This window comes from Lichenostomus cassidix, chromosome 21, assembly GCF_008360975.1.
Source record: "Lichenostomus cassidix isolate B80296 chromosome 21, HeHo_3.0, whole genome shotgun sequence".
NCBI lineage: Eukaryota > Metazoa > Chordata > Aves > Passeriformes > Meliphagidae > Lichenostomus > Lichenostomus cassidix.
In genome coordinates this window covers 4642239-4919893 of record NC_139501.1, presented here as the reverse complement: position 1 = coordinate 4919893, position 277655 = coordinate 4642239, and the positions used below count along the sequence as shown (strand labels likewise).

The 277655-nt window shown below is 43.4% G+C and overlaps 15 protein-coding genes and 1 pseudogene across 36 annotated transcripts in view; 9 read left to right on the top strand and 7 right to left on the bottom strand.

Moving 5' to 3' along the window:
* The window catches only part of AGTRAP (angiotensin II receptor associated protein), a 9463-nt gene extending 1076 nt beyond the window's left edge, over nt 1–8387 (top strand). The window contains exons 2-5 of the mRNA XM_085079814.1: nt 4468–4502; nt 4717–4828; nt 5428–5626; nt 7602–8387. Of these exons, the coding sequence (XP_084935940.1) occupies nt 4468–4502; nt 4717–4828; nt 5428–5626; nt 7602–7708 (453 nt within the window). The 3' untranslated portion in view covers nt 7709–8387. The remainder of the gene's footprint in view (nt 1–4467; nt 4503–4716; nt 4829–5427; nt 5627–7601) is intronic.
* A 2632-nt stretch (nt 8388–11019) lies between these two features.
* C21H1orf167 (chromosome 21 C1orf167 homolog) lies at nt 11020–27907 on the top strand. 4 transcript variants are annotated; one of them, XM_085079747.1, is made up of 21 exons: nt 11020–12833; nt 12940–14769; nt 15309–15352; nt 15933–16128; nt 16304–16479; nt 16961–17058; nt 17410–17593; nt 18022–18203; nt 18495–18681; nt 18856–19078; nt 19671–19840; nt 20004–20100; nt 20500–20642; nt 21142–21350; nt 22066–22210; nt 24371–24635; nt 25210–25318; nt 25561–25768; nt 25868–26003; nt 26742–26852; nt 27529–27907. In XM_085079747.1, exons 2-21 carry the CDS (start codon nt 13477–13479, stop codon nt 27586–27588), a joined length of 4236 nt encoding a protein of 1411 aa, XP_084935873.1. In that variant the 5' UTR covers nt 11020–12833; nt 12940–13476; the 3' UTR covers nt 27589–27907. The 4 variants fall into 4 exon arrangements, with proteins under 4 accessions (XP_084935873.1, XP_084935874.1, XP_084935872.1 ...); XM_085079748.1 differs by having other exon boundaries at nt 17407–17593; nt 18498–18681; XM_085079746.1 differs by having other exon boundaries at nt 17407–17593.
* Nucleotides 27908–28907: 1000 nt separating this feature from the next.
* Nucleotides 28908–39445, bottom strand: MTHFR (methylenetetrahydrofolate reductase). 3 transcript variants are annotated; one of them, XM_085079750.1, is made up of 12 exons: nt 39338–39445; nt 36604–36855; nt 35328–35566; nt 34918–35028; nt 34562–34755; nt 33864–34114; nt 32988–33122; nt 32566–32746; nt 32005–32187; nt 30554–30655; nt 30201–30320; nt 28908–29708 (listed from the first exon to the last, which is right to left on the bottom strand). In XM_085079750.1, exons 2-12 carry the CDS (start codon nt 36843–36845, stop codon nt 29511–29513), a joined length of 1956 nt encoding a protein of 651 aa, XP_084935876.1. In that variant the 5' UTR covers nt 36846–36855; nt 39338–39445; the 3' UTR covers nt 28908–29510. The 3 variants fall into 3 exon arrangements, with proteins under 3 accessions (XP_084935876.1, XP_084935878.1, XP_084935879.1); XM_085079752.1 differs by lacking the exon at nt 39338–39445 and adding an exon at nt 38963–38984; XM_085079753.1 differs by lacking the exon at nt 39338–39445 and adding an exon at nt 36451–36507 and having other exon boundaries at nt 36604–36742.
* A 343-nt stretch (nt 39446–39788) lies between these two features.
* Nucleotides 39789–56906, top strand: CLCN6 (Cl-/H+ antiporter 6). Of its 2 annotated transcripts, none has more exons than XM_085080272.1 (23): nt 39789–39877; nt 40593–40652; nt 41684–41749; nt 42270–42335; nt 42986–43052; nt 43450–43556; nt 43788–43914; nt 44493–44560; nt 44657–44715; nt 45354–45486; nt 45759–45872; nt 46112–46278; nt 47148–47274; nt 47634–47760; nt 48089–48242; nt 48338–48497; nt 48676–48782; nt 49368–49554; nt 49976–50133; nt 50939–51095; nt 51800–51907; nt 52342–52467; nt 53791–56906. In XM_085080272.1, the coding sequence occupies exons 1-23, from the start codon at nt 39800–39802 to the stop codon at nt 53869–53871; spliced, it is 2604 nt and encodes an 867-aa protein (XP_084936398.1). In that variant the 5' UTR covers nt 39789–39799; the 3' UTR covers nt 53872–56906. The 2 variants fall into 2 exon arrangements, with proteins under 2 accessions (XP_084936398.1, XP_084936399.1); XM_085080273.1 differs by lacking the exon at nt 39789–39877 and adding an exon at nt 39907–40418.
* Nucleotides 56907–61663: 4757 nt separating this feature from the next.
* Nucleotides 61664–64157, bottom strand: LOC146428332 (natriuretic peptides A). The gene is made up of 3 exons (XM_085080274.1): nt 63939–64157; nt 62111–62396; nt 61664–61892 (listed from the first exon to the last, which is right to left on the bottom strand). The coding sequence occupies exons 1-3, from the start codon at nt 64056–64058 to the stop codon at nt 61876–61878; spliced, it is 423 nt and encodes a 140-aa protein (XP_084936400.1). The 5' UTR covers nt 64059–64157; the 3' UTR covers nt 61664–61875.
* Nucleotides 64158–68167: 4010 nt separating this feature from the next.
* LOC146428331 (uncharacterized) lies at nt 68168–69106 on the bottom strand (annotated as a pseudogene).
* Nucleotides 69107–72115: 3009 nt separating this feature from the next.
* LOC146428330 (C-type natriuretic peptide prohormone-like) lies at nt 72116–74297 on the bottom strand. The gene is made up of 2 exons (XM_085080041.1): nt 74058–74297; nt 72116–73140 (listed from the first exon to the last, which is right to left on the bottom strand). Exons 1-2 carry the CDS (start codon nt 74148–74150, stop codon nt 72835–72837), a joined length of 399 nt encoding a protein of 132 aa, XP_084936167.1. The 5' UTR covers nt 74151–74297; the 3' UTR covers nt 72116–72834.
* A 12963-nt stretch (nt 74298–87260) lies between these two features.
* Nucleotides 87261–90167, bottom strand: LOC146428329 (atrial natriuretic peptide receptor 1-like). Its single transcript, XM_085079880.1, has 5 exons — nt 89949–90167; nt 89405–89503; nt 88852–88943; nt 88201–88338; nt 87261–88058 (listed from the first exon to the last, which is right to left on the bottom strand). Exons 1-5 carry the CDS (start codon nt 90097–90099, stop codon nt 87750–87752), a joined length of 789 nt encoding a protein of 262 aa, XP_084936006.1. The 5' UTR covers nt 90100–90167; the 3' UTR covers nt 87261–87749.
* A 5024-nt stretch (nt 90168–95191) lies between these two features.
* LOC146428328 (chymotrypsin-like elastase family member 2A) lies at nt 95192–100441 on the bottom strand. The gene is made up of 8 exons (XM_085079800.1): nt 100315–100441; nt 99991–100079; nt 99462–99559; nt 98425–98550; nt 97560–97696; nt 96706–96851; nt 96424–96576; nt 95192–95371 (listed from the first exon to the last, which is right to left on the bottom strand). The coding sequence occupies exons 1-8, from the start codon at nt 100355–100357 to the stop codon at nt 95354–95356; spliced, it is 810 nt and encodes a 269-aa protein (XP_084935926.1). The 5' UTR covers nt 100358–100441; the 3' UTR covers nt 95192–95353.
* A 2742-nt stretch (nt 100442–103183) lies between these two features.
* On the bottom strand, nt 103184–108302 carry KIAA2013 (KIAA2013 ortholog). The gene is made up of 3 exons (XM_085079799.1): nt 107219–108302; nt 105646–106499; nt 103184–104153 (listed from the first exon to the last, which is right to left on the bottom strand). The coding sequence occupies exons 1-3, from the start codon at nt 108189–108191 to the stop codon at nt 104127–104129; spliced, it is 1854 nt and encodes a 617-aa protein (XP_084935925.1). The 5' UTR covers nt 108192–108302; the 3' UTR covers nt 103184–104126.
* A 418-nt stretch (nt 108303–108720) lies between these two features.
* Nucleotides 108721–126270, top strand: PLOD1 (procollagen-lysine,2-oxoglutarate 5-dioxygenase 1). Of its 2 annotated transcripts, none has more exons than XM_085080051.1 (19): nt 108721–108959; nt 115029–115120; nt 115601–115737; nt 116340–116503; nt 116726–116838; nt 117672–117735; nt 118822–118919; nt 119246–119347; nt 119465–119596; nt 119845–119966; nt 120612–120716; nt 121155–121280; nt 122094–122235; nt 122732–122845; nt 123109–123174; nt 123506–123610; nt 123986–124132; nt 124434–124559; nt 124813–126270. In XM_085080051.1, exons 1-19 carry the CDS (start codon nt 108950–108952, stop codon nt 124966–124968), a joined length of 2121 nt encoding a protein of 706 aa, XP_084936177.1. In that variant the 5' UTR covers nt 108721–108949; the 3' UTR covers nt 124969–126270. The 2 variants fall into 2 exon arrangements, with proteins under 2 accessions (XP_084936177.1, XP_084936176.1); XM_085080050.1 differs by lacking the exon at nt 108721–108959 and adding an exon at nt 110947–111160.
* Nucleotides 126271–126788: 518 nt separating this feature from the next.
* Nucleotides 126789–138826, top strand: MFN2 (mitofusin 2). Of its 2 annotated transcripts, none has more exons than XM_085080048.1 (19): nt 126789–126927; nt 127282–127438; nt 127958–128136; nt 128815–128950; nt 129311–129473; nt 129974–130098; nt 130407–130515; nt 130608–130715; nt 131106–131259; nt 131502–131569; nt 131701–131822; nt 132154–132280; nt 132452–132556; nt 132978–133080; nt 133745–133965; nt 134104–134253; nt 134493–134689; nt 135050–135184; nt 135821–138826. In XM_085080048.1, exons 3-19 carry the CDS (start codon nt 127962–127964, stop codon nt 135888–135890), a joined length of 2268 nt encoding a protein of 755 aa, XP_084936174.1. In that variant the 5' UTR covers nt 126789–126927; nt 127282–127438; nt 127958–127961; the 3' UTR covers nt 135891–138826. The 2 variants fall into 2 exon arrangements, with proteins under 2 accessions (XP_084936174.1, XP_084936175.1); XM_085080049.1 differs by lacking the exon at nt 126789–126927 and adding an exon at nt 127155–127176.
* A 653-nt stretch (nt 138827–139479) lies between these two features.
* Nucleotides 139480–146302, top strand: MIIP (migration and invasion inhibitory protein). 7 transcript variants are annotated; one of them, XM_085080055.1, is made up of 11 exons: nt 139564–139642; nt 141038–141143; nt 141249–141436; nt 141971–142438; nt 143058–143160; nt 143463–143574; nt 143780–143844; nt 144280–144409; nt 144757–144853; nt 145657–145764; nt 146060–146302. In XM_085080055.1, the coding sequence occupies exons 3-11, from the start codon at nt 141266–141268 to the stop codon at nt 146213–146215; spliced, it is 1410 nt and encodes a 469-aa protein (XP_084936181.1). In that variant the 5' UTR covers nt 139564–139642; nt 141038–141143; nt 141249–141265; the 3' UTR covers nt 146216–146302. The 7 variants fall into 7 exon arrangements, with proteins under 7 accessions (XP_084936185.1, XP_084936183.1, XP_084936181.1 ...); XM_085080059.1 differs by lacking the exon at nt 141038–141143 and having other exon boundaries at nt 139480–139642; nt 141265–141436; XM_085080057.1 differs by lacking the exon at nt 141038–141143 and having other exon boundaries at nt 139510–139642.
* A 6792-nt stretch (nt 146303–153094) lies between these two features.
* Nucleotides 153095–169334, top strand: TNFRSF8 (TNF receptor superfamily member 8). Of its 3 annotated transcripts, XM_085079857.1 has the most exons (12): nt 153102–153216; nt 153336–153540; nt 158575–158665; nt 159943–160068; nt 160732–160887; nt 160997–161090; nt 162143–162423; nt 162631–162741; nt 163279–163326; nt 164521–164591; nt 165674–165881; nt 167063–169334. In XM_085079857.1, exons 2-12 carry the CDS (start codon nt 153469–153471, stop codon nt 167305–167307), a joined length of 1503 nt encoding a protein of 500 aa, XP_084935983.1. In that variant the 5' UTR covers nt 153102–153216; nt 153336–153468; the 3' UTR covers nt 167308–169334. The 3 variants fall into 3 exon arrangements, with proteins under 3 accessions (XP_084935984.1, XP_084935985.1, XP_084935983.1); XM_085079858.1 differs by having other exon boundaries at nt 153095–153540; nt 164521–164546; XM_085079859.1 differs by lacking the exon at nt 163279–163326 and having other exon boundaries at nt 153095–153540; nt 164521–164546.
* A 307-nt stretch (nt 169335–169641) lies between these two features.
* TNFRSF1B (TNF receptor superfamily member 1B) lies at nt 169642–183592 on the top strand. 2 transcript variants are annotated; one of them, XM_085079833.1, is made up of 10 exons: nt 169643–169873; nt 174584–174686; nt 176623–176751; nt 177791–177940; nt 178769–178862; nt 178950–179134; nt 179884–179958; nt 180491–180528; nt 181045–181312; nt 181885–183592. In XM_085079833.1, the coding sequence occupies exons 1-10, from the start codon at nt 169799–169801 to the stop codon at nt 182181–182183; spliced, it is 1416 nt and encodes a 471-aa protein (XP_084935959.1). In that variant the 5' UTR covers nt 169643–169798; the 3' UTR covers nt 182184–183592. The 2 variants fall into 2 exon arrangements, with proteins under 2 accessions (XP_084935960.1, XP_084935959.1); XM_085079834.1 differs by lacking the exon at nt 179884–179958 and having other exon boundaries at nt 169642–169873.
* A 780-nt stretch (nt 183593–184372) lies between these two features.
* Nucleotides 184373–276759, top strand: VPS13D (vacuolar protein sorting 13 homolog D). Of its 5 annotated transcripts, none has more exons than XM_085080013.1 (70): nt 184373–184490; nt 187143–187307; nt 188176–188253; nt 188488–188688; nt 189000–189070; nt 189392–189508; nt 189717–189821; nt 190158–190328; nt 190879–190979; nt 191456–191624; nt 192978–193070; nt 193810–194020; nt 194528–194704; nt 194926–195056; nt 195723–195795; nt 196285–196455; nt 197662–197792; nt 198180–198312; nt 198871–201081; nt 201425–201576; nt 202338–203372; nt 204095–204185; nt 204731–204857; nt 205730–205910; nt 206986–207168; nt 209201–209411; nt 209847–210057; nt 210198–210369; nt 210684–210796; nt 211348–211557; nt 213493–213758; nt 213931–214064; nt 214343–214498; nt 215070–215292; nt 215606–215680; nt 216380–216586; nt 217049–217138; nt 218160–218300; nt 219492–219614; nt 220253–220327; nt 222496–222601; nt 222997–223149; nt 223766–223901; nt 224888–224935; nt 225679–225829; nt 226458–226668; nt 227449–227696; nt 228324–228515; nt 229071–229197; nt 229667–229809; nt 230661–230791; nt 231080–231255; nt 231371–231494; nt 232085–232320; nt 233103–233211; nt 233831–233991; nt 234318–234426; nt 235141–235320; nt 235586–235702; nt 236016–236165; nt 236322–236471; nt 237290–237386; nt 238960–239108; nt 241608–241742; nt 242075–242242; nt 255249–255381; nt 257129–257324; nt 271751–271882; nt 275408–275648; nt 276302–276759. In XM_085080013.1, the coding sequence occupies exons 2-70, from the start codon at nt 187211–187213 to the stop codon at nt 276431–276433; spliced, it is 13158 nt and encodes a 4385-aa protein (XP_084936139.1). In that variant the 5' UTR covers nt 184373–184490; nt 187143–187210; the 3' UTR covers nt 276434–276759. The 5 variants fall into 5 exon arrangements, with proteins under 5 accessions (XP_084936139.1, XP_084936138.1, XP_084936137.1 ...); XM_085080012.1 differs by having other exon boundaries at nt 198868–201081; nt 209204–209411; XM_085080011.1 differs by having other exon boundaries at nt 198868–201081.
* The last annotated feature ends 896 nt before the right edge of the window (nt 276760–277655 follow it).

The following is a 277655-nucleotide window of genomic DNA, read 5'->3' as shown; positions in this document are numbered from 1 at the left end:
TTGGTGTTTGATATTGATGCCTTCTGTGCTACCAGACAGGTGACATTTTCCTCTTTTTTTTTTGTCATTCACATTTTCAGAGTCCTGAGATTTCTAGGTGTGTGTTCTTTCCCCGCTTCACTACTTTGTGACCTCATTTAATTCAGCACGGTTCAGGTGCATTTTGGTTAAAGCTTTGCCCGGAGAGTGAAAAGCAGCACTGATCACATCAGGTTTTTTTCTGCTGGTGATTCATTAAGCTGTGAGCAGTGGCCTTGGAGCAGGCTGCCTATGGGTTGGATGGGAGGATAGTATTATCTCAGCTATCATTATTAATTCAGCTTTGTACAGGAAGGCTTTCATGTGGCTGTGTTAAATAAAAGCTTGGTGTTCATGTAATGATGAATACCCCTCTTACTAGTTCACCAAGAAAAACAACTTCCCTTGTTGGAAGCAAGTAAGCAAATGGATTTTTCAAGGCCCGTCATGTGGATTATATTACATTCTGGAAACTAGCTGATACTTTGCCCTGACAAGTTTGGACTATTGTGTGATTCCCAGGGCACTGGGAAGATTAAAAGATCTTACCTTCTGATTTGTTTTTTAACTTGGTTTGATTACTTTTTTCCCATGCTGAAACAACAGTGAAAACTGAGGACATTTAATTAAAATGTTTGCCAACACAAAATACGTGTTCTACCACGGCAAATGGAGATAGGGGAGCTGAAAAACACTGACTTTTCAATGAATGAGTCACCAAGACAACAAAATTAAAATGTTGCCTTTCTTCTCTGGTTTCAGGCGACCATTCCCTAGTCTCTTACTAGATAAGAGTGAGCTTGTCCTGGGCAAACTGTTTTCAGCATTAAGAAGTTCCTTGTTGTTGAGTCTGCCAGCTCTGCTCTGGAGCTGAAGAGCTGGGAAATAGGGAGTTAATAGTTGGAACTACATCTTCATACTGTTCCTGAGTTAGGGTCTGATTCCCTGAAAAATACCGCAAAGGTAGGAAAAGGTCTTACTCAGAAAGGGCCTGGAAATAACACACACTGCTACTATTCATTGGCATGATCTGCTTACGGCTTCTGTGAGATTAGAAAGATGAGCCTCGTGATAGAAGTAGCTCCAAGAAAGCTGCATGACTGAGCTGTGTTTGTGCCAGAATGTAGCAGTATCTTAGCCTTGGGGTCTCTCCAAGCTACTTGCAGATCTATAAAATTAATGTAGCAGGCTTTGCCCTGCAGTGGATGTGGAACATGCTCATGAACAGGATCTACTGCCTCAGTTCTAACAGCCATGCTCAGCAAAACGTGGGAAGCAGCATAGCCAATACCTTTGCCATGGCAGCTTGACACCTACGGTTATTGAAATACTCATGCAGAACCTCAAATACAATATTTGACTTTGATCAAGGCTGGTCGATGCTCTGCAATCCATGTGCCTGGAAACACACATTTTATGCTCAGGCATTTTTAAATGCTAAGTCACAGAATGAGGGAATAAGAGAGATGTCTGTATGTCATGTGGTTCAACCCTCTGCTCAAAGCAAGGCTAACTGCAAAGTTAGATCAAATAGCTCAACTCAAAATTCAGCTGAGTTTTAAAATAAGAACAGAGCCATGACAGCTCCATTGGATAGCCTATTCCACTGCTTAAGTACTCTCATTATTATCACTCTGTTATAATAATGAGGAGCATCCTCACAGGTGACCACTCAGATTTGTATTTTGGTTTTGTGTGTTTTCAGGTGAATGTCACTCTAAAATAAAAAAAAAGTAAGTAAAATAGAAATCTAGATACAACAAGAAAATAATTTGGAATTGTTCAATTTTTAACTTGCTCAAAATTCAACCTTGTGCTAAGTTCTGTGCTGAAGCATGTTTAAAGGAGCTCCTATTCCAAAGAGTTTCCCATCTAATGAGACCCTGGCAGACCTAGGTTCTTTTTATGCTTGGCAATTAGTTCCATCACATGCTGGGATTTGCAAAGGAGGTAGGAATTCCCCTTAGCTCTGCCCTGTTTCCAGTGGGTTGCTTTTAATCACATGGTCATCCTTCTTCCCAGAAGAGGTGGGGACAAAGGACTCACCTTTCTTATTTTCTGCTGTCACCACTGGTTCAAGTCTGTGGAGTTATTTTCTCAAAAGAAGAAATCTATATCTGTCTTAGGTACATATTTAAGTCCTTGGACAGATGGAAAAATTTTAAATTCTTCTGCTGTTTTATCAGGAGACTGCCTGCAAATTAACTAATCTCACATAGTAACTGTAGCTTTTCATTAACACTATGTTTTCTATGTTAAAGCATGCCAACACCAGCCAATTCCATAGTGTGCTGAAGAACTGTCAGGTAAATTATACTAATAACCAAGAAGGGAATATCTTGTTTTTCTTCCAGCAGTGCCTCATAGTATCAGCTCTAGTTTACCTGACTTTAGCTGATGACTAAACATACTGTATAATTTAATAACTGCAGTATTGATCTAGACAGCTTTAAAAAAAACCCACTCTGCCTAATTATATTAACTGGTGAGCCTTGAGGGGTCTTCAGGTATGTAACATGCAATTAAATACCACCTAATTAAGAATTTTCCTGATGTTGTGATAGTCTCTTGAGTAAATGCTATTTGCATGTGTCCATTCTTATCCAGGAACATCTTGTATTTTACTGATTAGCAATTTCTCCCTTGTGTCTGTGGTACAGTTTGGGAGTAGGGGAAGCAGGGGGGGTAGTGGAGCTTTCATGAGCAATTAAAAAAATTAATTAATAAAAATCTGTCTAAACAGTGTTTGAAGGTACAGCAAAGTCTAGTGAGTGCTCAGGAGCTGTGATGGAGCACTGCAGTGAGGGAATAGGAGGAAGTAACATATTTTGATTGTGCTGTCGTGGCAGAGCAATGTGAGCAGCTGGGCCACCCCTGTGGCTTTCCTGGCTGTGCTTCACTTATATCACAGCTTCATTCTCTTCACCAGCTAGTTTTGTTTTAAGTTAGAGCATGGAGAGATGTTTTAAGTCAAGGGTGTCAGTAGATCTTAATTTCCTTTTTAGTGTCTTAATGCTCCTATCTGCATACAGGTTTCCTGTGTCTACTGAGTAACTTAGGCTTTTGCTACATACTCGTTTCCCAATTTTCTATTTTTTCCTTTGAGAGGGGTGTTATGAACTGGTTTAAACACAGAAGAGCAAAGAAAACGGAGTTTCTGTGTATAAAACAGAAAGAACTTTGAAAAGTTCAAAATATTCCCAAAAAATGAGATAAAAACCAAATGAAATTAAATGTCCCTCCCACATGTAGTTTTCAGGTGTTCAAGAGTGATTATGATAAGCATACATAATGAAGAAGCACTTTTTGATGCCTTTCTCTTATTATCAGGCTCTTACAGGGGGAGTGTGGTTCAGAGGGGTTTTGGTAATGTGGGTTTGGTTTTTTTACACCAATAATAAATGCCAATTTGGAGCCTTCCTCACAGCTAGGAAAAATGGAAGAGTTCCTGTATCCCACGGATCCTCTGATGTGTCCAGGCTTCAGCCTTTCTTTAGTGAGGCTGTTAACAGAACCTGTCTTCCATATTCTTGTTTTCACAAATGTTTAGAGAGCAAATATGAATAATCTCCCTTTGTTGGATTGACCAGCAAGCTATAGATACAGGAAGAACCTGAAGTGATCTATTGTTGTCCCCATTCGCTCTTGGAATAAACATGTACAGTATGTTTCCTTGGTTACAAAAATGGCAAGTGATGGTGAAGAGAATCCTTGTATCACTTATTACAGTATGATCCTTTCTTCTTGGATTTGTCCCCTTGAGCACAAGGATCAGAATCATTAAGGACATGTGCAAAGTACAGAATTTGTGACAGCATTATCTTACTGCTGCTCAAGGCACTGTTGGCATTTGGATCTGGTGGCTTCACCAGGAGTGAAAAGAGCTGTGTGCTCTGGCAGGATCAAGTACACAGAGTCCTGGAAGAAACCTTCAGGTCTGTTAATACTGAGGTGAGGTTGGACCACTGCTCTGAACAGACTGGAAGGAGGTAAAAGAAGGATTTGCTGATGACTGGAGTGAAACTCTGGGAGCTGCAGGCGTGGTTATCCATGGGCTTGTTGGTGATGGGATGCCAGATTGGTCATGTATAAACTGTGCTAGCACAGTGTGAGTCAGATTGCCTGGCTTTCTGTGCAAACTCCTCTGGAGTTCCAAAATCAATAACCCATTTAGAAAAGGTTAAGTGATCCCTGAATCAGCTGTTGACAGAGATGACAAGAAGAATGAATGACTACAGTGTAGCACCACAGGAGATACTCAGCAACAGATATGGAGAAAAATGGCTTTGTCTTCACTGTCCCAATTGCCTCACCATCTTTCTGCACTGGTTCATGGGTCTAGGCCACTCTTCCACCCATCCCTTGGGAACAAGATGGTGTCATTTAATGTTGATCCTCCCAGAGTTCTCCTAACATGCTGACCTGTCTTCTTGTTTTTCTTTTTCATAGGCTATCATTCTGGTACATTGGCTGCTCACAGTGTGGTGAGTGATTAGTGTCTGGCCTGGGGGAGAAGAGGGTATTCCTTCAAACTAGGAATGGGATGTTCCCCGGGAATCAGCACTCCCTGTTTGTGCCTGTATGCAGGAAGATCCTAAATCTAAGAGTGAGGTGTTTGTGTGGGAACAGGCATGAATGCAAATTCTTGCAGGCTTATTGGAATGTGAGCTGTTTTGGTTTCTCTGTCTCATTTTGCAGGGGATGCATGAATTACATGTTGCCACCCTCCTATGCCTGGGGAAATTTCAGTGTCCTTGCAGTGGGGATCTGGGCCATTGTGCAGCGAGACTCCCTTGATGCCATAACGATGGTGAGTGGAAGGGTATTGGTCTCCCCAGGCTGCTCAGGAAGAGGGTGGAGGGCAGAGTCTTTGAGCCAGTGATGACTTTCAGCTGTTCTCAATACAGCAGTGAACAAGTCAATTCCCTGTTTGGGTGGGTTTGTTTTTTTCTTTTTAAGAGAGCATATAAATGTATGAGCTCTGTAAACCATGGTGAGAAGCATTCACTGTCAATTATTTTTCTTCTCAGAGATGAGACATACTTGATTTATGCTTTTTTTACCTGCTGTTGTGACTTGTAATGCCAGATGAGGACTCAAAGTGTTTAACATGCTTGAGTTGGAAAGGCTTTGTAAAACCCTTTTCTGAGCATTGAATAGATTGGCAAACAAAAACAAACTATTCTAGAATATATTATGAGAAGATATCTGACAGATGTGAAGAAAATGCACGAAATACAAGATCACTCATCTAGGAATATCCATCTACCTGGGGGCAGTAGGAAGAGTGCTGTGTGATACTGGGGTGAAGGATGGTTGTGTAACATAGATCTCACAGGAAACAGATGTTGTCACTGACTGTTACTTCTCTTGTTCTGTTCATGTCCCATTCTCTCTCCTTGTTTCCAGCTGCTGACTGGCCTGCTGCTCACAGTCCTCACAGACATCATTCACATCTCTATCTTCTACCCTTCACACGACTTCCTGAGTGATGCCAAGCGTTTCAGTATAGGCATGGCCATCTTCAGCCTCCTCCTCAAGCCTGTGTCCTGCTATTTGGTGTACCGAATGTATCGGGAGCGTGGAGGAGAGTACGCCTTGAACATAGGTAGGATGCTTTCTCTGCTTCCCTGTCAGTGTGGCCTCCTTAGGGGTTAAGGGGACTGCCTTGCAGTTTGGACCCTTCAGCCTGAGCTCTGTGCAACTGGATTCTGCCCTCCTTTCCAGGTAGACGGGGTGCTTCCTCTCCCTTGCTCATGTTTGTTCTCCCATTTTGTGGTTCTGGTATGTTTTGGGCCTCAAATTTATATTCTTCCTCTCTCCCCTTGCAGTTTACACCTTTGGGTGTCCTTTTCTTGTCAGCCCTTTCTTTTTATTCTGGGGAAAAGTAGAAGCAGTATTTCCTCTGGCTGGATTATGAACAAGAGGGAAAGAAGGTGGATTTCTAACTCTCTGCTTTCTGTGGGCTTCACATGTCCTGTTAACCTCGATTACTTTGGACTTTTTTCCTCATCTGGAAAACGGGGCTAATGTTTACCTCATGGGAATTTGCTTGGAGACACCTAATTTTTGCTGTGGTTGTACTTGATAATGGTAATGTGGAAGATTTACCAGAGAGGATGGGCTGTGGCTATTATGTTCTGGGTCTTAGTCAGCTTTGCCAAGCATGCCTGGGCAGCTGCCAGGGATTGATTGTTTGCCAGGGACTGTTGTTTGAGTTCATGCTGGCAAAACCTGCAGCCTGGCACAGTTCTGTTTGTCATCCTGAGAAGGCTGTGCAGGACAAAAGATGGTGTACCTGCATTACAGTGTCTGGGAGCTATCTCTTGTTCTGCTTTGGTGAACAAGATCACACTTCTGTGAAAAGAGGTGGAAACCTGCAGAGGTGGAGAAGCCACATGGAAGGAAATCATGCCTTAGGGCACTGTTTGCTATTTGCATCTCTCTGCTAGTGTAGTGTGGGTGTTGTCTCTGCCAGATACTGTGAAAAAATCCAGACAGATAGGTCTTACCTGGGTCAGGAGGCATGTGAGTCACCTGCAGTGCCTTGCTTGTGCCAATTTTTATTATCTGCTCACAGTGCTTGTCATTGGGATTCAACATGTGTATCCCATAGAAAGGGTAGGTATCATTGAGGAATTTGTCCCTTTGCTTGGAATTTGGGGGCACTTTTCAACCACACTAGCCCAAACCAAGAGTCTCCTCTCAGGCACAGGTGGGAATTCAGACACTTTGTAGTTTCATATCCTCTCCTGAACTGTCTTTCTTACAAGATTTTCAGTACTAACTATGTGTTGTCTTGTGCTGAATGTGCTTGACAAATTTCTTCTCATTTTCCTGCTATCTTGCATTTTCTTTTGAACCCAGCAGCACTGAAATTTTCCCAGCTTTTCTGTCTTGTTTTGCTTCTACACGAAGTCCCTCTTTGTTGCTTGGCAGCATCCTTGTTACTTAGAGCAAACCCCTCATAGTCTGTGCCTATCTGTGATTCAGGTTGCTTTCTCCCCATGGCAAATGCCTGGCCCATAGATAAAGAGCTGTCCATGCACATTCTCTGTCTTCTCTTTCCCTGGTCATCCCCTGGACAGTAACATGATTTTGCATAGACAAATTGTTCATAGTGCAGTTAGGAGCACTGTTGGATTCAAATTTGGTGCCCCACTTGAGGCACAGCTGCATTGTTGGGAAGACTGCTTTATGAATGTATCATGCCTTTAAATCAGTGCTGTCAGCTAGCCACGCTTCCTGCAGCTCCCACCTCTGGCTGTTCATTTTTTCATGAGCTCTCATACACTTTGTCTTGCTGTAATACACTGTTACAGGAACCTGTTGTGCTGCTATGGGGTATTGTGGGTCTTGCTTTCCACATAGCCATGTGGCTACTAAGAGAGAAGTTCTCAAGGAAAGAACAGGCATGTTGGAATGGTGACTTTTCTCACCTCCTGCCTGTTTACTGAGGATCACAGACCACAGGTGCTGGGAGCTGGTAGAGCATGTCTCCTGAGCTGCTGGTTTCTTCTAGAGCATTCACTTCTTGTGCTTTTGCCTTTGTCCCAAGCTTGTTCTCTTCCCTGTGCATGCAGGTGTCAGCAGTGCAGGCCAGGACCGCAGCACCTACGAGCCCATTGATCAGCCAGACACCTCTCCACAGTGGCCTTCCTCGAGCAAGGCAGCCCAGGCACCCTACTGAGGCACCCTGCAGCCCAGGACAGACTGCCCTCCTCCAGCTGAGCCTTCCACTCTTCCTCTGGAGCAGCACCTGCTACTGGGCAAACAGGAGATCTGATATTTCTTTTGCCTCCCTAAAGGTTAGGCAGATGGGTTCTGCTGTAAGTCCAGAAGATCTTGGAGGTGTCATGCTAAGCACTGTGACTCACTGTAATCCCAGTATTCTTGTTTTCCTCCCTCCCCCTAAATCCCTCCTCTGTACATGTGACTGGATGCACCTTCTGCAGTCTTCCAAGTCTTGCACTGTGCTTCCTCCTTGTTGTAAGAGAACCACTCAAAGTACTCCTGGACAAGCAATCTTTAAAAGACTTATGGACTGCCCTAAAACAATACAGAGTAGCCTGATTTTATGCAGATATATTTCCGGGAAGCATCTGGGTGTTCCCAAGAGCTGTTTTTGATGGCATTATTTAACTTCTTGTGCTCCCAGTGTCTGGTATTGGGTTTTATTAACTGATGTGTTTATGCAAGTTGAATGTCCTTCAGGATACTTAAAATGACTGTTGAATGTAATTATAGATACTTTGTGCCTTGAAATATCCTTTTGCCTTCAGCTGCCTGTCTTAACAGAACTTGAAATGTTACATTTTTCTAAGAAAACCATAAAATGAACACAGTTTTTCTGTGTTAGAAATAAGTTACATTAGTCGCTTATGTCTCATTTGAAAATGTAGTTTTTCCTGAGTGCTTGGGACTGAAGCCAGGCAGTCTGGGAAGGTCATCATGGGGAGAGGTCTATAGGGCTCTGATGGCTTTGAGTCTAAGCTTTACTCTGAGAAGCAGAAGATACTGCTTATAATTGTGTGGGTGGGATGGTGGGCTAGTAAAATGGGCATTGGGGAAAGATGGATTTATTTACACTGTAGAGGTGAGTTCCATTGGGTGTGACAAGCTATAGACTCTTGTTGTTATGCACGATAAATCTGTCCTGCTGTGGCTTTCAGGTAAGATTCTAAAAAAGGAGAAAACCAAACAAACAAAATCCCAGAAGCAAACAAATTTCAACAGATTTTGTTTACAGAAGAAAAGGAGTATGTCAGCTTTGGCAGAATTCTAGTGCTAGGAAGATATGTGTTTTCCTGAAGCAAGTTCATTTTCAAAGTTTATACCTGTTATTTTACAACTGCATTTCTCTTGACAAGACCTACTGCTGTGTTGATTCTTCACTAACCAAGACCCTGTTAAACTTTGCTCCAACCTCCAGAACCATGCCATTTGTATTTTTAAAACCAAGCAGTTTTCTCCCAACTTTGATCACTTCAAACATAAGCAGCTTCTTCCTCTACTCTGCTGCACGAGCACTGCAGTGACCTCTTGGTGTACCTGGACCACACACATGGTAAATGCCATAGAAGTGTGATAATTTACTTTAGTCTCTCAAAATGAGTGTTGTGCATTCATTTTACAGGCTTTATCTATAATGGAACACAAGAATAGAAATCAGTCTGCTCTTGTGATTAGATGGCAAAGAGGGAAAGAACAGCCAGAAATTGCTGGGACTTACAGGGTTGCAGAGCCTTTATGTGAATGGGTTTTTCAGCTCTTTAGAACTGTACAGTGACAGCACAGATCCCTGAATAACACATTTAAATGCTTAGCCTTTTTTTTTTCCTAGACCCATGGACCACAGACTGAAAATCACTGAAAATGCTGTGGGGTTTGGGTGTTGCCACAGTCAGATATATCTAGGGAGACCTTCCCAGATGTTGTACATTGGAAATACCCATCTAGCTGACCTGCCATGTGTTTTTCTGTGGAAAATTTTGTACATTTGGGAGCTCCGGGGAACAGAGCAAGGCAGGAGTAACGCTGGGTTTAAAGTGCCTCAAGGATATCTATTTTGGTGTGGTGGTTTTGCTTAGTCCAGAACATCAGCAAAGTATCTTGAACATGTAAGAGAAATTTAGACCCTTCAGAAGCTGGTGTGGTGGTTTTGCTTAGTCCAGAACATCAGCAAAGTTGTGTTTTTTTTTTTTATTTTGAACATCTAAGAGAAACTGAAACCCTTCAGAAGCTGCTGTGGAAGGCCTGAAGAAGTGTCTGAGGGGTGGGGAGTGGCACAAAGATGGCTCCTGAAAATAAATCAGAGTGAAAGCAAATCAGAGGTGATGCTAAAACCAGACCTCTCTCTGGCTGAGGAGGCAGAGAGTGTTTTTTGTACCTGGTTCGGAGGGTGTGAGGGGATTCACGGAGCTGCTGTGCCAGAGCACGGCCTCGCTGGCTTCACGGCAGGGCTCGCAGTGAGATCTCCTCACCCACACAGGTGTGATGCTCCATTCGGCCGGTTTTGCTTTGTTTTTGGAAATCCCCGGCTCCTGCCGTGCCCGGTTCGGGTGTGCAGCTCCCAGCACTGAGCCCAGGCAGGTGCCTCCCTCAGCAGGAGCACACGGCGCTTTCCTGAGGCGCTGCCCGGCACAGGCACGGCTCCCGCCCGCGATGAGCCCCCCTCTGCCCGGCTTTAATTAGCCGTGGCCCAGAGCGGCTTTCCCCGGCCATCTGCAGCCCCGGTCACCGAGCTCCTGGCGGGGATAAGCCGCTTACGGAGCCCCAGCTGGAGCGGGCGCTGAGGGGCCGAGGCTGGCTGTGCCCGCGGAGGAGCTCTGGGCTCACACGGTGCGGTCAGTGGTCAGTCCCGGGGGGCCAGCAGGGCTGCCCGTGCCTCTCCTGGTGGGTAAGTGGAGCCATCGGGGTTGCTGAGGGGAGCTTGGGCTGTGGAGAGTGGTTTTTTGCTCCCGCTGCCTCATCCCGGGACACCGTGAGGCTGTGAGGGAAGCGCTGGGAGGGAAGGCCTGTGTGTGCCTGTTGATCCCACAAGCAGCGATGGTTTGTGAGATTTGTAACGCTGAGCAGTGCTGGGGAAAAGCCTGCTTTCTAAGGTGCCTGAAGGGTGATCTTGGAATAATCTCTGCTTGAAATATGAAATGGATCAGCCTTGGTTGGCAGGAATGGGGAAGTAAGCACTGTGTGTGCAGTGTGTGTTACAGGTCTGGCATTGTTATCGTATTGCTGAAATGGTATTTGCCTGAAAGAGCTTGATTTACTTTTCATGAAGTGTGCTATTTACTTCCTTTTGCTTATAACAACAGAAATAACTTGATTATCTTAATTTTTATTAGCTTAATTGTTTTTTTCAAGTTTTAATGCGTTAGTGTGTCGCTGCAAAGTGTTTATACAGTAAGCATGCATTAAATGTTTTAGTTGGAATCATAAAAACTAATATAAAATCCATTGGTCTTGGACTTTGCAGTTCATAAAATGTGCAGTTTGCCTTGAGTAGCTCTTCTGGCCTCGGAAGTTTTAAAAAAGCACTTAATCAAATCTTGTGAGTGAGATTAACCCTACTGCTTAAAAGTGCTTATGTTAAAGTCCTGAGTTGCAATTTCAGAAGGCATACAAACATGATTATGAAAGGATGCTACTTCTTCCAGATCTCAGTGAGACTGAAATAAGGAATGAGTGAGGTGAAGGACACCACCTGAAATAACCATGGTGATGTACCTAGCACAAAGTACTGAAATGGAGAGGTAAAAAAGCCCCACAAGTTATCAAGAAAATAGATTATTATCAAGAAAATAGATTACGTCCAGTTTCTTGAGCATAAGGTAGTCCAGAGCCAGGTTTTGAGTGTTCACAGAGCAAGACAACGCTGACAAACATGGTGCGTTTATGTCCTTTTGCAATTTAAATCCTTTGTAACACCCTTTTGTGATACATTGCTTGTTGATTGGATATTTCTGGGATGCAAGGAGTGCTTCCATGGAACACCAGTCCACTGCATTTTGTGGTTATACTTCATGCAGTGATAGGCACCCTAAGGAAGGCAGCTGTGCTTTGTCTGTTCACTCTGTAGTTGCCAACTTCAACTTGTCTGGAAAAAATAATGGGATCTTTCCGTTCATGGCACCCTCGGTGATGTATGAAAGGCAGTAACAGCAGTTCCCAGGGATAATTGCAACACTGCCTGACTGTCTCCTGCTGCTTTAGGAACTGTGTTTGCTCCCCAGATTGTGGTGATTACTGAAGGAGTTTGCATGTGAGAGGGACAAACGAGCTGTTACAAACAGGGACAACTGAGCCTCAAAGGCTCTCTTAGAAGAGAATGAGATAAACACAGTTTGGAAACAGAGTGCAATTTGACAGGAGGCTTTCTGGGATTAGAGTGTATTTGAGAGAGACAATGGGCATTGATTTCATAGGCCGTTGCTGTCTCTTCTCAGATTGACTAGGGGGTTTTAAGATGATAGAGATGTGTGTGTCTTTATGCAATACCATTTTCATGTTTTAAAAGAGAGGTGGAAAAGAATGGTGGTTAGAATGACAGTGATTGACAACTTGCTTTTAAAATCTGAGGGAATGAAAGCACAGTCCTCTCAAATTGCACTTACCTGTTAGCAGCAACTTATGAATCTGTTCTCAGCATGACTGTTATATGTATAACCGTCAGACTTAGTGGCTAGACTGCAAATTAGGTCTCCCAGCTATGCTTAAGTCTTCCAGATTAGGGGACAGTATAGCTTCTCTGGATACATAAACATGGTTTCATCTTTTAGTGTGGACAAGAAGAAATTAGTCTGTGTAGCCTTGAACCTTTGCAGGGCTGTAGCGTAATATGTGAACAAATTTTCACTTGTAAAGCAGTTAAAGAGAACCTTAAGTCGAGGCCCTACCTTTCCTACAAGCCCTGGAGAAAATATGAGTGTGGAGGAGATCTGAGATGGATTTCCCATCAGTGATGAGGGGTAAGCATTGAACTCCAGCTGGAGCTATGTTGTTCTGACATCTGTGAAAACATTTTTTTTAGACCTGTTGTTTGTCCGTTTTGTGTAGATCTGGTAAATGTAAAGCATCCAGGAAAAGCTGCTACACACTACCTTGTCATGGCAGCAGGATAATTCAGCCTTGCTAGAAACAAATTCTTTCTGAGGCTGCAGGTGCATAATGCTGGAAGTCTTTGTTTTCCAGGTTTTTGTTGAGAACTGAATCATTCCCTTTCAATCATTCCTGCTCTGCTGGACATGATTGTCTGCTGAAAAACAGGAAGAGAGTAGAGGCTGGTGGATGAGAGACAAGAAATTCACAAGGAAAATGTACCCAAAGGCTTTGGCAAATTAGGCAAGATGAGATAGGAAATATGCATGGTCCTTTGTTTATATTTCTTCTTCTTTGCTTATATTTCTTCTTCTTTTTCTTCAGAGCAAAGAAACATTCAGAAGAACGTGAATCTCGATCTGTATTTGGGCACTAGAAGTCGAGTAGACATTTCTCATCTCTGGCCTGAGGCTGCAGCATTCGGTGTAAGCCCAGAGACAGCAGCACAGGGTGTGTACCACACCTCTGTCAGATGGGAAGAGATCCCAGTCTGAGACAGATTAATCTCTCCTGCCCTTCTCAGCCGTTCCAGGACGCTGCCAGCCACTTCTCCAGTTCCTGCTTGCTGCAGCAGAATAATCTGTGCTCTAGGCTGCAGCAGCACGGCTCTAAGTGTGTGACTCATAGGAGTTCCCATCTTGCTTTGTCAGTGCTCCCTGCTGTGAATCTCCCCCAGAGGCATTTGCACCTTGAGGCTTGTGGTTTAGAAGGGAGAAGGAGTGAGAGTATTGACTTTCCTCAACAGCAGCATCAGGAAGCTGCTCCATCCACACTGCTCACCATCACTATTCAGAAGGAAAGAACAAGAATTGTGACTATCCAGTGGAAAACCAACAGCATCAGCCTTCTGCTTCTTCTTGTATGGATCCTGTGAACCCTTTACTGGTCAATGCACGTTTGTCATCTCATGCTGCAGGTTCCCCTCTTAGGCATGAATTAGTGGTGGGTCCCTCTTCAAGGAGCTCAGGTGAAAGTGTGAATGCTTGTCACAGCTCAGCCCTGACCCTGGAGAGTCTTGAGCCATCTAATTTGGAGTCCTTTCAGTGTCTTTTGCAATCCTCACAGATTTCTGCTAGCTTGTACTGTTCAGTCCAGAGGCTTAAGCAAGAAAGTGCTTTGATGGGGATACGAGGCTCCCTCCCTCAGGAACCCAAGTCTTCTCCAGTCATTGGCCATTCATGCTTTGCTCCTGGGGATTCAGGTCCCAGTATCCTGACCATGGGAGAGCAGCTAGCTGCAGCAAGAAACAGTGCTGCTCAGGCAAGATTGAAATGGGGTGTCCCATTTGCTAAAGACTGGAGCCTTAGTGCAGTGACAAGGGACTTCTGTCCTGCTCAGCCTCTATCTGTCTCTCACAGATATGGATACATTGGCCCAAACACATGGAGAACCAATATTTCATGTGGCATGCAACCACAAGCCCTTGCTTCTGGAGTGAGCTCTGGCAGGCTAGTGGATACAGAAACAGGTTCTTCCTTTAGTTGCTCCCCTTTCTTCAGATGCCAGTCCCTGGTAAAGCCATCTCTGGAAACTGGTAGTCTTTATGTTAACAGAAAAAGTCATTCTCCTGGAAAGGTTGTTAAAGGAGAAGAGACATGTAATGGAGCATCTCCATGTGTTGAGTCTTGGAAGAAAGACTTTTCAGCCAGTCTGTATCCAGAGGGTCTGCAGGTGTCACTGGAGACAGATCTGGGGGGAGCTCAGGTGAATGTTGGTGTAGCCATGTTTGGGACTCCTACAGAAGTGCATGTGAGCATCTCTTCTCCTCCTGGAGATAAAGAGTTTAGATCAGGCCAGCAGCTTAGTGTTAAATCTGTAGAAGTCAACAACTCTTGTCTTAAGTGCAGCAAAGAGTCAGAAGAGGTGTGTGACTCCAGATCACGAGCAGCCAGAAGAAGGGCTGCAGCAGGCAGCAGCCAGTCCAGCCCTTTGGGTACACAGGCTGAAGAAGGCTTTGATGAATACTCTGATGTAGATTGTATGAACATGAGCAGAGAAGGAAGGAGAAACAAATACTCCTACCAAAGCAGCTGGAGGAATTTGGAAGCTGATGCCAATCTTGAGCAGTCTGAAGAATGTTCTGTAGAGAGGAATGCCAAAGAACCACGGTGCTGTGAAGAAGGGAGCCAGACACAGAAAACTGTGCCCAGAGAGGTGAGGGTGTGCTCACTGTGAAGCATCCCTGCTCACAGGTACTACTTGTGCTTGTTTCTGCTGCTTGCTAGAGGTGCAGACTTGAGGTACAAGTGATGGGGATGCTTGTCCTATATTTTTTTCTTGTCGCTGAATGGCCAGAATCTCCTCTCTTGCAGTCCTGCTTCATCCCAGTGTATGCATCTTTCCATCTCACATGCTTCTTCCAGCTTGTCCACTTGGTTGTTTTTGGAATGTAAACATCTGTTTATGTTCTCTGGTCTGCATGCCAAGGGAAAGCATTAAACTGGTTTTTACTCTGTGCATTGTTGCAGGGCCCTGAGGTTTCAGGTTTTTTGTGCTTTTTCATGTCTGAAGTATGTAAGAATATTCACAGAGCAGTGGTGTGGGAGCAGTGTCCAAGGCATCTGACATAATATACCACCTTGAGGCAGCCCTGCTCTGCTCTCCATCCAAAATGATGTGTGCCACAAAGACAAATTCTTCAACAGAGTGGAGCAATGTGAATAATTGTGAGTTACTGTCTCTTGTCTCTGCAGATCTCGGAGGACAGCTTCTGGTCATTGAAGGTGGATGAGCAAAGGTAAAAAGACCGTGTTTAAGCATGAGTATGCTGGTAGTTAACAGAGAAGGGCTTCTGGAAAGTGGCTAAGGAGCCATGTCCCTGGGAGCATTTGGTTTTAGGACTCAGCCTACATTAATCTGCCGTGGTTGGCTGAGGGGCTGCATCCATTGCTTTTCAAAAGGATGTAATTTAAAATAGAATATGATCTAAAAAATAATTTCTGTATCTTTCGATTCCATCTTCTAAATTCAGCCTCAGTTGTTGCTAGCAATGAAGAAGTGGTGGTACCATCAATTCTACTCTTCAGTGCAGCAAATTGCAGTGTGTTCACTACACAGTGAAGATCAAGAGCTAGACTTATCCATGGGATGGAATTTAAATTTGTGGATAAGATGTGAACCAGTTTAACAGCAGTGATTCCTTAATTTGGTGTGAGATTGTAGGTTTTCCATTCTTCAGAGAGAATCATTTGAAATAATCTCTTTACAGCTTGGTTGAGCTCTGGTTGCCACCTCCTGGCTGGTTTAACTTTCCTTTCTGTTAACTGGAACTCACCTCTTTTTTTTTTGTTTTTAAATTTCTGGCACTTGTATGACAGACAAATCCTAACAAGGTGTTTCCAAGCCTGGAGGAGACATATCCTTTGGAAGAGGGCAGCCAGGCAGCTTTACAGACACCAGCTGCTTCGGAAGGGCTTTGGTGCTCTGCAGTGGGCTGTGCACCAGAGGAGGACACAGCTGGAGGTGGCCCAGCAGAGACATGCCTCAGCTCTGCTAGCTGCCAGCTTCCAGAGGGTGAGCACTGGCTGGGGACAGTGGTGTCATGAACTTTCTGCTGTGCAGTCAGAGAAGGCACAAATCCTGTTTGGGGAGGAGGAAGGGGTACCCTCTGTGAAATTCAGTGATGTAGACCCTACTAGTACCAATACTCTGTCTGCAGTTTGTTCTAATCATGTGGTTTCTTCTTCAGTGGAAGGAAGCTGTGGCAAAACAGAGCCAGAAGGAAGCTCTGCAGCCTGAACCTTACTCCTATACCCAAAGTTCATCAGCAGGGGTTCTTGGAGTAGGAAGATTAGCAACTATGACAACCTCAGCTCAGCATCAGCTTACAACAGGATACTCAAAGGAAGTGGAGCAGGCTTGTAGGTAAGCAGAGAGCATTCTCTTTCTGTTATCTTGGACAAGGGGAGGCTTACAAACACAGGGAAGTATTTTTCTCAGATGATAGCAGACTTGTTTCCATGTCCTTGGATGTATTGCTGTGGATAAACTCTGCAAGAATTAGTAGTTTATTGTTAAGAACTAAACAATCCTATTTCAGAGCTTCTGTGCACTAGTATTTGCAGTCTGATTTGAATGTCTGACAGAAATACTCATGTGCTAATGCTTGGCATTGGCTATCATCTGCATGTATGATAAGGGTGTAAATGAGATTGGAGTGAGGCAATACTACAGTCTCTAGCAGTAATTTAGGCTATAGAGATGTCGAAAGAAAAGTCTTTTGTTGAGCCATCTGATTCTGAAGGCAGGAGAACAAGTCAAGACAAAGAGAGGAAAGCCCTGGATTCTGTTCTGTGAGTGCCTCTATGGACAGCTGGATGTTAAAGCATGCTTGTGGCTCTTTCAGGATGGAGGGAGAACTGTGGACACAGTTTCGTCATAGGCAGAGAGGAGATGAGTTCTGCTGGAGAGCTGAAGCAATCAGAGACATGAGACGGCTGGCTGGTAAGCACACATTCCATAGCCTTGGAACAGCTTGGAGATAAACACTGTTCCACCAGTTTTTTGGTTTGTGTCTAGTTGTTGCTTCGAGCTCTTTCAGAACCTGATCCTGCTGGGTCAGTATCTGTGATGGTGGAGGGTGGCCACTCAGCATGTCATACAATTTTTGCCTTGCTCATTGTATGAATTCAGCTGCAGCACGTGTTGGTTCAGCAATGTGAGCTGCCTTCCTTAGGTGTCCTTCCTCTGGCAGCTTGGAGTTAAGCCTGGGAATGTTTGCTGTGTGACACTAAGTTTTTTGAAGTTCTGTTATTTCTCTCCCTGTCAATCTCTTCCTGCCCTGTGACACAGCAGCTTTCAGACTGTGGCGCCTGCAGAAGGAGCTGCTGAGCAAAGAGGAAGCCAGGCTTTTGGAAGCCCGTGCTGTGCTGGAAAAGAAGAAGCTACGAAACATTTTCTGGATGTGGCATTCCCAAAGCTTGGAAATGAAACAGATTATAACGCTGAGAACTCAAATCCAAAGAAACTTGGTCTCTCGGTGAGTTGATGAGGTCTGTTTTTCCATGTGAAAAGTCATTCACTGTGAAAGTCCAAGGGATAACAGAGCCAACCCAGACAGTAATAGTTGTTCCATCTTAAAGCCATGTATCCTTTGGTTTTAGGAGTTAATAAAGATCAAAGTAGGGGTAGAAACATAGAAAGGAACTGCTGTAGCCAGAGATGTTATGACTTGCCCCTTGTGCACTGCCCAAACCTTTTGGTCCTGACTTTTGATGTCCTGAAAGACCAAACCTGAGGGCAGGCACTGTGCTGCTGTTCTCTGAGCATGACAGTGGCATTTTACTGAAATAAATGAATAGAAGCTCAGGAGATGACAGCTTCTGTCTGTTTTTCCTGATCTAAACCCTGTCTCAGGAAGACACATAAGCTTGTGTGTTTTTAAATATTTTTCCTTGGCATTCTCAGGTGCTTCAGTACATGGAAGGAGACTGTTGAGCAGAAGGCACTTGACAGGTACAACCTGGCCCATTTCAGAGCAGTATCACTGAGGAAGCACTTCCAGCAGTGGGTTGAGATGCTGCAGGTCAGAAGAGGTGATAAGCAGGCAGTGGTGAACCTCTTCTTGCTACGATGGAGGCATTATTATGGTGAGCAGCTTGGGCTCTGTGCAGAATCTAAGCTTTGGAGGTGCTTCGGCTCCTTCTTCTTGTACTGAAAACAGAGGGGTTCAGATGGTACAGGATATGAACAAACCAGGGTGGGCAGAAGACTACTTCTGGGTGTGTCAGGGAAGCTACTGGGAGATTTGTTGCTGTGCTTCATAAACCAAACAGAAACTCTTAAACTTTGCTGAAAAGAAACAATTTGAGGGTTGGGCTGGGCTGAATTGCAATGCCTTGACACAAACAATCTCTTGTTCATTTATGTCACTGGTTAAGGAGCAGCTATAAGCTCAGTAGCTGACAAGACTGTGGCAGAGAAGCATGAAGGTCAGACATCGTGGACTGGAGAGAAACAGTTTCTGGAGAAAACAGGCTACTCTTTTGATGACTTCTGCCAAAAACTGAAGCTGCAGAGAGTATATATGGTGTGGAAAACAAGGCTGTGTGAGCATCGCAAAGCTGAGTGAGTGCAGAAGAGCCAGTCCCTGGAGCCCTGCCCCCATTAGTAGTGTCCACTTGACTTTTTGAACCTTTTTCAAGAACTCATTTTACCCCATCTATTGTCCATCATGCCTGTGCTAGTCTCCCCCTCTGGTATTCTTCTGTCACTTTACTATCTCAATATCTTCTGTCTCAGTTCTTTCTTTCAGACTTTGGAGCAGTGTAAACTCAGAAAAACTCTCAAATTATGGCACCAAAAGTATCTCATGATGAAGACAATTGAACAAAGTTCTGAACACTCACATAGAGCTGTCTGTGAGGAACCTCTTGCCATGCTGTTTTCTGAGGACCTCTCAACATCATCTGGCTTTGACAGCAGTGGACCAGCTACTCTGACCTCCCAAAGCTCATTAGAAAAGGTGAGAAGGTCTTGGTACACCCAGAATGCTCTGAGGTATTAAGTTACTGGGATTTTTCAGGGGAAAATTTCTGCTTCAGTGTGATATTTTCAACAGCAAACTCTGCTTAACATTTAGTGCTGAAGAGCACTGAATCTGTGGGGTCCTGAAGCTGAAATGTAGTCTGAAGGTGTAAAGTTGATGCTCTCTGTGCCTTTTCTGGCTCATCATTTCGAGATGTGGGAAGGTGCTGAGCTAGTGAGGTTCCCTTGTACACTTGGTTCTGTTTGTGGCTGCAAGGTGGAAGGGATGAGATATAAAGAGCCTCATCACTGAGACAGTGCATATGTCCATTTGCCCTTTTCTCAATATAGAGATACATGTATTTCTCCATTCAGTATGGAAATTACTAGTGTAGAGATAACTGTCCCATCACTTACATGTTCACACTCCAGAAGTGTCCTTGCTAGCCTGTAATTCCTTTGGGTGCATTCTGGATTTGCCTGAATCCTTGCTGAAAAAAGGAGTAAGCAGCATGGTCAGAACTGTTGGCTGAGTGCTTGCACTGTAAGGACACTCACCTCACAGCATGTTCCTCCCTTCCTACCTGCAGGAATGCAGTCTTAGTGACAGCAGCCAGCACGGCTTGTCCTCCCTTCTGACTGCTGAGGATGTCACACACATGTCGTGTCACAGTTCTTTCCTGCAACTCCACCAGTGCACAGAGCTGCCAGCTGAGCTGGGTGGGGAGCTGTGCTTGCAGACCTCCTTCCCTGGGTCTGGGTGAGTTGGAGACTGGTTTTTTGGGATGCTGGTAGCAGTGACCCCTTGTTTGGACTGGCTGGATTCCTTCCTTCTGGATAATCCCTCATGTCATGTCACACCATCCTTCCAGGGGACTTTATCTTCTTTCTTTCCTTCATCAACCGACACTTTTGTTTTGCAGAAGAAATTGGTTTGTGGGGAATCAGTTCCAGTCTTTGGTGCTGCAGAGCCTGGATAATAATTCCCAGCTTCTCACCAGTTACTCTGCATGGGAAGAGGTGAGGCCTAAAAAGTGTTGTGTAGAATGTAAATGTACAAGTGTTTGCTGCATAGCCAAATTTAGCAAAGAGCCTTTGAGTTTCTGTATCAGCATATGGAAGGTCTCGCTGCTATTTTGTCTTCTTTGTTCTCTCTCAAACAGAAGATTTGGTAGAGTGAGGCTTTTCTCAGGGTAACTCTTCCCTACCATTTGTCAGCTAAATGGAAATGGGGCAGGTATTAGGATTTAAAAGGGATGTGTTAGACCCTCATGTCTGTGTGTTCATGTGGGGTGTGTGGGTTAGCAACAGAGCTGGGCAATCACATAAGTAACAGTAGCAAGGAGAGATGGCTGAGCTGTGTGGAATAACTGTAATACAACAGCAGTTCAAGGCCCTTTTTGCCTTTCTGGATTGCAGGGCTGCAGTTCTGACAAGGAAACGAAGAGTTGCTGGCAGCAAGCAGAGAAATTCTGCCTGCAGAGGTGCTTTGCTGTGTGGTCAGCTCGAACTCAACATCATGTAAAGGCCCAGCAGTTCTGCAGGCGCATTCGGCTGTCTCGGTAAGGATTGTGCTTTCCAGAAGTTTCCTAAAGCTCTCTGTTTTGAAAACTTTATACTTGATTTAATTAAAAAAAAAAGGAAAAAATTCTTTCTCTAGCTATCTTTTTTTGTCTTTAGTGGGAGTTTTGCAGCCTATTATTTTTGGGCTTTTTCAGCTTCAAGATTATGTAAGAACACAGTAATTTCTGGTTTGATGGGATGCCTCACAAGTTAGAGCAAGCCCAGCTCTGCTGATACCCACTGAACTGCCCTTGCTCCCTACTCATCCAAAGCTAAAGAGCACAACAGGCTTGGCACAGCCAGGACAGAATACCTTACTCCCAACAACTTGTCCTGTCCATCATTTCCCCTGACATTTAATGGGGAAAGGATGTTAACAGATCAGATGTGTTTCCAAACTCCCTCCTGTATATGTTTGTTGTTAAATTTTCAGTTACAATGGTGTGTATCTCTCTGAGTTGATCCTACAGTCAGTGCAGCAACCTTTGTTCTTCTCAGAGCCTTTCTCAGCTGGCACCATTGGGTCGTGGAAAATAAGAACCAAAAAGCAGCAGCAGCCCTAAAACATGAAGTTCACTGTTGCCAGATGGCTTTCAGCCTGTGGAAAAGGAGACTGGCCCAGAAAGTGGAAGTTGACCGGAGATTCAGGTGTCACATTCACCAGATGACTGCTGATGCTCTGTGGCGTTGGCATTCCTGCTGGCAAAGTGAGTTACCCCACCCCACTGCAGCACTTGTGTGTGTAGGAGAGGAATGCTCTGGGAATGGTTGGGATGGAGAAAGTTGCACTTTTGGCTGTAATTCTGTGCACTGCTCCCATGGAAAGGCACACATTATTCCAGGAGTCAGTAGGTCAATGTGTCACTGAATTCTTCAGGACACGTGCCCTGCTGTTTTGTAGTGCTTTCTATTAGGGGAGATATTCCTTTGGCACTTCTACCTGCACTACCAGAAGAGTGTTCAAGCAGTGTATTTTAGCAGCTGGGGAGTTAAATTGAGTTCTGTGCAGCATTCAAAGTTTGAACATGTCTCCTCAGACCCAGCAGTCAGGTTTTGCTTCAGTGAGAACAGGGTGTATCTTTTGGGGTGGCTTAATAGTCCTGATCCCTCAAGGAATTCCATATGCTCTACATACTTAGTCTGTGCCAGGGAAGAAAAACTCATGATTTTTAATGGAGAACCGCCTTGCAGATAAGAGGGGAAGCAATCTGTGATCCCTTGCAGGGAAAATATAAAAGAAGGTCTTACTGCCTTGCAGACAAAGCATGACCAGGTGAATTGAAAAGTTTCTCCAGCTGCTAAAGAGAGGACAGGAAATCTTAGCAAGTTTGGTCCCATTTGGTATTTGCAGCCTGTTCTTGTCTGCACTCTGCAATGGAGAAAATCATTGGGCTGAGCTCAGGAAGGTGTTCTCTCTCCCAGGGAAGCATGCTCTGGAGGAACTGCAGCAGCAATGGGCTCAGCACAGCTGCCAGGAGAAGAAGAGGATGGTCCTGCAGACGTGGTATTGCCAAACGAGGAAGCAGAAATATGCTGTTTTATTTTGGGAACGTTTTCTCCTGCACAGGTTTGTTTCTTGCTCTCAAAGCATTTCCAAGGGAAGCTTTCTGTGAAAAGCAATTTATGTAGTAGTATATCCACTGTATTCAGAGCAGAGCTTGGGTTTGAAAGTGTGGATAGCTTGTGTGTAAATGGAGCTTCTGTAGGAGCTCTTCTCTGAGGGTGTGTCTATACTGAGGGGTCTCTTACCCATAGCCTCACTCCCCACCTCATTTTTCTCTTTCAAAAATCCTTTTCTTTCCAGAACTTGTATTCAGTCTTAGTTATGCATGGTATTTGTACACTAAGTGAAGGAGAGATGCAAACAAATCTGTGCAGTTTAAAAGTTGAAAGCCTCATTTTCACTTCAGTATTTGCTGAAAGGAATAGTGGGCAGAGTTCTTACAGAGATCTGATGTTTATAAACCTGAGTCTTTTAGGATTCTGGACACAGAGTGTTCATTTTCATTTAATGTAAAAAATTGAATTCAATGTGTTCCTGCAGCAGAGCAGTATAAAGCTTATGAAGGGAGAACCATGATTTTTCAACTCCTCTTGGTGTTACTACAACATAGGTGAAGCTGTACTCTGTTTTTGAGTCTTATGTTATGTTGTGGTTTATGTGTTAGTTTTGTTTGTGGTTTATGTTGTACAAGGCTGTGCCTGCCTGAAGTGCAGAGAAGTGTCCAGCTGTAGTGAACCAGGATTGTTGAGGTGTTTCTCTGAAATAATTCAGGAGGATAAGAATGAATAAGATTATTTATGCCAAGGGTTCATTTCAGGCATGAGAAGTGCAGGTTTGGCCCAAGCAGGTTTCCTTTTGAATTGCAGGTTCAGACTGAGAGGACACAAAGATCTGCAGAGGAAAGAGCAACTAAAAACCCAGTAAAACTTTGGTGGCTGTGATGTTTAGACTGCACTTACCCCACCCAAATTGCATTTTCCTCTGTAAATCCATCTCTGTGTGGCTCCCTGGTGGGAATTGTGTTTGGGAGAAGCCCTTAATGTTGTTCCTTCCTGTTGAGTGTGTCTCCACCATTAATCTTCCTTCTGAGTCTCCTTTGATGAGAGTGCTTCTAATTTCTCACCTGGATATGGTACAGGCTGAGCCCTGTCTCTTCTGAGGGGGGCATTTTTCATGCTAGGATAACCTGCAATAGCTTCTCTTGATCTTCCAAGAAGCCTGCCAGGCAGAGGATATTTACACCTCTGCCCTATGGTGCAGTGGGGTGATTTGCATAATGAAAGTCCAAGTGGAACGAGGAACAAAAAGGATAAGCCAGGAATTAAAAGCAGATTGGATTCTCAGGATTGCAGAGGAAGACTGGCCTCATGTCCATCAGCCTTCAAGATACAGAGAGATTATTGTGGGTGCAGATTTACTGTGCTGGTAATAGTAACTCCTGAAGTTGTTGATTTTTTGGAATAAAATTGTCTCCATGAAGATTCTAGCTGTACATCCCACATACACAGGGCCTTCGTTTGTGACAGCCAAGAAACAAAATCTGAATCTTGACAACAAGCTGCTGTCATAAATGCTGCAAGCAGACTTCAGGAATCTGCTGGGTTCTGTGCTGAAGGAGATTTTAGCAGTTTTATTCTCATCCCATAATGAAAAAGCCTTCATCAAGCACAATCTTTCAGGTCAGCTGCTAGCACAGAGAAAGACTGAAGACTTGAAGACTGACTAATTTTTTGTTTTCTTTTTTTGAGGGATTCACTGTGTGTAGCAGCAAGGAGGCCTAGGGAAAGCATTTATTTTGTAGGCAAATGAAAAACCTAATATAAGATTGGGTTCAGTTTGTGGAGGCCTTTGAAGAGGAGGAAATGCTAATATGGCTAGAGAAAAGCAGATATTCTCCTGGGCTTTGAGGAGGTGAGAGGTAACAGTGCTGGAAAACTGAAGTAAAATGAGGGCAGGTTTTCAGCAGAAAGATGCTGTAGTTGAAGAGTCTGAAATGGCACCTCCCAAAGATGAGGCACTGGAAAAATAAGTAGCATGGAGAACAATGCATAAATCTTGACTGCAGAAGGAATAATAGGGACAGGCTTTTTTCTTGTTGAATGCTGTTTGGCTTGCTCTGACCATTGGGACACTGCAGGGTAGGTGAGAAAGTGGAATTTGTTCTGACATGGAATTGTGACTTTAGGCATCTGCTGCCTTTCTGTGCTTGTAACTGTTTTTCAGGTGCCTTGTCACTTGGGCCCAGGTCACTGCATGTAGACTGAGGCAGCACGAAGCTCTCTCTTACTTTAAAAGGGTCAGAGAGCATCATCTCCTGGTTGTGAGCTTTACTAAGTGGAGGGACAAACTCTTGAGAGCTGAACAGCAAGTGCCAGGAGGGAGAATCAAATGGCAGGAGCCCTCTCCAGGTAAAGCCTGTCACCGCTGGCGAGTGGCTACAAGAGGACAGCAAGCCCTGCGCCTGGGATCTGTGACTACTGTCAAACAAGTAAGAGAAGATAAAGTTCCCTGTGAGACAGTTACTATTAACTGCCTGTTCCCTCATGAAGACTCAAGTGAGTCATGAGGCACTGAGATAGTGTGACGAGGCTTGTATAAAAACCTGGTTTGATTTGTGGTGACTGCTTAGTCCCTGCTTTGAAATTCTTCACAGACTGTGCACACAACTTCATCACCATAATCTGGCACTGATTGCAGCAACCATCTGGAGCACAGCAATAAGGAAAGGGGACATTTTGACCAGAGAGATGAGAGCACTCCTTTCTCTTTGCTCAAAGATGAGATGGGATAATCACTGTCCCTGCAGAGCAGAGTGAGCTGTCACAGTTGCAGCTTTTTTCAAAAGACTCACAGCTAGCAAACTACAAAGAGGTCGATTGATTTGGAAGGGCTGAGTCAGTCCTGCTGGGATCTCATCTGTGCAGTTTCCAGCCTGGGGTCTAGCACATTAAACTACCTGCAGGGCTATGAGCCTGACTGTCTCTCTAAGGCTGGTTTGTGTGAGTGCTGTCTGTGTGCATTGTGTTTACTCTTGGCTGCAGCTGTGTTATTTCTGTTTGCAGGCCTGCAACTACTGGACCAGAGCAGCTGCCTTTTCCCAGTGCTTACGACAGCGCAGTACCCTCATAGGTGCTAGGAAAAACAGGAAGATATCTCTAACTTGGTCCATGAGTAAGAAGATTCTCCCTCCTCTTCCTTTCACAGGGCCATGTGGGGAGTGTGAGTGGGAAGGGGAGTAATGTTTACCAGCTAAATGACTGGGATTCCTCTGTGGAGTAGGAGCTCATGGCAGTCAAACTCAGTGGGTTGTTTCTGTGTTCAGGAGTCAAAGAACTAAGGGCTCATGGCAGCTCTGATCTCTCCCTCTCCAGCTCCAAGGTTAGCTCCTGTGTGATTCCTCTTTCATTTCCTAGAAAGCAGAAGAGCCAGGAAAGAAGATTCAGCACCAACTGGACTTTTTCCCAGTGCCATTCAGCGCTGGCTGGTGATCTACAGGAACCAAAAAAGAGATGAAAGGCTGCTGGAGAGAGCTGATGTGGTAGGACTTTCTTGTGCACATACAAGGATCCAGGAGAGCACAGTAGAGGTGGACTTGGAGGAGTGGGATAAGAAGTGGCTTGGGTAAGTGGAGTGGAGAGCTCTGGGCTTCCTCTTGCTGATATCATCAGGGAAGAGCTCCCTTGTATGCTGGTAAAGCTTATCTGCCTCCTTTGCCTGCAGGAGGAAATACCTGAGGTGGTGGCATCACACAGTGGTACTGCAGCAGTGCCAGCATGACAGGAGACTGCTCTGCCTGGCAAGGGCATGGCATCAGTGGAGGGAAGCCAGCAGGGTGGTGATGCTGGCTCAGGAGTTGGTGAGTGTCCAGTGCCACAGGGGTGGCAGTGATGGGTGTTACTGGGCAAGCCTGCTCTGCCTCTACCATCCATCCTGGGAGATGAGACCTGGGGGTTTAAGAAGTACCAGCATGCACCAGCAATCCTGGTTTGCTGCCGGGGCGTTTTTTTTTTCCATCATTCTTTTTGAAATGCCAGCTTGACAGAATGGCACATCCACAGATCTAGTTGTGCCTTGCCCTTACAGAGGGGAAGCTGAAAGAGGATGATTTATGTAATTGTCTGTACCCTGTGCAAAAAGTTCACAGCAATTTTTACAATCTTTGTCCTCATCTGTGTTCCTGATACATCCCACTGGTGTCCACAGCTTACCCAGAGCTATCATTTGGCTTCCCTTTCTGCTCACACTCATGCTCTGCCTGGTCCCTAGGCATTAGCTGTGTGAAACGTGCTCTGACCTGCCCAGGTAACAAGATGATGCCTGTATAGTGTGAGGATATCTGTAGTCACTGAGGAGCTGTGCTGGACCATGACAGGGCACTGTCCTCTCCTCATGGTACTGGGATTTAATTAGCCACACTGTCTGCAGGAGAGAGTTCAGCAAGAGCTCTGTTATTAGTCAGCTCTGTTTGTTACCAATGCAAAGACATTTAAGAGAGACCCAGGAAAGCAACTGGAACAAGGTGGGACAGGAGGGAAGTGAGGTAATTTGCCTGCCAGAGCCCAATTAATCTGTGCACTGCCTCTTTTCCTGGCAGGACCAGCAGCGGCTGATGGAAGGGGCCTGGAGGGTGTGGAGACGAAGATACTTGCAAAGCAGTGTGGTGCAGAATCTTTTGGAGGAGGAAGCCAGGAGCCTCCTGTCTCAGGTAAGCATCCATGACTGCTTCAATTCAGTGGACCTCAGTGTGTTCCCTGTATCTCTCTCCCTGCACAATGCACTCGCTTAGGGAGAAGTTGAATACATCAAGGAATGGGACTTGCAAGTAAAAAAGGGAAACAGCTTTCAGCTTTACATGGGTTCATCTATGGGTGTTTTTCAAAGCTTTGTGTCAGGAGTCAATTTCCCTGACGTGTGCCCCCTTCTCTGCTGTTATTAGTGATGTTAATCCCCTAATCTCCTGCCTCTGGAGAGCCCACTCAGGGAAGAAACAGGCTCCACATTGGTGCAGGAGGACTGTGCTGACTTGTACCCAGGTGCAGGCAAATCACTATGAATTTGAGTTACTAGGCAAAGCCTTAGAACTCATATCCAGTTTGCTCCTCTCCCTGCCTCTCAGAGATCCATGCAGGATTAGGTCCTCCTTTAAGGAGAGAGGAGCAGGTGCTGAAATGAGAGGGCAGAGGGAGCATTGGTCTTTCTTCTCTCACATTGATTTGTACTCTGCATGGCTCCAGGAGAGACAGGGAATGGTTTTGAGTGAAGGATGAAGCAGCTGGCAGAGCCATTGGTAGAGGGAAAGCTATGTTTACAGGTACTGTGAGAGTGGCTGCAGCCCCTCAATGGTAACCCAAGTGTTGGATTTGTCCACTTTCCTCTTCCAGGCCTTTGGGAGGTGGCGGCAGCTCACAGCATTCCAGCGCAAGGACAAAGGATCCTGCTGAATGGAGGGGCCTGGCTGCAGCTGCTGCTCATTTCAGGACACAGGGAGGATATGGCTCCTGTCACAACAAAGAGCTGGTCCTGTGTCAAGAAAGAGAACACTGTGCTCTTATGATAAAAGCAGTGCTGCAGGCCAGAAGGATGACAGCCAAAGAACAACCAGGAAGAGATGATACCTAGTGAATTGTCCTCTTTAAAGGACTTGTATCCTACCTGCTTAGCAGCACAAATGGAGAAGTTACTCCAAGTCACTGTGAGGTTGCACTATTCTCCTCTGGACCCTGCTTTTGCTGGAGTTCTGATTAAAGGTCAAAAAAAACACCTTACAGGTCTTCCTTTTACTTAGTGTTTTTTCCCTGGACAGGAGTTTGGTGTCAAGGAGGGGGATATGCAAATACAGTCTCATCTCTGAGTAGGAGTTAGTGGGTGCTAGATCCTGTTGATTCCAAAGTCTGGCTAGGTGCAAACACAGGTCTTTATTTTTAGATTTGGCTTTTACCCTGGGGGGGACAGATTTCCATATGGCTCCCACCTCCTCCCCCTGTCTAGGTCCATCAGCTCTTCATTAAGCCTTACAGTGGGTGGCCAACCTCCTGACTGCTTCCTGCTGGTTCCTTTCTGTGCTGAATGGGCAAGGGATGAAGAAACCTGCTGGGAACAGCTGAGCACCAAAAGCTTTGCTGAGGCGAGACAGGCGTGTCTGATCCCCAGCCTTCCCATTACTTGCCTCTGTGATTGATGCCCTGTAATTACCCTGGATATATGAGCCCGGTCTCAGACAGCTGTAACAAGAGGGTCTGAAGAATCTGGAAAAGGCTTTTCTTCCTTGCTTGTTTGAAAGAGATGCTCACAGCATGGTGGGGATCTTGAAATCCCACTGGGAATTGCCCCGAGGTCTTGTTTTCCTAGCCTGTGGCAGCTTTGCAGGATTGTTAAGTACACAAAGCAGCAGCAGTAGCTTCCCCAACCCCCTTATTCCAATGCCGTGGGGCCTAAGGCTGTTAAGAGTCATTAGGTCAGGAAGGATAGGTTATCTTTCCTGATCTAAGCTTATCTTTCCCTACAGGCATTGGAAAAGGACACCACAACTCCTGTGACCTTGCAGAACTGAGCCAAATAGTATAGCTGATTACTTTTGGTAAATTCTATGATTTAAGCTTTCTCTACTCTACAGTGGAGCTTTGGCCAGACTCAGGGCATGCATTGAAAGTAAAGGCAGAACTGCCCCAGAAACAGTTGATTTTCTTGAAGTTTTCCCTTGTGCCAGGCTGATTAATTAGCAAACGAGTCTCTGCTAGAGCATGGCCTAGCACAAGATATGTTTGTATGTGTGTATTTCATTGTACATAATCTAAGAAATAGTGTTAGTCTTAGTATTATCCAGAATGGAAATTCACATAGCCTTATTAAAAAGAAATAAGGAAATACAAGGAGAAAAGTTAGGACAAAAATTTGAACCTTCTTCTGGTGTGAGTGCAAAATAGCCTGATAACTGTGAAGAAACACATTTTAGGAGTGCAATATAAAAGCAATTTGACCTTCTTTTCCAGGTTGGTAACAGCTGAAATAATCCACTTGCATAGATACAGCTGACAGGAGTGTTTCTGTCCCCATGCCAGCATTTCTGGCATGGAAAAGTTACCAGAATCTTGTGTTGTCCTGTTGCTGTAGTCAGCATAACCATGATTAGCAGCTTTTCATCCTGCAGACTTGGCCTTCAGGCTTAGTCTGGAGCCTTAGCTTAGAGGTATGAGTAGTTCTGGCTATTGTTCAGTGGGAATGGCTCGGGGAGCCTTTGCTGGGGGCAGAAGAGCACCAGCCTGGTCACTGAATTTAGGAGTGTGTTGTCCATCATCAGCACAGGAACTGCTGCTTTCCCCACAGTCAGTGGACGGGAGGAGGAAGTCAGAGATTAGAAGAATTTTCACTGCTGAGTTGGAGAGTTCAACAGCTCAAAAGTATCCTCCACAACTTGCCAGAGGCAGTTTTCAAGTGGGAAGTCATTGTCCACCAGGTTGACCAAGTAATAGTTGTCGTGGATGTACTGGATGATCATGCGAGAGGGTGACTCCTCTTCATAGAGCTTGGCCCATTGCTCAATCCACAGTGCAAAGGCCTCATCCTGCCACGGGGACAAAACAAAGTTGGCAGCTGTTTAACATCGTCATGTTACTTAATTTAGGATACCCAATGTTACATGTGACTGGCCAGACTGTGGCTTGTTTCTTCTCAGTAAAAATGGCAAGAGTTGAGCAAAGAGCCTTGTGCTTTCCAGCCAGCAGGAATGCCCAGAGCTGAAAGGAGACACATTTGCAGTGCAATGGATGGCTCAATGCTGCCCCTGTGTGTGTAAGAGGGGAGGAAGAGCCCCTGTCCAGCACTCTGCGCCTGCTACAGTGACAGTAGTGGCTCTCAAGCCCCGTTACTGGGCACTTTGTGTCTGGGAACAGCTCTTGCTGGAGCTGAGGGAACAGAAGGAGCAAGACCAGTACCTCTGCAAGCCAATAGAGCAACAGCCCTGAACTGTGAGGAGTGTCAAGAGACTAAAACCAAAGCAGACACTCTGAACTTCCAGGGTATCACAGCAATGTATCCAGCAGAAGACAGGACTCACCTTCCAGTAGAGAAAGCTTACAGGATCCACTACAGTAGGCTGGATGATCTCCCTTCCTGGGAAGATGCCCCAGGTGACAGCATTAGGTTGCAGATCTGGAGCATTGGTGATATTCTGGCCCTGCCAAAGGAAGGAAAACCTTTCTGAAGCAACTGCTGGAAGAGGGACTGAGTGAGTTGGAAAAAGTGTGTTTATCTTGTTAAGGTCCTTATTAGGGGACCAGACTGGTGCTGCACACCACAGCTAACTTGTTTTACTTTCCCTTCCCTTCATCAGCCCTCATATCTGAATATTTGGTATTTGCCTCTCTCCCAAGGTGGTGAAAGGAAAGTGTCCTGTGAACAACAGCCTACCTTGACATTGACAATGTGATAGTTCACTCGCAACTCGTACTTCTTCAGCACTTTGAGCAGTGCTGTGACGATCTCACTGGAGGTGAAGAACTCTAGGTATGCCTGCAGGGAGGGATGGAGGAGGGGGAAGAGAATCAGAGCCTTAAAGCACAGCAGAGCTGAGACAAATACAGATAAACAAGGACATTTGTAGAGTCTGGGTTGCCTTGTATGTTCATCCACAGAAACACATACTACACAGGAGGCTTGAGCAAAGGGCAGAGCAAACTGGTAAGCAAGCTAGGGGAAAAAAATAACTGGGGAGAGCGCAGGGAACAGCACAGGAACAGTGCACTCAAAAAAGCTACATGCTTCCTGTTTTGCATCAACACAAACTGGAATGAACTCCCACTGCAACCACAACTGCAGCACAAGGAAGCAGTCTGTGCCAGGGTGCTTGGAAGAAGCCTGAGCTTAACCTTTATTTTACAGCAGTGTCTTGCCAAGGCAGCACAGTCTGCTGAGAGCAGAACTCAGGGGTCTCAGCTGGACTCTGCCAAGCACCATTCCTGGTTCTTATCTTTTGTTCACAATTCTCCCCATGTGTTTACACAACCGAATTCTGTACTTGCTCTGTGCTTGACTGCTCCCAACAACTGCTTCCCCTCCCCCCATTTCCTGGCTATTGTGTGAGATGATGGATTTCCCTCACCTCAGGGGAATTTTTTCCTTTGAAAACATAACTGCATTTGCCATCTGCTGGTCTCTGGCTTTACCGGTTTGGATCCCTTTTGAACAAGGCTGCTTTGTTTTCTACTATGAGCCACTTGCCTGGCATTTACCTTGATGGGATATTCCTATCCCAGCCATTAGTGCCAAGGCTCTAGGGCCTGAAATGCCTGGCAGTGGGAGACAGGCAGGGCAGGCACGACTGCTTGCAGGCCAGGGAAGGAACATGGCAATTGTCTGAGCAGCACAGCATAGTACATGGGCTGGGAGCAACTGTGGAGGACTCTGCCTGACAGGAGGTCAGAGGAAGTTTTTAAATTCCCATTTATCACCATGAGAACCTGGGTGGTAGAGATACTATCTCACTGATTCCCATTTTATGAAACATCTGGGTGCTCTGTGCATTCACTGAAGCAGATGCAGGGTGCAGGCACTTTTTTATAGATAAAACCTCACAGCCCTGCTCTAGAAATAAGTTACCAATAATTACTTGCTGAGAGTAAAATCATGAAACTCTACAGATGTTCAATAGATGTTCTGAGGCGGAGGAAAACAGCTGTGAGGTCAGTCATAAAATGGCAGTGTAGCTCTTAAGACACCAAAGGAGTTTTGCCTCATCTCACCAAGAAGGCATTAAGGAGCAGGCAGAAGGATTATATGGATGAAAGTGTGGGACCTCCCAACCTAACAGAGACCAAACTTGGTCATAACTCGTTGCTGTCCAGCCTAGAGTAATACAGTACCTTTTGGAAAACATAACCTCCACTGGGCCCCCAGCCTACAATGGGGTCTGTGGATGGTTTGCCATTGATGTTTGGCTGGGAGTTGATGGTCAGGATTCCTCGTCTGTTGACCTTCTCCAGCTCATCCTTCAGAAGGTTGGTTTCAGTAGCAAGAGGGTCGTCATTCCAAGGCATACAAGTAACCTACCACGAGGAGAAAGAATGGCTCACAATGGATGTAACAACCCTCTGATTACCATCTGGATGTTGAAGGAACTCAGGAGTGCCTTAATGGTCTCAAAAACACCTTCAGGACAGAATTCCCAGGTTTGGTTCAATGGTTAGGATATGTTCAACTGTAACAATGACTTCTGAAGTCAATCAATACTGGTCCTGTCATACTGTAGCAGCTTTCCTTTTATGTTGAGCCCTAATCCAGCTCTGGCTGCTGGACCCCCTTCAACCACCATGCCAGCAAATCCTATTGAATAGAGAAGTACCAGTTCTTTAGAAGAACAATGTGGTACCAGGAGCAAGATGAAATGTGCCACACTGACCATCCCTTCCTGGGCCCTCACTCACCTTGTACCCATTCCTGTTGGGTTCTCCAGTGATGTAACACGTGAACACCTCAAAGACACTTTCCTCACCAGTCAGTTCTTCTCCCCACATCTTCAGAAGTTCCTCCCGGGGAGACTTACTCTTCAGGTAGAAGAGGTAATAGTCCTTCAGCTCCCCAAAAGCTGGAGAGGAGGAGTTACCCCTGTAAGGGGAAAAGGCATAGAACTGAGGTCACCAAGGAAGATGAGCTGATTTGGTGATGCAGGAAGACAGCCAACCAGCATGAGAAGTACACAACAAAACCCACCTAGACACCAAAAGTCTCAACATCTTGGTGCCATTTACCTCACTCAAATCCAAGCAACAGGGGACCACATTGTTATGAATCCACCTGAAGTGTGCCCAGGACACCAGGCTTTCCTACCACAGCTCTGCCTCCTTACCATCTTCCATTGGGGAAGTCATCCCACTCTTGAGTCCGATAGATGTAACTCTTTGGCCTGGAAGCCCAGAAGATTGGGCGGACATCTTCCACTCTTCTCTTGGGGTGAGCACTGACTGCCCAGGGCAGAGGCCGCCTGCATGGGAGGAGCAGATGTTAACACAGTTCCTCTGCTGACTTTCCACTAAAGGAGGAAATCCACTCCTTTCCCATGGAGGAATTTGCCCCTGGGAAGAAGTAACAGGGGCTGAGAAGAGTTCTGTTTGTCAGGAAGTAGGACAGGAAACTCTTCTTCCTTTATGGAAAAATATTTCCTAGTTTGTTCCCTCACAGGATGCTCAGTAGGGGTCTATTTAATGTTAAGGTACAGGACTGACACCTGAAATTGGAAAAGGTAAGGGCAAAGCACTATGGGAAGCTACTTCAAGGAAAAATATAAATCAGCTGTCAATTTTCTTATGCTTCCTCTTGTCTGTGCTGAACCCTGTGGACTCAGACTGAAGTCCCCCTTCCGCTTCTCAGCTGCAGAGAACCCTAGAAATCCACAGTGGGATCATACCCCTACCCTGTAAGGGGTTGTGATGTTTGTTGGGCATCAAAAACATGCTTCTTCCAAGTGGCAGCTCTAAACTCTGGGTTTTTACAGTCCCAGAATGGCTACTTTAAAGCTACTTGACTAAAATAAATTCCTCCTTTGGCTGTCCCCTCTATTCTTCCCAGCTTTTGTTGGACATCTGCAGGAAGGGTGAACTACTGCATGCAAAAAAGGTGATAAAAAGAAAAAAGGAAAAGAGGAGAGTAGAGGTATTGACCCATCTATTGTTTGTACCTTCAGCAGGAGGGATGGATCTAACAGAAGCCAGCATATTCTGCTCACCTGGGGTCTTCATTCCATAAGCCCAGGCGCTTCAGGACTTCAGTTGTAGCCACTTCCCGATTGAGGGTGTAGAAGTGGAGCCCATGCACCATCCCACTGTCCAGCAGCTCCCTGCACATGGACACTGCCAGCTCCACCCCATAGTTCCTGATAGCTGCATCATTGTCCTTGATGGGTTCAATCACATCTTTGATTTCCTGAGGCACTTCCAGCTTGGAGAGCTTCACCAGCTGGCGCAGGGAGTGGTAACCCTGGATGAGGATGCAGATTGTCATTTTTCCAAGACCCTTTTTTGCCATCCCAGTAACACAGGTAGTAGATTTTGTGGCAGGAGATTTAGAACTGGGGCTCCTGGAGGCCCCATCTCTAGGATGGTAACACAGCCCAGGTCTTGTCACTTAAGATGATTTCTCCCCAAGTCCTTGCCTGAGCTCAGCATGCTGAGTGACCTCAGGACTGGCAGCCCATTGTCCCTTATATCCCTTTTTGCCATATGCACACAAGAAACCTTTTCAGCTTGTTATTACCTGCCTGAGAGTTTAATTTGGCAAACCACCTACAGATTTATCACATTCAGCACTCTCACCTCCCTGAAATTTTGTGGAGGATATTTACAGACCTCTCTCAGGCACTGTCCCACAAACACCTAACATCCTAGCTCCTTATTCCCTCCCCAGATCCAAATTACTGGATTTCACCTGTATAGGGAAGATGCCAGGAATAATGGGGCAGGTGATGCCAATAGCTTGACAATCCTTCATGAACTTGAGAAAGGTTTCTGGTCGGAAGAAAAGCTGTGTAATGATGAAGTCTGCTCCAGCAAAGACTTTCTCCTTCAGGTGCCTCAGGTCTGCCTCATAGCTCTCTGCTTCAGGATGACCCTTGGGGTAGCCTTTGGGGAGAAAAGATGAAACCCTGGTGGTCAGGACAACATGCAGAAATTAGGAAGGATCCAATCTGATTGTGCTGTCACAGCCCAGGTCCAGGGAGGGACTGCTAAGCTGATTTCCCTGTCTCAGACCCTACTCCACAAGCTGCAATAGAAGGCATTTACCTGCCACACAGATGTCGAAGTAATCATCAAATTCATTGCGAATATGCTTAACCAGGTCAACAGCATAGTTGAAACCTTCTACTTCTTCCTCCCATTCCTCACCAGAAGGATCTGAAAAGAGAACAAATCCACAGCTCTCTCCAACTGTTTGCTAAACTCAGCTCTGCTAGTTATGTAAAATCCTCCTGCTGTCAAAAGGAAGACAGATGAACCCCCAGATCTGCAGTTTTAACTATGGACTGGTTTTGTCTGCCCTTGAGCTGGAGGGACTACAAAGGGCTCAGGTGAAACACAGTCTCAGCATTTAATTCCTGCAGAACGAGCCCCAAAAATCACACTTCTTTGCTTTCACCCTTGACCACAACAGCAGCACAGCCTCAGCACTACACATCACAGGCAGAAGGATTCACCTCCACGCAGTGCCATGATGTTCTTCAACCCAAGCCGCTTGGCCTTCTGCAGATGTGCAGTGATGTCATCCTTGGTCTGGTTGCAGCATGTCATGTGCAGGATGGTTTCCAGGCCACAGTAGTTGACTGCAGTGTTGGCAATAATCATGGAAGAGGTTTCCTTGTCAGATCCTGGATCCCCTGCAGGGTGCCATGTCACATCAATGAAGAGGGGACCACCTGCTCCCATGCGGTCAAACCTGCGGGGTTTAGAGCTGTGTTAGCCTATACCAGGTAGTCAAATCCACTCCCTGTGCCTGGAATATTTTACTCACTGCTGGAATTCCAGCAACAGGCAGAGAGAGCTTGGATGAAAGCAGCAGGATAGATCACAAAAGTGTTGCACCAAGAGTTTAGCAAGTGGCTGATGTAAATAAGGAAAGCCATCCTTTAAGGCTCTCTGGGGAAGAGCTTACAATCTCTTTGAAGAAGAGGCAGCTGAGGTGTTCTCTGTACAACAAATTTTCTCCCTGCATGCTCTATTAGACTGATACAGCTTCTGAGAGACAGCAATGCAAGTCTCATTCCCTTTGAGATGGGAGACTATGCTGCAGCCCGCTGTTGCCAGCCTAAACTGCAGAGACCACAAATACAAAAAGATGGACCAGAACTCTGTTGTGTTCCTAAATATGCCTAAGAGAAGAGACAAGGGCTTCCCTAACTTGTCTCTCTCCTGCTCCAAGTTGGAACAGGCCCTTCTGTTTAATGTATGGCATTGGCATACAGCAATTACAAAAAGAATGACAAAATACCCTCTTCTCCAGGTAAGTACATGGTGGCTCCTGGGGCTCCAGAATAACTCCTAGCTCTGATGAGACCTATCAGCTTTCATTCAGCATGTAGATGGGGATGAATATTGAAAGGAAGTGGGAATATGTTTCAGAGATTTTGGCACACTGTCCATCAAGGAATATTTTCTGCTTTTAATAGGTACTTCTCTGCCCCAGCATTGTGCTTCAGACCCAGAACATGACATTGGGGTTACCCCATCTTCCCAGGGCATGGGAGAGGGGAAACAGCCTGGCCCCTCATTAATCCCACCTCAACACTTAATTCTTCAGAGCCTCCAAGGAAGACAAGTTACCTGGTGTCCATTACCCTCCTCAGCAGGAAAGCACAGCCCCATTACCTGCTTCGTCACCTGGAAGGGGAGACAGAGCATGGAGCCAGCCTGCCTTTTGCTATTTCCCAGCCCTCCACCACAGATGCTTCCCCTCTCCCACCCTGCAGCGCTCACCTGGAGATGAGATTGACAGCAGCATTGGCCGTTCGTGGAGGGAAGAACTCCAGGGAGAACCACTTGTCTCCAGCGTCCTGCCGGCGGCGCATCTTCTCCCGCAGCCGCTCGTGTCGGTCAGCGTCCAGGACAGGCGTGGAGCAGCGCGAGTTGTCCTTGGAGCTCTCGCTTCCGCTGCTGCTGCCTCCATCAGACCTGGAGCTGGAGCTAGCACTGCAGCTAAGCTGGGTCTCATTGACCATGGTGAGATCTCTGGAGAGGGGAACAGGAGGAGTATGGTTGGTACAGGGCAGGACAGGAGTCTCTGCAAGGAGCAGGTGCTGCTGGGGTGGGCAGCAGATGATTAAAGAAGCCCACGCCAAGCCCATCTTCATCACCATCAAGGAATCCCTTTTGCCAGCTTCCACTGTAAGCTGTAGTGGAGGATGTGGTGAAGACACAATAAAAAGCATGTTTAGATAGTGCTGAGAGAAATAACACAGCACTTGGCTTCGTACCACTTTGATGCAGCTCTTCTGTGCCTGCTGGGTCAAATTTGGCTTTCAGAAGAGTCAGGTCAACATCCTTTTGCCCTGACTACAACTCAGCAAGCCAGGATGACTGAAATTAGGTGATGGCCTCTGTCATCTTGTGGCCTTGGGCTGGGCATGCCAGCAGATAATTTTTTATCTACTGTAGCTGCTTCTTGGACTGTATCCATCTTCAGAATTTCCATTCTGTTTGTTCCCAAAGCTAACAGCCCACAGCTGGCGGTAATAGAATACTTAAATACATCTATATTGTAACCTAGGACATGGCAGCACTGCTTTAGGGTGTGGGCAGGAAAGCCAGGGCTAATGGGGCAGGTACTCCACGCACAAACTATTGCTATGTCAGAAACAAAGTACAGAATCCCCTCTGACCAAGCCATTTCCACAAACTGTCCTTTGTTTTCTTTGCTGGCATCAATCACAGTTGCATTTCCAACCATTAGCCTTTTCCACAAGACACACCATCTCCACAGACAACTGTCCCCTGTGCCAATCCCACTGCACACACTCTACCAGACACACTGTTCCCTTCCTCACCAATTGTGGCTGCTTGCAAACAAAGCCAGCAGAGACCATCCTCTTCTCACTGCCTTGCAACAAGATCAGCTGTGCTTGCTTAGCTTCACAGAAAACAAAACAGCACTGCAAGTCCATGGTGCAAGCAGGTTTAGGATACCCAACTTCACTTAGCTCTGCAAAATGTCCCATCCTGTGCCTTTAAAAGGAGGCAAGGATTGCAGTCAGTTATGGAAGAGCTACCACAAAATTTGGATCCACGTTATTTGCTTTAGTACCTGCCAAAACTTAAAATTGTCACTAGGAAGCAGCATGTTGTCCAAGCATTACATAATTTTGGAGCCTGTTGTGGAGGAAGCAGTTGCATGAGCCAGCGCACACTCCGTCCTTATCGTAAGCTCTGTGGGTTTAGCTCAGCCAAGAAGACTTTGAACTCGTCTTCTACTGTTTACACTTCAGTTGCCAATCAAGCAAAACCCTTTGGGAGAAAGTCTACTTTTACCACCTGAGGAACCTCTCCAGCTGGCAGGAGATGTGAGAACGAAGCGCAGGCTTTCTGCTGCCAAGAGGAACCGGGAACCTTAGATCTCTGTGTACCAACATAGCGGCTGTGGTAAAAATCAGCAACACAGACCTACTAACAGGTGAAACAAAACCAACTGGGCGCACAGTCACAGCCCTCACCAAGCTCAGAGGACTTTATCTGACATCCACATGCACTAATCTGGGAGAATTATCCCCAAGCATGTGTTGGTGATCAAGCTAGTAGCTCGTAATCACATGCTGTAAACTCCCAATATCTCATTCCTAGCAAGCATGGCATAGCACTGTAGGCAAATCAAAGGAGCTTTGTTTTCCGACTTGAGATTGAACACCTGTCAGATAGAAAAAGGGTTCATGTTTTTATGTCTCTATAAAATGAGACTTGCTGTTGAGGAAAGGTCCTTATCTTACTGGCAATATCAAATCATGAAGACAAGAGAAAGGCCCACTTTTGTCTACAGGCAGCATTTGGAACAATTTCCTTACCATCACATGCGTCACAGATTTGCTGGCAGATACTTCCAGTTATTGCAAAGAGAAAAAAGATAAGCCTAAACAACAAGAACAGCAGCAAAGTAAGACAACTTTTAACACCTGTCAACGCTCCTGCTCCTGTCTTTGTCACACTGCAGAGCTCAAAGATCCGTGGCTCAGCACACTGCTGCTGCCCAGCATGGATGCACCTGCTGTGTTTTCATGACTCCTTCCAGCCCTGAGCTGACACCAACACACGTAGCGTGGAGTCTGCATCCCCCTAAGCTCAGTTTTACCCTCAAGACAAACGCGGCTGCACCAGATGCACGCTTCACACAGGGTGCACGGGCTGCTGCAGGGCCGCGGCGTCAGGCTGACAGCCGGGTGGGCAACCCAGGGCCACGGCTGCATCCACACACCGAACAGCTGATGGGACAGCCAGGGGGAAAGGCCGGAGGGAGCCCGGCACCCCTGCGAGCCGCCGGGGAAGAAGGGGAGCAGCAGCACCTGCAATCCCTGGTGCAGGGTCGAGGCCAGGCAGCTCGATCGCCCCTTCACCTCAGCCAACCCCGCCGGGAGCACGGCCCGGCCCGCAGCAGCGGGCAGCCAGACCCGCCGCGGGCACCCCAGCACTGGGGCAGCACTCGCACCCCCGCTCCCGCCCCGCTCACCTGCGGCCGATGCCGGGCGCTGCCCTGGCCGCCTGCCGGCCGCGCTTTAAGGGCGGCCGCGGCCGCGGGGTCACGTGGCGCCCCGCGGCTGCCCTCACACGATATGGCGCCGCGGGGCGGGGAGAGGCTGGGGGCGCGGCCAGAGCGGGGCGGCGGGCGGGACCGGCGGGGCTGCGGGAGCGGGAGCGGGAGCGGGGCGGGGCTGTGGGAGAGCTTTCGGGCGAGGGACGGGGCGCGGCCAGGAGATGGTTCGGCGCGGGGGCGGTCGGGCAGGCTATGGAGGAGTGGCTATGTGCAGGCCAGGCCAGCCGGGCCGCGGGCTCAGGGGGCGGGGCCAGCCTGCCCGAGGGGCGCGGCCATGGTGTGGGGCGTGGCCATGCGGCGGGGCGTGGTCATGGTGTGGCGCGCGGGGTGACGCGGCGGGGCGGGGCGGGGCGGGGCTGAGGGGGCCGGCGGCGGAAGATGGCGCGCTGTGGGTGCGGGGCCGGGCTGTGCTGCTGCTGCTGCGGCGAGCGGGAGAGCCGCACCCCCGAGGAGCTGGTACGGCCGCCGCCCCGCGCTACCCCTGACCCCCGCCCCGACTCGTGCGTGCTGGCGGAGACCCCCTGCCCGGGTGTCGGCCGGCCCCGCCCGGCTGTGGGCGGTGAGCGGTGCGGGAGCGCTGGGCCCGGCGCCTCAGGGCTCCGTGCGGCACCTCGGGCCGGTGCTCAGCCGGCGGCTCCTGGCCCAGCCTGTCAGCCGATGCTCGGCCTGGCTCCACAGCCATTCCCGCCCGTTTTGCTGCCGGGCCTGGCACTTCACCGCCAGTGCCGGAGCCCCGCGCTGTCCCTACCCTACCCCGGCCCGCGTTCTTTGTCTGGGCTTCAGTCCCTGCAGCCGCTGTCCCTCGCAGCTGTATAGGGGAGTGATGCTGGCAGGGGCTCTGCCTGACTCCAGCACTGCAGAGTGATCTCTTGAAAATTGTGCTGTGCGCCCCTGTAACCTGTGGCTGTGAAGGAAAGGGGATGTGGGTTAGGACTGTGCTGTCGGGAGCTCCTGTATAGAAGTGATGTGGTGTGTTCTGGCTGAGACAAGCTGTAAGGTAAGATCCTGTAGCGTTACCCCAAAGGAAGTGGTGGTCTGGTAATCCACACTCTCAGTTTATAAACAAGAGTGGTATAGGACTTTTGTAATTTTGCCTTGGCTACTCATGAACAGCTGTACATGCATTCATTCCCCTTATGATTTTCCTTTCCCACATTTGTTTGTTTTGCAGACAATCCTAGGAGAAACTCATGAAGAGGAGGATGAGATCCTTCCACGCAAAGACTATGAGGTGGGGAATTAATTAATAGCATCTTCTGATATTGATGTGAAAAGATCTGCAGACAGATTTTGATCTGTTTGAGTTTGTAATGGGGCAGATACTCAGAATGGATCATTAGGTTGCATTGGCATCAGCAGAGATATCAAGAGTTGCCGTGCTTGCAAAGAACTGCTCCTCATCTTTGTAAGTTGCTGGGATAAAGCCCCGTGAGTAGCTTGAATGTCTGCTCTCAAGTCAGACTCTTGTTGAGAAAATTAATTTTCGGAGTCTGGTGCATTTTTCCACTTCTTCAGTGTGAGATTTACAGGCTCTGGTGGCCTTGTTTCCAAGTGACTGTAGCTACTTGGTCACACTTTCTGCTGTCTGTTGTCATGCTGGCTCACAGCAGGTCTTCCCATGTATCAGGTTCTGCTGCTTACAGGAGACTTTTGCTTTTTGCATCTCTGTATGGTGACCCTAAACTATCTAGAGCAATTGCTCAGTATGGGTATCACCAGCCCAGCCTGTTACTGCTTGGCTTGAAAAGGTGAAGATGTGGATAGCACAAGTGGAGTTTTGTGAGTGTGACTGGGAAACTGCTGCTGTTAACTCCCTGCTGTGTTAAACTGAAGAATTGATGCTGTTCACCTGGGGGCGAATTCCTGCCTAGTGTTCCTGTTGTAGTGAGAGGGTGAATAGAAAGATCCAGTGTTATCCCTTGCACCGTCAAAGTGGAGGCTCTTGAAGTCTAAAACTCTGGAATGTGACTTCCTTAATTTATAGTTGTATTAATCAGTTGTGCTTCTGTTTGTTTCACTGTCACTCTCAGCTTGGGCAGTGAAATTGTTCTGTTCTTTTACTTCATGATTTTCAGGGTGTGACTCTGATGAAAGTATTTAAATTAAGTTGTTTCCAGCAGTTTTTTCTCCTGATGTTGTTTGCAAAATCTACTGTGGGCGTAATAATGTCTTATGTAGTCTTTAAGAAGGTCTTCTGGACATAATTTCTTTTGCACAACCTGTTGGAGCTGTTTCTCCTAAATTGACCTTTTGGCATTTCAGAGCTTGGATTATGATCGCTGTATCAATGACCCATACTTGGAAGTTTTGGAGGGCATGGACAACAAGGTGGGACCCTGTTCTTTCTTTTTCTTGAGCTAAAACTGTGGAAATTGTCCAGAGAAACTGTGGATTGGAAGTGCTCAAAGTCTTTTTGGATGTGGCTTTGACAGACCTGGGAGCAGAAAGTGTTCCTGTCTGTGGCAGCGGGGTGGAATGAGATGAGCTCTAAGGTCCCTTCCATCCCATGATTCTAAATATTATTATTCTATGATTCTAAATATGCTCCACTGCAGGAGGTTTTATGGATTTTTTCTCATTATGACAGAAGTTCTACGTGTTCTCCTGGTTTCTCTATCACAAAAAAAAAAAAATTGTGGAGATTATAGCTCCCAGCATCTCTTGTGATCCTCAGGTTTAAAGTGAGCAAGATGTTCAGTCTTTCAGTTTCCTATTTTCAATTTGCTGTTGCCACTGTCTTCTGTTGATTTATCCCTCTGGCTGTAATTGAGCTGTGGAGTCTAAACCCACCTTTTCCCAATCCCTGTTTCTGTGTTGCTTTGACATTTTTTTTTTCCTTCCCAAACAGAAAGCTCAGAGATATGAAGCAGTGAAGTGGGTGCTGGTTTTTGCTATTGGAGTCTGCACAGGACTGGTAAGGCTCATGCTGTTTGGAGAATGAGGAAAATTCAGGGGAGTAAGAAGGAATAATTTAGAAGTCAATGGCTAAGGAGTAAAGAAGAGGAAACATTCTCTTTCATGATGATGAGAGCTTAGTAGCCAGAGTTCTCTTTTGGGAATTATAGCATGTTGTTGATAGATTATTTTTTAAGGAAGCATTTTTTATCTTTCAGAACTTGCTGTGTTTTCTTTGTGAAGTATTCTGGCAAATCCTTTCATTCTGCATACAGGAAAACTTGTCCAAATCAAGCCCTTAATAAAAAAGTTATGACTGAACTGTGAAAATCAGCTCGGCTGACTGTATGCCTCAATTAAACACTAGCTTTGTTCTGTACCCTTAAGTATGTTGAGGGTATTAAAAATGCTGCCTTACTACTGTAATGGGTACTAATCAGATGCAGAAATGCATCTCTTCAGAAATAATTCTGAGATGGATCTGTCCCAGTGAGAGAGAGGGAAGAAGTCTGAGTTTCCAAAGCTACTTTACTCCGAATTATGCTTCTTTTGGCTTTGTCATCTTCTGTTCCCCCATGTGTACATATTTCTGGTAGGACTAACTAGAAGGTGGTCTTTATTATTTAGATGTAGTAATTGCTGATGGCAGTTCTGTCTTCTTTTTCCCAGGTGGGCCTCTTTGTGGATTTCTTCGTGCGGCTCTTTACCCAGCTCAAGTTCCGGGTGGTACAAAGCTGTATCTTTTACCTCGGGCCTTGTTAGACTCAAATGACCTTTTCCTTTCTGTTCCCATGTTTTTCTCAGAACAGCTGACTCTCACACTTCTGCTGTCGGTCATGTTGTTCATGATTAAGCAAGTTTTCAACTTGCTTATGTAATTCAGCCCTTGAAACCAAGAAGTGTTTCCAGTATCGGGTACATAAACAGAGATTGAAAGAATGAGTGGTTTCACTCATAACTCAGTGTTGAGCTTTGAAAAGGAAGCCTAGCTTCCTACAGGTTGTGTTAGCTGCTCTGGCTGGATTAGGAAGCACAGGCTTGGCTCCTGATGCCAGTGGGAGGCCCAGATATTACCATAAGTGATTGTCTGTTCTTGTGGGGAATGTTGTTGTTTTCCTTGACCATCTCTGCAGCGGTGGAGGAATGCACTGAGAAAGGCTGCCTTGCACTGTCCTTGCTGGAGCTGCTGGGGTTCAACCTCACCTTTGTTTTTCTTGCCAGTCTTCTGGTCCTGATTCAAGTAAGACTTCGGTCCATTGCTGCTCCTTACACAACCTTGCTTTTCCCTTACACAGGTCTTTGATATGAAATACCCTTGCCAGAAGCACTTTCTGCCCCAAACTATCAAACTAGCTTCCCAGAGCTATTTGATTCAGCTAAGCAGGGTCTCTTGGTCCCTTGCTCTCTGATGAGATATTGTTGGTCAGGTATGAAATCAGTGCACCACAGTGTCAGTGTTTCTTTTCTGCAGCCTGTAGCAGCTGGATCAGGAATCCCTGAGATAAAGTGCTACCTCAATGGGGTGAAGGTTCCAGGGGTCGTGCGACTGCGGACTGTGGTGTGCAAAGCTCTGGGAGTGCTCTTCAGTGTGGCAGGAGGTAAGAAGGGCTATGGTGTGTTGATCTTGTTGGGGAAAGGAGTCACTGAAAGGGAAAAAATGCTGTCTCTGCTTACATAGGGCACAGAAGGCCCTGCCTTTCCAGTAAAATCATTTTGGTGGTTTGGAGGAGAGTCATGAGCCCTGAATGCATTTATAGAGTAGAGAATAAACAGAATGATCAGGACTATCAGGGGAGCAGGTGGTTTTCTGAGTGGGCTAGTCAGATGTGACTCTTTGTGGCACAATCCAAGAGAGAGACCTGAGAATTTTTCAGGACACATTGTCAGGAGCAGCTTGAAGGCAGCAGGGCAAAATAACCTGGAGAGTTCAGAGTCCTTGTAACAGTTGTTTTTCAATGATTTCACCCACTCAGAGAGCAAAGTCTGTGCAAGTCTTCATAAACATTTGGGGTCGTTTTGCGAGCAAGGGGTCAGCACCTCCCTGTGAGGAGCTGCAGGCTTGGCACAGGGAGCTTTGCCATGGCAGGGGAGTGGTGAGCTGATCTCTTCTGGCATTGTCAGCAAGGGAGGGTGGCAGTGGGGAAAGTGTGTTGCCTCATGAGCCTTGTTTTTCCAGGTCTTTTTGTCGGGAAGGAGGGTCCAATGATTCACAGTGGTGCTGTCGTGGGTGCAGGCTTGCCACAGGTTAGTGCTGGCCTGAGTCACTGTCCTGGTCACACCACTGCTTTGTAAGAGTAAATTTCCATCTCCTGTGTTTCTAAATATTTACTTTGTTTCTAGTTCCAGAGCATCTCTTTGAGGAAGATCCAGTTTAACTTTCCCTATTTCCGCAGTGACAGGTACTGTACCCAGGATGTGGAGGAGGGGAGAGGAGGATGAGTGAGCAGACTTCCTTGGGAGAAGGGTGGTGGGGTGGTGGGCTGAGGTGAACCAGTGAGTTGTTTTATCAGTTTCTTTCTAGAGTCCTGCAGTTTCATTCTGCAGCAAGAGAACACCAGGATAACACTCTTCCAAGCTATTGTGGTCTCCATGTTAATAGATGTTCTCTTGTGCTGCTCAGCAGATCTCTACCTTTGAAAACCTTTAATATGGATAGTTGAAAGGCTTTGTTGTTGTAACAAGCCCAGTTACTCACCCCTTATAATCAGGATATACTACAGAGAAGGCCAGTTCACCTGAATGTGAACAAATTCTTACCCTTTCCTCTCTGTAATTCTTTCAAGTGATGCTGGAGTCCATGGTTTGGGTTCCTCACACAATGGCCAGTAGTACCAGAATTTTGCTGTGTGTTTATGCCCTACAGAAAGAGCACAGTGCTGCAGCTTAATGAACAAATGGTGGTGTCTGCCATGGCCAGTTCTTCTCCTGGCTCTCGTAAATGTGCTCCATAAATGGGGATGATCTCTTACTTTGCAGAACCTAAGTATCTCTAGAGCTCTAATTCGCTAAACTGAGGTTGTTTTTCTCTTATTTTCAGAGATAAAAGGGATTTTGTATCTGCTGGAGCAGCTGCAGGGGTTGCAGCTGCCTTTGGAGCCCCAATTGGAGGCACTCTTTTTAGTTTGGAAGAAGGTTCCTCTTTCTGGAACCAGGGACTTACATGGAAAGTGGTGAGTGATGAGTCTAACTCTCTGCATGTCTCTTCCTTGAGAAGAGGGCTCCCCTTGGGAGGGCTTGTCCATGAGGGTGTTCAGATTTAGTGTACCTGGGGGAGGAAGAGTGCTTTTGTGCCTGGGCCCTCTCAAGTCTCATCCCTTCCACAGTCAGTTCCCTTCCCCAGGCGTAAGTCTCAAGGAAGAGCTGACTGTGCCAATCTTAATTTTGGGAACCTTTGCTTCCCCTTTTCTTTTCTTTTTTTTTTTTTTTTGTCCTACTTCCACAGCTTTTCTGTTCCATGGCTGCCACCTTCACCCTGAATTTTTTCCGCTCTGGAATTCAGTTTGGAAGCTGGGGGTCTTTCCAGCTCCCTGGGCTGCTGAACTTTGGGGAGTTTAAGGTAAGATTTATTGTTATTTCCTCACTCTTCAGTCTCTTGTTAGTCCTCCATTTCTGTTTGTTGGTTTGGGGGTTTCTTTTGATGCATGCCTGTTTTTCAGTGCAATACATTGATATCCTCAGACAGAATTGTTCCCCTTGGTCTTAGCTACTCAAAATCTCCAGTTGTAGAGACAGAAGTGTTGGTAGGAAATTGCAGCAACTACTGTAATGCTTTTTTTTATTATTTTCTGCACATAGTGCTCTGAGTCTGATAAGAAATGCCACCTCTGGACAGCTGTGGACTTGGGCTTCTTCATTCTGATGGGGATTGTAGGAGGCCTTCTTGGAGCCACCTTTAACTGCCTGAACAAGAGACTTGCCAAGTACCGCATGCGCAATGTGCATCCCAAGCCAAAGTTGGTCAGGTATACGTGCTCTCTTGAGTGTGTACAGGGACCTCTGTTTAGTGTCCCAAAGTGTCTCACATTTGTGTTTAGTGTCCCAAAGCAAAAGCATCAGTCTAGAAGAGCCAGTGAGTAGGACTGGAGGAAATCCCAGACTGGATATTTTAGAAATCGCAAAATGAAGCCTCCATAGAACTAAAAAGTGAACACCAGAAACCAGCTGTTACAGTCTCTGTAATTTTTTAATGTCTCTGCTGGTACAGAGAGTTGCAATCCCTCTTATAAGGGCAGTGAAGGGAGCTCTTTATCATAAAGGCTGAACAAACAACAGCTTTGTCTCCATGCAGGATTTTTTGTTGTTGTTGTCTAAACAGATGTGGAAGGAATTATGTTGGTTAATTAAATCCACAATATCTGTGCTATTTAGAGAGGGAGCTGCTGTGTTATTCTGAATGTACCTATTTGTTTGCTCTACACAGCTCCTAAACATGAAGCCTGGATTTAAAAAGAAAAAGAAGTGTATTTCAGCAGTTAGAAAAGAGATTGAGAGAATGTGCATCACCTTGCCCAGTCCTGTCTACCCTTTTACCCTCTAAGAGTGTGCAGAATATTGTTTCTATGGGAATAGCCTTATTACTGAACCCTGGGGCTTTCCATGTGTGACTGCTGCATGTTCTCTGGGCAGAAATAGCTTCTTTTTGGGGCAAGCAATTAAAAAGGGGAGTTAAGGCAATCCCTAGGAGCCAAGTCATAATTCAACTTGATTTGCAGTGTTCCTTGTTCTGATGCTAAGCTGTGGTGACTGCTGCTTCTTGCAGCCTTATCAGAGCTGGGACTGGGTTACAGTGCTGAGTGTGGCTTCAGTGTGTGGTTTCTGTTGTGTCTTTCAGAGTCTTGGAGAGCCTGCTTGTGTCTTTGACCACCACTGTCGTGGTCTTTGTAGCCTCCATGGTTCTGGGGGAATGCCGGCCAATGTCTTCCAGCAGGCACAGTGGCAATGACACCCTGAGCCTGCAGGTGAGGGATTCTTATGTGAATATTATATTCCCTGTCATATTGTTCACTCTGCAGAGAAGCACACGCATGAAATGAGCTTTTGACAGCCTGCAGTGCATAACAGAATTGCAGTGAGAGCCTGTGGAGGATTGCAGGAGCTTAGGGTGATAATGAAAGCTACATTGTGCTTTAGTACAAAGCAATCAGGCTCTGAGTCAAGGAGCCTGTTGGTGTTGTAGGCCCCATCTCTGCTATTAATGTTTGGTCTGAACTTCCCAAAGTGTGGCTAACATTAATAAAAAGTGTTACTCCTGTTCTGCCCAAAGGCTAACGAAGGAGACTGCATTTTAACCCTTTGTGTCTTTTCTGTCCTGCATTAGGATCTATCAGAGGATGTAAATTCAAGCATCAAGACTTTTTTCTGCCCAAATGAAACATACAATGACATGGCCACACTCTTCTTTAACCCTCAGGAGTCAGCTATCCTGCAGCTCTTCCACCAGGATGGTGAGTAGTTAGGAGATGACCTCATCCCATGCTTAAGCCTCAGAGCTTCATTTTACCTGAAAGTCTTGTCATAAACACCACGAGGCTAGGAACATCTTCAGGCCTTCATGGCTCTGGAGGACTGCTAGTACAACAGATAAAAGTCTCCTTGATGGGAAGAAAGGCCTGCTTTTCCTCTCTTTTCATTTACTCATTGTCTGCATGTGTGTTTGGACTGGGAGACTCAGTAGCTGTTGTGAGATGAGCCTGCTGTGAGCTGAGGGGTGGATGGTGCAAGACTCTTGGACAGACCTGTGCCCCTTCAGCCATGATTCTTCTTGTGTTGCAGGTACTTTCAGCCCAGTCACCCTGTCCCTGTTCTTCCTTCTCTATTTCTTACTCTCCTGCTGGACATATGGGATCTCTGTGCCCAGTGGTCTGTTTGTGCCATCACTGCTTTGTGGGGCTGCCTTCGGACGCCTGGTCGCCAACCTCCTCAAAAGGTGCATCAAGTGTGCGTGTGAGGGATGGAGCTGCAGGTGCACCCTGAGCTCTCAGGCAGGTTGTTCTAATCTGAGGGCTCTGTGCTTTGCCCTAGTTACATTGGCCTGGATCACATCTACTCAGGAACCTTTGCACTGATCGGGGCTGCAGCATTCCTGGGAGGAGTGGTGCGCATGACCATCAGCCTGACCGTCATCCTCATCGAGTCCACCAACGAGATCACCTACGGGCTCCCCATAATGATCACCCTCATGGTGAGTGCAGGCCCTTAGCTCTGGCTTCCTACACACTGCTTGAACATGTGCAGGCCCTGAATCTTTCTTACTTCCACTTCTTCCAGTAGTTACTTTGTTACTACTTTGTTGCTTGTCATAAGCCAAGGAATCTTGTGCTTGGAGCAACAACTCAGTAGACCTTCTGTTTGCTATGCAGGTAGCCAAGTGGACAGGAGACTTTTTCAACAAAGGCATCTATGACATCCATGTGAACTTGCGAGGAGTGCCTCTTCTGGAGTGGGAAACAGGAGTGGAAATGGATAAGTAAGGCTGCTCCTCCTGGCCAGCTGTGGGTCAGAGTTTGTGGTGGGGTTCTTGCTCAGAAGTGCTTTAATGCAGGACGATGATGCTTCATCTCCAACAAACCTGGTTGCTCTGAGGAGCAGCTCTGAAGGCTGCTGTGATAGGAGTTGTGCACCAGGCCAGTGGCAGGAAAGAGATGCTGAAGGCCTCTCTGAGGAGGGGTGGATGGATGGAAATCTGCAGGGTGGATTTGGGAGGTTCAGCAAGCACTCTGTGAAAACATTCCATTGGACTTTGCTTCTTGTGGAATGTCATCTTCTTCCCACCTGTTGTCTCTTCCCAGTAGTGTTTAAAAACTTTCTATATTATAAGTTGGAGCATTCTATCTTTCTTCTAGTGCATCGATACAATGTTCCATTATAAAAAGAAAAAAAAATCAGTTGTTCCATCACTGTTGATACCACAGTGAAGGTGAGCACACATGTACTGGCGGAACTTAACTGCAGCACACTCCTTCAGGGTCTGGTTTGTTTCCATGTTTGTTCATCACCAGCCTTCTGTCACTGACATGATGAATGCAGCAATCTTGGTTTTTTGTTTCTTCAGACTACGAGCCAGTGACATCATGGAGCCCAACCTGACGTATGTGTACCCACACACCCGGATTCAGTCCCTAGTCAGCATCCTGCGCACCACTGTCCATCATGCCTTCCCTGTGGTGACAGAGAATCGGGGCAATGAGAGGGAGTTCATGAAGGGAAATCAGCTGATAAGTAACAACATCAAATTCAAGGTAAGGAGTTGCTTGATTGATTGGTTGAAACGCTGAGAGCTTTGTTTTGCATACAAAATGGCCTTGCTTTAGTAATCTAGGCTGTTATGCAGGATTCAGGTCAGAGATAAGCACCTGCTGCAATATAAAATGTTTAAGAACTCCATTCCATTCTCTGGGCGAAGATAGAGGGAAAAGAGTGGGCTGCATTCCTACAGGCAGAAGTTAAGAGGATAAAGTAACCTGTTTATGGTAGGCATGGAAAAGTTTGGATTTGTCACTGAAGTGCAGTCCTCTTGGCTATTCTTACAAGTCCTGCTGCAGCAGTGGCTAATGAAAGTGTTGTGTGATGACACAAAGCTGTGATCAAGTAGTTCATAGGCACTCTTGGATAACTCTTGACTTGCTTGTTGAGTATCTGAAAAGTGTTTTTTGTACCCAGAAATCCAGCATCCTGACCCGAGCTGGAGAGCAGCGCAAGCGTAGCCAGTCCATGAAATCCTACCCGTCGAGTGAGCTGCGGAACATGTGTGATGAGCACATAGCAACAGAGGAGCCTCCCGAAAAGGAGGATCTGCTGCAGCAGATGCTGGAGAGAAGGTGAGATCCTGGTAGGCACAAATGCATGGAAAAAAGGGTTTTTCCATATGTTGAGATGTGTTGGAAAGAATGCTTTATACAGTCAATCATTCCATATGTCAGCAGAAACAGTGCTGGTATTCATGTTTTAGAAGTGATTTGTCAGGTCTCAGGAGCCAATGCTGCAGCTCATACCTGTGACTGAGTCCAGGCAAGTGGATTGATTATGTCCAACCTCTTAAATTTCCTTCAAACACCTATACAAAAGTATTTCCTGGAGAGGATGGAGTGCCTGGGAAGATCTCTTCTCTGTAGAAATCAGTGTCCTCTTGTCTACAAAAATGTGAGAGCTCTGGAAAGCTCACTTATCCCAGCTAAGCCCTGGTGCTGTGATACTGATCTTATCTTTCCTTTCTGATTACTGGGCTGAGTCACCAGGCTTGTGTAGCTGTTGCTTCCAAGCAGAAGCCCAGTCTAGTGAATCATTTGCTAAGTTAGTGATTGTGACTTTCATGAATGGCATCCTGACCCTGACATTTTGCCAGAAGCTTCAGCTTTTATTAGAATCCGAATAATTTGGCACTGAAAATTGCTTTAGTAGCAAGTGATTCGAAGTTGAGTTAGGAGGCTGTGCCATTCTGCTGCTCTGACCACATAATGGCACTTGACCTCTCTCTCCTATTTTATTTTGTGGAATGGAGATTTTCTTGTCCCTAGCAAGAGTCCCTGAAATGTTCAGGAGAAGATTGCAAAGAGCTGAAATAGCTGCTCTTTTGGGAGTTGGGGTATGTGAAGCTTGTAACACATGGTGTTAAATCCATCACAGATACACTCCCTACCCCAACCTGTACCCTGACCAGTCTCCCAGTGAGGAGTGGACCATGGAGGAACGCTTCAGACCCTTGACCTTCCACGGCTTGATCTTGCGCTCCCAGCTGGTCACCCTTCTTGACAGAGGGGTTTGCTACTCCGAGAGCCAGTCGGTGAGTATTCCTGCTCAGGAATTGCAGCAGAGTCATGCCTGCCCTCCCAGCTGAGGATGTTGGGAACAATATTCATGGGCTGCCAAAAAGAATTGAGCTGTTTTTACACTTTAAGGAATGCATGTGTGTTTTAAAAGTCACAGGCAGGTAATGTGAATTCTCTCTTGCAGCTCTCAAAGTAAAGGAAGTTGAATTTCTGTTTAAGTATCCCCAGGAAAAGAAGACAGCCACTGTTTAAAAAGTAAACCAACAGACCCATTTATTGCATAAAGATCTCATCCTGTCAGAACTGGAGAACTGAGGGCAGATATTAAATGCAAATAGAGCATCCAGCAGTATATACTGTGTATTTTACTGCTGCGTGTTGAGGTCTCACCAGTGTCAGCTGTGTCACTGAGATCAGTGAGGGAGGATCAGAGAGTATCTGAGGCCAGCTTCCACAAGTCTGATTTCGTGCTGCCCTCCAGTGTCGAGTCCAGAATTGTCAGAGGCTGGGGAGCAGTTCCATTCTCTGTCAGCTAAAGGCCTGCATAGCTTCAAGTTTGCACTGATAGGTACTAACAGCACCTCTGCAGGAGGTGGATGTGTGGATGTGGTGGGAGGAGGAGATCTGGGGGAGCAATTAGGGGCCATGGTTTGCTGTGCTGCTGCAGCCCCTGTGTTGTCTGGAATGGTGGACTCAGTGGGGTTTGTTTGAATTGCAGAGTGCCAGTCAGCCCCGTCTGTCCCACGCTGAGATGTCAGAGGATTATCCTCGTTATCCAGATATCCATGATCTGGACCTCACATTACTGAACCCTCGTATGATAGTGGTAAGATATGCACTGCAGTGTGACAGTGTCTCCTGATATATATTTATGACAATCCAAAGCCTTTAAAAAACTTTGAGAGCATGTTTAATACACCCTTTGATGCAGTGACCAACATCCTGTGCTCCTCATGCACTCAGCTTTCTCTGCATGTGGAAATCAAGCCTCATATCTGCTAGGTATGCTACCTACCTGCTAGGAGGTAACAACACCCACTGATGCTTTACTTCTAGAATAAGGTGTTGCCTGTCCAGTTTAACTTCCCAACAAGACAAACCAAAATAATGTCATATTTGTGCAGAAATAGAAGATGATAACAGTCAAATACCCTGTCCAGACACGAGTGCCATGGAGGACTTGTAGTAATTGCTTGTTGGTGGTTCCTAGAGACAGTGAAAATGCCTCTTGTATATAACATGATTGTTTTTCTTTCTTAGGATGTCACCCCATACATGAACCCATCACCCTTTACTGTCTCTCCAAATACTCATGTGTCACAAGTCTTCAACCTGTTCAGGACAATGGGACTCAGGCATTTACCAGTTGTGAATGCAGTTGGAGAGGTGAGTCTTTATCTTGCCTTAGCTGAAGGAAGCCACAGTGTTCGTGCAACATTTTCAATCTTTGGGACAATTCAGATCTCTTTTAACATCAAACAGAAATGCTTTAAAGAGGTCAGAATGTGATCTTCTTAGGGCCCTGAAGACTTGTTGATTACTGTGACTTTGTTGTCGTCTTTTGTGTCCCAGCCTGCTTCCCCTTTACCTGCAAAGGGCAGGACATGCATCTCTCCTGTCTCAGTTGTGCAGCCTGCAGAAGCTGTCCCATTCTTGTATCTGCTAAGAGGCCTTGAGCTCATCAGAGGCCACTAATTTGCCTTTCCTTTCACAGCTTTATTCAAGGCCAAGAGCAAAATTTCCTATATGTTGGGGTTAGAGGTTTTTCTGTAGGAAGAGAACTTGTATTCTGTTCCTTCTCACAGGAGTAAAAGAGTGTTTGAATGGTTTGTGCTTAACTCACTGTCCTTGTCTCTTTGCCATCTACAATGCTCAGGAGCAGTCAGTAGATGTCAGCAACCTCCTGTAACCACAATGAGAAACTGTATCCCTTAAGCCTGACCTGGTCTGGGCGAGGCAGCATTGCTTTTTCTGCCTCGGGGCTCCCCATAATTACTCTGCAGAACCTGTGAGCTGCAAACAAAAAATGCTGGCATGTTCTTCTTTAATATAAGATGCTCTTGCAGTACTAGAGAACAGCCTAGTTCTAAACTCTTTCAGTGTGTAAAATCAGTGAGGTGTTTCATCAGCTGAAATGTGGGGTTTGACTGCTTCCACAGTAGGCTGGGAGAGGTCTCTTTTGTCACCTGCCAGTGTGCAGCCACCTCTTAGCTGGTCTTGACCATATCTGTGTTTTGGCATTTAGAGCTTCCTTGAATGTATCTGATAGGTGCTATTTGAAATCATGCCATGTGGAATACCAGAAATGTATTAAATGAAACCATAAAAGACAGCTTTGTTATTTCCAATTGCAGTTTCCACTTCCCAAAGGATTTAGTTACATCCTTATGCTGTCTGACATGGACAGGATTTCCCTTCCTAGGCAAGGGGTCCTGCTGGTTCCAGACACCACAGTAGTTTGTTTGGCAGTTTGTTTAGGTGTAATTAAATCAGTGCTTTTGCCTGGAGCATAAGTGTTGGGACAGGGAGGGATGTTGTGTCTGAGACATTTGAACTTGAATCCACTCTAAATCAGTGTTGGTCAAGAACTGCTTTTAGATTTCCTCTATTTGGGGAGTTGAAAAGAATGACCTCTATTATGGATATCTCCTAATGGCACATCTCTGATCCTGACTTGTATCTTTTCTTCCTCTTTTCTTCCTGTTTAAGGTTGTTGGGATAATCACTCGGCACAACCTGACCCACGAATTCCTGCAGGCAAGACTGAGGCAGCACTATCAGACCATCTGATGCTCCTGCCCCAGTCAGTGTGGCTCCCTCCATCCTCCAAGGCTGCCCACGCTCTCGCACTCTGCTTGGACCTCTCGAGGCCCAAGACTTGCCGTTTGGCTTCTCACATGCATATCAAGCCTGGGGAACTGGAAAACATCTTGCTAGCCAGAGAATTAGAGGAGCAGCCTGAGCCCAGGGCTGTTGATGGGCCTCAGGCACTTGGTTTGACCACTCCTGATCCAGGTGTTTTCTTCCCCTGTCCCCCAGTTGTCTCCTTCCATCAGATGTTGTCCTGACACTGCGTGTTCTGCCATTTTGGTTTGGGGTTTTCTTAAGAGTTGGAAAAGAGAACCATCTTACTCCACTGTGTCCTGTGCAAAGAACTGCAGCATCTTTCCCTTCCTCCTGTATGATTCCCTTTTCCTCCTCCTCTCTTGTTCCTGCAACTGTTGCCTTATTTGTGTGAGAAGGGGGTCGCTGTCAAGGCTGAGAGGAGATCCTGAAGTTTGCAGATATCAAATAGGATATTTGCTCTGGAGGATGGTTTTTCACAAAAGCAGTATAGCAGTATTTAAAAATCCAGCATTTTGGAAATATACCTCTCTTTGCAAGTGCTCCCCTTTGCCCGTGTTTTTTCACTCTGGCTTCATTTTTTCCTTATTTCTCTCCTTTTCATGAGGAAATGTTCCTGCTGTGATATTTTTGACAGCAGATGATTTTTGAGAGCAGCTCAGCAGATTTGGAGTTCAGAATGGTTAAATTTCAGTTACTGTTTGGTTTTATAAATATTTAATACATTTGCAAAGCATCTCAGAGAAGGTAGATCTTTCCTGTTAGCTGTTGCTATTACCTCCCTGTAAGAGACTTTCTAAGGCACTTGGTGCCACTCCACTTTGTCACTGACATTCCTGCATTTCTTGGCATTTGTAGGCACTTTGTCCTTTCACTGGTCAAACAGTGAGAGCTTGGGGCACCTTTCCAGCTGGAGTTAGAGACCAGGGAGCCCCACATCCTGAGAGCATGGAGAAGTGTTGCTTTCTGGAGGCAAACAGAACTGATGGTCTCTGGGCTTGGTTGAATTATCTCTGTGCCATGAGAGGAGCTGCTGTAGTTTCAGGCTGCCCCAAGGATGGATTCTTGATGCTGGTGACTAAGGCAGGATCTGCTGTGGGTGAAGGTGGGGCTCTAAAATGCTTGGGATAATGTTTGCAGCTGCAACAATCTGTAAGGGTAAAATCAGTGCTGAGGAGCCAGTTGCAGCCAGTTCAGAGCTTTAGCAGGTACCATCCTGGCCAGCACCTGTATTGTTCCAGCAGGCACTGCCTTCCTGAGTTCTGTGTGCAGATAACCCTCAGTGGGAAGCCAGTGCTGTGCCTCAGGGACTGCAGAGCTGATTGTCTTGATAAAGCACAGAGCATTCTCTCAGCCAAGAGACTGAGCCAAGTTACATGGGGAAGGTATTCAAGAAAAGCTTCTACACAGCCTCTGAGCCCTGCAGTTAACCTGTTGTCTGCCATAAGGAGCTGGCTAGGTGGGAGTTGGGACAGAAGGAAGCCAAACTTTGATTTTCTGTATTTCCTTAGATCATAGGAGTTGCCAGTAGCTACTATTGATTTGCAAGTTCTTTCCCTGTGGATAAGGATGTTCTCCCTGGATAGTCTCTGCAGGTGATACCTAAAATACCTGTGTTCCCTGAGCTCTGGTTTTACTTTGAGCTATCCAGGAAACTTCCAGCACCCATTTGCACTCCCTGAAGCTGGACTCCAGGTTTGAAATATGCTTATGTTAGCCTGCCTTTCATTCAAAGGATTTGTGCTCCTGGGCAGTTACAAATCACAGGAATCCTGTTTTTGTGGGATTTCATGTCACTCAAATGTGGAATTGGCAATCCTGTACTGATAGAGCACCTGTCAAGAATGTCCTGTGTCTCTCCATGACAGATATTTTTCCTCTTGCTCATGTTCAGTGAGGGTGTGTGGAGAGGAAGGTTCCTTCTCTTCCTGCACATGAATAAGGCTCCTTAGATTTTTAGCCTTGAGCTGGTCCTGTTTTATTTGTCTTCATAAAATATAGGATATTTTGTTGCAGGATGTTTGTCATTGCTGCTGAGGCTGGAGTTGGGCAACCCAGAGAAGTTAGGGTGGAAAACTTTGTCAAGGTTTTTCTGAGCACCAGATGCTTCCCCATGAGAAGGCACCTTGCCTTCAACCTGTTGTCAGCACTGTTTGCTCTGCCTGGGCATCTTATTCCAACATTTCAGCTGGAAAACACACCATTTCATTCTTTTAGTCGTTTTCAGTGAGGGTGGTGGGTGGCCCTGTCAGCTGCTTTGAAGGGAAATCTCAGCATGTTCTGTAGGCTGCAGAAAGGGAATTAAAAGTTCTCCTGACATTTGGAGATGCAGCATTTCCCTTCTGCTGAGGGCTGATGCCAAGGGGCTTGTGTTGAATCAGTCTGGTTCTCACACTTCAGTTACTTAATTCCTTTCTTACAACACACTTGCCGCTTCCACCCTGGCTCTAGTTGCTTAGTGATTTACCAAGAAACTGAACTCTAACATAGGTGCCTGTAACATTTTACCAGAGCAACACTAAAGGAAAAATAACCCAGAACTGGACTAATTCTGCTGGGGTTTAGGGGGTTAGTCTGGGGCCTTCTCCCTTGCCTCGTGGTTTCCTGCGCAGTGTTAATTGTGCAGTTTTGAATTATTAATTACTGTGAGCCATTCCAATGGTAGCAACTTACCTTTCCATTTGTTTTTGGTTTTGCACTGTTTTTTGTTACGAAATGATGTAAGCTAATTCCATGGTGTGTATATAAATTGTATTTTTTTTATATTTGTATGAATATATTTTTATTTGAACTATGGCACTTGGGAAGTATTCATGTACCTGTAACATGTCTGAGAGTAAAATGTTTGCGTGTCTCCTTCAGCCTTTCGAGGCCTTCTGATGTTTCTGGTATTATTTTCTTTTTGCCCTTTTGATGTTTCTAGTATTGTTTTATTTTTGCCCTTTATGATAATAAAACTAGTAGAACATGGCAACATCCAAGAGCATGATTTGAGTTAGTTGATTAGTTGCTATTCGTTAGCTGTCTGGATTTAAGTTTGTGCAGAAGGTGCTCTTAAGGCTAGGCAGAAAGGAATGGGTCTGATCCTTTAGGTTATGACCACTGTAGTACCACATTCTCTCACAACAGCTGTTTCAAAGGAGAGAATTGCCCAGTTTGATAAGGAGCTAAATTGTGCACACTGTGCTGCTTTTCTCACCTGAGAACTCACCTTCCTCCCAGTAAATTAGTGAAAGAGGTTTAGAGTACAGTGTGGCACCTCTTGTTTTACAGTTGGCTTCTCCACGGTATTAAAGATCTTAATTTCATCCTTAATGTTTATTTAGCTTGTGGCTATCTTTCCTTCTTTGTCCTGCTGTCTGCCTTACAGAAATGAATTTGTGACAATCTTTGATCTTTCATCACATGCTTGCAGGCTAAAAATATAAATACAGTCTTTGAGCACTGTAGAAATACCTGACCCAAAAAGCTCACTGCCTTTCCATGTTTCTGTGTTGTACAGGATGCACATAGTAATTCTCTGAGGTACTCTAACACAGAGTTAATCAGCAGCTTTCTGGCTCCTGCCCTTTGGCTCTCCCTTGGTGGGTATGTAATGCCAGGGAAAATCTGAGGTAAAGCCATCTCTTGGGAGGGAATGGCAGAAAATCTGGTTTGGGGAACTTAAAATGTGCCACAGTGGTCTGAACTAAGCAAGGAATAGGAAGGAAACCCTAGCAAGGGTAGGAAGGAGTCAGCAGGAGAAAGGGCTGGGGGAACTCTGCTTCAGCTCTGTGCTGCCTTTGGTCATAAATGCAGCAAGGTAGGAGGGAATGGGAGACGTTTATAGACTCAATAGTTCAATCTAAAATGGTTTATAGTTCAATCCACCATGTGTCATTGTCCCTGTAATGACACACTGGGGGTCTAGCAGAAAAAATAGTGGTGTTTAGTCAGATTAATATATTTTTTTTAATTTTTGCTTTGCTAGCAGGATCCAAGATGCCTCTGCAGTGTCTGTACATTCCCATACAGGTGTGTGCATTGCCAGGTGTGGATCATGCAGCATGCCCTGGAAGGAGCAGAGGATGGCTGCCTGGAGCTTTGGCTGTGCAGGGCTGTGAGGAGAGAGTGAAGCTGCTCTTCTTGTCCAGGGTGCTGAAGGTCTTTCCAGCAGTGATGGGATACACTCAGTCTCCTCTGCATCCACTGCTTGCTCAAATGCACTGTGAAAAGGCTTGTTGGGAGTTGGGATGAAAAGTCAGTGAGCTCCACTGCACCCTGGGAAGGCAGAGGAGTTGGTTGGTGAGGTGTGGATGTTGAGCTCATGGTGTAAAAGGGAGTAGGATGTCCCTTTCTCCAGGTTGTTTCAAAACTGCAGAAATAAAGGCATGAATTGCTGTATGGGCTGTGTATGGTTTAACACATCTTACTGATCCTTTAAGCATTTTGGAGCAGAGACTGGAACCCATATATACCAGTTTCAGTAGAAAGCAATACTGTGTTGAAAATTCATGACTAACAGATGAGATATGACAACCTTGAGATTTTTGTTGACTTTTGTAGCTCCTGGATGCCTGCCTATACTAGAGGATATCTCTGGGATGACCCAATTAACACACTGGTTTTGTCTTTCTTTTATTTCCTCCCAATTCCCAGCATAGCAGGCCTGACTAGCTGCCTTCCCACCACCTTCTGTTTTTATAAATTTCCCCTCCTCCCTGCTCTGCTTCTGTACAGGATTGTGCTGGTTTTCCAAGAGAGCAGTCAGGAGATGCTAATAGAGGGGGAAGGTCTTACAAATCATCCTTCCTTCCCACATAAAAGTGTGGGACACAGTGATCAAGCAGATGTCAATCAGCAAAGGCCTTTGGGGGCCAAGATTCAGGGGAAGTAAATCAAGCAAGCTGGCTGTGGCCAGATTGGGATGTGAGCTGGCACAGCTCCATGTCCCTGCAGCAGCAGAGGGTGTGTGTCTGTACTTCACATAGGATTTTTTAGAGAAACCAAGCAAAAGTGCTAGCAGCTCCTCTTGGCATTCTTGCCTACCAGCTTGGATTTTGGTTGGAAGAATTTCGTCTAGTGGGAAGCTGGTAGGGATAGTGCAGTGTCTGAGGGGCAAAGAAACCATAAAATGTGATTTGCAAATATACCCCACACCAAGCAGACCCCTATTCCTAACAAGGCTCCTGCCTTAAGAACATGTAATATGCTAGTGGAATTGCTGTGCTTCAGAGTCCAAAGGAAGGCAAGCTGCTGAATTCTGCACTGCCAAATGCTGTGAGGAATGGGAGTGAAGTCTGGCAGGGCAGGAGCTGGCAGATGTCATTACAGCTGTGTGCAGGGAGTTAGCCTGGTCCTTCTCTGCTCCCATTGAGATATTTCTTCATTTGCATGATGGCTGTTCCCAGGATTGTTCCCTGCTCTCTCTGATTCAGCTCTCTCAGCAGCAGCAGCAGCTTTGCCTTTCCTTGGGGGGTGATGTTTTTTGCCTGTAGAGCTGATCAGCGTTGAATTTCTCCCATTCAGCTTTTCCCAGGGCTTGCTCTTGAGTGCAGCACTATTCTGACCTGGCTGCGAGATTTCCCTGAGGGAGCTTTACAGCTCAGTGTGTTTATGGGAGTAGCAGTAAAAATCCAGTCAGACATGCTTTTTTCCTCGATTGCTTACCCTCAATTAGGTTCTCCCAGACCGCAGGGTCTATTAACATGCTGTCTGCAAGCCAATACAGACTTTTTCCACCAGGAACTGGCTTGCTGTTAATACTGGACCCACCTGGCTTTAGGTCAGGCTCTTCTTGCCATTTTTAGCACATTCCACTGAACTAATTCGTTTTTTGTGCCTTCAGGGGCTGACAGGGAGGGACAATTTACAGTGTCTGTGCAAGTTTTGCTTGACTGGGTAAGATTCAGCTGCAGCAAGAGCTATTGTTACAGCACGTGGGTTGTTTTTACTTTCATTTACAGCAGCACAAGGGAAGTCAGGCTGTTGCCCATTGCTGGTGTGCAGGGATCCACCTGCATGTTCCCATCGTGCTGCAGTGGGAAATGGAATGTTTGGAAAGCCTTTTTAGAAGACAAAGCCCCATTGTCCCCACAAGGGCTCCCCAAAGGGTGACTTCATACCCCTTTGATCTGTGAAATTGCTTCTGAGTAAATGCAAAGTCACTGCAGCTTTCACTGCAGAAATGTCTCATGGATGCTGCTGGGAATCTTAACCTGGGAATTTATTCTCCTGTTAGGGAAACCTGTGTGGACACTATTCCACAAAGTATTTTATCCTTAGCTGGTGCTGCTGCAAGGAGAGGCTCTGATGTGATTTGTATCCCACTGTCTGTGGTTTCCTGTTGGAGTGGAGCAAAATTATTCCCTCAAATTAGATTTCTGCCCTTCTTCCCTAGGACAGAACCACAAGGCCCAGTGTGGAGAGGAGCACACAGATCCCTCTTGGCTGCCATGCCAGGCAGTGACTGCGAGGGTGGCTTGTCAGAGCTGTGATGTGTGACATGAGCCCTACTAGAGCATTGCAGCAGCCTTAGCTGTGACTGGCTCTGTGCAGGAGGGCTCTGCACTTAAATTTACCCTTTCCCTGGAGCTGTGCTCCCTGAGAGCTGTTGTCAGCAGCTCTGGAACACCTACCTTGTCCTCACCAGGTAGTGTTTCTGTCCCCAGGGGCATTAAGTCAGAATTGGGCTGTTCCAGCTGAGTCTGTCCTGCTGCTGCCTTCTTAGGCCCTGAACAAGCTTCCCAGGGCAGTCAGGTACTTGGGAATGAGACTGGGAATGGCCTGAGATTCTGAGAATAAGGCTCATGAGGTGCTCAAAATAACACAGTTCCTAGCAGAACATGCAGTCAGTCACAGGACAGTTGTGTTGAGCTGGGCTTGATGCCATTGCTGGGGCTCACGTGGGGATCCAAGCTCTTTGTTCCTTGGGATGCTGAATGAATATGGGTTTTGCAGTGTTACCCTGTTTGCTTGGCTGCCAGAATACATTTTGGGTCAAATTCAGCTCCTTGGTGTGAAATCTAGCAACTAAGGTTAAATAATGCTTAATCAGGTTTCCAGTGTCCCCATTAGCCATGTTAGAAGAGCTCAGTGAGTGGCCATTCCCAGAAAGTCCTAAATCCCACATAAATGTTCTGTACAAGCTATTTGGAGTTGAGTGCTCCCACCTGCCCTCTCATGAGGAATATCATGGTAGGATTCAAACCCTTTGAGAATCCTTCAGGAAAGGCTGGGAATCAGCATCTCAGCCACGTGCAGAGTGAGACAAGACACAGTGAATGATGTATCTTTCTGTTGATGCTCGTAACCTTTATTTGGCCACTGCTAGAAAGCACATACAATGAATTCCCTTTCCTCCCTCTGGTTCTCTTGAAACTTGTGGAGTGTTATGATTTTTCTTATTTCTTTTAATGTAAATTTGCTTACGTGAGGCATTTGTGGCAATTCCTGTGACTGAATAATCTAAATCAGCAAAAGGACTCTCTTATTACTGAAACCCTGTCTATAGGAGGACTAGTCTGGTCTTTCAATGTTAAGCAAGTTGTTTTTTCCTGCTAATCTGTTATAATTTCTCAGTGCAGAGGAAAAGCCTCTAGCGAAAAGCTCATTTTCATTTTTACCAAGTTCACGCTTTCTCTGTCTCATGTAAGTAAAAACCAGGCTTGTAGATACCAGGATATCAATAAAACTTAGGGTTTTGACTTTAGGAAAAGACAAGAAAATTTAATGCAACAGACAGGAGAGAGGTCCAGCATAGATGTCTAATGTGTTAGTTTTATTTAAAGATGATCTTTCGGTGCTAGCGTAAGAAATGTTCTTTAAAAAAAACATCAAATAAATAAATAAATAAATAAATAAAAATAGGAATAACTTTCTGTTGAGGAGCTTAGAAAGCATCTGACTTTCATCTTGGGAGGAAGGGGTACTGTAAAGCATTCTTCAGAGCAGGGAACAGGGAGGTTGATCCTAATATCTCCGGGAACCTGCAAACCAAACATGAAATAAATGTTACTGGAATCTGTTCATGTCATGCTATGTGTCACCATTGTCAGCAGTGCTTGTGAAAAGCCAATCCTAGCTTAAATACTAGGCTCAAATTAATTCCATTCTCAAACTGTGTGCTCTCATTCCGTGAGAAGCTGCTCTCCCCTGTCCTGTGACACTAAAATGGAATCCAGTGAAATGCTCAGGCAGGACTCACCATTGCAGCCCATGCCACTGAGGGAGCCGATCCTATCAATCCTCCTCCCGAAGCAGCCCGAATCTCTCATCATCCTGGGCATCTGCAGCCCCCTCAGCCTCTTGAGGAAGGGCTCCCTGTAGGCCACAGGGGTGTTGGGTGCCAGCCTGGGGTCAGCCTTCTGCTCATCACTGTCGTTGGCAAGCTCCGGCAGGATCTCCTCCTGGGTTTTGGGTTCTTGCAGGTCAGGGTTGGACTCCAGGGCTTCCATCATTGCAAACTTATCCTCCAGTCTCTCCAGCAGAGCCTATAAGAGGAGGATTAAATTAATGAAACTCCTTGTTTTGTGGTCATTTGCTAACTCTTCCAGTCATTCTATTCTGCATTCATCAAAGGTCCCAAAGCCAGCCCTAGGGAGATGTCAGGTTGGATCCCAGCCTTGCTGGGCTCTGTGCTCTGCACTATATCCCTGTTCACAGTAATTCCATCTATGGATTTAAATTCAGCCCACAGTAATTCCTTCTATCTAATTAAAGATAGAGCTTCAGCTAGTGAACTGAATGAAGCTGCTTGTCACCACCAAGTGTATCTTCCTGGCAAGGTTAGAAGACATCTTTGCAGAGAAGAAAAAGCAAGATGTGGGTTGAACAGGGAGGAATCAGCCCACCAGTGGTGCACAGTGTGAGAGAACCTCTAGCCCCACAGCACACTGCCATGCTCTCAGATATTGCTGTTTTGTCACCCCTGGCTATTTCAATGGACATCACCTAGAGAAGCTCTTGGTATTTTCACTAATCTCTGCCCCAGGGATTACAGGATTGCTGCTCCTTAAAGTGACTGAAAATACATGTATGGTAAATTCATGCCTGCTGGGTGATTGCTTCCTGGGTGCCATTCTCTGTCATTTGTAAAACTGTGTGTAACTGGGGTCAGATAACCTCCTCAAAGGCAGCTCAACCGATTAGAGCAATGTAATTGCCCATCTCTAGAAGCTGAACAGAGAGGAGTGAGCCTTATGGCTTGCCTGACAGTGAGTGCATTTGGAAGGTTCTCTTCCTGGGTGCTGGAAACAGTCTAGAGGCAGTTTTAGCTTCAGCTGACACTGTCCTTATGATCTCAGGGAGTTTGTTCTTGGGGCCTGAGAAGAGCTTTGAGAAGCTGGTCACTGGTACTAGCCCAAGGAGAGGTTTGAGCTTCCAGATTCTATCAATCTCAAGCTTGTACTGTGCTGTAACAATGGATTTTCTCTATTACTCGTTAAAATTCTTAGCTGGTAGTTTTATAGCTCTGGAAGCTTTTCTGGATGAGCAGCAGGAAATTATTTTAGCAATCCTCTAGTAATATTTCTAAAAGTTTGTCTTTGGGTGCTTCGCTCTACCTCCCCATCTCTCATCCATCCGCAACCAAATCTCTCAAATTCACAAAGCTGGAGCTGTATGGCTGCCCTGCACCACTGTTCCTGCCAGTTAGTAGGATAGACAGGACACCACCTCAGAGTTTTCTGTTTGCTCTTATGGAGCTACTCTGATGATTTTTTCCTTCTCTGGAACTTTGCTCCTAGGAAGATGTATCTTTAAAAGAAAACTAACCAAAACCCCAAAGCAGATATCCTACAACATCCCAGTTTTAATTCCCACTACTGCCCAGGAGCTCGGGTGAACCAGCACAGGACGATATTACCCCACAGAGCTTTTCTGAACCCCTTTGAAGAGCTGAACCCCTTTATCCCCCAGCAGGTGATGGCTGTTGTGCTTATTGAGGTCTGATCATGCAAAAGGAAGGCAAAGCACCACCTCACACTCTGCTAAGCACCCCAAAAGTTTAAAGCTTGCAAAATGAGAGTCCTCACCTCCATGCTGGCCAGTTCTTTGGCAGGGCTGAGGCTGTAGATAGGGTTGGCTCTGCTGGGCTGGAGCTGGATGAGCAGCAGCAAGAGGAAGCCATAGAGAAATGAGCCTTTAGTATCCATGGCACTGACTTTGCTGGGAGTAGGGAAGTTCAGGCTGTTTCTTCTGGGATGTCCCTTCAAGTCTCTCTCTTCCTTGTCCTGTTGTCTCTCTTCTGAAGCTTGTCTTTTATACTCTTTGGGTGATCCCTGCTTCCTAGGTTATCTGTGGGTTTATCTTGGGCACATTCCAGTCCCACTGCAGGCATGCAGCTCTGTTCAAGGGAAGATTCCCTTTATTAGCTGTCATTAGGCAGCAGCTGCTCTTGCTGAGGAATGTATGTCACAAGTCACTGATTTCATGTCACTCCCCCTCCTCTTGATACCAGGCGCTGTGATTACATAGTCCAGTTGGAAATTCTTAGCAATTTTCTTTCAAGAGACCCCTATGGTCAGATTTACAGAGATGGGAAACAATCTGAACCTGCTCTAAACTTTGCTCAGTTAGAACATTTCCACAAGGAATTTGCGTTTTACAGGGGAAACAACAGGCTTTCTGATGAGTGAAGAGCCAAGAATGAAGAGAAATCGATTTTTAGGACACCTAAAGTATTGAGCACATTTTCATTCTATATATGGAATATGCGCTGCCACCCCTGAAAATCCCAGATTTGGGCTCCTTTCCTTTCCTTTCCTTTCCTTTCCTTTCCTTTCCTTTCCTTTCCTTTCCTTTCCTTTCCTTTCCTTTCCTTTCCTTTCCTTTCCTTCTTTCCTTTCCTTTCCTTTCTTCTTTTTCTTTTCTTTTTCTTTTCTTTTCCCCTTGATATTGAGGTGATATCACCATTGAGACTTTGTTTTTTTCTGATTTGCACCTCGATTTGCACCTCAGTGCAGACTGTAGGGACAGCGAGCACCTCCAGCTCCCTGCAACAGCTGCTGCTGAAAAACAGTTTATTAACAGCCAAATATCTAAATAATGGGATTTCTTTAAGGATCCATGGTAAGACTTGACCCTGCATCAATAAAATGTGAAGAACAGGCGGCCAGATTCAGCAATAATCTTCTTTTTCTGTTGTACAAGAAAGAAACTGGCTCGATGGGAATTTAAATAGGAGGCTTTCGGTGTTGTTTGAAAAGGTATCAGAATCTGTCCCAAAGGAAGGATGGATTTGTGTATATGTGTGTTTTGTGAGGAGTTAAAACAAAATCTGTAATTTAATATATTAAATACGAAAAGTATTTGTTTGTTTCGTTAAGTGCTGAATGTCTTGAGATTAGCTAGAAACTGCCTATTCTGAAATGAGAGATTACAAAAGTACAGATTTAATTCGAATTCCTCTTCCATTTTTGTCTTTGTGCATGTAGTACAACTAAAAATTAATCTTTTTGCAGAAATGCAAGAGAGTTTTAAATCATGAAGCAATGGCTTTTCTTGCATTTTCCTGATGTTTCTTGTTATTCTAAATTGAAACAACAACAAATATCTTAATAAGTTGAATGTCAGTCTAGTAATAATTTGTTGACTATTTGTATGAACACAAATCTTGAAAGAGTCTCCTGAATACACTTTCAAAATGAAAATAAAATGATAAACTATTTCCCATGTCTTAAATGTCTTAACATGGTGTTAATGTGCAAATATGTGCACGTACTGTTCACATGATCAGCTACCAAAATTACACTAGAAAGGACATTCTCAAGGTTTTGAAGTCTCACTCAAATGCTATTTTTTCCTAATATAGCCCCAAGTCAGCCCCAACTCTGTGTGCTCTGATTAAGCCCTTTATTATAAGAGCTCTCTCTATTTTTCCTCAATTCTTTAATTTTTTCAGAACATGGAGGCAATACTAGTTTTTTGGGTTATTGTGTGCTCCAACACTTTCTTATTTTATGCTTTCAGAAAAGAACTGATAGCTTATTTTTTAAATTAATGCTTTATACTGCAGTGTCTGTATAATACATTAATTAGTTACAAGTATTCTCTTCCTGCTGGTCTTGCTGTATGTTTGTTTGTGCCAAGATGTAACTTTGTTTTGTAAACTGCAAAAGTGGAAGAAGATAAACCAGAATTATTCATTAATTTTGAGTGTCCAAATGAGGATAATTAGAACTCGTTGTTGTATATTTTGTTTCTTTCCTTTCACCCACTGCCCACACACTAAGGATTCTCTAGTGCTCTCTCTGTACAAAATCATTCTGTAGGTTGCTCTGAGTTTTGCTTTGTGTCTGTGTTTTTTTGGTACAGCAGCAAGAAATTTGGCACAAACCCAGCAGAGAAATTGAGGGGCACGATATTAATCTCAAGTGTGAAATATTTTGCTGCCCTTGTGAAACAATCTAATTTTCCAGGATTTTAGTCATTAAGTCCGACTCTGAGATACTCCTTTCTTTACTGGTTTCTTCCTTTTCATCTTCTGTGTTCCATGGCAGATAAATAAGATGCAGCAGCAAGACTTTGCCTTGACAATACTTTTCCAAGTCAGGGAGATTTTGTGCTCTATTTGATGTACTGTGTAGTGAAGTGTAGAATGGGATCAAATGGCTGCCTGCCACTGTAGCTGTTGTATTTTCACAGCCAAATTCTGCCTGTAATTATCCATCTTGCAGCTCTGCCAAAGCAAACGGAGTGTGAAATGTCAGAACTCAGCTCATCATTGTTAAAGCTGTAAAACTCACTTGTAGCTATGAAACTCACTTTGTTTGTTTGTTTGTTTGTTTGATCTCAGTATCATCACCTATAAATTAAGATGGATAAATTAATATGGTGAGTTAATATGGTAAATTAATATGAACTTTAGGCTTTATAGCACAGCAGAGGAGAGTCAAGATCCAGGTGTTGGCCATGCTCAGCAGGACATTTTGCCAGTAGAACATCTGCCTTAACAGGGCAGCAGGTTCTCCTAAAAGCTCACCGTGACTGGTTTTAGGGCTGGGAATCTGCTGCATTTCCCCAGCACCTCAGGGCATGGGAGGGGAGGTGTGGGGACATTAGGACACCTCTGGTGGCTCAGGTCAGAGGGAGAGCACCGAGGGTGCTGCTGGCAGCCTGTGGGTGGATCCTGTGATGAGCAGGATGGACAGAGCTCCGCTGAGGTGACATTGCCCCTTCCCCAGCAGAATGATGCCCTGTCCTTGTTTTTCAGCCCTGGAAGGCTAAGGATGGCAAAGCTGGGGTTGGTGCTCTGTGGGTTCCATCTGCTGATGGTCAGACCTGCCCCGAGTGCTGCCCTAACCTGCTGCACATCCTCCTGCTGGTGTCCATCCCGGGCTGAGCAGGGTCAGCTGGCTGTACAGAGCCTCCTGCTCCGAGGAAAAGGCTGGATTTGGACTCCTTTCAAAACCTTTGACAAAACCATGCCACACCCCACCTGGGCTCTCTTTCTCTGCATTTCAGTTAGATTGAGAAGGAGATGATGAGGCCATCAGACAACAATCAAACCAGAAATGTAAAAATGTCTGGAGTGGCCATGCCGCAATTAAGCAGTGCCTCACTTTTTCCAAGGTGGGGAAATTAATTTTCATCCTGAACACGGATTGTTTCCCCCGGTGATTGGGATATATTCTCTCCGTACTGCGGCTGCCCCTTGCTTTGCTGGGCTCTCCAGGCTGCCGGAGCCCCGGGCTGGCAGGGTAGCCCGGCGTGGCCAGCGCTGGGCGTGCGGGGCGACTGGCGTCTGTCCCGGGTGCTGAAGCCCTGCAGGGCCTTTTCCCGCAGTCCCAGCCGCTGCCAGATGTGTTTTTAAAGAGATGGAGCCCCTCTGTCCCTGGTCCATGCAGGTCTGCCGTGCCAAGCCGGGCGCTGCCAGCAGGTTTAGCCCAAGGCACAGGGGAGTGTAGGACATACCTGGGATTGACCCCAGCCCGTCCCCAGCTCCGGGAAGGATTCCCTGCCAGCAGCATCGGGAAAGGCATCCCGGCTCGATACCACTGCCCCAGGGCTGGCAGTGCCACCTCAGGGCAGCGTGGAGGGTCACTGGCACAGCCCTGCAAGGATGCAACCACAATCCTTCTTTCTGCTGCAACCACAATCCTTCTTTCTGCTGCGACCCTCCGGAAAAAGGCTTGTCCAGCCCGGGTGGGTGTTGTGGCCAGGGTCAGCAGCGAGCCCTCAGGGCAGAGCGAGAGGAGAGCTCTGCAGGTGATTTCTGTATCCTCTGACTGTTTGCTAAGCCGCGACTGAAATAAAAAAACACTCAAAAAAGGCAATGTAGGCTTTGTACAAAGTTTATTGTTCCTACTGGCGTGGCGGCTCCCCGGGCAGCCTGGTGGGGTGGTGTGGCTGCTGAACGCCGGGCTGGAGGCTCAGGAAGCTCCTGAGAGCCTGTCCAGCTTCAGCTTCTCCCTCTGCACCAGAAACCTGTGAAAGAAGTGTCGAGTGCTGCAGGGAAGCCGCTCCGAGGCTTTCAGCGGGACAGCGGGACAGCAGGACAGCGGGACAGCAGGACAGCGGGACAGCAGGACAGGACAGCGGGACAGCAGGACAGCAGGACAGGACAGCAGGACAGCAGGACAGGACAGCAGGACAGCAGCAGCTCCCGGCGGCTGCCCTTGCCTGCCCCACTCCTCCCCGGCACCTCAGGGCTTTGTGCTGGTGACATCCCAGCCCCGTCTGCACACCGAGCCTCCCCATCCTTGTCCCAAAGCAGCAGGAGAAGGGTCTGAGGGAGGAGAGGCTCCTCCGCGGGCTCTGTCCCTCCGGGCTCAGCACTGGGATGTCCTCCCGGCCACTCTCCGCCCGCGGAGCTCCACTCGGAGCAGCTCTCAGCCCCGAGCACCGGCTCGGCTCCCCTTCCTCTGCCTGGAGCTGCCGCAGCGACTCCAGCAGGTCCCGAAGAGGGAAGGAGAGAGGGACAGGGAGCCCCGCTCCTGCCACTTGGCCCCGGCGAGGCGGGTGCGGATAGCCGCCCCTGGAGCCCCGGGACCTGCGGGGACAGCAGCTCCGCGCTGAGCTCCTCGGCAGCCTGCGCTGCTGCCCTCGGCACGGCGGGGAGCAGGGACCCGGGAACTGCATCCTGTCCTATCCTATCCTAGCCTATCCTATCCTATCCTATCCTATCCTATCCTATCCTATCCTATCCTATCCTATCCTATCCTATCCTATCCTATCCTATCCTATCCTATCCTATCCTATCCCCATCCCCATCCCCATCCCCATCCCCATCCCCATCCCCATCCCCACACCATATTTCTCCTTAGCCCATGGATATCTCTCCTCATATCCCCGCTCTGCCCAGCGGGAGCTCAGCTGCCTCCTGCCAGATCCCTGCAGGAGCCAAAGTGCCTCACTGTGCCCTGTGGCTGCCATAAGAGAGCTGGTTGCAAGTGGCCCCACAGGCGACCCTCCAGGAGCTGAGGGTCTTGGCTGCAGCAACTGCTCCAGAGGGAGGGAACTGCCCTTTGTCATCTCCCCTCCTGGCAGAAACCATTTGCCAGTGATTTCCCCTCCCTCCCCACCCCAGCACTGTTAGGCAGGAGTGGATGAGTGAAAGAACTTTGCACTTTCAGTATGTTTGCTCTGCCTCACACACACAGGAGCTGAGAGCTGGGTTGATTTCCCCTCCAAGGGGCTGAGGGATGGATCATTTGTCCATAGGGGAGACAAGTGGGAGGAACTGAAAATGTTCATCTGTCTGCAGCAGCCCTTGGGACAACAGCTTTTTCTTTGTATACAAATTTTTGTGCTGTGTGAGTAAACCATGTTTTGGGACTTGGGTTTAGGAGATTTTCCTTCCTTGGGAGTTCATCTGGTGATGGTTCTCTGTCATTGCCAACAAACCCTTCCCTCTGTAACCAGCAGAACAGCAGGCAAGGTCCTTTCACTCACCACCTGGGTAATATTAAAGCAATTTAATAGCCTCTGCCTTCTGCCCTCCTCATTTGCTTAGAATGGAAGCAAACCAGCAATATCAACTGGTGTGGGACAGTGATTCTTGCACCCAGCTGTTTCAACAGCTGGCAAGTGGGTTTGTTTAAAGCAACACAGCAAAGAAGAAGCTGGCAGAGGAAGGAGATGTGTGTTCTGAAAGTGCAGTACCTGAATGAAAGAACAGCACCTCAGGTGAGAGTGTTATTGTTGACAGGGAATGAAAGCAGATCTGGGTGAGGATGTGCATTATCCTCAATTTTGTGTGAACTAAAGACAGACAGGAGTGGAAAGGGATAAAGCAGTGAGACTGAACAGGATCTGTGTGATGATCAAGGGGAATAAATACAACTGGCTCTCAATTAATAAGCTAGCCAGAAATGAGTCTTGAATGAAACCCAATCTTGATTGCTGCCTAACACCACTTAAAATCAGGTATCCCAAAAGCACACACATTTGAGAAAGATATCTCTATGTTCCTTTCTCTGTAGAAGTAGTTTTATTGGAGGCTTTTCTCCTCAGCAGCTTCTGTAACCCTGGTCTGTAAATTCATGCACTGCTGCTTAGCAAAGATGGAAATTGCACAGCTAGAGATGAACTTCCCAATTGGCACCTTCACTTCAAAGCTTAGCTTTGATTATTTAAATGCTAATAGAACTCAGAAAATTACCTAAAGTACAAACACACCTGGCTTCAGTCCTAGGGATCTAATTATAGAGCCTTTTATGTGAAACAAATTGTTCTTGCCTTCAGAAAAGTGCCTTTTTAAAATGTTCCCACAAAATGCCAGGTGATGGGATGGCACATTACCAGCTCGACTTCTGTCATTGTAACTCTTATCTGTTCCTTATTCATCTTCTGTAGGATTCTGTCCACAAGTGCTCACAGCTCAGACTTCAACTTCCTCTGCCCTCTGTTATTTTTCTGCCAATAAACCTCAGTATCACTTATCCCTCACTGGGTTTTCAGTGAAATTTCAACATGAAGAAGCCTTCATGCCAGTGTGAACATCCCTGCTCTAGAGTTACTGAGAGCTGGGAACAAGCTTTGGACTCAGGATTATTAAAAAGGAGGCTCTAACCTTCCCACCAGCACCAGCTTTTCATACTGGTTGTGAAAAATGAGTATTTTTTGACACCCTGATGTCCGTGGGCTGTGTGGATGAACCTTTCCACCACATGGGCTGAAGCTGGGCACAGCTGAAGAAGAACTCTAAAAAAGCTGAATGTTTTCTGTTAAGCTCCCCCAAGTAAGCAGGTGTCTGCTGCTTCTTAGCCTAAGTAAATAGCTGGTTTTAAGCCTTGTATAGGCTGGCTATTGGTATGGAATTATGCTGGAAGATGAAAGAATAAAGCAGTTTCTACTCTGGACTTTAATTCTTTATTTGACTGCTGAAAATCTTAATTTCTTGCTTTTTTTTTTTTTTCCTTAGGAAAGGCAATACAGAGTGTAATAAATTCATTATATGGACTAACCCATCATTGGAGAGCTTATACTCAAGGCTGTCTGTAAATGGCAACAAATAGCTGTTCAGGGCATTTTCACAGCTGCTGCTGCTTTGTTGTTAATGTTAGCTTAAACAGATTAACTAGCAAACAGCATAAGACCTAACCAAAAATATCAGAGAAAGAAGCCTTCAGGGTATGTTTTTCAATTTTCTTCTCAGTGCTTTGAAATACCTGGATCTGCCTATGGAAGAGTAGGGTGCCTTTGAATTTCCTTTAAAGAATGGTATATTGTTTTGGGGCTGGTTTTTTTGGGTTTTGGGGTTTTTTTGTTTGTTTTGTTGTTGTTTTTTTGTTTTGGTTGGTTGGGGGGTTTTTTTGTGGTTTTGGTGGGTCTTGTTTGGTTTTGGGGTTTTTTGTTTTTTGTTTTTTTTGTTTTTCAGGCTTTTTTGGTTGGTTCATTGTTTGGTTTGGTTTCCTTCATGTTTGTTTGTTTTGGGATTTTTTTGTTGTGGTTTTTTATTTTTTGTGGTTTTGTTCATTTTGGTTTTTGTTTTAACAAGATGAGGTGTGCTACTTAGAAACATCTGTTTTCCTCTGTCAGTGGCAGATCTAAATACAGAGTCACTGCTTTCCAGTGATGTCTGCTAACAGAGCTGCCCTTCATTTAAATTGTGGGTCAAATACTTGGGTTTGTGTCCTGATTTCTGTTTACCACACACTGCAGCCCTCCAAAATGCTCCTGAATCCCACTGTCTAACTGCAAACTGGGGTTTTGCTCCAGGAATTAAACATGGACAAATCACACAGCAAAGGCTTGAAGCAAATTCCTTACATTATGGGAAACATTTTATTACGTGTGATATAATAAGACTTGTTTATTTATACATTCAGTGCACAAGCAGTACAAATGGGGTGCTTTGTGATTAATTTTCACAAATCACTCTGATACAAACAGGCAGCACAGCAAAGGTGTGTTCTGCTGGAATTCAGGGGAGAGCTGGGTGCAGTTTGCTCAGTGGATGGATTGCTGGGGCCAAAGTGATAAAAGAGCTGAACATCTCATGGAAAGGCAACACATCCTTTGAAACCCCAAAGTCAATCCTGTCAATAAAGAAGAGGAATAAGTAATAGCAAGAGAAGTGTACAGGATTTCACACATGGAAATTAGCTGATTTCTAAATGTTCTACAGCCAGATTTAGCTCCACTGCTCTGGTCAGAGTTTGTCTGGACTGAAACAAGTATCCCCAGGGAGCTGGTGAGAAATCTCTCTGATATTCTAAGAAATGATGAAATGCTCACAGCTGACTCAGAGGAAGGAGGGAAAGCAGAGGTGTGGCATTCACAGGTTTTAAGTTATATCTGATGACAGTGAATTCTGAGGAAAATAAAATAGTAAACTGTGTTTGTGACAGGAGGGTAAAAGTTACTTCAGGCACCATTTCCTTGAAGCTGAACTAACTCTGCTTTTTTGCATATTTCTAAAAGTTATTCATGAATACACAGACCAGCATCTCTGGCTTTCTCTTACCATGGCTGATTCTTAAAGAGTCAGCATCCCAGTCCACTGAGTGAGCCAATTCTGTCCAGCCTGACCCCAAAGCAGCCCCTGGAGAGACCCTTTTTGCTCCTGCCTCGGAATCTGCGGGATAAATTCAGGAGGTCGCTGAGGAATCTCTGCATTGCTCCTTCCCCCATGGAAATGCTCTCAGGCTGCTCCCTGCTGGTTTGGATCCACTGCAGCTCAGTGCCTTGCTGATCAAAGATATCTGCTGGCATGAAGTCATCTTGCTCGTGGTTCCTCTCTTCTGAGAGCAGGGGATGCTCCAGGTCCTCATCTAACAGCTTGGACAGACTCTGGGAAAAGGGGAGAATAGAAGGTGGAAAGAGGAGAAGGAGCAGTTTAGGGAATTCTAGGAGCAGTTTAGGGAATTTTGATTATTTCCATATAAGCCATACTTAGTTTAAGGACATCTTTCTGAGTTGACAGACTGCCAGTTAAGTCTTTCCTGGAGTGGGGATGTGGCATAAATAGTGAAAAAGTTGAAAAAGACCTGGTAAGGTGTGAATAAGGAACAAGAAAAAAAAAGTTGATACCTAAGAGAATCAATGCAATGACAGGAGATATGCTGGAATTGTTGCTGAAGGATTATATTATATGTTTCTCTACACACTGGGAAGTTACTTCATATGCAGTAACATATCAGCTCCCCAGTGCTGAAATATGTTTTCCTAATGACTTGGAATTCCTGCCCAAAAAGATACACACAGGCAAACATACACACTTCCTCTTTTCCTTGTATTCTACACCTGGCAGTGGCAAGCAGGAGCTGCACAGCTGAGCTGAGGAGGAGATCCTGCAGGTACAACCCATTAATTCCTTTTCCAGCTAAAACCAGGGGCTTCAGGGAGGAGCATGCAGGTGGCTGCTCTAGGGCTTTAGATCACAGTCCTCCCAGGATAATTTCTTTTCCTGCAAAAGCTTATTGCTTCACTCAGTCACAGGAAGATGCTAAATGTACAATTCCCTAACTGAAACCACAGGGAAAAAAAAACCCAAACATTTTCCTTTCAATTGCCTCGTGATTAGAAAATTAAATCCAGTAATCAATTAATTTCCCCCATTTAACACCTCTGTGTCTGCCCACCTCAGCACCCCTGCTGTCATGATGTCTCTTTAAGTTGGGGTTGGAAGAAACAGAGCTCACCTGATGTGTTTAATTCCTACAGAAGCATCAGCTCCTTTCAGCTCTGTCGAGCAGCCAGTCACTCACCTGTGAGCTGGAAATGGATCTGGCCTCTGCCTGGTTTTGACTGCCAACAAGCAGCAGGAGGAATCCAGGGTAAAAAAGAAGTTTCAGATTCATTTTCTCGTTTTGGTGTCTCTGCTTTCCCTTCCCTCAAGTCTCTCCAGCTCAGTGTTGCTCTGTGTCTCCAGCTATCAGCATTTATATCTTCCTCCAACCCCTCCCAAGTCTACCTTTTGAGTTCCTGCTAGTGCAAGGATTGGTTTGAGGTTTTGATCTGTTTTCATCCACCCAGGAGGAGGAGGGAGGAAATAGTTCTCTTTTCTGATGGTGAATTAAAGGAGCATTTTCCACTTAGGCAATGCAGCATCATTGTGCTGTCTTGGTGCCACTGATGTGCATTCAGCTCAGAGCTCCTTGGGCTGATTGCTAAACCTTCCCTTTTCACCCAGAGATAAATAATTGTGAGAAAACTATAAAGAGAATCAGGAAGGGAATGCTATCCACTACACATTCACCTGGCTCCTTTGCCACTGTGAAGCACCAAACCAGAGGAATGGGGGGCTAAGAAAATAATCTGTGTAAGAACTGAATGTTATCACATAATATTATTTTATAACTTGATCATATAACTTGTTCATATGATGTTATTGACTTAAGAGATGAAAGAGTGTGATTTGGAGAAGAAGGGAAAACCAAGAAAGATGATAAATTGCAATAACAAGGTTATTATTAAATTGCAAAATTTATCATATTAGAAGTATGATAAATTGCCTGAGTGGCAGTGAGTGTGGCCAAAACCAGGTTGACAAGGACAGACAGCTTCTACAAGGCTTGAGGAATACATTCCTCTTTCCCTGGATCCATCTTAAAATATTTCCTTTCTGTACTCTTTCTCAGTCCATTGTGCACAATTTATATTAAATATTAAATCAGCCTGAAAGGAAGAACAGGCTTGAAATTTGGCTTCACTGAAAAATTGAATTGTTCCTGAAGATGCAATAATACAATCTTGCCCTTTCATGGCATTTTTGCTCACATGTGATGCACAGAGCTAAAGGCCACCAATCTGGATCTACATGGAGGAAATGGAAATTAAAGACCATCTGGCATTTTTCATCTGATATTTGAGTTACTGAAAGCTTGGAAAGCAGTTTTCAGGATCAACTTGTTGGTTCTGGAAGCTTGGAAAAAACAATTCTGTGGTGTGCCAGCAGGTTGAATGTCTTCAATGGTTGTTTCATGTGCAGATCAGTTTAAGACAGAATTTTTAAGTGTCTCCAGAAATGGGTGTTGGAAGAAGACAGCTTGTAAACATCTCTCTGTGATGGAAAGGGAAGTCTGATTTTATTATATTGTTGGGAGTTTTGTGTTGCTGATGTTGATAAAAACCACATTTGATATGAACCTCATTAGTAATGAAATCATCATTGCAGAGGTTTGAGGTTTGCAGTTCACAGGAAGAGAAGGTCAGGGCAGTTTCAGGTTCATCTCTTCTCCTCTGCAAAAGCCCAGGATTGGTTTGTTGGTTTGATTGGATTGTCACAGGTGTATAATGAGGATAATAAATCTTCTGGACCTCAAGACCTCTGAAGCTCTTTTGGGGTATTTCTGAATTGTATCTCTGGTTCCTGTTGGACATTCAAACACTAGCACAATCCTTATCTATGACTGTGTTTGTAAAAGATTAATTAAGGCTGGACAGGACTTCCAGTGGTGCAATTTTGTGCTAAAGCAGAGCCAACTTAGATGAGATTTCCCAATGCCTTGTCAAGTTGAATTTTGAAAACCTTCAAGAAACAACAATTTACCAACATCTACTTGGAATTTTCCCTGTTGCAATTTGTGTTGATGCCTCTCCCCCTAATGCATTGCAGCTGCATGCTGTCCACAAGCCCAACAGAAGGATTTTCCATCTCCCCAGACAATGCCATCCCATGTGAGTGTGATTCAGAGAGTGCTGCAAGGGCAGCTTCAGTCCAGGTGGTCCACAGCTGGGCTCAGATCAGATCTGGTGCAGTGGCAAGAAGTGGTTAGAAAACAGAAATCCATCCAGCAAATATCTCTGCTTTACATTCCAGATCTTCTCAGGGCTCAGACTAGCATCAAAACTCAGTGTCTGAATATTCACAGAGATTAATAATTGAGGTGGTGCAGCTAACATGGAGACCTCAGCACAAACATCAGCCTGTAAGAAGGGAGGAACCCCTGCAGACAGCAGGAAATATTTTGGAGGTAGGAAATGGCTTTGTGCCCATTTCTGAAGTGTTCCTTTCTATGACAAGTCCTTCACACAGGGTGGAAGGAAGCAGCAAGAAGGCAGCAGGATGATGTGTGCTGCTCATCTCCAACAGCAAATTGTTTCATAGCTCCCTGAGATGTTTCTCCTGAACCAGCAGAAATCTGATCAAAGAGTAGGATTAGGGCAAACTATTCCTCTGAGGCTATTCCTCACCTCCTGATCCTCACCTAATTCCTGACCCTCACCTGATTCCTGACCCTCACCCCATGAGGAAGCAGAGCTCTGAAGCTGACAGCTCATGGCTTAGGGAGGCATTGTCAGAGCACTGCTCAGTAACTCATCTTCCTCCTTCCTTCAGCCTCCCTGTCCTTCCAGCTGCTCAGGCCAACATTCCCTGGCTGGCTGAAAGGGCAGGGATTGTCTGCAGTGCTTTCATCACAGTGGGATTGCTGAGTCCCTGAGGGCAGCTGGCACCAGGAGCTCCTCACAGAGACACTGACATTTAGCTGTGATCTCCCAGCATTTCCCTGCTGTTCCCCTGCCCTGCCCTGTCCCCAGGGGGCTGAGCTGAGCTGGACAGGCTCAGAGCTCAGCATCACCACTAGCCCAGGTCTGGCTGCTCAGTGCTCAGAGCCTGGAGCTCTGTTTGCTCCTCCCTGCCTTTGGGGATGGGCTGGCAGCAGGGACACAGGGGACACAAGGGACCCAGGGGACACAGGGGAGCTGCAGCAGCAGCTCTGCCTTCTGAGAAGGGACTGAGCCCATTCCCCTGGGCACAGCTGGGGTGAATTGGCTGCAGCACAGCCCAGAGGGGAGTTTGGAACCTGCTTTAGGGCTGGCTGGGACTGGGAGGAGCTGGGATCTCCTGGTGTCTCAGATAGCCCATCCAGGGGGAATAAACCAAGCCTTCCCCATCAGGTAACTCAGAAAGAGCTTCCCTTGTGGGCTGGTCATCCCCTAAAGCCACTGAACACTGTCCTGTCTCCTCTCCTGTCCTGCAGCAACTTCTGTGGGACAGTAAAGGGCAATAAAGGGACAGAGTCAGTGCTGGCACTACTCTGCTCTGGGGTCCCAAACATGGATTTACCTTTGATTTGCTCACTAATTAATGCTCAATGATCTTTTTGAATGGATGAAGAGGGGATGTTTTTCTCTCTAGCCCTTTGACACAAGAAGGACAAGGAGGGCAGCAGGCTGGCATTAAGCAGCAGCTGTAGGTGATTCTGGAGCATTAGGTTTTGATGGCAAAATCTTAATATTAGGTTTGTTAGGCACATTTATCACATTCCTCTGATGCTAATGAAGCCCAACAGGGAACCTGCAGTGAGGGAGGGGAGAGCCTAACATGGATCCTAAAATGGATCCTCAAACAAAGAAGAACAAGCTGAGGAGCTCAGAGCAATGGCACAAGAGTTCTGGTCAGTGCTTGGTGAGAGGCAGATGCTTAAAGAAGTATCTTGTTCCATAAATCCTCACCTGAAACTCTTTTTTTGGCTCAGCTTCCTCTCTAGCAAAATGAACAGCATCAGTTCATCTTGTTTTGGAAAAAGTGGGAATGTCTACATGGGCAAGTAGAGACACTGCAGCTGAAACATGGATTAGCTGTGCATGGTTCTCAGCCATGCAGGTCTTTTCAGTCTTGAGGCAGCCATTCCTGCTTCCCTGTGGTCTTCAGCTTGGATCTGAGAAATTCATAGGCTGATTTTGCACTAAACTGCTCAGAATCCAAGGTTTTCATTCCCTGTGTTGCATGAGACACCTTTGGTGTTTGGAGTGAGGTCTGACTTGTCTCCATGGTTTTGCCCTGCTGTGGAAAAGCTGGAATTTCAGCGGGAGCAGCTGCACTTGGGAAAGCTGTGGTGTCAGTCTGCAGCTCCTTACTCTGACAGGACAAATCCCCAGCTGTCTGGAGCTGGTTGGGACATTTCCCCAGCCCTGCAAGAAGGTTCCTCCTTCGAGATCCCATCTGGGCTCCTCACTTTGTTATTGAGGTGTGTGGTGACCTCTCCTGGTGAGTGCAGAACAAACCTTAAGCTCCAGAGCAACTTGTGCCTGAAACAGAGAAAACAGAGCAGCAGGATCATTGATAAAATGCTCACTTGGTAATCAAACCCATGGTCCATGCACAAAAAAAGGGGCTGAGAGGCTCTTTTTCAGGGCTTAGCCCTGGAGGTGTGAGTGCTCACACCTTGGTTTGTGTGTGATAGCTGAATGGTTGTGCTGATATTTCAAATGGTATTTGAATGTCACATGGATGGCTGAGCTTAGTTCAGCACTAGATGTGTTGATCTGCATTCTCATCATGGATTTTGCACAATGTAAGTTTGTGTGAGAAGAGATGGCTGTGGGGAGGACATTTCTCAAGCTTTTTTTTTTCTGGCATAACACTTGCCAGGAGTTTCTCTGCAGCTCAGCTCAGCCTGGCCCAGCTGGGAACAGTGTCACCAGTGCCCATTGATCAAGGTTTCCTTGCCAAGCAGCCAAATCGAGGGGCAAGGGGTCACACCATCCCATGGTGCTATTTATTGCTGCATGCCACTTGTCAGAGCTGAGTGTGCAGGAGGAGAAGCCATTTCTAGAAATGGCTAAACAGCTACAGGAATGAAATGGCACCTGTCCTAGGAGTTGCAGTGGTTGTTTACTTCCCTTCTGCCTCCCCTAACAGACTGCTGATGAGCCTAAAAATAACCTAACTAGCTAAAAATGTGATCATTACATAAAGGCTGTCCTCCACAAACCCTTGGTGGGTTTTGTTCAGCCTGGGAGAGTGGCACTGTACATAACCTCAATTTTGTATTCCCACAGTAGGATCCCAACTGCCGGTACTTTTGACACTTCTCAGATCTGTGGACTTTGCCTGACTGCAGAGTGGTGTAGGTCAGTCAATATGTTTTGAGAACAGGGATGTAAACCACCCTGATTTTGTTTGGCATTCATGTATGTATTATTCTTCTTCCTGCTAACATTTGTGGTCCTTTTCATCAATGCTTCTCAACAGCTCAGGTACAACTGCCCACTTGCATGAATCCACAGCTCTTATTGTGATCAGAGGGCAAATCCTTCATGCCAAGCACTGAAAGCAGCTGGCTGTGCCAGGGAGGCAATCCTGGAATTCTGCACTGGATCCACATTAGGCTTCATGGGAAGACAGAGCCTCTTCCTGCCCTGGGTGGGTGAGCTGTGCTGGGAAGGGTGCAGCTTCCCCCAGAGCTTCAAGAAGCCACTCCAGGGGGCTCAGTGTGGCTGTGGTGGCTCTTATCACCCCCTGTTCTCGATTTGACAACCCTGCTTTGTTTTCCCAGAAAACACTCGCTGTGTTTGCCAAGCTTCTGGAAATAGCTGCAGCCTTCAGTGGTGCAGGGTGGTGTGGCTGGGGGCCAGAGGGGAAGGATATTTTAGCTGTTGCTTCTCAGCCCAGCGTGATGGGCGAGCAGCCTCTCAAAAACCAGCACTTCTAAAGCTGTGATAAGGTGCTCAGGCTACAGGGTTGGAGTCTGTTCATGCTTGAGATAAACCCCACAGCCAGTGCCACTTTCACACCTCCCCTGTCACACCAGGCACCCCCTGCTCCTGCTCTTTCCAGCAGGCACCAGTGGGTTTTGCTGCACAGCCTCAGCACGGGGGGATGAAGCCCTGTGCTGCTGTCCCCAGGGGCTGCACAGCTCCCTGTGCCCTTGGGGTGACATTGAGCTGCTCAGAGGGAATGCTGCGGGGTGGGAGAGATTTGTCACCAAGGATTGTCACCCAGAGCTTTGGACTCGAGCACTTTCCCTTGGGATGCTCTGGATAAATGGGGAATGGGTGGAGTGGTGTGTGCCAAGTGTGAGCTGGGGGATGGACAGTGCTGCTTCCCCAAGGGTGCAAATTTGGGTGCAAATTTGGGTTCAAACACCAAATGCATTCTCTGAAACAACAGAAATCAGAGGCAGGCAGTTAAACCTGCCTGTGGATGCTGAGGAAAGCAATGATTTCTCCCGAGTTACTTGCAGTGTCTCACTCTGTAAAAGTTAATTTGGAGTCAATTGTTTAGAGTCTGTGGGCTGGCAGAGTTTTCTGGAATCACAGAACTTCATTTAATTAATTTACAGGGACAAAAGATCCTTCTGTTAAGCAACTGAATGCCACTAGAAAACTGAAGCCTTTGGGGCTGTGCCAATGGGCAAAAGAATCATTCCTGTAATCCAGATAGTTAAATGACTGCAAAACCCAGAGCTTAAACCAATCCTGCAGGATGAGGACAGATTCAGAGTCTTCCATCTACACATATGGTGTCAGCTTCAGCTCACAAAAGTGCTGCTTTTAATGGTAAGATGTGTCATTCCCACACTGCCAATGGATTTATATGGATGGGGAAATGAACAGAATTTTTCACCAAGGTTCTCTCTTCACCAAGTGATTGGAGAACTAAGTTAATAAAGTTAGTATGACTGTCAACCAGATTGAGAAGCCAAAAAACTGGTCACTGCACAGGTACACTGCAGTTCTCTCTCCTTCTCTCGAGGTGTTTCAGTCCAAACCTTGCAAGATTTTCAGCCTATATGGGACTAAACTCTCTGCTGTTATAAATGCAACAGCTCTATAGTTGCAGGGAAGGCTTTGGCTGTTTGCACACATAAAACCATCACAGCTCCCAGTGAGCACAGTCAGCTTGGTGTCAGCAAGTGGCATTTTTGCACAGTTTGTACTCAGTGAGCAGTCAGGTTTGAGCAGCAGCTGCACTCAAGGGCTGTGCAGTGTGTCTGTGAGTGCATGATAGATGTAGGAAATGTTGGACTCACTTTGCTCCATGACCTGTTAAAAGGGAGCCCCAGATGCCACCCTGAAGCCAGAATCAATCACCCCAGGTGACACTGCTGTGCCCCTCTGCAGTGAGTAGAGTGTCCAAGTGTAGATTGAATCTGTGTCTCTCTGGAATTCCTGATCAGGGGAGCAATTTGTTCTGTGCATCCTTTCACTCTTTGCCCCAAACTGGGCTCTGTCTGCTCTGCTTTTAAAGTGGGATGAGAAAGCTATGCAAGAATAAAGGGAAATGGAAAGGTGGGGTAAGAATACAGCCACACAACCTGCTTTTTGTAGAAAATAGTGCTTCAGTGCCCTCTGAAACATGGGAGAACCCTCCAAGGGGACTTCATTTAAGCACTCAAAACCTGTCTGAAAAAACTGCTTTATGAACAGTTGCCTATTCTTTAAATCTCTTCCCTGTGTTTAGTTCAAACCCATCAGTATGGGTTGCACAGCAGACAGAGGTCACAGAACCTCAGACAAAATGTTTTTAGCGTCCCTTTCCCACTGGAGATTCTTCACATAACTTCTGTGTTGCTTGACCAAGAGGATTTGGTTTCCCCTGTCACCCCCCTGGGGATAACAGAGCATTTTTGGCGTGGTGTTGAAGTGTGAAGAGCACTGTGAGCCATGACATCATATCTCAGGCCAGAGCAGAGCAGGAAATGAAATATTGGCCACGGGAAGAATGAACATTCTTCAGCCCAGATAGGTCAGATGCACCTGACAAGTCTAAGAGGACAAGGAGATCTTTCACACTTTAGCACATGATGGTATTTTAGGGCAGAGAGGTGGTTTGTGAGGGGCAGAGGTGAATCAGGGTGCAAATCCTCTGGATGACATGCTAATAAATCAGAGCTGCTCTCACACAGCAAGGGGGTAAAGCAAATATGGGCCTGAATACCTAGACTGCTGCAAATCTGTCCTTTATTTAACTCTGAGAGGATTAAAATTAATTCTGTGTCCCAACTTCCAATCACAGCTGGAACAGTAATTCCTTCTAGATATATCAAAACTACCAGTGAGAAAATGGCTTTTTTGGGGGTTGGAAGGGAAGAGAGATGGTAACAGGAGAAAAATAGCAAACTGCATTTTCTAGAAAATGTAATGGTGTTTTACAAAACCAAATCATTATAAATATTGGTGCATAAACTGAATAGTTTCACCTACTTTTAACTGATGTAAAATGGAAGATTAGTCAGTCTAAAAAACAATTTTTAAAAAGGGTGTCAGGGAGGTTTATAAGCTAAATTATCTGTGAGTTCTTACTCAGTGGCTTACAAAGCTGAAGGTTTGTTTCAGTTCAAGGTTCCACCAGCCATGGGCTGATCACTGAAACCAGAGCCAAGAGGAACCTTTGGGTTCATGGGTTGGGTTATTCAGACTCATTTTGCCCATGCCAAAGGAAAGGAAACCTTCATTGAAGTTCAAATACAGCTGATTTGCAGGTAAGTCTCGTGTTCTCTTGTTGCTGGTTTTGTAGGTAATCTGTTCTCTAAACTGCTGGAGCACATTTCACTCTGCTCATCTCCAGCCTTGTTTCCTTGTTTCACCTACTGAGAGCAGGATGACTTAAACTCAGACTTAGCTGCTTTAGGTCATTTATTCTGTAACTGTATGGGGAACAGAATTAACAGTGGTTTGGGTATTGCTTTGAGAAGTGGAAATGTGCATCACTCTGATGATCTGGCCTGCAGTCTAAGCAGCTGTTTGTGTTTCTCCTCTGTACAAAATGTGTGATTTACCTCCCTGGCATGAAGCCAGGCTGCTGTCTGTGCATCTCTGCAGTCATGGAGGCAAGAATGAGTGAGAGCTTCTGCAAGAACTCAGTAATTGCCTCATGACCAGAAAGCTTCTGCTGGAAGAGAGTCTGCACTTACAACTTCCATTTAAAACTTCCCCACTGTAGCACTGTCTGTTCAGAGCTGTTTCCAGAGCGATTTTCTGCACATCCCTAACCATTACACCACTGCACTTCAAACCTCAGAACAGATCTCTGCTTGTGCAGGTCTGAGAGCTTGATCTGCTGCTCCTGAGCTTAGCTCCAAAGCAAGTCCCTTCACTGAGGGAATGTCCCATCCCTCAGGCTGAGCTTTCCCAGGCTCTTTGCCCACCAATTTGTTCCCTAATGATCTGCCAGCCTGGGGCTGCGAGGCACAAGTGCTGCTGAGCCTTGTGTGGAAGGCAGAAAGCTCAGAAGGCAGGAATTCCTGGAGCAGTGAGAGGAGTTGGGGCATGACAGGAAGAGGAGGCTGATAGTTTGCTGAAGAGCCTCTCACAAATAGTGCAAGAATGCAGATTCCCTTATCCGGGAGCGTCCTGTCCACACCTCAGCCTCTCACCCTGCTCTGCACTCACTGCCTGCAGATACAGAGTGCCTTGAACAACTTCCAGGGCTCCATCCTGAGCTTCCCAGGACCCTGCACCCTCAGCAGCCAGGTGACATCACTGTGGAGGCTCTTCCTGTGTCACATTCCCCACTGGAGAGCCTCTTGCCAAGTCCTTGTCGTTCTGGCAGTCTTTTTAGGAACAAACGCTCTAATTTTAACCTGCCTGCCACAAACACCTTCCTGAAATAGCTTCTGACTCTCTCCTGCCTTGTGCATGCACTTGAGAGTTTAAAAACAAAATCCCCTCATCCTGAGGGTCCAAAGCTGAGGCTGTGAGCCCTGGGAGGGAGCAGGAGGCTGTGCCAGGAGCTGCTGTCACTGCCAGAGCCACACTGAGCTGAGAGGGCAGGAATGTTCCACACAGGCACACTCAGGTGATGCACATCACAGAGTTGTATGGATCTGGTCCAACCTGAATGAGTCGTTCTGTATTTCAAGGATGTTGCAATAGAAAGGACTTGTTGTTTTCTGGACTGGCTGCAGCCAGATCTGACATTGAAAAGTGCAATAAATGGGCTCAGTGTCCTCTGTGGTGTGCCTAGAACAATTGCTCTAATCACCATCCATTCTTTTGGGGTCTAAAAAAAGGCATGTGCAGCAGTGACCTGCTTGGAGAACAAGTGAAAAACACTTACAGGAGAAAGAGGAATTACTGTGAGATGAGGACAAGGAGCACAAACTCCACAAAATCACTGGGGATTTGTGCTCCTGCCTTTTGCTGTTTCCATGGAGGTGAATATGTGAGCTCTTGTAGTGAAGGATCAATGCAAGCCTGAGCTCCTGTTTTTAATTAGCAGAGTGTAAAAAGCCACATCTTTAAAGAATCCTCTAAATAGGAAAGGGAAATGTGTTTTCAGGCAGCTGCTGTCTTTATGCTGCTCCCTTGGGAGTGACACATACATCCCTTATGTTCCTCTAGACCTGCTAATTAAGCAGCTCTTGCACCTGCAGGTCAGGGGATCAGGTAATGGACTCCCTGCAGCCTCCAGTGCACCACATCTTAAAGGATAAATAGAAAAAGGCAAGAAGTCCTTGGGGATCTCACCAGAGCCTGGCCTGGCTTGTCTGTGGGGCCTTTTCTGAGCAGAGCAGAGCAGAAGGCAAGGAGCAGCAGCCCCAAGGCTGACCCCCAGGGCTCTGCCAGGGTCACTGGGAGGTGGCTGCTAGCCAGGGCAGCTGCCCAGCTTGCCCCATCCAGCTGAGGACTGAAACACTGCTGGCTCACAGCAGGTGAGTGCACAGTGTTACTGGACACCCTGAAGGTCAAACCCCTGGCTCCAGCTGGGCTTCAAAGGATGAGAACAAACGTGGCAGGAGAGCTTCAAGTGCTGAGCATCCCAGCAGGAGCTGGGAGCACAGCAGGCTGGTGGAAGGACAGAAGGGACTTGGGGGAAAGGACTTCTCCATTTACTCCTCCAATCACCCCAACTCCTGCACAGGCTGGCAGAGCATTTGCTCTCTTCTCCAGCAGGATCATCCAGGATCTCTGAAATGTCACTGGCAAGAACTTGGTCAAACTGATTGATTTCAATGAGCTCGTTTTGTTTCCACCTTCCCACCCCTCTCTTATTTTGGCACATCTTTAATAGCCAACTTCTCAACAGCCTGAGAAGCAGTGCAGAGCCCACAGGCTGGGTAAATTGCTAGTGGGGTTGGAAATAAAGGAAGCTGACCAATACTCCAGAACACCCATGTGCTGTTTTCTATTTCATTTTATCAATTTGCCTCTCTTTTCCCTGCTTTCTGGTTACAAGGACACATTCCTGTTGATCCCTTGTCTTCAAAACTTGTTTTGGCCTTTTAGCTTTTCTGTCCTTCTCCATCTTGAGAAGAAAACACTGTGGCAGCTCAGTGATGTTCCTTTCTCCTTTCCCTGGCTGTCACTGTGTGTGACAGCAACCCTGGTTCTGCCGGTGGCCCTGTCCCTGGCTGTCCCTGGCTGTCACTGTGTGTCTCAGTGATGCCTTAAAAGCTGATAAAAATAAGAGGCAGACACAGCAGTATAGGGGAAAAGGGTATTAATTTGGTTTAATAGGATCCCAGGTGCTCAACTCGTCAAAGGTGTAATCATGCTGAGAAGCACATCATGTACAATGTGTACACAAATTTATGGACCTCACAAATTAGCACATCGACCTAAAATCCCCCAATAAGAAACTTAATAAATGAAGTAATTGTCCCCCTATTCTAATTATCCCCCCCCCAAATGAGGTTACAGCCTAGTTTACAAAAACATATTCCAGAGAGGAGGCTCTGTCCAAGGTTGGAGCCTCTAGTTCTGAGATAGTTATAAATGTTTCATCTTCCCCCCCGGAGAACCCCTAAACTAAGCTAAATCTCAGACTACAAGAGTTATAAACATGTAGGGATAAGGTACAACGAGTGTTTGTGAAGGGATAAGGTAAAAAGAGTGTTTTTGAAGGGTACAAGGAAAGGGAAATGGTATAAAACGTACCAAAAGGGTATAAAATGTACAAAAAGGGTATAAAATAAAGGACAAAACCCACCCGGCATCACAGCATTCCCTGGTCTGTGCTCGGGCCCGCAGCGACACCTGGCGGCCGCGGCGGGAAGTGCAGGTTGCTGCCCCGGGCGGATCCAGATGTGGCATTTCCACATCTGGCTGGAGAACAAGAACAGCTCGTTTCCAGCTTTGCATCCCACGTGTCTCAGGGTATGCCTGATGCAGGAGGTTAAACATCCCGTATGATCTATATGGAAATGAGGTGTAGCTGGTGCTGTGGGAGGCTGTGGAGGAACTCTCTTTGTGTGTCAGACTCAGAACTGGAGAATTTTATCCCTGCAGGATTTCTCTAGTTGAAGGTATGTCTCCATGCCTTTGTCTGGGTTGAAATCCACTACCCCACGGTAAACTTGAGACTTTGTGTCAGTCTGATCCAGAGCAAGATTTTCACTCCAGAAAATGTTTCAGTCTCAGAGTCAGGCCAGGCAACCTGGTTCAACCTTAACCTTCATCCAGCCCAAGGCTTGCTATATGTTAGGCACAGACAACACAAAAATCCTTGGAAACCAAGCCACCATATCAAAGCATCAGCCACAGGCATAGCAAGGAGCACATCACTTCCTTCTTCCCTGAGGAAGGAACAGGGACTGCTCAGAGTTGAACAAAAGCATGTTTTGTTAATAAACACTAATTGCCATCCATCAAGCACACACATTTTTCCTAATTTAAAAATCCACCCTGAAGCCTCTGAAGCGATGAAGATCAGAACAGGCTCAATTTTCCATGCAAATCATTTGCTTCTGATCTTGACCCAGGATTTTCATAACAATTGGAGGCAGTGTGGGGCTGCTGTGTCTCTGAGCTGCCCGCAGTACCCAGGTGTCCCTCTCCCTGTGGGGCTCCTTTTATGCCTGACTCTGAAGGGACATGTGCACCTGAGGTATTTTCACACTTATGCTCCTGTTCCCTCATCCTGGAATTGCTGAAAGAAGGCAGCAGGCAGGATGGGGTTAATGAGAAGTGCAGCTTTCTTGCTCTGCACAGAGTTACTGATTCCCAATATGAAGAAGTAATTCTGTTTGCTTTGATTTCTCTGTCATACATAGAAGAGGAATTTACTGCTCATCACTGCAGAGACTCTTCCTCCAACGAGGAAAGCAAAGCAAATTTCAATTTAATGGGAGAAGTAGCTTATCTTTCTCACATCTCCCATAGAGCTGGACTGCATTTTTGCCTCACCACCAACCCCCCTGGAGATTGATAAGGTAAAAAATACGGATATGGAGAGGAGATTCCACTGCAGCTGAGAGGAGCTGGAAAGACAAAGTGCTACAGAAACCTAATAGAAGCAATTCAGTGTTGTTGTCACTTTATTTGTATCTCTGGAACAGTGATCAAAAAGAGTTATTACCTTCTCCATCAGGGTTTTGCTACTCCCTCTCCTACCATCCAAAGTTCTGTGTTTTATAAGCAATGGTTCACTGGGGAGCTGTACAGGCCAGCTTGGAACAAGCAGCCTCAGGGGCTAAAATGCCTCAGTGTTCTGGAGTTTGATGGCTGCACTGTGTGTCACTGCAGGCATCAATCTGGAATGGCTTCAGTGAAGTGAAAGAATCACATTGATGTACACCTTATACCCACCAGCTGTGCTCCTGGTGGAATCCCACCTGCACTTTTGTAGCTTCTTCTTGTTTCAGGACACCTTCCCAAACTTCCACTGGTGTTTGAGGTTCCCACATTAACACACTAGCTAAAAATACCAATTGTGGCTAGGAATAAAAAGAGAATGTCATTTAAAAGAGCTGTGTGTGCCTGGGGCAGTCCAGTCACTTCTTATATTGTCACATCTCAGCTACAAAACCTGGGAGAAGCTCATTTTGCCATGCTGTTTGAACACTGTGTGACCTGCGTTCTAAATTGTCACCTTTGTCACCTTCCCCCAGAGCAGGTGAGCCCAGAGGAGGGAGGTTCTCCTGGAGGCTCTGCTGGGAGCTGTGGTGAAAACCATTCCTCTGCTTTTGTCTCTCTCCATGGGTGACACTCTCAGGGCTCCAGTCTGGCCTGGAATTCCTCCCAGAGTGCGTTTTTGGGCTCAGCTCACCCTGGGACACAGCAGGGCTCTGTGCAGCTGGAGCTGCTGCCACAACAGCCTGTGACAGGAAAACAGACATTAGAGCTGTTTGCACACAGCAGAGACTCTGCTTCCAGGGCAGAGATGCAATTTCCACACATCCCAGCCTGCAGGGAATGCCTTGTTTTACAGGAAGATCTCCCAGATGTTCACCTCCTTACTTGTTGGACAGATCCCTGGCTGCTTTCCATCTTTTTTTTCTTGGAGATTGCTGGGTTCCAGTGGCACACCAGGCTGTCGTTTTGAACGCTGTAGTTCTTGTTTCCAAGAAGCCAATATGTTTTCATTTTCCCTTTGCCCTGGACAAGAAAAGGAGAGAGCAGAAAACAGCTGTTTTCATGGGATATGAAGCTGCAGGGATCACTATGGCCAGAGCTACTCCCTGTCCTGCATTTATCTCTCCTTCTCTCATAAGTGGCTAAGGAAAAGAATTGTCATTTCTGTGCAGTTTGGCTGCTAATAATCTTTTCAGTTTGGAGGTCACTGCCTTGCTGGTCAGTGGCAGTGAAGCTGAGGGTTTAAAATCAGCCTTAAACCCATGAGTCTTTGACTGAATCCTCACACTTTGGGCCATTCCCATGTGGTTCCCTGCAGGTGCAGACAGAGCAGCCTTGTTTCAAAGCACACAGAACACTATTTCATCCACTTTGAGGAGTAATGTGTAGCCATTTCCAACTGAATTAGCCAAAGAACTTTGGGGACATGGTTAAAAGTTGACTTGCTCTTCACAGAATTGCAATGGCCAAATCCATCATCTCCTCCCTATCCCATTAAATGCCATTCCTGTTGTAAAGTCACAGGAAGATTGTTACCTTGACTTCAATTTCTCCTCTCAGCTCAATTTCATATGCATCATCTGCCAGAAGAGCTTCGTATGTAGCAGAACTGATGTGGATCTTCTGGGCTAGGATTGAGAGCAGAGCAGGAATTAATGATTCCCTGAATTCCAGAGACCACAGACTTCCAGACACACCAGCCCTCCTGCATTTATCAGCCCAGTGTTTCCACACCCTCTTTTGGCATTAAGGGATGTGACTCTACTTGCCCATGCCAATCCAAAGAGTTTCTCTTGCCTGTTTGGTGACTGCAGCATGGGAAGGGACAGTGGGGATGGCAGGCTGTGCATGTGCTGCTGCCTTAGACAGTTATTAGTAATTAGTTATTGGTAATTAGTTCTCTGACCTGGGATGTCCCAGAGAATTCTCCTTCTCCTCTACAGACCTTATTTCACACTTGGCTGTGCTTGATGTGAGGAGGTGTTTGGGGTTTTCCTTGCACTGCAGTGCCTCAGAGGTGCAGAATTAGCCCCAAACTAGAATTAGTCTGGGTCTGGCTGCACTCCTGGATCCTGCCCGAGGCACTTACGCAGGCTGGTGGATTCCATGCGGGAAGCTGTGTTCACAGTGTCCCCAAAGAGGCAATAACGAGGCATTTTGTACCCCACAACTCCAGCTACACAGGGTCCTGGGGAAACACAAGGCACAGAAACCCCAGTTAGAAGCAAGCAGTGAGAAGCAGTAAGTGCAGGGGAGTGTCAAATGGCAGCACCTTTGCCAGTCACTCTGTATCCTCAGAGAGATGGAAGTGGGAATGCTCTGTGCATCTGGGGCCTGGCTGCACAGTGTTTACTTAGTGAGAGAAGTCACAGTTTGACCAGCTGTAGCTAATTGGTATCACCAATACTAAATTGCTTCCCAGACCTTTCCACACTGAAAAAGGCAAAAGTAATTTCACCCTCCTCTTCCTGATGGAACCAGGAGAAATACCTATCCTGATGCAGTGACTTGTACAGAAATTCAGAATTCCTTTCCCCACACATCTGGACTGGAAAAACTGAAAAATCCCCACATATAACTGGACTGGAAAAATAGAAAATTCTGTATTTCTCCTGCTTTCCCCCAGCCCATACCTGTGTGGATCCCAGCCCGCAGCTCCAGCCTGCCCCGGGACATGTGAGGGATCACCACCTGCCGCACTGCTGCCACCAGGTCCAGGGACATTTTGGCAATCTCGTCAGCATGTTTGCTCCCATTCCTCTCTGGCAGGCCACTCACCACCATGTAGGCATCCCCAATGGTTTCCACCTGATGGGAAGGGGCACGTGTCACTAAGTGGCAGGCACTGAGCTTTGCTTTGGAAAGAAAATCAGAATAAAATCTGGTTGAGCTGCCCAGCACTTGCCAAGCTGTGGTGTAGTCCCTGTATGATGGCTGGTCTTGGATTTCAGGGATTTTGGCCTCCTGGCTTGGGGTATTTGATATTCACCAGGAAACAGAGTAAGAAAGATTTCAGCTGCTCACAGATTGCTCTCCTGCAGGTTTGTACTCACCTTGTACACATCGTAGGACTCAATCCTGGTGTCAAAGCAGACATACAGGTTGTTGAGCATCTCAACCACTTGCAGGGGAGTACAGGAGGCAGCAATGCTTGTGAATCCCACGATGTCAGAGAAAAAAATAGTCACCTGTGACAGGGAGAGGGAGAGATAGAGCCAAGAGCTCCAGACAACACTGGTGAAACCTTTGGAGTTTGGGGAGTTGGGAAATGCTGAGCACAGCAGCCTAAGGCTGTACACAGAACCAGTCTTGCACAGCTCAATAGATATAATCCCAAATTAACTAGTCCTGGCCCTGAATTGTTCTCTGCTACTTTGACAGATAAAATTATTTTTATCTCCAAAGTTTGTCACCTGCACTTCTGTGAATACCTCATGCTAATGGGAGACTGGAAGTCTAATGCTTTGGATCTTGTGAGCAGTGATCAACAGACTTCTTATAGAAGTAGAGTCTCATTTTCTATTAAATCCTTTAAAAGTGATTTCAACTGTGGTAGGGATAAAGCTAGGTACCCAAACAAACTGAAATAAACTCTCAACTGCCATCTCTGCTCTTGTTGAATTAGAAAATATTAACTGGACTTTGTTCTTCTTCAAATGATGTTTGTTATGATCAATTAATTTACAGAAAAAAATCACTTTAAAAAATCAAACTTAGAGAGTAGAATTGAGGGAGAGATATGTGTGTTATAGCTGTTGGCAAGGAATTGTTTCTCCTCTGTGCTGTCTGAATTGTGTCAGTGTTTAAACACAAATCATCCTTGCCAATACCAATTAATCTGTAATAGCCACCTTTTCACTCTCTGTCTTGGTTCAGCTACTTTTGATGTCATGACTATTGTGGATTATAATTAATTGTGCAATTACAGGTTGTTGTTTTGATAATGACACCTACAGATGAAATGGAAACATTTATTATTGTGTTTCACAGCTGAAAGTAACAGGGTTTCCAGAGAAAAAGAGTGAATAGAATTGCAATTACTCTAGCAAGAGGATTTGGGCTGAGGGCTATGCAGCACAGCTGCTAAATTCAACACTGACAGCAGCAATTATTTTATTCCTCCTGTTTCACAAGGAGGAGAATCATTTCTTGCTCCTGTGAACTCGTGATATGATGGTGCTGGCTGGCTGTCGTGGGTAAGCTCTTAAATCAAAGACAATTTGCCAGTATAGATGTTTGACATCTAAAGCTAGTCTGGAAATCTCAGCTTTTCTTCCTTCCCCATCAGCCTAAGAGCTCCACAGCCCATTGCTCAGCTCTTTCCAAAACTCATCAGGGATATTTGGATTTCCATCCACAATCAGCTCTGAGTACAAAACCAGAATCCTCTACAGCATGACAAGGTAGGTGCTATTCTGGCTGAACACCTTTCCACCCTTGCTGGCAACATCCCTTCTGCTTGCTAACCTGATCGTAGTTTTCTGCCTCAACTTTTTGGCATTTCCTCAGCTGCTTGGCCACAGACTTTGGCAACATTTGGTGCAAGAGGTCCTCAGCTAGGCGCCTCTCCCTTTTCAAGTCCTCTGTCTTTTCCTTGAGGTTTCTGGCGTAACTGTGTATCCAGTCTGTCATTTGCTGGAAGGACATCAGCACAACGGGGTAGATGAGACAGGCAACCACCACCAGGCTGATCTTGAGGCTCAGTGAGGACAGGATTTCCTTGGATTTCTGGTGCAGCTTTGCCTGTCCCTCCTGCAGCAGGCAGCTCTGGGCACAGAGCAGTTCCCTTCCCAAGGCTTCCAGGGACACAAAGTCACCCCAGCCCAGGAATGGGGTGAGGAAAGAGATTCCTTCATCGTGGGGGAAATGCAGTGACAGGTTGACGTGATCCATCCAGCACTTGTAGGCAGTGTCTGAGGAGAGGAGAGCATAGCTCAGAGTGGTGAAATGTTGATGCAGGGTGGATTGGAGGCTCAGAGGTGCTGGCTGGGCTTTGAGAAGAGCTTCTCTGATTTGGAGGATGAGTTTGAAAGCTGCAGTCTCTGCCCAGTCAGGATTGTGTCTCATGGCTTTGAGGTCCTCCTGGGGACTCCTGAAACGCCCCAGCAGTTCAGAGATCACTCTGGACAGCACCTGAGGGGCTTCAGCAACCCCTGAGATATTAAATCTGTGTCTCAAGTCAGTTGTGTAAAACCTACAAATGGAGATTTTCTCCTCCTTGCACTGGCAATTCTCACAGTACAGTTCTGCTTCACTTGCCGTGCAGAGGGAGTTTAAATTGCCCAGGAATTGAGAATGGGATGATGTATTCCTCCTGTCTGCTGCTGGGAACAGCCAGCTGTGCCTTTCTTCCTGCAGGACAGAGATGAGCTGAGCAACCCAAAGGTTTTCACAGGAGGAAAGTTCCTGAAGGGCTTTCCCTGTGTTTTTCCACGTTTCCAAGCTGTTGCTCAAATCAAAGGAAATGGCCCCAAGGAGGCTGCACAGGGACACCATGCATGCTGTCAGAATCCTTTGAACTGTTTTTCTTCCACCAGCACTGGAGGAGGTAAAACATCTAAAAAAATGAATTAAAAAAAAAGAATTAAAAACCCAACAGTGGCATTGTCTGATGCTTGGGAGAGTTTCTTCCAGCTCCTGAAACCACAACTGGATCTAGCAGTGATATTTAACAATTGCCAGGCATTCTTGAAACAAAGCCCAAGGAACATGCATTGTCTGGATGCTTTTTAAAGCCATATTTTATTCTATTTTTTTCCACCCGACATTAATTTAAAAATAAAAGCTGTATTTAAGAGACTGCTTCCCTAACACACTCTGATCTGCAAAAACAGATGAATGATACCGTTTTTCTGTGAGTATAGAGGCTAATAAACCCATTTGCTGTAGGTTTTGTTCTCTGTGATACTTCCATCCAAATCTTAAGGAAGGCCATGAAAAGATGAGTTACTTATTCCAGTGATCACAAACTGGAACTGTTGAATTTTTGAATCGAATTTTTGAGAATTTGTTCTTACCAGGCATTTCCAGATGATGAATAATTTCTTTTGATATTTTCAGATGAGCTCAGAAGTTTTTTACAATATTGCCTAAATATTTCAGAAGGAAAATGAATAGTATTTCTGTTTTGTTTCTCTTCTGTTTGGTTTCAATTTTTACCAAAGCATCTGCACATCGTATTTTTACTGTTTGAGCTTCATGATTACATTTCTGTCTCCCTTTCATGCTGCACAGAGTGCACATCCATGCTCCATACAACAATGTAATCTCATTATTTTAATTCTAAAAATTATTATTCCATCATTTACAATCTTATAATAATGACACTCACTTTTAGCCAGGCAAATAAAACCCAGTAAAACCTGTTATTTCTCAGCAGAGGCTGATATTAAGCAAAAACAAATTCTTGCTGGGCAGAACGGTGGTCAGTGGTTGTAAAGCAGAAGAAAAGTGATAAAAGTACACTCCCCAAAGATGATAAACAGCCATGGTTTTTGTATTAATTTAATATAATTTATGTTTAATGATATATTTATTTTCAGTCCAAAGGCTAACATCTGCAAAATGTCAAACTGAAAGGAACTGCAAGGCTAGAAAATGTATGTCTGAGCATTTCTGTTCTTACAAAGAACTTCCAACCTTTTCCTTGCTCTATCTACAGCTTACCTTTGGGTCACTCACCTTCCATTTATAATCCTTCCTTTTACTCTTGGAAACACCTAATAATTGCTGGGAGGAGAAGAGAAACACAACAAAAATCCACCTTGATTTTACGCTGCCTACCTTTCATCACAATGAAAAAAAAATAATAATAATATGGGCTTTAATTGAGCACCAGGCTAAAATTGGTGAATCTGCTCTGCTTTGCCAAAAATCCCCATTTGTTCCAGTGGGGCAGCTGACAGTGACTGAGCTCTTCACCTGAGCGACTTAAAAACGAGCAGTGGGGCCATGGAGGAGACAGGGCTGCCCTCAGAGCTGCATCCTGCCCTTCTTCTGGCTCCAAGAGGAGGTAATGATGCCTTAAAGCTGGTAAAAATAAGAGGCAGAAACAGCAGCATAGGGAAAAAGGGGAATTACCTTGGTTTTAATAGGATTTTAGGTGCACAACTTGTCAAAGGTGGAATCACACCGAGGAACACAACCTGTACAATGTGTATACAAATTTATGGACCTCACAAATTAGCATATCTACCTAAAATCCCCCTATAAGAAACTTAATAAATGAAGTAATTGCCCCTCTATTCTAATTATCCCCCCAAGTGAGACTACAGCCTAGTTTACAAAAACATGTTCCAGAGAGGAGGCTCTGTCCAAGGTTGGAGCCTCTAGTTTTGAGATAATTATGAATGTTTCATCTTCCCCCTTGAAGAACCCCAAACTAGGCTAAATATTAACCTGCAAGAGTTATAAACATGTAGGGCTGAGGTACAAGGAGTGTTTCTGAAGGGTACAAGGGAAGGGAAAGGGTATAAAATGTATAAAAACAGTATAAAAAGGGTATAAAACGAAAAGACAAAAACCCATCAGGCATCAGTAAAACCTCTCAGTAACACATTTTGTGGTGCTCCAGCACTCACCTGCAGGGACCTGCTGGCTGCTCTGCCTTCCCTCTGGGCATCTCTGGCTCCTGGAAATCCCACTCCCAGCTCAGGGTCCTGCCAGCTGCCTGCAGCCCTGCTGTGCCTCCCGGAGGTGATTGGTGATTCTCTGACTCTTCCCACTGCCCACCCTCTGCACTGCAGGCTTGCAGCTTCCCCAGGTGAGGCTGGCAAGCTCCAGCCCAAGGCAGGGGACAGGGAAAAATATCCAGCATTGTCCCCAAACACAGGCTCTGGGCTTGCCTACAGTCAGCAAGGAGTGACAGAGATACATGTTTTGTTTTTATCTTGCAAAAAGTACTGTTTATTGCAGTAGTGTTTGGTTTAATACTTGGTAAAAGAAGAATTTCTCAGTTCTTTGTGATCAAAGGTGTAATTATTATGATTTTATTCAAACCATTTTCCTTCTTGTCTTCTCTCATCCAGTTCTTGTTGGATTAGTTGGTTGCCATAACCTACAAAAATGTAAAATAAGTGAAAAATCAGACCGTGAGATGCAGGAATTTGTGAACAGTATGTGTTGCATCCAAGTCACAGGATTTAAACCACTGAAATAGGATTTTTGTTTCTCAGTCAAAGTTTATATCAAATGAAAAGATATTTGACATTCCAGACTTGAGCTGCATGTGCTGCCTTTCAGGATGCAGGTGCAATGATCAGTGTATTGATGGATGCAAATTTGGGTAATCACTTCTGAAATGTACAGTAAATCTTTATGACTACAAATAAAGCTCTAGGATAAAGTCAGAATGCATTTCTATTATCAAACCCTATTTTAAAATGGAAAAAAAAATGGATATCTATTTCAGAGGGGGATATTTTCAATTGGTAAGGGCTGAATCAAGAGTGACACAGTTCCCTTAGCAGTGGCAGAAATCCCAGTGAGAGAACCCCAGAGATGCCTGGTGATTTCTGTCTTTTCATACCCTTTTTATACATTTTTATACCCTTTCTCTTCCCTTGTACCTTCTATACAAAGTACCTTCTATATAAAGTATGCTTGCACTTTAGCCCTACATGTTTATAACCCTTGCAGTCTGATATTTAGCTTAGTTTGGGGGTTTTGCAAGGTGGGAAGATGAAACATTCATATGATCTCAGAACTAGATGCTCTAACCTTGGACAGAGCCTCCTCTCTGGAACATGTTTTTGTAAACTAGACTGTAGTCTCATTAAGGGGGGGATAATTAGAATAGGGGGGCAATTACTTCATTTGGGGGCAATTTACTTCATTAGAATAGGGGGGCAATTACTTACAGTTCTCATTGGGGGATTTTAGGTAGATATGCTAATTTGTGAGGTCCATAACTTTGAATACATGTTGTACACGTGTGCCTCTTGGTGTGTTTCCACCTTTGACAAGTTTGCCCCTAGAATCCTATTAAAAACCAAACTAATATCCCCTTTTCCCTGTACTGCTGTGTCTGCTTTCCATTTTTCCCAGGTTTAAGGCATCCCCAGCACAGCCAAGTGCCTGCATTGTGCAGCAGCAGCTCCAGAGGCTCACCTGCTCGATCCAGCTGTTGTAGGCAGAGACCCGAGTGAAGACAGAAGGTTTCTGATAATAGTTGCAGCCAAGAGAAGAGCCAAAGCTGACAATTCCATGCACTTCCCACCTGCCATCAGCCCCCTGGCAGTTCAGAGGACCTCCAGAGTCACCCTGGGAGGAAGGGGAGCACAGATAATGGCAGTTTTAGTGTGAGCAGCTCCTCTTTCAGGGCTTTTAACCTTCCCTTCCCTTCCCACCAGCCCTGTCTGTGTCCAAACCAAGCCCTGAGAGTGAACTCACGTTGCAGCTGGAGATGATTCCATCCCCCCCAGCACACACCATGGTGGGTTTCACGATCTTTCCCCACCAGGAGGGCTCAGAGCAGGTTGCATAATCCACCACCAGCAGAAGGCCTTGCTGCAGGTCATCAGGAAGGGCTCCATTTGCTGAGGGAGAGCAGAAACACAGAGTCATGGGTACAGCTGGACTGAAGGAAGAATAAAACTGCTCTGTTCAGTTTCTCCTGGGATCTGGGTATCATCCCTCCAGTTAAAATGCTCCATAGGGGTTGTTTTAGATGGGAAGCTGAATATATGTTCTATGCATGCATGTCCCTTAGCTCCATTCTTTTATGTGCACCTTAATTTACTAAAAATTAGCATTCCATTAAAAAATGTCTCATTGTCAAAGAAATAAAGGGCTACTCTTTTTCCAGGAGTCTGCAATTTACTTATCCCTCAAGGAATTGCCTCCTGAGCCAAGCTGACACCTCTGCTGAAATATCTGAGATTTTCATCACTTAACATCTATTCCCTCATGTGTCTTAAGATATTTAGCAGGTGTGTTGGGATTAGCAAATGCACCTGTCTGCACACTATTAATATTTGCATTACAATAGCTCCTAAAAGCTCACTAAAGGGCTCTCAGGTGCATTACCAGGGCTGTTACAAGGAAAATAAAATTGAAAGGGAAAAAATCACAATGTGTAAGTGAAGTAATATAATATAAAATGCTAAATATAATAAACTACCTCACTACTAGTTTTGAGGGGATCTTGAGCACCACCAATAGTCTTTGCCATCAATCTCAGAGAAGACACTTCTGAAAGTTGTTTTATTTTTTCCCTATTGCTTTTCAAATGCCCAAGTACTCACTCTGCAGCCTTCCCCAGCCAGTCACATAGCAGGCAGTGTTGGAGGACAAGATGCTCTGGGCAGGGGGCAGGCAGGCCAGCTGGATTTGGTCACTTAAGGTGACATGCTCAGGGAGTTTGATCAAAGCAATGTCATACCTGTGGGAACATGAACATGTTGAGGGTCAGGGAGAGAAAGGGAAGGTAAAATGGTTTGCAAAATGGATTAAGACACAGAAAGCTGAGTATTTAGCAGTCCCACAGCATTTGGTCTATTCAAACCAGAAACAAGGGAGCAAGGCCAGTGTATGAGCAGCAAAGATTCTTGCACCTCAAAGCAATGGGGAAATTCATGGACTGGAAGGCTATTCCCTGCAGAACTGCCTGCTTTCCTGCTGGCAAAAATTTCCTTTTATACATTATTTTCACCAAAACCAAGCTTATGTTAGGACTCACTCCAAGGACTGGGAATTGAGGGGATTTCTTTGTTACTACCCTGAGGCTGCAGCAGGACCCAGGGATCCTTCAGCAGCACTGATATTAATGATCAATAATCCTGTGTCTGTGCTGCTGGTAGGAAGGCTCCAAAGAAAGTTGTATAAAATGCTTCATTCCCTTTCATTGTACAAAAGGAATCATTGAATGGAACATTCAGCTTCTGACCCAAGCACCAACATGCCAAATGGCTTCTGGAAACATTATTAATCAACAGGAAGTTAATATTGTTAATTGCTTTGTATTCTTTCGAGGGGAAAGGTACAAACTGGATACTGTAACAAGAGGCTCTAAACATGAATTAATTGCCATAACTCCAGGTGTGTGAGATTCAGGCAGTTTGATTTTCCCCTTGCATTTAAAAACTGGAAAAATACCTTCCACCAACTCACCCATTTGCAACATCCTGTGGATCCCAGTCCTCGTGGACAATGATCTTTTCTGGAGAAAGTGCAATTGATCCTTTCTCCTCAGCTGCTAGGTTGTATTTGCCAAGAAACACTCGATATGTCCGAGAGCTAGGCAAGAAAAGGATGAACACTCAGCTGTGCAGCTGCTGCTCTGCATCTCGGGCTCCTTGAATATCCAAGGATATCCTTGACTGTAATCTCTCATCACAGGCATGGTGTGTGTGGAGCAGGGATTGCTGAGGGCAAAAATTGTGTTCTGGGCTTTGTAATAATTTAATCTCTGAGCCATTCTCTCAGCTCCTGCTCAAGGCTTCATTAGCAAACTCAAGGTGCTTCCAATCTTTGCAGGATTTGACTCAAATTCTTCAATGCTGCAACAATTTGGACTTCTTCTGACAGCCATAAACAGCTTCACTAATCAACAGCTGTGTGATATATATGTGATATAATATGTAGGATTTATAATAATAACATGCAGCCAATCCTTCATGTTTCCTATTATGATATTTGCTACAACTTAGGGTTATAATAACCCTGTCCTGTCAGAGCAAAATGGGGATGTTTTTGTGGAAACAGCTTTGATGATGGAATGACAAAGCTGTATCTGATAATTTCTTTGTTAAACTGCCACGTAACATGAAGAGTTTACTGAAAATGATTAGTATATTCAAAATCTTTGTGATTATTTCTTCAGGGAGTGGATTGATTAGTTAATTTGTGGATCTCACTGATATATTTATTACAGAAACAGGCAACACAGCTGAATTTTAATAGCAGCTTGAAAACATAAGGATGTTTGTAGCTTGTTTATGGAAAATGAAGAGTATATAATTCAGGTAAGTGGTCCCACCCTGCCTTTTACATGGAGAAAATAAAGAGGTGTCCTTCTCCTGGCTTAGATATGATGTGAAACTCAGAGCTTTCAACTGGGAAAGGGAGAACTGGCACTGATATGGTTTTCCTTCCTTTCTCTCTGCTGATGAGCTGCTTGCTGGGTCAGATTTGGCTCAGTCACTCACCTGATGCAGTGAGCAGCTGTCAGGACCCAGTTGGTGGCAATGAGAGTTCCTCCACAGGTGTGACGCCACTGGCCATTGGAATTGTACTGAAGGGAGGCCTGGAATTAAGGAACCAAGAAAGGCTCAGGCTTTTGCCAGCTCACTTTTCATTGCTGAGCTTTGTTTCTGCACCCTGAACACAACTTGCTGATGGTGGGAGGCTTTGAAGTAACAAGTTTCCAACTCTTGGCCATAGAAAAGCTCTCCCTCCTTCCCTATCATCCAAAACTTGATTTTTAAAATATATCTTGCTTAAATAACCTGAGTCTACTTGACTTAAAATGAGAGCCTGCATTACCAGCAAAATGTGGCACATTCAGAGCATTCTTAAAGACTGGAAATTTCAGGATTGATCAGAAGGCAAGAGTCAACACCTAAGACATGTCAGGCAAGATGCATGAAATGGAATGTAGGAGGTGTTTTTGCTCAGTTGTGCTGTGCAGGGATGACACAGCCCCAGTTTTTCCAGGGAAAGCACAGAATGACCAACCTGCCAGGGCCAGCTGTAGGGTCTTGCATTTTCCCCTCCAACAACTCTGGACACGAGAGGTGGGTAGGCAGGAACCCCACAGCCAAAGGCTAGAAGACATACAAATAGGAGGTGTGTTTTGAAAACAGGTTTAAAAAAATATCTGTAAGATACTGGATTGCACAGCATCTGGTTACTCTTTTCAGAGACCCTTGTAGTGAACTTCCTATGCTGTGCTTTTTTCTGGTTTGATGCAGAATGTTCAATTTGTCTAAAAAAGGGAAGTTTTTTTCAGATTTTAATTAATTTTTTCTTTCAAAACTAAGGCAGAAGTTGGACACATACCTGCAGGTGCCAGAGCCAACACGGTGAAGAGAACTCCAAGCATGGTGCCAATTCTGGGTGCTGCAGGCTCAACTCCACAGCCATTTTATATGGTGTCCTTTATCTCTGGGACACATGACTTCAAATGCAGAGCTATTGCAATACCAGTGGAAAACCTGTGTCATTGTGGGATAATTTTTTATATACACAAGTTGCTAAAAAACCCCGTTTAGGTGGACCTTGGGTCCAGCCTATATAAACAACTTGGTTAAAAAGAATTCCAAATTAGTTGCTTATTATCTGTAGCAGCTGTTTGCATTTCCATTGCCTTGAAAGTTCATCACAAGGCTGTCCACAGAAGGAAAATGTTAAATGAATTATTCTAACACTTGGTAGTATGTCAGCAGTGTCTAATGCATTGAGACAATGATAGATTCGGATTCAGTGGGGTTGGATTAGTTGATTGCTAGAGGCTTCCTTCCCACCTTAGCTATTGTACAATTCTACAACTGCTTAGAATTTTGTTTTAATCTGGGATCTGCTTTCTTGTTTTGTTTTGTTTTGTTTTGTGTGTGTCTGGATGGCATATACCACACGGTGCTGACTGAAAACCTCTATCTTCTTCCCCAGATCAAGTTGCATGTGGTTCAGCATGCCAGACTTCTCCAGCAAACCAGACTGTGATCACTTTGAAGTGGAACATGCTCCAAGCCATGCAAAGAACCTGCTGTCCATGATGAAGCAGAAACCCTGGTGTGGTGTGGTGAGTCAGACTCCATTCCTTTCCTGTTTCCCTTGGTTAGATCAGTAGATCTAACAGCCCTGGAGGAGAACAGGGTTCCTGCAGCATTGCAAATGAGCCTGTGAACACCCCAGAGCAGAGCTGAGCTGTGCTGTGACACACTGGGAGCTGGTTAATGAAAAAGAGAAAGCACTTTCACTCACAGGACAAAGCAGGCAAAAGCAGGTATTTATACCCTTCCAGAGCTGCTGCCACAAAAGGGAGTGTCCTAATTCATTACTGACATTTGAGATCAGTGACTTGATATCAACACTCACCCCTGTCTCTTTTTTCCTTTTTTGTCTTCTACTACAGGAATTTTCCATCCTCTGTCACTCTTCCATCCACCAACTGTTGAAAAACTGTTGCTGGTTATTTGAAAAACAAACATTGCTATCTGTAATTCAAGACACACACAGGGAACAAACTTATCAGTATGGAAACAAATATCATAATGCCAATTTTGTAATCAGAGCTGTGTTGTACACAGAGACCAAACCAGGGGCTCAAAAACGCTGAAATAAATCTAATGTTTAATGTCAGGATTAACAGACAGCAAAATCCGATTTCCAGAGCTTCCATTCAGCAGTAGGTACTGCTTTGGATGAAGGATGCCTGGAGCACACATGTGGAAGGCAGAAATATAGAATGCTTTTTGTTTTGTCTGCTTCTCAAGAATGTATTTTCCTCCCCAGACAATAACACTTGAGAAAGCTGCAGTTTGAATTGCAAATTGGTTCAACCAAACCCTGTTCTGGCGTCTTGTATTCATTATCTGAAAAAAGCAGAAACCAGGATTAACTGAGCGCCAAACTGAGATTCTAATTTTTTCTTCCATTAATTTGTTGACTCATTTCTTAGTGTCTGAATTTATAAGCTAAACAACATGTTATGCTGCTCAGTTGAACTTCCACATCACTATCATTTTCACAGAATTCCAACTAAAAGTCTAAATTTCTGATGGTCAGTTACTATTTTAACTGTCCTGGTTTGTTATGTAAATATGGAATTTGTTTTTAATTCTTTAAGCATTTCTGCAATTTCACAAATACAACTTTCTGCTCTTTTGCACACTGTAGAAAAAGAACCCTGTTTCTTTTTCCCCATTCTTCGCGGAGGAATTCTGAAACAGTTCTATTGTTATTGGGGAAATGCTCATAGGAATCATAACATATTTAATGTAAAACACTCTCAAAGCTGCTTTGTTTTTTGTTTTTCTCTTGCTTTATGCAATGATAGCTTATCCATCTTTTCCAGGCCTAGTCTAAATACTCTTCCTTGGACTCTGTGGGAGTCACACTGCTGGCAGTTCTGCCAGGGAACATCAGAAGGCTCAGCCTCCAGCTGATACCATGGTGGCTTGGAAACAGCCCTCTGGAAGCTCTTATCATCTTCATGCCAGATGCTTCACAGAAACTAAGCAGCTCATGGAACTTTGGTGAGAAAGAGAAGAATCTTCTGGTATGGTCTGTTTGCTATTCTGCTCTAACATCTCCAATACACAATGCATTTGTGTATAATTTATAATGGACTCTGCTGCTCTCCTGTCTTTATTGCCTTGAAGGAAGGGCAGTAACTCTCCTATACCAATTAGAAAATGGAATTGTCTGCAGAAGAGTTACAGACACCGAAATGTGCTTTTCTGAGGATGTTTTTCATCTGAAACTAGACAGTAACCCTTCTGAAAATTCGAAGTTAAATGCTGACCCAGTTTTTCCTTGGGACCACCAACTGTGCCAAATTCATTACTTGCTGGATGGCTGTAAAATCTGCTGCCTGATGGTTCCCTGGGATTATTTCTGTGTTCTTCAAAGTAAAGCTTGGCCTTTGTTCCTCAAGACAGAACAAGGTTACACTGAGCAAGGAAATGGAGATGAGCATTTCCCTGTGTGTTTCTGTTCCTTGTTGTGCCTTCCAAATTGTCTGTTCCCAGCTTATATCCATTTATATATTATTTTCCACATTGTATTTGCTTTTAATCCAAGCACTTTTGCTGTCCATACTGGCCACAGATGTAACACAAATCTCTGCTTGTCTAAACTGGGTGGGGAGCAAAGGCAGGAGGGAACAGAGACAAGATCAACAAAAAACCAACCAGACTTCAGCAACCAGATTAGACTGAAAGGTATTTATTTAGAAACAACAGCTTTGGTATTTTAAAACCAAACAACCTGTAAGTCACTAGAAAGTGGGATGTCTTCCCCCCATAGCCAAAACAAATCAATGCACAAAGTCTCAATAGGCTTAGAATAGGAAACCTGCAGATCAGCATTTCCAAGTGTATATCCAGAAAACAATTTCATTAAACTGATTTTGCACTCTACAGTCATAAAGGCTGAAAAATCTGTTACGAGAAGTTTAGATATCTACAGACTGTTATTGAAGTGGAGGAAAAATTATTAACATACTCCCCCTCCCCCCAAGCAATAAATTAAAACCTGTAAACCAGAAAGGAAGTTACACTAACATTTTCTAGTTAACTCTCTGAAGGGAATCATCGTCCTTTATTTTTCTGTAGAATTAAAAAAAACCAAATCAAAATATCAAAGGACTTAGTATATCTTCAAGTGTTTTCACCAAACTGATTACTCTTAGGGAACTGAACAGCTTACAGGGAAAGGAAACATCTGTTACACAAGTTTCTGGGGTAAACTATTCAATCACCACACCTTCCAAGTCTTAGATTCCTGTCATAGCAAGGCACAAAATGATTGTTGCTTTCAAATGGTCCTTTATTCTCAGCTGCAAAATTGCCAGGTGTCTTGTGCAAATGGAGGCTGAAAGCAGGACTAAGTTCACTTGGACACAGGGATGTTCCCACTCAATTAATGGAACATGGTGTTACTTCAACACCATCCATCTTGCTTACTGCTACAGATTCTGAGCTCCAGCTGATTCCCACTTCTTCCCTGTTTCTGGAATTAAGTTCTGCATCACCTTCATTTGAAGTAGGTCCAATTAGGATGAGGCAGGAGAGTTGTTTGCTCTGCAGTGCCCAGGAGGATGAGGTGTCAGGCGAGCCCTGGCCATGGCTGGGAAGCTTCTGGGCACTTCAGCGTGCAGAGTCAGGGACAGTCACCTGCAGCAATGGTTAACAAGTCACTTGGGAAAGGCAGAAGGCAAGTCTTGGAGATGACAAAGGCAACTGGATAGACAACAGTGAAAGGACAGAATGACATCATTCCAAGGACATGTTTTGGGCACATGTCAGGGCACAGCTGTTACACAATCACTGACATCACCTCCTAACCCCTTGCTCCCTTTGCACTGAGGTTTTGATCATGATCAGAGGCTTGTAACTGCAGTTGTCTGACATACATCTCTATCCTACCTCTTCCTAGATTAGTTTGTCTAGCTACAAGCACCTCCCACTTCTTTCTTTTATTGAATCACAGGTATTCAGGTCTGCTTGGGCTGGATCTCCAGTGCTCAACATGACAAAGACAGCGAGCTGATAGGGAAATTTCCAGCTCACTTTAAACACCCCTTACACATCAACTATCAAGTTTAGTTCAATACCTTCTGTTCAGCCTTTGCTATCCAAAATCGAATTTGTTTTTATAATTTGGAATAAGTGGGCAATCTAAAGCTAGAACTTTTCCTCTCACAGCTCTATTTAACCATCATCTCTTTTTTTTTTTTTCTTAAAGATAACCTACATTTAACTCTGTTCAGCCCTCAGGAGGGAAGCCTCTGAACAGCACAACTAGCTCACACAGCAAATCCAGTCTGGTCTTGCATTTCCACTTCATATCAACACACAATCAGAAAGTCCCAGTACCAAGAGCAGAACTCACCATCCACTGTCTATTCTGTGCTACATTTTTACAGCAAGTAAGTTTTCCAAGGCAACTCAAAACAACTTGAAATTCTTTACACCCAGGTAAGCTGCATGAGAACTTGAAGCCAGAACCTTCAACTTACAGTAAGAAGCACTCAGTACTTTCCTTGACAGCTTTGTATTTTTGTCTGGAAGAAACACCAACTCAACATCTTCCCAATATGATGGTGGTGAGTGTGGTTTGATGGAAGACTGCACAGTGTCTATAAAATGAACATGTATCACGAGTCCCAGCAAGTCAGCACCTTCACCTCAGAACACCAGCCCACCTCTGGGTGCTCCTGTGTGACATGTCACACATTCAGAGCAGGCAGGCAGGAGTGCAGGACTCCACACAGCAGTACAGACAAGTACAGCAGCTCTCTCACAAGCTTTCTGGTACTGAACAACAAGAAACATCATTTCATGACACAACTGCAACTGCTGGCTAGAAACCAGCAATGTCCTACACTGATGTGCAGAAAAAGGACAGAAAGCTGTGTCTGCCTCCACCTGCAGCCTCACAAACATCCAAGGACAGACAATGAGTTTATCTTTTCTACTGATTGTGAGCCCTACTGCTCCAATCCCTGCCCTAATCCTCCTCCTTGCAAGAAGAGATCACAGATCACTTGTTGCAAGAGAGACTGAAAATCATCACAGTCCAACACAGAGCCTGCCCAGGCACAGCTGACACAACACCAGGCTGACAACACTCAGTGGACAGCAGCCAAAAGCAGCAGCCTTATACCTTACTCCTGAAGAGTGGCTTGGCTCCTGGCCCACAATATTCGTTGTAGATGAGTTTGAACAGAAACAAGTGAAACAAAGTGATTAAAGAGGCCACACTGAACCAGAACAGGAAGGGTAAGCCTGGGTATTGCTTGGCCATGTGCTCCTCATGGGCCAGAATAGCTTTTAGGTGGAGTGTGTGTCTCAGGTCCTGCAAGTGGACCAGATCTGTTGATATATAAAGCAGAGGTGTGATGGGCTGTGTCACCATGACGGGGAAGGTGTGACCTCGTGCCTCAGAGGTCAGCTCCACGGGCTCGTTCATACAGCCTGCCTCACAGGCATACAGTCTGACAGGCTTGTCCTGGAATTTCACAGACACATGCAAGAAAGGCTTTCCTTCAGCATCCAGCAGGACAGCTAAATTGATCAAGTCCTTGTTGTAATGGATCCCACGTAAGGAATAGCTGTTATGAAGCACGTCAGGGTCTGCCTGAAACTGCAGATGGTTTTCTGTGAACTGCAGACCCCCAAAACTAAGCACCATTCCCTGCATGAGTCCATGCACTCCAGCTGCCACAAGACCCTTGCAGCCCCGTTTCTGGAGAGTCAGCTTCCACAGGTCTGAGAGCTGCAGGACCTGGGTGACACTGGTGAGCTTTGGTGGCCACAGGTTCTCGGCGTGCATGGTGGCGTGGCCGCTGAAGCAGTGATCAGCATAGTTCAGGCTGGCTTCAATCTTCTCCCTGTCCTCCCCAGTGAGCAGGGGGTCCAGCAGGGGGGCTGGCACAGTTGACAGCACATAGTAGAGGGTCATGTTGACAGTCTCACTGGATGGGGTATGTGCATCTGTGATCTTTCTCATTTCAATCCCTGTGGCAAAAGGAAACAACCAATAGCCAGACATTAACCAGGAGGAAAAGAAGATCAAACATTGCATGCTGTCATTCAATACACAGGTGTTCTTTACAACATCTAAGAAACTTTTGTCTGAAAAACACCAAAGTGAAATCTTTTCTTGTGCTTGTCTAAGAAGATGCTCTCTCTCTGCCACTTGGAGTTTGAAAGCCAAGCTCCCACTATAGACAAAGCTAATTTAATATACAGATGCTTTACAGAGCTCTCATCATGACTCTGCAAGAATGATCTGTCAAAAGAACATCACCTTTTTATCACACAGCAAGTTCTACACTATCTAGGCAGCTTCTCTTTTATGCAAGACATTAAAATCTTAAGAAAAACAATCTCTGTAGCACAGCTCCTAACTTCCATGCAGCATCTGTCTTTCATGCTATCATTAAAGGTCAACTTTATTTCCAACTGACAAGCAGGGCAGATCAGTGAAGCTCCTGAAGCCATGAAAAGCAGCACACACAGAATCATGTTTAGAAATGTTCTCCTATCAATTCCTATATGCTGTCAGGAGTACTCCACTTTGTAAGGCCAGCTGGTATCCAAACCAGGAACAGTTTTACTATCCCACAACCCATGAGGAAGACCAGAGCTTCTGGAGACCTGACAGCAACCACGACACAGAGTTTTCAGCCATCTTCTAAAGTAACCCCGTAGAAGTTGAGCATCATTTTCCTTACCTGAAATGAACAAGTCAGACCAGGTCTGCTGGTGCTCCTGGAAGAGATCTTCCACTCCCATCTGCATCACCTCCAGCATCTCTTTCTTGGCCGCCTCCCTCAGCTTGCTGAAGGTCTCCTCCAGCCTGGAGACCTCGATGGGCTCCGAGGTGTACACCACAGACAGCACGGTCTCGTCAAAGTGCGACTTGGGCGCGACCTGCACCCGGCTCACGAGTTTCTTGGCAGCCACCACCACCAGCACCACCTTGGGGCTGCCGGCCAGCAGCAGGCGGCCGGAGGAGAGCAGGAACTGCCGCTCCTCCACCTTCTCCAGGCTGGTGGCGAAGCGGCCGCCCAGCGCGGGCGCGGCGGCGGGGGCCGACACCTCGAAGGCGGCCACCCGCTCGGTGGGGTTGGCGATGCGGATGCGCTGCAGGTAGACGTGCGGCCGGCTGCGGTGGGCCACCACCTCCTCCCGCAGCGTCACGCAGTCCCCGGCGCCGGCCCCGGGCCCGGTCTGCACGCAGCGCAGCCTCCGCACGGCCCCGTCCCGCAGCGCCGCCAGCGCCGCCCGCGCCTCGCCGCGCCCGCCCAGCGCCCTCAGCCGCACCAGCGCCGGGTACTCGGTGGCGAGCGCCGGGCCGCCGCCGGGCCCCGCGGGCCGCACCCAGAGCCGCCCGGCCGACACGTCCAGCAGCAGGAAGCCGTTGCCCGCCAGCGCCAGCCCGGGGGAACCGCCGGCCCCGGCCGCCTCCTCGGGCAGCGGCAGCGCATCGCCGCGCTGGGTCTGCGCCCGCCAGGCGCCCGCGGCCGCCTGAAGGCAGAGGGCGGCGGGTCCCCGGGGCTCGGCCCCGCGCCCTAGGCCCCGCGCCCGCGCCGCGCCCAGGTACCAGTAGGCGACGAGCAGCAGAACCAGCAGCAGCAGCAGGCGCCGCGCCCAGCTGCTGGACAGCAGCCCCGGCAGCCCTTTCAGCCGCTGCTGCAGCCACATGGGCGGCGGCGGGGGAGCCTCGGCCCGGCCCGGCCCGGCCCTGCCCGGCCCCGCCGCGCCGCACCGGCACTAAGCCGCCATCGCCGCCGCGCCCTGCGGCAGCTCCGCCGCGCTTGGCGGCGCTTTGCGGCGCTTTGCGACAGCCGCGCGCACCGCCCCTGAGGGGGAGTTGGCGGGGAGACACCGCCCGGCCCGCTGGGGACCCCCGGGAACCTCGGGACCCTGGCTGCCAACCCCCGGGACACCCGGGACCCTGACTGCCAACCCCCGGGACACCCGGGACCCTGACTGCCAATCCCCGGGAACCTCGGGACCCTGACTGCCAACCCCCGGGACACCCGGGACCCTGACTGCCAACCCCCGGGACACCCGGGACCCTTGGGGACCCTGGCTGCCAACCCCCTGGCTCGGGGTTCCCCGCCGCTCCCAGCCCCTCCCGTTACCGGGACCCCTCTGGGCTCCGAGCCTCCTCGGCACCGGGACCCTCGGCTTCCAGCCCTCCCCAGCTCCAGTCGGTGTCTCCGGGCCCGCCCGGCCCCTGCCCCGCTGGGTCTGCTGGCCTCGGGCAGCTCCAGCCCAGCGCTGCGGTTCTGTGTCCTGCCCCGGTCACTGCCCGATCGAAAAGGCCTGCAGGGGTTTTCCGTAATTCCCGTGACAGTTTACTGCCTCACCACACAGAGGCTGTGCGGGAAGGGAAGTTCTATCAGATTGTTTTCCACTGTAGTAAATAGAGGAACAAACTTTCTCCCGTGTCTCAGATGCGCACAGGTAAGCTTTGTACCCTGAGCCGTGCCCCAAACACAGAACAACAAACACAGTTTCGAGCAAGTCAGGCAGAAACACTGAATTAAAGTGAAATGTGAAATTCTCAACCAGGCTGAGGCAATGAACCAGCTCAGTGAAGGGAAACAGAAGAGACACTTTCTTAATTTATTCCTGCAAACGAGCTGTTTGATTTTGGGGGAGCACTGGCATCCCACAACGGTGGGTGAGACCCCATTCCTTGCGGGTTTCAGCGGAGCTGTGGTGCCTCAGCTCTGAGGCTGCTGCAAGAACAGAGCGCTGACCCTTCCAGCTCTCAGGAAGCTGCTGCTCCGCCTGCAGCACGTGTTGCACGTACTCCCTGGAACATCTGCATTGGCAGCTGGCTGTGCTTGAAAAGACAAGCAGCTGGCTGCAGCCAACGCACGGAGCAGTGCAAACACACAGACGGGGAAATGTGCCTGCTGGGTTGGCATAGCTGCAGAGTACAAACAAAGCTGCCAGAGACAGTCTGGGTACAGTAGCATAAACAATGAGGCATTCATGATTTTGAGTGGGCAAAACCGCTTTAATTTTAGACTGGAGAGATTTAACTTCGTTAAAATGAGAAACTTGTAATTTAAAAAATCCACGTTGAGTCCCAGCTCTCAGTCTGAGGTCTGGAGGTGAACGACTAAGCATCTTTGCTGTGGTTCCTGCCTTAAATTGTTGAAGCTGTTACAGATTTATCACAGGCTTTGTCCTGGCCTGTAAATTAGTGAATAAATCTAAAGTGAAAGTATATTCTCTCTCTTTCTTTAATTTAGGGAAACTGGCAGCTTTGCAAAAGGAAGTTTCCTGAAGTCACCATTTTAGAGAGAACTAATATTTCCTTGGGTTGTTGCCAGTAGTACATCACTTGAGGATGAGGACTGTTCTGTTTGCTTGGTAATTATGAGGGAATTCCTGCTTTGGAGAGAGGGAATGGAAGGAAAAGTGCTCTGCACACACTCAAGAATATTCTCAGTGAACAAACAGTAAGGGGAGTTCTTTGGGATGATGCTGTTATGAATCATGGAGAGTATGAGTTAGCTACAGTGTGGCCCTTCAAATGTGCTTGATTTTTCCTCCTCCAAGATCATGCCTTCTTGGGTTTATTTTGAAATATGAACCCTGTTATATCTGTGCTTTCTGTTAATTTAAAGAGATGGTTTACTGACAGGCCTCACATGGGATCTGTGTCAGTGGTAGAGCCACATCTGGGGTCCTGCAGGCTCAAAAGGGTTTCCCTACATCTAATCCTTACATTCACTGCAGTGTAAAAGAGACTGTAAAGAAAATGTTTATTTTTAAAAGTGTAATTTTCTAAGACAGGATTGTTTTGCCTGTTCTCAAAGGCAGCATGAACTAGAAAAAGATGCCTGGAGAAGTGATCAGGGTTAGAGCAAGAAAACCCAGCACGAGGCTAGAGAGATGTAAAGATGTGTATATGGCCAGAGAAAACCAGTTAGTACAGGAAACAAAACCACTGCAGGTTTGTGTTCACCAAGGAAATCTAGGAGGTGACAGGAGGGAAGAAAGTATGAAGAATGTATTTAATATCGCTTCCAATCTCCTGTGTGCATAACATTATAATCCATTTCTGGTTTGCTTTTTACACATCAATGTCCCATAAGTGTCAGCCCAGCAGCACCTGAAGCTGGCCAGAGAGTCTCTCTATTCCTGCAGCGACGTTTGCCCAACGCCCGTTTCCCGGTGGCACATCCCCTGCCCGCTGTCCCGGCGCCGCGGGTACCCTGCAGGCTGCCCGGCCCGGCAGCCAAGCCCCGCTGGACCCCGCACGCCAGGAAAAGCCGCTGCAGCTCCGGGATCAAACCCACGAGCTCCTCATCTCGGTGTTCCCTCGCTCTCCACGCGCTCCCAGCGCTTCCTGCCCCCTCTCTCAGCCCTGCCCCGGCTGCCTCCCCGCCTCTTGCGGGGGCCGGGACCGGGAGGAGGAGCCGCCGCCTCCCCGCTTCCTCTGCCCGTCCCCGCCGGGCGGGTCTGGTGCGTGGCACAGCTCCGGCAGCCCCGGAGCCGCCCGGTCCGTCCCACAGGCATCGCTCTCGGTCAGCGTCGGCGCGATCCGGGCGGGGAAGTCGCCTCCATGGTGCCTCCGGCGGTGCTGCTGCCCTGGGCGGTGCTGGCGCTGCTCGGGGCGGGGGGCGGCCGTGCCTCCCCGCAGGAAGGTAAGGGCGGCTGCTCGGGGCTCGGGGGGACCGGCAGCACGGAGAGCCGGCTGATGGACGGCCACAGCTGCCCTGGGTGCCGCTGCTGGCCTCGGCGTCCTGGTCCCTCTCCTGGGCATTACCCGATCCGAGCCCACGGCACTGTGAGCCCCTGGGCGGCACCTCGGGCAGCTCGCAGCTCGGAGTTTCGTGAGACATCATTTCATCCCAGCGAAGGACTCGCGGTCCCATGGGTTGCATCCCACCTGGGTCAGCCTCTCCCTACTTAGGCGGTTCAAGAAGTAGGTGACGGGAGAGCGTTTGATCCCAGACTGGGCACGCTGTGACTTAAGATCCGGGATGCTCCTAAAATAACATCAGTCTGTCCTCCCGTAAACAGTTGGTAGAAGCTCTGGAGTAGTTGGTAGAGCAGCAGAGGATTAGGACAGCTACAGAATATCAGCAGCACTGACAAAGTGGTTCACACGCTGTCACTCTGCCAAGAAGTTTGGATAATTATCTCTGTCTTCATTAGAGAAGTGGCAATTAGGAGGAGGTTTAATCTTGTTACCTAGAATATTTCCCTTCACAGTGTGATTCTGGTATAACTACCTTTATTGTGTATGTACATTACTTAATACAGCTAGTGTGTATCTAGGGGGATGCTGGGAGGTTTTTTGCTATAGTGGCATAACTAAAACAAAGAATCTCTGTGCTATCCTGCCTTCCTTACACATCCCAAATCACAGAAGATTTGGGATGTGTAAGGAAATATTCTAGGCAGCAAGATTAAATCTTGGATGTTCTTTTAGGTCTTCGCAAAAGCTCTCAGCATAGTTATTAGTAATTGATAGAATTTTATAAAATTCTTCTGTGTAAATGCAATACAGAGATTATACTGTCCACTGTTAAATTGTGCACTTTTTTCTATTTGATCCTCATATTAATGGTATTTTCTTAGACTGTCATAACAGGAAGTGGCACAGTAAGATTTCCCAAATCACAGCCTAGGGATAAATTCATTTCTTATTCTAAAATGCAGCTGCAGATGTGCTTTCCCTGTAGACTTAGGGCAGAATAATTTTTATTTTTTTTATTACTGAACTCATCTTGCCACTGATTTTTATTCTTTATAAAAACTCAGTTTACCAAATTACTTCATTGTGATCTTGATATCAGGGTTCCTGTTCCAGTGCTTTGTTCTTACTGAATCTTTTTCATCTATAGAGCTCTAAAACCTTCACAAAAGTGGTAAATGTCCTCTTTTATTATTCTACAGATGGAAAAGCAGAGGGATAGCAGGATTGGCTCCTTGTTGCCTAGCAGAGCCAGCAATACAGTCCAGCTCCCCTGGTTCTGAGTCCAGTGCTTGCTTTGTTAACCACCCTGTGTTTGTATTTTGCAGCCATGCCGTTATTAAATGTATTTATACAATTGCTGCTTGTCAGCATGGCCCAGGGAGCCTTTGGGCCCAGGAGGCCCAACTTAGCAGAACAGGCTGCATTTCTACATGTGGAAAGTGACTGTGACATGGGGAACAGGGAAGCATCAATCTGTTTAGGATGTTTTAAAAAGTTTGCATGTGATACTGGAAGTAAGAGGGTTTACTGCTCTGCCCCTGGAAGTACCTTTCATCTGCACCAGTGTTCAGCAAAATCTTTGGGAAAGAGGAAAAAGGGTTAAAGCAAGGAGTGGAGGCAGCATAGCTCAGCACAAGCTTCCAGTGCTGGGCTGAAGGAATGTCTCTTGGGATGGAAAGCTCTCGCTACTGCAGAGTTCTTAGAACAGAAACTGCGTTTAGTGTCTCTCAGCATCCTACCCCACAGGGAATCTGTAACTTGGAGTTCTGCTGGGGACAAGAGTGATCTCTGTGCTGGTTTTTCATGCTCCTCTGAGTTCACTAACTGCATGGGGAGACCTTTTCTGTCTCAGTAATAGGACGCTGCTTCCTGTTCTGTGTGAGCCTTTAGCACTCGTCCTGTCCAGCAAACTTTTGGCAGTCAAGTCATAAACAGTGTGTGGCTTTCTTGGGGTGGCAGCATGAAAATGAATTAGTGATTTATTTAATGTGAAATGCCTGCGATTTTGCTGAAATAATTGCATAGTAGTCAGGATCTTTTCTTTCCTTTTTTCTTTTCTTTTCTTTTCTTTTCTTTTCTTTTCTTTTCTTTTCTTTTCTTTTCTTTTCTTTTCTTTTCTTTTCTTTTTTCTTTTCTTTTCTTTTCTCTTCTCTTCTCTTCTCTTCTCTTCTCTTCTCTTCTCTTCTCTTCTCTTTTCTTTCTTTTCTTCTTTTCTTTTCTTTTCTTTTCTTTTCTTTTCTTTTCTTTTCTTTTCTTTTCTTTTCTTTTCTTTTCTTTTCTTTTCTTTTCTTTTCTTTTCTTTTCTTTTTCTTTTTCTTTTTCTTTTCTTTTCTTCTTTTCTTTCTTTCTTCCCTTCTTCCCTTCCTTCCTTCTCTTATCATGTGCTTTATGCCCTCATGTACTAGAATTTGAGGGCTGTCTTTGCATTACTCTCTGGCAAGCTCATGTTTGTCCCTCTCTTCCTTGGCAGTATGATCCTCACCTTCTCAGAATCCATGTGCTCAGAGCTCTCTCATAAATCTTCTGTGGCTTTCTGTGTGCCATCATATGGCTAGAAACTTTAATGGCTTTAATATATTCCCTGAGGACATACATATTTTACTCATTTGTTTCCTCCCTCTGACTGGGCTGGACACAAAGCACTGGAGTGTGCTGGAGGAGCTAGATTAGGAATGCATTTCATATGTGTAAAAATCTGCCCTTAAAAACTGTGCCTATGTGGGATTCATATTCTTTTATTTATCACTTTGTGCACATGGCTAATAAATACAGTTAGATCTGACCTATTGACTGTTCTCAATCTCTCCTCTCTTTATTTTGATGCAGGTAAAGGATTTGGGGAATTTCTTTGGGAATATCTCCTTTATTCTTAACTTCAGTCTTAAACTTACTTTTTACTTTTGCCGCCTTTGTCAGGTCTATCTATAACTCCAGCTTCTAGATCCTTCCTCTCTAAGACCAGACAGAATATCAGTTTGAATACATGAGGGAAATACATCTGGTACATCCATTGAAAAAAAATCATTGTTCCAAAAGAAGCCTGCTGAGGCCAAGAAAATGTGCTTTCAGTTTTTCCTGGTATTTTCTGATGTTTAAATCGGATGGCAAGGATTTGCATTTAAGCACTGTTGCCAGAGCCTATACAAATTCCTGCTTCAGCAGAAGTGTTAAGGTGAAGTATAGCATTTCATCATTGCAATGAGGAAACCAGAACATCCATGTGAAAATCATATTCCAGGGTGCCACAGAGAAACTTCTGAAAGAGAGCTTCAGGATTTCGTTTTATCATTTTTAAGGGACTGGAAATGAAGAGCAAGTTTGGGGGGAGAATGTAAACGAAAGTTATAACACAATTAAATTCACATTGAATATGTATGAAAAACTGGAAAATGCCTCAGGAATGCAGAAGAAAATTGAAGCAGCCATGAAGAGGGAATAATAACATTTAGTCTAATTTTGTTTTTCCCTACATCCAGTCAATGTTGAGTGACAAAAAAGCAGCTCTGTGGGAAACAGACAGTCAAAACTGCGTTAAGTGGATGACTTCCAAATGGGCATTTTGCAGTAGTTCTATTTTTTATCTTCAGCTTTAATTTCCTTTGTACATGGTGTGAGGGAAGAGAATTGTAGCTTTCACTAGCAGGGCAAAAAACCCACTTAATACATTTTATTTTCTTTTTTTAACTCAGAATTCAGGCAATGAAATTGTATCTTCTCTCATTTTATACAGACAATTACGTTAGGTGTGGAACAGCAGGTTGTGGAAACAACATAAGCTGAGTATCTCTTGTGCTTTCCCCTGTGTGCAGAAAACCTGCTGGTTCTGACTGTTGCCACCAAGCAGACTGAGGGATTCCAGCGCTTCAGAAGATCAGCCCAATTCTTCAACTACAAAATCCAGGTGATGTCTGGCAGCTTCTGGGGTGGTTGGTCAAAGGGAATTTCAAGTTGTGGAATGGATGAGACTTAGCCCCACAGTGATTAAATAAAAGCTCAAGAGAGGACACACCTGCTCAGCTGGCTGAGAAGTACCATGACTGGGGCATTTCTGCAGTATCCTGAGGGTTGGCTTGGGATGAGATCCATAACTGCTGCTCAAGGGAGCCTCGTGGCACTTTTCCATTGCACTGCCAAGACACACAGTACAGAGTGTGCTCCTGTGGCTAGGAGTGCTTTGTCATGGTGCTACGTGTAACTCTGACTGTCCAGCCCAGAGAGTGGATCAAAACCTGCCTAGTCTATTTGTCCTGGGGCTGTTATTTTTGCTGTGGTTTGCACTGGGAGTTATCAGGACCAGTGCAAATGTGGGTTCTGGTGCTTTCCTGTGAGCCTTGCTGGGAAAGTGCCTTGTTAAGGTGACCCTGTGCCTGTTGCTGTGCAGGTGCTGGGGCTGGATGAGGAGTGGCAGGGTGGAGATGAGCAGCAGCCAGCTGGAGGTGGGCAGAAGGTCCGTCTGCTGAAGTCAGCTCTGAAGCAGTATGCGGACAAGGAGAACTTGATCATCCTTTTTGTAGAAAGGTAATGGTTGGAAAGAACTTCCCTGAACTGAGTCTTAAGGCTGTTTGGACAGTTCTCACTGAGAAGAAATGAACTGTGAAATAGATTACTTTCGAAAAGTGTGTCCAAATCTCTGGTTTTTTCCCCCTGAATTCTCTGTAATTTCCTAAGAACCACTCAGAGCTGCATCCGTGGCAGTTGGGAAGGTCTGATGCCAATTCCTGCATGAAGTTGATACTGTTGTACCTGATTCTGCCACAGTGGAATTTGGCTTCTATCTGCACAGAATGAGCAGACAATTCCTATTGAACTAGGCTGGCCTTTCTTTCCAGAGTTATTTATTTTATAATGTGAGATAGGCTGCAGCCCATCCTGAGAGCCAAAAATTAGTCTGCCAGAGAAACGTGAAGAGAGAAATGGATGGTTTGGAGTCTCAGTGTCTTTTTGTATGCCCAGCATATGAATAAGACTGCACTTTAATTAGTTGCATTACAAAAAATGTAATACTGTTAAACAAAACTAAAAGAAAGGGATTTCCAAAGAATTTGCTCTTTCTAGAAACTTTTCTCACTGACGGTTTTTCTGACTCCATTCCTTTTGTCCTTTTTTGTCTCTTTCTCTAGCTATGATGTGCTCTTTGCTTCAGGCCCCACAGAACTGCTGAAGAAGTTCAAACAAGCCAAGAGCAAGGTGGTTTTCTCAGCAGAGAATTACATTTATCCTGACAGAAAGCTGGAAGCCAAGTATCCTCAGGTGCGAGATGGAAAGCGCTTCCTGGGTTCTGGAGGTGAGACACAGAGCTTGCTTTCAGCTGAGAACCTCTTTCAGCTTTCTGCTCCTATTTGACCTTTGGGAGAAGTGGCAAAGCAAACTGAAAGTTGATGAGTCTGTGCAGCAGCACAGGATGTAGTGAGATTTCATGTGAGAGAAGTGAAAGTACATGTATACAGGAGTACTTCCACTTCTTGGTCATCTGGGTTGAAACACCTCATCATACTTATTCCCACAGGCTTCATAGGTTATGCTCCAAACCTGAAGAAGCTTGTGGAGGAGTGGAAAGGACAGGATGATGACAGTGACCAGCTCTTCTATACAAATATCTTCTTGGATCCAGAAAAAAGGGTAAGGGTATATAGATTGCTGTTACAATTTACAAATCAAGAGGAAGCATTTGAAATAGGGAACTGCTATCAGACTAGTTAAGAGAAAGACTTGCCGTTTTTTACCAGCAAGGCTGGTAGAAAATTTAGAACAGCTGGGCTCTTTTAGTTCCCCAAATCTGAGTATGCCCTGTGATACTTTAATGTGAGCAGTTCCTTTAATGTTCTCATCTGCAGTTCTGGCTCTGTGCCACACAAGGGCTGAGTAACTCCCCTGACTTGGCACTCAGACAGCGGACATTAGCACCCTGCTGTCCTTTCCAGTAATCAGTCTTAATAGATCCCTCCAGGGACACAGAACTCTGGTAAGTCAGACTCAGACTTGCAGCAGGGGATTAAAAAAAAAAGTTTGCACAAGCTGACATTGCATCTTACTGTCCTCTGGTTTGACACTGGTACTTGGGGTCACATTTGCTCTGTGGATAGAAGGCAAGAAACTTTTCACAGCAGATGGGTTTGCTATCTGGCATTTCTGTGTATTATATGTATTGTGGGGTTTATATGACTGTGTAAGTCTACTTCACTCATATGCACAGCAGCTTTAAAAAGGGGGAGAGGGTGTTTGCATAGATTTGCCTAATAGAATATATTTACATTGTTCTGGAAAATGGTGAATTTTCCCAGATTTGAATGAAAATTACAATTATCTGGGAGTGTTTTAGGCTTCGGAGCTTGGAGAGTTTGCAAATGACTATATAAATGGCATATATCTTCGCTGAGCATTTGTTCTGTTGCATGTAAAGAATAGATGCCTTCTGTGTTCTAATTAGGGTTATTTATCTAATTCTTTTAAAGGAAAGTATCAACATCAGTCTAGACCAAAGAAGCCGGATCTTCCAAAACCTAAATGGAGCATTAGGTGAGATGGAAGGAGGAAGCTCATTTCTCCTTGGAATGCAACTGCTTGTTGGCACCAGAAATAAAATTGTGGCTGAAGGGATTGTGTTTCAGAAATGCCTCTCCCCACAGAACAAGCTCTAGTAAAAGTCTCTGCCAAAGTTCTGGGATTTGTTTGCAATTCCACTGTGACCAGCTAGGTTCTCATTGCAATTCCTTCTCCACTTCAGGGAATGCAGGTCAGGTTTTTCATTTTACACCTCCTTGCCACTTTGATCTCCAAGCATGTCGGATTGCATTAGCCTTGGGGATTGAAACTGGGAGGGACTTCCAATGCAAGTAATAACACACAGCCCTGCCTAGGGCTTGCCTGGCTTTCCGCTTCAGAACCATGCTGGAATGCCATTGGAGGTGAGAAGCAGCCAGATATGCCTGTGAGCACTCACTGACTGTACAGGCTTCTGATCTGATTGATTTTGCTAGTCCTTGCAAGAGGGATTCACTTATTCTCCTGACAATACTGCCTAATGTTTTCAGTCTTGCACCATTCCATCTTTATTCTGGTCAGGTAATTAGTGATAATGGCAGTGTAGTTTTTGGCTCCTGTGCTCGTTATAACTATGATAGAGTGCAGCTTGTATCTGTGCTAGTCTTTTTTGCAAAGGATTTTGTGTGGTTGTGCTGAGGTGACATCCTGGATGATCTCTGCCAGGAGGGTGGACTTTTGTGAGGGGTGACAAAGACAGACATCAGGTGCATAGAACACTTAGGTGAGAAGGGCCTAAGTCCTCCCTTCAATAGCTCTGCCTGTCACCAGTAGCTGTTTCTCACTGCACAGTTTGTCAATGCCAGTTTTGAAAGAATGTTTCAGAATGGCTTCTGCCAATTCCCAGTCATTGTCCAGCTTCCCAGCCATCCTCCTGTTACCTCACAGGATCATTCTGAGTATCTTTTCCTCCTTTACAGATTTGGTCTGTAGCCCTTAAACTACTTGTTCACAGTTATCCATGTCCACACTTCCATCTTTCAGCAGTTTTTCAGTATAAATGAGGTATTGTGCTTCTAATTATCAGTAAAAGCCTTAACATGATGCCAATGTCATTTCCAGATGAGATAGTTCTGAAGTTTGAAAACTCGCGAGTGAGAGCAAGAAACTTGTTATATGACACTCTGCCTGTGGTGATCCATGGAAATGGACCCACCAAGGTAAGTGGACTGTCCTGAGAGAAATATTTGGTCTGTGTTGGTTGCAATGTGACCCTTTAGGCTCGATGGATCAGTTTCTGCCTTCACATTTATTAACTTTCTCTGTGTGCATTTATATTTGAGAAACAATAAGTAGTCCAGGCCCACAGCAGCAAGATGGGTCTGGTTCAAAGATTCACATGTAGTTGGACCCTCAGGCTGTCATGCTTTTCAGATGCTTTAGTTCACTGAGAAGGTAAATGAAGTTGAAATGTGATCCCACAGTGGGGGTGCACACAAAGAAACTCCCCTGCCCTGTACATAATGTGGCAAATTGCCTTTTGCAGCTGCAGCTGAACTACCTGGGAAACTACATTCCTCAAATATGGACATTTGAAACTGGCTGCACTGTGTGTGATGAAGGTCTGCGAAGCCTCACAGGGTTTAAGGTAAGGCTGATGTGTCTATTCAAAGCTCTCAGAACAAGTCTTACAATTATAATGGGATCTTATGTGTCTGATGTGGAACACGAGTCACCACTTCTCTCCTCTTGTCCCTGAATGTAGGATGAGGCATTGCCAATGATTCTGATTGGCATTTTCATCGAGCAGCCCACCCCCTTCCTCTCCCAGTTTTTCTTGCGGCTTCGAAACCTTCATTACCCAAAGCAACGAATCCAGCTCTTCATTCACAACCATGTAAGTGAAGTTGGCTTGTGATGGCCTTAGCAAACATGGGGAAAATATACACCTTCTCCTCTAGGCACCTTTGCAACTTTGGGCTAGACTTCTGGGCTCTGCAATCACAGTACTTACATGCAATGGCACCCATAAGATAGCTCCAAAGGTGTGGAAGTGGGAAGAGCTGTTGCCCATCTACCCATTTTCAAGAACAGGAGGCTGTAAGATGAGTCCATCTTACCTCTTTTTCCTTACTTTTGCATTAGGAGGAACATCACTCAACAGAGGTGGATTCTTTTGTAGAAGAGCATGGCAAAGAATATCTCACTATCAAAGTGATTGGACCAGAGGATGAGGTGGAGAATGCTGAGGCACGTAACTTGGGCATGTAAGTGAAGAGGCCAAACATGATAGCCACCAGAGACAGCTCATGTCCAAACTAAGACACCTGTTTTTTGAGGGTCATCCCTGTCAAGTGATTGCTCCTGTTTCTTTCTGTCACCCTTTTCTTTCCATTTTTCTAGCATTAACTCTGATGCCCATATATATTGGGAAAAAATCAGCTTTCATACCAGCTCACTTTCTCCAGTTTCAGAAACTTAAGTTCTCACTGGTCCTTTGTTCTGACAGAAGGATAACCCTGTATCTCCTGCCCTCATCTATATATCCAGCCACAGAGCACAAAGGATATCTCTGAAAGAAGGAGTGTTGTAGTAAAACTAAGAACTAGTGTGAGAGTATCTTCCTGTCTATGATTAGGAAGTTTGAGCTCTGGTGTGGATTTGGGCCAGCTGTAAATGGGAACATCTTCAGTTTGAGCTGAGGAAACAGTTTGCTAAATGTGATTTTGGCTGTGTCTCTGTATCTGCTATTGGATACTGAATCTGATTGTACTATGCTGGCCCTCTGGGTTGCTACTTTAAACCCAACTTTTCTGAGCACCCAGAAGACCTCTAGACTACAGAGTGAAGGAATTCTTGGTCCCTTGTCTTGCTCTGTTTTAGGATGTGACTTTTCTGTTCTTTGGCTGCAGGGATTTGTGCAGGAAGGATCCTGACTGTGACTATTACTTTAGCCTGGATGCTGAGGTGGTTCTGAAGAACACAGAGACTCTGAGGATCCTGATTGAACAGAACAAGTGAGTTCTTTGGTTTGAGCAATGCTTACTGGTCATCTCACTTGAGGAACACAGTGTGCATCCCTGAGATGTGTAGGGAACCAGGAGAGCTGTGCCAGAGATGGAATATTAGCCAAACAGCCCTTATGTGTTTTTTTTTACTGTAGTTGTAATCCCTGGATTTTAGGCAGGGGATGTAAATCATCCTTAGCTTTGTTTTTATGTAGTCACTAGAACAATCTGGATTCTAACAAACCTGGCACAGGGTGCAGTTAGAGAGGAGATTGGGACCATATTTACCCTTTCTCAGGTGGCATTTCATTCCAACAGAGTTAACAGAACAGTTATAAGTGAGGGAGGAAATAGTTCTTACTAACAGTCCTGTAGTTTGTAAATATTTTCCTTTTCTTCCTGTGGTAACATCCTGTCCTGCAATTCCTTTTTCCTTCATGCTGCCAGGCTGGTGATTGCCCCCCTGGTAAGCCGCCATGAGAAGCTGTGGTCCAATTTCTGGGGAGCTCTGAGCCCTGATGGATACTATGCCCGCTCAGAAGATTATGTGGATATTGTTCAAAGGCGGAGAGTGTGAGTATGCAAAGAGAGCTTTTCACTGACATAATCCCTCAAATGTAAACCTTGCTGCAGCACATTATCATCAAACTAATGTCAAAGAACCAGAGAGCACAACTGTCTTCATGTATATGAAAGGAAAAGAAGTCTCTGCTCCCATTTGGAAGCTGCTTTATGTTCTCCCCTGAGCAGAGACAAGAACATACTTGGGGCAGATTTTCTTATGAGCAGAGTGAGGGTCTGAGAGTGCTGACTGTTCAAATAATCTCATTTTACTCGTCATGTTTTCTCACCTTTCCTATTATAGTTAGTGTGATCCTTAAAATCCTGTGAAGTGCTGCTTAATCTCTGTCAGATAAATATTCAGAAAATACTAGGTGATCCTTGAATGGAAGATTCACAAAATAGAATTGTTGGTTCATTCATATTCTTGAGGGACCCTCTTTTTTACAAGCCATTGTATGTGCAATAAATACTGTAAATCAGCTTATGCACTTTTGGCTGGTTCAGTTTCTTTAAATCACTGGAAAAAATATGTTGATCTCTCTCAGAGGAGGTTCAAGCCATTAATTATGTCCCTAGCAAAAACATACCGTGGCAATTTATTGCTTTCACAGTAGACTAGCATTTGTGCAGCTTAAAAGCTCTGGGCAATATAAGTGATTTTTTTCTGGAATGACAATCTCTATTGGTATGGTTTCTCCCAGCTGTTCTGAGTTGGCTCATTTAGGCAAACCTGGCTGATGCTCCAGTGCTGCCTGTCATTAAGTCCAGCAGTATCTCTTTTAGTGGTATTTCAAGTCTCCCTTTCCTTCCCCTTTGTTTCAGCGGCCTTTGGAATGTTCCCTACATCAGCAGTGTTTACATGGTTAAAGGCAAGACTCTGCGCTTGGAGCTTGACCAGGGAGATCTGTTCCACAGCGGCAAGCTGGATGCTGACATGGCTTTCTGCCACAACGTTCGGAATCAGGTCAGTCGAGGAGAGAGGCTGGCAGGGGAGAGCTGCATGCCAGGGTGGAGGGTGCAGGATTAAGGAGTTTCAAGGCATTCAGCTCTGCCAGGGCAGGGACAGGGTGAACTGGTACTGGTCAGTACAGTGCAGACTTTGGAACAGCCTGAGGTTTCTGTCTTGCTGTGAAACCATGCGTAGCCATGGATCACTAAGTGTGGATAACATTTTTTTCCTTGGGCCTTTTCAGGGCTGCACTAAATGTGGTTGACAGGATAAGAAGGAAGACCCTAATTCCACAGCATCTGTTCTCTCCTTCCAGCCCTGGCTGACAGGACACAGAATTACTGTCACAGGCTATAACTTTTCAAAGTTTCTCATATTCAGGGTGGAAATAAAACTGAAAGCCCACAGGAGGAAGAAAGAGTAAATGAACAGCTTGGAGAACTGTCCAGTGCTTGGTTTCATGGTGGCTCACAGAAATATGAGGCCTTTATTATTTCTCTCTGTCCTGCAGGGAGTCTTTATGTACCTGACAAACCGGCATCAGTTTGGACACATCCTGTCCCTGGAGAATTACCAGACAAATCACCTCCACAATGACCTCTGGCAAATATTCAGCAATCCTGAGGTGAGATAACCTGCATACCCAGCAGGCACAGCAATGTGGGAAGATCTGATATTAGCTTCACCACTATGGCAAGTCCAGGCTTTGTAATAATGGTGTCTTTCAGGTGGGATGAGGAGCATAGGCACAGAGAGGTGTTTTTGGGATTCATAACATATGGATCTTCAAAGCAGTGAAATACTGCTTTCATGAGGGTCTGGCCTGTTATTACTTCTTTAAGCAGGGGCCCCACAGAATTTACTTGTTTGCTTATCTTTTAATTGCAGGACTGGAGAGAAAAGTACATCCATCCAAACTACACAGCAGCTCTGAAAGGGAAGTTGGTAGAAATGGTAAGAAAACATCACTCTTATCCATCAGAATGGGAGATGAGCATTGGGACAATGCTTTTATCATCATTATTGTAATTCTCAGAAATAAGCAGTTCGGCACAGGAAACGTGACCTTGAAAGTATTTTTAGAGTCAAATAATTTTCCTAGAAGTACATCTCCAGCTCTCTGAAGTGGAAGTGGGGCACATAAATCAGAAGACAAATTTCTATCCTCAATATTTTAGTTTCTTTCTGCTTAAACTTGCTCAATCTACACTCAGTTTAGCCTTACTTCTTTTGCCTCAAACACTTGTTCTTGTTTCTGCTGTTCTCACCTGTCTACTATCCACAGCCCTGCCCAGATGTTTACTGGTTCCCCATATTCACTGACATTGCCTGTGATGAGCTGGTGGAAGAAATGGAACATTATGGCCAGTGGTCCACAGGTGACAACACGGTAAGTAAAAGCAGGAGCTCTTAAGTTCTGGGTCACACTGTTTTCTGTGCATATCTGTGGGAGCTGTGCCTCCTGTGGGAAGGCATTAGGTCCCAAATTAAACCAGGAGAGTGGAGAAAATGCTTTAATTTTGCTCCTGATTAACTCTGATTTTTCCCTGAGTCCTCTTTAGTATCCTCTGAAGTTCCAGTGTTCAGCCTTTCTGATGGTAGTATTGTTTCCCCTAGGTTTTAATTATTGTTTGAAATGAGTTTTCCATCCTGCAAATTCTGATAAACAAACATCATATTTATTTGTAGTTACCAGAAACAAACTTTTCATTCCTGTACTCCAAGGCTCCTATCCTTATGGGTATTTATTTTGATTCTATTTCAGGACAGCAGAATACAAGGAGGCTATGAGAATGTCCCAACTATTGACATACACATGAACCAAATTGGCTTTGAAAGAGAATGGTATAAGTTTCTTCTGGACTATATTGCACCTATCACAGAGAAACTGTACCCAGGATACTACACCAAGGTAGGTCCACCTTAACATCAAAACTCATGGTTAACACCTCCTTCAGCCACAGCTTTGTGACAAGACTGCCAGAATCCTCCAGCAATACACACACTACTTCCCAGTCCAGAGGAACTGACCCTGCAGTGTGACATAAGTATGTGCATTAGGAAAGATGCAATTTCTCAATGACATTCTGCCTGATTGTTGCTTTTCTCCCTTAGCAGTGGGATGCAATTTCAGTGTCACACTGAAATTGTGACAAAAAGCTCGGGAGCCACAGAGCACTATAGCCCTGTAACACTTTATTCTTCTCTCACAGACCCAGTTTGAGCTGGCCTTTGTGGTTCGCTACAAACCTGACGAGCAGCCATCCCTAGTGCCTCACCACGATGCCTCCACCTTCACCATCAACATTGCCTTGAACAGAGTTGGCATTGACTATGAGGTGAGTGTGTGCCAGGGGGTCAGGAGAGCAGCACAGCCCCTGGAGCAGCTGAAAACCCTTCCCAATCCTTCTTCACACCAAGGATTACAATTAATGACTGGGCTGGGCTAGGAAAGAAATTGTTAAATGCATCAGAACACACGAGATTCCGCAAGCACCTTCTTACATTTTCAGAAGTGCTGTCAAGAGAAGGCAGGGATCCCTTCCCTGAGGTGCTTTTTCCAAGCTGACGTGTCTCTTGTGTTCCCCCCAGGGAGGAGGCTGTCGGTTCCTGCGCTACAACTGCTCCATTCGAGCCCCACGGAAAGGCTGGACCCTCATGCATCCAGGACGCCTGACCCACTACCACGAGGGTCTTGCAACCACCAAAGGGACTCGCTACATAGCAGTGTCCTTTCTTGACCCCTAGAGCCATGCTTCCCAGGAGGGACCTTTCCCTGGCTGTGCTCACTGCTGACTATGAGTGGAAACAGGGAATGCTGCTGAGGGTTTCTAAGGCATCGTTGAAAGCTATTTGGATATTGATTTTTAATGATGTTCTAAGACTCCACTGCTGGAAGATCTCCCTCTCTGATACTGCAGGTAATATCTAGGAGTATTGCTGGAGAAGTCCAAAGGAGATGTTGTGCCTTCATTTTTGATTCTTCTCCTCATCCGCTGTTTCTTGAAAGTGCCATTTACTTGAACCTTCATCAGTGATTGATTGGCTTTAAGAAATGCCTTTTTGGACTGGAAATCCAGCCTTTTGGAGGCAAGTTACAACCTGGAAGCCTGTTTTCATCCACAGCATATATGGGACTGGATGTTAGACAGCAATTCCTGGACATTATTCCAAATATAAACCAATCAGGGAGCTGACTCCAGGAGTCATAACAGTTAAATGTCACACCAGATGAAACTCAGTAGTAAAAGCCTGAAGATCATCTGATTCCTTACCTCTTTGCAGTCTTTGCAAGCAAATCACGAAGTTCAAAGCGGCAGCAGTGGCAATATAGGTGCTTCTGGTTACCTAAAGGAAGGTCCTCTGATGATGCTTTACCTCTGGGATTAGACTGAAGAGATAAAAGTCCCCCAACCTTCTGTTTCTCCAGCTAAGAGCAGCAGACATACCCACACAAATTCAGGCCATGTGAATATGTTGATTTAGTCTAAGAAAGGGAAGGCTGGGAAAAACTACGTCAGTCAGGAGGGCTTCACTGTGAAATTGTCTCTGTTCTATACCATGTTATGATTGTCAAAAACTCTGATCAATCTCTGGATATCAACCCAGAGGTCCCAGTGGTCTTTGGTGGCCTGATTGGAATTGTCAGAGATTGTTTTTTTTGATGGCCCATTCACATTAGATGTAAAGAGCTGTTTGTTGGCTCTTAGAGGAAATAATTATTCAGTGTTTCTATTATTTGAGATTGAAAACCAAAACACTCCATTGCAGAAACTTCTCCAGTGGGGTCAAGGCTGGTAGAAATGAGTGGTTGGGAAGTGCTGAGCGATTGTGGTGAACTAGAAGGTGTAAAAATATGTCTAGACTAGACTTGTGGTTAGAGAGGGAAGGGGCAGCAACCTTTCCTGCCTGTGCCTGTGAGATACCTGCTCTGCTCATCAGACACCATTATGCCAGACTAGAGTGTTTCACAAGCAGTAAATTTATATAGTGATTGTCCTTAGTAAAAAAAAAAAAAAATTAAATGCCTTTTAGTTGTGTGTGTCTCCAGCTTCTGCTGCCTGATTGTCAGGGTAGAAATGGTAAGAAAGGGTCCCTTCTTGTGGGATGGGTCACTCGAATGAGGCAGAATAGCTTTAGACAGGTAAGTTCTGGCAGGAGCTGTACCTGTTTGGAATGTGCCTGAGGAAGGGAAATACAGCTCTCCTCACTGCTTTCCTTGAGCTTTTCAGCTCTATTTCGAGGCCTCACACTCACATCTGCCCAGGAGAGAAAAATCCAGGCAGGGGCAATAATTTGATAAGTAAAACTGTACTAAATCCTATAACGTGAACTCCAGAACTGTCTGTTACCAAACGAAGGCATTGATAAGCCCGTTGTCGAGATGTCTACAATGTGTATTATGTATTTATTCAGCAGTTGGGGTTTTTTCCTTATTTTCTTGTGTTTCCTCGGGCCGGTTGGGTGGTGGGCGTTGCCGAGCTGTACGGTTGGAGCGTGGGGAACTCGCATTAAACCCTTTCCCGTCACACGGTCCGTGGCTCGGTTCCTGAGGGGCCCGGGCCGCCATAGCGGCCTGCCATGAGGGCCGGAACTACAGCTCCCAGCATGCCCCGCGCGCGGCGCAGTGCGGTGACGTACTCATCGCGCCTCGCGGGTGACGGCGCCGCGGGCTGACATGGCGGCCGTGCGGGAGCGGCGGTGAAGGTGAGCCCCGGGCGGGGCCGGGCCGAGGGGAGCTGAGGCTGCGCCAGGCCGGGCCGGTCTCTCTGGGGGTCGCCTGCCGAGCAGCAGAGATAGGGGCAGGGCCATGAGCAGGGGCGGGTGAGTGTCGGACCCGCTGGGGCAGGGCTCTGAGGGGGCACAGGGAGGGCGTTTCCCGCCCTTTTCGCCGCCCCTGAGGGCTGAGGGCGAGGCGGCGGCGTCCGTCAGGAGCGTCAACCCAGAGCATCCCCGGTATGGTGGGGGAGCAGAGCCCGGAGATTCCCCGGGATAGCGGGGGAACAAAGCCGTGACGGAGCTCGGTGAGCTGCGTTCCTCATCCTCATCGCTCTGCCACAGGGGCGAGACCGGCTGGGCTCAGCGTCGCTGAAGGAGCTGCGGGAAGAAGGAGTCCGGCCGGGGCGAGAGAGCAGGCAGGGAAAACTGCTGCCGTTTGTCTTCGAGAGGGCCTCAAGCTGGCCATGCCTGACTTGTGAAAACGTAACTCATCCTGAAAGTAAGTGGAGGACGGGGAGGAGTGATTACTGCGAGCCTGTTTATTGGAAGGGAGAAAGAAAGAGGTTTTTTAATTTTTTCCCGATATATAAGTTGTATAAAGTGGAAAAAATTCTTTTAAAAGAAAGAAGATAATTTTTAAAATGCTTATTTATCTAGTTCTTGTAAGGATGCTCGGTTGGATCACAGAATCACAGAGTGGTTTGGGTTGGAAGGGACCTTAAAAATTATCCAGTGCCACTCCCTGCCGTGGGCAGGACACCTTCCACTATCCCAGGTTGCTCCAAGCCCTGTCCAGCCTGGCCTGGAACACTTCCAGGGATCCAGGGGCAGCCACAGCTTCTCTGGGCACCCTGTGCCAGGGCCTCCCCACCCTCACAGGGAAGAATTCTTTCCCAATATCCCATCTAACATTGCCCTCTGGCAGTGAGAAGCCATTCCCCCTTGTCCTGTCACTACACCCCCTTGGATTGCTGTTGGCACTTGGTGACACTGGTCTTCATTGGATTTTTCCCTGTAGCGCAATGTCCCTGTTGTTTACTCGTTCCAACTCAATAGTTGCAGTGAAGAAGGATAAAAGACACATGGCTGAGGTAAATGCTTCTCCACTTAAACATTTTGTCACTGCAAAGAAGAAAATCAATGGTATCTTTGAGCAGCTGGCTGCATACATCAACGAGAGCTCCTTGTTCCTGGAAGGTAAGCTGAGTTCTTGAACTGCAGGTGTGTAACAATGCTCTGCCCACCTACAGTTTCCCCAAACACACACACACAGCTAAACCCCCTCAATCAGTTAAATGGCACTGCTGAAGCTGTGTGTATTTTTACCTGCATGTCTGTATGTTCATGTTTGCAAGAAAAACTGAAAATTATTTTGTTGAATTTGAGTAGAGTTCAGGTTCAGATTTTGAAGACGAGAAGTTCATGCATGTTAAGAAACTGAGCTAATTAGGCAGCTATGCTTTGTTTTTATGTTTGGTAGATTTTTAATTAATTACACAACACCAAAGGGGTTTTTTTTTGCCTATAATCCTTTCAGTATTCTTGCCTGCAGACATTGCTACTGACACGTAATGTACCCCAGTAATTGGCTTTAACAGCTTAAGGCACAGGCAGATTTTATCTCTAAGGGTGCTGGACTGTTTGTAGTGTTGGCTGTTCTGTTCAAGGCAGTCACAAGAATAGGAATGGTTATTAGACACACAAAAGAGGCCCGTTGATAAATGCTGGTGCAGAATTGCCTCAGGGTGTCATTGCCTGTGTCAAGATCACCATAAACATTCAGTTCTGTGTGTTACCATCACAGAGGGGGCTTTCACCCAGGACTGACCCAGATGGCTTCTGGCATTCAGAGATGTGATCTGTTTTGATTTTTAGAAACACACAAGAATGTCGAGCTTGATCCTGTCACCACAGAAGAGCAGGTACTGGAAGTCAAAGGCTACCTGTCAAAAGTCAGTGGTATTAGTGAAGTGTTGGCAAGACGACATATGAAAGTTGCCTTTTTTGGGAGGTGAGTCACGTGCTGGTGTTGCCTACGCTCCTCACTCAGCAAAGCATTTGAGTATTGTAGCCAGTAAAAAATATTTATAGAAACACTAGTGCTTTAGCTTTTGCTTGTAATGTGCATGTTCCTGGTATAGGTGCTTTTGTAAATTGGAAACAAATATTGTATCATGTAATTCTTCAATTTGAAGAATTCTTAAAATGAGGAAATAGAGAAGTCTTTTTGCAGGTTGCCTCTGCAAATTAGGCACCTAAATTGTTAATGGCTCCGATACAGCTTGGCTTTAGAGAACTTGCTTTTTGTAATATCAAAATGAGCACATCTGGCTCTCAGAAGCCTGAAACACCATCCTTAACCTGACTGCAGGACAAGCAATGGGAAGAGCACTGTGATAAATGCCATGCTGTGGGACAAAGTTCTTCCTTCAGGAATTGGACACACCACTAATTGCTTCTTGCGTGTAGAAGGGACAGATGGACATGAGGCTTTCCTGCTGACTGAAGGCTCAGAGGAAAAGAAGAGTGTTAAGGTACAATTTCCTTAAGCATAAGGTTAAAAGCTCTTCAGAAATGTCAGAAAAGGGAAGAAACAAGAAAATTAAATTTCACAGTCAAGGATTTTAATCATTAAAGGAGTGGAGATGAAGAATGAGTCTTTGTTAGATGTAGGCAGTAAGGAATGAAGCGAATTGCAGGGTGGAGACTTGTTCATTTTATGAAAAGGATGATATGTTGTATATGTTAGTGATAGCAGGCAACAATGACTCAGGAAGTTTTGAGCTTTGTATGACTGCTAAAATCACAGACTTCCTGATAATTCCTCAGTAGCCTTTCCTGACAGTAAAAATCTGTTAAAAACTCTCACTAACAGTTGCCTTTTTGTTAGGCCATTCAAGAAGGTTTTGTGTGGAAAACCTTCCAGGGAGAAAACAATTTGGACTTGGGCTTTATCTTAAATTGTCTGTGAAGGGGAGATTATTGTGTTACTGGGTCTTGGCATACAGGAAATGTTATTTCCATCTTTTCATAGACAGTAAACCAGCTGGCTCATGCCCTTCATCAGGATGAACATCTGAATGCTGGCAGCCTAGTCAGTGTGATGTGGCCCAATTCCAAATGTTCTCTCTTAAAGGACGACCTGGTGCTGATGGACAGGTGAGAAATAGCTTTCTTTCCTTTGCTGCTTATCACAGACTAATTACAGAAAAGGTTTCAAATATATATTTAACAAACTTCAAGATAATTGACCCTGTTGTCATCTAAGACAGTGACCAAAGTCCTTTGCTATAATTAACAGTGAGATTTTCTTGGTCATTACTTCCTTTTAACCTATACTGTGTCACCTCAGGGCAGTGTAGCTCTGACATGAGAAATAAATGCTCTGAAAAGTTCTTATTAACTTAATTTATTCTGTTTTTGCTGTATTCATGGCACAGTAATATCTCATTTCTCTTTATTGCTAGCCCTGGCATTGATGTAACCACAGAGCTGGACAGCTGGATTGACAAATTCTGTCTCGATGCTGACGTATTTGTCCTGGTGGCAAATTCTGAATCAACATTGATGCAAACTGTATGTGCAAATCCACTTGTTCAATTAATTTAGCTAAAGGTTAAAAATATTTGATGCATTAATCTAAAGAGGTTTTGTTTCGTTTTCCGTAGGAGAAGCAATTCTTTCACAAGGTGAATGAACGTCTATCTCGACCCAATATATTTATTTTAAATAACCGCTGGGATGCTTCTGCCTCTGAACCAGAATACATGGAAGAGGTTTGTGATGCATTTAAAATACTGTTTGCATGAATGTTACAGAGTCTGTTTTCATTCTGATCCTTGAGGATCCTTGAGGACAGTGCTATTATGAGAATGTTCTACAGTTTGGATTTTTATCACCTTAGTGTGGAGACTAGAGGGAGCATAGACCAGTGACCAGGACATGACTCTTGAAATTTCTGAGCAGGAAATCAAGAGTCTCACAGGGGCCTTTTGAAGTCAGACCACTTAAGATAACCTCTGGAAAATCCCATAAAATAGCAAATTTTTTTTTTCTTGCTCTTTTGATAGCTTAGACCAGCAGAGGGCATCTCGGTGCTTGGTCTAACCTTGAAGAGGTGGCTAAAGTGGATTTAACACGTGTGGTTTATCCTGGTTATCTCTCAGGTGCGCCGGCAGCACATGGAGCGGTGTACCAGTTTCCTGGTAGATGAGCTGGGTGTGGTGGATCGAGCCCAGGCAGGAGATCGAATTTTCTTTGTGTCTGCAAAAGAAGTGCTGAATGCCAGGATTCAAAAGGCTCAAGGGATGCCAGAAGGAGGTGAGGAAAGCTAGCAGAAACTTGCCGTTTACTTATAGGGAAGAAAATAGAGAATATCTTGTTTCAAAAAACGTGTTAATTTGGGGTAAGGCCAAATTGTTAATAAGGCAATTGCAACTGAAGAGATGACTTAGCAGCACTTTTGCATTGGCTTCAGTGTAAAGCAGGAGCATTTCCTGATGTCTGGCATCTGATTGCTTTCTCAAAATTTAAGTAGCTGTTTTGTGCTTTCCTTCTCTCAGGTGGAGCATTGGCAGATGGATTTCAAGTAAGAATGCTGGAGTTTCAGAGCTTCGAGAGAAGGTTTGAGGTGAGCAAATGTGTGCTGACCTTCTGGCTAGATTTTACTCCTGAAAGACTGGAAATAGATCATACAGGAAAGAGAAGTTGTGTTAGTGTGCTCCTGCCTGCTGCTAATCTTGGGCTGCCTTTTGTATGCAGGAATGTATCTCCCAGTCAGCAGTGAAAACAAAATTTGAGCAGCATACGGTGAGAGCAAAGCAGATTGCGGAAGATGTTCGGCTCATCATGGACTCTGTGCATGTTGCTGCCCAGGAACAGCGGTGAGAGCTGGTGCTTGGTGCTTGCATAACTGCAGTTTGTATTCTGGGAGAGATGTAAGGGAATATGGGCTTTTGAAATGCAAAGCAGAATACAGTGGTTTTGGGAGCAAAAAGAACATATACTGGTGGTCTTGCTTCTAGTGAATTGTGGAAGTATTGAGAAAAGGACCGTTTTTTTGTCCTGTGCCATGACTGTGTAATCTATTGCAGATTTTGACATGTGTTGTTACTGGGCAGGAGAATCTGTCTTATTTCTGGAATTCAAATATATTTATAGATCAAAAATGCATTTATCTGGCATTTTGATGGACACAGGGGTTTTTTCCACCAGAGTTTACTGTCTGGAAATGCGAGAGGAACGACAGGATCGTCTAGGTTTTATAGACAAACAGCTGGAGCTCCTTACTCAAGACTACAAGCGGAAAATCAAACAAATCACAGAAGAGGTGGAGAGACAGGTAAGGACTAGTGGCTGCAGAAAACTAGATTATCTGAAACAGCTACCAGCATAGTGGGGAAAATGCACAGTGCTGACAAAGCTTCAAAGTACTAGAAATGTGGGAGTTACAGATGGGAAGAGAAGAAATGCTTTCAGAAGCTTTATTTTCTCTCCTGCACTGTTTTTCTAGGTGTCAAATGCAATGGCAGAAGAAATCAGACGGCTCTCAGTGTTGGTAGATGAATACCAAGCAGACTTCCATCCGTCTCAAGTAGTTCTTAAAGTGTACAAGAGTGTAAGTGATGTTTGCTTCCTGCAGGTTGCTTAAGCAATTTAAGAGACGTTTTTTAGCTCTGAGTCAGTAATTATGCCAGCTCATTGAGATATTTGACAATCTTCCAGCTAGGATATGAGCTAAAACTTCAGTTGTTTTAATAATCTCATTAATAATATGATACACATGTTATATATCATATTATATAGATTGAGCAAAACTTTTCTTAAAATAAAGAGTCCATGTGAGATTTTTTTTTTTTAATTTGCCTTTTCATCCCCTTCACTGAAAAATGGGTGGAAGTATGAAATTGATATTAGAACACTGGGCAGACATTGTGTGCTCCTGTTCTGGGAGGGTCTTTTTAACCATGAAGCTCTAGTACCTTCAGCATGCATCTTAGCCATGTTTATTCTAATCTTAATAACTCTTTGTTTGTCAGGAGCTCCATAAACACATCGAGGAAGGCCTGGGCCGTAACATGTCAGATCGTTGCTCCAGTGCAATTACAACATCCCTGCAGACAATGCAGCAAGAAATGATAGGTCAGTTCCACAGGCAATATTCTGCTTTCTCTTGCCTTGAATTGCAATGCAAAATAACTTGGTAGATGTTCTGAGTTTCTTATTAATCAAATGGGTGATGTGCAGCTGTCACCATCTGAGTTTCCACCTTGATGAGTAATACTGTTGTGCAGAGGACTAGTTCTGTGTCTGAACTTGTGCAGTGATTTCCTAATGAGGATTACAGTCAATGTAATCCTCATGACAGAGAGGAACTGTGGCTTTGGAAATTTGAGAGATTCTCACTCCAAATCCTAATGAAATACAAATTACTTGTAACTAGGTGCCTGTCTGAATATGGGACTTAATGGGACTATGGTGCCTAAAGACTTGTAGAACTGGGTTTCAGATTCTGTTTTCCAAGGTCTTGCTAATCTGTAAACTTCACCAGCTACCTATAAGGATTTTGGAGGGTCTGTGGAAAGATTTCCTTCTGAGTTGCTCTGAAGAGCCAAGAATTGAATAGTAATTGATAATTTATCTCTTACTTTGCAACATGCTTGGCTTATGAAATTTAACGTACTAAGGAAACTCACTGTGGAGGATTAAACAAGCCATAACCACCCTGATTACAGAATACAAGACCAGTTAATTCTTGTGAACTCAACAGCCATTTTTTGCATGTTTTTGTTTCCTGTCTGTGCAGATGGTTTAAAACCCCTCCTCCCAGTCTCTTTGCGGGGCCAGATAGACATGTTGATTCCCCGTCAGTGCTTTATGCTCAGCTATGATCTGAACTGTGACAAGCTTTGTGCCGACTTCCAGGAGGACATAGAATTCCATTTCTCTCTTGGATGGACAATGCTGGTGAACAGATTTTTGGGACCAAAGAATGGTCGTCGGGCCTTGATGGGCTATAATGACCAGGTAAAGTACCTCATTGAATGGTTGGGGTAGATATTTGCTATTTCAGTGGCTGCTGAAGTCCCTTTGGTGGGAAGAGCAGTGGTTTTCCTCCTCTAATTCTCTCCTTTGATTTTGTTTTGTCCCTGCTTTTCTAATTAGGTTCAGCGCCCTTTAACACCAGCAAATCCCAGTCTGCCTCCTTTGCCTCAGGGCTCCATGACCCAGGAAGAACTCATGGTGTCCATGGTGACTGGACTGGCTTCATTAACTTCCCGAACTTCTGTGGGGATCATCGTGGTTGGTGGTGTGGTATGTGTGCATTCTAGGCAGCATTTTTATAACTTAATTTGGAGCACTGACTTAAAAAGCACTTGCACTGCTGTATCCTGTAGATACTTGCTATTCACAGACAGTGACCTACTTTCTCCTTTGATCTTCCATTTGTGTATAAATAGTGAGCTGATTTGGCAATGCTCTGTGCACTGTTGTGAGTGAGCATCAGTCTGCAATGATGATTGTGTAATTTGTTTTTCCTTGTGCTTCTTTAGGTCTGGAAGGCTGTGGGTTGGAGACTGATTGCTCTCTCTTTTGGCCTTTATGGGCTGCTCTATGTGTATGAGCGACTCACCTGGACCACCAAAGCAAAGGAGAGAGCTTTCAAGCGGCAGTTTGTGGAGTATGCTGGGGAGAAACTGCAGCTCATCGTCAGCTACACGGGCTCAAACTGCAGCCACCAAGTCCAGCAGTGAGTTCCCTATACTCAGCTAAAACCTAACAGAAGTTTTGTTGTTCAGGGGCTTTTTAAAATGCTAAGCCTTGTTTAAAAAAAAATGACTTCATGCTGAAGTTCAGAGTTAAAAAATGTAATGACGTGTTTTAAAATAATATTAGTCTTATTTTGTATATACAGGGGTTGGGTGCTGTTAGGCATTAGTTTTAATGTACTTCATGTCTTAAATCAAAATGCTCTAACATACCCTTATGCAGAAGTGGAAAGATGAACATCTGAGTCACGATACCATCATCACTACATCAAAGGGATTTATTCCTTGCATGTGCTGCTTGATCTTACTTTCCATCATATCCCACTCTTCTTGTTTCATAGAGAGCTTGCTGGAACGTTTGCTCATTTGTGTCAGCAAGTGGACATCACACGGGAGAATCTTGAGCAAGAAATTTCTGCCATGAATAAAAAAATTGAAGTTTTGGATTCACTGCAGAGCAAAGCAAAACTGCTCAGGTGAGATTTGATTATTCCATACAATTATTTCTCATGTGATTGCCCCAGGATGTTCAAATGAGCTGTAGCTTAGAGTTCATTCTGTCTTTGTTTGTCATAGCACTTGATGTGCAGCTGTCAGCACTTTTCCCTACCAAGTCATGTTCCCTTTCACTAGGTACTTTCCCATGGACTGTCAACAGTCATTTAAAGCTTCCGTTTCACAAAGCACCTTTTTCTTCCTGTTTTTTATTTGTTTGGAATTACAGTTCCTTCCCTTTTATCAAAACATACCGTCTTCCACTCCCACAAACTCCTTCAGGCCCTTATGAAATCATGCAAAAAGTCTTGCCTTCACCTTTGTTCCCAGTTGTCTGCTGTTTTCTTTACCCTGGAAAGGCTGTTGGGAAGACTTTTTCAAACCTTCCTTACCAAGACAGTAAGACCAGTGTGAAGTTGTGTCCAAGATCTCTGAGCCTCAAAGCCTAGGGGCTGACAGCAGGCAAGCATTCCTGACCTGCAAGGAATGGCAGCAGCCTTTTGGAACAGACCTGTGGCACTCTGTGCCTTGCTGTGTACTCGTTTTAGTCATGCTTTTTTCTGACTGGCGTGAGGAGAGCTGTTTCATTCACCTAAGAAAACTTTCTGTCCTTGCAGGAACAAAGCAGGTTGGCTTGACAGCGAGCTCAACATGTTCACACATCAGTACCTGCAGCAAAGCAGATAATGTGGGAAGAAGAGAAAAACAACAGTTTCCCTCAGTGCTCTCTTAATTACTGCAGAGAACATGGTGGGTGATGGAATTCCCTAAAGGGAATGAGCAAGAGCCTATTGCTGTGTTTCCAGTTGCTGTGTGAACAATAGGATTCTGCTTCCCTGTTCTGTGTCCCACCTCTAAACACTAGCTGTTAATAACTCTTCTTTTTCCTTGTGAGACCAGGCTACTTCAGGAGGAATGTGTGCTTTATACATTTACAGGGGGCTTTTACTGCACTTCATTTTGCTTTAAACAAGTTTAAAGCAATCAAGCAAATGTTTATCAGGTTAAAAGTTATTCTGACACATCTTTATGGAGTTGTTTGTTTTACTTCATAAAGACAGAACTTTTGACTCCCAAGCCCCAGGTTGCCGTATGTGTGAGAAGCAGCTGTTTGACTAAACACAGATCCCATGCACACAGATATGATGGTGGTTTCACAAAGCATTTATAGCCCACACAGGCCTGTCTCCTAGGTTAATGTTCTGTTATTCTAGAACATAACAGAGAATCACAATGTCCCTTCTAAGAAAGGTTTCTTGCTGTCAGTATGCTTAAACCTGCGAACAAAACCTAGTTCTCTTCCGGAGCAAGAGGGACTAAGATTTGCTTTGGTAAGCTTAGTGAATTTGGAGTTAGTTTTCTTCCTCTTAAGAGCTCTGTAATAACACAGTCTGGCCCATTTCCTGCTGTGGACATATAGTTTACAAAGACAGAACTAGGTTCTGTGAAAGTGCTGATAATTTCTCAGCTTGTTGAGGAAGAAAACTAGCAAAGAGAAGCCAGTTGACACAATGTAATGCACTGCCTTACAAGCTCAGTTGGTGAATGTGGGTTTTCTTTGGAAAAGCACAGCTGTGTTTCTGGAAGCAGGCCTGTGGAATTCCATTACCACTATTTGGCCACAAGAACAGCATGTGGATTACACGCTGTAAGAGATTTTGCTTCATGTAGAGTTCCCACTGGATGTTACAGTCCGAGCAGCAATAGGATTTGATATGTTTCTTTTCTGTTAAAAGTATCAGAACATGCAGGCAAGTACAGCTCCTCTGAGGCTGGGGGGACTTGTGGCCCTCGTAGTTCATGCCAGGGCAAGAATGCTTTAAGCAACTTACTTTTTTTCAATACATTCTTTATTTGCAAATACATTAAATTAATTGTAGAGTTTTGCTCAGATGCAGTATTGAATTTGGAATATAATATTTGGGAATTGTAAGGACTTGAGTCTCTTCCTGTTGGAATTGATAGAGAAGAAATTCTCACTGATTTTAGGAGGAGTAGGATTAGGTTCCTCTCTAGCAAGTTTCTTTTCCTCTTTGTGGGTCAGTGTTTTGCCATGTGTTGGTTATAACCTTTCTGTTGCCTGAGGAATTCAGAATCAGATCCTGTAGTTCTGTGGTTAGTGACAACCTAAATCTCTTCAGCATCACACACGTAGAATAGGCTGTCTTTAGGCAGATCCCACCTGAATTCAGAGCTGTTGAGCAGTGGGGTGTTTTTCTTATTGACAGAGACTTTTCCCTTGAAAATGGCTTTAGGATTTCTCATTCAGGCTCAGGTGTGAATATATGTACCTGTGACAAGTCCCATGTTTTTCATATCATGGAAGTTCCAGAAAGAAGCTGCCTGATACTTGAGGGAGTAAAAATAGTGAAATGTCAGTAAGTACTTCTTAGGTAAAGCTTTCTGAGATTTGCAGTAAGACTTGAAGTATCTTTATTGTGTAGGAGCTGGCACTGAGACTCTTACATCCCCAGAATGCAGAAAGAAAACAAACATTTCCCTTCCAGTAGACAACTTTGACTCCAACTCAAACTGAAAAGCTGTTTTCGTCAGGTTTCTTTGACCTTGAATTGGGTTCCTCAGGCAGCCACCAGGATGTGAATATAGATTTGATCAAATCTGAAAATGAGCAAGAAAGAAATTTGAGTCTTTGCTCCTGCAAGTGTGTACTCTGGGCTTGAGGTGAAGTATATTGGAGTAAGTGGAATCATCTACTGTTACTCTGCTGCAGGTCTTAGTTGAATAAATTTGAATCTTTAGTCTCTCAAGCTGTCATATACAATTATAATAAGTTATGTTCTGTTTTATTGAGTTAAAATACTAAGCACATCCCTAATGCAATACAAGGATATTGTCAACTGCAGGTCAAGGCAGAGGATGATGTACTACAGCTCAGCAGCTCGTGACTACTTGAAATGCTGACCTTGCTTGTGAAGAGGTAGTGTTAGCATCTCTTCAATGGGCCTTTAGGGGAAATCTGATAAATGAGCTGATCTTTAAGCCAGTGTCTTATCTGTGAAGGGAAAAGAGATCGATGGGTTCTCAGAACTTGAGAACTTGCTGTGTGTGTGTGACGCTGCTCAGGCTCGGGTGCTGTCGGCATTCTCACTGCAGAGCTGAAACATAACCTACAGAAAGGGGGAAAGAACCACTTGAAATTTTTTCAGAAGCAAAGCTGCTAATGTGTGTGGGTAAGGATGTGTAAGCCTTGTCCCTGGAAACCCAAGTGATTGAGAATGAGTCTTTTAACAGACAGGCCTATAAGCTGGATTCCTCTGAAACAAATTACAGCTGTACTTCTTTAATTGAGAGTGGTGGAGGAATGAACACTATCAGGAGGAGGTTGTTCTCTTCTGATTTTCATAAAGAATGCTAAACTAATCCTTAAAACAGGTAATTCCAAAAGCAGTCTTCACCCAACTGCCATTAAAGAAGGTCAGCTAAATGCACTTTTATCTTATTGCTGCTACTTTTCCTGTTGCATTATGTTGATGGAGCTCTCCGAAATACTCTTACCAGTGAGTTTTCTCTCTGCTGTATTTAAGGTGATAAATTTGCATGAGTTAGTCCTGTAACAGTGCTGTAAACAATGGAAACCAAAATAAAAGTGAATTGGAAAAACATTTCTCCTGGTGTGTCCTGCATGTTGTGATACAGTCTTCCAGTGCAAGTATATCAGCTTATATCGTCAGTACATATAGCTTTGCTGCTTTGTGATACTGAATTGCATGTTTGACACTAGTGACCTTTTTCTGTGTTCTTACTTTGAAAATTAACAAGGAGACCAACGATGCTGAATTGTCTGATAGAAAGTTTTAGTTGCACTAAAATTGTCAGTACTGAATCAACGATTTCTTGAGAATATTGTAGGGAGTAATAGTGAGCAACTATTGAGTTAGTGGCCTGAAACTGTGATGGAACAATATCCTCGGTAAGTTACATCTTGAGAATATTGTGAGAAGTAATAGTGAGCAACAACTGAGTGGCCTGAAACTGTGATGGGATCAATATCCTCAGTTGGTAAGTTACATCTTTCTCGAGAATATTGTAGGAAGTAATAGTGAGCAATTGCTGAGTTAGTGGCCTGAAACTCGGATGCATCAATATCCTCAGCTGGTACGTGACACCGGGCGTGTTAGGAAAGGGCAGATTTCCAGTGACAAGTTTTCAAAGCAGCTCCCTTTGGGCTCTGGGGGTTCTGGTTGGTTCGGGACAGGGCTGTGTCCCGAGCGGCTCCCCGCCTCCTGCCGCCCGCGGGCAGGCCGAGCCCCGCGCATGCCGGGAGCCGCGGGGCGGGACCGCACCGCCCGCTCGAACGGCCGCGCCGGGGCCGCCCGGGGGAATCCCGGCGGCGGCTGGAGCGGGGCGGGCATCCCCCGGCTCCCGGAGCAGGGCGGGCATCCCCCGGCGGAGAGAGCGGAGCGGCGGGGGCGGCGCAGGTGGGCTGGGGAGCGCGGGGACTGCGCGGGGACTTTGAGCGGCGGGGCCGCAGGGCCTGGCGACACCCGGGCTGCCCGCACGGCGAGAAGGGAGAGAGGGAGGGCTCGCCGGTCCCTGCCGCCTGCCCGACCGCGCTCTTGGACAGGAAAGGGGAATTTTACATGCTGTCTCTCCCTCGTGGCCGTGGGAGGGCCGAGCCAGCGCGTCTGTGCAGAAACAGCGCGGAGAGTTAACAACTTCCTCGCAGCTCCGAGACAGCCGTTGTTTACCTCCAACTGCGGGGGACGAAGCTGCTCTCCGCAAAGGTTCCAAATTAGAGCAGTTTCATGAACCCGAGCCCTCGAGGCTGAGCGTGAAGGACTTGTGGATTATGCCAAGAGTGGAGCTCATCTGGTAAAACCCTTCCAGAAAGTCCCTTGACTGATGCTATTTTCAGAGTATTTGCTTTCTGATGAGCAACGATGAGAGGATGCTCATCAAAGCTATTAGCTTTGTCCTGCGAAGGCTGTGAGAACTACTGTTTTTTTGGTTTTTTTTTCAAATTATCTCAAATTTAGTGCCTCAAGGCTGATATTTCTGTTTTATGTTCTGTAGTGCACCTCCCCCTTATTTTTTAAACAAAGAGATACGTTGCAGTTTGCTGATTGTTAGCACTGCTTTCCATTCCCCCCACTGCTGTTGTACCACATGTACATTGGAGTCCTCATGTCCAGTTGCCAAGGTAGCAGACACAAAAACAAATCAGATGAGCTTTGCAGAAGGTTTTGGGGATCCTTTAGAACAAAAGGTCCCAGAGAAGCACATAGTTTTCTTGGGAACATAATTTATCAGTCTACTTGAAAGCAGTGTGGGAGTTTGGGTTTAGGGTTTGCTTCTGTTTTATTTAAAAATTCACTTTTTGCAAATTTAGAGGAGCTTGTGGTGAGAGACAGATGTTGAACGCTGTGACAGCCTTTCAGCTAAACCAGGCTTTATTTATTTATTTCTTTATTAACTCCTTTTCACCCCCCTCTTCTAATAAAAGGATATCCCCTTGTGGGATTTAATTTAATTAATTTGTGGGATTGGGATTTCCTGAGCCTTTTGGAGCCTTCCTGCCCGGGGAACATGGAGGATAGTTTTGACTCAGTATTTCTTTTGGATGTAGCAGATACATTCATATGAATTAACCATATTTTGAACTTACGAGCATCCTGGTGTTATCACAATACAAATTTCAATGCTTCCAAAGAACATTACAACAGATTTGCATAAGTATGTCCTAAAATTAGGCTTCTGAGCCAGATGTCTCTTATCTAGCTTTTTGATGGGAATTTTTCATGTTTACTGTTTCCTCTGTCGGAGTTTCTTGTCTCTGTTAAGTCAGCTCTGATTTTCTATGTGCAAAATATTAGACAGTATATCCAAGGGGAGAGAAGCATCTAGTGGTGCTGGTTCTGAGCATAAGGAGTTTTGAGACTGACTGATTTCTCAGGAGCAACAATCAATATTTCAACAGCTGTAAGTGTTTTTTAGGAAAAGCCCCCTGAAAGTAGTTTCACCTGTGTCTGCTTCTTCACTTAATGCAGTGAATTTATGTAGTTCACTCTTCCTCTTGCTTTACAGTAAAATGTTTTTGTAGCATGGACTCAGAGCTGCTGCAGAGGCTGCGCCAGACCAGCCAGGACCTTCTCCAAAGGCTCAGAGTGAAGCAGGAAGAGATCAAGAAAGGACTTCCCAGCAAGCTGCTCTTTTCAGCATCTCTTGATAGCAGCCCAGCTGCTGACAGATGTGTCCCCTTGCCCAGGAGAGAGGTATATGTGGTGTCTGTGCTAGAAATTTGGGGAAGCAAATGGGCCTTGTATGATAGCAGCTCTGCCCATGGTGTGGTGTGGTGTAGTCAAGGAGCCATGGACATGGAAGAGGTCTTAGAAAGTGGAATGTGGAATATAGAGTCTGTTAGAAAAGTAGCTGCCCTTTGGTTATTGTTAATCCTGTGGTCTCAACCTGTTCTGGAAAAGGGTTTGGAGATCAGTTCCTGCCTAAGAAAGGCAAGTTTCTTCTTCATTTAAGATAGGAATGAACATTGTGGAACAAAATCTTTTTGTTTCTTCTAAGCACAAGGGCTGAAAGTTCAGTGATTCCTCAAATTGGGAAAAGCTGCATTTAGCTGCAAGTGGATCTTTCTTACCCCCTCCAAAACATAAGGATTTTTCTTTTTCCCCCACAGGAATTTAAAGGAGTGAACAGACTAGAATGAGCGGTTGATTTAGTGAGTGAAGTGTTCTTGTGAAAGGTATTTGTAGTCTGACTGATGCCATGTGTTAAGGGAGTCTCTATCTTTACAGAAGGAAAATCAGGACGATGCAGTGGAATCTACAGCTGACCCTGCAATAGTGGTGTCTGTGGAACCCAGAGCTGGCTCAGCCCTCAGTTCATCTCTTAAACACAGCAGCAGTGACAGAGGGGTGCAGCAGCAACAAGTGAAGACACAGGAAGGAGCAGGTTTTGATTCCAGCTTGGCTGGGAAAGAGAAGAATGTTACACCAGTGTCTGCAACCACGTGTGGCAGAGAAATCTCCAGAGTGGGTGGGGATGGCCATGCTCAAGGAAGTCCAGAGAAAGAATCCTTCCTCCTGGGGCATGGAGAGAACAAGAAACAGTTTGCTGTGCTGCATGGTTCCCATGAGAAAAGTCACCTGGGGCCATCACTGAGCAGAGTGCAAAATGAAGAGACCAGTGAGCAGTGTGTGGTCATCAGAGAGCCCCATATCCCTAAATCAGTCTTGCTGACACCTCGGTCCAAAGAGCTGAAGGTAAATGTCAGACCCACTCTCTTCTTGTTTTCCTAAGTCAACAGAATGATGGGGAGGAAGGGCCAGGAGAACATTACCTGCCCTGTTCCCACAGTGTAAACTGGAAGTTGGGGTCAGAAGTGTTCCCAGCTATAGCAGCCAGGGGCTGTTGGCAGTTTGTTCAGGCCCTGCTTTCCTCAGCCAGTGAACTGAAGACCAGAAATCCCTAACACTTCACTGTGAGGTTGGCCTGTCTTTTGCAGATGTGATCCACGTGCTGAGGGAGAGCAGGCAGGTGCAGTGCTGCTGTTCCACAGTTTGTCTCCTGAGGTGTGAAGGGCAGCCCTGGCTGGGATCATCCTCTAGGGCAGCACAGGTTGCCTGATCTTTAGGGATGTGCAATTCAGGGAGCTCAGCATTTTGTTTAAGGCTCTGAAAAATCCTGCCTTACCTGGGCAAGGTCCCTGCCTTTTCTTTCTCTTTTATTTATGTGAAGACAAAGGGCTGGTGAGCAAATCTGGTAGAGGCACAGATAGAATCCACTCTCAAACTAAGCCACAGCTGCCAGTTGTCTCCTCAGCTGTACCTTTGACTGTCCTGCCAGATGATTAGGAAGTCTTGATAAATATTTTTCTTTCAGAAGAAAGCTCGACATGTGACTTTTCAGCCTGACTGTGAAGAAGATGCCATACCTGTGAGCAGCTGGTCTGCCCTCCCTTTCCTGGGCTATGACTGGATTGCAGGTGAATCCCAACTCCAAAGCACCAGAGGTGATCTGTGCTTACCTGGAGGGCTGAAGTGGCAGTGGTATGGGAGTCCAGGCAGCAAATGGCAAAGCCAAGTGGGGTCAAAAGGGATACCAAATATCTGGAATGAATTAAATGCATTAAGAGAGCCAAACCACAGAATAAATCTGTGGCTTGACGTGATGCTCTGCTCTTCTCATGATCATTATTTTGTTTTGACTGTTTCTTGTGAGGCTTGCTTTGGTGCTTTCCCAAATTTTGTAAATCACCGAACTTTTCTCTTTCCTTGATGTTCTCAGGGCTCCTTGATACAAAGTCTTCAGTAACAGAAAAACCTGAGCAATACTTTGCTGAGCTGCAGGAGTTCCGACAGGCCAACAAAGAAGCTTGTATCCATCAGCAGCCCCCAGAGTGAGTGGGAATGGGGAAGGGGTGAAACAGCAATGTTCAAACCCTTAGTAATGACAACCATAGTCTGACTGGAGTGGAACATTTCAAAGGTGGCTTTGAGGGTGTTTATTTACCTCCCAGTCATAAATCTGTGCTTGGGAAAGGCAGTGCTGTTCAAAGGGCCAGGCTGTCTGTCACTAACTGATTTTCTTGTGTGTTTCTTCAGGCCAAAGGCTCTGGAATGCACAGGTCTTGAACAAGAACTGGATTTGAAAACTGGTTCCCATACGTGTAAGATCATATTTCTTCCTAATGCAATTTCTGTGAATAAACAACTGAGCACTCTTTACCTGTCATCCTGAGAGGGCACTGTACTGTGCAAGACAAGCAAGAATGTGTTATTTTCAGCTGCAGCTTTTCAACCAGATTCAACTTCCTACTCCAAAGATACTTGAGTCTTCTAGGGATCCTCTCTCAGTGTCGTTTTAATTTGTTGGGGTTTCTTGTAATTGGCTAATGTTCGGTTTTTAAATCGAAGAGGTTGAAATTTTGGTTTTGCTTTTTAGGAACTTACTTGGGGACAGGAAATGTATAAGATATTTTGGGAAAAGCAGCTCTTTTTATAGCATGCAGGTGTAGCACTGTGGTAGAGCACAGCTTTTTTAGCTGGGTTCAGGGACCTTGTGACAAACAAGAGCTAGGCTGAAGGTTTGCTGTTCCATGCAGGTGTTTACTGTTACCGGTTAAACCGGCGCCTCTTCAGTGTCCCCATGAATGCAGAATCTGCCTGCCCTGTGTGTAAAATCCCACGTGGCCATCGGTCCCCAGGGAAGCTGGAAGAGCCAGCCTATGTCAGGTAAACTAGAATTACTGCTTTGTAATATGCACAACTCAAGGAGACAATAGGCAAGAGAAAGCTGATCAGGTGAAGGAGAAAAGAGCATCACAACAGCTCTGTAGAAGGTTGCTGTTCTCAAGGCAGAGATATCTGTTGCTTAAAAACTCCTTGCTGATCTTTTCAGTCTTGAAATCAATGAGAAATGCATGCTTTGTCTGAATTTGGTCCAGAATCTGAATGTACCTGTAAAGTGTCTAATGCCCTAATCCAAAACTGCTTCACTTGGTTCACTTAGGGGTTAGACCCTTGGATTCTGGGTGGGGAAGGCATGCAAATTCCCTGTTCTTTCCCTTGTGTGGTTGCAGGGTCAGCATTCCCAGGTCCACCCTTCTGCCAGCCTACAAGTACAAAGCCCATCGCAGGAGGAGCTTTGAGCCAGCAGATGATCTAGCTCTGCCTTCGGTGAGTTGCTGTCTTCCTGCTGATGGCACAGCCCAGGCTGGGCCTTGCTTTATGGCAAGAAGGAAAGAGAATCTGGGACTCATTCCCCTGGCAGAGTTTCCAGTAAAATTTCTGATTTGCGTCACTGAGGTAGCCAGAACATCCTGTGGTGTGTTCTGAGTTCGTGCCTTCATGTGAGTGGCAATCAGTGTATGGCATATTTCCAGAGCTTTGCACTGCACAGAAGAAAATGTCATGTGGAGCTGTAGCCTTCTGGGGCAGATTTGGCTGACCTATTGCAGGCATTGGCCTCTCAACATGATGAACCATAGCTAAGAGCGCCTGTGTTTGTTTCCACAGATGTTAAAGAGTCTGAAAGGCAATTATCCATGAAATATTCACATAATTAGTAGTGGCAAGGGTGGATTTAAAACTGCTGTTGTACTGTTGATCCTGTATTCCAGCCAGTTGTCAATGCTGCAGTCAGTATTGCTAATCTGACCTAGCCCAGACCTAGAGATTTCCAGGGAAGAGGTGGGAGGAAGCTTAGTTTTGAGGTTTAGGGAACTGGATGAGTCAGTTGAGACAGGTTCAGAGAGGTCGGGTGCTCGAGTTCACAGAGCAGGAGATCAGTTTAGAAAGGTGGAAGAGGGGACAACTGTGTAGTTCTCCTTTATTAGAGATTTCATTTATTTCCTGTTAGTCATATAAAACTCCTCGGAAAATAATTAATTACTCACTTAAACCTCCCTGTGCAGAAGTTATTTCTAAACAGTAACAGGTCACAATAGATAAGGGTAAAGCATTCCCATCTTTTTTCACAGCATTGCCTGGCTGGCTGGGAAAATACAGTTCCTTCTAGCAACTCCCTGCTCAGCAGTTTGGATCTGCGAGCCTCACTGGCAGAGAAACCTTCTCCCTCTTCTCACCTGGTAAGAACAACCTCCAGAGTCCCAGGAGATGCTGGGAATTGCACAGATGGAGATTGCAGCCCCATCTCCAAAGGGTGGGATGATTATTGAGGGCTGAGCAAACGGAAATGCCTGGAAGGTTATCTCCTTATCACTACCGGGAAATGTTCTCCTTTCCTGGGAAATGTGTGCGCAGAGAAGAAAGGAAATGGAGCTGAATAACAGGCAACAGCCTTTTCAGCTCACCAGTCTTCATCAAAATGGGAAAATTCACTTTGGCATTCTTTGGCTGATATCCTCTTTATTTGGATTCCAGGATGCAATGTCCAGAGTGTCAGGAGAAGCCAGAAGTGACAAGTTTCTGCACCGGCTGCACTTGGCACACCTGAGGTTTAGCAGAGCAAACCAGGACAGCAGAGAGCAGCTCCCAGTCCAGACCTCCCTCCCTCAACCCTCTGGGTCATTGACTTGATAGCCCTGGGGAAGGGATTGGCACAGCACGTGGAAACAACTCAGGAACAAAGCAATTTGGATAAAAATAAACCTTTGGACAGCTTTTCCCTGGTTTGCATAGTCATGTGTGTATGTGAGCAAGCAATACACAGATCTGGGTTTGTACAATCCACTGTGTTCACTTTGAATTTTTTGCCTTTTACAGCTGCTTCTGAACAGCTGCATGAGCTGTCCCACCTAGGGCTGGGGAAAGGAATTTGTCCAAAATCAGTAGTGTATCTCTCACCTCAATGAGTAACCAGCAGTATGGCATTAACTCTGAGTGCCAGGGTGAGGAATTGGCCTGTGGAGGGACTGGCTCAGTGGAGTGACACAAATGTGTTTATTTCCAAATGTTTGAAACATGACACATAATTTTCTAGTGCCTTAAACTTAAGTTCCTCAATAATTTAGTAAAAAGCTTTAAAAACCCAATTTGTTCTCAGTGCAATGTGTGCAGCTACAGAGTGTATTACATCAGAGCAACTGTGAATGTGAAAAAAACATGTTCAAGTAAAATGAGATTTTATTCATCAGTGAGCTAGATAATACCTTAAAATGTTTGAAAATTTTGCTTGCTTCTGGTTTTCCAAGTTTTCTGGAGATAAACCAAAAAACATTTTAGAGTTTTTAAATTGTACCAAAATATTTCACATAGTGTGATTTGCTTTCCTTGTCTGAAAACAAAAAAACTGATATTTTACTTTGCTTTGAATTTTCTGAAACAGAAATTCCTGCCTCAAATATATTTCTGGGAGCTAACTTGAGAGAATGAATTTGGCTTGTGCAGCTTCTTGGCATTCACTGTTATTTTTATATCAAATGCATTATTTATTAAATGTATGAATAGACTTTTTAAAACAAGGACAGGAATATTGCAAGTTTATGAAATCTTAGCGTGAGACTTGGAATGGAAAATGAAAAGCATGGCTTTTAGCATGACTTTAGCTTTGGGTTATGTATCTGTAGGGTAAAGTGGGTGGAATTGGTCACCTAATTTCCATTTCTGGAAATACTAATTTGAAAAGAAACTAACCCAGTGACTATAAAACACTAGGTGCCAAATTTTATACCAAATAGGGAAAATTCACCATTTTTACTACCTGGCCTTCAAACCCAAAACATAAAACATCATAAGCCTTTCCTTAATTTTTCCTGCAATAAATTGCAGCAAGCCTGTTCCACAACAGGGAAAAGCTGCTGCTGTAGATCCAGTAATTCATAGATTCAGTAACCTGAATTCAGTATGTCAGGTTCAGTATGTTAGATCTCTCTGGTGGACACAGGTTGGACTTAATGTTGAATTCAAAACGTCTCTTGCTAGCTGGGAATACATTCAGTCATTCACACCTGTGAAAGCATTGGAGGTGTGATGAAGACTCTTTCTCCACCACAAACAGGTAAAAGCAGCTGCTGATGCTGCCTCTGCTCACCCAAGGTTGTCTCTCTGTGTGTTGGCTGTGGCCTGAGGGATCCTGACTCTGTGCAAGCTCAGACAGACTGAAAATAATCCTGTTTGTGGAGCTTCTTTGTTTCCCTTCCTCTGCACTTCATGGCATCTGCAGTGGTCAATCCAGCCCTGCACAGGTCCTTCCAGCCACGTGCTGTGAGGAGCAGTTTGGGTGGGATGCAGGGATCTTTCCTAGTGTCATAACAAGGTTTTGCACAGTGGCTTTGTCCTGCAGCATGTGACACAATCCTGGAGAGCAGAGCACACCCTGCCATGCAGGAGGCACTGAGATGTCACCTGGGGGTTCATTGTGGAGAAGCACACCTACTTACTGCTTGGGAATTTGCATTTCAGCCAGGTTAAAGCAGCTCCTGCCCTTGGACAGTGGGCAGTGCTGGAGACAGAGCTGAGATCTGCATTCCCAGGGGGAGCACAGGGTGTGTGTGTGGGTTGTCAGGGTTGTGGGTTAGCAACACAGACATGGTTTGAGGCCAGGGGTTTCCTAAGCCACAACATAACACAGACTGGACTTGATTGTGTAGGCACAGGGCTCTGGGATAGCATGTCTCCTGTTCCTGGAGGTAGGTTTTTTTCCCATTTTTTCCCATTACTAGCACTTAGGAACGTGCTATTTCAGTCTGGGCAGCTGTGTTTCCTGTTCATGGCTGGCTCTGTGTGTTGTTTGTGTCAGTTCTGTTCTGCCTCATGTTCTGGTGGTAAAGCTGGTGTCCCCCTGAAGTTCCCCTTTCTGACTATTGCATGCATATAGCACTGATTCATGAGATGGGAAATCCTGCTTTGCTTAATTAGACAAATTAGACACAGTAAATGATGCACTTGTGATTGGTTTGAACAGAGCAGTGTAGCTCAGCTGGTAAAACAGCTCCCACCTCCTTCTCAGATGGCCTTCAATGATTGTCTTATTCTCTCATTATTTTAAATAATTCTCTCATTATTTTAAGATAGTTTTGATGTCTCAGGATCAGGTGTTTCACTGCTCTCAGTGCACTGTAAGAATTAATATCAAGAGTTTTGCACTAATACAGTGCTGATTGATGCATTCTGTTTCGTTGTCAGCACATCAAGCAGTGACTGTCCCCAGCACTGCCAGGTGAAACAGCTGCATGGGGCTTGAATTTTCTTCTTGAATCATTTGCAAACTTTGATTCTGGGGGCTTTCATCTCTTTGGAACTTGGTTTCAAAGCCCATAAAAATTTGTTTTCGCAGTGTTTTGAATTTGGAAACACAAGAGAAGTTCTACCCCTTCCCTCTGGAGTCAAACCCCTCAGTTTCACCAGCTCCCTGGGTGATGGCTTACCAAAAGTAAAGACTTGGTTTTCCCCTTTCCATTGGTTTCTGCAGAGGAAAACTGCCAGGAAGACGAAAATAACACCATAAATTTTTAGGGTTGAGATGTCCAGCTAGTCAAAGAAAAAATGTTTTACAGTCTTTGGAAAAACTGCATCCTGAAAATCTTCCTATTTGATTCTTTCACTAAAATGATTTAATATTTCCCAGCTTTATTTTGTTTATGTCTGTGAAGGAAAGTTCATCTGGCTTCTGTTATTAGCTAAGCTTTATAACTCAGCTTTTAGATGATGAGAACCAGAGAACCAAGAAAGGATATGAGTTACCTAAAAGCTCTGTGACACTCTGGGGAACTAATGAGTCCCACTTCTGTGTTTCAACCACCTGGCCAGTCTTCACCAAACTTTTTAACTTTCAATTTGGGATTAAAATGTACAGAATTGGAGCTCTTGGTGCTTTTTCAAATTGCTTTACCAAGAGCTTTTTCCATGGAGAATGACCATGTGTAATAAGTAATAAATACCACCCTGCCAGCAGCTGAAGTCAGAATTACTGAAAGCACAGATGGTGTGATCTCTCCTCATTTCAAGGTCATTTCTCTCTCCCTCCCTCTCCCTCTCTGTCTCTCCCAGCCTGTGGGCATAGTAATTCTGTGATATAGTTTTGGTTTCTTTCATGGAAGCCAAAGCTTTCTTGAGAGAACTGAGTTCTCTGTCAGCTCTTCTCATTTTTCAGTCTGACTCAAAATGTACTTTAGTTTTGAGGCTACTATGGGGCAGTAAAAGACATTTTATTCAGATTTTTTTTGGTTACATTAGTTATTTTATCGCTTTATGTAAAGCAGTAGTATTAGTTGAGATAATGAAAACAAAGGTATAAGATTTTGTTATCCACATAAAATCTATCTAAATGACGTGTAAAGAAACGTAATTGGAAAAAAGCCATGTTAGCTTTATTATTAACATGGTAACCTTTATTTTTCTGATGGTAACTTGTTTTAAGCCATTGCTACATTTTAACAAGTGTACAAAAAGAGCTTCACACCATCTTGTTGATCACAGTGGACAAATATACCACAGCAAATTGCTGAAGCAGGACAGCAAGTGTCTGTATTTAGCAGAGTGCAAAGTGGTTGGACTGAAGTGACAAAATTAAATGGGTTGATAAATATTTAATACTAAGAATGAGAACTATTGAATGAACTATTGACCTATAAGAATGGCACTGTTTGTGCCAGCAAATAAATATCAGTACCAGAGTGGCATGGAGGGACAGAATTTTGCCAATCTGTGGCATAAATGAAGCTTTAGTTATTTTATTTATTTATTTATTTTTCCATCTACAAAAAATCTAAAATCATCAGGATCCTGTGAGTTGTTCCCACAGTGTCACTCTCCAGGATACTCAGGAACAGAGCTCTCTGATGGCTAAAATGCATAAATAGATCGAGAAAGGCAGCAAGAAAGTCATTCTTGGTTTTCTTCTCTTCATTTCTTGCTTTCTTTCTTTCAGCCACGAGAATCTCTGCGCTTTTTATTGCAGGAAATGCCTTCATTTCCCTTTTTTAATTGGTGCCCCCAAGGTCTGTAGTGTGCATCCCAACCAGCCCTGCTTTGGTACTCCTGGGGCTCCTGGTGAAGCTTCAAGCTCTGGCATTGTCTGATCAGGCTAAGGAGCAAGAATTGGTGGGTTTTTTGTCAGCATACTGCAATGCTCTAAATAGCAACACCAACAGACACTGAAATACAGATTTTAGACTAGGTACTTTAATATGTGTGCTTTTAAATTTCATGGTCTCTTTTATCTGTCTCACAGTTTAGATATGACACTTCTCTTGCTATTTTTTTTCCCTCCTATACAGCTAGATATGTATTAACTGAACTTCTCAATTTAAAAGCAGAAGAAACCATGGTAAAAGTACAACATGGGACTAAAATCAGCCACTTCAACATTAGAAAACACCATGAGTACTTTTGCTTGAGCACATGTGTACCAATGCTCCTCCTGGAGTATTCCATTGATGTTTCCTTTGCTAGGCTCTGACTTTAGAGCACAGTGAATAGCTGGTGCTGAAGGGATGTTTGGGGCATGAGAGACTTTCCTTCATGGCTTAGTTGTGTCTCTGAGTTCTCTTGCTCCAGGTATCAAGTGGCATTTGAACAACCCCTGAGTTACAGGATGTTCTCTGAATTAGTGCAAACAGAAGATGCCAGGAAAGCTTGTCTGGGGGCTTTGATAGCTTTAACACCTGAAACAAAAATTGATCCAGATGTCAGAGACAGATGTGTAATCAAAGAAACATTATAACAGATAATTCATAGATAATTCCCCCTTTTTTCTGACAGCCATTGTCCTCTGATGGAAGACCAGAGAATCAGGGGTTTGTTGTTTGCTTCTGTTTGTTCTGTGGGTATTTTTTAACACAGGGAATTATTTTCTAGGAAATAGAGGCACCATGCAGAGAGCAGCAGCGTGGGTTTGTTATAAAATGGAGGTGCTTCTTCCAGTCACTGATAGAGCTTCGTTTGGAAAGCCCCTGTTGTTGTATTTGAAATCAAAACACACAAATTTTGAAATCAAAACACACAAAAATACATTCAGTTGGAAATGCACGCAGGCTGTGATGTTCCTGTGGAAAACCTCTTCACCCTCTTTGTTGCTGTTGCTTTTATTACACACTTGTAATAACATTTTGTGATGTAACAGACTTCCTGAAAAGCCAGCAGCAACAATAAATACTTTCCACTTCCTATCCTTTTAAATAACTTATTCAATCAAGGAAGAATTTAAGAAGTTCAAGGAAGAATGGCAGCTGGGAAGCTTGGTTTCACTTTGGATGTGTAAGTGGATTTTTTTCTTCTGAGAAAAGTTTTGTAAAACTTAATGGCATTGCCTTCTCAGACAAATTTGATTGAAGTTATCCAACGAGTTAAAAAATTATTGACACCATTCATTAGAAAGGACCTCATATACATATGTATAAAAAATGCTCAGTACTCTCATTTCAGTCTTACTTTCTCTGGAAAATGGGCAAGAAAACTCTCCCTGGTGCCAGTTCTGGGAAAGTCTTTCACACACAGTTTTTTGTACCCACATAGGTGATTTTTGCATCAGATACTCTGACTTCAGCAGTGTAACTTAAACCTTCCAGGCTCTCTCTGATGTTGGTGCCTCTTTTTTGCTAGAAAACTTGGATAGGATCTGATCAGAGGAAAAAAAAAAACCACAGAGGGGAGGAGAAAAAGACAAACAGAGCTCACCAATTGCCCTGATTACTGTGTAATTTGAAATTGCAATAATAAATTGGGAGAATTGCCTAATTGCATAATATTACAATAGATTAAGGTGTTTTCTAGCCCATTATTTAATTAGGAAAATCAAGTGTAATACTCTGACACTGAAATACTCAGCTGTCTCTAAACCTATAAGGCAAACCTACCCCAAGAGCTTCTATAGCTAACAGAGCTTAGATCTTTAGTAAAATAATCATTTAACTGACTTTCAATATTCTCTCATTTCTTTTGTTGCTGTTAAGAGTGAGAAGCAAAGAAAAAGCAACCCAGAGGTGTGAGAACTCAAATTGCCACTATTTTCCTGTGTACCTCAGAGAGGTTTCCAAGGCACTTTGCCCTTTTTGAAGTGGCTAACCTTCACTTTTGACAAAACGTCTAGGGCAGATAAGGAGGCTTCACGACACCTTTGACCAACTGAAATATTTCCAGGCATCAGAGCAAAAAACCATCCAAAATAACAAATGAAAGGGAGTGAAATGATGTGCAGCTGTCCTAAGGATGATTGTCATCACCAGGAATTAGTTTCTCTTGGGATTGGAGGAAAGGGAAGGTTTCTCAAGAGGAAGAAGTCTGTGGTATGTTGGTGTTTTAAGAGGCAATGTGTAAAGCCTGAACCTTAGTGGAGTCACTCACTGATTGTGATTCTTCACCCACTCATCCAAGCAGGAGTAAAATGACTGTGCTGAAAAAAAATTAGTGTTTCTTACTGGGAACTTTCTTGAGGTTTGGTTGCAACTCTTGAAAAAAGGGACGGCTGGATGGGGCAGGGCTTGGCCTCGTGCCTGGCCAGGGCTTTGGGGTGCTGAGTGCTGTCTGAGGGCAGCCAGATGACTCAGGAGCCTTTGCACAGCCAGCACTGTGCCTGGGGTGACAACCTTGATTCTCACAGCCTGCAGGAACTGACAGCACCAGGACTACACACTGAAGCAGTTTTGTTTTGTTCTATTTTTGCTTTTCTCAAAGGGGCAGCCCCCCCTTCCCCTTCCTTCTAAACTGTTTTCTCAGCTCAATTCAATCTCAAAGCCTGTCTCCTGCTTCTCTTGAGCAGCTGGAATGGCTCTGGACTGAATGAACAAGGAGCATGACTTGGCTGGAGGCTGGAAGGATCTCAACCTGCAGGAGGAACAACCTGTCTGTGTCACCTGCAATGCTGGGAGCCAGGGACATCTAACACACCTCAGATGGCTGCCTGCAGCCTGACACTGGCACTGTGCCTCCTGCTGCTGCTCCAGGACACCCAGACAGCCCCTCAGGTAAGGCAGGGGGACAGCAGGACATCCTGCAGCCCTGGGGATGGAGGAGCCTGGTGAGGTCTGGGGACACCCAAAGCTGCAGGGCCATCCTACCCTTCCTCTGGGTTTGTGCCACACAGGGGGACAAAGGTAGTGAGCAGAGCTCTCAGGAGATAGAGGTGTAAGCAGAGCACTCAGCTGAGTTTGTAAAATGATTTAAAAATCTCTGGGGTTTTCACAGACAGGAGCATGGGGTATGAGTTATATCTGCACCTTGCTGGCACTGCTAGAGCTGCTGCAGCTCCAGGCACATCACAGCCTGGGAGAGAGGAAACGTGTGGATAGAGGCAAACCTAAACACCTATTTTATTTTTGCCTGTGTGCTCAGTGACAAACACATTCCTTGGTTCAGAGCTTGCCCTCTCTGCTGATGCAAGCCAGGAGGGGCAAACTGAAAGGTGTGGAGGCTAAACAATAACAGACCTTCCTCTTCACACCCCCCAGCCCTCTGACACTGACTTCCTCATGAAGCCACTATTATTTCTGAATCAAAAATCACTTTGAATAGACACAGCCCACTCAGCTGATGCTGCAGATGCACAGAGCTCTGATCATATCAGCTCCTGTGTGTTTGCTTCCCCCTCACTGCCACTCAGCCCTCCTCCTGTGCATCACATGGCAGTGAGCCCTGAGCACCTGGCATCAATCCAGGTGATTTCCCTGAGTGACACTTAAAAACACACATTAAAAAAAAAAAAGGTCAGGCACAGAGACTCTTTGCACAGGTAAAGTCAGGTAGGTGAGTAATTGCACTGAGTGTTGGATCTGAAATGAGCAATTTTCCCTTGGGGTGGAAATACAAGCATATATTAGCCTAAGAAACCTGTAAGTAAAAAATCCAACATGCCAGATTTTTTTACAAGACATTGACTCCAAGCAGATCTTTGAAAAAAAACAACTGCTGTACTCTCTTCACAGACATCTGAAAAAGATCCTCCTGGTTCTTTTGGTAAGAGTAGGAGTTTGCTCTTGTGTCTCTAGTTGTAAATTCCCCTCCCACATTGCGAGTTTGCTTTACTTTCCCCAGGTTATCTGTGCTGCCATTGTCTCCTTCCTGAAGTACAGAGGGATGAGTGTTTTGTGGGATTAAGTCTGTAGTCCTTGCTCACCTGAGGAATATTTGGGAGGATATTCAGATGAGCTTGCCCAGTGTGCTGAATGCAGTCTGCTTTAGCAGGAAAACCAATAGGTGACAAAAGGATGACATTTTTTCTCAGGGGAGAAAAAAAACTTTTGGTGTTTTGTGAACAAAATGAATGGGGCAGAGAGAAAATCTGGTTTTCTGATACTCATAGTCAATGTTCAGACTCACTGGGAAGTTACCAGCTACCTGGAATAAATACATAGAGCTCACTGGGATAAGAAACTGGTTTCACACTGTCCTTCTGCATTGCCTCTCTCACAGCAATATTTGCTCTTACTGCTGCTGGAGCACAACTGATACTGCCTAATGTGAGCAAATCACAGCTTACTGATGTTATTTTTAATCCATGTTCCATCTTACTGCAGTCTACAGATTGGATTTTGTTCCTTTTTATATTCAGAGAACTCTCACTTGTTGATTGTGTCTTTACTATCCAGCAGATGAATCTTGACTACTTGAAGCTGTGGATTATCAGCTTTTTCTGTGCTGTCAGAATTTGGAGAGAAGCTTGACAGACAGTTAACTGTTTTGCTGCAGTATTAGTCAGTTCTAGAATAGCCACTGCTGGGAGGTTTTTTTTACTGTAATGTGCTTTCTTCCTGACTGACAGCTCATTTGTAGCAAGCTGATTTCTTACTCTGCCTCACCATCACTTTTTCTCTATGAGTTCCAAAGACCATAAATAAATGAGTCAAACCTTGTCCTGACTGAATTGCAGAGTAGCCCACTGAATTCAGCACCACCTTTGCAACTGCCATTATTTAAATTTTATTAGCAAACATTTTTGTAGAAATAAGGAAAGTGAGAGGAGCTATGAAAAGCCAATTTTCTAAAACAAATTCTCTCAAGCAAGCATTGAAAAACCCACGTGTTTTGTATTTATATGTTTGCTTTATTTAACTGAGCCTTGATCTGCAATGCATTCAGAAAAGAAAAAAAATATTTGACCTGCTGGGTCACTGAAAGCTCTAAACCAGGGCATCCCTGGGCATCCCTGGGCAGCCTGTCACAGAGCAGTCCAAGCAGGATGGGAATTGTGGTCTTTCCTTTCACAAGATGTATTCCAGCTCCTCCTAAACCCAAAACCTTTATCTGAAGAGAGAGAATCAGAGAGAAGGATAAAGACCTGCTGTCCACCACTGGATGCCTCACTCCAGTATGTCTGTGATCTTCCTTGAATGGTTAAGAGGACTTTTATAACACAAAAGAACAATCAGAAGTGTAAGTTCTAATGGCAACAGTAGATGTTATGGGGATAAAACTGATATTTCTTCATTGACCCTTTAGAGAATGCTGGGGACCAACCTTGCTGCTGAGGTAAGAGCAGAACTTTGCATCACTGTGCTGCTCTTACAGGTCACATCAGGAGCCAAACAGCTTCAGGATTTAGAGGGAAAAAGGTGACAAGAATGGGGCAAGGTGACCAATGCTGAGCATTGCCATGAAGGTTATTTATCACTGAAAGGATCTACACTGATTTTTATACTCACGAAAACCTCTCAAGACCAAATGGTGACTTACAGGCTTTTTACAGGTGCTTATAGATTAGAAGCAGTGAGGTCTTCAGAAGGTTTCTCAGTCACAGAAATCCTGCCATGACTTTTTAAAACGAATTCTCTTTCATAGAGAGCTTGGGTTTAGCTCAGGGACATTACAGGTGGCTACAAAGCTGTGCTTGGATTTGGACACTTGACAGCAGCATTTGCTGAGGAGCCATGGGTGATGTGGATGATGTGGGTGGCTGTAATGCAGAGCTGCCCTCCTGTGGAATAGGGGAAAATATGAGTATTTTCTCATATGGATATCTAATAATTTGTTTAGTGTGCAGGTCTAATTCATGCAGTGATTAGTGATCACTGCACTACCATCAGGTCAAATTCATAACCAGAATGTGCATTGGTTATTCTGCACCAGGAGCAGAATCTAATCCCAAACTTCTGATTTTCATATTTTCAACGAGTTAACTTCTTCAAAAGCAGCCCTTCTCTCCCTTTTTTACACAGACACCATTCCTTCATTTAAACCCCAAACCAGACAATTATATAAGCTGTAAGCTTATGTGCTGCATAAATAATTCAAGGTTCTCACCCTTGTTTGAAATTCAGTTTCATTTGCAGCCAGAGTTTGTCACCCAAGAGAACCAGGAAGAGAAAATGAGGTATTTGTGGTGATTTGCTGCAGCTCTTAGAGAGAAACTAACCCAGGCTGACTCAGCCACAGCCAGGATGCTTTGTTTCTCAAATTTTCTTTACAAAACCAGTTAATTCAATTAGTAAGTGACACATGACTGACCTTTTGTGTGGTGAGTGGTGACTATTTCCTGTTGTTCAGCTTCAGCTCAGAGTGTCTGCCTGGCCAGGACAGCCCTGAGCAGAGGTGAGGAAATTCCACTTCCTTTTCCTCCACTCTAGGCTTCCTCCTCAGAAGAGGAAAATACCAAGAGCAGCTTTTAGATGTGATCTGAGTCAGGCTGAGCAGGCAGAAACTCCTGTTCTTGCCTGAAGATGTGCTTTAGGGAGCCCCAGGGTTATAGTGCTGAGATGTGTCAGAGTTCTCAGTGCTGGCACTGGAGCTCCATGAAATTCAATGGTTTCAATATGTTTCTATTTCTTGTTCTTCTGTTCATTTCCTCCTCGGCTGAAAGTGCCTCTTTTCTGAGGGAAGGTAAATAATTTCTGTGTTTTGTGGATGTTGAACAGGAGAGGAGCCAGGGAAATGAGTTAGGTGTGAGATTCTGCACAAATCACAAAGGCAGCAATGTGACACCAAGTGTTGTTTCAAACACCAGCGGGAAATTCATCAGCAGAAAGTGAGATGGAGAGTTTCTGAAATATTCAGCTGCTCTACCAGTATTGTGTGGGAAAATCTCTGGGGAATCTGCTTATTGATTCTTTACCCAGAAAAAAAAAAAATCACTATTCTTACCTTCTAGCAAATAGTGAAAATGAAATTCAGATAACAACATTTTTAGGGGGTTCTTAAGGGAGATGCCAAATTCAAAAATTAGGTTTTCTCATCAGAACACTTGTGGCAGTGTAATTTCCCACAGCATGTGATAGCTCAGTGATACAAAAACAAAATCTTATTACATACTTCTTGTTACAATTTGTAGCTGAGTCTCATTTTCCAAGCTAATATCAGAACTATTTTATGGTGGGGCTTTTTTTAACTAAACAAGTGTCATTTATGTAGTAATAAAAGGTTATTTCTGACAACCTTCAGTCCCAACAGAAGTGAGATCAATTATTTGGATTGGGGCTTCATTGTGTGAGTATTTGCAGCATTCTTTTCAAGGCAAAACCCTCCTGTAGGATTTGTCTCTAAATGATAAGTAAAACAATTTATTGGTTTGTAAAAGACACATTGGTTTGTCATGGAAACATCCTTAGGTTGCTAAATCCAAACATTATGACTGCATAAGTAACAGGAAACTTGCATGTTGCAAACAGGAGTGACTCTGTGGATTTTACCAAATTTACATAGATTTAGGTGATGCTGAATTTGGCTTCACCTCTGATTTCAGTGCACACAGAGCTGGAAATCTCTTACAGCTGTTAGGGATTTTGTTCTTTTCCCTAAAAACCCCTCAGCTCAAATTAACATGGAATCATTTTAAGACAGTGATTTTTATCCTCATTTTTTCCTTTGAATTGGTTATCTGCTGCAAGGTTTCTAAAGGCAATTCAGACAGTAATTTAGTTGCTTTGGGGATACTTGAATTTTCAAAAAAAGGTGGGTTTTCGTTACCATCTGCAACTGCCACTGCTTGAGACAGGCATTGGATCTGCTCTAGTACAGAACTAGTTATTTTTTGTTTTCTAATTGTGCCTTTTGTTTTTTTCAATTCCCAGACATCATCAACCTCACCTCATTCCTGCGATGCACTCGAGAATTGGTTCTATGATGAAACTTCACAGAGCTGCTGTTACCAGTGTCCCTCAGGTGTGTTTATAATTCAGTTTAATTTACACAGAGCCCTTCTTTTTAGCAGCAGCAGGAACCTTGTGTATCTGCAGAGTTGTGTTTCGTATCTTATATTTTGTATTTTGTATCTTGTATTTTGTATTTTGTCCCTGAAAAGTGCAATTTCATGGATGACTGTATAATGTTGCTCCAGTTATGAATCTCTTCTCCACTGTTCTGTTCCTGTGCAGTCTGCATGCAAACCAGATGATGTGATAGAATTTCTATGGGGTTTTGTCACTTCGCCTTGTCAAAGAATTCATTTCAAGCTTGCCTCCTGGTGTGAATTGGCATAGTGAAATCAGGCTGAATGAGTTTCTTCTCAGAGAAAAAAATTAAAAAATGAAGTTGTGGAAAATCTGACATTATTCTCACAGTCACAATGACCTAGACAGTGTCTCACATGAGACAGGGGACAAAGCTCCGTCAGGGGACAGTGAGCTGGGCTAAAGCTGGGTGTGACTCAGAGCACATGAGGTCAGCACCAGGAAACTTTGGTGAGACAAGCTCTGGAAATGCCTGAAACTGCCTCTATTGGCCAAAAACCCCTCAGTGGGTGGGCATTTTGGGGTACTTCACCACCATCTGTATTTTCTTACAGAAATCTTTTCCTTTCGTTCTTCTTAAAGGAAATTTCCAGCATTTGTTTATTTATTTGTTCTGATGACACAGAGGGGTTTAGTGTTTGACTGCCAGCATTTGCATCCAGGTCCATCAGGATTCCCACTGAGCCATCCTGTACTTCTGGCCACACTAGAGTTCTTCAGGAGTTATATATGTCAACACAATAAAAATTGTGGATAAGAATCCTTTTTCATCTTAATCATCCACTGCTCTTCCAAGCAATAACCTCTTCATATCTGCTGCTAACTCAGCTGCTCCCTGCAAAGAAAGAGGAGCTTCACTAAAAGCCCTTTTAATCAAAGGAAGGAATGAAGGAAAAATGAAAACCAATTCCCTGGAAAGTTAGCAATGACAGGACAATGACCCTCAGGGAGACTTGGTTGTGTTTTCTGTCAGCAGATGAGTTGCCATCTGCCCATTCTGCAGCAGTCCATTCCAGCTGGGACTATGTCCTGTTCCTGTGCCTTAACCCTGGAATGGGAAAGGCAAAAATGTCCTTTTTTGAGAAACCCCATGACTAATGGCTGTGGTAATGTGTCTAACAGGTAAACAAGGAGACAAGAACACTTCAGGATGCTTTTCTGCCCTTTCTGGACAGGTATCCTGCATATTTTGCTTTTTTTTCCCTCCAGGCTATGTTAAAAAGAAAGCATGTCCTCAGGACCCAGCTGAAGACTGCATGACATGTGGACCTGACCAATATGTGACCTATAAATCCCAAAAGCCACAATGTGATGCCTGTGTGTCGTGCTCAAGAGGTTTGCTTTTCCCCACACATACCTCACAGTTACATTCTGTGTGTGTGTGTTTTATTTACACTTCATTTGTATTTTATTCATTTAGAAATTCCACAGCAAAATTATCCATCCTTGGTTATTGAATTGGACATCAGAATGTTTTCTTGCACATAATCAGTGCTATTTCCTGTGAGACCTGGGAATACCTCAAAATTCTCTCCTCCAGTGCTATAACAGTCTGGTTTCTGCTCTCTGTCTTATATTGCAAGCCATTATTAACAGGCTTCTCCAATTATTTATGACTTAAATTACCATCATTAAAGCTTTAAACTGAAAGAGGGCAGGTTCAGATTAGATATTAGGAAGAAATCCTCCCTGTGAGGTTGGGGAGATCCTGGCACAGAGGAGCTGTTGCTGCCCCATCCCTGGAAGTGTTCCAGGCCAGGCTGGACAGGGCTTGGAGCAGCCTGGGGTGGTGGAAGGTGTCCCTGTGGACAGAGAAGGTGGAATGAGATGAGGGAAGCTCATCTTCAACCCAAACCAGTCTGTAACCATGAAGAGGAACAGCGACAGCACCTTGTTCTCCTTCCTGAGCCTCCAAACTGCTGTTGCTCAGCTCTGGCTCTGCTTTCCATTTCCCTGCCAGGGTGATCCTTTGTCTCTGGCTGTGTTTGTTGCCCACAGATCCTGACCTGGTGGAGAAGCAGCCGTGCTCCCTGCACTCCAGCCGGGTGTGTGAGTGCCGCCCGGGGCTCTTCTGCCACGCCAATGTCTCGCACACCTGCACCCGCTGCCAGCTCCACTCTGCCTGCCAGCCTGGCTTTGGAGTCAAAGTCAGGGGTAGGGATTCCTACCTGCCCACTTCACCTTTCCATACCTTTCTTACCTGGCCACAGGCCTGGAACTGATGTGGTTTTTTTGTCAGTCCTCAGTTGGTGTTTTTATTCAGGCACCTCAACAAATGATGTCACTTGTGAAGAGTGTCCTCCTGGGACCTTCTCTGATCAAAGCTCCAGCACTGACAGCTGCAAACCCCACACAAAGTAAGTCTGTGCTTCTTTAACGGGACTGACTAATTAACTGGAATTAATAAAGGATGAAACAGGATATGTCACTTCTGGTGCAAAGTATACAAATTCATCTTAGGAGCAAGGGAATAGCTTTGGGGTCATGTGCAGAGATTAGAAACCTCTCTTTGTAGCCATTGCACAGCTCTGGGCTGGAGGAGGGAGGGAGGAAGGGAGGAAGGGAGGAAGGGAGGGAGGGAGGGAGGGAGGGAGGGAGGGAGGGAGGGAGGGAGGGAGGGAGGGAGGGAGGGAGGGAGGGAGGGAGGGAGGGAGGAAGGAAGGAAGGGGAAGGAAGGAGGGAAGGAGGGAGGGAGGGGAGGGAGGGAGGGAGGGAGGAAGGAAGGAAGGAAGGAAGGAAGGAAGGAAGGAAGGAAGGAAGGAAGGAAGGAAGGAAGGAAGGAAGGAAGGAAGGAAGGAAGGAAGGAAGGAAGGAAGGAAGGAAGGAAGGAAGGAAGGAAGGAAGGAAGGAAGGAAGGAAGGGAAGGAAGGAAGGAAGGAAGGAAGGAAGGAAGGAAGGAAGGAAGGAAGGAAGGAAGGAAGGAAGGAAGGAAGGAAGGAAGGAAGGAAGGAAGGAAGGAAGGAAGGAAGGAAGGAAGGAAGGAAGGAAGGAAGGAAGGAAGGAAGGAAGGAAGGAAGGAAGGAAGGAAGGAGGAAGGAAGGAAGGAAGGAAGGAAGGAAGGAAGGAAGGAAGGAAGGAAGGAAGGAAGGAAGGAAGGAAGGAAGGAAGGAAGGAAGGAAGGAAGGAAGGAAGGAAGGAAGGAAGGAAGGAAGGAAGGAAGGAAGGAAGGAAGGAAGGAAGGAAGGAAGGAAGGAAGGAAGGAATCCCTCTTGCACAGTGGAATTGTAACCTGCATGAGCAGCAGCTTTGCATCCAGGCCAAGAATTTATACCACAGGGGTGAGAAGAAGGTTGATGACTTTTACACTGAAAGCAATAATTGCAGGTGGGACAAAAATGACCAGGGGGGTGTTTGTCACATGGAAAACACTTGCAGCATGGCAGTGATATCTGCTCTCTTTCCTTCCCAGCTGTGCCAAACTGAACAAAGTCACTCTAAGCAGAGGAAATTCCACACATGACCAAGTTTGCTTGGAGCAGCTGCCCACCTACCTCACCCCAAGCACTTTGTCCATGAGATTCAGCAATGAAACAAAGAACTCTGACCTGAGGAGGTTTAGGGAGAGCCTGGTGACCTTTGCTAGTGGTGACCTTTCAAGGGTCACAACTGAAAATCCCAGTCCAACTCCTGAGGAGAAAGCTCAGGCTGACACTTCTCCCACCTCAGCCAAGGGGGAGATGACAACAGGAGGTAATGAAGACACAGCAGTTGCTCTCTCTAGCATGTTTTATTTGGCAGTATCTCTGGTAAACACAATTTTTACGTGGGAACTTCCTGCAAATCCCCTCTGATTTGTAAAATCCTATCTATGGTCCTCTCTTCAAACACAAAGATCCACTCAGAGTTCCCCCTCTGCCTTTTCTCAGCCTGTCCTGTCCTTCCCTCTCCACGCTGTAGGTGTGGTGCTTTGGGCAGTGCTTCTCTCTGTGGCAGTGCTTCTTGGGGTCATGCTGACCTTTTGGAAATGGAAAGCTTGCAAGAAGCAGATCCTCGTCCTCAGAAGAAAACGTGAGTATTTCAAGCTGCAGCACATGATGGTGCTGTTTAATCTGCCAGGATATGGCAAATGGGAACTCAAATATCCCTGAATTTTGTGGAGGTCATTGGGGAAGAGAATGCTCTCCACAGGCCAGATAAGGGTTTAAGGCAAGCTGCTCATGCAGGATGCTGGAGAACATGAAAGTTGGAATTGATGGAGGAAGGTGGGTGGGTGACCTACAGGTGGGGAAAGGGCAACCAGCTGTTTCTTCTCTCAGCACAGACACTAGTATTAAATGATACTTGAAGTGTTGTGTGAGTATTTTCTGGTGCTAGGAACAGGGCTGGGAACAGAGCATGGGAGGAAAGGTGATTTTTACTGACACTGACACCTCAGAGCTTTACCAAGAGTTACCTGTGAGGTGTGCCTGAGAAACCACATTCCCTCTTTTCTAGAAAGCCAGCTGTGCACACTGTAGGTTGCCTGTAGACCTGTGGGGATGGTGGAGCTGTTGGAGCCTGCAGGCTCCATGGTGGGTTTGACTAAATAAAGGTTTCTTTTCTCAGCACATCTGCATTCAGTCATCGCACAGAAATACGCGCTCAGGTCCCAAGGTGAGTGACTGATGGGACAGCAGTGTCACCCTGATGTCTGGAGAGCAAGTGGGTAGCTCAACACGGGATTTTATTTTATTTTATTTTATTTTATTTTATTTTATTTTATTTTATGGAATTGTAATTTTAACAGTGGAAGTTTTTCATGTCTCATGGATGTCTCTGCTGCCATGCAAGAGGCCACTGCTGTTCCTCCTGTGCAGGCAGGGGACATGCTGGGTGTCACCAGGTGCCACCAGATGGCACTTTGTCCTCACGGTAGCTGGAGGGTTGGGTGATGTGTCAGTCAGGAAAACACCCGATTGGCTTCTGGACAGTCAAATATGGGAGATGTGTTCAGAAAAGAGGAGTGTTAGCCACAGAAGCCTGTCCAGACCCCATAAAGGGCAAACACTTTACCCATTCAGCTGATCCCCTCTCAGCACTTCCACATCCATTGACAGATCTGCTCTCAGTCGTGTCAGATTCCCTGAATCACCACACATCAGAGCTTTTTATACTCATTCATTCAGGAATACAATTTAAAGCCTCTTGTGTGCAGCTAATTTTCTCAAAACAGAATTTTTCTCCCTCAGTCGCTTTATACAATACAAAGTGTTACTGTGCAGCATCACAGAGGTGATGCTCTGAAAATAAAGGTGGTTGCACATCAGGGTGAAATTAGGCAGCAGGTCTGAGCCCATCTCCCTTCATGGTGCTCCAGAATGTTGCACACTCCCTCCTTCTCACCACTCTTCTCTCCCCAGAGTTCTCTGGGATCATCAGTGAAATTATGGATAAAATCCCATCCCCTTAATAACCATCTGACCATGCCATGAACTGACTTGACTTCTTAATCCAGCAGAAAATTATTCACTGTTTGGGTTTTTTTTAATAATCTTTTCTTGTGCTTATCTGGACAGTTTCATCAGTTCATCATTTCATAAGATGAATTCCAGTTGTGGTGTGGGCTAGAGTGATGCAAAAGGCTTTGGGGACAGCAGGATGTCACAGTCTTGGCAGCAACCTGGTGCTGGTTCACCTCAGGAGTGTCACCTTGGTGTCACCTCAGTTTTGAGAAAACCATTGTGCATGTGGGGTGGATTGTGGAGTGGTTTAGGAAGTCCATGGCTAGGTGATCTTTCAGAGCATATATTAACATTCTTGTGATTGTATGAATTGTCTTCTGATAATGTTTTTACTTTTCCATTGCAGATTCTGATCTGGTGAACAAATGTGCAGTAAGTGTGAACAATATTCCAAACCAGATCACTTTCCATGCCAAAGTAAATAATGTTGTTTTCAAATGTCCTGTCCAAAAAGTGCCACCCTTTTTGTCTGGACTTTCCTCTACAACACACAATCATTCAGATGGGATGAGATGTATGAAGACTTGATAATTCCATGTCTTGGGCTGAGTTTAATGTATTAAATAATGTGATGCTGCCAGTGGTGCTTGTGAGGGCAGTGTTTGGTTTGATGTTGAGCCATTCATGTGACAAGGTCTGAAATGCCAGCATGAACATGATTTCTCTTCCTCCTGTGGGTTTGGTTATCATTCCTTCAGGACCAACTCCTGGTGTTTCAGTACAGTTTGCAGATGAACAGGACAGACATCAGTCAATATGGCAACAGCAGAAAGCAGATCCTCAGCTCTGAAATCATCCCAGCTCGGTTTGATTCCCCCTCTGTCAGTGAAATTACAGCCACTTTCATCCTCTGAGCCTTCTCATTTTATTGGGCTTGTTATCTTTAAATGTGCAGATCTGCTAAACCACTCTTTACACTGTTCTGTTTTTTGTTTTGCTTTTAAATGTTTGCTTTTAATTGTTGAGCATCTGCACACACACAAGATGTGTTTCCCCATCACTCTGGTCACAATCAGCTGTCACAATTGTCACTGGTAATTGCTGAATTGTGAGAAGCTTCAACTCTGACAGGAAGTCAGAAATGAGCAAGGGTTTTAAACTGCACATTTCAAAATCTTGTTTTTTCCTTTCCCAAACTTGTGGAAGCAGAAAAAGATGAGAACCACCAGAAAATTGTGATGCGGGACCTTTAACCTCTCTCAGATTCCAGCTCCTCTTTTAAAGAACTGTTTATAATTAGTTCTTCCTGTAATAGGTAGTCTGAACTTGTTTCTTCTACCTGAGGTTCTGCTGAGGCATTTTGAAATTTGGCCCTGGGTGATGCAGGAGCCTAGATCAAAGTTCCTATAGCTGTTGGGCTATTTGGAATATTTCACTGCCTGTGACTGTGGTGTGGGAAGTAAAATCTGTGATCCTGACAGCCACAGGAGGATTCTGTGCACCTATTGCAATGCATTTTCACACTCAGCCCACTTCTGCTCTCCTGCTTGTGTTGGCAGAAGATCATCCTGACCCCTGAGAATGGGCCAGAAGAGGAGGAGTTAATTGACAGGACTGTCCCTTTGGAAACCAACAACAACTTGGTGTGCAGCACAGAGAAAGCACAGAGTCCTCACTGGAGTGTGGCTGATGGGACACTGAGCAGTGGGAATGCTGCAGATTGCCCTGTGGATTCTCGAGTCAGAGACCACACTAACAACAGGATTGGTGAGTCTTGCTTTTTTTATTATTCCTTTTTCTTGTTCTTTTTTCAAATTTTCAAACGTGGCACATAGTGTCATTCCAGAGTTACTAGTAAGATGCAAAGTGTCCAAATCTCCCAACAAAGATTGGGCTGAATCTCCAGATCTTTCACTCACAAATACCTATTCATTTGAATACAACACTTTATTTTTTTCATGTTTGTCTTAGTCACTGTGACTTTGACAGAAAATTCCCTTCTTCCTCCTTTTCATTCTAGAAGATGTAGATTTTACAGAAGAAATTTGAATATGTCAGCTGGAAAATGATGCTGTAATACTGAATGAGAATTGTACTTAGCTGTTATTTTCTTCTCTGGTTTCGTAATAATGGCTTGAAATGTGTCTCCTATGTGTTCCCATAAAGCCTTTGACCATGGCACAGGGTGGAGATAAAGTCAGGCAAGGAGTTCACTCATGGAAGGAGAATTGTTACCTGAGGCACAATCTGCATGAGACATTCTGGGAAAGCATCCAAACTCAATTCTGAGGTTATTTAAGGTGTTATTTTTCATATTACCAAAACTGACCTTTCCTTACTAAATACTTTTTCTGTTTTTACTGTGGGTGATGGATTGGGATGAATGTGGTGATTTGATTTACCATATCCAAATATCTCCAAGCAGTTGTGACTTACAGTGTCTGATGTGCAGCATCATTCTGAATTTACTGGTGCAAGCCACTGAAAATGCCTTATTGACCTTTCTGTGAAGGAGTAGGACAGCAGGTTGGACCCAAGATCCAAGTCTATCCCAGAAAATTTTGTAGTTTATTCTCAGCTAGAAAGAAACCAATTTCTTTGCAGGTCCTAATACCCCAGAACTTCTGCACTGTGCTGATCCTTACCCAAAGGTTTCTTTTCATTGGTGTTGTTTCTTGAAACAGCAGGAGCATAAACCTTGGATTCTTCATATCTAAATCCCAATTAATTGCTTCTTCTAACAGATTCTTGTGAATATCTTCTGCCTTTTCTGCTTTATCTGTCTCCTGTAGCCCCACCTCTAGCTCAGTGGCTTAATGCCATGGAAACTCAACCTCCTTGACCTGAAATGCCCAGAATCCTAATAAAAATGTTGCACAAAAAGGAGCCATTTTTGGGGCAGCAGTGTCTGTTCACCTCACTCAGCACTACTTTTTTTCCTTCCTCAGAAAAACTCTACATCATGAAGGCAGACACAGTGATCGTGGGCTCTGTCTCAGAAGTGCCCACTGGCAAGAACTGTGCTGCCAGAGGAGGTGAAAGTAACACTGATGCCCAGGAAAGCATGGAAGAGGAGCTGGAAATGCACTACCCAGAGCAGGAAACAGAGTCTTTTCCAGGGAATGATGTGATGGTTCCTGTGGAAGAGGAGGGGAAGGAATTCCACCACCCTACCACTGCCACTGAGAAGTGACAACCCACAGAGGTGGAGTGGGGAGTGACAGAATCATCCAGTGTGACACTAAGGCTGAATTTATGACAAGGGAGGGAAACTCACTGTGCCTTAGGTTGTCAGGAAACTCCTGGAAAACACTGAAACACATTCAAACAAGGAGAGCTACAACCTATTCCATCTAACCAACTGAGGATCATCCAAACTGCTGGCCTTCACAGCTGACATCAAGTATTTCTCTTTCTCTGTCTCTCAGCGTCATACTGGAAACCAATTTGAATCAAACCTGCAGAATTTGGAGGACATCTGGATGTCAGCTGGAGTTTCACAGCTTGCTTTCTCTGAGTGAAGGAATGGGTTGAAACCTGGTTATTTATATCAGCTATGAAAACTCTCTGCCCAGGATTCTGAGTCAAGCTTGAGACTCAGCCATGCTTCTTGTGTTGTTCCAATTCCAATACTTCCAATTTTGTCGTATATTCTGCAACATCTGGTATTTTCTTAAGGTCTCAACTCTTGATTGCAAATGATAACATTTTCAATTTTCCCTAACATAAACATAACCCTCACGTTTGTGGGCTTGAGGATTTTTCTTGGAGGATGTTTCTTGAGGATTTTGGATCAAAAGGTGCCACACAGGCTCTGAAAACAGAAGGCAAATAAAACTAATTGAAGTCTAGTGTGCTTTAGGACATTCTTTCTAAGTTTTGAAGTCCTATTCATATGTTTTTCACCATGTCAAATCACCAATAAGTGTACAAAACAGCCTCTTCTGATGGAAGCCAAAGTAGCTGAACTTTTGGTTATTGGATGAACTGTGGGTTTAGCCCAATGAGGAGCCTGTAAAAGGAGAAATAAAGAAAAGAAGCTACTTTTCTATGAAAAAAGAGGATGGAAAAAGAGGCGCAGCAGTTATTTCCTACATCATTGTTAATATCTACTTGTTTTAGAATTGCTTGTAATCATCAAAGTGACACTGATTTGCATATCCTTTAAAAACAAACCTGTTTGGTGGCCAACTGGCATGTGTTCTGCTATTTTTAAATCTTTCTTGCTGCTTGTTCAATAACTGTAAATGTAATAGTGCTGACTATGTTTTTGCACAGGACAATGGAAAATGAGAAATATGACAAAGTGTGTCTTAATAATCAAAAAAAGGAACCACAAAACCCATTGCTAGCTTTGTTGTTTTGCCCTGGTCAGAGCACTGCAGTAACAGTGGTGCAGCTGCAGTGACTTCTGTCTCAGAGCACACAAAAGGAACATAAAAAGGACATAAAACCACCTTCTTGGGCCAGACAGGAGTTGGAGCCCAACAGTTCATCTCTGAGGGATTAGTTAGGAAGATCCTCTCTGATGTTTGTATTCATCACAGTTCTGCACTGGCAGCTGGCATTGGATTGAGGATGTCAAAGAGTTTAAATCTTTATTATTCTCTCATAATAAACCTTTAGTTTTTCTTCTCTCTTTTGAATTTCCAAGTACAATCTGCCTCCATGAGCACCTGTGGCAAACGATTACAGATGTCATGCACTGCGTAAAGGACTTTTAGCACTTTTAAACCTTGTCTTCATTTCAGTGGATGTCACTAGTTCTTGTCTTACACAAGTCAGTGAGTTGCCTTTTTTTTTTTTTTTTTTAACCAAGTTGCTTTTGTGATTCTTGATTGTATCTCAGCTTTGATTGAACTCAGCCTCCAAGATGAGTTCCCATCTTTTTGTGTTGCTCATGTAATCCTGATGCTCCACTGCCTTGGTCACTTTAGCTGACCTCTTACACATCTACTTTAACTTCACTACATACTTCATTTTAGAGAACAGCAATCCGTGAATCCACAAACTGAATACCCACATTTACCTGGCTGTGGTTGCTCAGGGCTGTTCTGCAATGACTGTAATTGTGTATTTCCACTCTGTATATTAATTAATCTTTTTAACTGGAACAGCTTTCTAAAAGAACCCTATGCATTGCAACCTGCTGGACATGTTATAGTTGGTTGGTTTAATAACGCTGGTAATCTCTGAATTAAAAATTACATGGATTTTAAACCATGGCCAGGCTTTTCCTGTTTGATATGTAGATGTTTCATTGTTGATAATTTCAGTACCTATATCAGCGTCAGAAAAAATCTTTCTGCAAGAAAACTACTTGGAGCTCTTAGTGGATTAGAGTTTTTCTCAGGATCAGGGCTGAATTTGTAGTGAATTCTGTACCCTCCTGGCTGTGTGTGAGTGGTTCGGTGAGTATTAATGAACACAGGAATGCTGCAAAGGTAACTTCCTACCGCGGGGCAAAGGAGCTGAACTTCCGAAACTGCGCTGATCCAGCTCAGGGTGTTCATGCTGTGAATGAGGCTGGAGGGATTCTCCTCACGCTCAGCGTGTGCAGCACAGATGGGGGGCGGTGGGAGCTGCAGGGCTGCATCCTGCGCGGCTCGGGGCGGTGACAAGGGGCTGAGCTGAGCTGAGCTGGGGCAGCGGAACCTCCCCGGCCAGCCCCGCACTCGGCCGAGATGGGGCTGAGCGGGGAGCTGCTGCTGCTGCTGCTGCTGCTGGGGCTGGGGATGATCGGAGCGGCGAGCGGCAGGGTGAGAGAGACGGGAGGGGAGAGGGGCTGGGGGGTGAGAGGGGTAGGGAGGTGAGAGGGACTGGGGGGGGAGAGGGACAGGGAGGTGAGAGGGACTGGGAGGGGAGAGGGGCTGGGAGGAGAGAGGGACAGGGAGGAGAGAGGGACTGGGAGGTGAGAGTAGCCGGAGGGGTGAGCTGGACAGGGAGGAGAGAAGGGCAGGGCAGGAGATGCTGCTCTAGCCGTGCTGGGAGCGCTGCAAGGCGGGAGCGCAGCGGGCAAACTCCCGCGGGCATCGCCTGACGCTGCGGGTGCGGTCCGCTTGTCGCCTGTCCGCCCCTTGTCACCTGTCCCCCGCTTGTCGCCTGTCCCTTGTCCCCCGTCCCTTGTCGCCTGCCCCTTGTCATCTGTCCCTTGTCGCCTGTCCCTTGTCGCCTGTCCGCCCCCTGTCCCCTCCGTGCCCCTGGCTTGCCCTGGATCCCCTGTGATCTCTACAGCGACTTCAAGTCCTGCGCTTAAGTGTTCTTGGAAGCTCAGCCTGTGCCCTCTGACTATGTCGTCATTTCTTCTTGGCTTCCCAAAGCAATGTCTGATCGTTTTTCCTGGATTTTCATGAGAAATAGTTGATTCTGCCGGCTTGTTGGAATGTTTGTAAGAACTGTGAGTGTCCTGGCTAGTACAGAACTTAAACCCATATCTGTTTTCATTGTTTACACAGGAAGAGCTTGTTGTGCTCTGTTGGTTCCCTAGAACTCTTCCCTATTTAAATAGAAAAGCCTTTTAATTTACAGCAAGGATCTGATGTGCTGCAGCCTCACGTTTTGCACTGTGAAAAAAGGAGGAAAAGCTTATATGTAAGGTTAGAAAAACAAATACAGTAATTTCAGAAATACCACATCTGCCACTGAGCTGGAAAAAACCCACGCCTGTTACATAATTTTTAAAAAGTGATTTGTTAAAGAAAACTTACTTTATTTTTGAGGGAGACAAACTGGTAAGGCAATAGTTCTTGAGTGACACTACTTCTTGGGTTTTTTCTTATTCATCTGAGATTCTCTAAAAGTTCCCAGCCTCAGTCCCTGTGTCAGACACAGTAATTGAATATTACTTTTGCCATTTTGAACAACTAAGTCACCAGAGTTATCAGAAATAGCCTGAAGTTTTTAACAGAAGAGATGGTGAAATGTGTGTATTTTTCCAAATACATATATAATATACACCCTGTCTTCCTACAAACTTGGACTTCTATAATTTTTGCATGCTGTGAATAGCTCCCATATTCTGTGCATCCTCCTGCTTTCTCATTCTGGGAAGATGCTTTCACATTCTGCTGGTGAGTGGCTATGGAGTAGAATTCCTGGCAGTAAGCAAAGAGATGTTTTCTCAGGGAGGGGAGATGTGGAGCTGTAAACCTGTTGCTGTGTGGCTCCTGCTTTACAGAAGTGCAATACAGGATGGGAGAATAAATGACATAATGGACCTAACCTTTGAGAGAGATGTGCAGCAAAGCAGCTTTGAAAGAAAATTTATAGTTTGAATATAGTTGGTACAGCCTGGTACAACCCCAGCTGATTTGGGGGAGGATGTCATCTGGAAACTAAATTTCAACAGGATTATTTTTGTAAATGTCAAGTTTAAACATTTTAGACAGAATTCAGTTTTTCCTGTCTTCAGCAGGTCTGCTAGCTCAGCAAACAATGTCTCTGTACCTCAAGTCCTTTCCATAGAAACAGTTTTTACAACAGAAGCCTCAGTGACTTCATTGTGGTTTCACATGCGTAAAAAACATTTTACAGATGTAGTTCCTCTTCAGACTCCTCTGACTGGCAGCTTAGGTTTGAAGGCAAATGTATGAAAAGGAGATCAATAGAAATGTAGATGTGAGCTAGGATTAAAATATATGCTTAAATATCTTTGTTTAAATGGCCTTGAGTGAAAATGAGTGTTATGTGAATGGATTTATATATATTCATCCATTACATTACCATGTTTTATTTTTATTATTTAAGATACTTCAGTGTAATTACACATAAAGTCCTTTCAGTTGGTGTGGAGATTGCTGTTAGCTCATTTCTCTCCAGGGACAAATTAAGTCACCTGCACAGTTGTCTCTGCAGTGCAAATGGGAAAATGATCCAAACAATGCAGGAACAGCAGAGAGTGTGGAGTCACTGACTTTGTGTTCATAACTTCTTAGGTATTGCTCAATGCAGAGGCATTGCAAAAATCTCCCTAGGGAGTTAAGAAGTCAAAGACAAGCATAGTTTACCCATTTCTATGCCAAAATGTGTTGCTTAATTTGATGTGCATAGAGCTAAACTAAATTTCATGTTTAAGAATGCTAATGCTTCTACTTGAGTTATTTGACTTCTACTTGTACTAGTCAAATTAAATGAAGTCTCCCAAAGCCTTAATTTTGTCCATATAAATTTCTTTTAAATCATCTGCCATTAGACACTGCTACCCAAAATCAGAAGCTCTAAGGCTGTAATGCAAAATGTGCAGCATCAGGTTAGTTTTCTTTCACACAACCTGCTTGCAGAACATTGAATCACAGCAAAAACAGAGGATAAAATAAGGACTTGTGAGAGATACAAACAATAGCAAAATGCAAAGATTGTGAAACAGAAATCTGGCCTCACTCATCAGTCTTTCAGCCCAAAATAGCCAATGCATGTGGATGCCAGACAGAAATATTGTATGGCCAAACTGGGACTCTAAGATTGGTGACTTTGGTAGAAAATTGGGGTTTTGTAGCAAAGGAATCCAGGAGAGTTTTAAAACTAGTAAAAGGGCTACACTTCCTCTGACATTTGACAGCTTTGATTCAACTAGTTTGTGTTGGCTGCAGCTACTAAATGAATTCCATCCTTCCAGAGCAAACCAAGCTGAGCTCATGTGTGTGTTTGAGCAAATTGTAGCTAAGCCAGTCACAAGTCCCTCTGAGTTTCCCATAATGTTCTTTGAGGACAGCTGGGAAGAATTCATCAATTGTAAGTCACTGAGAGCTCATCAGACCCAATTTCAGGGAGATTGCATCAGACAGCAGAGAGATCCTTCCAAGCCCAACTTCAGAGAGCCAGGTGTGACCCCAGCAACCGACAGGTTTTCCTGTCTGCAGCTCACAGGGCAGGATTTACAACAGACAGTGAAGAGCATGAGATAAGAACAAAGTTTTTTTTTGCCAGGAAACCTCATCAGCAGGATAATTTGTGATGTGGTTTATTGTATTTCTCCTTCTTCCCCCCACTGTGTCTGCTCTTGCAGTGAAGTTTTATATTTTGAAAAGGCTCTCAGTTGCTTGTTTTAGTGAAGCTGATCATCATGGCTGCAAAAATGGGATGACAACACTTGATCTTTCCTCTTTTAATAAAAAAGGAACTTAATATTTTTTAATAAAAAAGGAACTTAAATGGAAGATACTTTTGATGAGAGCAGAGCCTTTTTCTCCATCAGATTTTAGTGTCAGCTCAAGTTTGCAAACAGGATGATTTATCATTTTCCATCCTATGGTAGGTAAACTCAGGAAGAATTTTCTCTGCCTTCACATTCAGAAAGGGTTTTTTGGACACTGACCATTGAGTAGGTTGGCAAAATCCTGTTTGTCATCACAGCTAAGTAAGAGGTGGAATATTTCAAGGAGCTGCATAAGAAAATACTGAATTCCCTTTAAGAAATAGTTGAGGGTGGGAAATGTTAGTCTCCTTTGTCAGTAATGTGAAGACACAATAGATATTCAACATGTTTTTCAGTAAGGAGGAAGGATATTTTCATTACCAGCCTCCCGAGAGCTTGTTCCTGTTTTGATTTCTCCTTTTAGTAATGATTCCCCTAAATGTGTGTAGATTATGCATGGAGCAATCTCTTCCAACTGCAGAAAGCTGAGCAGTGTCACATCCTTTTTAAACAGAGCCTTTCAGGTCTAGCAGGAAACTCCTACACTTGTCCTACCTAACAGGAACCTTCCTTTCAGTGAGTCTATTTTTCCCTTTGAAAACAGTCTCCAAGTCATCAAATAATTTGACACTTGTTCATTGAAGTAATTGAGCTGTGCTGATCAGTGTGAGCTGAAATTAGGCACCCTTAGTATGAGTATTAATTAGGCATCCATTAGTATTTCATGACTGCTTCTAATGCATTTAACCTGCAAAGGTGCAATTTTTGGAGACATCAAGGATTTTCAAAACATCAAGGATTTTCACTCTCAGGAAGGAATCACAGAGTATGTGGAAAGATAAAATCCTTTTTTCCCTTTCCTTTGGAAAGATTGACTGAGGTTATTGAGCCACTTTACAGTAAATGTTTCTCCCACAAGCCCACAGGTAGGAATTTAGGATTCTCTGGTGTTTTGTCAGATGCTGTTTGAGCTGTGGCAGATGAGGATTAGGGACTCAGCCCTTTGGATTGAGAGGTGCAGTAGTGACCAGGTGTGATGCTAATCTCAGAGTTCCACTGCGTTCTTTTGAATCTAAAACCTGCAGAAATCACTTTGTTCATGGTGGAGGATCTTTGAAAAACAAAGGAAGCTCAAAGCACTTACAAGTGCATTAACTCTGCATTGCCCTGCAGCCCCTTGGCTTCTGCTGTGCTCTGTCTCATTGGGGCTTCATCAGTGCCTTGGAAAGGAAGGAGCTTGTAATTGCTCTGGTCTTTAGGTGTTTGTCTCTTTTGAGTCTCTAATTCGGGGTCAGAATGGGCTTGTGGCTCATGACTTCCCTGTGATTTCTCCTAGGAATACTCATTGCCTTACACACCACAGTTTGCAGAATGCAATGATCCCAGCACTGAGTTCTATGATGAAGAACTTAATAAATGCTGCAGCCAGTGCCCACCAGGTAGGTTGTAATTCAAACTACTTCACACAGCCAAAGTCACTCGATTTTTAGATTACTTATATATCTAAAGTGCATCAGATTTTTGCTGCTATAATATATTCTTCCTCTAAGAGAATAAAACACTGTGACTGCAAAACACCTGCAAAAGAGACACATTGTCCATCAGAATTGGAATTTTCCTACAAGGTTAACCTGGCTGGGGCTTACCAGGAATTAAGTTCTGAGCTCATGTAAGCACAGCTCTGCATGAGGTTTTCATTAAAGTAATTGAAGTAATTTTAGTCAATTAAATTTCGTTGGAGGAGGAGCAACAGCTCACTAAGGGAATTACAAAAATTAGGCAACACAGACCCAAGCCCACTAATAACAAATACACTGTAAAACAGGGCATGAAGTAAAGCTTAGTTTCTGTATTATGATAATATCACTTAGACAAGGGGTTTTCCATTAGACAGGTCAATCTATGATTAATCATTAAGGGAGTTTTGTTGTCTTTTACTGTAAATCAGACACTGCAGAGCACTGTCAGACTGGGGACAGGACTGCAGACACTGAGCTGTCCTGGCTTACGCTCCTGGGGTGGTTATTAGTGATCTGTAGTAAGCAAAAGTCACTGTGGATTTTAGGGTTGGGGGTTTTTTGGGAACATAGTAGTGTTCTTTGGAGATTTTGCTAGTTGAGTTTTTGCAACAAGTTGTAACTATATTATTACATTATATAAAGGAAAAAACCTGCCTTTTTTTCCTCATTACATGCTGAGCAAAGAAAACTTGTCTCGATAAATGCTGAGTTTCTGTCAAATCCGGAAGTTTAAACAGGAAATCAGTATTTGCTGAAACAGCTGCAGTTTCTGAATTAACTGAAATTATCTAGATAGATCTGTCGAACTTCCTTTGTTCATGACAGACAAAAGATGATAATTCATAGATAAAACTTTTCTATTGTGTTATGTACTGTTCAGTACTAAATCAGTCTAAATCATTAGCAGGATGATTAGAGTTTAAAGCTTTAAGGAAGTACAGGGAAAAACGAAGTATTTGGAAATAATTCATATGGCTCACCTCCAGGGCCTCTTCTTTTGAAAAGAAGATTTTCAAAAAAACAGATTCTCCAAGCAGTTCCAAAATTTTTTTCACTGTTATTCCTGCTTTGAGTATGTTTTCCAGGATATTTCTGTAAAGGATATGAGACATTGGCATTTATCTTCTTTCTCCTTTCACACAAAAGGGAAACAGCAATTGAGGTGTTTTCTCCAAAATGAATGTATTGGAGCTCATATTCACATGCTCCACCACTGTACTGAACTCTGTTGGTGGTGAGAAGCTTCAGAAAAACTACCTTTGATAGCTTTTGACTTTGTCTGGAACGCCAGCAGTTTCAGAAACTCCCTGCTTGGCACTGCTAGGGCTGATGGAGAGGTGAGGGAGAAAGAGTGAGCTCATGTCCCTTTTGTGGTGAAGTTCTAATTCAGGTCTGTTTGTGATTTTTCTTGATTTTGCCCTCTCCACTCACTGCCTGGAAAGGCAATAAGGGCAATAAAATCACATCATTCTGGCATGTGCCTGACCTTGGGTGTGAAAAACCTCCCTGAGTTCCCACAAAACAGCTGTGAAGGTGAAATGTTTGGTTTTTGTATTGTGGTAGCTGCATTAATGTGTGCTGAGGGGTTTTGCTCAGGACTGAGTCTGTCATGTTTTGAAAGTGGCTGGAATTCACTGAACTGAATGCAGGAAAAGAGGTCAAACATGGGTGGACACAAATCAGATTTTCCCTGTAGAGACATGCACTGCTCCTTTACGTCAATACTTGCTTGGTATAAAATACCAGCCTGATAGTGTCAGTGAAGGGCAGGAGTTCTACAGCTAAGTATAAAACTGAATTCTTAGTGATCTTTTCCAGTGGGATGCTTTTGGTTTGGGTTATTTTTCTGTTCTAGGTCAGTACAGGACAGGGAGCTGCAGTGACACTGTGGACACAAAGTGCAGCCCCTGCAGACCCAAAACCTACACAGCCATCTGGAATCGCTCTCCACAGTGCTTTGCCTGCTCACCACCCTGCAGGAAAGGTAGGCTTTGCTCAAAGGCTGGGCTTGGTTTAACCTTGGCTTTTCTCCTAAGAAAGCCAGGAGGTTTTGCCAATCACTTGTGTAGTCCTTGTGCTTTTGGAATTTGTAAGGTTTGGGGATAAGAATGAAGGAAAAGTCTTGCAGTGAGTCCTGGTCCTTTTTCTCTTTAAGTCCTAGAAATGAGACACCAATCTTATATTATTGAAAACTAAGGCACTACATCACTAAAATAATTCCAAATGCCACCAGTAGAATAAGTTCCTACTTACAATGTCCCGTCAAGAGATCTTCAGACCTGACTTGGACACGGGTAAATGCATAATTACATTTCCAGTGTCCAGTCATTTCTCATTTTGTCTGCTGAAGTGACAACAGCAAACATGGGTTGTGATATTCCCATCTTAATTTTATTTATTGTGCAAAGCAGCAGCCAGTGGGAGCACAGTGGTTCTGTTCACTGAAGCAGCTTAACAGTACACAAGGTAGAATATTGTAATTTTGGCTAATAGATCACCTGCATTAACATTCTCAGCCATGCTGCTCTCCATCATTCCATCATGGTGTAGAGCATTATATACTTGATTCACTGAGAAGTAAGTTTTAATGATACAGTCCAGGCTGAAAGGACCTTTGGTCTCATCTGTATAGATAATCTTACAAAGCTGGTTAATAACAGCATGAAAATGCCTGTAATAAAACCCCAAGCACTTTAAATACAGTTACACAACTGCACAGACTGAAAATCTCAGCATGGCCCTCAGGTACTTTAGTAATGAACACAAATGGGCATGTTTGGGGTTATGACAAAATATAATACAGAGTACAGAGTTCTAAGTGTGCATTCTGCAGATGCAAATTTCTTCTTGCTTAGAGAGAGAAAATGTAGATATTGGGGCATATAACACATTTGGTTTCTGGAGCTATACAAGCCAAAACTTGTGGTAATTATGAACATCACCTCATGTTCACTCAAACCACTGCAGGCTGTGATTGTAAATGCTGCCAATGACATCTTGCTTTATTCTTGTTTTCAAACCAGGGCTGGTACAGAATCAAACCTGCACGAGGTCCCAGGACAGGATCTGCAGCTGCCCACCCCACAAATACTGCGTTTCCAAGCTGGATGAGTACTGTGAGGTGTGCAGAACACACAGAAAATGTGGCAAAGGTTTCCGGGTTTCCAGAAAAGGTAATTTAACTTTGAATTTTCTGCTTGCTGAACACTTACTCTGCCCTAATACTCTACCCTTGTGCATTCTTTTTAGGGTTTGTTTTTACATTCTACACTTTACATTTTACATATTATATTATTTTTATATTTATTTTCACAGGTAGGCATTAACCAGAGTAACAGTATTCTCCAGAGGTGTACCCAAAGGGACAACATGTTGCAATCTCTTACTGTCACATATCATAAAGTTCTCAATCCAGCTTAATCTTCCTTTGTTTTGCTCTACTGTGTGATTTATTCTGTACAAGTGACTGAGATTCAAGGCCACTTAATCACTCCTTAAATGCTTGGAACAGGGCTTCAAGTGGAATTTTGAGTATGGTAAATAATGATGACTCCATGCTGTCCTGCAGAATTGATCTGGTTTTATTAGCTGATGGAATTCACCACTCTGATAATATATCTGTCTCAAGATGATAAATAATTTTCAAAAATTTGAAACACTGAATATTTTTAAAAAATAGGAATCATTTGAGAAGATGAAGAACTCAACAGTATAGTAGTCAGTCAGGAACTTGTGAAAAAGCTCAGCTTTGTCTGCAGCACCACATTTGAACCTTCTGGTGAGACTGAAATCTTTAAAAGAATTGGCTATTAAGGGCACCAAGCTAAGAGCTGGTTAATCTTCTCTTTGGGTTGGGTGCTTCAAGTGAATATCTTCTGTGACAGTCACAGGCTGTGTTTTTGCACTGTCTCTGTATCACTGCCAGGACCTCCTGCAGACCTTGATTATTCATTCTTGTTTCTCACCAGATGAGTAACTGGAGTTTTCCTCTTTGTTTGAAGGGACAGAGAGCACAGACACAGAATGCAAACCTTGTCCTCCTGGCACGTTTTCCCCTGAGGAATCCTACAGCACCAGCTGTACACCCCACACCATGTGAGCCTCTGTCCTGCCCAGCAGCAGCCTTGACTGTGCAAAAATAGGATTTTTGTCTTTCCTAACTTCTCTTTCTGTCTGTTGCAGCTGTAAATCAGTGGCTGTTCCTGGGAACAGCACGAATGACACTGTTTGCAGTGACTCAGGAACAGCCACAGCTCTGCCTCACGCCATTTTGAACCTCCTGACCCACAGCTCACCTTCCCACAAACCTGAGATCATAACTCAGCCTGTCATACTAAACTCTGTACCTGACCTGTCCCACATCACTGGTGAGCTTTAACTCATTTAAAGTCACTTATGCCTGCCCAGGAATGAAGTTTATATTTAGTTCTCTGTTTCTTTCCAAGAAAATCACCTGTGCCCAAACAGAACCTCAAAAGAGCTCAATTAATTCAATTAATTTGCTCGTAGTGAATTGCATTTTTCCCCATGCAACTGCACTACCCCAGTGCATTCTACTGTCCTTGGAAATCTGAAAATATTTCTAAAAACCCCCAAACTAGATTATACAAGGCATTTCCTGAGAATTGCTGCTACAGCTGGTAGAAAAGGTTGTATCTTAAATTCTGGGCTGAGGCAAACTTAACCTGGTGGGAGATTTTGGAGTCTTCTGTCAGCATTGCCAGGCTGTGCTCTCTGCTGTTCACAGCCCAGGGGAAGGCAAAGATGTTCAGGTGCATTCTGAGCTACCTGACCTTGTATGTGACAAACCCTTGCTTGCCCAGAGAAATACCTTTTGTGACCAAAGCCAAAAGTCTGTTCTCACTTTTCAGGAGAGGAGAATTCAACTGTATGAAGTGGTGATGACTGAAATGAGACCTTGGTATTTGACAACTGAGGCATAAATATGAATGTCAGATATACACAAAACGTGTGAATTTAGCTTTTGTAGCCATGCACAGAAACTACAAAACTAATTAGACCCTTTGTCAGATCAATAATAATTGTCCTTATTTATTTATTTATTTATTTAATTTATTGTCCTGCTAAATAATTTGTCCTTTTTATTTATTTTCAGGAGCAGTAGCAGGGCCATTGTTATTGCTTCTGATAATTGCTCTTTTGGGGTATTGCTTAGTCTCCAAAAAAAAAGGTAAGATTCATGAAGTGAAAGCAAGCAAATCTGCAAAAACTGTGAAGTGTCACCTTATTTCCCATTAACTTGAGCCTGGTGATCAACGGAAGTTAATGCTTTAGAAGATAACAGCTCTTTTCAAATCTTGTTTTTCATATTTTTGGTAATTGTCTAAACACACAATTGGAGTTGGACAACTGTGCAACAGTTGTGCTTCTGCTAAAGCTTGTGAAATATTTGGTCATCATTTAAATATTTGACATTTTCAGGTGTTATAATTAAAAAGACATGACTGTGGTTTATTGTGTTCAATACCTATTCTCACTGACACCATAGAAGTAAAATTATGAATTCATGCAAAGGCTTCTCTTCGCTTCCTGGCTAAATTTAAGTCACAAAATTAATACAATACAGCTTTCAATGTTTTCAAACGGTGTGTCATAAATGTACATTTGGGGTTTATTCCAGGCACAGGGGATCACTCAGACAGGTTTGGGTGCTAATAATAAAGACTGGGTGCTAACAATAAAGTGTCTTTTCTCCCTTGCAGACCTTGTCTACTCTGCAGCAGCTACAGAAGCAGATTTGGTGAGTGTCCTCTCTTTCCATTTCTTCCATTTCTTTAAAAGTTATACAGAAATCATACACTCTCACCTAATTACAAGTGAAAGAAAACTGCACAGAAAACTGGAGTGAGAATGGGGTGGTTTGGTCCCCAAGCCAGGGTGTAAGATGTACCTTGTGTACCCCAATAATATACCCCAAATTTATGTGAGGCTAAAATCAGCAGTAAAACACAGGTGGGGTTCAGAAAATCAGATTTTACAGCCTTTGGTCCCTAATCAGAGTAGTGCTGTGGGTGCTGTCAGGAGATGGGGGCATTTTGTTGAACCCCTAATGAGCTGTTAAGAATTTTACTTACACTCATCATTATGCAAATGAAAATAATTGAATGGCTTGGGTTGGAAGGGACCTTAAAGCTCCTCTAGCTCCAACCATCAGTGGTTTCTTTAGCTGCCAAAATACTGAGCAGTTCTTTGTTAGTTTGTTTTGTTTTGTTTTTTTTTAAAGATTAACCTTTTGCATTTCTCTGCAATGTTCCAGCCTTTTCCCCCTCCAGAAAAACGATGTGACAAAAAAGTGAGAGATGCAGAATTGCAGAACTCCAGGAGCTCTGAACAGGAGCAACAGCATCCCTTGGAAACCTCTGGGTCCTGCAGCAGCATCCTGAATAATCCAACCAGATTATCAAGCATCAGTCTAATAAATAAAAGGAATGATGTAAAGAAAAGCCCAGAAGGATTTCAGCAACATTTACTTCCAGAAGGTTCTAAACTCCACAGGGAAGACAGACACAGCTCTGCGAGTTCAGGTAGGAATGAGTCTGAATGATCCAGAACCTTTTGTGATTTGATTATCAATTATAAGTTTTTTTTAAAGAGAAGTTTAAATGCCAGGATAAAACATCTGTGTGCTGTTCAGGAGTGAGAAAATTTAGTAACTTTTGAAAAGAAAAAGTGATTGTTTTAAGTTGTCACCCTGAGACAGTAAGGGGAAGGTTTTCTCAGTGGACAAACAGGTATTTAAGGAGTAGGGGATCAGACTTACCTGTGAGTGGAGTTGGAGTCAAAGGGAGCAGTACCAAAATACCATTGTCAAAAGCACTTGAAATGACAACAGATGGGCAGGGAACTGTTTGCAATCCAGGGCTCTGCATTAATTTTTGTAGCCTTTTTATTTTTGTGGTGATATGTGGATTTTATGGTACCAATAAACCCAGTAAAACATTACAGAACCAACTCCACCAGCCTGACTAAATTAATCGAAGCAAAAAGATATTTAGTTTCTATTTTAACTGTGAGTCAAAGAGCTGGATAAAGAATCCAACTGTCCCATTCTGGTTTCATTCTTCCACGTTTAATGTGTTCTGTGTTTATTTGACAGAACATTCTGGCAATGGAGGAACACAGGTGAACGTGACGTGTATTGTTAAAGTTTGTAGCCCAGACTGCAACTCCCAGTGCCCTGAGCAGAATAATTCAACTAGCAGGGATTATGGAAACAATCCTCCTCATTCCCCAGCAGGAGAAGAAACTCCCCTTTCGAAAGAAGAAAATGACTTGAAAAAAGGGACTGAAATTCACATCGCAGTGGAAAATGAGGACAATTTACTTCAAGACTTACTTCCAGAAGAAAAGAAGGTTCCTCTGGGTGTTCAAGATGCTGGAATGAAAACCAGATAAAGGAAATTACAGATCAGTGCTGATTGACTGATGAAATGAATCAAACAACCCCTTTTCTTATAACACAATCATTATGGAAAATGTAACTTTCTTACAGAGATTTGCAATTTCAGATGAATATAGAATCTCATGCTCTCAAAGTTTTAAAGAAACTTCACAGTTTAAAAGAAAAAGCATTCAAATTTTTTAACTGAATGGCCAACTCTTCCATTTCTTACATGGCACCCTAGAAAGACCTTTATGAGACTTGAAAAGGAACATTTTTTATTTTAACTTTATGCCATTAATTTTTCTCCTGAGACTTCTTGCAATGATGGTTTGGGTTCAGGTGTGCCACATGTCAAGAACATGCCTGTGACCAGCACTTCTGAGGGACTGGAGTTAAATTATCATTTTTTCAATGCTCAGGAATCATCCATTTGATGTGAATTTTAAAGCTATAGTATTCAATTTCCTATTTCCCTCGTTGTCATACCTTCCCTCATCCTCCTGGATATTTCTTTTATTATAACAGTTTGTTTTTTCTCACTATCACACCAAATTTCTCAAGTACATATAGGATATCAGGAAGTCAAATCTTTTACACAAGCTTTTTTCACAACTAAAATTACAACTGTTATGTCTAAACACCAGCATTTCATTGCCTGTACATAGTTCATTTTGTTTTAGAAGAGAAAATGTAGACTGAACTGTTGTTATCTTGGAGCAGGAAGTAAGTTCCTTTTGTTGACAACTCTGAGTTTGTCACCTTTGTGTCCTGGCTGATGTAACATGCTTCCCCAACTAATCCTGACCTCATTTTTGAGGTTAACCATAAATACAAAATATTCTCCCTGTGCTCAGTGACTATTTGAGCAGATCCCTGTGATTACCTTTGCCAGAGAGCTCACTGCTCTCAGGGCAAGGGCTCTCCACAATGGCAGAGCATCATCTGTAATAAATGGAATTGACTCAAGCCTCAGAACCTGAAAATCCTGTTCTCCTTCACTGCTTGATGACGCTGCAGCTCCAACCACCTCTTACAGAAAATTAGTGGAGGTTCTCCTTGAATGAAGTGCTTTGGAAGCCAATATTTCGGAACCCACTTCCCATAATTACATTTTACATCTGTGACTTAACTGACAATTGTGGTGGCTGTGATCAACTAGAATCTGCAGTCCAGAGTCTGAATCCCATGGGAGTGAAGTCATACAGTGACATAAATCTTGTTTTATGCCGCAGAAACACTATTGGATTATGTGATCACTGAACTCCCTTCCCAATAAACTGTCCTCATCTATCTCGAGATATACACAGTGGTTACTTCTGAGATGTAAAAGAATCTTTTGGAATAACATTTGTTCTATTTGTCCTATTCCATAAACTGCAAAAGAGTATTCAGATGATGAAAATACAAATTTTAAACTTGAGCTATGAGGTTGCTGATATTATTTCTGGAACTGGGAACTAACAAACTGGTCTGTAGTTGAACCATGAAGAAACTTTTTACAAAGTTTTTACAAACTTTTTACAAAGTATATTTAACTTGCACTTGAAGGTAGTTTTCAGGAAAGGCTTTGAAAATGGGCACATTGAAACTACTGCAGAACTGAAGGACTTAGACAAGAACCTAATTTTTCAGACCATTTTGAAGCCCCTGCACTGTAGTATTTTTGTCAGCCAGTGTTTTCTCTGTCATCTTCCACTATTGGGGCCATATGGAAGCAGCAAGGGGAGATTTTTGTAGACGTTTTAAACCATTAAAAATTAGGATGCTGTTACAGTAGTTTACTGAGTTTTCAAATTAGGGTTTGTGACAGAGGGAAAGTCCGTTTTATACTGAAGTAAGAAAAATGAGCTTGCATTTGCTCATAGAGGTTAAAAAATTGAAAAAAATTAAAGAAAAGGAAAAACTGTCTTTTTATAAATACATGTATTCTCAAGTTTCTTGAGCTCTTCGTTAAACAAAATTAAAAAACATTAAACAAAAAAGCCGCTTTCCAGCCGGCTGTCTCAGTGCGCACTGTCCGTGCGTTGCTCCCGAGCCGCTGTTCCTGCAGCCTGCACACTGCCTCGGTGTTCCGCCGCTGCTTCCCTGCAGCCTGCAGGCCCCGCAGGGCCCGAGGGGCTCGGGGAGCTCTCCGGACCCCAAACCCGCCCGTTTTCACCCCATTTCCGCGGGCAGCACCGCTCCGCTCCTCCCAGGCCGCCGTTCGGCTCGGCCCGCCCCGCCGGGGCGTTACCGGGCGCGGCCCGCAGGGGGCGGTGCACCGCCCATCGATCGCTCGGCGCTCCGCTCCGGCCCGCCGCCCCCCGCCCGGCGCGCAGGTGAGTGCGAGTCCCGGCGGTGCCGAGGGGTGCTGAGGGGTCCCGGGGGGCTCGGGGGGACTCGGGGGACTGGGGGCACTACGGCCCCGCCGCCTTTCCCTCCTGCGTCAGCCGCCGCCGCCGCCCCGCGGCTCCGGCCCGAGGCGCCCCTCCCTGCCGCACGCCCCTCGCGCGGCCCGCCCCGCCCCGGGTGGGTGGGCGAGAGGCGGCTGCGGTGCGTTCGGGTCGCTGCGCCCACCGCAGGGCGCTGAGGGCAGAGCTGGGCCGGGCGCGGGGGGCTGAGCCCCGCCGTGGGGCCTGGGGGTCGCTCAGGGCCTCCCCGGCCGGCTCGGGCCGTTCGCCGCCTCACGCTGCACGGGGCTCCCAGCGGGTCTGTCCCGCTGCTCACCGCCGGGCAAGGTGACCTTTCGCTTCCTCCGGCACGCTTGTGAGCCCATAGCTCCCAGCCGTGCGAGCCCGCAGCTCCCAGCCGGGTGAGCCCACAGCTCCCGGCCGTGTGAGCCTGCAGCCCTCAGCCGGGTGAACCCTCAGCTCTGAGCAGGGTGAGCCCACAGCCCTCAGCCGTGTGAGCCTGCAGCCCTCAGCCGGGTGAACCCTCAGCTCTGAGCCGGGTGAGCCCAGAGCTCCCAGCCGGGTGAGCCCGCAGCCCTCAGCCGTGTCCCCGGTGTCTCCCCGGCGGCTCCTCCTTGCTGTTTGGGGTGATGGGCTCACCATGAGCCCCTGGCCCGTCCTGCCTGCCCTGCCCCGCGGCCTGCTCTGCTCCCGCTGCGGGAAATGCATCTTATCTAGGGAAACAGAGCTCCCTCTGAGCCACGGCCTGCTTTGGGCTTTGCCACTCACCCTGACAATTCTTTCTGCGCTGTGCATGTGAAGGAAATTAAACATACAACATAAACGCCTTGTTTTTCTTCCCTGTGGCATAGCAGTGCACTACAGAGTTAAAAATACAAAAGTCTTAAAACATTCGAGAGACTCCTACATGGTTAGTTCTGTCCTGTGAGTTCAGGTTAAGGGTGTGATGTACTTTATTTGCAGTTTTCAGGGTGGCTTCAGGCATGCTTCATGCACCGGAGCATTTCAGTCCCTCTCATGCTGATTTCTTAAATGTTTCTCCAAGATCTCTTCTCTGCTTTGGCTCCAAACACCTGTAGATACCTTTTTTTAATTAACTTTTTTTTTTTTTTTTTAGTGACATTGTAACAAAGATGACTGGATATGCTTTTGTTTGATCTTGAGCTTGTTGTCACTATTACTAGAATAAAAATCTGTAATATAAGCTTCTTGTCACTATTACTAGAACAAAAACCTATAATATAAGCTGGTGGCCCAAGAGTATGAATGCTTAGTCTTTATTATGTGGAAGAATACTATTTGTGAAAATGGTTGAGAAATTTTACAAAGGCAAAACTGTTTAACACATTTTATGTGAAGTCATGTGACTGAGTTGAATTGAACCTGCCTGTGTTATTTTCTGTTTCGTTTTTCAGGACAGCATGGTTTTAGCCTTCAGAAAAAGCCTTTCATTACTTGCTTAATGCTTTCTGGCTATTTAATTTGACTATTAGTTAAATATTTTCACTGTCTTTTCAGAAAGGAAATAAAGGTTTAAATGGGGCTGCCTAAAATCAAGTAAACCTCATAATGAGAAAAGTAAATCTTCATATAAAATTTAAATGCAACTCTTGAAGTTGTCATTTCCTTCTGTTGTCAGCTGTAAATAAAGGATGTATCTTGCCTTTCTGCTTTGTAGAATTCAATGGTTTAGGCAGGTATGGGGCATTGGGAGAGCTTTTTAAACACAAAATTGATACATTTATTCCATTTTAACCTCCAGAAATGGCCTGCATGCTTTTTTCCTTACTGTACCAGCCTCACCCTGCCCTTGCAGGAGCTAAGAGTAGTTTTGCAATTCAGTGGTTAAAAAGTTGAGCAGGACCTTTGGGATTTTAATGCCCTGATTACCACCGAAGTTGAAACAGAAACGGCTGGAGAAGAGGGAAGGGAAATGTTCAGGAATGTGACCAATGGTGCTCCTCGAATGTAGCCTTTTCCCTCCTCAGTGCAATAATCTCTGCTGCCACTTTGCAAACCTGTTGGAGTAACTGTTGATGAGCTATTTTTGGGGCTTGGATCTGATTACTTCCCACACACACACTCTCCCAAAAAGGGGTTTGAGTAGGGTGAGTTGCTTCACACATGTCGTGTAAGAATTCTACAAAAATACAGTAGGCTCCAGGCTGTTCCTTCAGACCAGGCTGCCAAACCCAGCATGGTGAAAGTATTGGCAGCAGAGGTCAAGGAGGCCAGTGCAAACTCCAGATCAATGTGGAATTTTGGCCTTTCCTTTTCTGGAGGAGGATTGTAGATTGGCCTTGTTGATCATTGCAACAAAATGGGATGTTTTGGTTAGAAAAAGGGGTGGAAAGATGAAGTTTATGTGCAAATGGGAGTGGTGTGTAATCACCAGATCTCTACATGAAGCTGATTCCACACTTCAAGGGCATAGGATAAAGCTTTTTTAAGGTACAAATCATGCTTAGTGCTTTTACTTCTCTTTAGATAGATCACAGTAAGAATTGAAGTGACAGTGATGTCAGCTCTGCTGAGAGTGGGTATTTCAGACAATAATTTTCTTTTTTTTTTTTCTTCTAGACTGAGACTATGGAAGAAAAATCCAGAAAATGACAGAAAAACATTAGTTATCCTCTTCTAGGACAGTCATGTTGGAAGGATTGGTAGCCTGGGTCCTCAACACCTACCTGGGCAAATATGTCAATAACCTGAACACAGACCAGCTCTCTGTGGCTCTTCTAAAGGGTGAGGGACGCTCTGGGGTATTTTTTGTACTATTTTAGTGTGATTTAGAAAAGTGTTGCGTTTTTGTAATAACTGGAAGGTGGAATAGAAATAAGCACTTAATATTGTGTTTAATGTCTCTATAAACCCTTTTAATACAGAGGTTGATGCTGGAACTTTACAGTGAGCAGTAAATGATCTTATGTTCTTTGTTGCTTTTATCGACACTCTTAAACCAATTTATATAAAATTTTTAAAAGCTGTCTTAGCTACCTTAGCATGTTGAATTTATGTCATAGGAGTGTCATTTTTTCTGATACAGTTAATTAACTTTCCTGTCGAGGGACTGTGGCAGGAAATGTCCTGCAGCCCTTACCTTTTGGTGCTCATAATGACTCCCCTCTAATCTGGTTTGTGTCATGTTGCATCCACGAGTTTTGTACTTTGTCCAGAGTCCTCAAATCAATGCTTTCTGTTCACCCTTTGCTGCTGTTATCTGCTGCTTCTGGTGAGAAAGTTTTGTAATTCTCCAAGGCCTTTCTGTGTGTGTTTTGCACAATGCTAAGAAAATGAGTATTTCTTTTGAAAAGACAATAAGGAGAGGTTTTCTCTGTGGCTACAACAAAGTTCAGATCTAAAACCTCACATAAGATTGCTTCTGGATGACCTCATCAAATTGTTGGAGCACAAAATTAACAAATGTATTAAGTAACTCTTGTGATTGTAACACAACCTGAAGTGGTAGGTTGGCTATTCTCATTAAATCCCATTTAATTTTTTTTAAAAAAACACAATGCCAGTCATTTTAGGTTTATGGTGTTCAAGTTGCCTTTCTTTAATATAATTTCATTTAGCAGACTTATCCTTTTTTTTTTTCTGCTTTGTATAGGTGCTGTTGAATTGGAAAACCTGCCACTAAAAAAAGATGCCTTAAAGGAACTGGAATTACCATTTGAAGTAAAGGCAGGTTTGTATTTTGCTTGTGTGGCAGGACAGATATTTTCTAAAGAGGAAGTACTGCATGTTTTAGAGGACCCTTTACCTGTGAGTCAGAGGCTTGAACAAACAAGCTAGCCTGATTTTGAGGTTGTTTCTGTTTGAGCATGTTTGTTTCTTACACCACGTTTGCTTTGAGGCTTTTCAAGGGTGATAAAATAAATTTTCACAGGAATCTGATAGTGTGTCTGTTTTTTTTCTTCAGGTTTCATTGGCAAAATAACACTACAGATCCCTTTTTATCGTCCACATGTGGATCCATGGGTGATATCTGTCTCAAAACTGCATTTAATTGGTGCACCAGAAAAAAGAGAAGAGTTTGATGAGGAAAGGGAAAAGTTGCAAGAGAGGGAACACAAGAAAGCCCTTCTGCTGGCACTTGAAGAAAAATGGAAAGTGAGTCATGCTTGTGTTTCACATGGAGAAGCCTCTGTGGTGGATGGATTGTATTTAAGTCTCCTAACAAGGGGGAGAACAAATAGAAATGGAGTTAGAATTTGATTTGTACATGCTGACATAGTGCAATTCCTGCCCCACCACCCCTCACCATTATGTCCTGTGTCCCACATAGGTCAGAGATACTTAAATATCTTAACTTAGTTTTTTTTTTGTTTCTCCCTGTTAACAGTGATTTCAGTGTAACAAAGTATATTGTCTTCTCACCAGCCGTTACAGTGGTTAGTAATGCTTATCCCTGTCTTCTCTTTCAGAAAGAACAACAGAAAGGGGAGTCCTACTGGTACTCAGTTACTGCATCTGTAGTCACAAGAATTGTAGAAAACATTGAAGTAAGTCTTTGCTTTTGGGTGGTAGATAGTTACACATTTGCCTTTAAATTGGAGAATAATTGTAGGATAGAAAAAAAAGTACAGTGTGTTCTCATTTTTGGGGAGAAGGGCAGGGACTGCTGGTATCTGATGAGAAGGTAGAAACAGAGAGTACAAAAACAGAAATGAGGAATAGGTTTTCTGTTAGGTTAAATAACTGCTATAAATCTGTTGGAGAATTGCAGAAATTAAACATTAAATTGTTCCAGCATTAATGTAAAGTACTATTTTCTGCAATAATGATGTAAATAGTGTCACTAGTAATGTTTTTTTTCTGTCTAGTTAAAAATCCAGGATGTGCATTTGAGGTTTGAAGATGGCATCACAAATCCCTCGCAGCCATTTGCATTTGGTGTCTGCATCAAAAATGTCTCAATGCAAAATGCAGTGTTTGAGCCAGTAAGTGCAATTCATGTGTACAAGAGCAGCTCACATGGGATGCTGCATTTTATGGGTGCTAGCAAATATTCAGCAAAACATATGGCATTTGAATAATCTTTTGGTTGTTGTAATAAATGAATTCTGAGCATTTCATGTTTTTTATTTGGTATGTGGAACTAAAAACTACATGTGTGATCTTGACTTTATTCCACTTCTTCTACTCCAGGTGGAGAAGCTGATGAGGAAAAAACAGATGGATGTTGCTGATTTCAGTGTTTATTGGGATACCAACTGCACTTTACTGGGTGACCTGCCTCCTGGTCAGCTACAGGTACATGAGGGAGGTTTTGCATATGAAAGAGAGGTCGTTGTTAGTCTTTCTGTACTGTGACCTAATTGACATAGAATTTATTGGATCTGGTCTTTAAGAGCAATAGAAGTTTATGGTTTCATGCTTTGATGACAGAATACATGTACAACCCACAAAGGCTGTGTGTGAAATACCTTGTTCTACTTTGTTTTGTTTTTGAAGAGCAAACATGTTCAAGAGATTTTTTCCAGTGGACTGGGCTGCTAATAAAATACATTCTAATTCATGAGTATTGTACACTCACTAATGAGTATTGTACACTCACTTCTTAGAGAGTAATTTGCCTGTAACCCACAGGAAGCAATGGATAGAAGTATGGAAAGTCGTGATCACAATTACATCATGGAGCCTGTCTGCACTTCTGCTCTCCTCAAGAGAAATTGTTCCAAGGAGCCTTTAAGATCTCGCCACACTCCACGGCTGGAATGTGACATTCAGCTTGAGACGATACCCCTGAAGCTTTCCCAGGTAAACACCAACCATTTACCTGCCAGTCACTTAACAGAGATCATAGAACTGTGGCAGTGCTTGTGACAGCTTAAATGCCATTATTGTAGCATAAAATTAATACTCTGAAAGATGTTTTTGGGAGGCAGCTCAAAGAGATATATCGAATAAGTTGTTTTAAAGCCAAGCATTCAAAATTATTTAATTATTTTACTGAAACTAATTATTGTGAAAAAAATTAAACTGTGTTTTGTTTATTGTAGTAATAGGAGGGGTGCATGTGGGAGGTTTTGGTCTATACAATGTAGATTTTATTCTGTGTATTTGTAACTAAATCTGTAAATTGAATGTCACACATGAACTACTAGCTGCTGGGAGAAGATACATCACACTAGGGAACAAAAATATGAATTATGAGTAACATCAGTCTTAATTCTGCACCATGTACAGGCCATTGGTGCAGATAAACCAAACCCGTGTTTGGGTTTTTGGCTGGGTTTTTCCCCCTCCCGTTTTCTTTGGAAAGCACTCCAGTATCACCTCATTAATCTGTGTGTTGTTTCACTCAAAGATGCAGTACCAACAGATCATGGGATTTTTAAAGGAACTGGATAGAAAGGAACGACAGCTTCAATTCAGGAAGTGGAAACCAAAGGTTACAGTAACAGAGAAGTAAGTACATCTCCTGTATCTGGTGTTGTCAATAGGGTATTACGAGCTATATGAGAAAAACTAGAATGAGACAAATACAAAAATGTACATCATAATCACATGTTAGAGATTCAGCTTTTATATTCTGTTCCCCTACCTCATAAATCAGTTTTAAATGCTAAAATGTAATTCAGATGTAAAATTATCCTTACCCACGGCTTTCAATCCAGTCTGTGCCACTCTAAATTTTGTTGTCTGTGCCTGATATGTGGCAGCTGGACTAAATCCCAGTGGAGTGGAGGGACTTTGGGGAGCACTGTCCTACCCAGCCTGTAGGACAAGCCCATCTGTGCTGCCTCCAGTGCTGCTGCTTTCCCTGGCTGCTGGCCCATTGCTTTTCACTGAATCTCCTGGACCTTTCACCAGTTGAACATGCACTTGGGTTGGGTTTTTTTTAAATGAAATACTGGTAATACAGTAATTGCAAATTGTTTCAGCTGCCGGGAATGGTGGCTCTTTGCCCTGAATGCGAATCTCTCGAAGATCAGGGAGCAGAGGCAACGTTCCACCTGGCAGTTTGCACTGCACAGGGCCCGGGATGCAGTGTCCTACACTGACCTGTACTACAGCAAGCTGAAGGGAGAACCCCTGTCTGCCTCAGACCAGGTATTGAGATTTGAGTTTCTTGTACAGGGATGATCAGTCATCTTATATTTGGTTTGTTTTGTCTTTTCATGTTTAAAACCTGGGTGAGTTTAGAAATATCTTTAGTTGTACTTGAGGCCTTTTTCACTGAACAGACTGGCTGCTGACCACAGCTGAGATTTTACTGCTGGAACCTGGGCTTGTGGGAGGTGTGTGTGCTGCAGGGTTCGTGTGGTTTTGTTCTGCTCTGCAAAAAGCTGTCTGGTTTTTGAGCTGTAACCAGTGTTCACCAAAAATAGCATTAACTGCTGTAGAATGCCTATGACAGGTGGTGACATGCTTTCTTAACTCATGTTCTCTGTAGATCCAAAATGTATTTAAATACCGGAATTGTGTCTACCGATATGGTTGGGTAGATAATTGGCAGAAATTGTGGCTACTTGACAGTGTGTTTGGGGATATTTGGGGGGCTTTGTTGGGGTTTTTTTTTGTTTTTTTTTTTTTCCAAGTTGATTTGAGGATAAAGAATTCAGTGCCCCTAATAACTTATGACCTACTTCAGAAAGGAAAAAACCCATGAACTATAATGAGCTGCTTTTTATCTTTAGGCATACTGAGAGTTTTTCTTTAAATCAGTGCATGGCACCATGTACCTCACCTGTATTAATTAAAGGTGCAATTCTGTTGATACTTTAAAGTTGTGTGGAATCCTTACTTTTATTATTTGGAGATGAACTGTAGGAGTAGGTCAATGTACAGAACATTTTTATGGTACCTGGCAAAACAAATCTCACAGAGCTTGTACTGTGTTCAGCGGAGCTGTGAAATGTAACAAGGATAATGGCAGTGGACTAGAAGAATGTCTTTTGCTTTGTTGTTTCATGATGGGTTTTTTTAGACTTGGGTGAATCATCAGTTCCCACAAACAGCGTGTTAATCAGTCCAGAGAAGACAACATGTCTGAGTAACTGACTGTGAACACTGCATTGTCCCAATTTACCCAGTTCATTTCCTCCACCTTCTTTACTCAAGACAGAAGCTTTTTTTGCTTCTGGCTAAGCAAGGCATTCTGTTAAATCAGTTTCTATTCCCTGGTTTAATTTTTGTGCTACAAATCTTGATTCTGATTTGTAATAGGAGGATATAATTGTGAATTTTTTACAGTGCTAAAATAGTGTGTTTTATCTATAATTCAGAGGAACTTCAGTGTTTCAATTGCCCACATGACTTCCATTAATTTTTGTGTGCTGATCATTAATGCCATCTTAGTTTTTTTCTATGAGTTCCTAGCTCAGTGCAGAGATTCTTGACATGTTTGTGAACAAGATTCTGTACTCCTTTAATGCAGGGACTTTACCTTTTTTGTCTTTCCAGGCAGAAATGCGTCGTATTGAGGATGAGCAGACTTACAAAGAGTTGAAGATTCTGTATGAGATAGTTCATAATAAATTTCATGACTTATCTGAGGTGAGATCATTCCCCATACAGGGTAATATTTGCAATCTTTAGGTGATTATCTGAGGTATTGTTCTGCTGGAGAGCCTTAGCAGGTATTTCTGTTGATTTAGAAGTGTGGCATTAATGCTAAGATAGCAGAAATGCTCAGTTCCTGCAGTTTTTACTGTTGTGTCACTTGCACAGTGAAATCTTTTGTCTCGTCATATGATGATCTTCCTCAGCAGGATCCTTGCCAGAATTCCTAGGTCAGGTACTCTCCATCTTAAAATCAGAGAGTGGAAATGAAGGCCTGTGATGCATATTTTCCCAAAATAAACATATGGCAGAAGTGAGCCTCATGGAAATGGCATGGGGAGCACACTTCATTAAATATGGGCTAATCTCCATAACAGCACATCATCTATTGCAAATACAAATGCTGAAATGTAGTGCTGTGTTTTATGATGTCAAATGACTTCCCTGGTTTAGTGTTTCTAGACTAAGATTTAAATGGTGACATGTGGCTTCATATGTGCATAATCACATGCATGTTTATATATTCATAGGAATATGCAATAGTTAAGTGGTGATATGTTTGTTGTTTCTTTGCTGCCACTCTCCTCTAGGCTAAATATTGATTGACAATATCACTGCTGGAGCACTGAGTAAATAGGAGATAGAGCTATGTTTTTATTGGGGTGTTTTTTGTACACTGATGATACTCTTTCACTCAGCAGCAGTTATGTGTATGTCTTGCATGTTCAAACAGAGTGTTAAACAGCCCTTGCCTGATTCCACTGGAGGTTCCCCTACAGCAGAACCCACCCATGGCAGCAGCTCTGGGATGCTGCAGTACCTGCAGTCGTGGTTTCCTGGCTGGGGAGGTTGGTATGGATATGCTCAGCAGACCTACGAAGGTGAAACTTTTGAAGGGTTGCTGCCAGACCCCAAGGAGCAGTGGAATCCAGAAGACATACTGGGTATGGAAACATGAGGTTTGCTGCCTTGGTTTGGTTCAAGTGGGCAGAAAGAGCTCTGGGCCTGAACTGTTAAAGAATTCTCTGTCAGCTGATGTAGCCAGGCAGCAGATCCTGCCTAAAGCTGAACAACCTGGGCAGTACCTCAGTACCTGGATATCTGCTGGTGGAATATATTTGCTTCCACTGTTAGCTTTTTATGGCAAAGAGCTTTGGGACTTTTTCTGTTCAAGTGTGTGTGTGGGATCATGTGACTGTGTGTAACAGGAACAGTACTGGGTTGTTGGGCTCTTTGTAAATTCAGGCTTACATTAACGTGATTGAAATAAAAGAGTTCTGTGGAATATTCAGGGGTTTTTTGAGGAAAAAGGTATATCTGCTCTATTTTTGTTGCTATTTTCCCCCCCAAGGACTGGAGAAATCTTTATTTTCATATTCACAGGAACTTTCTTGTTCTTCAGTAGCCTTCCAGAAATTTAACACGTTGGTTTTGGTTTTGTTTTTTATTAGGTGCAGATGAATTTTTTGATCCTGCTGCAGATGCTTCCAGCATGAACACCTTTACCAAGAGAGATCATGTCTTTGCTAAATTAAATCTACAGCTGCAGGGTGGCTCTTTCACTCTATTGCATAGGAAGAATACACTGCACACTGAGGAGACTGCTTTTATGCAGCTGGAGTTTTCAGGTATTAAGCCCATTTCTGTTTTTTCTCAAAAAGACCAGAGCTGCCTCACAATCACTGTACTATATAACAAATTTCCATGTTAAATGTTTTTAGTAGAAATAAATATATATAAAGACTTTAAAAATACTTGTTTGTTGGCCAGTGTTTTTTATTTGTATAATTTCAATAAAATGGATGCTTTACTAAAAGAAACAAAGTAATTTTATGTATTTATATTCCAGGTGTAAAGATCTTGGCAGAATCCCTTCCTCGCAGGAAGTCTTCCCTTCTCAAAGTTCAGCTTGGTGGTCTTTTCCTGAGGGATTTGGCAACAGAAGGGACCATATTTCCTGTTCTTGTTTTCCCAAATCCTGTAGGTGAAAAAACCCTAGAAGTTACTATGTGGGATGTATAATTGTGTATGAAAATAGTTCTACTCCAAAACTCAAAATGTTTCTTAGCCCAGAAAGGGAACACAAAAGTCTTGAGGAAAAGTTCCTACCTGTAGATTTTATTTTTCTCCTGTCTTTCCAAATATCATTTGTAGAACTCTTCATTTTTTACTCTATATGCTTCTGACTCCAGCCTTTCATTTATATATGTTGGGAATAAGCTAATTTTTTGAACAACATTTGATTTTTGGAACAATCAGCATTGCTGCTTAATCAGTGATTGTTCTTTTCCATAAAGCTCTAGTCCAAATGAGGGTTTATATCACCTGTATACTGGTATACTAAATGCAGAAATAAATCCTAGAGATGATTTTAATTTCTCTTCTGGGCAAGCAAAATTTGAATCTAATGCTGTGAGGATTTCCCATGTATTTTGTACTTTGTACTGACTGAGTCTGTCTGCTGCAGGAGTGGAGAGTGTTTGCTTCTTAGTCATATTGCCTTCTTTTGTTTGACCATGGCAGGGAAAAAATGCATGTAATAATCTCAGAATATACACATACTTCAACAGAAAAGACTTTTATGCTTATATCAGGTGGCTTGGTTGATTTTATCTAAACAATCTTTTTCTTTTAAATTCTTATTAGCAAAAAGAGGTTGGCTGCATGTCTTCCTTTGGACTCCAAAGTTTGTCCTCAGAAATGACTAATCAGAACACTGGTAAAGATTTCATTTTATATTTGATGAGATAATTCCTACAAATCAGAAATTTCAAAACTAAGTGCCTAGAGTTTGAATTCATGCAAATGCTTTTTGCAGATGGTAAAGATAAAATCATAGAAGCTTTGTTCAGATGTAAGGGTGCATGCAGGTTGATTTTAAAGAAAGGAAGAAAAGATGTATTTCAAGACAATAGGAGCTGCACTTACTCTTTGTTTTGGTTTAAAAAAGAAATTGTTAGTTCAACATTATGACCTCAATTATACAAATGTTTTTGCTTATCTATAAACTTGTTGAATTCTGTTGATTGTAGAAGTTGATAATATTATTTCCTTTTCTGTAACTGAGGAATTCGTAGACACTTCTACTCTCCCAGTAGTACCAGTTAAAAATCGGTTATTAAATTCTTGGGGAGTTATTTTTTGCTTTTTTCTATTTGTTTGTTTTGGGTTTTTTTAGAGCTGCTTTTGTAACTCATTTTTTATTCAGTTGCAGATCCTGATGCCCCAGTATTTGAGATGCTTTATGAAAGAAATCCAATTCACAGCACTTTTGAGAGGTGCCTGGAAGTCAGTACCAGACCTCTAAATATTATTTACAATCCACAAGCCATTAAGAAAGTAGCTGACTTCTTCTACAAGGGAAGGGTTCATGCCTCAGGTTAACCTTTAATGTGTTTTTTTGGTGGGGCTGGGGTTTTGTTGGTGGAATTACATCTTTTCATGTCTTTGATTTTTATTTCTTTTCAGTCTTAGAAATATAAAGCACTAATCAAAAAGTCTTCACTTTAAGTCTTCTCTGGAGGGTTTTGTTTTTGTTTCTTTTTTTTTGTTTTTTTGTTTTTGTTTTTGTTTTGTTCTTTGTTTAATTGAATCAGGGATTTTGTTTTGGCAGAAGTCCTGCAACTTTTGCTTTAAAATTGCAAGTTGCTGCTATACCCATGGTGGATGTTCATGCCCCCTAAATTAAAATGTGTAAATAAGGAGAGGGGACTTGTTCCTGTCATCTGTTCTGGACACTGATGGAGTTTTTTTGAGATGGCAGTTAAAAGAGTATTTCTATAGTAATGATACAGAGGAAATAGTATTCCAATCCCTGTTGTATCTCTTCTGTTGATTAGATTAAGGCTGCCCTTTGTTACAGCTTCTTGAGATACCTTGATTTTTAGATTGGAGCATACCTTGATTTTTAGATGGTTCCATAAATTTCTAAGGGCAACAAGATTTAGGGCTCTATTACCTAAGCCTGTAACGCCATAACACCTTTGCAGTTTTGGTTGTTAAAAGTTCGGTTTCTGAGGAGATTAAAGATGACAATAATGAACATTAGGAACATTAAAATGTTCTTGAAATACCCATTCTTTTTCTGCTGATTATGGTGACTAGCAAAAGATTCAAGTTACCTGGCATAAAGGTGTGTGTGACACCTTTTCTCACTATATTCATAAATATTCAAGCTTGAAACAAACATACCAACCAAGCAAACAAAAAACCACTGCCTGCACATCCACATCTTAATATTTAGTCAGAATTTTCTCTGTGGCTGTACTTAGCACCCTTTCTGTCTCCCTCAAATTTAACAACTTGGGTTGGAGGTCTGAAATAAAGACCAGAAAAAGGTTTGGGAAGAGATTTTTTTTAGTGGGATTATTTGTTTTGTACTCACATACTTCCTTTTTTCTGTTCAGCAGCATGGTGAATAGGCACAGACAGTAGCTTTCACCTGCTGTGTTTTCCTGCCCTGCATTTTACTGCTAAAATTTAAAATAAATCTTTTATTTTTTTTCTCTTTCTTTTGCTTTTTTTCTTCTGATTCAATAAAGGGTGAACAAAGTTATACCTAGTCAGTTTTCCCTCTCTTGTGCAGGTTTTGGTTATCAATCTGAGTTAGAGGCAAGAGTGGCTGAAGCTGCCAGAAGACAGTACAACAAGCTGAAAATGCAGACAAAAGCTGAAATCAGACAAACGATCGATCGTTTATTAGTTGGAGACTTCATTGTAAGTTTTTGCCCCCAAAATCTATGTATCTAAAAGTCGATGTAGACTTTTGGCCTTTTGGTTTAGGACTTGGAGCTCTAAAGAGTGAGGTTTGTTGTTGTTTGTGTGATGTTCTTTGTGAGCAGGAGGGGAGTTTTCCAGGTGGTGTTGCAGGTTCCTTTTGCTGTCAGGCAATCCAGGTTTGAGGCACAGGGGATGTTTCACCTGCTGGAAATGTTTCTTTACTGACTGCAGTGGGAGTTTGAATTTTAACAAGGTACCAAACCTGGGTGTGGCTGGAGTTTGTGACAACTCATCAGGAGAAAAAGTATCTAATTAGATGTTTCATGTGGCTTTTTTTTTTGTTCTTTTCTTATGGGCTATTATATCTTTCTTCTTAAATTTCAGGAAAACAGCAAAAGCTGGACTGTGTGCCTTGATATCTCTGCCCCTCAGGTGATCTTTCCCGATGATTTCAAATTTGTGGATCCCGTGTTAGTTGTTGTAGATCTGGGAAGAATGTTACTGACCAATTCTCAAGGTATGATGTAGAATTACTGCAGCTTTCCTTTTCTTTTCATCTTCTTTCAGAAACTCAGAGTGTAAAAAAAGAGGGCAAAAAAAAAAATACAGGAAAGTTTTGGGGGGTGTTCTTGCTTTGTAAAATAGAAAAAAAAATCTTTTTCTTAAGATAATAAAATGAAATTAATATTAGTCAATAAAGGCAGTTGGACAAAACCTTCTGATAATAAAAATACTGTAGTAAAGTAGCTCTTACTTTTCATTTGGTTTTGAGGATCAGTTGTTTTTGACAACTTGGGTAAAGTAAATCTTGTAGTAAGTGGGTTAAAAATGAGACAATGGTGTCTTTTAATAGCTTCTATACTACATTGTGACTGATAGCTTTCTGCATGTAGAAGTATAGTAGATTTCTTGTTGAGGGAAAAAAAAGTGGCAGTGGAAATTACCAGGCATGCTTTGTGTTTAAAAACAAGAGGACTTCAGACAGGATGATCAGATGATGATAGGAAACATCTGAGGAGGGAGGAGAATACTTTTGTTTCATGGTTTGTTTACTGTTTTTTTTAATCCACAGAAGACTCTAAGAGGAGTGCAGGTGCCATTTCTTCAGAAGACAATGAACTGAGTGATGAGGAATATAAAACACCTCTTGCAACTCCTCCCAATACTCCACCGCCAGAATCCAACACCACTAGTAGCATCAAAATACCTGAATTCACTGGAGTCGAAATAAGTGAAGAGCAGCTACAGGCACACTTAATGAGTGAAAAAATGTATGAGAGATACACACTTTCTTTTATGGACCTTCAGATCATGGTGGGCCGAGTGAAAGACAACTGGAAACACGTTCAGGATAGTGATGTGGGTCCAACTCACGTGGTGGAAAAATTCAATGTTCACCTGCAGCTGGAGCGCAGACTGATATACACATCTGACCCAAAATACCCAGGAGTTGTCTTGTCTGGCAACCTGCCAGACTTGAAAATCCACATCAATGAAGACAAAATCCTGGCTCTGAAGAACTGTTTGACGCAGCTGAGTACATCTGAAGCTAAGTCTTCAGATGCCCTACATTTAGGGAAAGACAAGATTTTTGCAGAGGTAGACCAGTTTGGCAGTTTGCATGATTCTGTAATGAATCTAACCCAGAGTGTTGTCATGCTTGAGCAACGCACCCGGGAAGTTCTTGTTGAATCTCAGCTGCTTTTGGCTGAGTTCAAAGTCAACTGTATGCAGTTGGGTGTCGAGAGTAACGGGCGATACATCTCTGTGCTCAAGGTTTTTGGCACCAATGCCCATTTTGTGAAAAGGCCTTATGATGCAGGGGTGTCCCTGTCTGTCCATGGCCTCTTACTGGTTGATACTATGCAGACATATGGAACAGATTTTGATCTTTTGATGGCTTCTCATAAGAACCTGAGCTTTGATGTGCCTACAGGGAGCCTTCGAGACAGCAGGGCTCAATCCCCTGTTTCTGGACCACATCTCATTAATGTAGCTGGTTTGGCAGAGAGATCCTCTGCAGCCTCCAACACTTTGCCTGGCAACAATGGAAAAGATCAAGAGTCCTTGATTAAATTGGAGTATCAGTTTGTGAGTGCAGAATGCCCATCGATGAACTTGGATAGCAGTCTGCAGGTGATCTCTGTGCAGGTGAACAACCTGGATATCATCCTTAACCCAGAGACTATTGTTGAACTGATTGGGTTTCTCCAGAAATCTTTCCCCAAGGAGAAAGAAGATTCTAGTCCTCAGCCTTTAATAGCTGACTTGGAGAGAGGTTGGAGGGAACAGGAAACATTCCAGTCTACTTATGCACAGAACACAGAGGTAGCAGTCGATATTCACTGGTTAAATGTGCTCCTCCTCAGGACAGTTGGCATGACAAATGGAGAAAAATATGGCAGAAAAATTGCAACAGCCAGTATTGGTGGCACCAAAGTCAATGTCTCCATGTGTAGTAAACTGGATGTGAATGGCTCCCTTGGGTGCCTTCACCTCATGGATCTGACCCAAGACAATGTAAAGAACCAGTATGTGGTGAGCATAGGGAACACGGGGAGGTATGAAAACCTCATGGGGGATGTCACTTACTTAGAATCTTTATTATTTAGGCTTGATGATGGAAGTAGCCTTCCAGATGCTTTAAGTTTCACTTTCACAGAAAAGTCCAAAGAGGAATGTTCTCTCAGCCTCAAGATGGCCTCCTTACACTACAACCACTCTGCCAAATTTTTGAAAGAACTGACTTTGTCCATGGATGAGCTGGAAGAGAACTTTCGCAGCATGTTGAAAAGTGCAGCTTCAAAGGTTACTACAGTCTTGGCAACTAAAACTGCAGAATACAGTGAAATGGTGTCTTTGTTTGATCCCACACCACGAGCAAGAGATGTTGCCAGTGCAGAAGATAATGAAGGACATGCTTTTGGACCACAGCCCCTCAAAATGGATACTATCAAGCTGATATTAAATGTAAACATTGAATCCCCAATTGTCTCCATACCCCGAAAGCCTGGCAGCTCTGAACTGCTTGTAGGTCATCTAGGACAAATATCTATTCAGAATTTTGTACCAGGAGAAGATGAGTCTACAAGTGATAGGCTGCAAGTTGAAATTAAAGATATTAAGATGTATTCATTAAATAGTAGTCAATTTACAAACAGGAAGGAGCCTGCAAGTGAGATACCTCATGGGCCACATTCTTCCTCAGGTCCTGCCAGCATTAACAGCCAGGAAGAATCTCATTTTACTCGTCATGACTTCTTTGAATCATTACATAAAGGCCATGGTATGTTAATCAGAGGAGACTTAATTATTGTAATGTGAGTAGTATATGTGTTAAAAATGTGTATTGGCTGTAGGATTGATTGTATATTCTGCTTCACCCATCCTACCAAAATACATTGGTCAATTTTAATGATAGTGATTGTATTTATATCCATTTTTGATCTCCTGAGCAAAAACTGAATGGTGTCTTTTGTACAGAAATTGAGCAAAACATAACCATACAGTCTTAGTCCAGCATTGCTCAGATTCTGAGGAAGTTCAATGTGTTATCTCTTCCATATAGTATTTGTGATATAATCAGTTTACTTATTCTAACGTTGTTTTAATTTTACTTTCTCTTCAAGCTTTCCACATTCTGAATAACACCACCATCCAGTTTAAATTGGAAAAGATACCACTAGAGAGAGATTTGGATTTAGCTTTTCCTCTGTGTAATGAAGACTTTGGAATATCAAGCATTATGAAGATTGAAGGGAAATTTGTTAACCCTCTTCAGGTACAGAAATGTAGTATTTCCACTACTAATATAAAAGTATTTCCCTGCATAGAAGATAAGTGTTTTTCAGGCCAGTATTTTCAGGTTTAACATATTGGTAGTTTAGAAATCATCCTTATACATGTGGTTAGAAGAGACAATCTTAAGTCATAATAACAATGACCAATATTTAACCTTCTTTGGGGGCATTTTAGACACCCTTATGAATTAGTATGACTTTTGCTTATCTTGAACACAGAAGGAAAAATAAATGTGTTGCTGTCCAAATGACACAGTCCAAATAAATTTATTTGCAGTTCTAGTTAAAGGTAAGAATTAAAATATTACCTTGAAAAAATCTGTGCAGGGGCAGATATTTTAAATAGAGAAAACTGAAACTTCTAAAGCTAAGAAGTCAAGCAATGATGGCTAACCAGAATATTTGTTCCATATATTCCTGTGTAGGCTCAGATGGTGAATTATTTTTATCTAACTCTGTGTGGATGGTTTTTGCCTAGGAATATAAGGTATCCTATTCTAGACTCCCATCCTGTGTGTTTCCAGGTGGTTTCATCTTGCAGAGCTAATACAGAAGGGCTGTTTTGATTCAGTTTTACATTGTACCCTGTTCTGGTTTATTTTTTTCTTGGATGGATTTAAAATTTGTGTGGTTTGGAATTCTACTTATGAGTTTTAATATATATGTATTGATTCTATTAATATAAATTCTATTAATGTGGAGAGCTCCAATGTGATGATTGTTTCTTTTCTCTACATTGTAGGTGGTGTTAGCAAAACATGTATATGAACAAGTCCTTCAGACTCTGGATAATTTAATTTACAATGAAGACTTGAACAAATTTTCAACCACTTCTGTTTCCCCAACTGGTCTTAGTTCTCCTTCAGCATCACTTCATAGTACAGGCTCAGAATTCTCGAGTGAACGGAAGGAAAATGGCTTATTCAGCCACTCTAGTTTGAATTCTGTTCCAAAAAAGCCCTTAGCTATCAGGGAAACAAAATCTTTTACTCAGATTCAAGCAAACTTTCATATCTCAGAGCTCCAGGTTCAGTTAAGTGGTGATCTCACCCTTGGGGCACAAGGTCTTGTCAGCCTTAAGTTTCAGGATTTTGATGTTGAATTTGCCAAAGATCACCCTCAGACCTTGTCCATCCAGATTGCCTTGCGTTCCCTGCTGATGGAAGATCTCCTGGAAAAGAACCCAGACTCAAAGTATAAAAACCTCATGGTGTCCCGTGGAGCACCCAAACCATCCAGTTTAGCACATAAGGAATATCTTTCCCAGTCCTGTCCCTCAGTATCCAATGCAGAATACCCAGACATGCCACGTTCCCTCCCTTCCCATATGGAAGAAGCACCTAATGTCTTTCAGCTCTACCAAAGACCAGTTTGTGCCTCCCGTAAGAAGCAAAAAGAAGATGCTGATTCTGAGTATCCTCTGACTCCACCTCCTTCTCCATCAGCAGACAGATCCACGTTACCCTGTGGAAAAAGTAACTTTGATGATTCATTAGTTCATATCAATATCTTTCTAGTGGATAGGAAACATCCTGAATTTTCTTCTCGTTATAACAAAATTAACCGTAGTGTAGATGTTGATTTTAATTGTCTAGATGTCTTAATAACTTTGCAAACTTGGGTTGTGATACTGGATTTCTTTGGGATTGGATCCACTGCTGATAACCATGCTATGAAGCCACAGCCTGAAGATACTCAGCAGACAGTCAAATCAGAAATAAATTCCTTGTCAGCTTCTCAAGCCCAAGAGCCTGTAAACACTAAGCTGGATCTAAAGGTATACTTGAGATGCAAAACAGTAGTTGGATTGTCTGTCATAAAACATCTGGTTTATAGAAACTTAAGGTGACATTTACATCAAGTGTTTTATCTTCTAGTGGGGAATGTACATAAATGCAGAAACAGCTTTAAAGTGTGTGTTGATGTAGTTTAAAAAAAAAAAACATATAGAAAAGCAGAACATTTGCAAAATGCTTGGCTCCCTTGGTCTGTGACCTTCTCTTGACTGAAAAGGTTGATTCAGTGTTAAAGACCTAACATGCTGCAGTTGGCACTGTGCTGTTCTATATACTGTGGAGTTTATTTATGCAAAAAAAGCCTATGTTTTATAAATATATATCCATATATGTTTATACAGCTATATGTATAAACTTTTTTTTCAAAAAACATGATGTATGTTTTATGATGTATATTATTATAGTCTTTGCCCAGAGGCCCTGCAGTCTAATATATATGTGAAAAATCTTAAAAGAGAAGAAGATCAAGGTAACAGTGCTGGGATTTGTTGTTGGCCTGATCATTCTGAATTGCCTGGGAGACCCATTAATGTGCAAACAAGGCAGTAAAAATACTGCTTTCCTTCAGTGTCTCACAATCAGATAACTGTTGTTTGCCATTCATGTGTTACAGTGCTGTTGTCTTGAAAAAAAGCTGAACAAGATGTTCATGTCCTGAAATCATGTTGTTTCATAACAATTTGTTCCTGTTTTGTTTGACCAGGTCCATTCTTTATCCTTAGTCCTGAATAAGACAACCAGTGAGCTTGCTAAAGCCAGTGTGGCAAAACTTGCAGCTCACTTGGAAGTGATTGGTGAGTAGATGGAAGGGCTCAGGTCGTTTGCAGCTTAAAATGAAATGAAATGTGCATTGGAATTGTGACTTGAAATAGTTTTATTTTGGTGCTTGTTGGGTTTTGGTGTGTTTTTCTGGAATGCACATTCTCCTCCCACTGCTTCTCCCTCTGCTTTTTCAGGGTTTATTTGAAATCCTGGCATCCTCCCAGTTGTCAAAGCCTTCATCATTTTAGCTGAGATTGGCTGTGATTTTAATACTTCGCTTTCACAGAGCAGAACAATAGTTTTTATTACTGTTTTAGAGGAAAAAAGGAGTTGTATTTAAGTTTCTCAAATCAAAGTGGTGTGATCCCATGATGTATAGAAAGCCTAGAATTATGTGTGGGTTAATACAGTCCTTGTAGCAGAATGATGTGATTTTCTTTGAACATGAGATTTAATGTTTAATTGAATGTGACTTATTTAATTACTCGTAATGAGGCTATCCCACTAATAGAAACTTTTGGGGTTTAGTGACTGATCTGTGTTTGAGGATCCTGATTGTCTGTCCTTTGTTTTGCAGAGGGAGATTTGGCCTTGCAGGGAAGTATTGGGAGTTTGTCCTTAAGTGATCTTACAGCTCACGGCGAATTTTACAGGGAACGTTTCACTACCAGTGGTGAAGAAGCACTCATCTTCCAAATCTTTAAGTATGAATTTAAACTTCTTGTTATTCAATATTAGCTTGCTACTCCATTAACTTCCAACAAGCCCCCCCAAAAACACAAACCAAAAATCAAGCAAACCCAGAAACCCCAAACCCACAACTGTCAGGGCTGCATGATTCTGCTTTGGCCTCCTGGGACTTAAGTGGGACTTAGAATCTTTTCAGTCATAAACTTATGATTTTTAACTTATCTTTGTCCTGCAATGTTCAAAGAAATGGAAAAGTACTTTTTTATTTCCCTCTAAAGCTGTTATTGAATGTATTTACGTGATAGTTTGTTTCTAGCTACAACAGTTGTTTTTTAAAAGTTGGAAGAGGTTTTCAACTGATGAAACAGATTTTCCATTGCTCCTTAATTTTGGAATTAGGAGTATGCTTTTGTCATAGTGTAAATTTGAATTTCTTTGTTTTGTTTAAAGCAATAGTTCTTGTCCTGTAATGTTTCCTGGTTTTCTAATTAATCAGATTAGAAATTTTCCAAGTAATGTTACAGATTTAATTTCAAACATCACATCACACTGATTCAGAGCTGTACATCATCCTGCAGAGGAGCACTTCGCTTAAAAGCCACTGTTCTGATATAAAATCACCAAAGGTCTAACTGGTATGCAGAGATTAAAGACACATTCCAAATGTAGAATTTTCCCATTTGCTTAATTAAAACTCAGCAACACTTGACTATACAAACCAAGTAATTAATACAAACCCAATTTTTCACGTCTGCAACTGAAATCGTTTTAATTACATGCTGTGCACATCAGTTAAATCCTCTCTATTACTGTTTAGAATGCAACCAAATGACCAATGTAAAATGTAGCTAAGATTGGTAAATGTTATTTCCATCCCTTCTCCCAGGTACGGCAGGTCAGACCCTCTGCTGCAGAGGGAGTGTGACATGCGGGTGACACTGCGCATGGCCTCAGTGCAGTATGTGCACACACAGCGCTTCCAGGCCGAGGTGGTGTCCTTCATCCAGCACTTCACTCAGCTCCAGGATGTCTTAGGGCGCCAGAGAGCAGCAATTGAAGGACAAACAGTATGTCTGAGCCTTTTTGCTGTTCTTTCCTAGCCTGTTTTTTGCAGTTGAAATGCAATATGTAATTTATGTTGATGCGTTAGCTCGAGTTGAAATGGTGGGAGGTTTTAGAGTTTTGATGTTGGTGGAGATTTCTCAGGCTCATCTTGTAGTCAAGAGACCTTAATTAGAACCATGCTGCTGCTGTTTGAAAGTGCAGAATACCAAATTTGCATGTTACTTAAAACTTTGGCACCTGGATTCTGCAGGATGCACTGGACAAAAAGGGTCAAGTTGTTATCTTGGCTTATTCTCCACTGTTCACCAGGTAATAATACCTGTATTAGGAGAGCCAGGTGAGAAGTTCTGTTCCACTCAGCTGTATTTCTCGGATTTAGTTTGATGCCTGGTAGGCTGAGAAAATCAGAATTTCTGCATGGTAGAGTGTATCAATATAGAGATTAGAGAGCATGATAGAGTGTATCAGGATAGAGTATATCAATACAGAGAATATAGGGCATGATAGAGTGTTCCAGTAATCAGGACAGCCATAGATCACACAACCTAATGTGGGAATTATTAATATAGTCAATAGTCTTCTTTTAAAAGAAGTTTCTCATAATTGGAGAAAAGACAGTGAGTACTTGGATACTAAAATGCTTCACTGAGCATCAATTAGGGAGTTTGAATCTGATTTTGAAACATCTGTTCTAAATGATGGGGTTTTGCTTTTTGTAAATAATTTTTCTTAAGTAATTTGTTCTGTAGTGAGCTTAGTGTCTGGTCTGCTTCATAGTTCAGGGGTGAAGGGATGTGTCACTGCTGAGGGCTGCACCTGTTGCACAGGTTTTTCCTGTTTGCATCATAATCCTTTCTTAATGAGCCTTTATTCTGCCTAAAACAAGAGTCTGAGGGTTTTTTGGTTTTTTTTTTGTTGCTTTGTTGTAGCTTTTGTTTTGTATAAACTCTTAGCACATCTTAATTTTGTAAATCAAGGAGTCATGGTTTTGAGTTCAGTGCTAATCAGGGGGAAATAACCACCTGCTTCCTGCAATTTTTGTAATTCTTTTTCTAAATGTATTCTTGCTCTTCCCAGGTGAGAGATAAAGCCCAGCGAGCTTCCCGAGTTCTTCTTGATATTGAGGCTGGAGCTCCTGTTCTGCTTATACCTGAGAGCTCCAAGTCCAACAGTCTTATTGTAGCTAATCTGGGAAAACTGAAAGTGAAGAACAGATTCCTGTTTGCAGGAATGCCTGGGACCTTTTCACTGAAGAACAAGGTAGGAACATAGCTGCTTAATTTAGCAGCTTGTGGTTTTGCTAGTTCTGGTATATTTTATTTCTAGATCAAAATTGTAAATGATTCTCACATTTTATTTTATATATTGATTTTATAGTACTAATAATGAGAGCCTGTGCCAGTATGCTGACAAATCTGGATTTGCCTTGCTGCTGATTGTGCTCAGCTGCCCTTTGTGCCTTGGGCTTGCTGTCTGTGAGACATTGGGGCAGAGAGGAGACTGAACTGAGTGTTTTGAGGGAGCAGAGGGAGTAAAGGAGGCTGAGCTCACTGCAGCTGCTCTGGTGAGGAGGCAAAACCCAGCTGGGTGCACACCTGAATGTGGGAGCAGGATGGGCTTTCAGCTCATGCTGTTTGGTAATTCTAACTCTTCACCACTCCAAATTTCCACAGTGTGTGTGTCAGAAAACAGGGGGCTGTGTTGGCTGAGACTTGCTGGAGCACACTGGAGAACAGAATTGGATATAATTTATTTTTTTTCTGCTCTCAGTGGAACTGAGTGTGTGTAGTTGCTTTGATGAGGTGAAACCTTGGGAAAGGTTTCCAGTGCTTGCATCCATGGCAAGGCACAGGCCAGGAGTAGCTGGTGCTGCTCTTGAGAGATGCAGCCACAACATTTGGGGTAAGGAAGATCCATCTTGGATGGCTTTCTATATCTAACCCATTCAACAAAGTAGGGAGTTGTCTGGGAATCTGCTAATTCCATTTTGAAGGGATTAGAAGTTAGGTGGGCTAAATTGCTGCAGTGTTTTTTTTTGGTGTGACTGTTGCCTCCATCTGATTTGTGTCCATCAGTGTCTTTGCTGTAAGGAAATAGTGGACTGTGATGTTGGGTTGTTTCCTGTGTTGATGTAAGTAAAGATTTATAAGCAGTAGACTCCTAAACTAGTATCATAAGTTAAAGAAAGTGTGTGCAATAATTTTATTTCAACCTAGAAATACTGCATTGTGTAGCACAATAGAAGTGTAGGTGTTTGAAATGGAATTAGGTGGAGTTTGGCTTTTTTTGTTAGTTTTGTTTTCATTTTTCCTCTGTCCTATGTTTATTTTGGAGGATCGGATTTTACAAGGCAATGCATACAAGGATCCTGTTTTATTTGAGGTATTTCACATCTTTATAGCAATGTTCAGGTGCTCCTCATGCATTTTAAAAGAAAATATTCTTCTGGAATTTAGCACTTTAAAAAGTTACTTCATTTATTAAAAATTACATTTCTATTCTAAAATTTTGCTGAATTCTAGAAGAATTTGATTTAAATTTGATGTGGTGTGCTCTTTATGCATGTCTGAGGAGCTGCTAATTTGGATTTAATTGCATAAATTCCTAGATTTATAGATGATGTGATGATTTTTCCTTTGCATGTACTTTTCAGTTTTGTCTTTACAGTATGAAGTTAAATGTTAATGTCCTCAAATCTTTTTTCTTAAAATCCTTGAGCGTGATTGCAATTAATTTTTCAATTTTTTTTCCTAATACTTAAAAACCATGTAAGGCAAGAAAATATTAACAATTAAAACCAGAAAGGGAAGTTTATGGTAGGGATTGATCTGCTGACATGGTTACTGACATGATCCTGCAGAAATAATAGCATATATTATTTTCATCACCTGAAAAACAGAAAAACAGCTTTAAATGTTTACCAGTCTTTATTCTGCAGAAATGTTTAATATCTTGAGAGTCTTACTCCTTCATTTTGGTATTAATTTAATTTACGGGTGAGTTTTTCTGTTTTATGCAAAACCCTCTGCTATTGAATTAGTTTCTGATTGAAAAGATTCCACAGCTTTTTGGGTAATGTTGCTGAAATAAACTTTTTTACAAAGAAAACATTCTCATGTGCTGTTAAGGTTAAAGGAATAAAGTTTGGCCATCTTTTTACAGTAAAGAATACTGGCATTGCAATAAAATGTTTAATTTTGACAGGAATTTGTTGCAGCTTGAACATTGGCGCGTTGGTTCCTTAGAATTTAAATTAAAAACCTGATGTTAATTACAAAATTTCTTTCATTAGCAGGATTCAGTTCAATTTTCCTCCCCTTCTGGAACCCCAAAACACGGCGTGAAGAAAACAACTGCTGATGAGTCCAAAGCAGCAGTGGAAGGATTGGTCATGAAAAAATCCTCAGGAACAAACATTTCTAGGCTGAAGAGTGAGGCTACAGCGAGTAAGCAGCAAGGGCAGCCATCAAAGCTGCCTGTTGTCCCAAACCCTGAGAGCCCAGGTAGGTGAGAGCAGTACAAACCCTTGTGAAATATTACAGTGACATTTTGCTTATATCTTATGTGCCACTGAAAAAGTTTAAGGCTCTGGGTCTGAAGATTGTGGATTGGAGAAGAAATTACTTCTGAGTTTTGAGGCTGATTTTTGCAGTTTAAGGATTAGGGAGTTATAGTTCAGTTTTTGAAAGGACAGTCCTGCAAATTGGCTGTGTTTTGAGATGCATGTTGCAGAGTTCACTTTTACCTGTGAGTGAGCTTGGTATCTGGTAGTTACAGGTACTGATGAGCATGAATAAAAAAATTTTTAAAATGGAATAAAATCAAGACAAAGTTAAATTTCTTTTTAGGAGTAAGTTGCCTTAAGAAGTAATTTAGAAATAAGTTTTGTACAGATTCTATTTTTCTTTCTTACTGTGTTATCTCCTGTGTACTTGCAGAGGATCACATCTGCCTCTTAGACTGCATTGTGGTTGATCTGCAGGACATGAACATCTTTGCTGCAGAAAGATATCAGAGAGAGTATTCCAAGGCTGTGGAGGACAGCAGTGCAGATCTGAGCTTTCCATCCTACCTGGTGAGGCAGACAGGAGGCAGCCTGCTGACAGAACCCTTCAGACTGAAGTTAAAAGTAGAGAGAAACTTGGACAAGTGAGTTTAAACAGCATCACTTCATGCAGTGATGCTAAAACACACTAAAGCAGTGTTTTAGATGCATTTTGTTCTATCCTGAAGGCCTTGCCTGCTGTGTTGGAGCTCCTGGAAAGGCTGAGGTTTCTCCTTTCTTGCAGGGAGCTGAGTCACGCCGTCGCTGACATTTCAATCCACGGCAATCTGTCCTCAGTGCACTGCTCTCTGGACCTGAACAAATACAAACTGATCCGTGGGCTGCTGGAGAACAACCTGGGGGAGCCCATCGAGGAGTTCATGCGCCCTTATGACTTGCAGGATCCAAGAATTCTTGTAAGAGGATCTGTGTGCAGCTGAAATGCTCTTGAAATGTCTGGGGGGTTTGCTGGTTTTGCTGATGGCAGCAATGTTTTAAGAACAATCCAGTGTGAAAGATCAGTAGTGTGAAAATGGATTAATGGTCATTTTCAAGTTAAAGACCACAGTATTGTGAAATGTAATGTTTCCCCAGAAATGGTTAATGAAACTCTTTGAAGAAGAAGAATACCACACAAAAGCTGTTTGCATTTGTCTGAAATACAGTTTGATTCAGAGATGCAAGTTAAACAGATGCTCTGAAAACCAATGTTGGTGTTTTCCACTTTCAGACAGTTTTGAGTGGAGAAGTTTATACTTCCATGTCATTCCTCATTGACATGGTTAACGTGAGCCTGGAGCTGATGGATCCAAAGGGAAGAGATGGATGCAGCTCTTTAGCCAGGTATGAATGTTCTTTTCTTACTGAACACCTTAACCTAAATACTATGCTCATGTGAAAGATACAGGACAAGAATTGAAATGATATGTGGCATTACAGTTTAATAATGCAGTGAAATGGAATTTTTTAATTAGAGTGCACCTTGAGAGTTTGAGCTGCTCTGAAAGATGAAAGGGAATGGCACTGTTCAGAAGATAACCATCTATCTTCCCAGTTGTCCTTGAAATAACAGTCCAGTAATCAGTTGACTTACCCAAGATTAATGGTATTTTAATTCAGAAAATGATGTGAAGGAAGGTTAAAAAAGAAGATTTTCTGCTATGTTGGCTTGTTAGGTTTTTTTAAATCCAGAAGGTTTCTTGTCAGTGGAAAGTATTATTACATTCAGTGTAGATTGATTTTCTGTCTCTGTGCCATGGGACATGATTGTAGTTGTTTTAGAAAATTCCTACATGAAAGATTTCAGCAGTGTACCATACTTGTAAAATAAGTGACTCCAAGGCATAAAGAAACTATAAATCTCTGGTGTGTTGTTTTGCTTTTTATTCTCCCAGGTTTGATTTTAAGAAATCCAAGTTGCTTTTTGAAAGCTCCTCAAATGGAACCAAGTCTGTAAATCTGGTCTCCCATTCCATGATGGCCTTTGACACTCGTTATGCTGGACAGAAATATGCCACAGGCCCCCCAAATGTCTTCAGTTGCATCTTTCAGTCATCAAAGAACACCAGTAGCCCAGGAGCAATCCAGATTGAATTGCATTTCAGGTTGGTAATTCTGGGATTTGTTTGTTTTTAATAATGACATAACCAGTATTGTCCTAGTTTTAATACACCTGTTATTATTATTTGCTGGGATTGTATTTCAATCGGATGACATTTTTGGGGTGATCAATGACACTTGATATATTCTGCAGTTATTAATTCACTAGAAGTTGTTGGATTTTTTTTTTTACTTGTGGCAATAAAATTTAGGTTTGAATGTGTAATGTGTAATCAGATCTTCATCTGATCTACCACCATCAGTAGTGCTTAAAGCTTGATAAATCTGGCCTATCACTTGTATGTGTGCATTAAATCAGTTTGTAGAATTTTTAATATGAGTTGCACAAAAGCTGTTTCCCAGCAGGTGTCACACGTGGTTTTCTGAGAGCATCAAATACAGACAGAAATGGCACCTCTTTCAAAAACAATCTCTGTATTCTCTTCTGTGTTTTATCCTACCCAGTTTGTTTTTTCTTATCTGTTTTGATCTAATTTAGTATTGAAATTGGGAATATAAAGTATAATGTCAGTATTTACCTGTATCAGCATGGTGGAGAAATGTTAACTAACAAAAAAGAGTCTGAAGTGAGATGACTAGAGATGTTGCTTTCACTTTTGATCAGATTTGCTGACCAAACTCAGCTTTCTCACTCTTATATAAGTATGATGCCTTATGAAGTGGTTGCAGGAGTAATGTGGAAAAGCAATTGTGGATCATTTTAGTCTAGTAAAAAGTTTTGAAGACATTTGTTAATAAAAACTAATCAAAGAAACTTGGCAATTGAAAGAAACCTGTTTTGAAGATGTGGATGCTGCATTAGGGTTTTAGGTACCTAACAAATGTGTTCAGAACAAAACCAACATTTCAATTTGAATAAAACTAAAATGGGATTTACTAAAAAATAACCTCTGAAAAAACCCCAGATGGTTTTCACAGAACTGTTGAGTCAGTAGCTGCCTAGATTAGATACAGTTAGTGAGTTTGCACAGTACAGCCTAATCTGGTTTTTGAGTGTTTCAGGAATCTTCTTCCCAACTGTTATGCTTTTAAATTTCAACCACAGCAGCATGTGGTCTGTTTTTAGTGCTGAGAGCATCCTTGGCAGTAGATGTGAGGCCTGGCAGAGCTCAGTGCTAGTGTTGTACTTGCTGGTGCCTGGAGAGGCAGCGAGGGTTAAAGGCTTTGGCTGTTGGAAGCAGCACAGGCAGAGGCTGCTCCCCACTAAGACATCACAGTCCTTTGGAGATTTTATAGCTCATGGTGTGCTGGATTGAAAATAGTTTCATGGTATTTAAGCACTTAGATGATTTTCCAGTTAGCATGACCAAATGTAACTGGTATTCCAGATCATGAAGCCAAACACTCTATCCCTCCTAGCCAGACCTTCAGAATGGGATGCTGGGAGCTGAGGCAGGCTGACATTTTTTCTGAATGACAAAGCAGCTTCCTGTGCTGCAAAATGCTGTCAGGGTGTGAGAGAAATTCACATTGTACGTCTTATCTCGGAGCCAGGTCTGAATTTCACATGCAGAATGCTAGGTTTGATACCCAGCAGATGTAAAATGATAATAAAAAGATTAGTTTTAAAATTAGAGATTTTGAAAGTTAATAATGATAATGTGTGTTAAAGGAGTTTTTATAAATTTCCTGTTCTGTTGTAGTTTTTCAATTAATCCCTTGTACTGTACTTGTGCCATTAAGATCTATTGAGGGTCTGTGGGTACAGTAGCTCCAGCAACTCGTTGAATTTCAATTTGTTGAAATATATTTATATATACATACACATATATAAGTATTTTAAGGGCCAGACACTCTGTAAATTAAGTGTATCCTTACAAAATGCCATATAATTCTTACTAGATACTGATAGTTTTCAGCATGAATTTAAATATCTGCAGGTTGTAAAGTTCACCTGTATGCTTCTCTCCTCTTAAAAGGTCTACCAAGGATTCCTCCAGTTTCACAGTTGTCCTGAACAACCTTCGTGTATTCCTGATATTTGACTGGTTATTGCTGGTTCATGACTTTTTATATACTCCTGGGGACACCAAAAAGCGGGAAAATCCCCATTTGTCCCGCCAGAGAAGCTGCATCAGTGACACCACTATAGTTCCCAAAACTGTGAAAAGTGGAGTAGTTACCAAACGTTCCTCCCTCCCTGTGACTGCAGAAAAGCTGCTGGAAGTCAAGGTTAATGTGACAGGTAAATGTGCTCTTTTCTGGTGCTTTCCTAGGAGCTTTTCTCATTAAAAACCATGTGCTGGTGGAAAACTATGTCTGTTAAAGGAAATCAAGAAACCTGCTGCAAATGCTTAAAGTACCTTAATGATACTGCCAACTGCCCTGCTCATTATTTGTCATTTTGTTTGATTAAGGCACTGAATTTGTGGTTGTTGAAGACATGTCCTGCTTTGACACCAGTGCAATCATTCTGAAGGGGACAACTGTTCTCACTTACAAGCCCAAGTTGTTAGATCGTCCTTTCTCTGGTAGTTTGTTTGGCATTGAGGTAAGAACAAAGAAATTTGCTCCTGTAAAAGATCTGAGACTAGAGGAGTTTGGGAAGATACTTTATTATAAATGTGGATACAGAAGGAATAGTCCACAATGCTTTATGAAGTTAGTTTCTCATCAAAAGCTCTCATTTTACAGCAGTTTTAAGAATAGTTTTATATTGTTTCTGTTAAAACATTGTAAGACTTGACTGTAATCTCCAAATATTAGTAATTCTTGCCAGGCCTGTTCTCTCAGTTCAGATTTTTTTAAAAATAATTTGCTATTTTTTAGGTGTTTTCATGCCGGTTAGGAAATGAGCAAGAGACTGCACTGTCAATTATTGATCCAGTACAGATTCATATGGAACTGATTGGGAATTCTTCCTACCCCAGTGGCTCTGGACTGCTGGATGCTTTCAACAGTGAAGATTTTCCCCCTATTCTAGAGGTAATATTAAAGGCCTGAATAAAACTGTATGCAGTAGAGAATACTAGCAGAGGTATTTTTATGCCCAAAGATTCAGTAGAAGGGTTTCAAATGCATAAGAAAGGGATAAGATAATTTTTTCCTGAAGTGGCAAAGAAACAAGCATGCAGAAAATGCTTTCAGTGGTAATGAAAGAGTGATTTGTGGGATATGTTACGGAGATTAATAGTGGGGGAAAGAAGTGGGCTGATTATGTAGGTATGTTAGTTACTAATACCTGAAAGAAAAATATATTTTTGTGTGTTTTCTGTTTCTGATTGTTAGGACATATGAGAGGGGAATTATATTTAGAGACTCCTTTTACCATTATATCAATGTAAGACTTCTTTTCCCTGAAATGTAATGCTTTTGGTTGTTGGCAAATAATAACAACTTCGATGATTTTATTATTGGATCTTTAAAACAGCATGGTGATCAGATTTTAACACTAAATTTTGCCTTCCTTTGGGAAAAGCTTTATTGATATTTAAAGTATATAAGAAAAATGTGTAGAAAAAGGCGAGTGAATCTTATATTTTAATTTTTCATTTAGATTCAGTTGCAAGCACTGGATATCAGACTGTCCTACAATGATGTTCAGCTCTTCCTGGCCATTGCAAAGTCCATTCCCCAGCAGACAAGTGCAGCTCTGCCTGACTCAGCTGCCTCAGGTGCTGGAAATGCTGCTGATCCCTCCAGTTCAGCCCTGGGCAGTGAGACCTCCTCAGTGCATGAAGGCAAAGATGGATCCAAACGTGTGCTGGATCCTGTTCTTGGTAGGTTTTTCACTGTTGGAGTGAAGCCATTTTTGATATCTAAAGGAGGTTTTTACAAGGTGTAGCTAATCTATATACTTAATACAAAAAATGTTGATATCTTCATGGTGTAAGACCCTTTTTTGGTTAGAACCATCTAATGATGCCATTGTCCTGATGATACTATAAAAAAGTACTGAATCATTTGTTTTTTCTTCAGTTGCAACCTTAAACAAGCAAACCCCCATTGTTCATAGAGATGTATCTTGATTTTAGAAATGAAAACAAGTAGATAACTGTCAAGGATTTATGTTTGGTTGACTGTTCCTTGCAGAGGTCCAGCTGGCTCGCCTCCAGGAGCTGGGATTCAGCATGGAGGATTGTCGTAAAGCTCTGCTCATCTGCCAAGGTAACAGCAGATATTCTCAGCAGGGCTTTGCACATTATTCACATTACCTTAATTGCAATTAGGTAAAGCCTTTAGACTGTCAGGTGGTGATGCACAGGCACTGTTTCCTTCTTTAGAACATCTTTGGCTCTGTGTTGGCCTGTAATTGAAACATTCTTCTTCCTGTTCTGCTGCTGTGTAAAACTCACCCCCCAAGGATTCCTTCTGCCCTTTGGGATGTCATGTGTGGGGTGCTTGAGTGTATTTTTGTTTGGGAGTTTTAGTTGTGTTCAGGTTGCTAATGTTTTATGGTATACTGGTTTATTACCATTATCCATCTCTTCCTCTGGAGAGATTGTGTTTTCACCTCTCCCTTTTAAAATCATATTTCTACATGCAGTACATGAAAAGAAGACAAACCTTTAGCACAAGTGATTCTTTTCCTTTAGTGCTATCATGTTTCCCACCTTATCTATAGGCATGAGTAATGGTACAGATTTTTATTATGTTTGCAAACTTCCAACCACTTTTCTTACTCTTAGGAAATACCAATATCTTTATAATCTTCTCATATTTATGTTACAAAATAGAGCATATTCAAGGTACTGTTGAGAACATTTTCTTAAGAGAGAGGGAATTAGTTTGCTTCTATGTTTTTTACTAAGTACATTTCCTTGAGAAAGTAGAAGATGATTTGTTGGTTGTTTGCTTTTATCTAAGGCGACTTGAAAAAAGCAGCAAGTTGGTTGTTTAAGAATGCTGAACCTCTGAAATCAGCTTCCCAGACCTCTTCTGGTCGAGATAGCCAGGGAAGTGTGCCTTTCCAGTTCATCTCTGGAGTGGAAGTAAAGGCAGGAAGTGTCTGCATCTGCTTTATCGATGACTGCATGGACTGTGATGTTCCCCTGGCTGAATTAACCTTTTCACGTGAGTATTTGGTTCTGCTTTGCATTAAATGAGTGTCAGTTCTGGGTTTGTTCAGCACCATGCTCTGGTTTGTCAGAACTTGTCAAATTTCAGCTGACAGTGGCTTGGTGGTGGTTGTGGGGGGGTTGGGGGGTTGTTTTTTTTTTGTTGTTGTTCGTTTCTTTATTGTTTAAGTTTTGGTTTTAAGAAGATTTCAGTCTTTGTAGGGTTAAGATTCTGGTTTGCCCTTTTTACATCACATAACAAATGGAATATGTCCTGAGCAGAACCCAAGGGAGGCTCTGTATTGTAAGGTGTGGCTGTCTCCAAATGTTATTTGAAGAGTATTATGATAGGCTTTTCGTACCATTTCAATTTAAAAGACAAGACAAAACCTTCCATTCTTACTTGACAGTTCACAAAATCAGGGAGCTTGATTGTTTTGGATTAGTTTAAATTTCACTTTTTTTTTTCCCCTCCCAGGTCTGAATTTCCTCCAGCGTTTGAGAACCAGCCCTGAAGGCTTTGCTCATTTTACCCTCTCTGGAGATTATTACAACCGTGAGCTTTCAGGTGAAATACCTGGGGGTTTGTTGTTTTCTTATTTCAGTTTAGCAAACAGCCTTTCCTACTACAGGAGCCTGAAGTTTGCCCACCTTCAAATGCCTCTAAGGGATTGGGAAAGGTTGACTTTTGGGACTCTGTATGTGAGAGCAAATGTGATCCTAGACAAGATAGCCTGACTTGAGGTCAGTTGGAGGGATGTGGAAAGTAGAGATTTTGCTCATATGAAATTGGCACTCAAGTTTTCAAATGGAATTGCATGAAAAGGTTATCCAACAAAATGACAGTTTTATAGCAAGCTGTCTCTGCATTCTCTTCTCCCTTCTCTTTAATTGGTTTATGATGTATTTCAGGAAGGAAAAACATATGAGGACAGGTAATGAGGCTGAAGACAAAGGGTTAACATAAGAAGACCATCACAATTTATATTTTAGATATTAAAAAAAAAGTTAGGCCTCAACACAGGCCAGATACTGACAAAATAAGTAATCTAGTTGTGTGGGGTTTTTTAATTGAGAAACTCAATCTTCTGTTATATAACTAGTGACAAGCACTCAAAAATTATCTGTCAATAACAAGGTAATGTTTTTGGTTTTAAAAATTACTTTGTTTTTAAAAGTATGTAGGGTCTTTTCTTTAGTAGCTTCTAGGCCTTTATCTTTTGAGATACTGAATAATAGCCAACTTACATATAATTGTGTGAAAACCACTGTCAAAACTGTTTGAGAGAGCTTAATTCCAGCTAGCTTAAATATAGAGCTGTAATTGCCTTCTAGTGCTTCAATTGGAATTAAGATATTTCTGCAAGACCCTACACATAGTATACATTGTCTAAATGGAGGATAAGAATAACATTTAATACAAATTTGTATTAGGTATTAAATTAAATCCATGGGCTTACAAGTTCATCTTGACCACAGATTAAAAGATCTGATTATTAAAGTTTCATTATTAAATATGTAAAGGGCATTCCAGTGTGGCCTCCACAGAGGTGTAGCAGAGGTGATGTGCTGATCTGTGTTTCTCTCAGGCTGGGAACCCTTCATTGAGCCATGGCCTTGCTCAGTGTCTTGGCAACAACAAGCTTCCAGTCGCCTCCACCCTTCCCGCCTGAAGCTGGAAGTGAAGGCCAAACCACGCCTGGATATCAACATCACCTCTGTCCTCATGGGTAGGTGGGGATATTCCCTGAGAGCAGCACTCCACTGTCTGGTTTTCACTGCTGAAAATGACAGGCATGTCTAGTTAAAGTGCTGCTGGTGTCCCCTGGAGGGAGTGCCATTGGCCCAAGTCCCTCCAGGCTTCCCAGGATGCTGTAGCAGGTGTGTGTTTAGACAGCCTGTGTTCTATCAGATGTTGTGAAAGTGTAAAGACATGAGCTGCATATTTTAGAGGTTAGGAGGGATTCTTTCTCTGGTCATATGAATTCTATCAAATTCATATGTTATTTGAAATTTATTTTTAATCAGAAACAGGCTTTCATCTAATACTTCACAGTGCTTAAAAATATTTTGATAAGCTCATCGTTTTCCAGTACACTGACAGGTGCAGTGGGGAGCTACTCATTTCAGTTCTGCAGTCTCTGAGCACCTGAGCTGTCAATTCCCACCTCTGGAAATCAAAGTATTTTGTTCATCATTGACTCCAATTTCATGTGAGCTTCTGTGTTGTGGAGCTCTGCTGCTGTGCATCTCCCAGGAGTATTATTGCTCATTCTGAATTATTTGGTGGGCAGAATAAAAAAAATGTCAACAGCTGAGCTTACAGATGTAACTGAGTAGCCTTCCTTGGTCTTCTCTCCCCCAAGAGAAGACCAAACTGGGCGGTTTGGCAGAAAGAGGGGAGCCAAGGTGGCAGGAGAAAAAGCAAATCAATGATTCCTAAGATGATGCTTTTTAAAACCAGGGATAACAAGTGGTGAGGCTGGTTTGTGATTAATACTGTGCCAGAGGACTCAATTGGTGTCTTGATATTTATGCAGGAATGTTCATCTGCTTCTCAAAAAGAAGAAAACCCCAAAACCCTAGGAAGTGCTTCTAACATGAAAATATTTTAGGTTAACTGCCTCAGCAGGGAGAGCTCTTAGACTGACATAGGAGTATCTTAAGAACATCAAATTCCACTGAAAGTTTTCTTAAAAAATAAAATCTTAGGGATATATTTGTTTTTTAAGACGCTGCTGTGATTTTATGAGCTGTTGTTTGTCTTTAACTTATGTAAGTGACTCACAGAAAAAGCAGTCAAGTAAAACTTCTGCCATTAAAGTGAAGTAACTTGAGTGTGATGAATTTAACACACTTTTCAATGACTTTGTTTACTGCCACCTCGGAGACATTGGCTGTCTGTGCTTCCATTCCTCTAGAGCAATACAAATGTACCAAGCAGTCCTGGATGGAGGATTACTGTAAACAGGACAAAGAAGTGAATGTAATCAGCTCAGAAGGCTGGATGGGTTCTTCGGTGGATCCCCCATGTTTTGGGCAGAGTATGTTGCTCATTAATCACACTTTATTTGAAACACTCCTGACACACATGGTCATCTGTCTAATGTATTACAAACAGAAGTATCTGGGCTTCACAGCATACAGTGATTGTTAGAGATGTGTGGCAAAAAAAAAACAAAAAAAGACAAAAAAGCTGATTTCTGTTCTGTTGTGTTCAATTCTTTGAAAACAAAAAGCTTTCTGGCTGCTTAGCTTTGACTAAGAGCTTTGCACTGCTAGTTCTGCTTCCTTTCTGTGTGCCACTCTCAGTTAATGAGTGACTCTCATGTCAAGGATTAAATCAGTGTTGAGTTTAGGCTGTGTGCAGTGCAGAGAGGATCTTTTTCTTTCTGTACCCCAAAGACCTAAATAACTGAGGTTCTGGAAAAAAATGCTATTTTTTTGTGAAATAATCACCTAAGTAATAGATCTTGATATATGGCAGATATGTTCAGCTTCTTTTCTGCCAGAGTTCCTTCTGGAAGGAATTCTGTCAATTCAAATGCCACCTTAGTGTAAACCAATTTAGAGACTCGTAATTGCATGATGTATATCTTCCCTGATGCATGCAGGGGAAGATGTACCTGTATTTGTGTGGTTTTTCTCACCTTTTGCTAACTTTGTCTTTCCTGTCTGCCAGGCCTTCCTCTTGTCTACCTTAGAACTAGGAGTACAGCCAGTTTGACTAACCTAGAGCATCAGATCTATGCTAGAGGTACTGTAAGCACCCAGACACCAAAAGGTGGTTTTTTATCTTTAGAAGGCTCTTGCACAATAAATACTGTGCTGTATGTGGGACTTGCTGGTAGATTGGCATCTCTATTTCAAAATAATCAAAACCCAAAAAAACCCTCAAGCCAAATAACATAACAGTTACTTTTTTCCTAGGCTGCTAAATTTAGTTTTTTGTCCTGTCATTCTCTGGATCCTTCAGTAAAGAATGGAGAAATATAACCCTATGTAGGAAAACTGTGAGGAAGTTCATTCACAGTATTTTATTTATATTCTAAAAATATCCCCCATTATGTTCAATATACATATTTATGCCTAATTTAGCATATTTAGGTACTTAGAACTTTCAGATGCCTTCAGAAGAGCAGGCTGTTTTCAGTAAGCCTTAGGAAGTAAAACATTCCTAATAAGTAATTTGTTAATTTGTTTGGGTTCTATTTGGCAGGTTTTGGGCAAAACCATGCAGTATAAAGTAAGATTTTTCATTTTTTGACATTATGGAAGACAAATAACACACTTGATAAATATGTAGCCCTGTAGAAAAGTTACTGGATAGGAGGATAGAAAGCTTTCTAGAAATCTAGAAAGTTTGAGTGCCCCTTAGAAATATTTTCTCTGAGTTTAGAAAATAAAAAAAAAAAAAAATTAAAAAGGAAGATTTTGGATTTATTTTTCTGAAATATTTTTCTGGGTTTTTTCCCACTAAAAATCAAGCAGCAAAACATCTAATATTTATTGCTTGGCTTTTAATAGAGGTTGCAGCTGAGTTACTAAATTAATTATGAAAATGTCCTCCTGGTAATGATAGTCTTTTTCTTTCAGGCAGTAATCTTGAAATGCAACTTTTACATTTCTTTTGAAAATCAGGCCATAGTCCCAAAAATTCTTTTTTAAATGTCTCCAAAGATAAATTGGCAATCGATTAAACACCAGAGTAAAAGTTCATTTGGCTTCTGGTCTAATTTTGTAGAACCTGGGCTAGCCAAAAAATTATATAAAGTGAAACTCAACACTAAAAACATGTATTTGCTTTTGGCAAAAATCAGAGTTTTGAGTTTCAAGGATTTTCATCTTCTTGCCATTTAATTGGAAAGAACTTTCTCTCTAAGCTTTAGATCAGATTTAAGTGTCCATGGCCAATACATAGGGGTTTGTTGATTTGGAGGAAAGTTGTCTGTTATCATCAGTAACTCCTTCAAAAACTTTCCTGCCCTCCCCATGTCCCCCCTGCTTGCCTCTGGAAACCTTTTGGAGTGACTTCAGATCAGGTCTGGGGAAGAGATTTCTGTCTTCCCCTCTCTTTAAGCAGCTGATTTATTGTGTGTGCCTTCTTTCCACTTCTCTCATACCAAAAGATGTGTGGATGTAGGTAGCAGCCATTTATCTTCCTTTTAAAGTAAATTACTGGACTTTGACAGGGTTTTTTCCTCTATCCAAACATGGTAAGTATTTTCACAGATTTGATGCTCTGCAGTGTGGAAGATGAGAGTAACACTTGTGTGCCTGTTAGAATTTTTCCAAGCACAAATTTCTAGCATGGGAGGTGAAGTATCTTCTTCTGGTGTTTTGCAGTCCCAGCAGTTTAACAAAACCAGATTGCCTTTGGTTACTCTCAAATTATTTTCCATAGTTTAATAGGCTCTGTCCTGTATAGGAAAATATTTCTACTTGCTCAGGCTTTGAGGTTAAAAGTCCCTTTAAATGGGGTGCTGGCTAACCCTGTATTTGTCACAATAAATACAACATAAATGATAATTAAAAGTGGATGTGTGTTTAGTATTTCATGAGCACTTGGACCTGCATAAAAACTTACTGATTATGCTTGGGTTTTTAGGTAGATTTGCTACATGTTAAGTGTAACTGGAGGCATAGTATTTTATAAGACTTGATAGAAAGAAACAAAAGAACATGTAGATTAAACTCACTTCTAAGGGGGATTGATGTAGGGGAAGGCTTTCTGTTTGTTTTTTACCATTTCTGCAGTAGTTATTAATTGCAAAAACTTTCTAAGTAATCTGATATCCTGTTTTCTTCAATGTGTTTTTCTGTAGTTAGTGCAGGTTGTTCTCCAGCCATTGTAGCTCATCCCACATGAACATGTGATGAATGTCTCTCATGGGCATTCAGACAAGTCTGTGTTCTGTTTTGTAGCTGAAATGAAGACCCCAAAGCGCAGGCAGCCCTTTGTCCCCTTTGCTCTGAGGAATCACACTGGCTGCACTCTCTGGTTTGCCACCCTGACTACAACCCCAACCCGGTAAGGAGCTCTTGGGGGATCACCTCCAACAGATTTGTCTGACTTCTCTTCCCTGTCAGCCAAACCCTGTTGTTTTCAGTGCTTTGTTTTGCAGAGACATGGAGGCAACTCCCAATTTTACTCAGTTAAAAGCCTCTTCTTTGACACTGAGATAGTTTTATTATTAAACAAAAAAGATTGTTTTTTTCAGGTGACCTAGCAGAATGTGGAGACCAGTCAAGTACAATTTATTATTAAACAAAAAAGACTGTTTTTTGCAACAGACCTAGCAGAATGTGGAAAGCAGTCAAGTACATTCATGGTGTGAATGTGTTCACTGGAGGCCTGAGGCAGACTAAAAAAGCACTTGTTACTTGAAGTGGTGAGTTTGTAAAGTGCTGTGATTCTCTTCACAGGGCTGCTCTGTCTCACAGTGGGAGTCCAGGTGTTGTTCCTGAGGAGAATGAGACGTTGCTGGATGATGCCCACAATGTCAGTGAATGGCAAGAGGTTATCACTGGGGAAGAGGTTCCGTTTGAGTTTGAAGCCAGAGGGAAGCTCAGACACAGGTGAGGGGAGCAGGCTGGGAGATGTTCTGACACTTCTGTATGTGGAGCACACAGGTCATAGTTGTGAGGCACTGGCAGGTGTCACACTCAAAGTGGATTTCTTTAAAATCTGTTAATGTTTTGTTTCTGTTTTTAATACTCTCTTGCACAGAGTGAAATTTCCATTTCTCTAGTAAAGCAGCAACTATTGGTGTTGGTGGCAGCTATTCCTAGATGTGAATTAGATCTTTAGAAGCTTTTAGAAGTACTTGGGGGCCTCAGTTACAAATCCTTTATTTTACAAATCCTTTTTATTTTAGTGTCCTTTATTTTAAAGGACTACTGGGGCAGTGTTGGTTCTTACCAGATGTAAGAACTAGAGCCTGTTAACAAGTATGTAGCATGCTTTTGTTTTTGTGACATAGTTGTGTGTCTGTGTGTTCCTTAGGGAAGGTGGACTAATAAGACATAAAATCAGGTCCATCTATCCATGAAATGGAAAAACTCTTGAGACTTTTTAACACTTCAGTGAGATTCTTTTATCAGAATCCAGAGGATGTTTGTGGTTTGAAACTGTTTGATGTTTACTCTGTTATAATAATGCTTAATAGTAATTTAACTTGATCTGACCTGGTAGGCACACACATGATCTGAGGATTCATCAGTTGCAAGTGAGAGTAAATGGCTGGGAAGAAGTCAGTCCAGTGTCTGTAGACAAAGTTGGAACATTTTTCAGATATGCTGCACCAGATAAGAACTCCTCCTCTTCTACTGTAAGTTCTGATTTTGAATGTTTTAAAAGAATATGCAATTTAAGAGTAATGATGTCTCTGCATGGTTTTGATCTAAAAGCAGCTGCTTATGAGATTTTCCTCTTTCCAGTTAGCCTGGATTGGGAGAGCTTGGAGCTGCTGAGTTCTTAAATGGCAATACTGTAACCAAACCACAGCCAGAGCAGTCAGCAGTTAATCTGTGCTTGGCAGGCAGAACTCCCAGTGACAGAACAAATGTATTAGTGACAGGCCATGCACTCGTGGAGACTGAGCTTTAAATCAGCCCAACATTTCAGCAGCTATTTTTGTTTCTTTTATTGCAGGAATGCTTTTCATGTGTTTAATTTGCTTAAAATAAACAACACTGGTAATTTCCTGTAAGCCTAGAGATTGTTTTTGAAGTATGTGGCTCTGTAGACAAAATATACTTGTCATGAAGGGAAATGCAGTTGTAATAATCAGCAGACTGGCATTTGGTGGAGTCTCAGTGATAAAAATGATCATGTGGATTTCAAAACTAGCTAAATTTTAAGATTAGCTACTGGAAGTTTTTGAGCACAGGACAATAGGAGGTAGAGATCTTTTTGGTATAAAACAGAGTTCAATTTGATTTCATGATACTGCTGACAAGAGCCAGTGGTCTCTTGAATTGTTTCTGATGTTTTTATATTGAAGCATAAAAATTATAATCTCTCTGTAACTTGAATATTGAAGGAGAAGGATGCAAATTTATGAGAATTGCTGTCCAGGAACATCTCCTGTAGAAGTTTTCTTGACAACAAACCCTCCTTAAGCTTCATTTATTTTTAAAGCAGTATTACAAACAGGCTTTGCTAATCTAGTTCTGACACGATTCCAAACTGTGCTGAAGGTCAGAAACACAAAGTGATGAAAGTTTATTTTTCTGTAGTAAAGTTCTGTATTAAGCTGAGAGCAGTATCTTAAAAACTGAACAACTTTAACTTTTTTGTTTACTTTCCTCACAGCTTGGAAGCCCAATAAATAGAACAAATATAATTCATCCACAAGTCTATGTGAGTATATATTTTCATTTTTTGAGAGTTATTTAAATCAAAGTAGGGTAATTCTACAAGTGACCTGGCTTTTCTATCCTTCCACAACCTTTTCAATAGAAAGGAAACAAAATCTAAGCAAACGAAATGCACTTTCAAATCAGAACAAATATCCATGACTTGCCATTCCTCACCAGTATAAACGTTTGAAAAATGGGTTTTAAATTGCAATATGTGAATTCTAGCATGTAAGCACATACTAACTGATGTTTTCAGGATCAAAGTGGCAATGACTTCATGTAATGTAGAAGGTAAAACACCACTGCAGAAGGGCAGCTATGAGTGAAGAAAGTAGGAATATTTTTAGAAAGCTCCACCTAATTTTTCAGTTGGGAATGATGAGTGACTGGTAATTACATGCGACTTCAAACTCCATGGATTTGTTAAATAATGTAATAGTGAGATGATGGATAAGGTTCTTCTCTTAGGATCTGTATTGCTCTTATTTGAACTTGGATCATTTTGCAGAAGATAATGGAGTTAGTGGTGTGTGGAATTGCTTTTTCATAGTTTTACTGTGCTTTGAGGAGGAGATAAAGGATTATAAACCACCATTGTGAAACTATTTATACACCTTAGGAGTTGCACATGGTTGGACTCAGTTGGCAAGTTTCTCTCCAGCAGTTAGTGCTTCATACTGGAGGTGTCCCTCTTCTAGACACACTCATTACCTGAGCTTCTTAATGCTTTTAAATATCTTCCAGTTTTCTTCATTGCCTCCAGTTCGTGTGGTGTTTGAAGTCACCATGGAGGGCGGCGCCAGGAAGGTGATAACAGTGCGCTCAGCCTTGATGGTGAAGAACAAGCTGGAAATTCCCATGGAGCTGCGGCTGGACAGTCCTTCTGCCCCTGACAGTAAGTGCTGGGAACTCCTCTGTCCCATATTCCTACAGAATTCCCTATATACTGTGGGGAGTTCAGCTTTCTCCCCGAGAAGGTTCACCACTGTCTGTAATGATTCACACCAGGATAAACCTCCCTGGAGAGGAAAAGGGTCATGTTAAGAAGAAAATAGTCAGCAAGGTGAACTGGAGAGCCCAGTAGGATGTTTTGGTTGTTGCTCAGATAAACAGACTCTGTAAAGACTGAATCTTATTTCTATATGTAGCAAAGTTGTCTGTGTCGCAGCAGTCTAGAAGGTTTTGGTGTTACCACACAAAGGTTTAGTGTAGAAATGTAATGATATGCTGATAATGTACCCAAAATGTTTAAAGAATGAGGTTTTTTTTGAAACAAGCATTTTCACTAAAGAATTTGAATACTAGCAAGTTTTTAGGCTGTTTCAGATTTACACAGCAAAATTGGTCTGCTGCCAGATTGTTAATAGAGCTGAAAATAACAGGTTGGTGATTGAAACATGCGAAAAACAGGAAGTGATTTATATTAAAATTAAATGTGTTGCTTCGAAAATTTGAGACTTCAACACTGTATGGTTTTCAGTAAAGGGGCATGTTTTGATGTGTCTTTTGTTCTCTGGTTGCAGAGCCTGTAGTTCTTCCAGCAGTTATGCCAGGAGATTCCTTTGCTATTCCATTACATCTCACATCCTGGCGTTTGCAAGCCAGGCCCAAAGGAATGGGAGTTTTCTTCTGCAAGGCTCCAATTCACTGGACTAATGTCCAGAAAGCAGCAGAGGTGTGCAGCAGCAAGAGGGAGTGTCACGCCATGGAGTCAGAAAACAGCCGGTTTTTCAGGTAATTAAAGCCTGGCTCTTGTTCTGTAAGCTCTGATAAATGAAATCCTGGGAAAGTAACAGGAAAAAATATGCTTAGAGATGAAAGCTGCTGCAGTTTAGTGGGATGTTTTATTGGGTCTGTTGAATGGTGAGAAAGCAGTGAGGTGTAGCTGCTCTGTTTCTGCAGGGCTCCTTGAAGGCCCTCTGACAGTGTCTGTTAAACTTCTGAGGATACAAACCACACAACAAATATTTCTTGTAAAAAAAAAGAAAAAGTTAGAAAATAGAATATGAACTTACATTAAGTTAACTACTCTCAATTTTTAACCTTAACTAGTGAAAAACTCAAGTGTCAAGTGGTCAGAGCAAGGATATGTCTACTGGGAAGAAGGACACATTCAGCATTTATGTTTAAGGACATGATTATAGTTTACTTTAATAGTTAAAATCTCTTTTTAGTAGCAGTAGTTGAGAACATGCTTTTACAAATTTAGGAAAGTTGGTAAATTGATAATCTCTAATAGCCATTTTCTGTTAGGTCGCTGAATAGACTAGTTTTTGGGGAACTAAATTAAATATTTGAATAAAATCAGAAAACTCCTGTTGTCTTAATGTCAGACATAAATACAAAATACCTTCTAATAAGCTACAGAGTGATTATGTGGAGAACAACTCTAAACACTGTTTTTCTTATTGATCCTGAAGTTAGAGGTCATTTGAGGACTTAGTACAATACAGAAAGGCAGGTTCAATTGTTCTGTCAAATTCATGAACTTCTCACGTGTGTTGGCATTCCCAGGTTTTGTGTAGCTATAAAGAAGGAAAACTACCCAGATTACATGCCTTCCAGCATCTTCTCTGACAGTGCTAAGCAGATTTTCAGGCAGCCTGGGCACACCATTTACCTCCTGCCAACGGTGGTGATCTGCAACCTGCTGCCTTGTGAGCTGGAGTTCTACGTGAAGGGTTTGCCCATCAGTGGGACACTGAAGCCTGGCAAAGAGGCTGCATTGCACACTGCTGACACAGCCCAGAACATTGAACTTGGTAAGACTTCTGCTCAGGTACCATTTCTGATCCCCTGTGCCTCCAGGGAACTTGTTTCTGCAAGGAACTACGGCACAGAATGGAAACATGGGAAAATAGAAAGCATTTATATGATGATTTGGTTGGGTTGCGGGTGAACACACTGGGGAAAAAACCAACCCAGTATTGCCATCATTCCCCCAAGTCTGTCAGCTGTCACTTAGGATGTTCCTTGTTCAGCTCTCATTTTCCTGAGAGTGGAAAATTCAGAGAACACTGGTAAAGAGGGAAATAAATAAGTTCCTAATGTTTTGGGTGGTTTTGCTCTTCTCTTTCTGACAGAAATAATTGGTGTTGAAAGTATGTATGGAATTCTTCAACACTGGCTGGACCTGTGATGCCTAAAGCAATAATCAGCCCTAAGCAGGGTCCCTTACAGAACTTGTTTTGCTTTTTGTGACTTAAATTGAGGCATTTCTTCATGAGCTCAGAGTTTACTACCCTGGGCAGATTTAAAAGTTAATCAGGGTGAGCTCTAAGAAATATTCAGGAGGATCAACTTATACAACACCAACTTCAGTGCTTATCAAAAACTCATGTTTGTGTGGGTGATTTTTTTCTTTTTCTCTGCTTTGTTTTGTTTCATAGGAGTTCTGCTCGAGAACTTCCCAGTCTGCAAAGAGCTGTTGATTCCTCCTGGGACACAAAACTACATGGTGCGGATGCGACTGTACGATATCAACAAACGGCTGCTAAATCTGACCATAAGGATTGTGTGTCGTGCTGAAGGCTCTCTGAAAATCCTAATTTCAGCTCCATATTGGTTAATCAACAAAACAGGCGAGTTTTGTTGTAATCATGAAGTGATTTCCTGTATGATGATAAGGATTTCCTGTGGTATTTTGATTTGCTTTCTAGCCAAATAAAGCTTTTAAACACTACTTAAGAGGAATAAAGATTGCAGGAATTTATATTTTTAATAGTGCCAGCAGCTGCTGTTTGATGCATGTTACAGCAGATGACTTAGATATTTGAGCTGCTACATTACAGATTTTCAAACATGAGTTATTGTACCTCTAAATAAATCAGTAAAGATCAGATCACTGTTCAGATTTGTTACTTTCAAAGACTGAAATGCCTTGAGAAAGCAAGAGGTCAGAATTGCAGTGAGTCTGTGTGAACTCCCACTGGCACTTTCAGGTCTGCATGGAGTAGTCTCATGACCTGGAGCTGTGAACAGCAGTCTTAAGCAGGTTAGATGAAGAATTAGATGAAGAATTCATGCACAATAATGGCTATACTACAGCCAAAATATTTTAGGTTGTTCCTTAATTTGAAGTTTTGATTTGTGCAAAGGTGACATGTAGTTTAACACTCTTCTTTGTTTACTTAAAGGATTGCCACTTATCTTCAGACAAGATAATGCAAAAACAGATGCTGCTGGTCAGTTTGAAGAGCATGAGCTTGCTAGAAGCCTCAGCCCACTGCTGTTCTGTTATGCTGATAAAGAACAGCCAAACTTGTAAGTAAGAAGAGTTTAAGAGGAACTTTGCAAAGATGAAAGTCTTAAGATGACCTGTTAAATTATTAAGTTTTTTAATATTGTATTGAGCATATTGGATTTTTGGACATTTCCTACTGAACGCTCCTTAGTTGGCTAATTCCATTGTGTCTGAATTTATTCTAAATTGTAAGTTTTGTTTCTTTCAAAAATAAAAGACACACAAATGCTCTTGTGATTAATCAGTCTGAAAATAGCCAAGCTTTTTACAGGACATGACCACTGACTGCTGACCAATGTGTTGAAAGGGTTTATGGCAGAAATGCAGCATGAGTCACTCAATAAGGGATTTATCCTAGCTTCAAATGCTTTTATATCCAGACACAGATGTTCTTTTTCTACCTGGGCATGTGTTTGATCTCCAGCATCATGTTGTTACCTGATCCTTCCTTTAAATGAGTAAATCTTTGTGTTTCCTTCTTCCCCTTAGTTGCACAATGCGGGTTGGCAAAGGAATCCATCCTGAAGGGCTGCCTGGCTGGTGCCAGGGTTTCTCCCTGGATGGTGGCAGTGGTGTCAGAGCCCTCAAGGTGATCCAGCATGGAAACAGACCAGGCCTCATCTATAACATTGGTAGGTTATATATATATATAAAACCTGGTGACATTTATATATATGTGATGGGAACATTGGAAAATCCTGTGGAGATACAGTGTCAGTGACACCGGGAACAGAACAATTGCAGCAGAGAAACAAATCTTCTTAACGGCTTTTGAGGGTCCAGAAAAAAAATTAAACGAAAGATAGTATTCTAAGTATTTTTATATTTTTGTTTCAAATTTTATTAGCTTAAAAATTAGTTTTCAGTTATTTTTAATTTTACATTTCATGGTGTGTTAATAACTGCATTGTCAAACTGTTCTGTCTCCTTCTGTCTTTATTCCCCCTGCATGTTAATTTCAAGTACATTTTAAATCCCATGATGTTACTCTGATTATTTTGGGTGTCTGTGTACTGTAACTGTTCAGCCATGTGGTGCTTCTATGGGTTTTTCTTGCTGGTGCCTGCATAGGCTGATGTGCAGGAGTGCAGCTTCTGGATTCCTTGTTCTCCTGGTGTGCATAAAGTACAAGCAGGTTTTAGTTTTGAATTAAATGAGAGACTAGAAGTTCCTCCACAGTGATTTTCGAGGAATTTTTCATTTGTCTGAAAGTGAAATAATTACGTGCATTGATGTACTTGGAATTGGGGATTGTTTTAGGGTTTTTTTATCTTCAGTTCTTATCTTCAGTATCTAAGTTGGACTTGAGAAATTGAGGGTAACAGATGGCATAAAGTTACATTTACTGTTTAAAATAAGCAAGGCAGTGATAGGGCACAAAGAGTGCATCTCAGGAATCTAAGAACTTGTGTTGTCCAAAATACATTATGTCAGCTGCCTTTTGTGAATAATAGCTTTATTTCCACCTTGTTTTTCTTCCTAGGCATTGATGTTAAAAAAGGCAGAGGGCGTTACATTGACACCTGCATGGTCACCTTTGCTCCCCGCTACCTGCTGGACAACAGATCAAGCCACCAACTGGCCTTTGTGCAGAGGGAATTTGCCAGAGGTCAGGTAAGGAGCTTCCTGCTGGTGACTTTTTACTACAATGCTGAAGTTAGTCACAGCATCTGCTCACCAAGAAGAGCAAACATTGTTCTTGAAAGTACTGTTGGCTGGTTAGGAGGATCTTCCTCGTTATTCCAGTGGCAGAAGAATGCTATTGGAATATATGTATGGAATGCTATTCCATCTGCCAGAAGAATGGCTGTGTTTGCATTTGAGAGGTGTATAGGTTAATAGTGGCTTTTTCAGTGGTGTGATTATTTTATTTACCAATTATTTATCAATTTCTGTTCCTAGGGAGCATCCAATCCTGATGGCTACATCTCCACCCTCCCTGGCTCCAGTGTTGTGTTCCACTGGCCACGGAATGATTATGATCAGCTGTTGTGTGTGAGGCTGCTGGATGTGCCAAACTGCATTTGGTCTGGGGGCTTTGAGGTCAACAAGAACAACTCATTCCACATTAATATGAGGTAGCTGTGACCTATAAATCTTCTGCAGCTGCTGTGTTTCGATAGAAGCAGCTGTTTAACACTGCAGATAATACCTATCAGAAGTTTACCTGTCTTGTGCTGTGTTCTTGTTCAGGGACACCCTGGGAAAATGTTACTTCTTAAGAGTAGAAATTACCCTGCAAAGAGCCACATACCGCGTTGCCTTCAGTGACACTGACCAGTTACCGTCGCCTTTCCGCATCGACAATTTCTCCAAGGTAAAAGAACCAAACCCCATATTTTTAACTTTACTAGTTTTAGTAAAAAAAGTAGTTCTTCTGTATTTATTAGAAGTGGGAGCTGACTTGTGTAATGAAAGAAAATGAAACTCTGTGTATTTGTCTGTAATAATTGTAGTTTTCTGAAGTTCTAGTAAAAATTGGTACTACACAGCTACTTCATCTTTTTCAAATAATAGTGGTAACATTGTGGCTTTCATGGGTGCTTTAAAAATCTTAAAGGGAAGAGAAGTATTATCAATGAGAGTCATGTTTTTTAATCTGTTTAAGTCTTGTAATTTAGATTAGCAGGGTTTGAGATGCTGCCATGGGGCTGAAGGTATTTTGAACCATAGAAAGCAGATAAGAGCAAAGTTGACGTTTCTCATCCCTTTAAGACTCTCTTTAATTGAGAGCTGAACGGAACAATATGCATATGAAATGACTTGGGGGGGAAAAAAGGAAGTGATCTGAACATCTTTCAGGAGTTGATTTCACTGATCAACTCCTGGCAAATGAGCAAATGATAGCAAAAAGTATATCTTCTGAGCAAATCCTGTATGAACAGACTCCTTCTTCCTCACTTCCAGGTCCCAGTTGTGTTCAAGCAGCACGGGGTGGTGGAGCCCAGGCTGTCCACCGAGGTGAAGCCCATGGCTACTCTGGATTATGCATGGGATGAGCCAGTGCTGCCTCCCTTCATCACCCTGACTGTGAAAGGAGCAGGCTCCTCAGAAGTTGTCTGCTGCATGAATGACTTCAAGGACAGCAAACAGCTTTACTATGAAAACTTCATCTATATTGCTGCTACATACACTTTCTCAGGGTAATTATTTGTATCTTAGATGGAAATATTTTTAATGTTCACATTAAGCTTTAATTATTATTATTTATTTATTAATAATTAATATTCTCTTAATGGTTGCCATTCAGAAGTTTTTCACATGGAGCTAAACTTCTGTCTACCTTGTAGTAGCAGAAGAAATGCCAAATCCAGAAGTTGTCTGGCAGTGAGTGATTAGTGTATTTTACCTCATTTGGACATAGTACCTTTGCTTTAGAGGTGCAGCTTGTCACCGTTTATTGTGTCACACAGTGAGAAGATTTAGCCTCTGGCATCTGCTGTGACCCTACTGTGTGGTCTCAGAAGAGTCAGGATGTTTGGGGTCCTCTCTGGGGTCTTAATTTCTTTTTGTTCTTTTATATAAAAGACACTTTATCACAAGTCACATTGATTTCCAGCGTGCCTGTGAGGTTTAAACTTGCACTAGTTTATATGCTACTGAAATCAGCTCTGGGAGATTGACAGAGGGCTTTGTTACTTTTTTCAATATAAGGTAGAAAAATTGTCTTTGTAATTCATCTGTTTTGCCTGTGAAGTTCCTAGTTCCAGTGAGAAGTCAAAGCCCTTTTTAAGAATGTACTCAAATTGACAGCTTGCCCTGGTAATTCCTGACAAGAGGGGGAAAAAACCCAATATAAACATTAGTCTGACAGGCTGAATTGGGAGTGTAAACTTCCAATTTGAATTTTGGTACAGAGCTAATTCATGCTACAAAAGAAGCTGCTATTTGGAACAAACATGATGCTGTTTTCTTGGTGTTCCAGGTTACAGGAGCCCAGTGCAAGACCAGTCACTTCAAATAAAGATGCTGCAAATGCAGAGCTTGTCCTTGATGTTTCTCCAAAGACTCAAAGAGTTTTGCTCAAAAAGAAGGTACTAGGGCACATTTGATTTTTTTCTTATAATACTGTTGTTATGTGCTGAAGTAAAATCAAATGCTGAGAGTAGGAGAAGATAAAAAAAAAGTTCTAACTTTTAAAGGGTGGAAAGACACTCCAAAGTGATGGCTTATTTTGAATTGTGGTGGTGCTTCTGTATAAGACTTTTATAGGGATAAAGGTGACAGAAAACAGAATTGGAATAAAGTAAAAAGGAAGGTTGTAAATGCCTCCAAGACAACAGAATGTGGTAGTTGTGTGTTGGATATTCTCATGAAGTCACAAGGTGGGACAAGCTTCCTTTCTGGGAGCATTGTAAGCCAAGTCATCTATTTCTGGAGCTCTTAAGAAATAGAAGCTTTGTTTAAATATTGCTGAGATTGAAAAACAGCTTGTAAATGCAGCTCAGCATTTAGCTGTTGTTGTGTATTCATTGAATTATCAGAGTTCAGACAGAAGTCTTTATCCAAACTAGTTCCTAATTCTAATTCAGGGCTCTGAAGTTAAATATATACAAGTCATTCCAAGAATTATAATTCAAAGCATCCGACAGCAAAACAGAACAAAAATATTTGCTCTGTATTGTATTTAAATGTTGAATTTTTCTGCACCAGGAGCCAGGAAAGCGATCACAGCTCTGGAGGATGACAGACACGGGAATGCTTTGCCATGAAGGTTCTTCAGTTCCTCACAACCCCCACAAACCTTCTCCTCGCTCCGAGGACTCCAGCATGATTTTGGATATCGCAGGCCTGGCAGCTGTCACAGATAACAGGTACTGAAATACAGCTCCTCAGGAGCCTGCTGGGGCTTCTAACCATGTCCTTGAAAACAGTATGATATCCTCTGAATATGGAAAGAGACTGTTCTGAAGCCATGTGAAAGAGCTGGATTTTATCTGGTTTTATAAACAACCCCTATGTGAATTGGAAATCCTCGTAAAAGCTCAGCTGATGCATTTTCAGGAGGTGTCTGTTGAAAGAGCACTTCAGAAAAGAGATTAGGTAAATGAGCTGGAGCAAAATAAATGTTCAGCCTTAACATGAGTGCAGAATAAAGGTGCTGAGGTGCTTCCTCTGAGCTCTGAGGCTTCCCCTGCAGGTATGAGCCCCTGATGCTGAGGAGGCCAGATCGGCGCCGCAGCACCACCCAGACGTGGAGCTTTCGGGATGGGAAGCTGACCTGTGGTATCCATGGGCTTGTTGTCCAGGTCAGTACTGATTGTGTGTTGAATTAGTTTTGGTTGTTGCTGGTGGAGATAGCAGAGTCATTTGGGTTTAGTATTGAAGTGAACTGAAAGCTTTGAGGCAAGTTCAGAATACAGAGCAAAGCAAACTTGGGCAAACAACTGAAGTTTTAAGTTTATCCTTGAATGTTCTTATTAATTTCAAATAGTAAAAGATCTTGCACTATTAATTAGAAATTAGAAAGTTGCTTTAGTTAGTACTGATAGTACATTGATCATTTTGTGGTCAAGTTCCTGCTTGAAGCAACCAGAAAAGCTCTGTGCTGCTCTCTTTAGTTGTTGACTCAGTAAGGATTTATATTCTCATCTGGAGGTCCAGCATTCATCTTTTAAAAAGCTTTCTATCATTTTGGAAAACTTCTCAGGAAGGACTTGATGATGTGATAACTTCAGTTTTAAATGTGCTGTGGGAATACTTAATTCCCACTTAACTGTGTATTACCTGCCTAATTATCAATTACTCAATTATCAATCTTGGCTGTTTCTTTTTTGGTTGCCAAACTGATTAAACATGAGTTACCAGAAACTTTAGTAATATCAAGTAAAATGCTGCAGGATTTCTCTTCTTTTCATTCCGTACAATACAATTTTAAATTAATCTATGTACATAGTTATCTGAAGTATTTAACCATCACTAAATTACTTAATTTTTTTCCTTACTCTGTTTTATTTCTCCAGGCAAAGGGAGGAATACAGGGTCTTCATGATGGAGCTGAAGCTGTTCTAGGTCCTGACACCTCACTTGAACTTTTGGGGCCAGTTCCACCTGAACAGCAGTTCACAAACCAGAAGATGAGGCCTGGCTCAGGAGTATTGGCTGTGACAGTCATCCCAGATGGGCCAACTAGAGTTCTGCAGGTGACAGTGCTTCCTTAACTGGAATCTACTTCCATTATTTATTTATACTGGAAATACTCTTTCTGTGTATTGCATCATTAAATCCTTACAAAAAACTGCCTTTATAGTGATATTAAGGGGAAGGGAATACCATAAGCCAGAAATAGTTACTACAAAAGTTTTCCTTGTCCTTTTTTTAAAAAAGAGTTTATTTTCTATGGTAGGACCATGTAGCTGTTATTTATATATAGGAAAGTGACCATTGTAGTAATTTATTTGTTTTCAGATAACTGATTTTAAACAACGTAGAAATGATCGTTCATGCAGTGAAGGAGAAGAACTTCCAGTTACAGAACAGGATCTGCGCAAGTTCAAAAGTCCAGATACAGAGCAGGAATTAGAAGTAAGATATGACAACTAGTTCTTGTCTTTTTTTATTTCATTTTCCTTTCTAGATTTTGGGAGGGGGATGTTGGTCAGTAACTTCTGATGATGACCTTGTGTTATGAAATTGTAGATTTTCCTGCTGCAGCTTCTCATTCTTATAATTTGGATTAATATGCCTTAACCCTCTTGATTCTAAAGCTGATTGTTAATGAGCTGTTCAGTCTCTCTGGAGATAAAAAAGAAACTTCTTTGCAGAAAAGTGTATTTAATATCACAGGTTTTTTCAGTGCTGGTTTGCTAGTGGTGGTTTTTTTCCCTTCTTTTCCCAGGTGCTTGTGAAACTGGAAGGTGGAATAGGATTGTCTTTGGTCAACAAAGTCCCTGAAGAGCTTGTGTTTGCATGCTTCACCAGAATTAATGTCCACTACACTCAGCTCTCAACCAGTCAGGTGCTGGAGCTCAGTGTGCATGACATACAGGTATTTGCCATTTTGGAACAAATCCAGTTATTTATTCATGGGTCTTCTTCAGTTTTTTGAGTCATAATGAGTTTGAAAAATGTTTAGAGCTGTGATGGAGATTTTAATTCCTAAGTATAACTGGAGTTTGAATTCTGTTTTCTGTCCCCTCTGCAGGTGGACAACCAACTTATTGGCACCACACGGCCTTTTGTGCTCTTTCTGACACCCAGGATGAGTGAGAATGAGCCCCTGGACGCTGGGCCTGCTGTGCAAATCAATACCATGAAATCTCCTAGTAAAAATGCACTGACTGATACATACAAGGTAAACCACAATATTTTGTTTGTGGCACCATAGGTATTACTTTGCTTAAGTGACCTTTCCTGTTCTTAATTTTTACTTGTAATCTGAATTCAGTGGTTTGTGAAACACACTTAGTTGAATCAATTCTGAAGCTTAAAGGACACAGTGTCCACCTTTTCATGTTTAAAGCAGCGGTACAGTGATGAACAGGGTAATAAATATGTTTAAAAATGTAACAAATCAGTCCAGACTCCTGTCTGTCCATGTCAGTGACCTTACTTTTCAAGGCAGTTATTCTCTCCTGAGAATGGTAGCATAATGAACCAGAATATCTCTGTTTTGCTCTTCAGGAGTTGAATATAAGGTCATAAATTCTCTCTGATAAGCTGTTATCTTGCAGTGTAAACCCTGTTCTGTGCACTGCAGCTGTTTGGAAATGTTGGCTGGAAACTTATCCACTAACTGTAATATGTATTGTGAGGGCAAAACTGAGTTGGTTGTCAAGACTTTCTTTCTCACTTGGAATCTTCACACATGTATTGTGACTCTGTTTTGACAAACAACTGATTTCAGTGTTGAAAATGCAGCTAAGATTTTGAAGTGTTAGGATTAGGTAATAAAGCACAACACCTTCCAGAAAATTGAAATAATCATTACTAGTTGTAGATAACTTGAAGTGAAGGAAGCTACCAAAGACATTTTGAATGTGGGAGTCTTGCTACAAATCCATTAAAGTGAAAATATTCCACTGAAATAGAGCACATTGTCCTTTTTAATAGCTTACATGGATTATGTTTCTGGTGTTAATGCTGTAAACTGAGACTTGTTTATCTCTGTAGCATCTGATGATCACTGCCCGAAAGTTCACAGTTCAAATTGAGGAGAAACTACTTCTGAAGCTATTGAGTTTCTTTGGCTACGACCAGTCAGAATCAGGTGTGGTATAAAATTGCACAGCCCAGTTTTACAGTGTACAGAAGTCTGATGACCTTTGCATATCAAATAAATAGAAAACAGCAGCACCCTCTTGGCTATTTGGGATGTGCCACTCTTGAACAGAGCTGGAAATGCCTCAGTTGCCCCTGGGAAGCTGTTCATGGCTGTTGTGCCTGTTGCAGAGCTCAGGTGGTGACCCAGGAACAGGCTGTCTCTGGAAGGAGTTCAGTATTCATTTTCACTTCCTGGATTTGGATTCATCTGAATTGGGATAAAAGAAATTGTGTTATTAATTTAGCAAGCCACTTTGTTTAGTGATTTGTTGAGTTTGTTTATTTAACCCAGGGCTAGAAGTGGGATCTGTGTTAATTTGTTCCTTTGGCAGTTCCTCTTGCTTCACTGCAGGGAAATTTTGTCTGTCTGACCTTTGTTGTGGCATCCATACCCCTGGCTTTAATTGTAATGTGAGTTTTCTTTCATTCAGTGAGGCAAGACAGACCTTTTCAATCTTCTGATCTCATAGATGGTGTTCTAATCCTCCTATTTTAATGTTTATCTGTGCTTTGGAAACTTTCTGAAATGTTTGTTTTGGAGTGGCAATTGAAAAAGTCACTTCTATTATGCAGTAGCCTGTGTACTGTTACATAATAACTGTCACAGGAAAAGAACTATTTTTGGGATGATTCCAAATGGGGCCAAGCCTACAAATGATGCTCCAGAGTTCTGTCTTGCTAATCCACAGTATCCTCTGAATTGTCTCTGGAAAAATAACAATATTTCATTTCACGGAAGACTTGCAAATTTAGATCTCTAGTGATGAGGAAGAAGTCAAAATTTTGAGAGTTTTACCCTTAGCCTTTTAACTAATCTGCCCTTTGTTCTGGTTTACCCTTTTGCTGGTTTTTTGTTTCCTTACTTATCCACTAATGCTGGTGATGTCATCCAAGATTCAGACAAAAATCATTTTCTCATTTACAGTCAGCATGTTTAATTGTTCATAAGTCTGAGTTCATAAGACCTGGTGATGTTTCATTTTTCCCCTGCCTCCTCACACCACCCAGGTGCTCTTACAAATAACATCAGCCTGTTCATGTTGACCACATTAGACTCACTCTCTATGTTAAATTGATTTATTGAATGTCATCTGTGTAGGCATTTTGTCCATTGTGCAGTGATAATTGAAAACTTGCTTTGTACATTGTATTCCTAGTTGAGTGTGTAAGGAATTACAGAGAAAGCAGAGAGAGGAAAACAGACTGTGGCTGCACAGTAGGGAACATTGCCTGGTTATGTGTTATCTCCTTGTTTCTGTGTGCTGATAAAGATAAATTAGAAGTGAGATTAAAAGTTCATATAACAGGTTTTAGAGATGCAGAGGATCTGACAAAAATTCTTGAGCTTCAGAGGTCAACTTCGTGTCACAAGGCATGAGTAATTTTGCTGGCTACACCAGCAGTCACACATACTTTTTATTTGTACAGAGAATTGTTAACTCTTAACAGAGTGTGCATTCCTAACCTCATATTTATTTATCTTTAATTGGTTCTGATTCCTGTGTTTTGTCTGGATACAGAGGTTGAAAAGTATGATGAAAACCTCCATGAGAAGGTTGTTGAACAAGGCGGGGGACAGAAACGATACTACTTTGAAAATCTGAAAATCAGTGTGCCTCAAATCAGGTTGAGTGTCTTCACTTCCAGCAAGCTCCCTTTGGATCTCAAGGTACACCAATGCATTCCCAGAGTGAGCTTCAGATAGAGGGGGGAAAAGAGAATAGAAGCTTTGCCTCAATACTATTAGTTTCTATTTACTCTTGCATTATATGAGTTACAAATAATAGAAGTTCCAGCAATTTCTGACGTTTAATTTGCTTAATTTCCAGTCTGTTCTGTAATAGTCCTTAGTTTTTGTAATTTCAGTTGAAGTACAGCCAGCTGGGCCTAATGACTCACTGCTTTACAAAGGGTCTTAGTTACAATAATGGAAGTGTAAAGATCCTGAAGAGAATAACTACCACAAAATACAAAGTTACTCAATTTAGCAGAAATACAGGGAAACTCAGAGTGTTTTCGTCCAAAAATGTTTCATTTGAATTGGAGGATTTGCATGAGTACTGTTCAATATGGTCTAAAATTAAAGTGAGTTGAGATTGAGTATGAACTTCAAAGAGATGGGAAATCTGGTCTTTTTCATACAGTAATAAAACTGGCACAGTTGGTAAGTGGACCAGGGATTTCAGATTATAGCAAAAATATAATCTCATCCAGTGTTACAAACTGTGTGTTAGGACCTTCCTGGTCAGTTGCCACTTCAGAAATGATAAATTTAATATGTAAGTCCAAAATATGTCAGTTCCCTTTGAGTTAATACAACTACTTTCCTCCAGGATGGGTAAGTTGAAACAAAATCAACCAACGAAACCACAAAAAGCCCTCCCCAGTGGGGAGGAACTGAGCTGCTGCCTTTTCAAAAAATCAAATCTGAGACACCAACTGGGCTTTTTTGTCCTTGATATTAAGGACATCAGGATGTGCAAGCTCTTAATGAAGTTTAGTTTTGTGTAATGTTTATCATGCAGTCTTACCAAGATGATCCAGAGGATGACCAGTCCTGCATTCTTGTGTTGCTTTTACCAAATCCTTGTGCAAAGGACAGTTCAGTAGCTAGCTGGGATATTCCCTAGCTGTGATAGTCCTTAGCTGGGACATTCCTAGCTATAATATCCCTTAGCTGGGATATTTCTTACCACTCAATAACAGCAGCAGCATCCTGAATGTGTGTTTGCACTTCAGCTTCAACAGGAAAACCCTCCTAATTCCATTAGCTGAAATGCAGAGGGAGGAAGCAGAATTAGTGGGGAGTGCTTTAAGAACCCAGCACTGTGCACTGTTCTGTTTGGATTTCCTACCACCCTAGGTGTAGGATTGCACATGGATCCATCTTGGCAGCCTCCAGCAGCATTCCCAAGAGAAAACTTGGCATATACATTTTTCCCCTTCATGTTAATAGTCCCTGCATATTCTGTATATTGACTTTCACAGAAAGAGTTCCATTCAGTTCTGTAGCACAGGAGAGTTCAGGGTAGGAGGGAGAGAATAATCACAGTAGAGCCTTTGTGGAAGTTTTTCTAACTGCCTCTAATGTTTCTGCCTTGGACATGGCTGTCTGGTAATTTGGTGTAGACAGATTATTTTTATTAGGTACCAGTATTAACAAAGTTGCCTTATATAATATCTGATAGTTAAACAGGAAATTACTTCCTACCCCAGTGAATAATGAAGACTACTCTGGTTGGTCATCCATTTACTGAAAAAATAAATAGCTCTTTTCTTACTTGCAAACTTAACTCAAGATCTGTAACTTGCCTTAATTGCCTGCAGATGGCACAAAACCTCGTGTTCCTTATACCAGGCAGCTCTGGTGATTAATGTGTAAAGATACAACAGCAGTGTGAGGCTTCTTGCCTTCTTCAGTGTCTGATGTTGGTGACTGTGCAGATGCCATTATCAAGACCTGAAGAAGAAGGGGATTCCTTCTGCCTTAAAAAATCAGTTTTCTTGTAATTTTTTTTCCAAAATTATTTTATTTCTCGGTGTGTGTATATTTAGATGTATAGCTTGTCCACCCTATGTGTGGGGGTTTATGTATAAATTGTATGAGGCCTGTGAGCTAATTATAGTCTTAGTTTTCTTCCTTGAAAAATAATGGGAAAAACTAGTTTAATGAATTTCTGTACACCACATAATGTTAAAAAATGAGCCTCAGGCTTACAGGAAATTATGGATGTCATTCCAGCTCATCCTGGCACTTAATCCCTTCACAGAAGTTCAGCAGGGTGGAAAACAGCATGTTTTGTTAAGGCAATTCATTTAGGGTTGGTTTAATTGAGCATTAGAACAATGTAGCAAAATTATATATGGAATCTTAGACACATTTTGGTTCAAAATATTCCGAACAATTGTGGGAAGCAGATTGCATTGGGAAGCTCAGTGACTTTCCAGTTATTGAAGAAATGCAGTGCTAAGAAGTGATCAGTGCTCCCAGTTAAAAGGTTTGTGGGTCATTGCTCTCTGTATCAAAGTGTCCACACTGCAGAGGTAGAGAACTCCAGCAGCTTCAGAGAATCTTGGTTTGTTACCCATGTAAAGGTAAATTCACTTGGTTGCTGTGAATGAGAAGCAGAGAGAAGAATTACCATGGCAGTATCTTTTATTTCCTTAGGCATTGAAAAGCACCCTGGGAGTCCGTCTGATCCGGTTTGAAGATGCTGTGATTAATCTGGATCCTTTCACTCGGGTCCATCCCTATGAAACTCAGGAGTTCATCATTAATGACATTCTGAAACACTTCCAGGAGGTCAGTGTGGTGGAGATGATGTTGTGGCTAATGCTGAACTTCTCCTGGCTGAGGAAGATGTGGGAACTTCTCCCTCACTATTAAGTGTTAGTGCTGTGTTGCTCTTTGGGATATGGAGAAGTAGTATCCCAGAAGAATTCTAAGAGTACACTGCATTTGAATATGAAACTATTGTTAATTTTACTGGTATTTGTGTGTTGATTTCTCCAGTAAACCTACCTGGGTTGGTATAAGCTTCTGTTATGGGTGGAATGTTTTTTTAATTTTCATCAATCTTGCAGGTGTTAATGTGATCCATAAGAAATACTTAATTCTTCCTCTTGATTTTACAGGAGCTGCTGAGTCAGGCAGCAAGGATTCTAGGTTCTGTGGATTTCCTTGGCAACCCTATGGGTCTATTGAGTGATGTTTCAAAAGGTGTTTCTGGACTTATAAAGTATGGCAACGTGGGTGGTCTCATCAGAAATGTCACTCATGGAGTATCAAACTCTGCTGCAAAGGTAATCATGGTGATAATAAAGTTTGCTACAATAAGCAAAAAATAGGCAAGAAGTCAAATAGAACTGCTGATCATGTTTGAACTGCTTTATGTCCTGTTTGTTTTGTAAAAATTTTGTTTGAAGATTTTGTTTTTCTTAAGTGCTTTTTATACATCCCAGGGATGCCAGAAACAGGAGTCAGTGGAGCACTCCAAGCCCTATTATTGCTGTAAAGATACTTGCAGGTGGAATCAACAGTTAACCAAAATGAGCAATAATTTGCTCCTATGTGCAAATGAACAAAGCTGTGTTATATTATGTATATAATTTACATAGAAAGAGAGCACTAGAGAAAGGTGGAGTATTGAAGGGGTTATTTAGTATAACAGGAGTTGTTAATTTTTGAGAAGTGATTAAGCTGATGTGAATAGCAATTATTATGCTGACACTTGAGGTTTAGAGTTTTTTGTGCCACATAGCAACAAACTAAGGAGTTTCTAGATTGCTTTGTATTTATCTGAGGTTCAATTCCAAAGTCTCTGCATGGTGAACATTCTTTCGTTGGTCCTGATAACGAGTGAGAGAATTCCATTATATCAGTGAAAATAGGTGTATTTAGTGCCTGAGAGAGGGACGATCTGAGGCAGGAGTTAGACATAGGAAGCAGTTGGGATCATACTGTACTTGATCCTGAGCAAACATACGTTCCTGAAATGTTTTATTAGATGCATGGTGTGTCAGCATGAGCCCCTTCATGGAACTGGAGTAATGCTTTTTGACACAAGGACCTGTTGGTTAAGTTTGGTTTTGTGACATTTCTCTACTTTCTATTTTCATTTTCCAAACTGGTGACTTTGTACATGTGTATTGTCATGGTTCATCTTTCAACAACCTTTCCCACTTCTTTGTACTCAAGGAAATAAGCTTTTTCCCTTCTTTAGTGGAAAAAGGTAATTCAGATGTGAAATGCAGAATCTGTATAATTACAGAGAGCTCCAGACTAATGTTACCAAACCTAGTCCATCTCCAAGTGCAGAGCTGTGTCTGACCCAGAGAGCTGAACCATGAGCAAAGATGACATACACATTCTCTGTCATCATTCTCTTCTTTGCAGCATTAGCCTATTTTGGACAATTTCAAGAAAGTCACCTGAAGTACCATGTTGATATTCCTGTATTTATCCCCTGGCAGGTGGTTCTGTAGTCCTTAGCACTGCAAATACAAGCTGATCCAGGCAGTCTCACAGAAGACTTGCTGAACTCCTGCAAGGCAGCTGTGTCTGTGTGCAAATGAGTACTTCTGTCCATGCTTTCTCCTCGTGGTTGTACTCTCTGGTGACCCATCCACCCCACCCAATAGAGTGTGTTTCTTTAGAGTTTCCTTCCTATAAAGTGTTGTTTCCTCATCGCAGTCACATCTGCAGCAACAGTCTCATAAATCTTCCTTTAAAAGGCACGAGCCTTCCTCTCTTTCCCACAAGGGCAAGGTCATTCTTTGAACTTTGGAGTCATTTGTAACCAAGGGGTTTGTGAAGGAAGATTTTCAAAGGCAGAAGGGCAGTTGGATGCTGAACTCCTTTCAAAATTCAACGGGAGCTGAGTGCCTGCTTCCCATTTATACCTTTGAAAATCACCCCATGTACTATTTAGCTGTCTTCCAAGGTGTTTTTGTCTTTCTCCTTGATATATCAGAAATGTCTCTGTGATACAAGTCTCACACAGTTCCCTTTTCAAAGCTTTTTGTATGGTTTATGTGTTTGTCCTTTTGGAACAGTAGAGAACTCCACAATTTAAGAAGGCTTAGTACATTATGGAGCTCCTTGATGAATCCTTATTCCAAAGGTTGAATCTTAATTCTGCTGCATAGAACAGAATGGTAAAAAAGGCTCTAATAGGTTGAATTCTTCCTCATCTGTTGCACTGCTTTCAGGCATTTAAATCTGCCCTAAAACTAAGCCAGGAATGTGCATATGATATAAAAATGACATTTCAAGTACAGTTTGTGATGTGTTATGTAAGTGGTACAGCACAGAACTTTGCCTTCTACTTTCTGTTCTACCTTGTATGTGCCTTATGAGTGTGTCTAGGATATGTAAAGTTTTGGTGAAGAAAATCATGTGGAGAGAAAAAGCAATTTGAGTTAGTCAAGAGAAACAAGACCGAAACAATTAGGTCATTTTCATCTTGCTGGTGGTGCTTTGGGAAGCTATTTTAAAGTATATTTTCACTGCATAAATGTTCTCCTAATTCAGCTGTGCCACAGAGGGCTCTTGTCTTTGCAGCTTATTCTATGGATCTGGTAACTAAAGCAGCCAAAACTAGGGGAGTCTGTGTCCTGCACTGAGGGCTGGGAAAAATCTCCATTCTGGTGGTTTGGGTACCTGACTTATGAAGTGTCTAAAATAAAAATCTATCCTAGATTTTAAGATGAGTTAGCTATTAAGGTGTGAGTAGATAGATAAAAACAGAGTAATGCTGTAATCATGGCTTTAAAAGTAACACTGCTTGACTGAATCGAGGAGTAAGCTATTGGAGTTGTATCTGGTTTTGTCATTTTATTGCTTTTCTATTTTATAGTTGTGCTGATTATCCCTGTAATGGCTTTTCCATGCATTTCAGAGCATGCAGTGGGTAATGCCTTCTTTCAAGTGGAGAGCTGCAGTGTATTTGAATTGGCACAAAACCTTAGGTTAAATAAAGTTCACTACAGACAGTTTTGTAGTTTTTATCCCTTGGAGACTCCAAGTTCTGTATTTTAAAAAGTTCTTTGATCCTAAATATAGACACCTGAGGGAATTTCATTCCCTCTGAATGGAGCCTTCTATAGTTGCCATATGTGTAGAAATGTCTCACATTCTTGGCATCCACACTTTTTTTTATTTCCCCCGTTAGGCAGGATAGAACTAAATCCTAAATTGTTCCTCTTTCAGATGTGTTTCAATTAGAAATGAATATTGAACACTGAATTAGCAGCTGAACAAAACTCTTCTGTAGCTTGTGTTTTCCAAATGGAAAAGTGTGGTTGTATCTATTCCTGGCAAATAGGTGTTGTGCTGACATGGTGAAATTCCTGATGGTAAAGGATTGAAAAGATTCACAGCTTGTCAATACTGTACTTCATTTGTCTAAATTCTTTCTACCCCTGCAAGGAATTTCCTTATCTTTTAGGAATTATGAGCACATAGTAGTGTGGCTGTTATGACTCTGAGGTTGGGATATAGGATGGAAATAATTGGTGTGTCCCTCCCTTCCTCTTGAGAAAAAGAATTTAATGAACTTCATGAGAGAGCTTAATTTTCATATTGAACTTTGAAGTTTCCAGTTTCATTAGGCTTCTTAAGGAAAGGTAAACCATCAGCCCCAGCTGCATTCCCTGGTAGGTTTTTGGGAAGCATGCAGGGTTCTGGGAGAAAAGCTTCCTTCCAGGAGCAGGCAGCTGAGATGCCAAAACTTCCCTAGAACAGAGTTGCAACAAATTGCATTTGAGTGTTTGTTTTCTTTTATGATTGATGAACTTTTCTGCCCTGGATTTTCATTCCACCTATTTATTTCAACCGAGTTCAGAATGATGGCAGAGGTGTTTAGGTGCTTAACAGAGACAGAAAAAAAGGTGAGGTATTAGAGCCAGGTAAGAAAATTTTAAAACTAGTAAGGATGAAAATACTGCTCCAGGTGAGTGTTTGACTTGGAGGCATTTGTAGAAGAGGAACATGAAACATGAAGGGAAATGGGAGTTTTAACCCTCCTTGGAAGATAAATCATAGCAGAATCTCAAGTGGTTGGCAGTGACAGGAAAATAAAGATAACTGGATGGAAAACGAAGAGGAAGTAATAAAGGGATTATTTAAAAACAAATCTTGAGCGAGTGCTTGACTTGCATGAATGTTGAGTTTAACAAAGCTGGCAGTAAATAAGATGAGAAGTGGCTGTAGCAGAGGGAATTTCGAGCAGGCTCTACCCAAAAACAGACAGAAAGGTTTCTAGAACAGTCAAAGCTGATGGTTCCCTGTTGTTTAAAGTTTCTTAGTTCAAATAACCAGCCACTCCTCTTTGATTCCACTCAGAAAGAAGAACAACTGCCATTCTCCCATCTTTGGAGTCACTGTGGCTCTGTTCTAGCAACATTAGCTCAAAATGCCAAGGAAGTAGCTGAAAATAAAATCATATCTTGGTGTTAGGGAACTTCCAACAAAAGCCTTTGTTTATGAAGCCTGAGAAAGAAACAGAAACACATGGTGGTGTTTTCCTCAGAAGAGTCTTAAACAGAATCATCAGCTGATACTGTAGAAAGGTCATGGTGGTGTTTGGGTTCTGAGTTTTCTGAGTTTCCTGCTGTTCTATATTTTCCTGAGTTTTGTTTGATTTCCTGCTCTTCTCCTTAACTCCTACGAGCAGAATGTGTGAGGTTACTGGCAGTGTCACTGGATAAAAGTGAGAAAGGCTGGAATACATGTCATCTTTCTGGGCAAATTTACAGATCAGAATTTGGGTTTTCCTTCAGAAAAGCTGACAGCCATCCCTTACAAAGGGTAGTTGAGGTATTGAAGTTGTGGGATTTAGCAGCAATTACCACAGTTTTTTGTATTCTCTGACTGATTTATACAGTTAGGGTCAAATGTAGCATTTTCTGTGTTTTCTTCAGAGTAACCTTTATGTTGCCCAGTGCAGCAGGGGCTCCTGCAGCCTTTCCACTGCACTGCAGATCATCTTCTGTTTAACTTGCATTTCATCCACAGATAAGCAGCTCATGTGCAGGTTTGAGTGAGCAGTGAGAATCTGTATCAAAATGTGCAGATTATGAGATGGAAAGTAATTGAAATTCCGAGGCAGAAATGTTGAGTACTGGAGGAACATTACAGATGAGGCCATTTCCCCATTTCCTGCCAGTTTGAAAAGACAGCAAGTTTTATGGCCAATTAGTGACAATCAAAAGCCATGGAAAGTGTCAGTTCTAATGTGCAGAACATCTGGTATTTATAATCAGTATCTTTGAAAGAGATTTTGGTATACAGGATCATCTTTGAGAAGTCTGAAATATTATTTTGTTCTTCCTGCTTTTCATTTGTACCGTGGGATAAAATGTGTGTGGCCAGCATCAAGGTTGAAAGTTTTCTTCACAATTTGGGTTAAATGAAATTAAAGGCTGTAAAAAATACAGCTTTTCTTTTACAGAGCTTCTTGCACAAAGTGAACACGTTTTACTCCAGTGGGTTTTTATGTGGAGAAATGGGCATGGGTAGATCAAACAGAAATGGTGATATATTCTGTGGGAAGAACTGGTTTGATGTGGACTTGATGTCCTAAATGTGCCCACTGAGAATCAAACTGACACATTGGTGGCAGCTTGGAGTGAACCTTATCCAGGAGAAATTGCTCAGTTGATAATGAGATTCCTGCAGCAATACAGCAACTGCACATGTGGAGATGCACAGCTGGACAGAGGAATGTACAGGTGACCATTTGACAACTGAAAAAGAGGGATTAGAGAGCTTGAAGTTTTACACCTGCTCTAGAGCTTCATTTCAAAGGGGTTTACCAGCTGATTTTCATGGAAAATAAAATGCACTGTTGCTGTTTTGCTGACTCATTGGAGAATTCAGTGAGCAAAGGAGAATTCAAAATGAGGTATGCAAGGAGTTGCCAAGTCATAAACTGTGACACTGGAAATAAGCATTTATCATAGATGAAATGAAATTTAGTTTTAACCTGCAGTTTTTGAGTGGTTACTTGTCAGGCAGACAGGCACATCTATCCCATATATCACCATTAGCATCTGAAGGAGAAAAAATAGGATGTGGGTTTGAAATTCATCATTTCAGTCTTGACAAATGGCTGACTGCACCTTCCTCCTAGGTATTTAACGTTGTAGAGTTGTGTAGAAGATGTTAAGCAGACTTAAAGTTGAATTTCCTTAGCTGTGTATCCCCGAGGAGTGAAAATAGTGTTTCTGTGACCAGGGGAGAAGACCAAGTTGTACCAGGAGATCCAAAGTTGTTCATTTACACACACGCAATGGCAGGTCCAATTAATGTGCTTGCACACGGTTTCCTTCAAAATATCTAGTAGAACATTAAAAAAAAACCTGTTAGTTTTTAAACAGGAGGTTCTTTCAGATCTTAAGCATGGTCACAGGTGATCATGGCAGAAAAAAAATGGAAAAGAGCCTGGGTGCTGCAGTTAGTCAGATGGAAATGCCCTTGGAAATCAAAATCTGCAGAGCTGGTAAAGATGATGTTAAAACCAAACCTAATGTGCCCCTCTGAATACTTTGTTGTTTCCTATTAACTCAAGGCTCTGGGTCTCTTTTGGCTTTTTCTCCTTTTTTCAGTATATTGAGGGGTTTAAGGAAGGGGGTGAAGGAGGGCAAATAATTCCGTTCCCAAAAAACAAACAAACACAAAGACCTTCAGGCTCGGTAAGAGTTAAGCCTGGGGGGGATGGGAATTATCTGTTAAGAGTATTAGTTGTTTAATAAAGCACAGTTGTCCTCCAGATGAACCCGCCAGTGACTCCGCAATTGGGGTCATTCCAAGTTCACGCTGTGGACTTTTGACTGCCTTGTGTGTCTGTGCAAACAGCCGGCGGTTCCTGCAGGGATCACTCATTCAGCCCTGAAACACTAAACTCCGGCCAGCGGGCACCTGCTGCTGCTGCTTCCCAGGAGGTCCCGCAGAGAAGCTCCCCAGTTCCTGGGGTTTGGTGGGTTGGGAGCAGCAGGGCTCCCCTGGGATACCCAGCTAATCATTCTCCTCCCAGCCAGCCCTGCAGGGCTTCCCTTGGCCGCCAGCAGCCCTTGTCAGGATGCATTAGGAAGCTCGGTTAACGATGGGATGTGAGCTAATTAAAGCTCCTTTGCTTTGGGCATATGACAGAGAGAGGGGTGGGGAATGCTGTGGGGAATCTCAAGGAACATGTTTGTTCAGTGGGAAAAGCCTTTGGCTCCTCGTGTGGTTGTCGGTAATTTGGAGAGGGTCAAAGTTTATGTTGCTCTGAAAATGAGAAGCTGATTATCGCTTTTTGCTGATTTAGTATTTTCTAAATTAAGAGTGTGCTGGTGCTGTTCAGAGTGCCAGGACTTCACTCTGCACAGCTTGGCTGGGTTAGAAATGCCTTGGGGGCTCAGCCTGAACTGTCCTTTCTGGTTAGGACTGGGTTGAAGAGTTGACTTGGGTCTGTCTCGATGTATAAAGGAAAGTGTAAAAGTGTAGAGCACATAAATTTAACTGAATTCACAAACTTTGCTGCTTAAATGCCCCAAGTAATTCTTAAGAGACTAACCAAAGCCATGGCAAAAGTTTTTTGGGGATCAGTTTCAGACGAGTAGGCCTTTGAAAGCTGACAAATAACCACCTTGCTATGTTTTCAGATAAAAGCATTTCACTTTGTAGTCCCAGTATAACACACCATTGACCACAGTGATAGAAAAGGAGGAAGATGTGTTTGTTGTCTGTGCCTACTGGTGTCCAGTATGTAAAATTCCATATGTTCTGCTTCCACTCTATAACAATGTGTGTACTGATGAGCAAAGAAGCTGCTCTAAATGTTATTTTTATGGTAAGGCACAGAAATATATTGCATGTTAGTCCTGAGACACTGCAGTAAAAGCAGGGAAACTTAGGCTGCAGAATTTACGGGACAACTTTATCTGTCCCACTGCACCAGTCCTTGTGCATATCCAAGAATCCTGCATGGTTTTTTGATTTTTGCACTTCCCAAAGAATAGCAGCAAGATTTGTGGATGACTTCCTTTTTAACCACAAATCCTTACAGTACATACATACATCCTTAGCCTAGAACATGTACAGTGTGAAGATTTTTTTGCCTCCATATGCAAGTGCTTAATTTTAAACTGTTGTAATTTACTGATAGACATCAGCAGAAAAATTGGCTTCCTCTAAAATACCTTTAACAGGTTGTGGAGTTGTAGGAAATAAAGGTGATTTTTAATGGTATTGCTGCATGGCAAGTGACCTCAAGGGATTGAACTCCTTCCTAACTGAGTTCTGCAAAGCAAAGATGAGAATAAACTGAATAAACCCTGTGATTTCTGATTTAAACAGTTCATTGTGAGGTTTGCACAGAAGTTGTAACTGATCTATATTTAATTTCATCACTTTCTCCCTTAACATTCCATCTTGGAATGTTCTGCTTTGCTCAGTCAATAATATTTGTAAATGTACCATTCTCTGATGCTAGAATTACAATGGAATGTTTGGACTCAAGTCATAATTGTGTATTTATCCTTTCGGGATGTCCTTAGAGAACCAGGCAGTGCCAAGAGCTTAAAAAGACTTTAAAAGATTACTTAAACCTTATTTCCATGCTGTGTGCTTCATGCATCTGGCTTAGAGGGAACAAGCAGTCCAAAGTCGAGTTTTCATTTGCTTTGAATTCTTTTTGTGCCCCATAAGCCTTATTGTTTGGCACCAGCTTTGGTTCACAAACACTGTATATGGGTGTTTTTGTTTTTCTTCTATTGCTTGAAACAGCAAGGGATATGTAGTCAGTGGTAAAAGGATTTAGTGGCAAAACTTTCTCAATTATTGTGCCTTTAAAAAGAAAAACAAATACACCAAATAAAACGTGAATAGATTCGTTTCTTGTCCAGATAGTATTTAATCTGCTTTTGCAGATCTTGGTGGGTAGTTAGTATTGATTGGTGACACTAAATGTAAAACAAGAAATTATAAATCATTGATTTACTTGAGCCAGCAGAGGAGGCTGAGCCCAGCATGCCCCAGGCTTGCAGAAGTGCAGTAACATCTTCAATGATTGTTCAGTGCTGAGAGTGGTTAGCATGCTCATCCAAAGACAGTGTGCACAGTAGCATCATGTCCTGGGATTTGGAGGAAAATGTCCTGTTTCACTCTCCTCAAGAGGATCAGTTTATGTTACTCCATGTAGGCTGAAATGTGGGGGAAGTTTTCTGCTTGCAGTTTGTTACAAGTCAGTAGCTTCACATCATGCTTGAACCAGAGTGGGATGGAAACCTGGGATTCAAGGATAGACCTGGAAGAAAAGATCAGTGTCCCTCCAGAAGGAAAATGCAGGGAGTACCATCTGCTTTGGGGACAGAAAGGGTGAGAGGAGGCAGAGGGTGTCTGTGAATGAAGGTGGATGAATACTCAGCTGTCTGGAGCTTTTTGGAGGGATTCTCCTTTTGTCCAGGCAAAATGGACAAGGCAAAGCATTAAACAATACATACTGATGATAAGCTGAAATATTTTAAGTACCTGAAATGACAGAGCTTTTAATCAGTAGTCTGGAAGGCTCCTATTTCCCTCTGTTCAGAGAGGCCAAGTTGACAAGTAAAACACCCACTTCTGCATGTGCCTTGTGCAAACTGGCTTCATCCAGAAACACTAGGAGCCTTTTGGTCTGGAAGCAGGTAACTTCCCTTAGCTGAAACTAATGAATTGTGTTGCAGTTCTGTTTCAAGGCAAAGGCTGTCTGAAATGGGGAAAATGCAGAGATAAAAGACCAAGTGACTAATTTCTTTCTTTCATCAGCAAATAGACAAAGAGCTCATTATGAAAATTAGGGTAGAGAAGAGGGGAGCTGTTTTTTACAAGTCCCTTGATTAGTTTCATGTTTGTTCCACAGACTGTTGTGTTTAGTTATGTTGGCATTTACATGGTCTTGAGTAGGCTTTGAAGTTATCAGATCACACCTTATTAACAAAAGCTGAGGAAGACAAGGGTGGGTCGAGCTTTTGGTGTCACCTTTGTTTATCTGGAGCCTATTTGCTGTGTGACCGGGTTAACAGCTCAATAAGGCACCATCTCTGCTCTTTCACGACTCTTAAAACCTCCACCTCAGCAGCTGATGTTGCACTCCCCAAAGGAGGCATCCAAAATCAAGATACGTGGTGGGGAAAAGGCAAGTCTGCTTTTGTGCTTCAGCTTGTTCAAAACTCCCTCCAGAGTTTAAGCTGGACTTAAATTGCTTAAATTTCTAATGCTTGCTTAGGTTTTTGATCATGAAGTAACTGCTAAGGGACTTATTCTCAATAAAGTGATTACAACCTGCACAGACTGGGCTGGAGGTGTTTGGTTGGTTGTAGGTTTTTTATGTTAGAAATCTTGAATTTTCCTTATTGTATAGGTAAATACAATCCTATTTGCTGAAATAGACTTCAGAAGCCATTTCAGGGAAAGTATTTCTGAGGTGCACAGGAAAGTTAATAAGAAGTGTCAAGCTGTGATCCCCAGCAGGTATTTCACTCTGGTGGTATTACCTGCAGTGGGTGATCTGGATGGAGGTAGGTGTGGTTCAGATGAGGAATTAGGAGAATCTTTATTCCACAGTCTGAATCTTTATTCAAATATGAGTCTAAACCTTATACAGAAAGGGTGAGGTGTCCCCTTGCCCATCCCATCACTTGCTAATGCTGTGGAACATCCCTTTGTTTTATCTTCCCTGGCATTTCACCTCTAATTGGCAAACTCTGCCCTGCAGAGCAGGAAAGGGCTGCTCCCAGCTGGAAATGGCTCAGGAGGGATGCACTCCCTGTGCTCACTGAGGAACCCCTTGGTTTGGTACAAATGGTGCAGATGGTGACAAAAGTTTGGCTTCAGTCTTTGTTCAGTGAGCCCAGAAAACAAACAGGCACTGGGGGGAGGGGGAGCTGTGGAAAAAAGTAATTCAACATGAAGTTCATGTTTTGTAACTAATGTGGTTCAGATTTTGTCACCTGAATCAGGGTAAAATGGAAGCATTTCATTGTATATTTGGTACATTAAAATTCTTAAATTGTTTTGCTTACAGTTGTAATTCAGTGCTATTTTCTGAATAATGCAAACAAAAATATCCCTGTTTAACTTTGGGTTTACAGCTAATGGAGTTTGACTTTTAAACTATGTGCATTGGATGTTTTCCTTTTTCCTCCTTACTAAGAAAAATGCACTGTGACATTAAAATTCTGTCTACACACAAACAGGATTGCTGTTGACAAGTAGGTGTCAGATTCTGCTTCACAGAGGAAGGGAGGTTTGAGGAAAGACTGCATTGTGTTCTCAGGAAGAGCTGGGGTAGTGGAGCTTGACAGTGTGGGCACAGCGGGGAAAGCTGTAAAGAGACATTACTAATTCTCATCAATAAATTGGTTTATTACTGCTGGCTGATTGTCTAGTCACTCACTACTGTGACTTCCAAAATGGGTTCCTGAAAAATCATTTTCAGGTCTTGAGAGATACTGTAATGAGGTTTGAATTTTGAAGACCTATTGAGCCTTTCAATTTCTATAGCAACCACTCTAATCCTCATAAGCAAAGTATTTTTCCAGGAAAAAACCTAACCTTAAACACAGTTCATAGATAGCTTCAGGTCTGCTTGTATTTCTAGGCTATTTTTTTTTTAATAACATCTACATGAAGTTCACAACAAGGTCAGAAGTAACTCAGTCCTTGATCACTATGTTCTGTTTAGTGTCCATATGATCAAGTCACAAGAAAGGTCATGGGACTTCATTTTTGTCCTTGTTGTTAAAGTCTACTTGTTTAGATAGTTGGAGCCACTGGAGTGGTTTGTCTTTCAGCTGGAAAGGAGTGTTTCAAACTGGGATATTGTGTCATTAGTGAAAAAGAAACAGCCTTGGAAGAAATAGCAGTGAAAGGAGGGGAACTTCATTTTGGCATTGGGCCCATAAATCAACTGTTTGTCCAGTTCTTTTTTAATTTTCAGTGTATCAGGGTTTCACACCCAGTCTCAGTGCACACCTGAGCCACAGAGGGGTTTTACTGTCACTGCTGAGGTTGCAGAGGAGATGCTCCATGAGACCAGGGCAGGTCTTTACACAGAGAAGTCCTTGTCCTGGAGGAGCTGTGGTCATGCAGGGCACTGGGGACTTGAACACTCTGAGTATCTTTGACATCCCTGTGGCACCTGGTACATCCCCCAGCCCCAGCTGAAGACACAACAAAGCTTTAAATGCTCTTTCCTTCCATGAGGGTGGATAGGATGAAGTTTATTTGTTTACTGAAAGGAGATAAGAATGCTGATAGTAGTTGAGAGTGGCACAGGAGGTGTCCAACTACCCATAATCAAAAACCAGACAGTTTCTGGAGGGTACTACAGGAAAATTCCTGCTAGGAGCTATTCTCTATTGCAATATCCTGAATACAATGCAAGGTTTCAGGTCTTCTGTCTCCTTTTCTTGCCTCCTTCCACCAAGCTCCTGATTTCTGCCTGATTACATCAGACTGAAGGTCAGCAGATCACAACAGATCATTTTTATTTGGTGCTTTTTCATTGACTTGCACACAGCAATAGTCAGAGTTCTCAGAACAAATCCTCTTGGGATGTAACATTCCCTTTTACCCATGAGCATGTCTCAAGTCCTCCCCCACGATGTTCAAGGTAAGTGTGAGGAGTCAAAAAGCTCCACACACACTCAGGGTTCCCCCTGGGGTTTTGGTTTGGTACCTGTGGACACTTCTCAGCACAGCTGGCAGTCCTGTCAGGGATCTCTCCACATCATTCCATGAGTGTGGCTTGGCTGCCACTCCTTTCACAGCACAGCCACTTCTACCCTGAGTTACTGAAAAGAATTTCATTAACTCTTACAAATGTTTTCGTTTCATGACAGGCATATTTGCCTGGAAGCTTTTCACATATCTTTGCAGAGGAAATGCTTTGTATCTAAATAACATTCCTGTGAGGTTTTGAGGGGTTGCACTTGGGTCATTGGCATTGCTTTTGGTACATCTTTCACAGACTTGGTTTGTTTTGGCTCGGCCACAGTAGTTGGGCACCTCAGGATTCCAGTTGCACAGGCTGATGGAGTTCTAGGCTTTCTCCATGGCAAAAGGACTGGACAGATTCTGTTAAGTATGAAAATGTGTTCTGATGGAGTTCTAGGCTTTCTCCATGGCAAAAGGACTTGATCACTATGATCAATTCAGATTCCATTATGTATCAAAATATTGTATAAATTTGCATTTCTCAAGTAGGATCTAGGATTTTTCTGCAGTGAATCTACTTAGGAGAAACACCTTCGTTCTTTAACAGAAAAGGTTCTTCTCTTGCAGTTTGCTGGGACCTTGTCAGATGGTTTGGAAAAGACCATGGATAACAGACACCAGACAGAGCGGGAATACATTCGATACCATGCTGCCACCAGTGGAGAGCACCTCGTAGCTGGAATCCATGGACTTGCACATGGTAACCCTTAGCTGTCATTTTAACTCATTTCTCTCCTTAAAGGGATGATCAGATTGCAGAGAACAGTGGGTGTCACTGCTGGGTGGTTACTGGAAGCCTGGGAAGTGGAGCTGTCAGAGGCTTTATGTTGAATTTCAGTGCTGGCAGGTTGGGGTGGGAGCATTGCTTGGCTTTCAGATCATCAGAAACTACATTTAATAGTCAGGGCTTTTCACATGTGACTGGAAGTAAAAGCTTTTTTTTGCAAATTAAAATCAAATTGCAAAGAAAGTTCATCCAAAACATCAATTTCTTTGTAGAGGCAGGAAATACCCCCAAAAAACGTTTTTTTTGAGGGCCAGACATTAAAATAAAAAATTAGTATGGCCTGGTTGTAGCTTTCTTATGTTTGCTTTTGGTTCTAGAAACCTGAGTTTCCTTGGAATCATAAAGTAACATTTCACCAGTTGGGTTATTTTGTGAGTTTTGTCAGTGCACTGAGAGCTAGAGACATGGATTTGTGTAAAAGGCAGTGGACTAGTTTTAATTTGGCCAGAACATCGCATCAATTTAGCTCATGATTTATCTGTTGAAGAAGGTTAAATCAATACAAGCCAAGTTTAAATCAAATATTTATATTTTGCATCGTCTTGACTCAGTTTGTTTAAATGTTATTCTCACAGTGTAACTGTCGCAGCCTCTGAAAAGCTGATTTGGCTTTTCTAAAAGAGGATCATTTCTCTGCTGAGAAAAGTCTTTTTGCTTTGGTCATACAGAGGCACTGTAGGTATGAAATGAGAGGCTTCTCTCACACCAATGTGCTGTACAGTCTCACATAAATTGGTAGAAACACGGGAAATCCAAAATATGTGAGTCTTTGCTGAAAAGTCTGTTATAAAAGCACTTCACTGTGTTGTATTATCCAGTAATTAGTGTGACTGTTCTAGTCCTAAGTCTGTGGCATTTTTAAATGCTTCCCATTCAGTTTTTTGAAAAAAAGAAAAGAACTGCTAATTACTACATTTCAACAGACAGGATTTAATCATAAACTATAGTTACTCAAGAGGAGGGATTTAAATACTTTGTGCTTCTTGAGTTTGGCTGTTGAGATGCTGCCTGGTCTGTTCTTGAGTTATTGACCTCAGAGGAGCCCTTGGCTGCTGAAGATGGGCAGGTGAGTCCTTGAGCCAGGGCACTAAAAACTGATATTTTAATCATGGAGATGTGAAGTCTCTAAAGTGTGTTCTCAGACATGTGAATTCTTCCAGGTCTTCTTTTGAAATCCTGCTGCTTGGTTTCTCAGAGCATTGAAGTTCTCAGGAAGGGAAGTGTGCACAAAAATGTCTGTCAACAGCATCACAGTTAAAGTCACTTAAACTGACTTTAAAGACACTTAAAGTGCTGGTTTAAAATAATTGACTTTGTCCAGTGGAGAAATGCACTCTGCTGTTTTCTGTCTCAAGTTGTACCAGCTTTTGTGGTTACAGAATTTTGTCACATCCTAAGGAACTACTTCACCTGTGCAATAGATGAGGACTCCTGGTGTAAGTGCAGCTGGAAATGAACCAGTGTAGAAATATTTTTAAATGCACATATTTAGTGATGAATTAAATCTTTTTCTGTGGGATATTATGGTCTGTAGATATGCATGTGTGCACTGCATATACAGAGTATAAAGTTATTGGTTAAGAGAGCATCAGGTGATTGAGGTTCTGTAAGTTTTAGAGCAAATAATTCTGGACTGTTCTGCTGCTCTTGTCTTTGGCAGGCATCATTGGAGGATTGACAAGCGTTATCACTTCGACAGTGGAAGGTGTGAAGACAGAAGGAGGGGTCAGTGGGTTCATATCTGGCCTGGGCAAGGGGCTGGTTGGCACTGTCACCAAACCTGTGGCAGGAGCGCTGGATTTCGCCTCGGAGACTGCGCAGGCAGTGAGGGACACTGCAACCCTGAGCAGCCCCAGGTCAGCCACCTCTTGGTATTTCTGATCAGTAACTCTGTCAAACTGTGTGCTCATGTCTGCTGCAACTTCTGAAACTGATGCTCTTTCCTTAGGCATTTCCTTAACATGAGCTGTTGTCAGCCCATTTAATTCCTTTTGCCTTTTGCTTAATAGATGGCATTTGTTGATACTCTAACAAGAGTGAAATTTTCTCAAAATTCAAAGCTGCAACATAAAATAGGAATTATTAAGCTACAGCATTAGATGAAACAAAGTTTTTAGAAAGGCTATGTGTAGTGAGATTATACTTCTAGCCCTGAATCCTCACACAGAGTTGAAATGAAGTTCTCCCTGCTCTACCTCCAGCTTCGATTTCACTGGAGAAAAGCAGCTCTGGAAAGGTTTGAAGAGTTCTGTCATCAATACAGTGTCACTATCTTCTAGTTTTCATTTTGTGCTAAGTTCTCAGTTAGGAAAGGGGGTGGTTGGGTGCCCATATGTACCCTTGTGCTTTGTGCCCATCCTGCTGTGGGTGTGAGGTGTCAGCACAGCAAGGACATGCTTTGGCTTCTTCCTGTGGTCAGTTACTGCTGTAACATGGGCTCAGCAAAGTAATGGTGGTTTTGCTTAAAATAAATAAGTGTTCATTAGCACTGACTGGGAGTGTGGCAGAGGGAAAGGACCAGGCTCTGCAAGAGCTGCTCTGAGAGAAGAGCCTTTGTGCTCTTTGTTGCCAAGAGTTTGCTTTGTACTACTTTGCCAAGAAGTCCTGTTGTAGCTATGTGAGACCTGTGTGCTGAAGAAGTGAAAGAAAACCCTAAATAGGTTTTATTGTCAGAAAGCTTGGAGAGAAATGTTTGCAAAATGTTGGGTTTCCTGCTTGTTTTGTCTTTCCATTTGGCTTTTCCATTTCCTGTGTTTTATTATGCCACTCTTGGAATTCTGAAGGGTCTGCATCAGGGTTTCAGTGAACAATAAGCTTGATGAAGTGTGAGTGAGGTGCAGGAAGCCTGAAGAATGACCCTAGGTGGGCTTTGTTCTGAAAATCAAGTGTGTGCATGTGTGTCTTACATATTTGGGACTTACCCTGATTTGTAAAACCAGGAGGTCAAGGATTGCAATTTGGTAAGTATATTTGCATGCACGAAATTAAATGAGAACTCTAAGTGCATCCCTGAGAAAACACATCTAGTGTTTCACTTGTCTTAATTTTGTGACTGTACGGGTTGACTGGTTTATGCAAAGGTGGGGAGAAGCACACTTGGCTGTGCTGTTAGCTGGATTTCTGGTTGAGCTGTGTGTTTATTGCAATTTGTTTCAAGATACACATATTCTTAGATTCTAGATATCTCACATATTCACTAGATTCTGAAATGCTGTTGTCATGGCTGAGCACTGTGAAATTATTTTAGTGTCTCCACACACTGTCAAGTTTCTGACCCAACAACCTTCCACAAGGGGAAAGGAAAAAAAAAAGGAAAAAAGCCCCAACCTTTCTCATGGCTACTTAGTTACTACAGTTCTCCAATCTACAAAAGTCTGATCAAACCTTTTTTTTAGCTAAACAAATGTACTTGAGAATATGTAGATAGTGTAAGGGGTTGGGGGGGAACCCCCAAAATCCCACCTCCATCTGTAAGCAACCTTGCATTCATGTTTTGTTTGGTGTGTGGGTTTCACATGCTTACATAATGAAGGAGCCAAATTGCTCTTTTGGGGGTTTGAAAAGCCCCACATGACAAAGGGTTTGTCTGTTTTCTGGGCTGCTGTGTACCACTATCCCCCCTGCTGCATGTGTAACTGCTCAAGTATGTGTGGTTTGGAATGGTAGGAGAACAACGTTCCAAGGCTGAGCTGCTGGCTCTGCTTGGAGCCTGCTGGGCTCTCCAGGCTCTTCCAGCTCAGCACACAAGAGCAGCCTGCCCTGCTGGATGTGGCTGGGTATGCAAGGCAGGAGCTGATCTCCAGTGTAGTTTTGAACACCTGAAGATTAAATTCATGAGCTGTTTGACCTTACCCTGTCCATATTTTCCTGGTGCTGCTGCAAGGCTGACTCAGCCAGTTAATTGCAGTTGCATTTAAATAGCAGGATATGTAACTGTAAATTATAGGCCCCTTGCAATTCTCTAATTACATGGTTGAATTTTAGAAAAAGCTCAGAATTTCAGCTGCTTGACTTTCCCCATTTGATCAGGCTTGAGTGGGATGAAGAATTTTAATTGAGGCTGTTGGCTTTCCTGAAAGACATAGTCTAATTCCAGCAAAGTTCCTGAATGGAATGGAACAGTCTGCAGCTTGTGTTCCTGTGATCAGGCTACATGGACATGAGTCCTTTTTGTCTTCCAATGTGTTGATTTGTGTTGGAACTCCTGCAGTTGGCTCATGCCACGTGTTGGGAACGAGGAGCCAGACCAGCAGGGCTGAGGTGCAGGGGATGGCTTTAGACCTTAAGGGGGTGGTTCCAAAGGTGATTGGTTTAAAGGGCAAGAAAATACTTTTAAAATCTGACTTTAGGCTGGACTTTTTCAAGGCTAATCTTATAAACCTATTATCTAATCATAAAGCTGCCTTACTACTTCTAAATTTAATGCAGAAGAGAGCATAAAGTAGTTGGTGACAGTGCAGCATACATCTAATTTATAAACAGTTAATGCCTGTGATTTGATACCTTTATTGAGTGGGTTTTATGTGTTCCAAGTACTCCAGTGTCACATACAACAGTTCTGATTATTTCCATATTTGTCATATACTGCCAAAAGTCTTAAAGCCCAGTTCAAAACAGGAAAGCTGTTATGTCTCTGGATATGCTTGGAGAGCTCTCGCCTAGAAACGTGTTTTACGTCCTGGTGCAGCACAAGTAAAGAACATTTATATTTAGATGTGTGTCTAACCTAACAAGTAGTGCAGGAAACTGCCTTTATGGCTTTCTCTCAGGCTTCTGCCAGGTCAGTGCAAGTTTAAGATTATTCTTGGACTGTCTCTGCAACAGTTTGTGTTCTTTTCTGAGTCACAATGTGAAAATTAGAAGTAAGGAGATAACTCTGTAACCTCCCCAGTTCTGATGAATTCTGTCCATGAACTAGACTGTTACTAGTAAAGAGTAGTTTGAGATTGGAAAGCCATTAATGGTCACAGAAAATTGTCATGTAAATATTTGATTCTTTTAACTGTCCTTCACGTGGAAAGCAGCAGCCTGTGCTAGTTGTTCCTTTGTTCATCACTTGGAGTTGTGCAGTGAGGTTGCAAAGTTTGACACGATGATTTTTTTCTTGTTTCTACTCAGATTCTATTTTGCACATGTCTCTTCCTGGGCATCAAAAAACTAGTAGAGTTTTTTGTCAGTCAGGTAGTGATTATGCTTGCCTGGGAGTGGAATCTGTCAAGATTGCTTTGCATGCTCGCTCTTCCTAAGGGGAAAGTCAACTTCCCCTTAAAGCCCTCTGGAAGGAATTCAAGCAGCTGAGGTTTGGTGGTGAATGTTCTGGAGTGCCCAAAGTCAGAACTGAGGATGGAGTGCAATGCTACCCCACATCTCACTGCATTTCTGAAGCTCCACTTGCTCACTCCTAAAGTGGCTAACTTAGTATTTCAAGAAATAAAATGAAAATTTTCAAAGTGATACAACTTTAGAAATAAAGGGAGGGGAAGTCAAGCCTGAGTACCTCTGTGTGAGAACGAAATACAGGGGGCAGCTTTTCTACCTTTTTTTGTGCCTTCCTCCAGCAGTGACAGGCTGGGCATCTCACAGTTTGTTCCCTTTGCCCTCCCCCCTGGAACAAAGAGCTGAAGGACAATTCCTTGGGACTACAGGCTCTGTTCTTCACAATAAAGCAGGATTTGCTATGCATGACTGAAGAAATGATGCATGTAGTTAGTTTTCATGGGTTTCTTTTGTAACCCACAGGATACAGTAAAACAAAGATGAACCTTTAAAACATTGACTTTGCTTAATCATATTTTATTGCTGAATCTATAATCCTAGAGCCTCATGTACAAAAATGTCACAGTTTCCAGAACAATACATTTGTGCTCAGCAAAAGTCCAGATGATTTGGAGAATCCAAACTGCACTGACACATCCCTCTCCCTTTCCTTTTTAGAGGGTTGAGTGGGTTTGGTACCCAAATTCTTAACACACTTTTGTGCATTACTGCAAATACCCATTGTATGTTTGACTAATATTTCCAGGAGGCTGTTCCTAGATATCAGCTCCACTAAATACCATTTGTGTTTGGAATATTCAGGTGTCTGCAGTTGGTTGTCATTGTCCCTTTTTTGAACTTGACTATTTGGAAGAATGGAAATAAAACCCAGTGTTTGGGCCTAGAGAAGCAACATAATCCTACATAAATATTACATAGATGTGGCTCCTTTCACATCTGCTTATAGGAATATTTTTATGTAATAGGAGGGTTTTGAAATAATTAAGCAGTTATGGGTTTGCATTGGGCAATGTTTAATCACACAAATCTCAGATTTTACATATGTTACCTTGATTAGTCTCTGGGGCTCATGAGCTAGACTTGGAGTGGCAGGGTCTGAGACAAAACCCCAAACCAGCCCCTTGCCTGTTTGTACAAAGGCACTTTTCCAAGCCCAAGGGTTTAAGTTGCTGAGGCTGTTCAGTGCAGCTCCTTCACATTGTCCCTCTGGGATTTTATGCACCCTACATTTAAGAAAGAAGCTGTAGATGATTTAAATTCCAATAGGGAGGGCTAGACCTTTAGTTAAGACTTGTGTAACTTTTTGTGTTTAAGCCTTTTTGCTTTGCCATGACAGAATGTATTAAACTGAACAAAAACCTGGCTTAAGAAAACTCTACAGGCACTGGGCTCTCCAGTGGTGACATGTCTGTTGGCATTAAACAGGGAGCCTTTGTGAGGGACTGGCTGTCATTCTAAATCCCAGCAGCTATTCTGTGAGTAGGAAGGATTTCCTGCTAAAACATTAGTGTTTAACTTGATATTTGAGGGCAGAAAGGTACCCTGGGTGCTTTCACACTGTGATCAAGGGACAGAGGCATGGGAGGACAGATGGTGAAAATGGAAAACACTGAAGTGAGCAGTGCTCAGGGGTTAACCAAGCCTAAATGCGAAATTGTCTTTTTCTTTAGATGCCCATTCATTAACAGCAATAAATAATTTCAAAAGGATGAATGAATGCAGAGTTGTTACTGTGGTGGCCTCCACACCCCCCAGCTATTTACCAGTGCCATGATATAAGGGCAGCTGTGTTTCCATCTGTGCTGAAAGGTGCTGCATCCAGTGAGCCATGCCCAGCTCCTGTTCGACTCTAACTGCTGCCTGGGCTGGTTCAGTGCAGAAATCTGGGTCCAGATTCAGCTTGATGTCACTGTGTGCAGTAACTGCTCTGGAAAAGGTGTGAGTTAGCAGGGGAAATGCATTGTGTTGTATTAGTCTGGTCAGGTATGAAAGGAGAGCTGGCTGAAAATGGACATCATGGGTCCAGAACTTGCTCTCTTCCCAGTGCAACACTTCTGGAGGCCATGGGAAGTTTCTTGGGACAGACAGACATTAGCAGTAGGTGACTAATGTTTTCCAGTTCAGTTAAATCCAAGACACTGTAATGTTGGCCTGGCATAGTCCATCAGAAATAGAAGCAATTGTGAACTTCCTTCTGAAAGAGCTGATAAATTCTTTGTTGGATTTACCACAGATTTATTCTACTACTTAAACTTTGCGTGACGTGAAGTATTTGCTTCACAAAGTGGAATTCTTGTTCTGTGGCTGCTTCACAGTATTTAGCTGTTAACTCAAAGGAATGCAGCTAGACAGGGAGAAAGTTTTATGTCCTCTGGAAATACTTGTATTTCTAGAGCCTGCATGTTCTGTCTAATTATCTTCTATTTCAGCCAAAGCTTTAGGACTCAAAGGCCGAAAAGGAAAAGGAACACTTCTTACTGTTTTGCGTGTTTCCTGTTTTCTGGCATGCATGTAATTTTAGATCCCAGCATCTCTGCTAAAGGATGCTGCTGTCTTGGTGTATTCTACGTAACACTTGCCTTGGGTGGAAACAATGCCAGAGAGCTGCAGACTTAATTAGTCTGCTTTGGTGCCTCCTAGAACAGAATTGGAGAGTCTTTGGTAAAGAAAAAATACATATTCATGCATGACCATCCACAGAACCAACTAAAAAGTCATTGAAGACTGGGCCAGCAAGTATTTGCAGTTCCCATTCACAAATCTGCCTGCTCAGAACGAGGTGGGCTAAGTTGGGAACGTCTGCCCAGCAGGAAGGAACAAAAGCTTTATTCAACCAGCCGTGTCTGCTGGAATGTACCAGGACAGCCCGTCAGGCATCCATGTCCTGTGGGCTTTCATCATCTCTTCTGGCCCTTTTTCTAGGATTTTCAGTTCATAAAAAGAGCGGGAAGGATGGAAGTGGTGCAGTGCAATAGCTGCATAGGGATTGTTTATGTACTTATTTGTAATACACAAATAGCAGTGACTGTGTGACCTCCTGGCCTGAGACAGCTGGTGGCACAGGGGTGAAGTCTGGTACAGCAAGTCTGGGGTGGCTTCAGTCTTAACAGTGATGAAGGCAAGCATGGGTATTTAGTGTGCTGAAGAATGAGTCCACAGGCACCTTGTATTTCCTGCACAACCACTGAGAGTCCTTGGGGTTTTTCCATGGATGTATTTGCTTCTGCTGTGTGGATTTGGAATAGAGTCTTTCCATTCACTCCTGGTTCTTTTGCCTTGAGATCACATTAGGGGTTTCTTGCATCCTTAGTTTGTGATTTTACCCTGGTTTCAGCCTGGATAAAACTGATTTCTTCTCAGTAGCTGTTACAGTGCGGTGGTTTGGATTTGGGATGCAAATGGTGTCAGTACTGGGATCAAGAAGTGCAGTTTATTTACCACAGTAATAAAACTTCGAGTAGAGACTGTCTGAACATACCCAGGGGTGGATTTTTTTCATCCTCAGACCAAGTATAACAATGTAGGAAATGCCCATTTTAGACAAAAATGGGTATTTTCATTTTACCTTGAAAATCTTCTCTCCATACTGTATTTCCAGTCCTTTTGTGTCTTATTTCCTTGCTAAATAATAACTACTGGGTTCTCTGAGGTTACTCCACGTGTTCAAAGCAGGAGAAATAATAAACTGTGTGGTCATTTGCCACTGATGGGTTTTATTTTCAAACAAAAAGATACGGCATTGCTTTAAAACTAATATCACTTCTAAGCAGTGTTTTAAGCCAGCTTAATCGAGGTTCATATTAATGTAGCAATTACAGGTTTGCTTGAAAGCAGCAGAGCTGGAGGTGCTGCTCAGGTGCTGCCAGGCTGTTTACCTGTCACTAGACAGCCTTTCCCCTTTGTCATTAACTGAGGTTTTGTGTTCAGTCCCAGGCTGGAGCGGTAGATGGGAGCCCAGGGCCTGCTGGGATGGGGTTTTACACTTGTGCTGTCCTTTTGCCCTTCCCCTGAACTCTTTTCATTTCAGTCATGAGCAAACAGTCAGTGCCTGAACTAACAACCCCGCAATCCTCCAAAGCACGCTCCTTACAGTACCAAACAAAGGGAGGCCCGCGTGGGCCGGCCCAGGCCAAGGAATGCAGCTTCGGGGTTCTGCTCCATAAATTTAACCAGCACGACAAAAAGGAGATAATATGAGCCTTCGTGATGATCTGAAAGGGGGAGGTTTGTGTCCCATTGATTGCGGTCTGGCGCAGCGCCAGCCCCGAGCCTGACCGACAGTTGAACCATATCGTTAAGGCGTGTAATACAGCTCGAGTCTTGTACAGCAGCCAATGAGTACATATCCAGAGGGCAAAAGTTTATAAAGAGTCGAGGCTGTCCTGTTTAACCCTCTCACACTGCCTGTAATATACACTGCTGCCATTCACAAATAGGCGCTTTGCTGGTAAAATGTAAACCTTCGACTTTCCGCGCTTGGAAAAACGTACATGTGTGTCTGATTTCTAACGTGCAGCAGATTTATAAAGTGATCGTGGAAAAATATGGAAAATGGATCTATTTTTTTTAACCAAAAGAAAAAAAAAATCCAACCTACTTTTTTTTCAGCGCTACTTCATCCATAGTTACTTTTTTGTTCAGAGATGTCTTCTGGGTTGTTCTGCAAACTCTTTCATACAGATGGAGCTATTTATTGCCTTGATGTCACCTCATTTAGCATGTGGCTGGTATTTTTATAGATAATTTTTTCACCTAATGTTGCTGTTAACATGTGGAATGCTCTTTATCAGTTCTGTAAGTACAGCCAGTTGATCTGAATTGTTCTTGCAACTGTGAACTTTAAAAATCAAAACAAACCTCGTGAGTAGCTTTTTGTTGGGTGAGGTTTGTGCAAGAGCACTTTGCTGTGCCTGTTGCAGCCCCAGTTGTAGTCACTGAGAAGTATGAAAGGAGGGTCTGAAAGAGAAGAAACATCCAGTCATTAGAGCTGATTGACACAGTCCCTCATGCACAGCCAGAGTCACTGTCCTGATGCTGGGCAGAGCCCCTGCTTTTTCTTTTTCCCAAAGTAGATTTGCTTTCCCAGAAAGGCAGGAATACAACATGGAAGAATTCCTGTTAGATTGAAGTATTTTACATTTGAAATAAAGTGACTGTATTTGCATTTAGTCCAGCTGGGTGTTGCTTGACCAGCACTGATAGCACCATTATAAACGACTCCCCATCCCTGACAGTGTCCAAGGCCAGTTTGGACTGGACTTGGAGCAGCCTGGGATAGTGGGAGGTGTCCCTTCCCACGGCAGGGGTGGAACAGCTTTAAGGTGCCTTCCAACACAAGCCAATCTGGGATTCCATGGGCACAGACATAAGAGCAATACTCCATCCAACTGGCAGCAGGCTGCATATAATATTTTAAACCCTTTCACAGTGCCCTGAGGCTGAGCAGTGCTGTGGCCCTGAGCACTCTGGTTTCACTAAGGCATGTTCAGCTCCTGTTCTCAGACAGGTGTTTGCAGGAAATCCCTGATAAGAACCACCTTTATATCAAGTCAGAAGGTGAGTTGGGAGCATTTTCAACACATTGGTTAAACAAGAAACTTTTTAAGGTGACAACTGCAGTCGTTGTAATCAGTACAGGAGGAGTCTGGGGGAGGTTGGAACCTGGGATGTCAGTGTTATGTTTTGTCAAATTCTTCAGCTTGATGTTACCAAAGTGCTGGAGAAAGTGTGGGGTTTGCTGCAGAGGTGGCAGGTGAGTGCCAGAGGTTGATGCCCAGAGTGCAGTGGTGTCAGTGCTTTGTCTGCAGTGCAGCCTCACACACTTTACCCAGATGTTGGATTTTTAATGTGGATCTCATAATTAGGTTGTGTCTTAATTAATCTCTTCTCACTTCCTTTTGCACTTGGAGCCTGATGAGGTTGTGTACAATCATGAACCCGGGGAGTAAGTCTCAATTTTGTTTTGATCTGGTGAACAGAAGAAAAGGGAAGGGGGAGAAAAGCTCTATCTCCAAGAAACTGGCAGGAACAACCTCCATGTTAAACAGTTGCTGCTTGAGCATGCTGTTCTCTCCTAAAGGCATGTTGGGTCAGCTAAAGGTCTGCAGCATCTGAGCTGGGAGATCCCTCCAAAGAGGAGGGATTTGACTGTAAGTGGGAGGTTTTAACCCTAGGCACCATTTATTTGCATGTTTCTGCCTGAAACTAGCATTTTGGGAACACGTTTAACAAGCACAATATATTCCTTGTGTTTGCTGGAATAAACGGCACATATGAGCTTCCTCAGATCTGCAGTCAGCAGGGAGCTGTCTGGCTCGTGATTTTACACATTCTTGCATCTAACTGAGACATTCTGATGCCAAATCCAGCACTCAACTGACTGCACTGTGTGTGCATTTTAACACACCTTAGCAGCATCTGTGTTGGAAGCAGTGAGTGAATCCCGTGGAGAGCTGTGCTGCAGCTCTGGGATCAGGATCTGCCTGCTGGGAACTGCACCCCAAAGTCCAGGGAGGGAGGCAACTGCACTGACCCCTTGAAACAGAGCACCAGTAGAATCTCCAGGGAGCAGGGAATCTAGATTGCCACATGTTTTCCTGAAATTAGGCCCAAGGCAGTAAATGTTCTCAGACGCCGAGAACTGGCACATCAAAATCCTGCTGTCTCTCCCCTTCTGCTCAGTCAATTCAGGGAATATTCCTGCTCATCACATGGGCTCAGCACATGAAACAAAGTTAAGTGCATCAGTGAAGAAAGAGACATGGAAATAGCTGATTTTTAGTGCTGTGCAGAGGTGTGATGTGCACTACAGACCCCATGACAAGTGGCATACATTTATTTTCATTTGTTATCCTCCTGTTCCCAAGCTGCAGCATCCAGAGTTTGTTGCTGTGAATGGCTGAGTTCTCAGCTCACTTTTTAAGGTGTACATTGTTCAGCATTTGATTGGTTCTGGCACTCCATAGTGTGCTTTGCACAGTGTCAGTGTACTCCCATCATCCTCCTTCTGCAGTCCATGGAAATTGTGCATGGGATGGTGATCCTCATGAAAAGCTGCAGGTGCAAGTCAGTCTGGAACTCGAGTAAGTGCATCAGGTATTTTAGTTGGGTATTTTATGGTAGAAGATAAAGGTTATTCCTCCCTTAGCTTATCAGATTATGTCACTTTTAATGTCTGAAATGCACTGAAGGCTCCTCAGGCAAAGCACTCCCTGTATTTAGGAAGCAGACTTTTTCCAGAGCCAGTAACAGTTTGATTTTATTATTTCTTGAAAATACCAGCAGCTTTTCAATTGTGTCTTACATTACCTGCCATTTTCCTTTGTTTGAATTAAGGTTGTTTTATAATTATTTCAAGGGGATAAAAATGGTTCCCAGGCTGAAAGTCAGTATGCCAAGCTACAGTCCAGAGCAGGCTTTTGTCAATAAATTTTATGCAAACTTGAAAAAAAAACGAGCTTACAATGGAAACACTGAATTTGAGCTGTACCAGAACCAGCAAGTTACTGCTTAACTGGGCTGGGATAACGAGGTGCTGAGTCTGGAACACACCTTTGCTGGTGACAGTTGCTGAAGTTTTGGCAGCAGGAACTGGGTCTGGCTGAAGGAAATGATTCCTAGAGAGTTTTGGGGGAGCTCTGGGGCTGAAGGATCTCTTGGGAGGGAAGCCAAAGCCAGGAGCACCCTGGGGTGTGGCCATGGGTCAGGCAGGTACTGCAGCAGGTCAGGTCTGAGAGGAGCCTGCTCCATTTAATACTGCTTCCAGGTGCCAGAATTCCATCTTTCCCTTTTTGTGCAGAATTTGGGGTGTCCATGCTCAGGTTGTGTTTTTGAACAGATCTGTGGTCGCCAGTGCTGTTCTCTTACCCAGATGAGAAATTCCCCTGATACATATTTTGAATGAAATCCAGTGATTACTGTGCTGGTCATGGGGTTTGTCCATGTTGGTTTTTCTCAGAAGTTGCTACATTTCCTAAGGTTGTATTAGTATGAATAATTTTTCTGGGTGTGATACTGAGGAAACTGAAAGATGTAAATTTGTAAATAATTTCTAAATCATTTTTGAAGAGGGATGGTTTGTTTTAACAGACCAACGTCTGTTGATATACAAACTTTGAGGCCTTGGGAATTTTATTTTTTAATGTTTTTGTCAAGGAACTCAGGGGACATTTCAGGGGATTTTTTTAGGTCCAAGAGACCCTCAAAGATGAGTAACAATTGTTGTTCTCAAAACCTCTGTGTATTTATGCACCTCTGCAGGATTCACATCTACAGACCTGATGGGTGGGTGTACCTGATGGGGTGAACATGGAGTGAAGGGACAAGGACAGGTGATTCTGGAGAATTCTCTCTCTTGGAGCGTTTTCTCAACCTAAGTCAATAATTATCCCCACTAATACCTGACTGCTTCCTTCTTCGGGTTGGTGATATGTTTGATTACAAAACTCCTGGTTTAAAACTGGCCAGCTGGACTCTGAGCTGCTCAGCAAACCCAAACCAGTTAACCCCACACAATTCCAGTGTGCAGTAGCTGCAGTGAGAGCTCCAGAGCTCAGCTCAGAGCAGAGCAGGGCTGCAGGGTTTGTCTCCAGCTCCCTTTGTGCTCCATGCAGCAGCACCATTCCCTGCTGTGCTGGGCAGACGTGAGGGCATTCCTGCCTTGTATTGCCTTTGTGTGCTTATTAAAAAGGAATCAGCAGATCTGCTGAGTGCCTGGCTAATGGAACCCAGATGTGGGCACTGCTGCCTGCTCTGCTTGACAAATCTGCAGCTTTTGGGATTTCACCAGGCTTGCTTATTATTTACAGGACGTAACTTGAGACAGTAGAACAAATTTTTAGATTAAAAAAAATTCAAGCGGTGTGGAATGTTTTTAGCTGTGCAGACCAAACAGAGCAGTTTGCCAAGGGGGTGACAGACTAAATCAATGCAGTTTAGGTCCAGCACAAGTGGCACTGGGTTGGAGAGCTGCTGGCCTTGTCACCAAGCTGGGAATGATCTGTTATCACCAGGGCCAGTGTCTGAGTGTGGAGGGCAGAGTGAGCACTGAACTTGTACTCTGAAATGCTTATTCCATTTAAAAACAAAACTGAAACACAAAACCTTAGTTCAGAAATTGCCAAACCTTCAGAAATCCAGGTTGTGGTGCCTAGTGCCTTTGTGGTACTGGTGCTTTTTCTCTGACCTGCTTTGAGCCAGACATTAGAAACCAGTAGGTATAACTATAGTTCCCTGGAGGTAGAGTGTATATGGGATTTCAAGGCCCTGTTCTATCCCCATTTTTAGGGCAGTCTTGCTTGCAGTGCTTCAGATCCCTGAAGGTACTACAGAACATTGGAGAGGCTGGCAGAGGGGAATGTTTGAAGGATGGGTCATGTCAAACCCACTGCAGGGTGCAGCTGCTCTGTCCCAGTTATCCAACCTTCCTGAATGCAGGATGGAAAGTGTCTCAGCAAAACATTATTGATTGGCCACTGTTAATTAAAACTCACCTTCAGGCTGCAGACAGTCACCTTTTGAACTTGTCAACAGGTGCCATAGAGAGGTTTAATAGCCAGCTTCTTGGATTAGAGATCTTTTGCCATTTTCCTGCTTTTGGAAGTTAGGAAGTAGGACAAGCAGCAAGATGTGAATTACACTGGTTGGAATTCTTAAATTTCTTTGGAACTTTGTCTCAACATTTTGCATTCATGGAGACAAACACTTTTGTTTACTACTTTTTAAGAGTCTAGTAGGTAAAAAAAGGCACATGTTTGTTCACCCATTACACAGGTTTAGAAAGACAAAAATGCTGTACCTGGTGCAGGTGAATTCTGCTTATATCTAAGGAATTTAAGGGGCAGGAGAGGTGACTTGCTCCAGAGCCACAGTACTTAATAGCACAGCTCTAGCCATTGCATTCAGGGTCATCAAAAACTTGAAGGAAAACACATTTTAAAAGGGTGCCCAGGCTTCAGGTGAGGGGGAAAGGTGTCAAGGAAATGAGGCTATAGAGAAAACATCTGCAGAACGCAGAGCCCAGAAGGTGAGTGCTCTGTGCTGGTGCTGGACAGCTTCAGAAGCAGAGGTGATGCTCCGTGGGACCTTCCTCCTGTGTCTGGATCAGAAAGGCTGGAGTTCCTTGTGCAGGGTTTTTACAGTCAGGATGGGAAGGGAGAGCACTAATCCAAAATGGTGACTTGGCTGGGAAATTTGTAACAGCAGTAGCCTGGAAGAGCTGTGAAATAGCATGGAGCAGCCCCAGAGTGATGCTGCTGGGAAGGGACAGGGAATGAAGCAGGGCTCGGCAGCCTGGAACACAATTCTTCAGGGGCAGGGCGTTCCAGGAGCTTGAAGGAATTCAGAGTATTATTTTTTAACAAAATTCTGCTAAGGGAGGAACCGAGCCTGCAGTTCTGCAGAGCTGTGGCCAGAATCAACCTCTGATGGCTGTCAGCCCACACGTGTGTGTCTTTGTTATTGGCATTTCAATAGACACACAGAAGGGTAAAGTATGTTAAACCCTGCTACAGGGACCCTAATTAATGAGCATTTTCTCTTGTCTTAATTTAACTGCATGTTGCTGTTTCTATAACTATAGAGTTTGCAATCTCCTGCACTGTCCATCAGTGAGAGCTCTCTCTAGGTTTTTGCACTCTTATTTTCTATAGAGCACTGAGAAGAATCAGTCAAAGCAGTAAAACTGCTGATAAATACATTCCCAGATCTTCAGAGAGTATACTCTGCTTAGGTCAGTTATTCCTACTACTTTAGCTACTTGCCCCTTCATTGCTGACAAAATTATTCTGTTTTTATTACTGTATGGTTCTGTGTCTCATACAAATATATGAGTAGACACCACGCCTTCCAGAGCCAAGGCTTACAGGATCTACATGCCATGTTTGTGAAGACCTGGGATTCCTGAAGGCTTTGTCACATCTCCTATCCCAAAATGACCAGAACTGTGTGCTGCAGGTGTCAGGGGAAGGAAGGGCTGCACCAGCTGACCTCTGTGTGTCTCTTGCAGGACCCAGGCGGAGCGAGTGCGAAAACCCCGGTGCTGCAGGGGACCCCAGGGGCTCCTTCCCCGCTACGTGGAGAGCCAGGCAGAGGGCCAGGAGCAGCTCTTTAAACTCACAGACAACATCCAGGACGAGTTGTGAGTACACAGCCACTTACATAGCTACTCTTGAGTTGTTCTGTTTGCTGCTGTCGTGTCTTCGTGTCTCAAACTGCTTCACACACAGGCACATGGTCTCCTGGGCTCCTCACAACAAGGACATGGAGGGAGGAAGTCCAGGAAAGGAAATAGAGCTGGGGAGGGGTCTGGAGCACCAGGAGGGGCTGAGGGAGCTGGGGGACTCAGCCTGGAGCAAAGGAGGCTCAGGGGGACCTTGTGGCTCTGCACATCTCCTGACAGGAGGGTGCAGCCAGGGTGGGTTGGGCTCTTCTCCCGGGGAACAGGGACAGGAGGAGAGGAAATGGCCTCAAGTTGCACCAGGGGAGGTTTAGGTTGGATGTTGGGATAAATTTATTCCTGGAGAGTCACAAAGCCCTGGCACAGCTGCCTGGGGCAGTGGTGGAGTCCCCATGCCTGGAGGGATTTAAAAGCCATGTGGATGTGGCACCTGGGGACATGTGTCAGTGGTGGCCTGGGCAGTGCTGGGAGAACACTTGGATTTGATGGCCTCAGAGGGCTTTTCCAACCCCAAATACTCTGTGATTCTACAGGGGATGTCAGTGTGTTGGTTGGGGTCTAAAGGCAGAATTCATCACTTGCCCAATCTCCAGCACAGCTGCTGATCAGCTGTGTCAGTCCATAGTGTCACATGCTGTGTCTGTCACCCATCAGGGCATCTGCCAAGGCACAGGGTGGGAATTGCTGCTGCTGGAGCTGGCAGAGGGAGGTTCAGGTTCAACGGGGTCACTGGGCAGGCTCTCTGTGCCACTCCAGGTTCTGCCTGAGGAAGAGTTTGTGGCCCTGTGAGGTCACACTCAGTGTATCCTGTTTCCCTCTCCTCTCAGGATCTTTGTCCCTATTCAGCCTGGCTCTTGAGCAGGGAGACTGGAAAGAGCAATTTGTGACCAAAAAAAGCCAGCAGTGTAGCCCATAGCAGAGCAGTGGCCTTTGTCATCAAGTCACACTGTTCATTCACTGTGACTCTCACCATTAGGAACATCATTCAACAGGAACACAGTGTTTCTTGTCATGGAAAATAAGTACAAAATTATGCCTCTGACTTTTATCCTAGTATCATAATCAGAAACACATTTAAAGACCTGATTATTTGCATATTTTCCTTCAGAGTTAAATCCATAAAAGGGGGTTTAATACCTTGCTCTACTGTTCTAACTAAATGTTTCCACATTTTTTTCCAGTTAGGCTCTCTGTTTCACTTCTGGAAAATATTGTGTAATTACTTCCTGATGTTGTTAAAAAACCCACAAATTCTCCAGAGATCTGGTTGCTTCTACTTTGTTCTACTGGATCATGTTTCATTTAATTTTTCGTTTTATTAATTTGAGATATTTTTAATAGTGTAGATGTGTGGGTTTAAAAAAAAAAAAAGTTATATCTTGCAATAGTGTCTGAAAAGGTTAAAAATACCCATTTTAAGAACTAGACACCGAGAGGAAAGTAACAGTTGGCAAGAGCAAAGGTAATGATGCATGACTCAAACTTAGAACAAAATGTAGAGCCTGAACTACAAATTAGCTAATGTTTCTGGGCTTCTCCATTAACTCGCTGACCTCTGTTTCCATTCCTCTCAATATATACATGCCACCAGTAAAAGTCCTGGTAAGGAGAAGTAGATGCATCATGTGTTGTTCTCACAGAGCAAATCCAAGCCATGGTCAGTGCCCAGTGCTGTCCCTGGACCTGAGAGAGCTGGCAGTGCCCTGCTGCTCCCTGGGGATGTCCTGGTGTCCCTGGTGGCATTGTGACCCCAGCAGACCCAGGGCCTCCCTCAAACCCTCCTGTTTGATGTGCTGTCCAGGGCACCAGGCTGTTCTCCTGCAGCTGTACTGCTGCTCCGGGTTTAAATTAAGTTTTCTGTGACACTCCATAAAAAACGTCACTCTGCATCCTATTTAACTAATTTCAAAGGCACAGCCTTACCCTGAAGTGTTTGAACTCTGATGGAAAACTGCAGGGCAGCTGCTGCTTTCCGGATCTCTGTTAATGTTGTCTTTCACCTGGGTTCCTGTAGGCTGAAATTCACTTTTCTTCCAGTTGTTTCACTTAAAGGAACACAGTTCATTTATCCCGTGCTGGAGCTTCATCCAGGGTTAGAGCTGGGCAAAGTGCATTGCAGGTCCTTTTTAATGAGGCTGGTTGTGCTCCTCTCAGCTCTGACAGGACAGAGTGGGGTGGATTGCTGTGTGCAGTGTGAGGGGAGCAGGGCAAGGACACTGCAGGGAGGGAAAGGCAAGTTGAGTGCACAGCAGTGCCTTTGAAAGGACTGGGAATGCAGAATTTCTGCAGTTGTCCTTTTATACCACAGAAAGAAACCATGGCCTGACCTCTTGCCATATTATGGACTATTAACATCCCTTTTATAGCTCTGGGGTTATTTGGCTGCAGCTCAGAGTAGTCTGTGCACAGTGTTATTGAACTGGTAGAGCCAGGGGTGGGTTTGGAGATGGAGAACTTCCCTGTCTACCAGACACTGAGTAGTGACAAAGGTCACTGATTTCTAAGGCAGTGGAGGATTCTGCTGTGTGTGAGGACAGCAGGCAGGTTTAATGAGCTTTTTTTGTGGCTCACAGGGCAGCAACTGGCAACTGCCTGGCAGCAGGAGAATCCTCCTTGTCCAGATGCACGTCAGCCATGGGGGCTCTTGGCAGAGCTTTATTACTCTATTTAGCACTGCTCTATTACTCTAGGCAGCTATGATTTCACATGCAAGTTGCTGAATTTTTCAGCATTTAAAAAGCCCCATTAATGAGGTTCATTTCAGTAGTAAATCAGAAGTGGGGGAGAAGCATTTGTGTGTTCAACATCCATTTCACTTTTGCACCTTACAGTTACTCTTTTACACACCAGCCTTTTCAGCCATCATAACTCTCAATATTCCTAACTCACTCTTCTCTCCCTCTTCCTATTCATCACTCAGCCTAATCTCCCTGGGGAAACCTGCTTGCTGCTTAACCTCTCACCCTGTGTTAAACAGCTAATTTCTCTTTTCTGCTACTGATCCCAGCAGCAGGTTCAACTTGTTTTTGGTTGTGAAGGCAGGGAGGTGTGGGGAGCAGGGCAGCACAGGAGGGTTACAGGACAATGCTCTTGTCAGAAATGTCTGCAAACCTCTCATTTACCAACTCTGAAAATCAAGTTAGTTGCAATTCAGCTTCAGCATTAGGACTTGCAGTGCTGCAGAGCAAGGAAATTGCTGTTCTTAAGCCTTGTCAGAGGACGTTTTTATGTGTCCCTGTCATGCCCAAAGCTGGTGGCCAGGCAGGCAGCACTAATATTTGATTTACAGCATGATCTTTTTATAACTAGGTGAAAGGGTCCTTCATCAGCTCCATTTCTAAACTGTTTAAATTAAATACAGATGAACTGTAGATGTTGTGCTACTGCATTTTCTGACAGACTTCTGAAGGTCACACAACAGGTGAAGACAGTGGTTAATCTGCTACTTTTAGCTTTAGGCTAATAATGTTTCCACCTCTGTTGCAGCTTCATCGCAGTGGAGAACATCGACAGCTACTGTGTGCTCATCTCCTCCAAGGCTGTGTATTTCCTGAAGAGTGGGGACTGCACAGACAGGGATTCCATATTCCTGGAGGTCAGGTATGATGACCTGTACCACTGCCTGGTGTCCAAGGACCACGGGAATGTGTACATCCAGCTCACCAAGAAGGCTGTGAACACGAGCAGTGGTGTGGCCATGCCAGGCCCTTCCCAGCAGCGGCCCATGGTGAGACTTGGCACCCCTTTCCCCTTGTGCTCCATCAAAACCAAAGTGTTCTAGTCACAGGCTTTGTTCTGTCAGCTCTAAAAACACCTCTGCCCAGCTTTCAGTGAGTGTAGATGTTGCTCCCTCAACTCCTGAGAAACCTGAAGAAAGGAAAACCCTAAAATATTCCTGTGGGCAGGGAAGTAACAGGAAGAAATGTGTTTACCTGTGAAAGGCTTTTAACTTGACCACATAAATGGAACTTGGGTACTTTGCTGTGTGTTTAATCTTCTCCTACAAGGAGTATTTTTGACTGTGAGGTCTGTAACACTGGAAGCACTGTTGATGTTCTGTGCCATGGCAGTAGTTGCTGCTCTGCAGGCCCAGTTACAAGCTCACCCCTGACCCAAGTCAGTCCACATTCCAAACAGAGCAGCCAGAGAAAAGGTGGGAGGGGAGGCAAAGTAACCTCAGATATGGCACAGTGTTCTTCCTCTCACCCTTGAGTATCTCTGTGTGCACCTGGTGCTCCTTCATGCTTCTCCTTGCTCCAGCCTCACTGCTGAGAGGGAAACTCCACTGAAACCTTCCTGTCCCTTACCTCAAACCTAAAATCTATTGTGCTTTAGCTGACAGCAGGAGCACATTAAGAAAAATTCCCTTTCTTTCTTCAGGTGAAAGTGAAATCAGAAGCTCTGGCAGTAAAGCTGTCCCAAGAAATCAACTATGCAAAGAGCCTTTACTATGAGCAGCAGCTGATGCTGAGACTCAGTGAAAATCAAGAACAACTCGAGCTGGACTCTTGAAAATCCACTTCCTCACTGCCAGAGAGAGCTGCAAGCACCAGGCTGGAGCCACAATTGTGTGACTAGAGAAGGAAAAAAATATAATTTTAGTATTTAGAGAAAACAAAAGAGGTGGCTTTTCTTTTTTAAGCACTAGTTGTATACCAGAGGTGTAGCTGACACAGCTTTGGGTCTGGGAGAAGCCCTGTATTTTGCTAACATGTATATATGTACAAGTGTCCATGTAAATACGACGGGCAGAGGGTGTTGGTATAAATATGAGTCTGTTTACTGTGTAAAGAAATTAAAGGAGCTCTACTGAGTCGTACTGCACTACCTGACACCAACCCTTCTCTCTGTGTCTTTTCTTTTTTTTCCTAGAGAAAACTGATTTTCACAGTGCAGGAATGTAGATAAACCTTTAAAAAATAAAATTAGGAATTAATTTGAGCTGTTGGAGCACAGGTGTGCTGTGGTTTGGAGCTTGAACACCATGATTAGGGTGATTAATTAACACTGTGATTAGGGGGCATTTTTAGTGGGCTTTTTGTTGTTTTTTCTTAACTCACTAATACAGGTAAATACAGGAAACTTGGTCTTCCACTGAAATGTCAGCCTCTCTTTGAACAAAAACTTGCATTTTGGTAAACAGTACAGGGAGGATTCAGTTTTACATTCAGTGTGCATCTCAAGGCCTGTTTCTGACTCGTTTCTGCAGGAGTTGCAGAAGCACCCTTCCCTCCCTGTGCTCCTGACACTCCCAGCAGCTCAGTGTGATGATCCCTCGAGCAGCTCCACTCCCAAGGGCTGTTTTCCAAAGCACTGCACTGTTTACATTTTTGTGGGGAGAAGCTAAGTGGCTAAATGGGCCCCATCTCAAACCAGAGCAATAATCAGACATTTCCCAGTGACAGGGACCTTTTGATCTCTTTGCTATCTCATTTCCTAGACTGCATGATGCTTTTCAACATTTATCTATTTTCAGTAAAATACTTTGTAAGGTCTTAGCCCAGCTATATATATATATTAACTTCTTTTTCTCTCTAAAGCACATTTTAGGATGAACCTGCTTCCCCCAGTGCACAACACACTGGGCTGACAATTCAGCCCTTGCTCTGCTTTTCTCCTCAGAGGAACTCTGCCTTGATTTGCTGCTCACAATGATTTCACCTCTGGCACCTCACACTGCAAAAGCAGTTTCAGTGAATACACTCTCTTTAGATTACAGGTTGCTGCACAGATA

Bases quoted from the DNA above. Each gene is read 5' to 3' on its own strand.
- C21H1orf167 (XM_085079746.1), top strand. From the start codon at position 13,477: ATGGATCCTGTGAACCCTTTACTGGTCAATGCACGTTTGTCATCTCAT. The intron at 18,204-18,494 runs GTGAGCAGCTTG...TCACTGGTTAAG, and splicing joins ACGATGGAGGCATTATTATG to GAGCAGCTATAAGCTCAGTA. The intron at 21,351-22,065 runs GTGAGTTACCCC...TCTCTCTCCCAG, and splicing joins TTGGCATTCCTGCTGGCAAA to GGAAGCATGCTCTGGAGGAA.
- MTHFR (XM_085079750.1), bottom strand. From the start codon at position 36,845: ATGGTCAATGAGACCCAGCTTAGCTGCAGTGCTAGCTCCAGCTCCAGG. The intron at 35,029-35,327 runs GTGAATCCTTCT...TTCTCTTTTCAG, and splicing joins CATCATGGCACTGCGTGGAG to ATCCTTCTGGTGAGGAATGG. The intron at 29,709-30,200 runs GTGAGTCCTGTC...TCCCCGTGGCAG, and splicing joins TAAGCTTTCTCTACTGGAAG to GATGAGGCCTTTGCACTGTG.
- CLCN6 (XM_085080272.1), top strand. From the start codon at position 39,800: ATGGCGCGCTGTGGGTGCGGGGCCGGGCTGTGCTGCTGCTGCTGCGGC. The intron at 40,653-41,683 runs GTGGGGAATTAA...TTGGCATTTCAG, and splicing joins TTCCACGCAAAGACTATGAG to AGCTTGGATTATGATCGCTG. The intron at 42,336-42,985 runs GTAAGGCTCATG...TCTTTTTCCCAG, and splicing joins TTGGAGTCTGCACAGGACTG to GTGGGCCTCTTTGTGGATTT.
- LOC146428332 (XM_085080274.1), bottom strand. From the start codon at position 64,058: ATGGATACTAAAGGCTCATTTCTCTATGGCTTCCTCTTGCTGCTGCTC. The intron at 62,397-63,938 runs GTGAGGACTCTC...CTCCTCTTATAG, and splicing joins AAGAACTGGCCAGCATGGAG to GCTCTGCTGGAGAGACTGGA.
- LOC146428330 (XM_085080041.1), bottom strand. From the start codon at position 74,150: ATGAATCTGAAACTTCTTTTTTACCCTGGATTCCTCCTGCTGCTTGTT. The intron at 73,141-74,057 runs GTGAGTGACTGG...CCCTTTTCCCAG, and splicing joins GATCCATTTCCAGCTCACAG to AGTCTGTCCAAGCTGTTAGA.
- LOC146428329 (XM_085079880.1), bottom strand. From the start codon at position 90,099: ATGGTGGTGAGTGGCCTGCCAGAGAGGAATGGGAGCAAACATGCTGAC. The intron at 89,504-89,948 runs GTATGGGCTGGG...GTGTTTCCCCAG, and splicing joins GCGGGCTGGGATCCACACAG to GACCCTGTGTAGCTGGAGTT. The intron at 88,059-88,200 runs GTAAGGAGGTGA...TTCCTGTCACAG, and splicing joins GCCAGGGATCTGTCCAACAA to GCTGTTGTGGCAGCAGCTCC.
- LOC146428328 (XM_085079800.1), bottom strand. From the start codon at position 100,357: ATGCTTGGAGTTCTCTTCACCGTGTTGGCTCTGGCACCTGCAG. The intron at 100,080-100,314 runs GTATGTGTCCAA...TATGTCTTCTAG, and splicing joins GTTGGCTCTGGCACCTGCAG to CCTTTGGCTGTGGGGTTCCT. The intron at 97,697-98,424 runs GTGAGTTGGTGG...ATGTTCCCACAG, and splicing joins CCACAGGATGTTGCAAATGG to GTATGACATTGCTTTGATCA.
- KIAA2013 (XM_085079799.1), bottom strand. From the start codon at position 108,191: ATGTGGCTGCAGCAGCGGCTGAAAGGGCTGCCGGGGCTGCTGTCCAGC. The intron at 106,500-107,218 runs GTAAGGAAAATG...CTTTTGCCACAG, and splicing joins GTCTGACTTGTTCATTTCAG to GGATTGAAATGAGAAAGATC. The intron at 104,154-105,645 runs GTATAAGGCTGC...CCATTGCTGCAG, and splicing joins AGCCACTCTTCAGGAGTAAG to GTGACTGTCCCTGACTCTGC.
- PLOD1 (XM_085080050.1), top strand. From the start codon at position 111,079: ATGGTGCCTCCGGCGGTGCTGCTGCCCTGGGCGGTGCTGGCGCTGCTC. The intron at 116,504-116,725 runs GTGAGACACAGA...TTATTCCCACAG, and splicing joins GCGCTTCCTGGGTTCTGGAG to GCTTCATAGGTTATGCTCCA. The intron at 123,611-123,985 runs GTAAGTAAAAGC...ATTCTATTTCAG, and splicing joins GGTCCACAGGTGACAACACG to GACAGCAGAATACAAGGAGG.
- MFN2 (XM_085080048.1), top strand. From the start codon at position 127,962: ATGTCCCTGTTGTTTACTCGTTCCAACTCAATAGTTGCAGTGAAGAAG. The intron at 131,823-132,153 runs GTGAGAGCTGGT...TTTTTCCACCAG, and splicing joins GTTGCTGCCCAGGAACAGCG to AGTTTACTGTCTGGAAATGC. The intron at 133,966-134,103 runs GTAAAGTACCTC...TTTTCTAATTAG, and splicing joins TGATGGGCTATAATGACCAG to GTTCAGCGCCCTTTAACACC.
- MIIP (XM_085080052.1), top strand. From the start codon at position 140,014: ATGCCAAGAGTGGAGCTCATCTG. The intron at 141,437-141,970 runs GTATATGTGGTG...CTATCTTTACAG, and splicing joins TCCCCTTGCCCAGGAGAGAG to AAGGAAAATCAGGACGATGC. The intron at 142,439-143,057 runs GTAAATGTCAGA...TTTTTCTTTCAG, and splicing joins CTCGGTCCAAAGAGCTGAAG to AAGAAAGCTCGACATGTGAC.
- TNFRSF8 (XM_085079857.1), top strand. From the start codon at position 153,469: ATGGCTGCCTGCAGCCTGACACTGGCACTGTGCCTCCTGCTGCTGCTC. The intron at 161,091-162,142 runs GTAAGTCTGTGC...TTTCCTTCCCAG, and splicing joins AGCTGCAAACCCCACACAAA to CTGTGCCAAACTGAACAAAG. The intron at 165,882-167,062 runs GTGAGTCTTGCT...TTCCTTCCTCAG, and splicing joins CCACACTAACAACAGGATTG to AAAAACTCTACATCATGAAG.
- TNFRSF1B (XM_085079833.1), top strand. From the start codon at position 169,799: ATGGGGCTGAGCGGGGAGCTGCTGCTGCTGCTGCTGCTGCTGGGGCTG. The intron at 177,941-178,768 runs GTAATTTAACTT...CTTTGTTTGAAG, and splicing joins TTTCCGGGTTTCCAGAAAAG to GGACAGAGAGCACAGACACA. The intron at 178,863-178,949 runs GTGAGCCTCTGT...TGTCTGTTGCAG, and splicing joins AGCTGTACACCCCACACCAT to CTGTAAATCAGTGGCTGTTC.
- VPS13D (XM_085080011.1), top strand. From the start codon at position 187,211: ATGTTGGAAGGATTGGTAGCCTGGGTCCTCAACACCTACCTGGGCAAA. The intron at 188,254-188,487 runs GTTTGTATTTTG...TTTTTTCTTCAG, and splicing joins ACCATTTGAAGTAAAGGCAG to GTTTCATTGGCAAAATAACA. The intron at 226,669-227,448 runs GTAATTAAAGCC...TGGCATTCCCAG, and splicing joins GAAAACAGCCGGTTTTTCAG to GTTTTGTGTAGCTATAAAGA.